This window comes from Leptidea sinapis, chromosome 39 (assembly GCF_905404315.1).
Source record: "Leptidea sinapis chromosome 39, ilLepSina1.1, whole genome shotgun sequence".
Taxonomy (NCBI): domain Eukaryota; kingdom Metazoa; phylum Arthropoda; class Insecta; order Lepidoptera; family Pieridae; genus Leptidea; species Leptidea sinapis.
In genome coordinates this window covers 2,800,611-3,033,908 of record NC_066303.1, presented here as the reverse complement: position 1 = coordinate 3,033,908, position 233,298 = coordinate 2,800,611, and the positions used below count along the sequence as shown (strand labels likewise).

At 35.4% G+C, this 233,298-nt stretch overlaps 5 protein-coding genes across 7 annotated transcripts; 3 read left to right on the top strand and 2 right to left on the bottom strand.

Moving 5' to 3' along the window:
• The first annotated feature begins 3,035 nt into the window (after positions 1–3,035).
• On the top strand, positions 3,036–130,765 carry LOC126976154 (ribosomal protein S6 kinase alpha-5-like). 2 transcript variants are annotated; one of them, XM_050824368.1, is made up of 18 exons: positions 3,036–4,213; positions 33,582–33,650; positions 59,486–59,619; positions 62,917–63,001; positions 74,688–74,803; positions 81,717–81,905; positions 117,826–117,998; positions 118,488–118,569; positions 118,774–118,936; positions 119,301–119,413; positions 119,866–119,985; positions 120,925–121,029; positions 121,858–122,019; positions 123,046–123,164; positions 124,198–124,297; positions 125,264–125,366; positions 126,437–126,582; positions 126,835–130,765. In XM_050824368.1, exons 1-18 carry the CDS (start codon positions 3,607–3,609, stop codon positions 127,750–127,752), a joined length of 3,504 nt encoding a protein of 1,167 aa, XP_050680325.1. In that variant the 5' UTR covers positions 3,036–3,606; the 3' UTR covers positions 127,753–130,765. The 2 variants fall into 2 exon arrangements, with proteins under 2 accessions (XP_050680325.1, XP_050680327.1); XM_050824370.1 differs by lacking the exon at positions 3,036–4,213 and adding an exon at positions 15,086–16,047.
• A 1,812-nt stretch (positions 130,766–132,577) lies between these two features.
• Positions 132,578–143,641, bottom strand: LOC126976187 (leucine-rich repeat protein SHOC-2). Of its 2 annotated transcripts, none has more exons than XM_050824435.1 (6): positions 143,004–143,641; positions 141,466–141,628; positions 137,070–137,165; positions 135,905–136,079; positions 133,206–133,318; positions 132,578–132,758 (listed from the first exon to the last, which is right to left on the bottom strand). In XM_050824435.1, the coding sequence occupies exons 1-6, from the start codon at positions 143,492–143,494 to the stop codon at positions 132,687–132,689; spliced, it is 1,110 nt and encodes a 369-aa protein (XP_050680392.1). In that variant the 5' UTR covers positions 143,495–143,641; the 3' UTR covers positions 132,578–132,686. The 2 variants fall into 2 exon arrangements, with proteins under 2 accessions (XP_050680392.1, XP_050680393.1); XM_050824436.1 differs by having other exon boundaries at positions 132,578–132,740.
• A 259-nt stretch (positions 143,642–143,900) lies between these two features.
• On the top strand, positions 143,901–156,615 carry LOC126976173 (uncharacterized). The gene is made up of 9 exons (XM_050824408.1): positions 143,901–144,074; positions 144,145–144,408; positions 145,069–145,235; positions 146,288–146,458; positions 146,887–147,069; positions 148,660–149,037; positions 150,254–150,481; positions 150,922–151,034; positions 153,258–156,615. Exons 1-9 carry the CDS (start codon positions 144,005–144,007, stop codon positions 153,349–153,351), a joined length of 1,668 nt encoding a protein of 555 aa, XP_050680365.1. The 5' UTR covers positions 143,901–144,004; the 3' UTR covers positions 153,352–156,615.
• A 3,566-nt stretch (positions 156,616–160,181) lies between these two features.
• LOC126976203 (cofilin/actin-depolymerizing factor homolog) lies at positions 160,182–191,175 on the bottom strand. Its single transcript, XM_050824457.1, has 4 exons — positions 191,008–191,175; positions 165,304–165,494; positions 163,917–164,048; positions 160,182–161,001 (listed from the first exon to the last, which is right to left on the bottom strand). The coding sequence occupies exons 1-4, from the start codon at positions 191,008–191,010 to the stop codon at positions 160,881–160,883; spliced, it is 447 nt and encodes a 148-aa protein (XP_050680414.1). The 5' UTR covers positions 191,011–191,175; the 3' UTR covers positions 160,182–160,880.
• Positions 191,176–200,119: 8,944 nt separating this feature from the next.
• LOC126976194 (uncharacterized) lies at positions 200,120–220,602 on the top strand. Its single transcript, XM_050824446.1, has 6 exons — positions 200,120–200,332; positions 206,483–206,592; positions 208,774–208,905; positions 209,547–209,663; positions 211,508–211,710; positions 213,262–220,602. The coding sequence occupies exons 1-6, from the start codon at positions 200,266–200,268 to the stop codon at positions 213,506–213,508; spliced, it is 876 nt and encodes a 291-aa protein (XP_050680403.1). The 5' UTR covers positions 200,120–200,265; the 3' UTR covers positions 213,509–220,602.
• Positions 220,603–233,298: the final 12,696 nt, after the last annotated feature.

Here is a 233,298-nt window from a genome sequence, read left to right as displayed (position 1 = left end):
GCTAATATATTACAAAGAGTAAGAATATTTTTACAATAATTTTGATTACAACAGAGTGTATAAGTGACTGACAAGCGTTAACGGTGTATGTTAAAATTTTTACCCCATTCTTATTAAATTTGATTCAAATTCAAATATTTTTAATCAAAATGGGATGTGACATCACTTATTGAAAGTCAAAAATTACCAACCATTCGAAAAAGTATGCCTCAGACCTGAGAAGAACGGGCGCAACTCAGCGGGCTGAACTGAAATAAATCAATCTCGCTTTCTAAGTACCAGTAAGATTTTTAATCCTTCTGATAGTAAAAGTAGCAGCACGAGTAGAGTTAATATGAGATTGCCTCAATGTGAGCACCCCATTGAAGTTTATATTCAGGCAATGTAATGAAGTGTCGTCGGCGAAAAGAACAATCTTACTTTCTTTCGAGGCTACAAAGGGCAAATCATTAATGTAGACGAGGAATAAGAAAGGTCCCAGGATTGAACCCTAAGGCACGCCTATTCGCATAACAGCTCCTGATCTTATATGTTCATTATTAATAACTACTTTCTGGGTTCCATTAGCCATAGTTCCATTTAAAGTGATTTGCTTTTTATTCTAATTAAGCTTACGGATGAGTAGAATAGTCTACACTACGCAATCAAATGCTTCTGAAAGATCACAGAATATTTCTACGCCGTTATCTGATTTCTCCTAAGCATTATAATAATAATAATAAAGTCATTTAATTCCGAACTAAAAAAACATTTAACATTTGAATTGCCAATAATCTTAAGCTAAAAAGTATAAACTATAAAATGTCTCTCAGTTCGGCGTGCCGATTGGCAATGGCCTCCTCCAACGATTTCCACTCTTTTCTGTTTTGGGCCACTCTTCTCCAGTTAGGTCCTGCTGTCAATTTTATTTCATCTTCCCACCTTGTGTGCTGTCTTCCTCGTTTTCTTTTGCCATCTCTTGGGTACCATTCGGAAAGTCTTTAGCTCCATTTCCCCACTTTATCTATCTTTAGCATCATGTGCCCTGCCCATCTCTACTTTTGTTGGTCGATTCGTTTGAGTACGTCGGTAAGTTTCGTAATTTTCCTTAGGTCAGTGTTTCTTATCTTATCCTGCAGTTTATAACCGGCCATACTCCTCTCCATTGATCTCTGTGTAACGGCAAGTTTCTCTCTCAATGTTTTGTTTTTTTTTCAAGTTTCGCAGCCATATGTTAGGCAAGGTAATATGCAGGTATTGAAACTTCTCGTTTTTATATACATACTTAAGTTTTTTGACTTCATAATTTCTTTTAACTACCAGTATTTTTTCCAACTTGTTGCAATCCTGAGATTTATTTCTTTCGTCATTTGAGCTTCCATAGAGATAACTTGGCCTAGGTAGATGTAATCTAAGCATTAAATATGTGTCAAATAAACGCCATACCGGCATCACATGTTGAACGACCTTCCTAAAACCAAATTTTTAAGGATGTAAGATATAAATTTCGGAGACTTGGTTTAACTATTGATTTAATTATTTAAAAAAAAATATAAATGGTGGGTAAAATATAATGTAATCTATAATTGTAAGTATTGTTAATATGTACTGTAGATATTCTGAAAATTTTCCAGTATGACACTTATTTATTAAAGATTGAACATAATTGGGAGCAATATATTTGATTAGCCACAGGTATGCCCTACATGTTTTTTCTACATTTAATGAGTACCTACTATGATTATTTTACTAGTCACACACTTCCCCCTATCTTCCTTCGTCTTCACAATTTCAAAATCCTAGTAAGGCGCATCGGTGCTTAAATATCTGATAAAATTGTTAAGCTTTCACAAAACATCAGCAGTTTTTGTTTTGGTAGGCACTTACTAGATTTCAAGATTTTTCGCAATAAAACTATTTTCGTAATAAATGTCCCGTATTACTGGGTTTTGAAATGGGAAAGTCGTATGGGATATCAGGTTACCCATGGATACGTACGCTGCTTGTCCTCTTCTAAAAACGTCACGTGAGAAAGTCCATCGGTCTTTTTAATTTATATTAAGATTGGGCCCAAACTAAAACCTTACTACATATTCGTATACGTATACTAATATTTTACACATCTCAGACACTATAAGTTATTCCAAACTACATATCTTGCCTCTTTCACGGCAAAATATATTTTATTACTTCTAATGCACTATTAGGTACCTACTATGGGAATAAATTTTCATTACAAATGATAAACGTAATATCAATGTGTAGGTAAGTATGTACTTAAATAGATAGCCTAAACCACTAATACCTAGGTAGGTAGGTACTTAAGTACCAAAGTAGTAACTAAGTTATTTTACCTACAAACAACTAGAAATAATGAGTACAAAAATAGACTTGACAGACTAGTACCTATACTGGTATTCACTTGTTGCCATTCTAAATAGAATGTACTTATAATATTCAAAATTATTATTATAATAGATACATACGTACGAAATATATTAAGTACTTATAATCATCTTAATAATATTATTTCGTTACTACTAGCAATGATTTAATAGGTAGGTCTATGGATGAAAAATAAAATGTATCAAACTGAAAAAGCATAATCACCAAGAAACATATTTTTATTTCAAACCTGATACGAAATATCTATATGGCTATAACCTAACCCGACAAATCACGACCTTGACATATTGAATCACTAAGATGGCGCTTTACATTCTATACAGTAAACAAAACACTACCTAAGTGCATTGAATCAGAGCCTACTTTTCTTAAATGTCAATTTTACTTTGACAGGTATCTGGAAGTACAGTATACCCAACAAGTTATGCCATAGCGCGAAACGCGGGAAATTAAAAATTACGTGGATGTAACACACTTAAGATGCATTTTGTAAACATGTAGTATTAATGAATGCATAAATAATTATAAAAATAGAGTAGCTTTTAATTTTCCCCAGTTATAATTGGCGCCAGAGGGAATATTTGCGCAGTAAACGGCAAATTCATCGACGCCGATTCTTGTTTGTTGACATTAGTACGTCATACGGTTGTCTCTGAGGCACGATACGGCGTCGTATCTCGACTCAATAACTTCAATTAAACCATATTATACAGAAAACAAGCAAGAATTATATTAAAGTGAATGTTATAGTTGTGTGTTTAGGCTAATAACAATAAATCGCAGTGCTAGTGACAATTAAAAAGAGCGGGCAAAATCTGTGCAAGTGACTAAAAAATCTATTTTTAGATAGGTAACAGTGGCGCGATTATGTTTTCGTGTAGCGTGTGCGGAAATATTCCATTCAGGCGTATGATTTGAACTATTTATTCTAAAAAGTTAATTATTATTATTAAGATCTGTGTACTTTTACTTATATTATAGTAACTGGTGTAGAACATTCAATGATTACAAGTCTGACGACTGACAGCTCAGCTCACCAAGACACCACCACAGATTAACATACCTAGTAATATAATCAATGCACATATGTGAGCGTAAGAAGTGATGTGAAATTCTTGCGCTTATCGATTTGTTAGATAATTTCAAGGACACAACTATTTACTACATTGATAAATTGTATATTTCATGTATATGCTTATATTTGATTACAATAAATGAAACATGGATTCGCCAGCGAAAGAGCAAATTGAAGTACGTAGAACTACTTCAGCATCATCCAATCAACTTTATATTGACGAAGGCTTAGATTTGCCTGACGATACATTCCGTATGAGCTTGGATTACATGACAGAAATAGATCCCGCGGTTGGAGAAAAATCTACAAGTGATACTAAAACCAATTCGCCTAACGTAGAAAGAGTGGAAAGAGAAAACTTACTTACTCCTACATTATGCGAATCCCCACCAATTGTAGAAACTCCCAAACATGTCGATGATTCTAAAGAACCACAAAAACATATAAATATTCTAAAGTTATCATTATCAGCCATGAAGGAAAACGACATATTCGTTAAACCTTCCCCGATACCTCCAGAAATCATGTCACCAGCTAAAATGCTTCAATATGAAGTAGACTTCTCAAGCAGCGCTACACCGACCATGAAGCGAGCTGCTATTGATTTTAATTTTTTTAATAAATACAACTTTGAAGAGTACTTTAATGAGGAACAAGAAGGAACGCAGACAAAGAGTAATGAAGAAACTTTGGCGTATAAAGAGACGCCAGTTATTGTTAAAACCAGCACAGTTCGACACGAAATCGGGTTTGGTACGTATTCTTTTATACATACATTATTTAAATTGTGTTAATATAACGTTTTTCAGCCAGGAATATTAGTTTTGTGTACGTGCATTATCCTAATGTTGAGTTTTCTTTAGTGTCAATTCCGGCAATATATTTTGTCCTCAAACAATTCGATACGTGTTTCGCCGAGACTGAACTTCGTGCCAGATTTTGGCGACTCAACATGTCCTGAGGATGCCTCGTGTAGAGGCGAAACACGTGTCGAATTGTTTGAGGACAAATATTGGCGGAATTTACACTAAAGAAAACTCAAATCATTTGGATAATTATGGACTTCCGCAAAGTAACGCCTACTTCAATAAAAAAAAGTACGTGCATTACTCAAACAGGTTAGTTCTAAACTTAAACTTTTTTTCGACGTTTTCACAGCTGTCAAAGTCTAGACGTATAAATGATCTAAGATTTTTTTTTAATTTCTGCTAGGCAATAAGCACTTGAAATTCTACGATATTAATTGATTCTAATTCTATTCTACCTATTATTAAATTATTCAGCTGTTAGTATTATGTCTGACTATTTGAACAAAACATGTAAGTATGTATGTATTTATATTTCAATTGCCTTATTGTATAAACTAGAATTTCTTAATTACTCAAATAGTTTTTTTCAAGTAAGCCGTGCTGAGTGCTGGGGCATTTCAAGTCCGCACAATACTATGGCAATATATATTTTATGAATGCGTTACCTGCTCAGATTTTTGTTATTATAGTATGTTTATTTTTTCAAAATCAAACTTCTTATGGAGGGTGTTAGAAAAAAATTAACTGGTTTTTTTTTGCTCGCACACATATTCCGATGATTTTGACAACGATTACTCTAGTATAGCGTGAATTGATATCTATACAAGATATTTAACCAAGACGCCAGAGTAACACGAAGGTTTGTATTCAAAATAGAATAACATTTTATGTTGCGGCCACATTTTCGCGATAAGGCGAAGATTTGCGTCGTCGCGACACGTCTGGACAAGCAACACCTTCTTTAAAGGCCGGCAACGCTCCTGTGATTCCTCCGGTATTGGAAGATAATGTGGGTGGTGGTGATCTCTTAACACCAGGTGATCCTTATGCTCGTTTGTCTTCCTTTTCCAAAAAAAAACAATTCGTTAAATGATTAAAGTATACAAGTACAAAACTTTTGGAGTTATATTTGTTTTGCTATGTAAGAGAAGTAGTGCACGTGGCTTACCTGATGAGATTTTTTTTATGACAATTAGGGACGAGACGAGCAGGACGTTCAGCTGATGGTAATTGATACGCCCTGCCCATTACAATGCAGTGCCGCTCAGGATTCTTAAAAACCGAAAAATTCTGAACGTCACTACAATTGCACTCGTCTCCTTGAGACATGAGATGTTAAGTCTCATTTGCCCAGTTATTTCACTTGCTACACGTCACGTGTCACAAAGTGCGGCAACTCATACTACGCCCAAGTGGCGTACTCGAGCCAGTCTCGAACATTATGTGATGTTGAATTGCCACATGTTTTGTTAAACTTTGCTAATAATTTAAATATACAAGAAATAAGGAAGACACTGGGATTTCAAATCATCAGTAAGTATTTTGTATTTTATTAATTTCATGTAAAATAACACAAAGCGTATGTTATAAAATTTTAAGGATGCGGTTGAGTGTCAAGATTCCTAAGCTTAGTAGTTTACACTAGATACGAAAAATGTTACTGGAGCAATATAAAACGAACAAATAGGTACATAGACACACGCACATATACACAAACACACACTACACGCACACATACACATCCAAACATAAAATAAACACTATAACCGATTATAACATAATATAATAATAGATATATATATATTAAATTCGCACTCATACGCATAATATTGTTCTTATAATGTTTAAACTATACATAAATTAAGTTGAAATTCATAAGTTGATTTTTTGTATGTAAGTTAAGGTAATTTAAGTTGAAAATTCATTAGTTGTTTTTTTGTTTATATAGAGAGACCTGTAATTGGCTATTATATGTACACTAATTTTTAAGATTCATTTGTAATATTTATGCTGTTTTTTTGTCTTTTTAATAAATATTTAAAAATTTATGCATTTCAAGGGGTGCCCCTGAAGTCGGAGGGTATGGATAGAACAGCACGTTTTTGGTGCTGCCAAGTAGCGTGGTGTAGGAAGTATTTGTATTTCTCTTTGAATGGCGCTCTGGTATATTGAAAGAGGTGGTGAGCGCTATAACTTTACAGTCAGTGCATCTCTTTAACTTTCCAGCAGGTCACAGTATTGCTGGTATTCTATCATATTAAAACGATGTATTTCTTAAAACAGAAATACAAACACGCTCTAATGCAGATGCAATGAAAACTGTACAGGGAGGATATAACTTCTTGAGATTCTTGCTGGTTCTTCTCAGACCAAGGCATCCTTATTGTCTCATAAACTTGAACATTCACAAAATGTAAATTTAGATGCCATCGGTAAGATGCGTACAAATATACTATATTTACAAAACATGAATGAACTACGAGGATGTATACCAACCATACGGGCAGCATTTGGATAGCTAGACTGATCTGTTGGCTTAAATATTTGTCAGCGTTTGGGTCTCCAGTAGCCCTATTGAGGCGCGTAGATAGTACTTTGTACAGTCTCCTTGCTTCTGGGCCCCACGGGTCAAATGTCTCGACACCAAACAGCACAAAGAAGTAACACTCACTAAGACTCTTCGCAGCTAATGGGGCATAATAGGAAGAACAAAAGCGTCATTTTAAAGATTCGAAAGAGAACTATTTACTTCTAAGACAGTCAACTGGGGTGGTCGCTTGTCATTTAATGATTGGGCAACAGCTGGAGCATAGGAGCATCATAGGAGCAGACAATGGCTACATGCACTATATAGTGAGAGATGATTATACAATAATGATGCATCTATTCTCGAGTATATTATAAAAATACTCTAAATTATTTAAAAATGTTTATTCTATTGCAAAGTATGCATATAAGACAATTAAAAATGCACCATACAAAATAAAGATGACTTGGAATGTTATTAACTGGAACTGGAAGAGTGAAAGACCACAACATTGAATACAATCTATAAATAAACAATACAATTCAATTATTCATCAGAACAGGATTTTGCTTCTGCTTTGGACATTTTTCTTCTGACTTTCCAGTTTCAATCACAAACACTCTTGTCGCCTGCATTAACGTTGCTGAGTCTATTCTTCTGGAAAATGTTAGAGTGTAAACAAATTTTCAATTTTTGTTTTGAAACCCCTGCAGAAATAATTAAAACCTTTAAATTTCTTGACATAAAAAAGAAACTGCTGATATATGGGGTATTTCTGTTCAAACTATAAGTTGAATAATTGATGTCATAGCACCATACCTTGCAATTGTTTTTAATAATTGAAATAAATGGGATGCACTTCTGACCCGAATAACTATCGTCCTGTGTCGGTTTTGCCGACCCTTAGTAAATTTTTTGAAAAATAATTTCAATTTAAGCTTACTTACTTTAACTCTCTTAAGTTACTTCGTATAAAACAATTTGGCTTTAATAGGGAATGTTCAACAACGCATGAAGGTGTTGAAATTATCAAGAATATTTTAGATACCTGGGAAGAATGCACTTGGTATCTTCTGTGATTTATCTAAGCCCATTGATTGAGTTCAACATTCAACGCTGGTCAGGAAGCTAATTCACTATGGCATGGCTGATTTCATATTTAAACAATAGAATTCAGAAGGTTGATGTGAATGGCAGGAGATCTCCTGGGACTCCTCTCTGTATGTGGGTACCACAAGGGTCTATTCTTGGACCGTTCCTCTTCCTTATCTACATAAAATATAAATGATCTTCCTAATCTTATAGAAAAAACATAAGGTATTATTGTTTGCGGATGAGACTTCTTTGAAAGTGTAAAGATGCCAGATGAGATATGATGAAGTAAACGATATTCTATCTGACATCGTGTACTGGTTTAGCGCTAATAACCTATTGTTAAATAGCAAAAAAACTAAATATATAAAGTTTACTGTACCAAATGTCTTAAATGTTACTGCGAGTGTTTTGTTAAACGGCAAGGTGTTAAAACCGGTAGAATCTGCTATATTTCTTGGCATAACCATAATGTTAACACCAGTAACAAACTTAAAGTAAGTCTTTTGTGGGGCGTTGTATATTATGCTTTTACAACAAGATCCCAGTTAATGTTCAAAACAAATCTTTTACGAAATTGTTAATAACAAAAAAACAACTTATATATAATTAGATTTATTAATTAGATTGCATTAAAATACGCAATTATTTTAATACTTTTTAGTGCATATTATATCTATTGTTTTGGAATAGTTTTTTTGAAGTTACAATTACAATGGAACCACACGGGAAGCACCAGCTTTCAAATAAAAAAAGAATTATCAAAATCGGTTCACCCAGTCGAAAGTTTTGAGGTAACAAACATAAAACAAATACCGACGAATTGAGAGCCTCCTCCTTTTTTGGAGTCGGTTAAAAAACGTTTGTCTTGTAAAGGTTATTATAACATAAATGACTTTCTTAATGATAACCACTGATTAGAATAGAACGACCGCCTATAGGTTATTAAATAATAAGTTTTATTGTCGGTTTTACATTGAAACCATATTTTTATATAAAAAAAAAGGAAGCCCGCTGGGTTTGTTGCGCCCGTTCTTCTCAGGTCTGAGGCATACCTTTTGGAATGGATGGTAGTTTTTGACTTTCAATAAGTGATTTTATTTCCTCTTTTGAATAAAAATATAATTGAATTTGAACGAATTTGTTGTTTTTATAAAAATAAGTGATAAATTTACGAAATAAAAGATATACATGCATATTTCCTTTAGTTGGAGAGATGAAATTTTGACAGAGTAGGAATATTAATGTATAGGCATTAATATTGCTTCTATAATAATAATATCTTGAATTACGAACAAAAAATTTAAAATTTTCACATACCTAATCATTGTTATAGCGCCCTCTCTTATTTTAAACAGAAGGAAATACACTGTTTTAAAACAGTTCCTAAATTCTTCACAATGTAATTTTACGAAGAAAATCTTATCACAAAGATGGTAATGATATAAGCCGTATTGTAACAGCGATTATTCGTCTCTACGTGATGATAATGACATCGAAGGTTGATTGGTCGAACTTCCGTGTGTCCACGGCACATGCATAAGCTACAGTTGTGAAACTAAAGTCGTCGAAACTGCAAACACCTAGGTAGGTACATGTTATGAATCCTATTTATAACCGACTTCCAAAAGGAAGAGGTTATCAATTCGATCGGTATTTTTTTTTATGTATGTACACCGATTACTCTGAGATTTATGATCCGATTTACGTAATTCTTTTTTGATGCGAAATAGATGCCATTTGGTCCCATAAAAAAATTTACATAGTTTGGTCCAGTAGTTTTCATTTTATAAACATTTATATCAAAATTTTCGTCTACCTGGATAACATAATTGTTTTCTGTGTACGGCTTTTTTTTGTTTTCATTCAAGTTGATTATATATTATTATTAACTGACACTAAAAAGTTTAAAAAATAAAAAATAAACTACGTTTAAAAAAACCCGACTTGAAAAACTGAAAAGTATCAAATAACTAAAAATTTAATTTAATACACCTCTTATGCAAACCTTTACCATTAATAAAATTCTATTATTTGTATGTGCTATACATTGATAGCTTTGAAGTCGGTGCCAAGCCAAATGTAATAAAGGTACACACTACCTACACTCGCCACGCGTAACTTTGAGCTGGATAGCTTCGTCTAGAAAAAACAACCCAAGCGGACAGACACGCAAGGCCAGACAACCTAAATAAATATAGTAAGTAACCTGTTTATAATATTAAGTTTGATTTTGTTTAGGGCTTGGCACTGACTTAACACCTATCAATAGGTAGCACATATAAATAATAGTATTTAATGGTAAAGGTTTGCATAAGAGGTGTATTAAATTAAATTTTTAGTTATTTGATACTTTTCAGTTTTTGAAGTCGGTTTTTTTAAACGTAGTTCATTTTTTTTATTAGTACGGGCGTGGCCGTTTAGTGATCGGTGTCGTTGTAGTTACATTTTATGAATGTATAGTAATTCTTCTCGATTTTACCCGGATAGAATTTGATAAATAACTTTTAACAATAAAAAAAACAAAATGTAGCTTAAACTTTTAAAAGAATGTGTGTGCGTGTAATATTTACGCGCGTTTGAAGTTAATCTTAACAATAATCAAGAAATCACCGTTCGCGTAACGCTAGATATTTCATGCACTGGCTATGAGAGGAAGAGTTATACAGTAATACATGAAACGTAATTCACTGTACTTCTATCTTCACTAAGTTATGTCCTCCATCTTAACTTCCGTCGCCTCGCCCGATCACACTTTTCGTAACGCTCTTACTTCCAGCTTACTCCCCAAGTCAAGCGTGTATAAAGAAGTTTTACTACATTAATATTTTTTAACAAAATTGTGAATAAGGTGACAATTTAAGTACTACGCAATAATTATACGACCAATCAATATTTTTTCACATGCATTACATATAGTTTTATAAGCATTACATTAATTTATAATTCATTTAATATTTCTGAAGTGAAATCTTCGTTACGCAGGGTGAGCACTTTATATTTTTGTCTGTATTGAATTTAATATAATTATTCTGAGTTTTGTTGTGTGAAAGTGAGACTATGGATCTGTAAATAATGATTGGCATATTATTGAAATGCAAATTCAGGATTCATTGACGAATGACAATATTATTATAATCTAGACTAAAGAGCGCATTGTGAAAACGGCCGGATCAGTTTCCACACAATATTTATAATTACTATAATTATATTTACCGAAATTGTAAATGTATAAAATGAATATATACCAAAAAAAGTAGTATTCTTATTACTAACCGAGTCTGAAGTTTTCGCTTCTCTAGTCTGGTCTTAGGCCTTAACCAACTTTAGAGTTTGGACATCCACATTACCTTGCCAACGCGCGCTTTTGAATGAACGACATCAACATGGGGAAAGCACGCCACCACAGAGTACATTATTTATTATAGGTACACGGCACATCCGTGCGGGTGAATCCGTTCGACGTTGATGTCCGTTGGTAAATTCGGCTGTTGTTGATAATTAACCTAAACAATTCTTTCCAACACGTCCCGTGATATTATATGCTTTAGAAAATGCTATAGGTAATTAGGTTGCATAAACGAATGCGATACACCCTATCATATCGACCTGTGCTCGTCACAAACTGGAACACTACTTATACAATAATTAGTGTGCTGCTACTTTGCGGCAGAAATAATGTGTGTGGGCAGTCCTGCCACATGAGTAACTAAGGACAAGAGTACAAACTACAAGAGTCAAGACGCACAATTACGTCGTATTTATTTATTTTACGTAGCTATATAGTCTGTAGTAGTACGTTATAACGGTAAACGCTTCTACAAAAACGGCATGTTCAACGGCCAAACTTGATTTAATATTAGTTAACAGTTAATGGATTTGTCTAATTGAAATTTGATTAATGTCCATGTCAGAAAATCGTAATTACTACATAATATTATCCGTAATAATATTATTATTATTCCATCGAGAATCAGTCTTGATTGCTCGCCGCTCGCTCCCTATAATAATAATACATAAATTTATAATAATTCTAATGTCAAAGAAAGAGATGTTAGCAGTTGATTCATCGTTGTTCTCATTTCTCATTTCGTTTCACTCGTTGACGTCCATCTCTTTCTACCTTATGAATATTCACATATGTTGGTCTCGCTTTGTTTACCTCCACGATATTGTTTGCGTAGTACATGTAAGAATCACAGATGCTGCGAAAATTTATGTCGTTGACTATAATTTATATTACTACATTAATATTATGTCAATTTCAAAGTATGCTTAATGAGGCTTAACAACACTGTATTTTTTATTATTGGTATAGTTTTAATAAAATCTTAATAAAGTCATTAAATTGGTGCGTCAAACGCTTTTTCGTGTGTTTTGTGAGTGTATAATATATCTATTTTTATATTATTACGTGGCCGTAGTATATTAGAGCATTATTATTTCAAGCAATTTAATGAAAATTGCGAGGTATGTTGCATACGTACATTTTCTATTATTTATTGTATGTGCATTACTCTGTCACTTACAATTTCTTTTCGTGGTATTGGGTAATGTCTGCTATAATATTATTTTTAAGTATGAATTTAAAAATTCATAGTAAAAAGAGTCAATAATATCTGAATTATGTATAACTGATATATTATTGTCATAATTTGGATGTTTAAACTTACAATAATAAATGGAAGCAACACTGTGCATACCTATAAGTAAGATATATTAGTATCAAATATAGGAAATTTTAAATTATAAGTAGTTATTATATAAACTGTATATTTAGTTGGTAAGCCTTTTTCATAAAAAAAATAAATAGTGACATACCTATTTAATTGAGCGAAGCTGAGCGGAGCTCCCACCGGGTGACTCCAATTGATTTCTGTGTTAAATTGTTTCTCGCCCAATTTCTGGACCAATAATAAAAATTTTTGAACTCATAGAAAGCTTTCGAAATTTTCTAGGTTATTGTCGAGATAGAATTTTGAATTTCGACTTGATTCAATTATTTTAATTAAAAACAAACATGATTTACACGTTATTCTAAATTAGCACGCACTATAAATATTTATTTAAAAATCGAGCCGATTGATCAAATCTTGTTTGATTTATTTTGTTTTAATTGCAATTCCAAACGATTATTTTTATTGTTTTTGTTTGGATTAATTTTGTTTTGTTTTTCTACACAGACTTAGTTTACCTCGCTCCGCTCAAATATACGCCGCAGCGAAACGGTACGACGAGCGACTGTGACATCCTAGTATTTTATTGAGCGAAGCGAAGCTGAGTGGAGCTCTCACCGGGTGACTCCTATTGATTTCTGTGTTTAATTATTATCGGCGATTTCTGGACCGATTTCAAAAAGTTTTGAACTCATAAATTTTCTAGGTTATTGTCGAAACAGAATTTTGAATTTCGAATTGATTCAATTATTATAATTAAAAACAATCATTATTTACTAATTATTCTAAATTAGCACGCGCTATTTATATTAAAAATTGAGCCGATTGATTAAATCTTGTTTGATTAATTTTGTTTTATTATTGTACAAGTTTACCTCGGTTCGCTCAAATATACGCCGCGGCGGTACGACAAATGACTGCGGAATCCTAGCATAAGACACGTCCCAAAGAGCCCAGAAAATGAATAGTGGTCATAAATTCTAGTGGCAATAATTATAATAAAGTATATACCAATAAATAATAATAAATAGCTACAAAACTAAAAAAAAATGTGAGCCGTAACGGGACGCCTGGCAGATGCAAACATCGACATTATTTTGTAAAAGTAATATGCAGAAAAGAACATATTGTGATAGGAACTAAATATGTCATAATGATAAAATAAAATATTACGATGTTTTTCCAGATAACGATGACTATTTATTGAATAAATATTTATTTTCATTAAATACAAAAATTTGCGAATTTATTTCAAATCGTGACTACTTAATTCGTTTAATCAGTGACTTCGGTAATAGTTATATTCGATGTTGCCTCTGAGGATGGTATTACTGTGTCAAGGCGATGCGTCGCCACGGCATGCGTCGCCACGCCAGAAATCGGTTTTACGTGCGGCTATAGATGTTTCACATCAAAAACAAGTAACAGTACATATCTATATGGTCACAAAAAGCCACTATCTTATTTTGATATCGCCGTATGCACTAATACTTTAATGAAGAAAAATTAATATTTTTTTGGAATTCTCAATACGTACGAATGAAAAAGTCAAAAAAACACATCCTTTACGCCTTATCTCCGCTATGTGAGTCTTGTATTTTCTTAACGCATAATAATTTTTGTATTTTTTTATATTGGCTTGTTAATTATGTATGTATGCTATTTTCACCTGTAAATAAGGCATCTTGACATGTGAATGTTACTGAATATGTTTGTTTAAGTGTTAGACTTTTTAACATTTTGTTATATAAATCATACTCTTTTTTACATCACAGTAAGTTACGTCTTAAACCGTGCCGCAATTCCTATACTTCGAATACTCGGGAAGACCCAAATTACAATAGTATCGCAGCGGGTAATAGAACAATTAATCTACCACTCTACATATTACGTAAATCATTGGTTTTTGTAAGAAAAATTGATAAAACGAGATAGATGTTCACCTAGAGGTATACGCCCAGTCCATTAAAGTGCAGTGCTGCTTAGAATTATTGATTGAACCCAAAATCATGAGTGGCACTGCAATTGCACATGTCACTTCAAGACATAATAATTTGTCAAGTACATCGCATTAGCCCAGTACTTTCACTAGTTACGGTGTCCTTCAAACCGAACACTTCTACTTCACGGCAGACAACCGCGCCGCCTTGGTGCCCACCTTGCCGGTATCCTCTGCAAAAAATCTGTCCCTGGTAAAAATATTATATATTATAATGCAAAAATACTCCTTAAAACCTAGCAGTATACAGGCATTATTACTAATATAGCTATTAACAAATAAAATATACCTAATATTTCTGTCTATACGTCTGCTAAATTAATATTTCGACTATACCATAATATAAGTACATCTAAAATCACACCTAATTACTGAAATCACTTATTTTAAAATAATGCCATAACTTTAATTATTCAAATGACATTGAATGTCTTCTCTGTTAGCTTACCATATACTGTCTGGCCTCGTAAATTGTATCGTAGTGGGGGAAGCGCCTCTCTCATGTCGCACGGTTTCTATTTTGTGTTTCTCGAATTCAATTCAGTTCGTCGCGTTCATGGCAGTGTTAACTGCATGAGAATTTTATAACAATATACATACATTAGAGGTTAAAGTAATTTTTGTAGACATACAAATTAGTGTATTAAAGTGATACTGAACGAAAAGGTTTTATTGAACTGTGCTTAGTGTCAAGTATTATGTGCAGTGAAGTTTACAGTTAACACACGCTGGATTTCATAACCACCCCTTGCGATACCCAAAAGTGGCTGTGATTTTTGTATTAGCGACAACTTATTGTGTTTCAATATATCCTTGATTCATAGATTGCTGATGTTTGTGTTTGGATTAGTGAAATGTTAGAATTTAGTTGGATTACCGTGATAGCGCCCTCTACCGTTGAACGTCGATTTAGTTTTGAATCTTGATTATGCTTGCAAATTACGTGTCTTGTTTACTTTCGCCTGATTAGTGATTAACGAAATAGTTTACAAATAATCATTAGTTTGCGAGACGCATCGGATTGCTGCATGACGTGGCTTCCGACAACAATCTCGTACACATGGTGAAATTAGCCATGGCCACTGCAGAAATGAGCCTGCCTGATAAGAAGCCTGAACACGAATCGGGATATTACGAAGGCAGTGATCAGGAGGGAAGTATGGAGTGTGGGTGCCCTTCCCCAGTCAGTTCCAGAAACTCCTCACATTCGACTAAGAAACATAGGCATAGTGCTCATAAACAGAAGAAGGTACTAAAAAAGTTGAGGACTGAAGCAGTGAATGGTATTAACGGACATGCTAATAAAAGTGTTGAGGTAGTTGAATATGTTGCGAAGGAGAAAGCTGATGAAGTGGAAGTGGTAGCAGGTCCAAGTAAACGGAGTAGTTCTGTGGAATTGATAGGGGGCACTGTGCCTCCCCCCGCTCGGGACTCTATAGACTGGAATTTGGTAGAGGCCAGCAAAATTAAGAAGAGGAGTAAAGGTTAGTAACCAAATAGGTAGATAATCCAAAAGATTAAATCTCGGATTAAGAAAAAAGTAATAAAATTGTTTTAAACTTTGTTACAAAAAAGAAGAATTTACTGGTAACCTAACAGTTAATTAAAATAATACTGGTGTGGATTTTTACATATACTAAGAATGTTTTGTGTAGAAATATACTTTAATTATGAAATTTAAGAAAGTACAGAATTAATTAATTAATTTACCTTAACAGGGATAAATTATATCTTATCCTTCTTCATCACGTCAAACTAATATTTTAATTGTCACTTGATTTCACCAACTTGCACAGGATACACATAAATCAACTTAAGTTTTTGCTTGTAGGACCAAAAAGTTCAGTTGATTTACCTAAATATGTTAAAAGTAGTGATTTTATAAAAATATTTAAATAATTTATAAAAAATAAGGTCATTAGATTTACAATGTAAAGTGTGTAGTGGATATTTTATCTATATAAATAATATTTAGTCGATACAGTGAGAGATTACTTGATCTTATGAAGGTAAAGTAAAATTGTGCCTTTGCATTATTTTGGTATATCTGGCACTTAATCCTGCCAGTATTAGTGCAGCCTATTTTTAGTAAAACCAATTCAAGTAAGCTACAAATGCATATTTGTAAATCATTATTTGGATACACTGCAAACTCAGCCCACAGTTTATAATATCAAAATTAGTATGGATACAAATATTTATACTTATGGTCTTCTTAACATTTCCATCAACAAACTTGTGTAGTCAGCTATCCTCTTGACACATCTGTCTTATAACCTGCAAACACTTTCAGATAGTAGCTACATTAGGAAAATAGATCTTATAAATCCACAGTCACCAATGTGCTTTCATTGCCTGTTGCCCTGTGTTTCCACGGGGCGTCTACGGGCATTTACCAGTGGAAGGCTCCTTTGAACTAGATACCAAGATACCATTATGGGTACATGGGTACACAACAGCACATTTTTCTGCAGTGAAGGAGTACTGTGGATGTGTTAATGTGCTTCGAACTAAAGGGTGCCATAGCTAGTGAAATCAGTGAGTAAATGAGATGTCTCGAGGTGATGAGGGCAATTGTAGCGCCACTCAGAATTTTTGGGTTTTACAAGAATCCTGAATGCCCATTAGAATGTGGTACTGCATTGTAATGGGCAGTGTGTATCATTTGCCATCAGCAGAATGTCCTACTCATCTTGTCCCCTATTGTAATAAAATAGTACCCAGTGGCCACTTACCTGAGTTGTCAGACTGTATAGTTTACAGTTTACATGATCAATGTCTACAAAATAAAATACCTCTCCACATAATATGACAACAAATAAATTATTTCCAAGGTTTTGTCCTTTACGCAATGAGAACTTGCTCCTTGCCATATTTCATTATTCTAACTAAATAGGAAGTACAATTTAGGTGATGATTATCTCAATGGTATTTATATTAAGGTTTTATTGTAAGACAATGTAGGTTAACATACAATAAAAAATAAAGAAACATTACAGATTTTATTACACAAATAAGGAGCATATTTTACTAAATAATTCTTGATGATGAGCTTCCTTGTGCGGTGTTTCCGGGACGATACAACATGGGTACCTTCAAAATAAGTGTGTACACTTTCCTTAAAGGCCGGCAACTCTCTTGTGATTCCTCTGGTTTTGCAAGAGAATGTGGGTGGCGGTGATCACTTAACACCAGGTGACCCATACGCTCGTTTGTCTTCTTATTCCATAAAAAAAATGATTCTTGATGAAATATTATTGAAATATTCATAAAAAACAGTATTTTATTTATTATGTACAGAACAATGCCCGTCGGGTCAGCTAGTAACAATATATATTCATAAAAATGCAATATTATTTGTGCTTGCTAAGTTATATGACAAGAATATATGTTAAATCATCTCCACAGTATTCAAGATGTATTTAAAAATTAGAATGAAATAAATTTAATTTGATAGTAAATCTTGAACATTGTCTATCTCAGATCTGTATGTCTTGTCACATGATCTGCCCATTGCTACAGTTTTGTTGGCTGGTTGTTTAAATGTTGGTTTTCTTTCTTATACACTTTATATTAGCTTCACCTGTATGTTTGTATGTTTGTAACCAACTTCTTTGGGCGCAATTTTGACCAACTTTAAACTAGATTTCGTTCAAACTTTGTAGATTTATCGAAGACCAATGAATGTCATTGGTCTTAGTGTAATGACACTAATTTGACTAAAAAATTAAAAATAAATAATAGTTAAAAAAAACTAAAAAGCACGCTTTATATAAAATTCAACTAAAAAATAGAAAATAAATTTAAATTGAAAATAGTGTAAAAAAAATACATTGTATTGTAAAAAAAGCGTGGGGTGCTTTTTAAGATATTATTAAAATAATAATTCTTCTACACCCCACGCTTTTTTTTACAATAAAATATTTTTTTTACACTATTTTCAATTTAAATTTATTTCCTATTTTTTAGTTGAATTTTATATAAAGAGTGCTTTTTAGTTTTTTTTAACTATTATTTTTTAAAAGCTTCTCTCTTTACCAGTTTGGCAGGATTTAATTTTTAACTTAATTTTCATAAACCCATATAATATGGCTTTCATATAATATGTGATAAACTAGGTGTCCAGTTTTGTGTACAGCTGAAGATTAAAGCAACAAATTTCCTTATGAGCCAAGTACTATTTCCATGTTATATTATTGTCCCTGTTTCCTGTCAATTTCTTCTTCATTGCTGTTCTTGCTAAATGATACTTATTTCCCTAAATACTAATAGTATACACATATTATTTATTATAATATGAGTGATTCTCTCTCCCTAACACAGATTATTTAAATCTACAAGGAGTTTCATATGACTTTGTACAAAAAAAGGAATTTTGAATTTTTGTTATAACTCTTTTTAAAGGTTTGGTTTTAAAGTTAGTCTTATTTAAACTTAACCTTAAAGTAATTCTGTGAGAAATCTATGGCAAATAGAGTTTTTATAATGTACACACAACATCTGTTAATGTAATGTTGTCTTCTGGGACTGTGTTATTAATAAACGTGAAGTAAAATTATTCCAAGTTTAAAACTTTTTATCTTTGTCTTACCTGTGTCACTAGAGAATTACATGACAGGGAGAAGTAATTTTAAACTTGAGAGAAACTTTACAATAAGTAACACAGTTTAGGTGTAAGACAACAGAATAAGGTTCCTAATATTTCATGTTCTTTTTCCAGTTTATGGTAGGCATATGATGTTTAGTGAATAGCTTAAGAACACATTTTTTTATATTCTTATAATACATACAATCACAAGGTATTTCCCAGATGCAAGCTGAGATAATGGACACATATTATACCTATCATCTTCTTTCTAACCCATATTGACCATTAGCCATGCATATGAAGTATTTTTTTGCATTCATTTAATGAAAAAATCTAGCCTTACTTTATAGGCTTTATAGCCTCATTACATTACCTATACCTTAAATATTGTAGATGTAACATTTTACTGAAAGAAGACCTATTTTAGCTTAAAAAACAATTTAAACTGCAGTTATAATTATTTGAATAATATCATGATTGAACCAGGAGTGGAACCCGCTACATGAGTAAAAAATACCCATGCAAATGAGTAAAAATAAATATTATAGCTTTATATCATATATTTACCAAAATGCTTCATCATAAGGCTTATTTTTTGCTATATGACATACTATCAAATATAAAAGAATTTGAATTTTAACATTTGATGTTAAATTATGGTCACAAAAATGAGAAGCTGTCCTTGCCGTAAGGATATATATACAACTGACATTATCATGTTTGATTCCCAGTTCAATCAGACAATTTTGTTTCCGGGACGATACCACATGGGTACCTTAAAAAAAAGCGCGTACATCTTCCTTAAAGGCTGGCAACACTCTTGTGATTCCTCTGGTGTTGCAAGAGGATGTCGGCGGCGGTGCTCATTTAACACCAGGTGACCAGTACGCTTGTTTGTCCTACTATTCCATAAAAAAAAAATCTAAAGTCTATGATTACAGTTTAAATTATTTTTTTTAAATTAAATTAAGTCTTGTTTTAGTAAAATCTTACATCTACAATATTTAACTTCAACTGCATATGTGTGTGTGTATGTGTAACACCCTGTATCCTACATGCCAGTCCTATTGACATTGGTCCAGCCATTCTGTTACCTGGCAAAGGTTTAAATCTTTGTAGTGAGCTATAGTTAAAAGTGGCTATCACAATAGATCACTGAACTGTACAAAGCCACTTTGCGAACCATAACCTAATATACCTGGCACTAATAGAAAGACTAAAACTATTAAAACTTTTTTTTGTATAAAAATATGAAACACTCATCCATTCAGTAATAAGTAGTAACACTACTCGTACAGACAGCCATTTTGAATGTGGATATAGATTCAATATCTAATAGAATAGAGTAATAATTATTTATCATAGGGAGTGGCAATAATATAACATATTGCATCAATACTTCATGAAGCTACATCAGTTTGTAAAGGGGCTTTTACATAGGGAGAAGAACTGATAAAAAAACTCCCAGCCCATCTTTTAAATCTTATAACAACTGAGCTCTAATGTCTAGCAATGTGATTATGTATATATTTTGATATTTGCAAATAATTTAATAGTTATTTATGCAACTGTTGTGTAATAAGGGGTATTAAAACATGAATGTGGATTTATCTCAGGAGGCGAAGCCGAGTGTGATAATAGTATTACATGAGTGTTTTAATACCTAATTATCAACAGTTGCATACAAGACTTTATCTACACCAAAAATATGAATCCTGTAAAAGATTCTGAAACAGTTAGCTTACTGCTAACATTAAAACAGCCAGTCCTAGTATAGGTTACTAATATCATGCATTACTGATTATATACAAATAAACTAAGTATTCATGAAATAATTATTTATTTTAGTAGTAATTTACATTTTGTATAGTGCAATAATTAAAATGCACTTGAATATTATGTTCTTTTGGAAATTAATCTTTCATTTTTTGTAAACAAAACAATAAAAATATCAAAGAAAAATGGCGGAGATTCGAATAACCTACATTTTTTACGGCGCGCGACGTTCTGGTGGTGTGGAACGCGCGTAAACCAAAATGTTCTTTTTTTGAAATTCATACAGATACCACCCATCGAGCAATAAGAATGTGGCTGTCTGTTTAAACTCTGAGCATGAACGGAATGAAAAAAAAAATAGGAGTGTTGTTATGAAATTCAGTACAACATTACAACACTCTGGATGATGTTTTTTTTTTTTTTTTATTACAACATTAAAACATTGGGTGTTTTAATGTTGGCAATAAGCTAATTGTTTCAGAATCTTTAATAGAGGATTTAAAGCATGGGTGTAGATAAATAAACATAATAAATGTTGCAATTTGACCTTAACAGAACATGTAGTGAAGTCTTTGTATTATATTAAGTGTAGCCAAAATGCTTATTAAGTTATTAATTATTCAAACACAATTTTATAATTAATTTGATTTTGAAGATAAAGTTTTTTAAGTAAAATAAATTATAAATAAATTACTTACAACAAAAAATAACACAGTAAAAACTTCATGTTTTTATAATGGATTCATCAAGGGAGAAGTTCAAAACCTTGACAAATTGAATGATTTTTCTACACTGTTGTAAGACTTGTTATGTTTGGCAACCCTTGATGATAACTTTTGATTTTCTTTGTATATGATTTAGAATTCTTAGAATCAGACTATAGTCATTAGGATTTCACAGAACATGTATTTTGTGGACTTGCTATTATTTTTCATATTGTCATTTTTGGATGATTTTGAAATAACTGTGTAAATTTGCCATAATATAGCAAGAAGAATGTTTCTATCAGAGACTTTTTTATCATCAATATTTGTCTAGGACCTAGGTGTATTGAAAGTTGATAATATAATAATAATAATATTGACACACTTTTTACACAAATTATCTTGCCCCAAGTTAAGCACATACAGCCTGTGTTATGGGTTGCAAGACATTGATATATTTAATACAATATACTTACTTAAACATACATAAATTCATATAAACATACATAAATACATTTCTCAGTATGGGGGTACCACAAGGGTCTATTCTTGGACCGTTCCTCTTCCTTATCTATATAAATGATCTTCCTAATCTTATAGAGAAAAAACGTAAGGTAGTATTGTTTGCGGACGACACTTTTTTTGATTTTCAAAGTGAAAAGAAACCAAGCTATGTATGACGAAGTGAACGATATTTTATCTGACATCGTGTACTGGTTTAGCGCTAATAACCTATTGTTAAATAGCAAGAAAACTAAATACATTAAATTTACCGTACCAAATGTCAAAAATGTAAATGCAAATGTTTTGTTAAACGGACAGGTGATAGAACCGGTGGAATCTGCTATATTTCTTGGCATAACTCTAGGTTCCAAATTACAATGGGGCCCCCATATTGAAGGATTGGCGAACAGACTTAGTTCTGCAGCATACACGGTTAAAAAGATTAGACAATTAACTGACATAGTAGTATACTTTAGTTATTTCCATAGTATTGTGTCCTATGGTATATTGCTATGGGGCAACACTGCCGATATTAATACAATATTTATGCTGCAGAAGAGGGCTATTCGCGCTATTTATAACCTAGGTCCTAAAGAATCATTGAGAGCAAAATTTAAAGAAATTAACATCTTGACTGTTGCTTCTCAATATATTCTTGATAATGTAATGTATGTTCATAGGCACATAAGTGAATTTGCCAGAAACTGTCATAAACATAATGTTAACACCAGGAACAGACATAAACTTATTATGCTGCTACTCGGCTAAGTCGAGTTAGTAAGTCTTTTGTGGGGCGATGGATATGCTTTTACAACAAGATCCCAGGAAATGTTCAAAACAAAAGTATAATGTTATTCAAAAGAATTGTTAAAAAACGTTTGTGTGGTAAAGGTTACTATAACATAAATGACTTTCTTAATGATACCACAGATTGGGAATGGAGTGACCGCCCTCAGGCTATTAAATAATAAGTTTAATTGTACAATATTAATTTGTAAACATATTTATTCGACGAAAAAAAAGCCCGCTGAGTTTGTTGCGCCCATTCTTCTCAAGTCTGAGGCATTCATTTTGGAATGGGTGGTAGTTTTTGACTTTCAATAAGTGATGTCACATCCTATTTTGAATAAAAATATTTGAATTTGAAATTTAAACATCCATGACTCGGAAACAAACATCCATATTCATCATATAAATGCTTGCACCTACCGGGATTTGAACCCGGGACCTCTAGCTTAGTAGTAGTTGATAGTTATAGGTATAAGCGTTATTATATTATTTTTTGTTCATATATAATATAATAATAATAATATTGACACACTTTTTACACAAATTATCTTGGCCCAAGTTAAGCATATATAGCCTGTGTTATGTGTTACAAGACAATGATATATTTAATACATAATACTTACTTAAACATACATATATTCATATAAACATACATAAATACATTTAAACATCCATGACTCGGAAACAAACATCTATATTCATCATATAAATGCTTGCACCTACCGGGATTTGAATCCGGGACCTCTAGCTTAGTAGGTAGACCTATACTCGGCTATACAGGCTATATATATGTGAGCTATATAACCAATTAAGGCCATGAATAGTTTATTTAATAGCTTGATTAACTAATAGATCATTATTGCTAATGAATTTTGTAATTCCACTTACACAAAATATTTAAATTTATAAGTAAGCCTAGTTACTTAATATTCATTAATGTAACTTTTATTGTTATTTGAATAAGTTAAAGCATTTAAGAGAATAGAATCTCTCTGAATATAACCCTGAGCTCCGGGAAATGCCTCAGCTCCTCTCAGGTGGTGCTGCACCATTAAAACTTATAAATAGGTTAACTGTTTTATATTGAAATTGGTTTCCTGCTTTATTTAGACACAGAAATAAAGTCAAGTAATCTATATATATTAAGGATAAAGGTGTTGGATATTTTATTCCTCAGCAACTACAATAGATACAGACCCCATAATATTGTTGGAAAGGTTTTGATGAGAAAAGCTTTCTAAGTTTGGGTTTCTAGGTGGTGGGTATCAAAAGCTATTCAGGTTCAAATATTTCACAAGAAAATGAGATATTGGTATTGGTAAGAGGCTCTTGTTTCTGTAATAAGACCCCTCAGTTGGTTCCATTTTGCTTGCAGTGTTAGCCAGTCATTCCAACCAGTCCAACTCCTTCCAGAAGTTCAGAACACTCCTGGGGTGTTTGCAGACTTCCTGGAGCGACCTCGTATTTACTAAGGTTATTGCCCATTGGTTGGCCACCCCAGCACATTCCAGGATTACATGACAGACCGTTTCATCCTCGGCTAGACAGCCCCTGCACCTAGGACTGTCTGGAACGCCGATTGTAAATAGCTGCTTGTTTAGCGGGTCACACACCCGTTAGGTTGCCGACCGTGATTCGGATGTCATGTCTGTTCTGTTGTTGGCTGAAGGGCAGTGGCAGGAGTGGCACTAGGCCAGCCACTTGGGTCTCTGACCCCCGCCCTGCAAGTTCATCCGCTGCATTGTTCCCCAAACAACTGCTGTGTCATTGAAAATGAGGTTTGTTCACTAAATGTCAGGAGACACATGAGGGACGAGTGGGTCGTCAAAAATTTTTCGATATTTAAAAAAAATTGCAGTTGTAGAGACTGATAGAAGTAAAACACTTGGAACTTTTAGTATTAAAATTTGATATTTCATAATAATTAAACAAATACACTATTCACTAAATCCATTCACATATACCGCTATAAGAATTTTCAACACCCATCCAAAAAGCTTCGTAACTATATATATTTATTTTTTTAATTATTTATTTATCGCGTGCGCCAGTCATGTGCATGTCGGTGACGCGAACTCATAATATATTCCCCTACCGACGCGGCTAAAGTAGTTTTCACTTCAAAAAAAAACCTTAAAAGATAATGCGGATGATGTCGCGCTCTGAAACTACGTTAATAATAAGGGAAATTGGTTTTTGCCAAAGGAACACACAAGAGAAAACCCAGATAATTCCCACACTTAATTGTAACAGCCAGTACAAGTTATTGGCATAAATTAAGATAATAGCAATTTGGGGAAAATCCACGATATAATTATTGTTCTTGTTGGTCAAACAATCAATATTGTATATTACAGGGCTATAACTTGTTTTGTGTTGTTAAAACATCTTTAATGAATTGTCATTAAAGATGTTTTAATGACAATTCATTAAAGCAATTGTGCTTCAGATTTTATAATTAGCTCTTTGCTTCTATAAATGAAGAAATTTCTTTTCTTCACTTTTGAGGGTGGGTGGGCTCACAAAACCAGATCCTATGTTTTAATAAACTGTATGTTAAACTGTAGGTTAGATAGACTTAACCCTTCATGGAACTTTTTTATTCAATTTTACCAATAAAATACCATACAGTGTACTAGGATACACTGATCACTCAATTAAGTAAAATTAAATTGTAAATAAGTTGTAAAATTATTATTTATTTTATTACGAAAACAAACAGTATACATTACATGTATGTATGTATGTATTACATGACATAAATAGGTTAAAAAAGTATACATCTATTTACTATTGACAGTTTTCTCATATAAGAAACTATATAATAATAATAATAATTAAGCTTTTTTATTTCCATCTTTCAATTAAGTAGGTGTATAAAACAAACTTCATGTGGTTATTTTTTTGTTAGTCGTTTTAGTAAATAGATTTTAAAAAAAAAGTTAGTGGTAGTTTGTTTGTGTGTTAGTGTTTGATGGTTCCCAAAGTCTGGGTGTAAGCCTCCTCCATTTCCTTCCACTTTTTCCTATTTTGGGCAGCATACATCCAATCTCTTCCAGCCACTTCTACAATGTCTTGAGACCACCGTTTCTTGGGCCTGCCCACTTTCCGCTTGCCGTGTGGTTCTGTCCATTTCGTCACTGTTTCCGTCCACCTTCCATCTCTGCACCTAGATATATGTCCAGCCCATTGCCACTTTAGTTTTAAGGCATGTTCCAGGGCATCAGTCAGTTTCGTCTTTTTTCTGATGTCTGTATTTCTAACCTTCTGAAATTTTCTTAGTTTTAGGATACTCCTTTCCATGGCGCGTTGGCATGTTGTTATCTTGTTTTTTGTTTTTTTGGTAAATATCCATGTTTGGCATCCATATGTGAGACTTGGCAGGATACAAGTGTCCATAATTGTTTTTTTCAGGTAAGAAACTATATAGGTGTTACAAATAATGAACAAAATTACAGAAAAAATCAAGAAGTAATACGATAAAAGTATATAGATATAATACACGAAGACAAAATTAACGGAAATAATATTATATTATTATTATTATTAAAGTTGTTTATTAAAACTATTATATTACTAGCTGACCCGGCAAAATTCGTACTGCCTAAATCGATAAATAAAAGACCTAAACTTTTGTATGTACGTCAAATAATTAAGTGACAAAACTTAAGATATATCAATCTACATAAACATAATCTGATAGATAGTTAACAACTGTATTTAATCTACCTACTATAGTTATATAACATTAATTATATTTATTTTTTACCACCTGAAAAAGTTAGAAAGATATAAAAATTCTAGTAAGTTATTCATTTTAAACTATTATTTTAATTTGATTTCTGAAAAACGGGGGACACATCAAAGGAAAATCAGAATTGTTGTTTTTATTTAATTCCGAGTGTTTTCAAATTTATTCACCTGTTAAACCTTCTCTGGACTTCCACAAATAATTCAAGATCAAAATTAGCCAAATCGGACCAGCCGTTCTCGAGTTTTAGCGAGACTAACGAACAGCAATTTATTTTTATATATATAGATTAAATTTGTAAAATTAAATTAAAGATCTGTTATACCATTCTGTTTTGAAAAGAGCAACCTTAGGAGTTTTTTGCTAGTTTTTCTCTAAGGAATTCAGCCTTCCGAACAATTGTATGAAAAAATTACATATTGCAAGTGCAATACAATTTACCTACAAAATTAGAATAGAATAGAAGTGTATTTATTTACCTTAGGGAGTGACGATAACATAACATATTGCAACAACACTCGGTAAACATCATTAATCTATATCAGTTCGTAAAGTGGCTTTAACATGGGGAGAAGATGGGATACTGATAAGAATCATATTATATAAAAGTAACAGTAGTATTAACATATTTAGAATCATAATATTTGTGAATCGATTTTAGAATAGAATCCACTTTAATAGCCTTTCCATTAGATTATTTGCCTATGGTTTAGTCAAACTATAAAGTACCTATTAATTAACGCAATGGTGATTTTTAAATACACTTAATAGCCATATATTTACCCATATTTGTTTTAATGGATTTTTAAGACCCCCACGATAATTTGTTTAATAATAATATTAACATACTTTTACACAAATTATCTGACCCCAAAATAGACATAGCCTGAGTATGGGTGCATGACAACAATATATCTAATATAATATACTTACTCAAACATACATAAATACATTTAAACATAAATGACTCGGAAACAAACATCCATATTCATCATATAAAAGTTTGCACCTACCGTGATTCGAACCCGGTATCTACCTTTATCTCAGTAGGCACTAACTACTGGGCTGTTACACAAAGCGCCAAACCTGGGAGCTGTGCATTAGTGCGGACTCGATTCCTATTGAGGTCAAGTGCCAACCTTTGCGTGGTAAAAATTGTCCAATAGGGGAGTGTTCCGTAATCTGTGTTATCGGGGCGAGTTCGGTCGACGACGCGAGACGCGGCGATAACGCCCTACGTCAAACCCACTTGCGTACGTCTTGGTCATAACAAACGGAGAAACAATCATACATCATATAAATCAATGTATGCGTGAAGAAAAAGCTTTATAAACCCATAGGAGTGTAGACGAGCTAGCAAAGAACTGAAGCACAAATATTTCTTGCACATTACTGCTACACGGCTGAATACAAAGAATAACAGTAATATATTTATGACGACCTGTATAGCCGAGTGGTTAGCGATCCTACCTACTAAGCTAGAGGTCCCGGGTTCGAATCCCGGTAGGTGCAAGCATTTATATGATGAATATGGATGTTTTTTTCCGAGTCATGGATGTTTAAATGTATTTATGTATGTTTAAGTAAGTATATTGTATTAAATATATCATTGTCTTGCAACCCATAACACAGGCTGTATATGCTTAACTTGGGGCAAGATAATTTGTGTAAAAAGTGTGTCAATATTATATTATTATATTTATTTACTGAAGGGAGTGACAATAACATAACATATTGCAATAACACTTGACATCAGTTCGTAAAAGGGCTTCAACATGGGGAGAAGAACTGATAAGAAACTACATCCCATTACTGCATGACATCAGGCCAGGCACTACTTAGTGTGCGTGACAGGCTCCGTCTACACTCGCGATACATTAGTCACTTTGTTTTAGTGTGCGAGTGTTGCTGAAAATAGAGGCTAACAGTTCGCCGCTATTTTTTCGACGAGTTCACAGCTTTCACAGTCTTTCTAGATTTATAAATTATCTAAGATTGAAAAGGTACCATATACCTAAACTGTATTTCCGACAAAATATTCAAAAGCCTAACAATAGAAAAAAAGACACGGCGATCACGCTAGAAAAGGCATAAAAGGCATTTATTTTCTCAAAATTGATTCCTTTGGAATTCTTTTTGATGTCATTTCTAATAAGTACTAGATACTACTACCGCTGCGGAAACAAATGGCGCTCTGAGAGAGAAGAAGCGGCGCAAGAAACTCTCCCAGCATTCTTTTTTTGCGCTCTTTTCATTAAAAATATACAATATTGTACAAAATGGATTGGCATTGTTTTCTGCCCGCACAAGTACGTTATAAATGACACACAATTTCGGCCCAGTTTTAACAGCACTAATTCGAAGCCGCTTACCGTGAAAGTGCTGTTAAATATAATTAATAGAAAATAGTAAATGTGTGCCGTTCAAGACGTTGTATATGAGACACGCGTCACTGCAGTTATTGTTACGTAGCTGGCTGCGCAAATGACCAGTTCGCGATGACGTCAACGAATATTGTACATTTCTCATAAACTAGCTGACCCGACAGACCTTGTTCTGTATATAATAAATATTTAAAAAAACTAACGTTCAGAAAAATCGACTTCAAAAACCCAAAAGTAAAATAACTTGCTTAATTTCTTTCTGAACGACGGGGTACACATCAAATGATTTTTTTTTAATTAATTCCGAGCATTTTCATATTTATTCAATTTCTTTTAAACCTTCTCTAGACTTCCACAAATAATTCAAGGCCAAAATTAGCAAAATCGACGAACAGCAATTCATCCTATTAATATTATAAATGTGAAAGTTTGTATGTCTGGATGTATGTTTGAACTTCTTTAACGAAAAGACTACTGAATGAATTTTGATGAAACTTTGCAATAATATAGCTTACAAACCAGAATAACACATAGGCTATAATTTATAAAAATATTGTGTGAATTATCTATATATTGAAATAAAATTGGAGTGTATGTTTGTAATATTGAAATAACCGTTTTTTTACTAAATGTATATTATGAATAAATATACGTACCGTATATGCACTAAAATAATTTTTTTTACAATTTTTGTCTGTCTGTCTGTTTGTTCCGTCTAATCCGGCGACTTTTATTTTTACTGATGTAATAAGGAGTAACTTAGGCTACGTTTATTTTAGAAAAATAAAGCAATGTCCAAGAAACGGTCTACTTCTAAAAATAATTTAAATGGCAAAACAACGTTTGCCGGGTCTGCTAGTTTTTATATATATAGATAGATAACTTGAAATTTTCTACGTATTCCAAATGCGAATAATTTGTTTACTGTCCAGCGAAAGCATCAACCTACTCATTTTTTTTTACGTTTGCAAGAAGACGCAGTGTTGGTAGGCCTCCCACAAGATGGACCGATGATCTGGTCTAGTTTGCCGATATCGGATGGATGAGCCCCAGGACCGATCGTCATGGTAATCTTTTGGGGAGCCCTTTGTCCAGCAGTGGACGTCTTCCGGCTGATGATGACGATGATGATACTCAAACAATATCATAAACCCTCCATGATGCGTTCAAGAACCACACATTATGGCGATCATAAAAATAAACCGGCTGATTGTTATTATTACAATGCAGTGCCGCTCAAGATTCTTAAAACCCCCAAAAATTCTGAACGGCACCACAACTGCGCTCGTCACCTTGAGACATAAGATGTTAAGTCTCATTTGCCCAGTAATTTCACTAGCCACGGCGCCCTTCAGACCGAAACACAGTAATGCTTACACATTACTGCTTCACGGCAGAAATAGGCGCCGTTGTGGTACCCATAATCTAGTCGGCGTCCTGTGCAAAGTAGCCTCCCACTGGTATCCCTTATTCTTTGCCGAACTGACGGTTAGATGCATAGACGTACAATATAGTAGCGTATAGATGAAAAAACCGTGCGTGAGAGAGAAGATTTAGTCAGTCGCGCTTGATATTGGCTTCTTAGATTCAAAATCAAATATTTTTGATGTATTTGAGGGATGGATGTGACATCACTTATTGAAAGTCAAAAAACTACTACCCATTCCAAAATGAATGCCTCAGACCTGAGAAGAATGGGCGCATCAAACTCAGCAGGCTTTTTTTTTCATCGAATAAATATGTTTACAAAGTAATATTGTACAATTAAACTTGGAACACCATGTTAACAAACATTATGGTTATGACAGTTTCTGGCAAATTCACTTATGTGCCTGTGTATTTTGAATATTAAACCACTTGCTAACGCACACATTGGCAAATAAAATTGGTCACGTACATCGCTGTGCCAGATCGTCTATATACTAGTATTTTCCTGGGAGTGGGAGGTTCCTTTGCACAGGATGCCGGCTAGATTATGGGTACCACAACGGCGCCTATTTCTGCCGTGAAGCATTAATGTATAAACATTACTGTGTTTCGGTCTGAAGGGCGCCGTAGCTAGTGAAATTACTTGGCAAATGTCTTAAGGTGACGAGCGCAATTGTAGTGCCGCTCAGGATTTTTGGGCTTTTCAAGAATCCTGAGCGGCGCTGCATTATAATGGGCAGGGCGTATCAATTACCATCAGCTGAACGTCCCGCTCGTATCGTCCCGTATTTTCTTAAAAAAATATTCTAATTCTATACATACCTACATATATACTTTGAGATTAACAGTCATATTTTTACATAAATGAATAAACAATTTGTACAAACAAAAAGTGATGAACATATGTACAAACATAAATAAGAGTATTATAAAATACAATAACACAGTAGTGAACGACTGATAAATTATTGTACCCGATAAACATTTTCACATGTAAAACACCGCAATGTCAACGGTTCGACGAACCGCGCTCCGTACTCGCCGGAAAACAATGTAGATACCTACATACTTAAATCGTAATATGTGTTTTGACAATTATAATATTATCATTTATTTTTTAAATACTAACTACGCCAATAATTTCAGAACACACATAGTCTCTCGACTGAATGCATGATAAAACTATTAAAAAAAATTTATATACTCTAACCTCAAATGCAGTTGCCAGTTAGGCATGTCCAATTTCGCGAAAGAGGTCACTTATTATAACACTAGAAATAAGGGATTGCTTGTAACTAATTCTAGTAGGCTTCATAAGACACATAATAGCTTTAAGGGTAAATGTATACACTTCTACAATAAAGTCCCAGCCACTGTTCAGGCATTATCTATAAATAAATTTAAATGTTTTATAAAAAAATGGCTCTGTCGTAAATCCTATTACTCCACTGCTGAATATCTAAATGATCGAACAGCCTGGGACTAGATTGTGATTATTTTATAGCGATAGAAATGACTGTACAATATTGTATATTTTTATTGAAAAGAGCGCAAAAAAAAGAATGCTGGAAGAGTTTCTTGCGCCGCTTCTTCTCTCTCAGAGCGCCATTTGTTTCCGAAGCGGTAGTAGTATCTAGTAGTATAAGAAATGACATCAAAAAGAATTCTAAAGGAATCAATTTTGAGAAAATAAATGCCTTTTATGCCTTTTTATGCCTCGTCGATTCCCGCTCGGATGGGCAGTGTTGGGGAAGCTTCGTAAAATATTCGCGTCCGAGATACCACAGTGACTGAAAACGAAGGATTTCAATCAGTGTGTGTTGCCAGTGATGACTTACGGTACGCACACGTGGAAGCTAACTATGGGCCATGATTAGAAAGTTCATGGTCGCTCAGAGGGCAGTGGAGAGCTATGCTCGGAGTTTCTCTGCGAGATCGAACCAGAAATGAGGAGATCCGTAGGAGAACATTGCGAAATTGAACTGGCATTGAGCAGTGCACATAGTTCGAAGGATAGATGGTCGTTAGGGCAGTAAAGTCCTCGAATGGCAACCACGTACTAGAAGACACAGTGTTGGTGGGTACCCCACAAGATGGACCGATGATCTGGTCAAGATCGCCAGAATACGTTGGATGAGGGCAGTGCGGGACTGATCGTCATGGTAATCTTTTGGGGAGCCCTTTGTCCAGCAGTGGACGTCTTCCGGCTGATGATGTCGATGATGATACTCAAACATCATAAAACCTCCATGATGCAGTCAAGAACGGCACGTTAAGACCACCATAAAAATAAACTGTTGTGTTAGAACATATTAATTATAATCTGTAAAAATGTTATTATTGCTAAATAAATACATCGATTTCGATAATATTATTTCATTAAAATTTAGAACATCTCTGAAAAACAAAGAAATTTGATTGACCCCTATTCTAATATCAGTCGAGATGATGTTTAGTTCGAAATGAAATTTGCATACATATTTGTCAAATGTTGCACGATAAGTAAGATGTGATAGTTGGGGCCGACTCTAGAGTGTGTCTGAATTAAAAAAAACTATGACACCTGCCAGAAACTTTTCATTACCGGTTAGAATTTATCGTGGTGTGATATGCGGCTCCTGAATGCATCATGGAGTCTAATGATATATGGGTAGATAAAGTAGTGTATGTAACAAAATTAGGCATGAAAATACTCGTGTGATGTTATTATGACCCACACTAAGCTAATTTTTATCGGGGATTCTGTCCGTAAGTTGTATTTCTTGTTTTTTTTTTTTTGTTATACTTTTGGTGCGTTAGGGAAAAATTATCCGTCCACCGTCACGCAATTTCGGCACTCTGACGTTAGTTGGTCAACTAGACCATTTGTATCAAACTTCATATGCATCACATTCCAAGCCAATCTTGTGACTCATATGTCTACTGAATTACAACCACTGAACGAGAATTAAATAAATTTCAATTTATATATTTACAAGTTTTGTAATAAAAATAATTTCTCTCAAATTGTATAAAAATAATTTTTGTATATGTATAGTCATAATCATATTATGTATGTCTGTAGCCGGTACTAACAATGTAATGTTTGTTGCAGTGAATCTAAATGGTGCTTCTAAAGTGGACATATCTCACTTCGACCTTCTTAAAGTTCTCGGAACTGGAGGTGAGTCTATCTATAGTCATATTATTCATGTAGTATATAATTTTTTCGCAGTTATCTCGTATATATTATATGAGATGTGTTACATTAGCAACTGCTTATATATTATGTATTGTGTGTGATGACCGTCGCTAATCGCTGTGCACGAGTTTTATGGTACGAGGGACGCAGCTGCTGTCAAGCGCAAGGCTGCTTTATCTATTTAGAATTTGTTATGATTTCAAAAAACTGGATTTTGGCAATTACTTAATTATCCAAATGTTTTGAATTTTCTTTAGTGTTAATTCCGCCAATATTCGTCTTCAAACAATTCGACACGTGTTCTACACGAGCCAGTTGCCAGTCAGGAGATGTTGTCTCGCCAAACTCTGGCACGAGACTCTCGTATAATATGGATAATTATGTATTTCCGCAAATCACGCTTAATTCAATATTTTTTTTTAAATTACTTAATTAATTTTAGTATGTTTGAGAATGATTCTTGACAAATACTACTTTTATTACTATTTTGATGGATTCAGTTAAAAAATATATCTTTATAAATTCTACTAACGCACAATATTGCGGGATATATAACGGGACACGTAATTCTAAGTTAAAATTAAGGTACACAGTCGATTTGTTTTTGAAAAATATTATTAAATATATTTTAACGGCCTTACAAATAAACTTGGTATAAAGTTATACTTGAGAACAAACTAAGAATAATATACAAAGTTTATTCGGACGTATAACGTTTCCCGCGGTTTTATTTGCAAGGCTGCTTGACATTCGGAAAACTTCAGAATTATCATTGCTGTCAGCGATATAGTTATACATTTTGCATATTCTTGGTTTATTCACAGGTTTAACTTTAGACTAAGTTTAATTGTAAGGCCGTAAAAGTTTAAACCGTTTTGCGCGCGTGTTATTGACGGTCTTCAACCGCTCTCCTTAAGGCGACACTAAATGCCAGCGACCTTGAGCGATATGACTTCACCGCTGCCGGCCCGCCATCTATGTAACAAAGCCAATATTCTCAAAATTCTTGCGTTTCGAAAACATTTTATATGCTTACAATCCTCGTTATTCACTACTAATCTGAATAACTGAACCTACACAAAAAAGTACAAGCTATAAGAATAACTTTTCTGATAGAAGTACCAAAAAAATGCGTCACGCCATGCCAAAAATCTTGTTTAACTTCAAAGAAAAGTGGTAGTTCAAAAAGGCTCGGCAGTATTAACTATAACCAACAGCAAGCATTAGCAACCTACAAATGAGGCTTAAGGATATGTGTAACAGGATTAAGTAGTGGTCATAGCTCGAAATGCTATACTTTCACCACAAAACTTGTCTAAAAACACCATGTTCGCGTGTTTTCTGCTTACTCTTCGCCTTAAATGCCGAAAATGATATAATTTTTTTAATATTAAGTTATGGTCTATGATGTGAGACACAAAATATAAAGATACAATCGGTTTCATGGAAGCTTTTTAAATTCGGTGTTACAAACCAATCAACAGATGTCTATTTAGACCGTGCGGCGTGTACTCTATGTAGTTTATGGTAAGTGAGGGTTGGAAAGGACGCGTCTGAATGTAAAGCCGTGAATGCACTCAGGGAAGCGGTTGTAACAGCATATGTTGAGGTCGTTGACCTGCCACGTGCGCCTCATATTGTTCCAGTCTGCTACTTATGTGACGCGGGCTTTTGTCGCTATTTAGGGTTCCGGAAGGGAACCAACGGGAAGTTTGAGTCCGCCGTCCGACTGTCCGTCTGTCAGCTAGTTGTGGGCCGTCTCTCGTAATTATAAAGCCATTAATAAGACAGCTGATATTTTTGAAGTTATAGTTCTTTTGGCGCGTCAGGGGAAAATTATCAGAGTCGGAGAGAATCACCCACATCACAAATATAAATCTTGTCGGCCGGGTCGTGTGACTGGTGCATGGCACTTCGCAGAAGGACCGAAATCGGCGCTCTCGCTTCTCTGAAGAATTTCAATTCGGCTAAAAGTTGTTGTGGATAACGTTTATTGATAAAATAGCCAGGATATTAATTCAATAATTCGTCCCAAGCTTGATGCAACCGAAGTATAAATGATGACTATTTTCGGAAAGAGGGGTAACTACTATCCTTGACGTATAATAAATACTGGACTTACAATCACGCTAAAACATTGTCTTACGCAAACTCTGCCTTCGTGTCTATTAGGCAGAGTTTTCGTTCAGTAATGTTTCGACCGCGCTTTAATTACAACGCCACGCAATGAAAAAGTGTTCAGTGAAAAACTGTCCAACAGCATAATATGCAAACTTAAAGGTTTTTATCATTGTGCTAAATAATTACATTGAAATTGCTAAAGAAAATGTTCCTGGCTCGTGTTAGCGTCTGAGCTTCTAATGAGCGTATACAAAAGACTTTAAACACTACTGCCACGAAATAAGGTGTTAATTTGAATGAATGTTTAATAAAACACCACTTGGACATTTTTTGTTGTCATCGCTTGGATTGGAACGAGTGATATTTTTTCAAGTAAGCGAACTTCATAACGCCAACTCGTCAACGGCTTGACTATCAACGAACCCCCGACTGAACGACCGTATAAATAGACAACGTAAAACTTTGCTTCAACCAATTCGACAATGTTAGGACTCTACACACGAGGCATCCTCATGAGGCGAACGAGAGATAATTATGGATTTCAGCAAAATAATGCCTAATTTTCTAAATATACATAAAGACAGTACCTAATTATTGTGCTCTTAAAGACAATGTAAGCACACTTTTCCCTATAGTCGTGTGTCAACTGTCACTGTCCGAATCAAACCTGAACTGAATAAATGTTTTACGTTGTTGCTTATTGACCAAGAATATTTTAAACAACCGGAGTAAATGCAATGTAGAGACATATCTCTACATTGCTATATATAGCAGTCGGACGCTTCATCACCATCAGCCGGAAGACGTCCACTGCTGGACACTACAAAGGACTCCTCCAAACTCCAAAGATTTCCACGACGATCGGTCCTGCGCTGCCCTTATCCAATGTGTTCCGGCGATCTTGACCAGTTCGTCGGTCCATCTTGTGGGGGGCCTACCGACACTGCGTCTTCCGGTACGTGGTCGCCATTCGAGGACTTTACTGCCCCCACGACCATCCGTCCGTCGAACTATGTGCCCTGCCCACTGCCACTTCAGTTTCGCAATCATTTGGGCTATGTCAGTAACTTTAGTTATGTCGATGCTTATTACGGTGTAATTTGTGGCATGTTCCATATTTCGCCTTTGGTTTTATACGATGTGATTAATCGTCTATATTATGTATAGAACGTCATTGGTTATATTATAAAGCATGTACGATCGGAAGCGATGCGCTAACTGTATTACAACGTTATGTAAAATATAGCATGCGCGTCTGACGTAACTGCTGTTCAACCGCGCTGGCCATCCAGTCAGTCAATATAGGCGCGTATAGAAGCGTGTCCGTAGACATCTTCCCTACTATATTCCGACAACTACGTGCGCGACCGTCTCACGGGCTGGCGGACGATGGCGGGGACGGGGTAATAAGATGTCAGCGGGTAGCGGGGGATGTTGCGGGGAAGGGCAACGCGTGAGTCTGCGGTAACCCGCAACCTATATATATATATAGGGCATCTACGAACAAATCGATAAAGTTCTAAAGAATAACAATTCAGAAAAGGGTTATCAAACAACATTCAAAAAACAACTCGAGTTGTTACTCTATGAAACGGTAATGCCCTAGATTTATGAAGATGATGATTGGATGTAACAATTAAACTGCATTCACTTATATAGTAGGTTAGGAAGTAGTAGGAAGGCCGAGTAGGTTTTCTGCCGTGTGGAATTTGGAAGGATTATAGTGTGTTTCAAAGTCAAAATCAAATAAACTTTATTCAACTAGGCTTAAACTAAGCGCTTTTGAATAGCCACTATAAATATTTCATTTAAATTACTGAATGTACCAGTATAAGAATCTCAACGGCCACTCTTTTCAATCAAATATAGTATTTTACAATTGCCGTCCACTGTCCATATCGTGATAGTGACATTGACACATATTTAATTCAGTTGCAAAGTAATTATAGTAATAATAATAATATTGACACACTTTACACAAATTATCTTGCCCCAAGTTAAACATATATAGCCTGTGTTATGTGTTACAAGACAATGATATATTTAATACAATATACTTACTTAAACATACATAAATTCATATAAACATACATAAATACATTTAAACATCCATGACTCGGAAACAAACATCCATATTCATCATATAAATGCTTGCATCTACCAGGATTCGAACCCGGGACCTCTAGCGCAGTAGGTAGGATCGCTAACCACTCGGCTATACAGGTCGTCGAAATGAAAGCACTGTATTACCGATACGCAGCCCAGCGAAAATATCTAAGTAAAAAGCGATTCACTGGATTGTATGAAACGTGCAGTCATTGATAGATTGACAGATGACGGCTGTAACCTTGTACAAAAACGGTGATAGCCGAAATCCAGTACTTTATAAGCAACTGTTCGCTTTCCAACTCAGCCGGATTATACTTCGTCGCCAATCGCCATACTGTAATTACTACTATTTCAAACTCTTATTATGTAGTATATTTACATCTACTTTGCACAGGATGCCGGCTAGATTATGGGTACCGCAACGACGCCTATTTCTGCCGTGAAGCAGTAATGTGTAAACATTACTGTGCTTCGGTCTGAAGGGCATCGTAGCTAGTGAAATTACTGGGCAAATGAGACTTAACATCTTATGTCTTATACGTCAAAAATCCTGAGCGGCACTGCATTGTTATGGGCATGGCGTATCAACTAACGTCAGATGAACGTCCTGTTCGTCTCGTCCTTTATTTTCATTTATAAAAAAACTTTTTTCAAGTAAATCGGATGCGGTGATCTATGTCCGGTGCGAAACCAGTTTTAAGATTCCATCACATACATAGATATATACAGGCAATGTTAATATAAAGCGTAATTGTCTAAAATTTGTTTCTGCTTCGCGACCGCACTGTAAACAGTTGTGGGTTACAACTCCTTCAGTGCAGGCAACGTGACCGGTCACGTTAACAGGCCCGGAAGCCTTTGAAACGGACTGAGCAATCCGTGAACAAAACTCGCTATTTGTATTGTTTTTTTTTTTTTTTGTAGAATTGTACTGTGCTGTAAAATGTTTGTTGTTTGCGAATTTTACAAGCCGCGGGTTTCTATTGTCACAGTTTTCGTGTTTTTTTGTTCAAGCGAAAACTTCTTTAGGCGGATTGGGTTGTTTTTGGTAGCGGAAAAATTTTTTGGCTTTTAAATCTCGAACGTGGCACGTTTATATAAAATACTTTTTGCCGGGATTGTAACTAAATGTAATATTGATTGACATTTTTTAATAACACATGATATATCGAAATAGGACGAAATACAGTTAAATTGACGTTTGACTTGTTTAAAAAATATATATATAGATAGTACTACCGCTTCGGAAACAAATGGCGCTCTGAGAGAGAAGAAGCGGTGCAAAAAAAACTCTCCCAGCATTCTTTTTTTGCACTCTTTTTAATAAAATATACAATATTGTATTGTCTTTGCTATTGCTATAAAATAATCATAATCTAGTCTCAGGCTGTCCGATCACTTAGATATTTAGTGTATCAGTTTTAATGACATGATTTAAATCATAGACTTAGAATATACCAGCGTATAAATGATCTGACAGCCCGATAATACGTGACCAATTTTTTATTTGTTAATGTGTGCCTTAAGCTAATGGTTTCAATATTCAAAATAGTAATGAGCCGATTGATGCCGAGCGTGGCTGACTGTTTACAACTTGTCAATTAAAATCGGTTACAGTAACAATAGATTCGCTTTCCTTAGATATTTTCTTCTCTCTCGCACGCTCTCTTTGTCTATACGTTAGTATATTGTAAGTATAACTAGAGCGGCATATGAGATTACCAGTGGGAGGTTCCTTTGCACCGGATGCCGGCTAGATTATGTGTACCACAACGGCGCCTTTTTCTGCCGTGAAGCAGTAATGTGTAAGCATTATTGTGTTCTGGTCTGAAGGGCGCCGTAGCTAGTGAAATTACTGGGCAAATGAGACCAGGTGCGAGCATTGGTTTTCTAGCAAGGTAGGCACTGTAAATCTAACTAGTCGTAGTTGAACTTTGGAATATGAAGTCTGGAGATTGCTTACCGAAAGTATTTACCCCCCTATTCATAATGGTCCGTTAACTTTAAACAGCCGCTAAGGAGTGTTTTTTCTCAATCTGACTAAGGTCAATAGAAGAAGACAGAGTGAGAATTAGCAATGCTTTAAGTTAGCAGACTATTATGAATAAGGGGGTTAGTATCTAGCGTAAGGAAAAATTTTATGAGCGGGTGTTCAATAGAAGTTTGGTTGTAAAATAACGGAACCAAATTGAGGTAATTTAACTTAACACTATATTTATTTAAGGTTTATAACTAGGTAGGTACTACCTAATTGCCTATATGATATGCACGCCCCTGAATGAGACTTAAGGCAAGGAGTAAGCAGAAAACACGCAAACACGATGTTTTTAGACAAGTTTTGTGGTGAAAGTATAGCATTTCGAGCTATGAACACTACTTTATCCTGTTACACATATTATCCTTAAGTCTTATTTGTAGGTTGCTAATGCTTGCTGTTGGTTATAGTTAACACTGCCGAGTCTTTTTGAAGTACCACTTTTCTTTGAAGTTAAACAAGTTTTTTGGCATGGCGTGACGCATTTTTTTGGTACTTCTCTCAGAAAAGTTATTCTTATAGCTTGTACTTTTTTGTGTAGGTTCATTACTCAGATTAGTAGTGAATAACGAGGATTGTAAGCATATAAACTGTTTTCCACGCAAGAATTTTGAAAATATTGGCTTTGTTACATAGATGGCGGGCCAACAGCCGTGAACTCATATCGCTCAAGGTCGCTGGCATTTAGTGTCGCCTTAACATCTTATGTCTCAAGGTGACGAGCGCAATTATAGTGCCGCTCAGAATATATCGGTTTCTCAAGAATCCTGAGCGGCCACTGCATTGTAATGGGCAGGGCGTACAGCCTGCTGACTGACAAGCGGACGGACGGGCAGCGAACTCTTAACACGCCTGCTTACAAAAAAGGCCGTCAACGCATGCACAAGCTCATACTGCTCATGTTTTATAGAAACGTTAACGGGTAAAGGCTATTTATACATCACCATTGGTTAATATTATTCAATCGATACAGAACATTGCCGCTTACGTCGTCCTCGCCACGGTCGGCCGGTCGCACGTTATACCATCGTCGTCGCAAGTTCTGCGGAAGTTATTATTTATTGTAATGCGCGAAAGTTGCCGAGAACATTTTCTTAAGGTGTCTCCGATGTCGTTTTATTACTATATTCCGTCTAATGCAAACTAATGTTATAAAGAGGAGACATTTGTGTTTTTTGTATGTATGTTTGTAACGTTTTTCAAAAACTCTTTCACCAGTAGAAAAGTGCATCTTCACTGAGTGATATTACATATTCAAAAAAATAGGGGTCCCTAATAAAAATGAAAAACTATAACCCAGCTTGGGTTATAGTTTTTCATTTTTAAAAAAAAATAGTCATAAAAAATCAATCATCCCTGGTCTGTATTTATCCTTATCCCATTAAATATTTTATTAAATACCGTTTCAATCCTCTAAAATAAATCTTTAATTATTAAAATCGGACATTCAAAATGTGAATGTAAACAAGTCATGCAATATTAACAAAGTGAAAAAAAAAACTTTTATGTTGACAAAAATAAATCTATAGTTCGACTTACGGCCGTTCCCGATATACTATCTACAGATAGAGATAAATTACTACCTTCTACTGTCAGTAATTAGCTGTGAATAATCTGAAGCTGTCCCAATATACCCGATAAGTCATATTTATCGCCTTATATTGGGACGCGTGAATTGCAATTTCCATACAAATTTCTATCGCTGGTGAGCTATACGTCGTCTCATTGACAGACAGCGTGTACGGAATAGGTGAGTTACCGTTGATAAGTTTATTGGGACAGATAAGTCAACGATAATTTCGATTTTTATCTCAAATAAGAGATAAACTGAATATTGGGAACGGCCGTTAGTACTTTCCACTTCCACGATCTAAGCGAGTGAAACCGTGGGACATTGCTAATTGCAAAGCGCACCAGTTACCAGATAGTTAAAAATAAAATCCGGTCAAGTTATATAGATGGACAAAATGACAATGAGCTTCCTTGTGCGGTTTTACCGGGACGATACGACATGGGTATCTTCAAAACAAACGCGTACACCTTTCTAAAAGGCCGACACGCTCCTGTGAGTCCCCTGGTGTTTCACTTAACATCGGGTACGTACGGGTCACTTATCCTCCTTTTTCATAAAGAAAACACGCTGCTAACTGTAAGGGGTGATAGATAGCTCTACACTGGACACTAGCAGCGGTCATAGACCCCAGGTGTAAAGAACCCAGCTGGCTAATATGACGGTCAATGCAGTCTCGATGCACTTCTTAACACAACACAACACCACACTTGACGTTATGGTTTATGATCACGCATTCCGGTACAGCTGTTAATTATGTACCTAAGCAAGCAAGCAAAAAAAAAATAAATGAAGCAAAAATGTAATTTCGTTTCGAATAAAAAAGCTATTTAACACTACCTATGATGAATTTTGTAGTCAAGTTTGTTTAAAAAATATTTTAATTTTGATTTTTTTTAATAATGTTTCTTTAGTGTCTAGAATATTAAATTCCAAATACAATGACGTAAATTTATTTATTCCAATATAATTTCCCTAGCTCGATATAAGAAAATAATACTGTAAATTTAAAAATCATAGTTCAGTGTTTAGTACAGTTTTATGAAATATTTTTTTCGTGAAGTAATTTTTGTTCGAAGTTTTAAAAATGTAAACAGTTTCAGTTATGTCCTATGGGGGTCCTTAACGGCAGGTTATACGAGCGCGCAACAAACGATAGAGAGGCACGATCGACCTAAGTGTTTGAGTTGTGGCTCCTTTCTCAAGTTAAACAATTTCAAATTTAATTTTATATTTAAATTTAATACAACATTAATTTAAATAGTTCAAATCAGATTAGTTTAAGTAACACTTATGTCAGACGTCCCGAGACGCACTTTTTTTTTAAAGTACAAACTTTTGATGCATTTTTATATACGTCGTCGTTACGTCGTTTGTAGGAACTGTATCTCAAGAATTAACACGTTTTTGAACTTGCTGACTAGGCATACTACGGTCCGAATTCCGTCAGTTTGCAGAAATATCGAATCTGAAAACGAACGTGAGTGACGAGAGCTTAGGGTCGAGGTTGCGTAAACAGACGCGGCGCGGAGAGAGCACGTGGCGCGCGGGCTCACGAGACACGTGGTGTACGTCACGTTGTACAGGGGGCTGATATAAATGTTCCGCGATGTTATTGACGGACTGGGTAATGCAAGCTCATAGACGTCTTTGTGCGGTGTTTCCGGGACGATACGACATGGGTACCTTCAAAAATAGCGCGTACACATCTTGCGAGAGAATGTGGGCGGCGGTGATCACTTACACCAGGTGACCCGTACGCTCGTTTGTCCTCCTTTTCCATTAAAAAAAAAACTCTTATAATATACTAGCGGACAATACAGAAGAACATCACTAACGGGGATACAGAAAGATAAAAAAGGAAAGCGAGTCTTTTGGGACTGTAGCTATCGTAAACTCTTACTACTTAGCTATAAATATCTTAATATTTCAATTCTGTACATAGTTAAACACTGCCAGAAATTCACAGTACTTAATTGGACTAGACATAATATTAGGAAAATTTATAAAGGGTAATTTAATAATTAATAGCGAAACCAGCTGTTTTAGATAGGTCGACGAGCCCACCAACTACCAGGTGGGCATAAGGTCACGAGATGTGTAAGGACGGTCGCGGTGGGGTAACGACCGCCCGGGCACCGCTACGCGCCAGTTTCGGGGTTCGACGACCCGGCGCGACTAACCGCGTCCTGTCCTGCGATATACTTACCTACCTTTATATTGTCCTAGTACTCTGGAGAACATTCGCTCTGACAAAATGGATTCCATATTATTTTTTTAAATAAATTCTTTTAAAAAATTAAGTTTTAGTAATACCATTTATAATTTAAAAAATTCGGGGCTTAAATTTTTAAACGGTTTAAGATTTGGCATAGCCAAAGTACAGAAATCCGAAAATGGGCGCTAGTCCAATTTTATTCGACCAGTTCCTACGTGACCGTATTGTCACCTGGTCACTTTTCAGTACATCTTCGACCAGAACGTGGAATTACATTATGGAATCCCAAGGCTTCTCTTATCATAGCACAGGTTCTACCTAGTAGACCCCTGTCTCCCAACTGTAGTTTAACATTTTAAGAACAATTATTTCTATCTGAGCCATTTGTGCATCATAAAAATGTGGTGTCTAATATTAGAGGCCAGTTGTCAGCAAATATACCTGCACTTAATATTGTTTGAGTTTTTTGAGCATAATACACCCGCTATGTTCCAAGCATATACGTTCGATCGCTCACCATGAAAAAACCCGCATAAATCATAATGTGTTTAAAAAAATCGGTCAAGTTCCAGTTGAACTGTTCGAATACTAGGACACTGAATCACGCTCATGAAATATTTATTCGGGAACATTTTTAAGTTGAAGGATTATTATAACCTTGAGCGTTGCCTTGCCACAGTTGAGTGCAGGTTTCATCACGATGTTTTCCCTCACCGTTACACAGCTCTTACCGGATGAGAGGAAATAAGGGACTAGTTTAAGCTGGGAGGCTCCTTTACATAGGATGCCGGCTAAATTATGGGTACCACAACGGCGCCTTTTTCTATCGTGAAGCAATGTGAATGTGTAAGCATTATTGTGTTCTAGTGTAGCTAGTGAATATACTGGGCAAATGAGACTTAACATCTTATGTCTCAAGGTGACGAGGGCAACTGTAGTGTCGCTCGTCCCTTATTGACATATAAGAAGCTTATTCTTTGCGTCAGTCGCTGTACCCGTAATATATAATGGAATCATTTAAGGACGTGTATCGTCAATAAGTTTGCCCTTCATCACTTAAAAAACGCATGTCATCATGTCGTTCGTCAACTCCTCAAGTCAACCGTCTTGTTTATGAATTTGCATAGAAAATATTTTGGTTCGGCCAACGCGAATTCGACAGGTCATTGTCCGCGCGCCGATCACGGTTCGATGGCAGTTTAGATACGCAATCAGCTGTTCGGTGCGAAGCGAGAGGTTCACGCCGCAGTGTCATTCACTTCTAGTACAAATCCATCGGATAGGACGTTATCTAGTTATAAGCGAAGGACTAGGTTAAGATGTACATTTTGAGCCGACTTGAACATCAATTCCTGCCTGAACATCAAATCGAAAATAGATGAATCTAATATATAAAATTCTTGTGTCATGGTGTTAAACTTTGAACTCCTCCGAAACGGCTTGACCGATTCTCATGAAATTTTGAGTACATATTGGGTAGGTCTGAGAATCGGACAACATCTATTTTTCATCCCCCTAAATGTTAAGGGTGGTCCAAACGATTTTTTTTTAAATTTGTTTGATTATGAGTCAGCATTAAAAAATACATACAACTTCAAATTTTCACCCATCTACGATCAACAGTTACTTTTGTATCGCGATTTTAATATCGGCAATACAACGTTTGCTGGGTCAGCTAGTTTTTTTATAAATTAACAACAATCTTATTTTGCAAATCGAAAAATGGAATAATTTTATCAAATTAATGTATTGTCATCGGTCTTTGATAAATCTACGAAGTTTGAATCAAATCTGGCCGACTAAAACGCGCCCAAATGAGTCGGTTACAAACATATATACAGACAGGTGAAGCTAGCAAAAACCGTGTAAAAATTGAGCGCATTTCCCTTTTCTGTAACACATGAGGATAGAGAGTACTTAGACTTTGCTCAGACTTTACTTACGTGAAACTTAGCTTAGCTGGGTTGACTTGACTTTTGCAATGGGCTGTCTTACCATAAGCCCAGTATAATTTCGGCTGTCAAATAAATGACTATAAAAACGATATCAAAGATTATGCGAAAGTTATACTTAGCTAAATTTTACGTGCGTTAAGTCTGAGCAAAATTCGCTCTATAGATCTCCGCCTTAGGTTTTCAAATACAGCCAGCTGCCTGCCGATATCGTCGCTCCATCTGGCCGATGGGCGTCCCTACATTCGAGTGTTTCCCAAATCTAGCTCCCCAGCGATAGAAGTTTGTATGGAAATTGCAATTCACAAGTCCCAATATAAGATTATTGACAGCTAATTACTGACAGTAGAAGGTAGTAATTTATCTCTATCTATACATAGTATATTGGGAACGGCCGTTGGAAGATACTACCGTATATACGATCTGACATCCCGGTAATGCATGACCGATTTTGTTTTATCAATGTGTGCGTTTGCTTGAGCTTTAATATTTAAAATACTAAGGAACTCGCGTCAAGCGTGGCTAACTGTTTACGACTTGTCAAACAATCTATTACAGTAACAAAACTTACCACTAAAAACCCCATTTGTCGTATCACCGCTCTTCGACAACACTTCCCTTAAAGCCTCGCCTAGTATCGGAATCCGTGGCCATCTGGAGGGCAAAGCCAAATTGGCTTCAAAGAAACTGGGCGTATTTGATAAAGCACGGCAATACTTCAAGCCGGCCCACATACTAGCGCTCTACAAAGCGCAGGTCCGGTCACACATGGAGTATTGCTGTCATCTCTGGTCTGGCGCACCCCAGTATCAGCTCGATCCATTTGACCGCGTGCAACGTAGAGCAGCTCGAATAGTGGGGGACCCAGTGCTCTGTGAACGGCTGGATCACTTGGCGTTGCGTAGAGACGTCGCTTCATTGTGTGTCTTCTACCGCATTTATCACGGGGAGTGTTCCGAAGAGCTGTTTAACCTAATTCCTGCCGCCGAATTCCACCTTCGCACGACACGCCACAAGTTAGGATATCATCCCCACCATCTGGATGTGTGGCGGTCCTCCACAGTGCGGTTTTCAAGGAGCTTTCTTCCACATACTACAAAGCTGTGGAATGAACTTCCTTGTGCGCTGTTTCCGGGACGATACGACATGGGTACCTTCAAAAAAAGCGCGTACACCTTCCTTAAAGGCCGGCAACGCTCCTGTGAGTCCTCTGGTGTTGCAAGAGATTGTGGGCGGCGGTGATCACTTAACAACAGGTGACCCGTACGCTCGTTTGTCCTCCTATTCCATAAAATAACAGTAACAATAGATTCGCTTACCTTTTCTATCTTGCTGTATCTCCATTACATATGTACTTCTCTCTCGCACAATTTGTCTATACGTTTGTATATTGTAAATCTATGATAAATACCACCTGTTTTATTTTATATCATTTATATTATTTCAATATTGTAAAAGCCGAGCCAATTTTTCTGTCACAGCCAGATAATATTAATTTATTCATTCGAGCGCGCTGAACGAGCCTGACCCCTGATTAAATGTTTCTAAGAAACGTCTAACGTATTGTACACGACACGACCACAGCTTAGATGAATTCAGTATGTTGTCACTAGCGGTAGGTGATATTATTAAACATTGTAACTGTAACTCGCAATAATATTTTTTTTATGAAAATAAGGGAAGAGACGAGCAGGTCCTTCAGCTTGTGGTAATTGATACGCCCTGTCCATTACAATGCAGTGCCGCTCAGTATTCTTGAAAAATTCTAAAAATTCTGATCGGCACTACAACTGCGCTCGTCACCTTGAGACATAAGATGTTAAGTCTCATTTGCCTATTAAATTCAGTAGCTACGGCGCCCTTCAGACCGTAACACAGTAATGCTTACACATTACTGCTTCACGATAGAAATAGGCGCCGTTGTGGTAACCATAATCTAGCCGGCATCCTGTGCAGAGGAGCCTCCCACTGGTATGGACTAGTAGTACTGGTAGGTACTCCCCTTCTTTGTGCACTGTATTTTTCGCGTCGGTATATTTTCATTGCGTTATGTTAAAAAAACAATTTTTGTGGATATTTAGGTATGACCGCGCCTTAAGAGCTTATTTTAGGAAGAATCTATTTGTTCCCCATTTATACAAACGGGAGGGAGCCTACCAGTGGGAGGCTCCTCTGCACAGGATACCGGCTGGATTATGGGTACCACAACTTCGCCTATTCCTGCCGTGAAGCAGTAATGTGTAAGCATATTACTGTGTTTCGATCTGAAGGGCGCCGTAGCTAGTGAAATTACTGGGCAAATGAGACTTAACATCTTATGTTTCAGGTTTTTCCAAGAATCCTAAGCGGCACTGCATTGCAATGGGTAGGGCGTATCAATTACCATTAGCTGAACATCCTGCTCGTCTCTTTCCTTATTTTTATTTAAAAAAACTTACATTTTAGAAACTTCTTATAGTTTGGAAGTTCATTATATGAATGTTCTGAAGTTGAAGGAGTTTAAAGATACCTCTCGAATGTTTGATTGCATTATAAATTGTTGGATTGTTAGCATTTTATTATTAAAATATCAAACAGGTTAGTTCATAAGCTTATGAAAACATTGCATTTTTAATCGCTCGATAATTATTATATTCATCGTACAATAAAGAATCTGAAGAAAAAGATTACATTAAATGCTTAATTTAAATAATGCGTAGTACAGTATGAGAGATAAAAATTATTAAATGAAAATAATATTTATTTTACTGTGTTACGTTAATAGGATACTGTATATTATGATACAAGTGAGGTAAGTTGCTCTTTATACATGAGACTGTGGGTTACAGCCCGAGTGTCTAGTGAACAAGTTGCTCACGAAGTTTATACGAACTTTACGAGTAAGTGCGTTGAAAAAAGTGTGTGTACTTATGTATGCACGCAAGAAGTTATTCTTCTTTGGCCTAACGAAGCGCAAATCATGAAAATGATTGCTATTCTACGTTTATAGAAAGAACAATTTCGTAAAAATATTGCAAAGATGACTTTGACAATTAATTATTAAATAATGAATGCGGCTGTATGGGCTTGAACCCTTTGCCTGTTCTAATAATGGACGAAGAAATCAAATAACGAATGACGCAAACGTCAAAAAATTTTAGGTACCAACTTCAACCTGCTACTTTTATATTTCAAGTGATGCGCGCGCATTTTAAAATTTCAATAACGTATTTTTTTCATAACGCGCCTAAAGAAGTATAACTTCAATAATGTAACGTGAATAATATTTAAACTTGGCTCACACATTTGTGATAATGTTGATTCAGAAAAATGTGTCCAGATAGTCATTTCCGTAGTCAAGAATAACCACAACCACATCGTGTTGAATGATGTTCATTTCTATTGTTTGGTTATATTTATTTTTATTATGTATATTTTCTGCGTAAGACCAATCTCGCACTACGTCCGATCCGAATCCGATCCGTACCCGTGAAAATACGGTACGTTGTAGTCGTAGAAGTCGTCTTTTTCGTGACGGAATGAAATCGGATGACGGAAGCCGGATCTAGTGCGTAAACTACAATAGAAATAGTTCTACGACTAGTTCGGACCGTCTTTTCACAGATACGGATCGTCGGTCGTAAGTTTAAGGATTTTTAGAGTAAATTTTATTTTTGTTTACCTTATTACTATTGTTATAGCAACAACGTGTACCGGGTGTGCTTGTATAATTTGTATGAAATTAGAAAATTTATTATTAATTAATAGCCTGAAGACGGTCGCTCCATTCCCAATAAGATCATTGAGAAAGTCATTCATGTTATAGTAACCTTGACCACACAAATGTTTTTAACAATTATTTTGAATGTCGTAATACATTTGTTTTAACATTTTCTGGGATCTTCTTGTAAAAGCACATAAATCTCCCCAACAAAGACCTACAACTCGACTTCGCCGAGTATTAGGCATTATTAGTTTATGTCTCTTCCTGGTGTTAACATTATCGTTATGACAGTTTCTAGCAAATTCACTTATGTATGTGCCTATGTACGATTAAGTAATTTGATTCGCGAACCTTTTCGCTGACTTATTGCTTGAAATGTGGAAGTATCTTAAAGTTAGAAAGATAGCCCTTAGCATTTTCAATTTTTATCAGCAACTTAGAATGTATAAATAACAAATCTGTTATCTTAGATTAAGGATTTATCTCCGCTGCACTCTAATAAGATACCGCAGGCATAGTCGCAAAGTGCGGCCACCTTTTCTATGCCCAAGTAGGCGTACTCGAGCCAGTCTCGAACAACGTTGACGCGCCGCACGTTAAACGTTGCTAATAATTGAAACTAAAATGCCGGGTTGCGTAGTAAAACTTTGTAAAAAAGAATACTTCAATAAATAAAAAAGAGACTGGAATAACAAATCATCTGTAAGTATTTTGTATTTTATTAATTTCAATGTAAATCACAATCATTTAATAGTTTCCGCAATAAAGAAGCTATAGTTCTTAGTGCGGTATCAATTTAAGTCTAAGTGATATCTTCAAACTAGACTGCTAGTCTCTGTACTGTGACGTCGCGTCAGTTGGCTCGCGTGTCGGTCGGCGCTGCGCCGGTCGCTCGGGTTACTGTTCGTCACTAGTGGCCACCTGCCGAACTCCGGAGGATGTTGACATAGGTTGCATGCGAAATTTATCACGTGACGTATGCTGTAAAAGTGCTCGACATTATAAACGACTAGTCGCTCGCCCCGACTATGTTCGGGCGAAAATTTAAATCCTTGCTCTTTTTACTTTACACGGATACGATATTTTTAAATTAATAACTAAATGTAAGTTGGTATCTCTAATTTCATGGACGATGCGGGATACATTTTGGTACAATTTAAATTTGTATACTTAATCCCATAAGCGAGGGTTACCACTTGTAAATAAAAGCGTTTCTCTGATTTTATTTATACAGGTGTCCCAAAGTTATGGGGACATGAAGGGAAAGTACATTAAATATCGTAGATAGGGTATTTTACTGAAACAAGAATTTATTTTATATTTGAAAGTTAGTAATTCTGCATTCAAAGATATTCTAAAAAATATTTGCCTCGTCTGGGAATAGAACCGACTTAAATGTAAAAAAAACACCCCTACTTTTATGATAATAATATGTAGATATGAGAAAGTAGTCAATTAAGTGGGTATTTTTTTGTAAATTAATTAAATAAATGCTGAAAATGTGATCCCTCCTGTCTTACGCAAATCGCCAATCTTTTAATGAGTCCGTTGCCTTTTGATTTTCTTATCATTTTATGGTGAATACTCGATGATATGGCACAATTCTATTTGTAACTCGCCCACGTTCTCGTATCGCTTCTAAACTAAAAAAAAAACTGCTTTAAAGTATTTTAATTATGAAGTGGGTAGTTATTTACGAATAATCAATGCTATCTATGGAATGATAATATCTCTACTTTTCGGACGTCGTCGTCGGCAATAAATAACTTTCTTGAAATTTGACTCAAACATTTTAGGTTGCTCCTTTCTTTTAAAATACTATGTTACTAAAGATGAGTTATTAGTTTTTGGCTATTGTTTCGATTGGCATCATAAAAGTGAGGATGTTTTTTTTACATTTAAGTAGATTCGAGTCCCAGACGAGGCAAGTTATTTTTAGAAAATCTTTGAATGCAGAATTACTTACTTTTAAAAATAACATAGTCTTGTTTCAGTAAAATACCCTATCTACGATATTTAAGATACTTTCCCTTCATGTCCCATAACTTTCGGACGCCCTGTATTAGATAGATGTTGTAAAATTCGTGCGTCTACTAGTTTTTCTTTTAGACCCTAATTTTCCCGGCAGTTGAAATTGCTAACCATGAGTTATATAATATATAAAATAGATATATGACATTAATCGTAACTCATATAATATTATAGTCTTAAACCTGACGAAAAGGACGTTTATTTTAAGGGCTTTGATTGAGACTTAGCCGTGTCGCTCGGAAATACCGTACCGCAATTAGTAAAATTTTGAAAGTTATAATTTTGATACAACGAACGTACGCTTTAATTAAATAAATACATAATGTGTTAGTGGAAGGGATTGTAGGGGATACTCTTTGGTAGATGCCCTGGGTTCAGAAAGCTGTGACACAATACCGTAATAAAACAGTACTCTAACTTCATACTTGAGCGCCCGGATAGACGCACTCACACATACACGCGACTTACACGGCCGCTAAGCAATCTTGGAAAGACAAAAGTATTGAGTGTCACGCCGTACGCCGCCGAGACTGGTCGCTGTCCGAGTTTTTGTTTTGTGAAAATAAGGGACGAGAGATGCAGTGCCGCTCAAGATTATTGAAAAACCCAAAACTGCTAAGCGGCACTACAATTGCGCTCATCACCTTGGGACATAAGATGTTAAGTCTCGTTTGCCCAGTAATTTCACTAGCTACGGCGCCCTTCAGACCAGTTAGTTGGTCGTTTGTCGGTGGATTGGTGAGGTCGTGTGGACGGCCTCTGTCGGCGGTTCACGTCGGAGCAACGATCTGCGCGAGGCTGTCTCGGAGGCCGCTCACACTCTCTCCACCTCGCAGAAGTGAGCCATTACCGAATATGCCGCTATATCTGCTTCCTTATTAACACACTTTTACAAAAATTATCTTGCCCCAAACTAGACATTAGCCTGTACTATGGGTTTAAGACAACGATAATATATTTATTACTCTAAAGGTTGATGCATCCAAAATACGACAATTTATATAGTGTGCTAAATATTGGACATTATTTAAACACGATTCATATATTGTAAGCACCTCTTTACAAACTAATTTGTTATGTATATTATAGCCATTGTAAAGTACTCTATTTGATTGATTGAAAAGAGTGGCCGTCGAGTTTCTTGTATGTTCTTCTCACGAACTCTATTTTTTCCGACCATATGGATTTTGAATGTTTCAACCACTATGTTATTTAGTGCAAGTCAGTATGAAGTACAAAAGTTACGTGTCTCTAGTTGCGAATATATGCTGTCACCGTTTAATGACAAGATCTTATCTATTCATAGTTATGTCATGTTATATAGTTATGTCGATAGGTTATTGAAATGCAAGTATGCCTAAAAGAATAGATTTTTCCACCTCTAGTAAGTTGAACTAGGACAGATAGGTTATTGAAAACGGCCGTAGGTCGCTGATGCTGAAAACATTTGGCATAAAACTCAACAATTACTCTAGTCATTATTATAATCTTATATATTAAATTCTCGTGTCACAATGTTCGTTCCCGTACTCCTCCGGAACGGCTTGACCGATTCTCATGAAATTTTGTGAGCGTATTGAGTAGGTCTGAGAATCGGCCAACATCTATTTTTCATACCCCTAAATGTTAAGGGTGGTCCACACGATTTTTTTTTAATTTTTTTTGACATTTTTTTTTAAATTTGTTTGATTATGAGTCAGCATTAAAAAATACATACAACTTCAAATTTTCACCCATCTACGATCAACAGTTACTTTTGTATCGCGATTTTAATATCGGCAATACAACGTTTGCTGGGACAGCTAGTCTAATATATAAAATTGTCATGTCGCGGTGTTTGTAGTTAAACTCCTTCGAAACGGCTTGGCCGAGTGCATATTGGGTAGGTCTGAGAATCGGACAACTGAATGTTAAGGGTGGTCCACGCCAAAGTTTTTTTTTTACTTTTTTTTTTAAATTTGTTTGATTATGACTCAGCATTAAAAAATACATACAATTTCAAAATATATATATAATTACAATAATTCAATGTAATACACGTAGTATTATCGATCATAATCACATTTATATACAGTAGAGGTCAAAACAAATACAAACTTAAATAATTATTCAAATTTATTGAAGGAATAAATTTTTTACACTGATTTTTCTGAGTCGGATTTTTTTATGGAAGAGGAGGACAAGAGCGTAAGGGTACTTCGCATTCTACATCAACACCACAGGAATCTCAGGAGCGTCGCCGGCCTTTAAGGAAGGTGTACGCGCTCTTTTTTTTTTTTGAAGTACATACACATGACGTATCGTCCTGGAAACACCACGCATGGAAGCTCAGTCCACATTTAGGCTTAGATCTATAATATATATTTTACTTTTGTAAAACTTAGCTGAGTGTATGCTTAGTATAATCTTTGATTTCGTTTTTATGGTCATTTGACATATGTAATTATGAAAATTTATTGAAGTAGGCGTTACTTTGCGGAAATCCATAATTATACAAATGATTTGAGTTTTCTTTAGTGTTAATTCAGCCAATATTTGTCTTTAAACAATTCGACACGTGTTAGACAAAATCAGAATCTCAAAATCGCCAAAAAGGCAACACGTCCTGAGGATGCCTCGTGTAGAGGCGAAACACGTGTCGAATTGTTTAAAGACAAATATTGGCGGAATTAACACTAAATAAAACTCAAATCATTTGTATAATTTGTAATTATGCTGAGCTTAAGCAAAGACAGGCCAATGCAAAAGTAAAGTTTTATCACACTCAGCAAAGTTTTACGTAAGTAAAGTTTGAGCAAAGCTATAGATCTCAGGCTAATAATGGCACTGTATATTTAATGCTACGTCTAAACAATACGACCATGAAGTGGACCCCGCGTGTCAGTCACATCGGTGTAGTTCGCGTGGCAACAGTCGAAGGACACCGAGTGACGTGTCGGCACTAGCAAGGTAAACGACCCGGTTGCGGGGCATCTGTCTATTGACAAAAAAAAAACGTGCGACACCTGGCCGGCTAGGGTTACCTGCCGTGCGGAGTCCCGACTGCTCACTGCATCCTGTGGGACACTGCCGCGATTGACTTTTTTGGGATTCAATAATACTAAGCCATTTATTCCATAACCCATAATATACAATCAAATGTTAGTAGTTTAAAGTTCTTAAAATCTAGTGTTAATTTTATTTAAAGTGACCAGTTTAATTATTTATTCTATAGAATTTTGGTTATGGGGTCATTTTGGGTATAGGCCTCCCCCAACTTTTTCCCTTTTTCCCTATCCTTGGCCTGATCGATCCAGTTTCTCCCCACCGACTGCACGATGTTATCTGCCCATCTCTGCTTTGGTCTACCAGTGAATCTTTTACCTGGTGGTCCTTTCCATTTGGTGGTAAGTTTTGGGAGTTAGTACCATAAAAAAATGAGTAATTCTGCCTGTATCTTACTTATCATTCTTTTTCTTTTACAATATATTCACAAATAACACTGTTATCTATACTAATATTATATATTTTTTTGTTTTTTGCATTGAATAGCCTCCGAAACTACTGAACCGATTCAAAAATTTATTTCACTGTTCGGAAGCTACACTATCTCTATCTGTACACTATCTCCGGTTGACATAGGCTATATTACAGTTTAAAAAAAATTAGGGATCCTTTCTAAAAGTCCAATAAAGTAACCCAAGGTGTAAAACAATGTACGGGGAGGGTCGCGGGGTATCAGCTTGTTTCAAATTAAATCATTTTAATCAAATCAGGAAGACAACAAAATTTTATGGTTGAAATCGAAAAGTCTTGAGAGGCACTACATTGTAATGGGCTGGGCGGATCAATTAGCTTCAGCTGAACGTCCTGCTCGTCTCGTACCTTATTTTCATAAAAAAAACTAAAATCTATATATTATAAAAGAGAATGTATGTTCCCTAATAACTCTAAACTATTCGACCGATCTCAATGAAATCTTTTGTAATAGATTCGTTGAAGCTCAAGGAAGTTTTACATAATATATAATTTATATGGCAAAACAACGTTTGCCAGGTCAACTAGTATTAACATAATGTAAAGTTTTACTTTCATCTTACTATAAGAGAATCATCATTTATACTAGATGCGTCCGATGAAGGAGTCTTCAGTAATATTAATAATAAGCTCTCGGACGGTCGGTTGTTGTTGCTAAGTGACGAATACAAATATAAAACAAAAAAAGCGATATCGATTATTATGTCCTTTAGCACATCACTATAACTTATCAGTCGTCGAGCTGTCAAAAAACTATTATAATATAATGGACAAATTATAATGATTCAATTATGCCTAGTAATGTTGTATTATGAGAATTAAATTTGTGAACGTAGGTATTATAAGGTCGATTTGATCAAATGTCGTACCGTCGAGCCTACGGGGTCGTTACCTCAAGCGGGTTGGCGCCCTCCGAAGGACGTTCATCTGTGAGGTCGCCGAGGGTTGATTATAGCTCGTCGCTTATTTGTTTATTTAATTTGGAATGCCAACGCTACGCTATACTCATTACAAAAGTAATTTTAACCGACTTCAAAAAAGGAGGAGGTTCTCAATTCGTCGGTATGTTTTCTTTTTTTTTATGTTATTACCTCAGAACTTTCGACCGATTTTGATAATTATTTTTTTATTTGAAAGCTGGTGCTTCCTGTGTGGTCAGATTGTGATTTAGATTTTGTTTTTTTTTTTTTTAATTTTTAAAGCTTTTAACACTTATAATTAAAATCGGTTCGGAAATAAGAAGGATATCTAGATACATTTATTCTTATAAACGGAGAGCCGTTCCATGCGTTGTTAGGGTAACCTTGCTAAAGTCGTGACCTCCGTCTCTAGGTAGATTACGTAAAAGAAAAAATCAATGGGTATAGTAAAAACCGATCTGGCGAGGAATGGGTCGGTAGCACTATTGCAGTTTGCGACGGGTAATGTATGATTTTGACTGCCCAGTTACATTCGATATAGTGAATAATTAAATTAAAAAAAAGTGTTCCGAAGAGCTGTTACACGTGATTTCTGCCGCCGAATACCACCTTCGCACGACACGCCACAAGTTAGGATATCATCCCCATCTGGATGTGTCCTCCACAGTGCGGTTTTCAAGGAGATTTCTTCCACGTACTACAAAGCCGTGGAATGAGCTTCCTTGTGCTGTGTTTCCGGGACGATACCACATGAGTACCTTCAAAAAAAGCGCCTTAAAGGCCGAAAACGCTCCTGTGATTCCTCTGGTGTTGCAAGAGAATGTGGGAGGCGGTGATCTCTTAACACCAGGTAAAGATTAAAGTTTTTTAAAATTTTAATAAAAAAGTTATTTTTTATGGAAAAGGTACGGTAGGTATTTTTCCATAAAAAATAAACAAATTTATTCAAATTACACATGCGTCTAGCTCTAGATAATAATTTTTAAAGACAATATTAAAGGATAATAAAGAACAGGTACAATGTAATGTTAAAGACTAAGATAATTGTATTAATACTGTCGTGAATAAAATACAAAAAAATAATTAACACCTCGCTTAGTTACAATTGTTTTAAGCTCGAGGTCGATAACCCACTATCGGGTGACCCTCAAACACTTTCGACAGGAAAACGTGACGTATTCACAAAAAAAAAAATTCTAGACTTTTCCATTGCGGAAATACGAGCATATCAATAATTTGGCAGGAAGTATTGGAATAATTGAGTGTTTATTACAGAAACAAGTTCCAACACAGTTAATTACATCACCATCTGGGTTTGTAGCGATCATTGGCAATTAGGGCTAGGACACACTGATCGATTTACTATCGCACTTTCCGATTCAAAGAAGCACGCTAGCAGTGCCGATGGAACTGATCTTGTTTCGCTGCCGATCGCCGCCGGAGTCAAGTTTGAAACCGGTTTTAATTTAAACGGTTATTTTTGGTAAAAACCGGTTTGTATGTATAATTTTGTAGCGAGTTTAAACGTTAGATGAGTGTTTTATTTTAATAATCTTTTATCAAGCGTTTATTAAATGGTACACTGTACGATCGTTTAGTGCGGACGAGTGGTGTGATAATATTAGCAAAGACTCTTTGGTGAAGAGTTGTAAATAACCCTTACTAAGCTGGTATATTTAAGGAAATAAATCTAATAAACAAACTAACAAAAACCGTAATAAAGAGTTTAAATGTAGAACAAAACTGAATATAAAGTGTGTTCTTAATCGTTAAACGGTTCGATTGCGCCGAGTCAGAGTGTGTAAGAGTATTCGATACCTTACGTTATTTTTGTACGGATAACCGTCGCATGCCTTCGATCAGTGTGCCCTGACCCTTAGTACTTCATGTAGATCTGTAAATCCTCGAACTCTCTTCTACATAATAAAAAATGTGTCAAAAAAAATTATAACAATTTCAATTGATTTTAATTTATAACTTGGTTTAATGTCGGTATGACATGGATTCTGTGACAAATAGATCGTATGAGTATACAATGTACTTGGCTGGCCATAAAAAAATGCGGTCATCACTTCTATCGAAACTACCACGTTTCGATTCTCGCTAAATTTCTTAAAAAAAAATTGAGAACCACTAAAAACACGCTTCTAAAGAAAACCAAACTAGAAAAATATTTTTGTAATAAACTACGAGTTGTAAGATTTAGTACAAAAACGAGTGTATTTTATCGTAAAAAAGTCTTGAATTTTATGCTTTACTAGCATACTTAGCTGTTAAAAATGGAACAGACTGCTTAAATTATTGTATTGTCATCGGTCCCTCCAAATTAGTCCAACTTTAAAATGGGTGAAAACCGTTTTCAAAGTTTCCGTCACATCCTAACATACGTATAAAGCTAAATTAAAAATGATGAATCGGTTGGTATCTGAAAAGGTTGTTTTAAACGACTTTTTACCATGTGATAAAAAAATATTTGTTATCATGTTTTTTTTAAATTTTTTAAGTATTTTTAAAGTGAAACTTTTATTACATCGTCTCAAACTTTTTCGTCTGTGTGTTGCATGTCGCGTGACGGTCGGGCGGCGCCTATAGTTCGCAGCAGCTGACCGTGTAGTCTGTAGACTATTACTCATTTGTGCCAGTGCTCCGCGCTATTTTGTTTGTTTTAAGACACAGAGTTGAATAAAAATATTAGTTGGAGACTTAGTATACTTTTATTGTTTACCATTATCATTCCAATTTTTCAAATATAAAATTAAGATTGATAAAGCGATTTATATACCTTTAATAGAATATTATTCTAAAAAGTTTTAGTTAAATGTTTATAATATGAAAAAAAGTTTCACTTTTACCGTGGTTTCATAAGACCACACAATCCTTTTTTAAGTAGTTAGGAATACAATCGTTATTATAATGAAATATTACATCTCGTATAATTATTTTTCCAATTCAAACATTCGCTCTTATATTCTACAATAATAGAATATTACGATTGTGATAACTAAGTTTGATGAGTCGAAAACGCGAAATGGGCGTTCAGTGATAAAATGTTAATTAGTATGTACGTGGGTTCGTTGACTCGCCCCGCAATGGCTGGAAGTTATATGGAGTCTATTTGAATATAATGTTATTGGGACGCTTCATATGTAGCAGATACTAGTTTATAACGCGACTTTAGCTACAGAAATTAACACCTTAAGGCCTGAATTGACTTTGGATACAGAAATATAAAAAAAATTAGCTCAGTTTAATACTACCATATGTAGTAGATAAAACAAATTGATAAATCGTTTGGAAAAAGTAAAGCTCGTAAGAAGAACACATAAGAAACTCACCGCCCACTCTTTTCAACCGTTCCCACAATTAAACCACTCAGTTGGGTCCATTTTGCGTTCAGTGTTGTCCAGTCATTCCAAGTAGCCCAGCTCCTTTCAGAAGTTCAGAACACCCTCCTGGTGCGTTCGCAGACTTCTTGGAGCGACCTCGTATTCACTGAGGTTTTTTCCCTTTGGTTGGCCACCCCCACACATTCCAGGATTACATGATTGACCGTTTTGTCCTCGGCTAGGCAGCCTCTGCACTTAGGACTGCCCGTTACGCCGTTAACTTCAATAATGTAACCGTGCGATTGTATTGTTATAGCGTACGGCAAGGTCTTCCTGGTGAGGAAGCGGTGCGGCGTCGACGAGGGCAAGCTGTACGCTATGAAGGTTCTGAAGAAGGCTTCCATTGTACAGAAGCTGAAGACGGCAGAGCACACGCGCACCGAGCGACAGGTGATCATCTTTTTTTTAAATTGAAGAGGTGAATAACGAACGGACGGGTCACCTATTGTTAAGCGATCACCGCCAAGTGTGGGCACTTCAAGGGATCACAGCTTTTTTGAAGGTACATTTCGTATCGTCCCGAAAACACCGCACAAGGAAGCTCATTCCACTGATTGGTTGTACGTGTAAGAAAAGACAATGCCACACATTCAGATGGTGGGGATGATATCCAAATGTGTGGCTTTTCGTGCATACGTGGAATTCGGCGGCACGACTCAGGTCAAACAGCTTTTCGGAACACTCCCCGTTATAAATGCGGTAGAAGACACAATAAAGCGACGTTTCTATGCAACGCTAAGTGATCGAGGCGATCACAAAACACTGAAATTTTCAATTTGAACAGCTCTGCGTCTCACGCGGTCAAATGGTTCGAGCTGATACTGGGGTGCGCCAGACCAGAGATGACAGCAATACTCCATGTGTGGCCGGACCTGCGCTTTGTAGAGAATAGCGCTAGAATGTGGGCCGGCTTGAAGTATTGCCGTGCTCTGTCAATGACGCCCAGGGGCGTGCATTGGTTTTCCAGCGCGGTAGGCACTGTAAGCCTAACTAGTCGTAGTTGCGATTAATATTTAAAAATTCCTGTTATAAGGATAAATATAAGATCACTTACCAACATTGCCGTTCTGTCAGATTGATCGTGTTTTTTAGCAAGATTTGTCAAATTATTCAAGTCACCATAACCAATATCATTCCACACAGTCTTCGTTGTAGAAAATAAACAGCAGGTCAAGTAGAAGAATAAATTGGAATGGCGGCATCCAGCTAGCCAAGTGTATTTTTCGTAATACTTGGTATTGAAATATCACATAGTTTTACCTTTTTGTTGAGTTGACTATTATATTATATATATTTGGTATTGGCCCATTAAGAGAAACAATTTTTATTTTATCTACGAACGAAAATTGTGCAAAAGGATACGTAGGTACCTAATTTCTGTAAACAAATCGTATTTTCGCCACAATCGCGACACTGGAATTTCTCCATTATATTTTAATTCCTTTCTTGTTACCAATTTTAAACACGAAAACACAAAAACTAAAAAATGGCGCTGTTATTGTTGATTACTAATCCATATATTTTTATTTTTAAATATATTAAATTATAATTTTAAATTTCAACCATTATCTTTAACCGATTTATCTAATATTAGGAAATTTTTGAATACCAAAGAGAATATTGAGCTTTTAGCGAGTTTTTTTTAAACTATTATAATATCTTATATCTTTAAACGAGCAATTCTTGTATATATATATATATATAATCTGAATCTCGGAAACGGCCAACGATTTTCATAAAATTATGTATGCAGGGGATTTCGGGGGTGATAAATCGATCTAGCTAGGTTTCAATTAAAAAAAAAATGGTTTTATCCATGTTTGAATGAGAAACAGCTACAATAACATTAGAATACAAAGGTAAATTTCGCCACTATATACAAGACTATTATAGCTCAGATGGGACATTGGGTGATCCGGAAAGCAGAAGACCCCGGTTCGAATCCAGATGTCCTATTAGTTTTTTTTTGTTCAAGTTTTGTACATTCTTAAAAATCCGAGCAAGGCACGGTCGTCCGGATATTAATATTTTAAATGATTACATTACATTTATATGATTAAAGATGTCTACAAAAATTGCAATGTTTGTAACCCAGTGCATCTAAATTTTGCCAATACTTTGTTATTGTTGGCTTTGCACTGTGTATTTTAATCTTTATAACTGAAGCCAAGCGTCGCTGCCTAGTGTTCTTGATACGGGGCTATTGTTAATTCTGAACAATTAATCAGCATGTTTTGCAAAAAGCTTTTTTGTTTTGTATGATTATAACTACTCTGATTGCAACTAGCCAGATTTAGGAAGTGCTTGATTTACACCCTGTATATCTATACTAATATTATAAAGCTGCAGTGTTTGTTTGTTTGTTTGTTTGTTTGAACGCGCTAATCTCTGGTACTACTGGTCCGATTTGAATGATTCTTTCAGTGTTGGGTTCCATTTATCGAGGAAGGCTATAGGCTATGTTTTTTTTTTCAAAATTAGGGATCCGTAATAAAATTGCTATTTTGTAACACAAGGTGTAAAATCGAAAACCTATTTTTGCGTGCGCTGCAAAAACTATTGACAATAGATGGTGTACAGGCTATAATATAGGCAATATTTTATTACGTATAAAACTATCGCGTGAATTATACTATATATGGCAAAACAACGTTTGCCGGGTCAGCTAGTTTTGTATATATACAGGATGTAACTATAGCATAATATGGGACTTTCATACTCTTCGCGGCCTATGTATTTTTTTCATGTTAAGGATTAATAAATCTTTAGGAAAAAGTTATACATTACAGTTATACACATTTTACTTCGAAGTTTGTAGAGTTCCCTAGGGCGCGCGATATTACAGTTGTTTCTCGTAAACAAAGTCGCAGGCAGTAGGGTCGTATTTATATATACCTATATTATGTTAGCTTGAAAGAGATCGGATGTAAACAAGGCTTACAATATCGATACAAGGAGGTATTAGCTGTGCGGTAATTGGATGACTGGTGTAGGGCTGCCTCCCGTATCTACTCGACTGTCATGTAGCAACATTGGAGTTACGAGAAATTTAATGTTAATATTATTCAAAAAGAATTGAAATGGAAAAATATATAACTTCAAATGAAATGGCCGCTTTTGGGCACGAGCATACCAGAATTCGCGAGATGCTTTGCCTGTCTTCGAAATGGGGGTATGGTCTAGTAGTAAGGGTCCCAAAGTACCACAGGAATCGTTTTAAAAAATTACTTGCGGTTGCTGTTTAGAATCCCGATTGCAACAAACTTACTTGTCTTTTCCATAAAACTGTGTATTTTATTGTTTTTTTTTATACCTATAAGGGACGAGACGAGTAGGAAGTCCAGCTGAAGGTCATTGATACGCCCCGCCAGAATAGTGAGCGGCACTACAATTGCGTTCGTCACCTTAGGACATAAGATGTTAATTCTCATTTGCCCTGTAATTTCACTAGCTACAACGACCGAAACACAATAATGCTTACACATTACTGCTTCACGGCAGAAATAGGCACCGTTGTGGTACCCATAATGTAGCCGGCATCCTGTGCAAGGTCCATCCCATTGGTAACCTGTTGGTGTTGGCGAAAAGAAAATATCACGGCTTTGATCAGTCTCCCAAATCTCTTCTATAATCAAGCTACCAGAGAAGAGTATTGAAACGGAGTTTGAATATGACGTAATGTTGCAGGTGCTTGAAGCAGTGAGAGCGTGCCCATTTCTCGTCACCCTCCACTACGCCTTCCAGACAGACGCGAAGCTGCATCTCATACTTGGTAAGTACTTACTATCCACTTGGGCAATGCCAACGAGGGCACGGTTTTAATCAGTCTATGATAATATGTTTTTTGGGAAGTGGTGATGCATATATACATAGATCAGAATGCTTTGTGAAATTTTCATGGTATCCTATTAATTGGTGCCATGGACCAAAATATGACCCACTTTGCTAATAATTATTTAAAAATCATATGAACAGGTTTACTTTTGCACGTATAATATTGTATGACTATTGGTGGACTCTCAGTGTCCACTAAAATGAAAACAGTTACTTAGGAAATGTTTGTTCAAACGAATTTCGACCTACTTGTTTATTATGTCTGTAGAGAAATGATAATAAGATGGATTGACTTCTGCATGTTTTAGAAGACTTAACTCCTGTCAAATATACGCAAAGGAAATATGAACCTTTAACTCAAATAAATACGGCAACCGCATTGCTAAGAGCAATAGACAACCAATTGGTTGACTGCCTCGAGGATTCCAAGCGCCTGTAGAAAAGTTCTCGTACCTAAAGCACAGAATAACACACGCCTGGTCTTACAAAGACATCGATCCTTAGTTCATCTAAAACAGCCCTATTTCTATATATAAGTCAACAGTTTATAATACGCGTGTGGAACCGCGCGGCGCAATTAGTATGTTATCATTTTCAAAACATAACAAATTGTTTAGATTTTCATGAGCGACATCTCAAGTCAATTTCCTAATATGCAAATATTGGGGTTGAGCAGGTTATCAACTGTAAAGTTGATCCTGTAGATGAAGCCACAACCTGAGAGTTGAACAAAGCATCCAAGATTTTATGACGATACGTCACTCGAACGGCACGGAACCTCTGGCGTTCCGTGCCGTTCGTCGTGGTTTCGAGTCCCACATCGTTCATAAAATTTTATTTGTGTATTAATCGTAGAAGTGAGGGTTATCACTTTAAAAACATAACAAATTAACGTGTTTTTAATTACAACGAGTAAAAAAGAAGGCTATTATTTAAATGTTGGGAAATCAGTTTATAAAACAATTTGAAACGCACAAAGCGGCAACAGCCAATAGGCGCAGCCTGCTCAGGACGTTGCTTGAACAATGATTTCATACAGAAACGGTGAAAATTGCTTAAGTCGAAACAATATCGGTGGACGGTGACCCACTTGAGTGAACCTTGACCCACTGCGGCCGGCAAGGCGGCAACTAAACGCTCTCTACGGAGAACTGCTGTTGCTTGTTACGACGTTCACACACGCCATTGCGCATCGTTCTTATGAAGTCTTCATCAGGCAAATCAAACATTAAATTTCAATTAACAAAGGCAACATAGATAAGCGCGGGGCACTGAGCAAGCGTGATCAGTTATAATATGTTGAATTTTGAAAAAAAAAAATTATTGAAGTAGGCGTTACTTTGCGGAAATCATAATAATTATCCAAATGTTTTGAGTTTTCTTTAGCGTTAATTCCGCCTGTATTTGTCTTTTAAACAATTCGACACGTGTTTCGCCTCTACACGAGGCATCCTCAGGACATCAATGTTGAATTTTGTATTTTTTCTTTGTTTAAAAATTATTAGTTTTTTTTTATATAATGCCGATTTATCTAGAAAATTAAATTAATTCGAAATTTCCTAACTTCAATGATGTTAATTTTATTCCAAAATAATTACCCAGTATTGAGCAAGCTCGACATAAGAAATAAAAAAAGAGTCATATCCTGCACCAGTGGTTAGTACATTGTTTTTCATATCATGTATTTATGTACCTACTTCATAAACAACAGTTTTAAAAAATATAAAAATTTTCGTATAGAGGGTCCTGCAATAGACTCACAAAGGGGCAAGGATTACGAACCGTATTGCCTGGAATCCTCCACTCGCATTTCTCCTTTCATAGTTCAATGTATACAACCCGAAAGATGACAAACAGTATAAACAAATACAGCGAATTCCAAAGAGGCGCTATGCAAATAAAAAAAATTGTTGCTTTTTACAAAAAAAAGGCACTTAGACCTAACATAGTATAATATCTTGTACGATGACATGGAGCCATATTTTTTTCGTGTTATTGATCTCTACATTCCAGTTCTAATCGTGGAATGTTTAGTTAAATTTTCCCTATGATTTTTGCAACCAACAAACCCTCTCCTCTTGATCAAATCATGTGAACATTACCGGCTCTTTTTTTTATATCAGAATCTTGAAATAAAGTATGTACTCTTAAAGCAGAAGTTTCCTAATTTATTTTCTCATGTATCGAGCTGTTGGGTTGTTTTTCCCTAGTATATTCTATGGCTAAGACTGTCGGCTCTCACCACGCCGCTCCCAGTTCGGTCCTCGCTCGTCATGCCGTCCGCCATCAATATGTTTTCGGTCTGTGACGCTTTATAAGGCGGCAAATCTCTTGCGGTTACTCTGGTATTTGTTACAAGAGATTATTGGCCGTGGACTTTGGAGTATGTCATAAAACTACAATCAGGTCACCCATTATGGGCGTTTAACCTCTTGAAAAAAAAAAGAATGTAGGTATTGTACGAAAAACACACACAAACTATTTATTTTCTCCGTCGCTTGCATCTTGTTGTCTCACGCACACTGTCCTCTTTAGAAGTATTGACAAGGTCACTGTCCGAAATTCTCTCTATTCGGCGACTGCAGCATAGAATCACGCATGCAGTTTGCGTAATTATAATTGAACAATAAATAACAAATTCGTTCTGTTGCTCCACACGTTTACGACTTACGGTTTCATTATTGCGCCGCTGAAGCGAGGTTTAAAAGTCCGATATGTCAAGGCTACATAAAATATTATATATGAATGCGTGAGAACGGTTATTTTACCACTATATATGTATATATATTTTAATAGCAATAAAAATCAATCTTCTCCGAAGTATCTGTCTGCCATCAAGCCTTGTTCATATACAGCGAACGGTAACTAGAGAAACATCTCTCTTTCACTCCTTTTTCTGTCTCGTTTCTTAGCAGTGTTTCGCCGTCGTTTGTTATATCCGGACGGGTCTTAATCACAGTTTCTCATTTGATGACTTGGTTTTCAAATAAAAGTTGCATTTATTGGCTCACAAACCAATCCCAGAGTATTCTTTTTGAAGTAAATTAACACACTACTACAAATGGCGCTCCGAGAGAGAAGGAACGTCGCAAGAAACTTTTAGTTAATTCCCAGACGGACAGTATGGTCTTAGTAGCAGGAGCTTTGCTTTTTTCGGTGCACATTGGTTTTTTCCCGAGAATGAGTCCACTGGTGGTTAACCGGCGACCAGTTCTCTAAGTAGGCCAGAAATATCTAGAGCAAGCATTATCTTGTTTATTGTTAATTAATGAGAGACACGTGAGCACTCGTTAAGAACTCGTGGTATATTATATTTAGGGTAATTCTGGGGTAGATAGCCATGAGGAAGAGATGGTCCGTCGAAATAATACCTGAACGGTTTTATTTTTTATGAAAATAAGGGACGAGACGAGCAGGACGTTCAGCTGATGGTAATTCATACGCCGTGCCCATTTCAATGCAACGCCGCTCAAGATTATTGAAAAACCCAAAAATTCTGAGCGGCACTACAACTGCGCTCGTCACCTTGAGACATAAGATGTCAAGTCTCATTTTCCCAGTAATTTCACTAGCTACGGCGCCCTTCAGACCAAAACACAGTAATGGTTACTCATTACTGCTTCACGGCAGAAATAGGCGCCGTTGTGGTAGGTACCCATAATCTAGCCGGCATTCTGTGCAAAGGAGCCTCCCACTGGTTGGCTAGATTGCAGTAGTAATTGTTTAAATGGCATCGCGACGCGCGTAGGGAAGCAGGTGTTGGTGGTGCAACTTTTTGGCAAAAAAAAAAATCAAACAGTAAGTTGTTAGCCTTGTTGTTGTTTAGTGTAGTGGAAATATTTTGTAGAGGGTTCTTATTTTAGCTTGTTATCGTATTTGTTTCATAAAGTTTTTTTTTTTGGTTTGGTTGCAAAGTATACGAGTACTACCCCGGAATTGCTGTATTTGATACCCTCCGTATTAGGCAGGACTGGCAAAATAATCAGTAGACAATTTTTAATTATTTCATTTATTATAATGTTGGGGATCTCATTTACCATCAGACAATTTCTTCCATAAAAACTTTAACATGCGCTATCCCTGTCTTTCTTTCTAAGTCTAGTTTTTAATGTAGTACGGCAGGTGCATTGCGAGTGCAGTAGAGTAGTGAACGACAGTATTTTAATGTGAATATTTCTCGATCACAATGCGGGAAGCGTGGGGCTTTTCGCTTGTGAGTGTATTGTATCAAGCTTATACACGTGCATTTTGGAGTTTGCCTCAAGTTGAAATCGATAGCGTTTTCTGACTCGTCTGCTTTTATTGATAAAACTAGGTAGCTAATATAATAGTCCAGATGATCCAGAGGTTACTCCGCACAACCTCTCAAACTTACTGTAAAATGTTACTTGTTTACTTCTTTATAATATCAGAATAGATATATTAACTAAAGCGGCAACTAGACTTTTTTACATTTGAGTGAGTGGAGAAGATGGGTCAGTAAATTTATATTTAGTATGACTTCGAACCCTTACCCCAGAGCAGCACTCCAGCAAGTATTGAGATATAACGACCAACATTGGCCACAGCTTATAACTTGAGACAGAGCCCGTGCGGTTATGCGACGTTGATAGGTTGCGGAAGTGTTTACTATTGTTTCAACCTCTTGTTGTTGGCAGCCCTACGACTAATTATTAAAGTTTTATATTAAAACTGCTTTACACGCGCTAGAAGAGCGTCACTTGTATGTAGCTTTTGTTGTCCTTGATACCCGCAACTAGTCTCTAGTAGCTCTGTCGCTGTATTAGTTATTTGTATCGGACACAAGTATAATTTCAGGTTGTATTAGTATTAATAACTGTTCTAATATTAAATATCTGTGATGATCGTGCGATAACGCGAAGGATAACTTTCGCATGACAACCACGTTTTGATGCGCACTAGAGGCGTGTGGTTTCAGCCTTTTGTATATTGTATTGTTTAAGGAATAAATAACGTGTTATTAGTATTTTAGGTAATTTAGTTATAAAAGATTTTCTTTGGCTATCAAAAATTTAGCGAAACGTCGGGATAATTAAATAATGTTAAAATTTATTCCTACTTAGACGCGTTTTAATACTTTATTGAATATAAATAATGGTTATATATTATTTTTGTTTAGTTTATCGTTATCGACACATGATTGAAACTCCTTCAAGAGTCGAAGACACACTTCCCGTTTGGTTAAACGACATCCGTGTCTTACGGATGCGATTCTGTTTCAGACACATGATGGTGGCAGCCCTGCCACTGATAATCTTTCAATTTAAATTAGAGTGTCTGTGTTTATTATCATTACAATTATACCTGTTTTGGCTACTCTTCTAAACAGCTGGAGATATTCTGCCGGAACTTTCACTAGCAGATAGCTCATGTTATAGTAATTAAAGCAGGCTTCTTTTATTTCAGAAAATTATATAGGGTTACGTGCAAAACATCACAACAATGAAATTTTAAAGAAAGTGCCTCGGGTTGCCCTTAGCTATAGGTCTTAACTCTCTTATTAAGACATCTATGATATAATCATAGAACACCAAAAGGTCTGCAAAAGTTCCAATTTAGACGGTGGAATTGATTCAATAAGTTCTAAATCCTTTCATACTCCAGAATTACAAAACCTCTTCTTCATTAGTTGGTTCTTAGGATTTAAGTGCCCTATGTGTCTTTTCCAATTTGAAGAATCGTGTGTGTCTGTAGTTTTAGTTTTATCATATTGATTGGCGCTACAACGCGAACTCATAATATCCGGACGACTACCAGGCGGGATTGGAATGTGTGTTCAGTTTCCTGCGAAGCACCTTTTTATGTCTTTTCTAGCATTTCCATTGCAATGTGTTATTGTTTCCGGTGCAATCTATACATCACGACGCTGTGGTCATTTACAATTTATGTATTTATAATCCTATAAATATTGCCTATGTATGCTCATTCAACGTAATAAAAAGATTTAGAAATCGTTACAAATATTTTTAAAGGTCTAAACCGAGTGTGATTATCAATTTAAACATAAAAGCTATAAACTCTAACACTTTATTCAACATGATATAACGAAAAAATAATGTATAGATTTGAAAGAAACCATCTCGAGTCAATTTCCTAATATGCAATTATTGAGGTTAAAAAGGTTATGAACTGTAAAAGTAGATCCTGTAGATGGCGCGACACCTGAAATTTGCACAAACATACCACGATTTACGTATCATGCGGCATACGGACATAAGGAACTTGATAGGACCGATGGGACGTATCTTAAGAGGCGCGTGTAATTAATTAAATTTGTATATTGAATCCCAGAAGTGAGGGCCATCAGTTAAAAATAGTAAATTGTTATAAAAATAACTATAAAAATTTAAATATTATTGTACTTATACTAACAGAAATATTATTGAAAAAGTTACAATTACATTCATTTTAAGCGTTTAAAAATGATTTTATATCATTAACATACAAATTAAATTATAGCAAACAAAACAACTTACATCGGAGTAGAAATTTCATTGTTTCAACTCGTCGATCGCTTATCACACACGCCGCCTGCTGTTTTGCAACGTGGAGTGCTTGCGGACTAGTTGAGCGCGACTATTGTTTGACTACTTGGTGTTGGTAGCCGTACTTGAGCGGGTATTAATTATTGTTTTCATATTATAACACTTTAGGGCTGCCACCGGTCACGTGTAGATTTAAATTAAGTCCCGCTGAGTTTCTTTTTGTTTCTTCGCAGTTTTAAGGCTTCTCTTTCCAATAAATAATGATTCAATAAGTGATTATAATAATGTATTATAATAATAGTAAAATGGTTATGAAACCCTGTTCCCCTGCTGTGATTTCACATTTGTTTTTATAAGTAACTAGCTGACCCAGCAAACAAATTTAAAAAAAAGTGTCAAAAATATTAAAAAAAAAATTTCGTGTGGACCATCCTTAACATTTAGGGGTATGAAAAATAGATGTTGGCCGATTCTCAGACCTACTCAATACGCTCACAAAATTTCATGAGAATCGGTCAAGCCGTTCCGGAGGAGTACGGGAACGAACATTGTGACACGAGAATTTTATATATAAGATATAGTATAGAGCTTTACCAATTTTTTGTATAAGTAGATCGTGCAGCGAGCGGGCCTTCACCTATTTAAAAATACTAGTACTAGTAATATTTCATTAAATTTTGCTTAACATATATATATTATTTCTTTCGAGTTTAGGTATTTTAGATTTTATCATGTGACGTCACAAAGGTTTTAATCCTCTCTGGCCCTTGTCATTCAATGTCACTTTTCATTAGCCCCCTCTACCCTCTCATTATTTACCCCCCTAAGTATTGTACACTAGGCACGAAGGTTCCTTCCAGTTGTACAAAGCTTCTTTGTTGCCAGCATGTTTACATACACGGCTATTGTTTTAAGCTATTTGATACTGGCAGCCCTACGCGCCGATTTCCTAGTACTAATAATTGTTTCAAGTTACACAGCTTCAAGTGTCACGTTACAGGGGGGCTATTAAACTTTAGTGTATTACGGTGTGCTTGACCACTATTAAATGATAAGTTAAATTTGTTTTTTTGGGAATACCTAATGATTATTTCAATTACACTTCTTAAAGGAAAAAATCTAGACTGATCTTTTTGGTACGCAGTCGACAATTAAAATTGATTGATTCTTATATTGTTAGTGTTTTTTTCATTATCCTTGACATGGTTTTACCAAAATCGTGATTAAAGTCGAAAATTAAAAAAATCCATTGATTCTTATATCGTTTGTGTTGATACTTTTTGTGATCCTGATAGTTATGATACAAGGCCAGTATTGTCTCGCATTAAAAATATTTTATTATACTTGACTACGTGTATGTGTTAAGTTTCAAGTACTTAAATCAAACGTCTTGAAGTTAGTGAAGACACCACAGTTGAAGTATATTATATGGAACTCATAATTATAGGGATTAATTTCTTGTAGAAATTTTCATTAAATGATTCGTTCTGCTATGCGGCTCCCACTTTTTAAGATTTTTAATAAAACTAAGACTTATCTCGACAACTTATTTTCCAAAATGTTTTAAATACATACAACATTTAAATGGACCTCACTTTTCACTTCTTGCCGTTATGACATCTTTATAAAAATTATAATCTTTATAAAATTATAAAAGTTATAAATCTTTTGGTCAGCAGACTGCTGCCTACTGCAATAAGGTGTAACATTGTGTGTTCCTTAAGCGGTAGTATACATGCTATTGATAGTATTCAAAATAAATTTATGAACAGATTAAATTATAAGTTAAAAAAAATAATATTCCTTAATTAAATTATCTGTCTTTACAACAGCGTAGAGAAAACAGAGATCAAGTTTATCTTTTTAAAATATTACATGACTTAATTGATTCCCATCGTATATTAAGTAACATTAAACTTAACTGTCCCAAACATTATACACGTTCTATAGATACATTATTTATCCCTGTTCGTAGAACTAATTATACTAGCAATTGTTTTATTATGAGAGCATGCAACACTTATAATAACAATTATAGTCATTTACAGCGGTTTTCAATAATCTACCTATCCTTAGTTTAACTTACTAGAGGTAAGACAAATCTATCCTTTTACGCTTACTTAAATTTCAATAACCTATCGACATAAAGCATTGGTCTATCGGCCGTTTTAATCTAATATATAAAATTCTCGGGTCATGGTGTTAAACATTGAACTCCTCCGAAACGGCTTGACCGATTCTCATGAAATTTTGAGTGCATATTGGGTAGGTCTGAGAATCGGACATCTATTTTTCATCCCCTTAAATGTAAAGGGTGGTCACGATTTTTTTTTCACATTTTTTTTGAGGAACGTTAAAAAATACATACAACTTCAAATTTTCACCCATCTACGATCAACAGTTACTTTTGTATCGCGATTTTAATATCGGCAATACAACGTGTGCAGGGTCAGCTAGTAAACCTATATATCCTTACTTTAACTTACAAGACGTAGACAAATCTATCCTTTTACGCTTACTTACATTTCAATAACCTTTTGACAGATAGCATTGGACTATAACTGTATTGGACATAACTATGGATAGATACGATCTTGTAATTAAACGGTGACAGCAATGTATCCGTAACTAGAGATACGTTATTTTTTTCATAGCAGGTATCAAACATTTGCTAATAAAATTAAAGAATATCTTAAACATCCTTAAAATATGTCGAACCGATAACTTTTGTATTATTTGTATTTTGGTGTACCTTTTTTCGCCTTATGTTTAATTGTATATCAAATCATTAATTTTTTTATTCACTCCTACTTTGTTTATATTTAAGTGGAAACTATTGGCTTGTGTAATATAAATTATGTGTTACAATATGTACGTAACATAAGCTGTTTTTTGTTTTCCAATAAATAAATAAAATAAAAATCAAAACATCTTTAGGCGCCAGTGCGGCGTTGATGTTGTCATTGATTGACCAAACTAAATAACTTGTACTAATAAGCGTGGCCTTATTAGTACAAGTTATTTAGTTTGGTCGTCGAAATATTTCTCTTGGCGTTGCTTCTGGTACAAATTTAATCGAAAAACTCAATTTATGTATACTTGTCTATTAAATCGCTCAAAATGTAGTGCAGCTCTAGGGGTATCACTAAATCATGGGAGGCGTTTACCCTTGGAGATGTCTTCCACCATTATCTCACGGACTGGGATTTTACAAAATGCCTATGTGTTGGATTATTTCAAAAACAATTCGCGTAACTATTTTTACTAAATTTCGTTATTGAGACCCCTTCTTTTTAACTAAGCTGACCCACAGTGTAAAAGGAATACGGAAAAGGGGCTTTGAGGTGAAAAAAATTACTTGAGGTGAGGTTCAGCCTGAGACTTTCGCGCGCCTAAATGTTTCATGTATATATTTCATTTACGGCCCTTTCTAAAGTCGAACGATTTTATAAGTCGGTTAAGTTTCCTTTACATAATACGACCTCCAAATAGGTTTCGGAAATTATAAATTGTAATTCTCTTCTGTCAGACGTCCCGTGGCCGTGACCTATGTGTGATTCAAATTGTATTTCATATTTTTGTCCGTCTCGAGTTCAAACCACTCTTTACACATTATTATACTTCCTAGATGCTATTCAGTGTGCTCATAGAACAGGCAATGATACAATAGTTTACTGGATCAAAGCGGTTTTCAAGGAGTTTTCTTTTACGGATGATAAAGCTGTGGCAGTGATTCAAGTTAGATGTTATCGAATTACCTAAAAAATAGGCATAATGATTAAAACGAAGGATTTTAAGCGCTTCTCAGTTGTATGTTAATGATTCTTTAGGACCTAGGTTATCAAAAGCATTATTTAAAACCAGCGAGTAATTCTTATGGTGGTGCAAATATAATTGGTGACCATTTCCTATCAAATGCTCACTAGAAACCCTTTAAATATATCTTGAAATTGTAGGTCGCTTCATTCGACATTGTACCTAGATAATCTCGGCCGCAATCTGCCCTACTTAGTGAAATCTGCGAGTTGCTATCGAAAGTCGAGAGCTCTCCGAATTTTATAAGTGAAAGTGACATCCCATTTTAGGACTTTTTCATTTTATTGGTAAATGTGTTAACTACTCGCTTCGGAATAAACTGTTCTTTATATTTATTTAAAAATGCCTTTGCTTCTTTCGTCATTACTTTACAAGTTAGACCTTCAGTTCCGAATATTATTTATGTCCTTTTCTTTGTTTGTCATTTATCGATTTAATTATTTTAATTTGATTCCTTATGCTTAATATTTTATGCTGGTGGTAATAACATTATATACAGTTTATCAGCGTTGTAAGCGCGTTTGTCCGCAATGTATTAATAACCACTGAACATTGGGACCGGTAGGTACTTACACTTTAAAGTCATCAAGATTTGTTTTTGAAGTGTATGAATGGATCTGATTTCAATTTCTGTAATGACGGTCTTTCTCTTCTGTTTCGTCGCGCAGATTTTTTTTGTGGGATTAAAAGCGACTTTAATACTTTGCAATCCCTTTCGAATCGAATATCCGACATAAGAACTAGCAACGCTCCTGTGATTGCGTCGGCGGTGACCATTCAATACCAGGACTACAGAACACTTGTTGGTCCTCTTCTACCATAAAAATAATGACATTTGTTTATTTTATATTCATAAAGTAATATCATTTACAATATATACAAGGTCCTAAAGAGTCTGTTAAGCGGCTGTCCAGAGAAGAAATTCTTTAAAGCTTCCGTAATCACCCCCGACTATGTTCGGCGGACAGATGGCCGTTGGGGCATTAAAGTCCTCGAATGGCGACCACGTACCGGAAGACGCAGTGTCGGTAGGGCCCCACAAGATGAACCGACGATCTGGTCAAGATCAAGATCGCCGGAACATGTTGGATGAGAGCAGCGCAGACCGATTGTCGTGGAAATCTTTGAGGGAGATCTTTGTCTAGCAGTGGACGTCTTCCGGCTGATGATGATGATGTTCGGCGACTTTTCATAGATTGTTTCGAACCTTTTCCGTAGTGGTGGTAAAAAGTATAATATCTTTGACCTAAATGATGTTTGATTTGATTGATTCAAGTACTCATGCTGTGCACATTGTTTCAGACTACGTGGCCGGAGGTGAACTGTTTACACACCTGTATCAGAGAGAACACTTCAACGAGAACGAGGTCCGGATATACATAGCAGAAATCATTTTAGCCCTGGAGCAGTTACACAAGGTGAGTCTGTGTCTTATCGTAACAATAGTTATGGATAATCTCGGCATACGCCCCAACACACATCGTTCTTACCAACTGAGCCAACCATTCGAGGGATGCATGGTTCGCAAATCTTGGTATGCTTTTTTCAACTCTCAGGTTGTACTTTATAGTTGATAACCTGCTCAACCCCAATATTTGCATATTGGGAAATTTACTTGAGATGCAAAACAATTTGTTATTTTAAGTGATCCCTTGACCTTATTTCTAGGATTTAATATGTATATAAATTTATTTAAACGCTCTTCTTCGGATACCTTCCGGCGCTCTTATACTAACGTCTTAAAGTCAAACGTCCGAATGACGAATGTTTCGTAAATCTTGGTATGTTTGTACAATCCCCGGGTTGTGGCGCCGATTACAAGATCTACTTTACAGTTTATAACCATCTCGACCCGATGATTTGAATATTTTGTACTCGCAAAATATAAACAAATAAATTTTATACAGTTTTTTTTATATTTAATCCCTGAAATGAGAGATGTCATAAAAATAACAAATTTATTAGAAGTACCCGGTTACATTATGTCTGGACCTGATGTCGATGACGTCACATCGTCGCTTTGTTACGGTGTGCAAAACAAGCACCACTAGGATATAATTAACAACGATTTATTTTATCAGTATTATAGATTAATGTAAAGGTGTTGTGTTGTGATGGTGATTAATATTATTATAATTATGAAAAATCAATTAAAGAATGAAAGTAAAGTAAAAAACGTGTTTATTTTTTTGGCAGTACTATTATAGCGACACATAACTACAGAGTTATCACGGGGAGTGTTCCGAAGAGCTGTTTAACCTGATTCCTGCCGCCGAATACCACCTTCGCACGACACGCCACAAGTTAGGATATCATCCCCACCGTCTGGATGGGTGGCGGTCCTCCACAGTGCGGTTTTCAAGGAGCTTTCTTCCACGTACTACAAAGCTGTGGAATGAGCTTCCTTGTGCGGTGTTTCCGGGACGATACAACATGGGTACCTTCAAAAAAAGCGGGTACACCTTACGTACATCCTTAAAGGCCGGCAACGCTCTTGTGATTCCTTTGGTGTTGCAAGATAATGTGGGCGGCGGTGATCACTTAACACCAGGTGACCCGTACGTTCGTTTGTCCTCCTATTCCATAAAAAGAAAAGAGTTAATGACAACAAAAGTCAAAACGTAACAATGAAAACTTCAAAAACAAAGCAGCGATAGCACGAAAGTATCACGACATGTACCTAACGGTAATGAAAATGCAAACCGTACTGACATAACAGGACGAGCGCGAGGGGATGAAAAGGGAACGGAACTGGGGGGGTTCACACTTCACGTTCCAGCGAGGTCCGGGTCCAGAGGACGGACTAGTAAAAAAAGAAGGACTCCGCGCCGTGATATTAGCAAGTGAAGCCGTATGCCTTCACCTTTATGCTAGTGTGTGTGCGGTTACGGGGTATAACCAGTTACACAATTTTTTCCCCCTTAAATAATCATATATCCCCAAATACTTTTATACTATTGTTTTTACACTTTATCACAACGGACGACGGCATTTTTAAAATATTTGATTGCGACGCAAACTGATCTCACAGACGATGGCAAATCTCATAATGGCGGCCGATCGGCTTGTGTTAGTGTAAGTGTATGCGTGGGGCTATGTATTTACACGTTTACCGGCTTGTTTTGGTGCCGCCTCACTGCTATGTAAGGTGACACGGAGTCCTTCTTATTTTACTGGTCCGTGGCCAAGAGATTATCTCTGTGTGACCGTGTTGCGTAAACCGTCGTGCCGTTTCCATAACATGGCGTTATGGAAATTAAACTGCATGAGTATTGAGTGTTATAATATTGTTGTATATGATAATTTTGTCCTTGTACAGCGACATACTTCTTAACTGATACGGAACGCGGAAGATGATATTATTGTTATTATTACTGTGTTGTGAAGTCGCGATATCACTTGTGTTACACTATCTCTTGACAATTATGTTATACTAGCTGATCCGACAGACATCGTTCTACTGAACAATAATTAATAAAATATTGTATTTTTTTTATGAATTTGTCAATAATATTTCTTAAAATATGTTCCCTGTTGTTATAGTGAAATTGTAGCAAACAAAACATAAAAACAGTTGCACTTTCAAACCGTGCTACAGTAAACTCTCTCATAGGAGATATGTCCATACAAAACAAATATTGGGAATAAAAATAATTATGGGTCCCAAATCGAAATAAAAACTATCCTATCCCTCAAATGGGACTAAACTGCACTCCATGTAGTAATCCCCATTAAAATTAGTTCATCAGTTTAGGAAATCAATGGAAACAAACATTAGAACACTGGATTTATATAATTAATTATATACTAGACCCGACAGCCGTTGGTCCTGTACACACGTGTTAAATTTAAAAAATCGTTCCAGACTTAAGGAGGAGATTACTAACATATTTAGGAGAATTATATGTCGACTACTGTATTGAGAATCTAAACCAATCTCAAATTCACTGGAAAACTCTAAAAAAAACATCAAAATCGGTCCAGCCGCTTAGGATGAGTTCACTGTCAACACACGTACAGAAGAATTATATATTTAAAGATATTATGTGAAACATGGAGTACTATGAAACAACTAGACTCACGGTCAGTGGGGTTGTGTATACGTATGAACTATTAACATTAACAGATATACAAACAATATTCAAACATTCATTCAAATTAACACTTTATTTCGTAACAGTAATGTTCAATGTCCATTGTTTATGCTCATAAGAAGCTGATTCATTATGGTTTGAAAAGTGTGTGAAAAGTGTCGGAGATGTATTTTGTTTATTGCAATTGAAATATAATTATTCCAGAAAATTAAAACGTCAAGTTAGTTACATAATTTTGTTATTTAAAATGGAGCACTAACCTGAAATACTACACTGCATCCTTTTTAAGTTTGGATACCTATGCTGTTATTTGGACAGTTCTTCACTGAACTTTTTATCACTGCGTGGCGTTGTATTCAAAGCGCGGTCAGAACACAACTGAATGAAAACTCTGAGTAACAAACGCGTATACTATACTATTGTAGATTATAATGATGCATGGTTCACGTTTGGTTCTGCACAGGCCACATGAAATTGTATAAAATTATGTTAAGTAGACGATGTTGTTATATGACTAAAGATGGAAGGCTGGATATTTCTTATTTTTCTTCTCACCATGTCAAGTGCCTTTACGAGCTGATGTAGCTTCATGGTGTTTACAAAATGTTTTTGAATATGTTATGTTATTGTCACTCCCTATGGTAAATAGATATATTTCTATCTCTAATGATACCATAGATTCTATTATATTTTAACCTGATTCCTGCCGCCAAATTCCACCTTCGCACTGTTATGAACAATTGTCATACGAGGTAAATTGCCGAGTTAACATATTAGTTTTATATAAAAGCGATAGCCGCCACGCGGTGCGGAGAGTTGGCTACACTCGGTCTTGTGAGTAAGTTCTGTATAAAATTGTGTGTGGAAAATAAAGTAATTCGGGAGTCAAAAAGTGTTTTTTTTAAAAAGGCCACCAGCGCGTCCATCCTAACAAAATTGGTGTCAGAAGTGTGATTTCGGGAAGGCCTATAGTTAGGGAAGACCCGGAGTCAAGGATAAAGAGCTACGCCTGGATCCTGTAAGAGATAGCTATTAAGTCTTAGCCTTGTAGTTGCAAGCCAGCATCTCTTAAACACCTCCTAACAGTTGATCGACGATAAGCCTCCGCTATCAAGCGTGAGCCCGCATCACCTGCCTAGTTCCACCACATCAGACCTCCGACCAGTGACCAGAGGGTCACCTGGAGCCATCCTCCCCGTGACCGTCCCACGGAGAACATCAGGTCATTGGACGAGTATGAAGATTTTATTAATTCTGTGAGTTATTTCTAATCTTTACTAAGAGTCCTAAAGTGAATAAATCACTCAGTGAATTTCAAAGTGAATGGTGAATTTATATTTTATTTTTCAAGATTTAGAACTTTATTTACTATTTTATACAGCTTATATTTCAATTTTGTATTATCAATTTTATTGTGCGTTTATAATTTTGTCTGTGTGTTCTGATGCTCTGTACGCTTTTGTTATTTTATTAATAATTAATGCCTAAAACAATTAAAGCGGAACAGTCTGTAGAAGTCGATTCAAATAGCGACTCAGACAGTTCTCTTTCAGAAGCGACACCCCAAAAGCCAAAAATTAAAATGAGTGAAAAACTCACACTCTCATTTTTGACGAAGTTCATCAAACCATACAATGGGGATCGCGAATCACTTCCTGCATTTTTAACGAATTGTGAAAATGCAATTTCTTTAGCAAGTACAGAACAACAGAACGTTCTTTTTAAATATATCGTGTCACAACTTGAGGGGAAAGCTCAATTAGCTTGTTGTCTAAAGAAATTTGGAAGTTGGCCCGAAATTAAACAGTTTTTAAAATCAACTTTCGGAGAAAAGAAACACTCAACTCATTTATTACTTGATCTGCAGAACTGCAAACAACTTCCCAATGAAGATGTGACGCAATATTCATTGAGGATTGAATCCTGTCTCACACGGCTTCAATCTGATATACATTATAGTTGTGAGAGTGATAAAGAACTCATCTGTAGAATTGCTGCAATGGAAGACTTAGCTCTCAACACATTTTTATTAGGCATGAATTCAAACTTTTCACACATTGTGCGCTGTAGAAACCCCAAAACTCTCTCCGACGCGACAACTCACGCGACGGAAGAGGAGAAGTTATTTAACTTAAATAAATTATCACAGAAATCTTCTAAATATTGTACTTTATGTAATAAAAATGGTCATTCAATATCTGAGTGCTATAAAAATAAGAATAGACATACAAAGTCTCATAAAGTTAATAATTATAACTCGCATCCTTCTAATTATAATCAAAGTTATAATAACTTTTCAAAGAATAATTCTTACAACGGTAACAAAGTATGCGTTTATTGTAAGAAGCGCGGTCACTTGATCGGTGAGTGTCACACGCTCAAGCATAAGAATGCCCAGCGAAATTCGAAACTTTCCCATGCACCGAATCGGACCGCATTCGCACCGAAAGGTAATAATTCCCATGTGAATATTATTGATGTAGATGGATGTAATGATAATCAAGACCATTTAAACTAAAAAGGGCTTCGGTTCCGTGTCTATCGAAGCCTTGTCATATTAGAAATGACACGAAACAAAATTATGTTTCTAATGGTTCTACTTTTCCCCGTGTTTCTAAATTTTATAAATCACGGTCAACATTAAATAATGGCAAAAGTCATTATAAAAGGTTTAATTGTAATACTGAGCGTTCTGATTTTGAAGGACATTTGCCCTGTGGTCAATCCATAGTTGCACAGAGTAATGTTCCTCATAGAGTAAATAATAATCGGAAATTATTTTATAAAACTCAGTCTTCTTATAGGTTTAAACAAACTGAATCTTCTGATTCTCAAGGACACCTGCCCTGTGGTCAATTCACGGTTGCACAGAGTAGTGTACCACAGAGAAATAAATATAATCAGAATAAATTAAATAAGATTAAACCTCCTCCCTGTGTCTCTGAGCCGTTCTTATTAGCACAGGTTAATAAAAAGGGTAAACCTAATGGAAAGAAAAATTATAAAAAAAATAATAATTCCATATTTACATATATTATAATTACTTTTATTTTATTATATTTAGCATACAAATTATTTAAGAAATGGTTGAAATGTAACAATAACTCGTCTGCTTGTTGCATTCAAATATATAATCAATGCAATAATAAGAAAGTCCAAAGGACAATAACGTCAACTTCCACTGCGATTGAATTGACAGACATTTCAGATGAATGTGACAAGGATTCGATTAAAAGCCTTCCTGAAATAGAAATTAAAAAGCATAAAGTTCATTTTAGATCACATAGAAACTTAGATAGTTTCTAATTCAGTTGATTTTTATTTTCATTCTATTTTAAATTTATGATAACATTTTATTTCTATTTCTAGGCTTAACCAAACATACAACTATAAGTTTGTATTAGAAGTAACTTAGTTTATAAATTTATTTTTGAGGTTTGGGTAGATTTTAATAATTTGATTACTTTGATATAGATACTAATTATTTGTAATTTTATTTTTGATTTTTAAATAAGATAATTTACTTAAATTTAAGACTCCATGAGCTTTGGTCAAAGATTAAGTTTTCAGATATAGTAATTATTCAACATTGATTTTGTTTAATGAATTTTATTTTGTTTCATGGAGACTTCGATTATCTCTTAGATATATCTCCGTCTTTTAGGGGGGAGATGTTATGAACAATTGTCATACGAGGTAAATTGCCGAGTTAACATATTAGTTTTATATAAAAGCGATAGCCGCCACGCGGTGCGGAGAGTTGGCTACACTCGGTCTTGTGAGTAAGTTCTGTATAAAATTGTGTGTGGAAAATAAAGTAATTCGGGAGTCAAAAAGTGTTTTTTTTAAAAAGGCCACCAGCGCGTCCATCCTAACAGCACGACACGCCACAAATTAGGATATCATCCCCACCATCTGGATGTGTGGCAGTCCTCCACAGTGCGGTTTTCAAGGAGCTTTCTTCCTCGTACTACTAAGCTGTGGAATGAGCTTCCTTGTGCGGTGTTTCCGGGACGGTACGACATGGGTACCTTCAAAAAAGCGCGTACAGCTTCCTTAAAGGCCGGCAACGCTCTTGTGATTCCTCTGGTGTTGCAAGAGAATGTGAACTCGGAATGTGTCCTCCTATTCCATAAAAAAAATATGATTCTGAATGGAGCCACCGCCGTCAGGTTATGCATATTTGATTGTGAATCCGCGGGCACCGGTAGTTTCTAATGCTTAGTACATTCCACAGCTCGGTATCATCTACCGCGACATAAAATTGGAGAACATCCTCCTGGACGCGGAGGGTCACATCGTGCTCACTGACTTCGGCCTCTCGAAGGAGTTCTGCGGCGGAGAGAGCCGAGCGTACAGCTTCTGTGGCACCATCGAGTACATGGCGCCGGAGGTGGTCAGGAGTGGCAGCCAGGGCCATGATATTGTAAGTACCGTACCACTTAATAATAAATATTAATAAAGACATACTCGCAAAACCTCTAAGGTTTATGTGCGAGCGGTAAGTTCGCATTACAATAATAATTATTTTCATTACTTACATTACTTTAAGGCTATAATAAATAGTAGTTATATTAAAATATACTTCATAGGTATTCCTGGTTATTATTATTCTATATTGTATTTTATTAGCTTTACCTAAAAATTTTTCTTTTCTAGATATATATCTATCTATAAGATTAATTAGCTAACTAATTAATTTAATATCCTAGGTAATACATAGTTACAGGTTCATTTACCATAATATATACGTTGTTATGTTTAGGTAGACAAAACTTATTGAGGTAGGCTAGTTTTCTCATATTTTGTTTTCTTTCATATTTCTTAAGATTACAATATGTGTTTCTTATTTTAGAGTGTATCGATATGACATTACAATAGGAAAATAGTTCTTGGTAATTATTAGCAAATTTATATTTTTATCATTAATAGGCACAATGGTTTTAAGTTACCTTATTTGTAAGTTATCTGTTTTTTTTTTGAGTATGTTTTAATCAAGGTGTTTTAATTTTTTTTATGACTATAAGGGAAGTGCTTCACACGGGCGATCTTCAGGAGCATTTCGGCAAAATAACGCCGTTTTTAGTCTCATTTTTTTTTAAAGACAATCGGGTTGTAGTGATTTATAACTAGTAAATGATAGTATTATTATAAATAATCTGTATTTGAGTTGCCAGTGATTAAAATTAATGCTTAGTAGTTGTGTAAGGTCTGTCATGTATATAATAATAATTAAATTTATATGCAACGTTGCTCGTTGTACTATTGAGATAACAAACCAGTTTTAAACTCGGCGCTATTGTACCGACCGTTATGTTGAAATTATTGTTTCTAGTGTTAACACACATAACACATAGCTCAGTCAATTTTAATTACAAAACTCGTAAAGTTAGCCTTTTGACATGACAGTAATTATCATAAGTATGTATTATAAAGGTAAATAATGGAACGTTAACAGTAATATTATATAATATTGTCAGTATATTTGCATAAATTCTTTGTTTTTAGATGAGTTTGACAAAAATCTAAGATCGCTAATCTATGTGTACTCTGAAAAATTATATACTGAAATATCTCTGTAGCGAAAATAGTTTCCCGGTACACATAGCTTACGAAACATTTGACATATTTTATCGCTGTTTAGATAATCAAACTTACAATATTTTAAATTTACAAAAATAAAGCAGTTCTGTGCCAAAGTTAAAAATCGCATTATAACAGCGATAAGAAATGCAATGGCATCAATACTGGTATGATAATAATAATTATCACGTAACGCGACGCTATTCTTATATTTGAATTTGGAACGTTACAAACGGTTGTCATGGACGGTATTATCCAAGAGTAGGTATAGTTATCAAAGTATTTTTAGATCGTGTAGCAAGCGTTTTGAGTGAGATTAGATTTTAAACTTAATTGAATATTAATTGTATTCGGGAGTGTACTTTACTATTAAAGATTTGGTTTATTGCGCAATATTAGCTGTTATCACTTTATACCACAGAATAGAATGGTTTTTACAAATATGACACAGTTAAGCGTAGGTCCGCAACATTGGCTCAGTCGCGATTAGTTCCTTTCTATGAGAAGACGTGTTAATCGTTACGGAAATATTACAACCACTATTACTATTGATAGAAAAATAGATACTTCAGTTGCATGCGAATATGATATTTATTTCAAAGGCATTAGCTTGCTAAATTGCAGTGATTTCGTTAGGTACTCTCAATAAAACTTATAACAGTTGCATGCGATTATGACATCTATTTTAATGGCATCTGTTTGCTAAATTGGAGTGAATTCGTTTGGTACTCGTGATAAAAGTTATAACAGTTGTATGCGAATATGACATCTATTTCATAGCTACTATAAGTGCGCTAAATTCAGGAATTTGTCTACAGCGTCCTCTAGTGTTGAAAGACACACTTATCAGCTGCATTAATTATGATTTTTAATATCATATCTTCATTGACGAGTTGTCATAGGACGTAATTTTGAATAACTATTTTAAAAACTGTTAAAAGCCGTATTTATATATCGTAGCCAATTAAATGATTGTTCTCTATTCCTTACATTAAATTTTAATTTTCTAATGGTGGTAACTTTTGGTGATGGTTCCCATACTGAGGAAGATTAAGGTACTTTCTCTTGTTTTAACCGTTCCGTGATTTATACAAACCAAAAGGAGTATTATGATCTCGTCGCTCGCTCTTCGATGTCGCTTTACAGAGGACTTATAGAAGAACAGAACAATACAGTAATAGAACAGTACTCTAAGTTCATACTAGAGCGTCCAACTTGACGCACGCACACTAACACACGAATTACACGGCCGATAAGCAATCTTGGAAAAACAAGACTATTGAGTGCCACGCGGCTTTTTTTAATGAAAATAAGGGACGAGACGAGCAGGACGTTCAGCTGATGCAGTGCCGCTCAAGATTATGGAAAAACCCAAAAACTACGCTGTCCGAGTAAAATTCGCTGCGCCGCGCCGTTCGAGTCGTCCATCTTTTTGTATGTACCAATACCAACCCTAGCGCTCCGCCCTGATGTAGGTATAAATAATAAGGTGACGGCTGAGTAACGCTGCTGTTCTGTTACTTGTATTGCTAGGAACTCGTCAAAATTTTGGTAAATATTGAATTTCGTGAACACGTGATAGGTAGTCAAAAGAGTTACAAAGAGTCAGACAGAGCTACTTTCCACATTTGTGATATAATAAATCATTGTCTTTGTCTGATTTTATAAATAGCATCGCATAAATCGCAATGCAAATATTATTTATAGTCTCAATGTTGTTCGTGTCGGTTCAAGAATGTACAAGTAAATTGCCAATTATTAACGAGTTTTTCCCGGAAACCTCCTCGCAAATGCCCTGGATACGGCGCGATGAATTATTTATAGCATAACTGTTATTTTCGGCAAATTTGGCGAGCTCGATTCGTCCGTGATAACTTAATGCTGTAGTAGTTTAGTAGAAGTTCGCAATGTTACAAGAATTTAAGCGATATAAAAGAGCTGGTAGGGTCACCGTATGACGTCACTAGGTACATGTGTGTACTTGTACTGCCGAAGATGCTTGAGGAAATCTATGTGCGATATTGTTCCGTACACCTACATATATATAAATTAAAGCTAAACGTAAACAGACACTAAATTATAATATAGTTCAGTAGGCCTGATTAAATTAATCAATAAAGCGGGACGTTAGCAATTGGAATTTTAAATTTTATTTGTATTTAAATTACCCTCCTATTATCTGATCGAATCGTCTTTCGTTTTGCTTCCGTCGCCGTCAAATTATCGTGGCGAAGACATGTTGGAGACCCTCTGTATATCGCTTGCATCGAGACGTTGCTATCTGATACTTGCCGCCGATTTCCACCTTCGCACGACACGCTGCAAATACGATAGCATCCCAACCATCTGGATGTGTGGCGCTCCTCCACAGTGTGGTTTTGAAGGAAATTTCTCATGAGACTTAACATCATAATATGCCTCAAGGTGACGTGCTCAATTGTAGTGCCATTCAGGCTTTTTGGTTTTTCATGAATCCTGAGCGGACCCTGCATTGTTATGGGTAGGGCGTATCAATTACCATCAGCTGAACGTCCTGCTCGACTCGTCCCTTATTGTCATAAACTTGATGGATAGCGATAAATAGTTGCCCATGGACATCTGCAATACTCGAGGTCAAGAGATGGTTTATATTTACCACCAGATCACCTGCATGCCATTGTCCTCTTATTTCGTAATAAAATCGTGTCCATAATCCCACATTTCAACACGTGCTGTGTATTTTTGTTATAATTTTAATACATGCGTGGTTTGCAGTGTCGTGTCCTCGCACGAGACGATCTTTCACTGTCGCGCCTTGTCTAAACACACATTAGTTTTCAACGAAGCATTTGACATGCTCAACAGGGTATACATTTCTATCGTTTGGTGGACAACGTTTACGAAATCTTTGGTTGAATGTTGGGCTGCTTATATTAGAATTTCTGTAAGACGATCTTCAAATGCTAAAAAAAATCGTTTTCAGTTTATAAAGAGTTTTAAATTAGTCAGGTTATTGTACTTACAAAAACTATTTGACTTTTGTTTGTACAGACTCATCTCTATTATTTCTCAAAGGTGTTTTTTGTGGGAATCACAATTCACAACGAGTCAAGCACAATTTTAAAGCTCATGTTTACCTCTGATGCTATTATCCGAAGCTATTATTGTTTCACTATGACCTTAGTTTTATTTAGAGAGTTAGAGAGATGAATTAATAATTTTTTTCAAATTTTTAAACTTGATTTACGTTCTGGTATCTCCTAACTGGTGCGGAGGGCGCCAACAGCCGTATCCTCATCTCGATCGGTCCAGAAAATTTCTTTCAATTAATTCTAGGTTAATCCGATGCATTTTTCATCATCAATAACAGTCTGCCTCTAGCTTTGGACGGTCACGTCAGAGTTTGCCTTGGATTTTTCGATTGGAATGCCTTCTGATTGTTTGTGTGGCAAATCCAGTTCCAATGGCAATCTTTGGTATCGTTTTTGTAGTCATATGACAGCTGAAATTATACTGAGCTTGTATGCTACGACAGTCCAATACAAAGTCATGTTGCGTTTTATCACACTCAACTAAGTTTTAAGTTAGGAAAGTCCGAGTATGCTCTATAAATCTCAGCCTACGTGTTTTAAAGTATCGAGTTTATGTTTTTTTTATATTTATTTTTTAATGAAAATAAGGGACGAGACGAGCAGGCCGTTCAGCTGATGGTGATTGATACGCCCTGCCCATTACAATGCAATGCCGCTCAGGATTCTTTAAAGCCCCAAAAATTCTGAGCGGCGCTACAGTTGCACTCGCCACCTTGAGTCATAAGATGTTAAGTCTCATTTGACCAGTAATTTCCCTAGCCTGAAGGGCGCCATAGCCCTTCAGACGGAAACACAATAATGTTTACACATTATTGCTTCACTGCAGAAATAGGCGCCGTTGTGGTACCACAGGGTGCCGGCTAGATTACGTTTACGTGTACGTTTATCGAAGTTGAAGTATAAGGTAATTCAAAGGTCGATTTTGAAAATGATCAATTCGTGGTTAAAAATACTGCAGTGTCAAAGTGGTTTGAAGTCAGGGCCGTCAGTTATAAAAAAAAATACAAAGGCGTATATCACGCTCATTAAGTGGTAACTCCTTCACGGTGACAGCTCTCAGGCACTTTCATTCGCGACCGCTCAGTCACCGAGCCCGAGAGAAAGTGATCGATCGTGGTGTGTTCGCGCTACGATGCACCTCGCCTTCACTGTTCAATACTCATCTCTAGCCGTCACTCTCCCAAATTTACTTTCAAATTGTTTTTTTTTTCTTTTTTTTTTCAAGTGAAAACTAATTTCGGCGCGTTGAACACTTTCAAGCGGGGGCATTCTTCTAGGATTATACACCTTGGTTTTATAATTACCAAATGATTTATGAGTTAATGTTAATGTAAATTTTTTATGAAAATGATTGAAGACAATGTCAAAAAATTATCCCACGACAATAATGTTCATTGACAAATTTCAATGTTAAAATTAATATATGTTCAAATAAATAAAAGTACGAAGTGTTCAAAATTCACAATGTCATTCATAAATCGCCTTGGTCCCGCTTCCACACACTGTCATTTATAACCGACACGTAGTATTTCGTTGCGCGCGCACACCGTCACGCGAATTCGACACCCTACGGCTAGCTGGTAAACTAGACCATTTGTGTTGTACTTCAGCTACAAAGCCTATTGTAACTCTTATAAATTTCAATATCTAATTTCGATTTATATACAAATTTTAAAATAAACAAATAATTTCTCTCTAAATGTATAAAAAAAATTTAAATTATATAAATGATATAAAAAATCAAACAAGAAATAGCTCGAGGAATATTTTTTTTAAGAACTTTTGTTTTATTACGCCAAACAAGAATAATTTCTTGAGTGCGTACATACGTACCTACATGCACACTTTTTTGTTGTTATTCAGTATTATGTCCATAATTTAAGACAACTTTTGTGAAAAGTTTCACTTGTTTATTTAATTCTGTAGCACAAATAATCTGACCGCATATTGGCTGTCTTCACTATTATATCTCTCATGCATTTCTTTATAGATTTTGTGGTGAATATAGTCAAAAGTATTGCAAATCCTGTTATCACAATAATTAGAAAGCGGCTCTCATTTACAAGGCCATTCGATTTTGATTGCATTGAGATACACCGCGTGATAAGCGAACGACCTAGACAACTAGATGTTTTACTTATTACTTACTTATCTTAATTATCAGCGACGAACGGGAAATGGAGGAAGGACTTATGCAGATTGAACTGCTCGAAAAAACCAGGCATTTCTGATCAATTATTAGTCTAGATCAAAGTTTCTCAACTTTATTTTGCTCACCGCCCACTTTGAGAATATGTTTTTTTCCTAGAGTATTTTCGTGTATTTTTTGGCCTTTTTAGACCATATTTTTTTATCTACCCACGCCCCATCTGCGCCATCTCAATGCCCTCTTTCTCTGGGTCTTCTACTGCCCCCCCGAAAGTTTCAAACGCCCACAAGGGGGCGTTATCGCCCACGTTGAGAACCTATGGTCTTGATAGACTGTGACATCTGTGAAAACGTTGAAAAGATGCAAGTGTGACATACAAATCGCAAGTGTAGAGACGTAACTTGTCACGCACACTATAGTAATAAACGTGGCCTGTTTTTATCGGTTGTCTAGCAGCAAGAGGATCTATCTAGACTATAAATTATGTAAAGTACAAGCTGGCCTAGCAAACGTTGTATTGCCATATAAAGTAATAAAAAAGTTCAATAATTAAAATTTTTTGGGTATAAAATAGATGACGACCGATTCTCAGACCTACCATAATACATATACATACAATACATAAAATTTATCGTACTGGATTATTAGAATTCAAATTCAAATATTTTTACTCAAAATAGGCTGTGGGAGTTTCTCATGAGTTCTTTACTAACTGATATAGCTTCATTAATTCACCATGTGTTGTTGCAATATTTTATGTTATTATCAATCCCTATGTTAAGTAAATACATTATTATTATATTTCTATAAACTAAAATATTGATATAGACAACACAAACCTTGCTTGTCGCGGTCGGATACTTATAATACTTAGGAGCTTATAATATTAATAATCAAAGTATTTGATTATCTTCAAGAAGTTATTAAATATTATTATACTATTACTTAATGATATTGTTTTTATAAACAGACGTTAAATCATGTTAAATTTTTACTATGAAACATCTAAAATAAAATTACGCGGCGCCCAGATAAGCAGTAGGTACTGACCTCCTGAATTTTTTATTAATAATTTAATTTATCTTTATGAAACTACTGGTTTTGTGTGTGGTATCGCACTTAGAATAGCACCACCTCATCTCCTCCCGTGGGTGTCGTTATATGCGACTAAGGGATTCAAAGAACGGAGGATGATTATGACAGAACCCCTCACAATGATCGATGATAAAACTCTACCTTATGGGAGGTCTTTGTTCAGCAGTGGATGTCTTACGGCTGATATGGTGGTGGAACAACTGGTGGGAATATCATTAATTACATTAGATATTTTCAGGCACTGAAACACTCAACGTGTTAAGGGTAGCTAAAGCGTTGCATTACTTTGAACAATCTGCAGTCGTATTATACGATTTTAAATAACTTTCCTTAAAACGTATTACACTGATAATTTTCTTTCACCTCTGTCGAAGTACATTTATCGCGGTGCAGCCGTCTCTGTCAGGCGGTATGCGGCGGCGCATGCCGTCTCGCTCGGCCCTGACCGAGTTGCGTTGCGCTAATTCGCTTTGTGATTACAATATGCTCACGTGTTGCGAGTTTCTCTTGAGAAATACCACCGGCAAGGGAGAGAACGACGACGCGCCGGTTCTATTTTTTTTTGTATAAGAGAGGCAAACGGGCAAGAGAGACTTAAGTGATGGGAAGTACCGCGACAACCACCCATGGACATCCACAATACCATGGGTCAAGACATACGTTGCCGGCCTTTATAGGAGTATGCTCTCACCTTGAAGGTCCCAAAGTCGTATCGGTTGTCAGTAATTGGACAAACGAGCGCACAAGTCACTGGGCCCAAGATCTCTGGAGAGGAAAACGAGTTCCTGGACACTATGCATTATATTCCAATACTTGGCGGCTACTATACGCCAGTTTTTCGGGCGAGTGTGATTGTCGCGTATGTACTTTAGTTCCCTCCCGGCCGGTTTACGAAAATAGCTGAATATTCGGAAAATATATAAAATCCTCAAATATCCAAATCAAAAATCAGCTTCCCTAAAGAAATGTTGTCACTTCAAAATATAACACTGAAATCATTGCCAATAACAGACGAAAAAATTTAATACAATAAACCGTAGAGCACTCGCGGAATGAAATTATCTTCACATCAAAATGACACGAACCAGAGAATTACCAAAGTCTGTGTATGCAGACAGACAGACAGATTAGCTTTTATTAGCGTCTGCAGTGCTCGGTTCAAGTCTAGCTGCGCGGTTATTTGATCAAACCTTTTGTGTTCTGCAAATAAATGTATGCTCGGTAACTCGTAAGGTTTTTTAAATTAACAATGTCACGCCTCTCTCTTTAAGGCGAAGAGTAAGCAGAAAACACGCAAACATGGTGTTTTTAGACAAAATCTGTGGTGAAAGTATAGCATTTCGAGCTATGAACACTACTTAATCCTGTTACACATATCCTCAAGTCTTATTTGTAGGTTGCTAATGCTTGCTGTTGGCTATTGTCTTTGAAGTTAAACAAGTTTTTTGGCATGGCGTGACGCATTTTTTTGGTACTTCTCTCAGAGAAGTTATTCTTATAGCTTGTTCTTTTTTGTGTAGGTTCATTTATTCAGATTAGTAGTGAATAACGAGGATTGTAAGCATAAAAACTGTTTTCCACCCAAGAATTTTGAAAATATTGGCTTTGTTACATAGATGGCGGGCCGGCAGCCGTGAATTTATATCGCTCAAGGTCGCTGGCATTAACTGTCGCCTTAAGAGTAATTATATTGTATCCGTAGATTTCAGGCTTTCACGATTTCGGCGTTGTGGTCGTATATTGAAAATATCTGGATGTTTGGAAAATCATAATATAGAAGTATATTATTTTCTTTATTTATTAAAAAGTTACATAAAGAAAAATGAAATTCTGTACAAAAAGAGACGTAATAGAAAATCTCTATGTAAATTGCACTGCACAAATAAAATCGACACATATTAACTTCACACGTCAACCGCGTATATTCTCAGTGATATTTCAAAGGAAAATAGTCTATTTCTTCGGTTTAATAAACCTTTCATGTGTTATCTCTATCTCCGTAGGAATCTCCAGAGTTCTTTTTTTAAAGTAGAGGAAAAACGAGCATACTTACGACATAAAATTGGGTTTAGATGTCAATAAATTTGCACGGCAGACATCTTGAAATCTTCCATCTTGATTTTTATTATTTATAATTATTGTTATAGCGGTAACAGCAACAACACACTTTGTGAATATTTCAAAAATGAATCTTATGTTTCTGTTATTGATTTTGATTGACAAGTAGTAAACAGTCACGCCTTTGCTCATTACTATTATTTTAAATATTAAACCACTAGCTGACGCACACATTGACAAATCAAAATTGGTCACATATTATCGGGCTGTCAGGTGGAGGAGGAGTTTACCAGTGGGAGGCTCCTTTGCAAAGGATGGCGGTTAGATAATGGGTACCATCAACGACGCCAATTTCTGCCGTGAAGCAGTAATTGTAAACATTACTGTGTTTCGGTCTGAAAGGCGCCGTAGCTAGTGAAATTAATGGGCAAATGAGACTTAACATCTTCTGTCTCAGAGTGATGAGCGCCGCTGAGAACTTTTGGGTTTTTCAAAAATCCTGAATTGCACTGCATTGTAATGGGCAGGGCGTATCAATTACCATTAGCTGATCGTCCTGATCGTCTCGTCCCCTATTTTCATAAAAAAAGGTCTATACGTAAGTATATTATTAATTATTATACCAGAGGTATAGTAATGGGGTTTTCGTTGGTTACCCTACGGGTAATGAACTCCGAAAACTGTCCTACAGAAACACTTACACACTTGAAAGTAGAGCTATTAAAGTTTGCTAATTCTGTTTCTGTTTAGCCACTGAACCATTCCATCGTTACAAACGAACAGACAGCCCGACATGTATATATAGACGCCGGTATCCACATACGTGTCACCTTCGCCGTAAATAGAGCAGTGCCACTATTTATAGATGGTGTCCGTGCGAGAGGGACGGGAACACTCCGCGTTACACTGAGAGGCATGGAGGAATGTCCGTTGCGTTTGGTTGTGCCTTATTGTATCTCCGGCATTTGATTTTTATGTTAGGAGATAATTTATTGACACTTTTGTTTGCATACATCAATGGCGAAGAGCCTCGCGTGATTTAGAATTGAAAAAACCACCGCCCATGTACCTAAATCTCTTTAAATTATTTAGTTATTAAGGCGCGGAAGTTTTTCAAGTAGGCCTAATTTAGGCGCTTTTAAATTACCGAATCTACGCTATGCTCGGAAAAGGAGCTCTGTTCGAAGTAAATCCATCGAACAGCATTATATTACAAATATTTCTAAGTAGATAAAATTAATTATTTATAACCATGTGTTGGCTTCAGTAAGGCAGTACGCGGACAACCATCGATCTGGCCGGTCCTAGTTACCATTATCCATTCGTCTATAACCATTACAGGACCGGCCCGACTAACCATGTGATAAGAACATACAAGAAACTCAACGGCCACTTTTTTCAATCAATAGAGTATTTTACAATGGCAGTAATATATAATACGAATTACTTTGTAAGGTGTTGCATCCAATATATGATTTGTGTTAGTTAAAAGCGGTTTAAATAAGTACCAAATATTTTATAAAAAGTAATATAGAATTAACTGTATAAATATAAATTATCCTATATTTGATGCAATACAAGTAACTAATAAAACAGTAGCGTAACTCGGCGGTCTCCTTGAAATTTATACCAACGTCTGGGTGGAACGCTAGGGTTGGCACATGCAAAAATATTTTTATTTATTTTATGATAATAAGGGACGAGACGAGCAGGCCGTTCAGCTGATGGTAATCGATACGCCATGCCCATTACAATGCAGTGCCGCTCAGGATTCTCAAAAAACCCAAAAATTCTGAGCGGCACTACAATTGCGCTCGTCACCTTGAGACATAAGATGTTAAGCCTCATTTGCCCAGTAATTTCACTAGCTACGGCGCCCTTCAGACCGAAACACAGTAATGCTTACACATTACTGCTTCACGGCAGAAATAGGCGCCGTTGTGGTACCCATAATCTAGCCGGCTTCCTTTGCAAAGGAGCCTCCCACTGGTAAACTCCTCCTCCACCTGACAGCCCGATAATATGTGACCAATTTTGATTTGTCAATGTGAACCAGTTTCGGCGGCGTACGGTGTGACACTGAATAGTTTTGTCTTTCCAAGATGGCTTAGCGGCCGTGTAAGTCGCGTGTATGTGTGAGTGCGTCTATCCGGGCGCTCAAGTATGAAGTTAGAGTACTGTTCTATTTCTGTATTGTGGTAGTACTGTTTCGCGATAGCAGTAACCATTCAGAAAGAATTCTGTGCAATAGGAGCCTTCCAGTCAGGGGCGTGTATATCATATAGGCAATTAGGCAGTGCCTATCTCGTTAAATATAGCACTAGTGTTAAAGTTAATTTACTACCTGTGGTAGACAGTACAGATTGCATATATTAAGTTAAGTAAGCAACGTTTCATACAACTTATGTCGTACTGTCGGAGTAAGGGACTACGCGCACTTATTCAGCTCTTTTCAGCTTTTGTCCATAGAAAACAACTATTTTGTATAGAGACGTGTACGTGTCGATTCAGCTTTCCGCGTCCATTCTGCTTTCGCGGCAAACCAGCATAAAATGAGGATAAATGTGTTTTTATTATGCGAATGCTATAGAGAGCGTACAGCGCTGTTCGTCGTCGAATGCGGCGGAACAGCTCATTACAGGGATGGTTCGCGACTCAGAATGGACGCGAAAAGCTGAATCGACGCGTACACGTCTCCATACAAAATTGTTGTTTTGTATGGACAAAAGCTGAATAGAGCTGAATAAGTGCGCGTAGTCCCTTTAAGTTATTATTCTGATTCTTACGACGCCGTACGCGGCTGATAGAAGCTGAGCTGTATAAGTGTGACAAAAATCGTTCAGCGAAACGCGAATGGAGCTGAATAAGTGCGCGTAGTCATTAAAGTTCAACTACGACTAGTTAGATCTACAGTGCCTACGTTGCTAGAAAACCAATGCTGCTTCCACTAGTAAATAAATAGTAGACGAAGCGAATATAATACGTCCCCCACAGCGAGCGTCGCACGCGCCGAAACAAAATGGCGGTGCCGAATGTGGGTCAGAGTGGCCGTGACGAGGGCCTGCGAGTTTACGAAATTAATTCAGCGGTTGATTGTTGCCACAGCTAATTGGGTAGGTTTGTGGTGATTGAAGGTTTCTAGAGTAACAATATCGGAACAGGAAGGTCTGGATGTTTATGAACAATTATAGTTTTGATTTTTATCATGATACATTCCAACGTTATGTCATGCATCATTCTTTGCACAGGAAGCCGGCTAGATTATGGGTACCACAACAGCGCCTATTTTTGCTGTGTTTCGGTCTGAAGGGCGCCGTAGCTAGTGAAATTACTGGGCAAATGAGACTTAACATCTTATGTCTCAAGGTGACGAGCGGAGACACAAATCCTGAGCGGCACTGCATTGTAATGGGTAGGGCGTATAAATTACCATCAGCTGAACGTCTTGCTCGCCTTGTCCCTAATAAAAAATTCTGTCGACTGTAATTAATAATAAAATAATTATTATAATAATTGGCGTTTAATTGTTATTGTCAGGTATATATTATATCTACTCTCTTTCATAAGTGCACTGCTATTGTCACCCTTTCGCTAATGTCTGAAGCCATTCAAATGGCCCCGTGACTTGAAACTACGTCGTAATATCGGGATACACAAAGTCGCTCATGTCCCGTTTTAAAATCAAATCATATAATCAAAAAATAAAAAATCAAACACGAAATTCCCGAAAATAGAGACAAACCGTGGCCAATTTAAAAGAAAAAACCTGAAGCTGGATTCGCTTTCCATAGATTATTTTAAAATATTTGTAAAATCATGAAAATGATGAATAATTTAAAAGAGTGACAATGAGCTTCTTGCCACTTCTTCTCCTTAATCCATCGGGTGTTACCGCTAAACTTGATTTTCCAGTTGGGTCATCATCTACACTCTACAGTATGTCTGAGTTCAAGTAAAAATAACAAATTACTTCGCACGGGATATTTATTTGGTTCTTCCATGTAAAAGGCAAGATTCTTTGTAGAAATAAGAAATATCAATGCATTGATGAGTGCACATATTTATGTATAACGCTAACCAGTTTTGTCCGAATGCTAATGAATGTCATTACACGACCTATGGGTCACCTTGTGTACCGTCATATCGCGTGAAAAACTGATCTACCGACTTAAATACTGTTTGTTGTAAGTGAAAATGCAGGCAATCTATAATAATCAAAGGCTTGATCTAGGAAATCCCGAACTTTATTTGAGAAATCCTTTTTTTCTTTCTTTATTGATTTAGTTGCTTTTATACGTATGTACATGTCAGCCCCATTATAATCTAAGTACTCTACTAAGTACTATATTAAAATGACAAAAGAAAAACAAAATTCTTAACAAACTAAAAAAAAGTTAATAAAACCAAAAGCAACTTTTATCTATAGTGTTCAAACCATAAGACTTATGAATTCAAACAGACTTATGGCATCCTTAGATGCAGGGCGGGCAAGTATATTTACAAACATGCCCGTATCAAATCTGTTCAAACCCACAATTTTGTCTCTACTAGACTGAAATCGGACACATTCCTTTAACAAGTGCTCAACATCCTCAATTGTTCCACATAACTCACATAGAGGTGACTCCGCAATTTTCTTGAAAAATCCTGAAATCTCTTACTCTATAATGGAACTAATCAGGCATCACGTAAAGACCTTTATCGTTAAGCTAAAGAATCAGTGATTTATTATAATTAAATTATTTCTGAGAAAAAATCATTATAAAAAAATTAATAGGCTACTATATTTTATGGTTTTCATTGGAGGGTGGAATAGGATATCGATATAAGACTGGTTGCAGGAACAACCCTAGTAGCCACAGAAAGGCAGAAATGGAGAAAAAGTGGTATTTATAAATGATAAACTGTCCAAATAATAATAAATAATAAAAAAATCATTTTTGTTATATTAAGTATAAAAAACAGTATAAAAACTTTGAAAAATTCTTGATTGACTGTAATCGTATGTATGTCGATATATTTTTTATTTGTTTCGGTGGCATTGTCATAGTCCTTAAGACGTGTGAAAATCACGTTCAAATCAAATCAAAATCACTTTAAAAAAATATATTTTTTCTTATTGAATCTACCGCTACTTTGTATAGGGTTGAGCTAATGAGAAGAAGTTGCAAGAAACTCATTGCAACTCTTTTAAATCAAGATTAACATTATAATCAAATTCAAATATTTTTATTCAAAATAGGATTTAAAATCACTTATTGAACGTCAAAAACTACCACCCACTCAAAAGAGACTGCCCTGACCTGAGAAGAATGGGCGCTAGAAACTCAGCGGGCTTTTTTTTTATATAAAATATGGATTACAATGTGATATCGTACAATAAACATTTATAATTAAAGAGCCTGAGGGTGTTCGCTTTATTCCCAGTCCGTGGTGTCATTTCAAAAATCGTTTATGCTATAATAACGTTTTTTAACAATTCTTTTAAATTTCGTAACACATTAGTTTTGTACATTTTCTGGGATCATATTGTAGAAGCATATACATCGCCCAACAAAATACTTACTAACTCGACCCAACCGAGTAGTAGGCATAACAAGTTTATGTTTGTTTCTCGTGTTAACATTATGAATGTCACAGTTTCTAGAGAATTCGTCAATGTGCTTATGATCATACAGAACATTATCAAAAATGTATTGAGAAGCAACAGTCGTTTTACAAATCATTTCAATTACAGTACAATATGTAAAGTGATGCAGCAGACATACTCAGACGTCAAATTGTCAATGCCTCCTTCAATTCGTTCAAAGAATTAGTTTAGTTATATGGGTATTAGTTACATATTATACCAACTGCACTAAGACCGACTTTCGTAGATGTTGTAACAATTATTGTTGTAGTTTCAAACCTCTTCGTGTCTCAGGGGCCTTCTGGGTAAGCCGACTACTCCGCTAACCTCTTGTTGGCTTCCGGTTTCTTTAGACAGAAGCTGGAATACAGCCAAGAGAGTACCCGTTATCAGCAATAAATTATTTTGTTATTATACAATTAAACATTCATATCAGTTGAGTCCTGTCAGTAAAGGTTTACATGCTGCAAGTTTTAGTTTTGCAGACGTACCTACCTCTAGTACATTTTTCACAGAGGTCAGCGATTTCTAGGATTTTCAGACATTATTTTTGCTCCATTAAACACGTTTAAAGTGGTACGGTATCTTTAAATAATCTTTTGATTTTTCATCAACTTCAAATGCAAATATTTTTATTCGAAATAGGATTTAAAATCAATAACAACCACACGTTCGACAATGGGTGCCTCGGACCTGAAAAGAAGGGGCGAAGAAACTCAGTGGGCTTCTTTTTTATTTAATTTCGTACAATTTTCGATAGTGATTTCTTGTTACGAATGATAATTTCCTATATTTACGGCTGCATCACTTGGCGTTGCGTAGAGTCGTCGCTTCATTGTGCGTCTCTATTTACCGCATTTATCACGGGGAGTGTTCCGAAGAGCTGTTTAACCTGATTCCTGCCGCCGAATTCCACCTTCGCACGACACGCCACAAGTTAGGATATTTTCCCCACCATCTGGATGTGTGGCGGTCCTCCACAGTGCGGTTTTCAAGGAGCTTTCTTCCACGTACTACAAAGCTGTAGAATGAGCTTCCTTATGCGGTGTTTCCGGGACGATGCGATATGGGTACCTTCAAAAAAAGCGCATGCTCCTTCCTTAAAGGCCAGCAACGCTCCTGTGATTCTTCTGGTGTTGCAAGATTTTGTGGGCGGCGGTGATCACTTAACACCAGGTGACTCGTTTGTCCTCCTATTCCATAAAAAAAAATTTGATTTCATGCCCTTCAGCTACTCTAAGCCAAGCTTAATTGCCTTATAATCCAGGATGTAGTTGCTATCCTTATCTAGTTGATTATGAAGTGATTTTAATATCAGGTAGCTAGACAATGTAGAGAGAAATGCTGACTTGTAGTCCTAATACGATCACTTGTGAAAATAAATAGTTACAATTCGAAGTGACACAGTATACTCGAATTGTGTCAATAGAATGCTCAGTATGTAAAAATATCGGTTATAAAATGAAGGTTGGTAATGTAATGTTTACGCTGCAGTGATTCGACGAACAATATTGCACAATGTCTTGTAAAGGATGAAATTATCATTTTGCTCTTATCGCGATCGATAGCAAATAATAATTAATCGCAATGCGATGTTACATACAAAGATATTCCAGGATGTGAACAAAAGAGGCGGAATTAAAGTAATAAAAAAATTAGACCTAAGTTTTGAGAATGTACAGTAAAATCATAGATGAACAGGGCCCAGGTTAAATCCTAAATAAGACTTGTATAAAAAGGTTGATTCGAGTAGAAGACGAGACGAAAGTAATCCAGGATAGAGTTTTCAAATTATGAACAAAATGTGGATTTCCTTAAAATGTTCGCACCGCACACTTCTTTACAGTTAGACAATTAAACCTACATTGTACCACCTACCAAAGTATGTTAAAATCATATTGAAGTGGATAATACAGAAGAACAATATAGCAAGTTAGTAACGAGTGTAAAAAGTTTGGTAAACTCTGGTCCAGAATAATATGAGTGTCAACCGCAAGGGCTAATTGTAGGATCACAATCGTGGTGTTAGAAGCGGTTAACAAACAGCGAAACAGTTGCCATATACACTTACCCCCTTATTCATAATGGTCCGCTAACTTTAAACAGCCGCTAAGGAGTGTTTTTTCTCATTCTGACTTAGGTCAATAGAAGAGGACAGAGTGAGAATTAGCAATGCTTTAAGTAGAAGTCTATAATGAATAAGGGGGTTAATAGTGAGCTCCTTCTCCGTGTCCATTTCTTCCTCTTATACATTGCTTGTAACTAATTCTAGTAGGCTTCATAAGATACATAATAGCTTTAAGGGCAAATGTATACACTTCTATAATAAAGTTCCAGCCACTGTTCAGGCATTATCTATAAATAAATTTAAATGTTTTTAAAAAAAATTGCTCAGTCGTAAATCCTATTACTCCACAGCTGAATATCTAAATGATCGGACAGCATAGACTGTGATTATTTTATAGCGATGACAGTACAATATTTTATATTTTTATGGAAAAGAGCGCAAAAAAAGAATGCTGGGAGAGTTTCTTGTGCCGCTTTTTCTCTCTCAGAGGGCCATTTGTTTCCGAAGCGGTAGCAGTATTTAATATATTAGAAATGACATCAAAAAGAATTCTAAAGCCGCCCCAATTCTAAAGGAATCAATTTTGAGAAAATAAATGCCTTTTTATGTCTATTATAAAAAAATATAGCTTCAAATGGTCTGGACTTGTGTCACCTTCCTTTAAGTACGCTCTGCGTTGTTCTTTCTATATTTGCACCAACATGCATTGACACACTGTTGTTAATTGTTACGAAACTTCTGAACCGGATGTCTGAGCAACTATCATGGCTGCAAGTTTAGGAATAATATAATATGGCTTTATATACCATTAGCCCACCGCCCTTACTTGGGAAACTAATTAAATTTTTTCTTATATACTTCTGTACTATCATTAATCTGATTATGTTTGCTTTGAAATTTGACGTTTAAAATTCTTCCAATATTTTTCAACTTCTGCTGTCCTTGGCCGTAATACTCAGTAAGTGAAAACCTCGAAATTTTGGTATCAATAGAGACCGCAACCTCGTGAGACTTAAGAAATAATTTTATAATTATATCCGAAGAACCCAAAAAATGACCTCGTTCTTGCAAAATACATAGCGTTATTCTCACGGCGTCTCGGGAAAACCGTTAAGTGAGAAGTGAAAGCCAACCAAATATTTTGTTAAACAGAGCGAGACAAGTTTCGTAAAAATGTCCTACGTTTGACGATTTTGTTATACCGACATGTGTTATCTAACAATGAATAATAATTTGTTCTATTTTTGAATACACATTTTTACAGCGGGGCGTCCGCTCTCTCGCGGAGTCGCTGTTGAAATGAGGTCGGCGCGATCCAATTTTAAATCGGCAAGAGCCGAGTACTTTCACTGACATTTCCAATTTTTTTTTCACAACATAACTGCTGCATTGTGATTTGACTTCCGGCTTCGATAGAATTGATCGAGCGCGCCTGTTAATCGTCGTGGCTTGTAACTTTCATTAGTTTCTTGTGGAACTTAGTTGCTTGTATCTATGTGATTGATGTTGAACTCGATGTCGTAATTAAACCTGTATTGCGAGCTGTTAAATATTCTAAATTAAACTTTTTTTTATAAAAAAAAGGAAGACAAATAAGCGTACGGGTTACGTAGTGTTCACTGCCGCCCACATTCTCTTGCAACCCTGAGGAATCACAGGAGCGTTGCCGGCCTTTAAGGAACCTTATGCGCGTTTTCGAAGGTAAAAACGACAGCGCACAAGGAAGGTCATTCCACAGCTTTGTAGTACGTGGAAGAAAGAAAGAAACACTTCAAGAAAAGAAACTTACACTAAAAACAAGTAAACTTTCTTGTCTCCTGTAGGTTGGAATGTCTGTATTAATTTATCTTAAATGGGAACCCAGATTGTTTGGCTATCACTCCGTTCTTTGTCAATAATAATTGAACATCGGACGGAAACCGGAAATTATATTTAAAACCTACTTTCAAAAGTTCTTAATAAAAAAATCGGCGTAGCAACGCACCGCCACTGATAATAAATAAACGACCGTGTACGATTCGACCTCAGATTTAAAAATTCTTGATTTCTTGGCTGAAAATTTGCGGAACGAATCACCTACCATCGAATAAACTCAGCACTCGTCCACTGATGACAAGAAAAGGAAGCATTAACATTATTAAAGTGCGGCCATGAATTAATTTAAATTTGGGTAAAATCTTCAAGTATATCGCTTGTAATAAGGAAACGGTCAGTAATTGCGTCTTGTGTTTTGGTAAAATGCCATCACTCGCTCTCCGTTGTCGTTTATTTTACGATCATCTTCGAAATTAATGATTGTTACGAATTATGGACAGCTTTGTTTTGTGTCTCTTGTTTGTAAAACCAGTTTTACAAGTGAGGCTCCTTTGCACATGATGCCGGCTAGATTATGGGTACCACAACGGCGCCTATTTCTGCAGCGAAGTAGTAATAGCTGATGAGCGCAATTGCAGTGCCGCTGAGAATTTTTGGGATTTTCAAGAATCCTGAGCGGCACTGCATTGTAATGGGCAAGGCGTATCAATTACCATTAGCTGAACGTCCTGCTGTCTCGTCCCTTATTATTATAAAAAATATGTATCTCAGAACCAGGGGCGTCCATATCATATAGGCAATTAGGCAGTAAACCTCGTTATTATGAACCTAAATAAATATAGTGTTTAAATGAAATTAGTTAAATATGGTTCCGTTATTTTATAACCAAACTTCTATTGAACCCCCTCTTGACTTCCTTTTTTTTTTAAATACCTACGGTAAGCAATCGCCAGGCTCAACTACGACTAGTTAGATCTACAGTGCCTACCTTGCACGCCCCTGCTCAGTACCTTCTACCGCATTGACATAATATTACGTGTTTGGAAGAATTGTTTAGGTTTTTCCCAGCAGCTGAATTTAACCACTAGACGTCTTAAGAAATGACACGCTACAAATTTAAAATTTGGTCTGTGTTAATAATAAAATGTAGTTAAATGAGTCGTTTTGAATAACGAAGTTGTTTTAGTAATTAGTCGTCCGCGCGGCCTCCGCTCCACTGACCTAAAATCTGCCGGCGACACACTTACAACTGATATTGGTTACATTTACCTCGTGTTTACAAAACCAGCTGATTGTATGATTTACTATTTTATAATATTATGCAATATTGCCTGTTGGAACAGCAGGAATTCCAAAGTTGCTTTTTGGGATCATTTGCCGGGACCGATCCTATCTTGGCTCCCCTGCAGTTAACGTATCTCGTTAACCTTATAGCATTGCCAAGTATTGTATAATTTTATCAGGAGAGCCACCTTTCTTCTAGTTCTATGATGTAAAGGGATTGCTTGTAACTAATTCTAATAGTCTTCATAATGCTTTAAGGGTAAATGTATACACTTTTAAAATAAAGTCCCAGTCACTGTTCAGGCATTATCTATAAATAAATTTAAATGTTACATTTAAAAAATGGTTCTGTCGTAAATCCTACTACTCCACAGATGAATATCTAAGTGATCCGACGTCTGGGACTAGAATTTAAATGATTTTTTTATAGCAATAGCAATGACAGTACAATTTTGTATATTTGATTAAAAAGAGCGCAAAAGAGAATGCAGGGAGAGTTTGTTGCGCCGCTTTTTCTCTCTCAGAGTGCTATTTGTATCCGAAGTGGTAGTAGTATCTAGTATATTTAAGTTACATAAAAAGAATTCTGAAGGAATCAATTTTGAGAAAATAAATGCCTTTTAAAAAATCAAAGTTAACCCGTACAAGTTATACACTGTGTTTTACATAAATGTGTTTTCGGTTTTCGAATTCATATTATATAGATATGCATTGGATGTTTTATAAGGTGGTGGAGAGTATGGGCCGCGGTAACCACATACAGTAACCTCGACCTCATCCATATTAAAAAGTTAAGTATAAATGATTTGTTTTATTGTTTTTTAAGCCCAGTAGATAATCCAACGTTGAGTGCGCAGGTGATTGTAACGCAAGTCGCCGGCCGGTTTCACTTTTGCGCACTTTCACTTGTAACAGGACCGTGATCCGACGAGAATTGACGAATATTTAGACCAGCTTCCGTATCACTAGCTTTGACATGACCACGACACGCGACTTTGGCTTCGGGCGGTTCCTACTGCGGCAAGAGATAGGATAATGTATGCCGTGATGAAACAGGCTTAGATAATTTATATGTATAGATTGAGCCTCTTAGTGCTAAACAACCGATGAAAACAGGCCAGGCTTATTACTTTAGTGTGCGTGACATTCTACGTCTTGCACTCGAGATTTGTATGTCACTTTGTGTTAGTGTGCGTGCATTGCTCAACATCAATTTAACATGTTTACGCAAAAAAAATCCTTTACGTTTGAGCCGTTTTATGTACTCCCATTTAAAAAAAAGAAAAACAGAGACACAGATAATTATGATATTGATGTTGCTCTTGACAATCATATTTTGTTGTAGGGTTGTCATTAAAAGAGAAAAATTTTCTTGGACATTTATTATTTTTTTGTATGGAAAAATGTCCAAGAATATTTTCTCCTAAGAAGGATTTACGACATGCTATAAAGTTACCAGTGGGAGGCTCCTTTGCACAGGATGCCGGCTAGATTAAGGGTACCACAACGGCGCCTATTTCTGCCGTGAAGCAGTAATGTGTAAGCATTACTGTGTTTCGTCGGTCTGAAGGGCGCCGTAGCTATGAAAATGAAATTATGCAAATGAGACTTAATATCTTGTCTCAAGGTGACAGGCGCAGTTGTAATGCCGCTCAGAATTTTTGGGGGTTTCAAGAATCCTGAGCGGCACTGCATTGTAATGGGCAGGGCGTATCAATATTTTCATTAAAAAAAAAAGTTGAATATCATCCCCACTTTCTAGATATGTTCCAAGAAGTAGAGTTTTTCTGATTTCAGAGAGGGTTGTAATAGAGTATAGATAAATTACTTGTCAAATTCATTTTATACATTGACTTACTGGCTTTTAGAAACACTCGAGTTTTATGGGTAACGGGTACCAACCAGTGCATAGCGCAGTAAATAAAAAGTTTTCAGGCTTTTCAGGCTGAAAATTTCAGATTTAATACAAAGAGTATTTTAACGTGCTCTATTTTACTCTATAGTGTATCCCTTCATGAAACTGAGCTTGCAAGGCGGGCATCGGCAAATACAGTGTCTGGTCCATTGCCACTTCTGCCACTGCCCTTCAGCCAAATGCGCTCATGGATACGCTCTCTCACCAACGACCTACACAACACCCGATGGATGAATGTCTCAAGCTGTAGACAGTCGAAGGTGGCGATACCTGCACTATCGCCCAAACTGACACGTAGACTTATGAGCCTCAACAGACATGACATCCGTATAATGGTGGGCACCCTAACGGGTCACACATCACTAAACAAACACCTTTTCACAATCGGCGTAACGGACAGCCCTAAGTGCAGAGGTTGTCTGACCGAAGACGAAACGGTCGCTCACGTAATCCTGGAATGCGCGGGGGTGGCCAACCAACGGGCAAAAACCTTAACCAATACAAGGTCGCTCCAAGAAGTCTGTGAACACCCCAGGAATGTTCTGAACTTCTGGAAGGAGCTGGGCTGGTTGGAGTAACCGGCCATTACTGCACGCAAAATGGACCCATGCTAGTGGTTTAATTGCGGAAACAGGAGCCCTATACCTATACCTACCCTTCATGAAACAGAGTATAATACTGGATTTCAAAGTACGGCTGGCAACCCAAATACCAGGGGTTCCTCCACAGTGCGGTTTTTAAGGAACTTTCTGCCACATACATCCAACATTTATATGAGCTTGCTTGCGTGGTGTTTCCGAGACCATACGACCTTCCTAAAAGCTGGAAACGCTCCTGTGAGCCTCTTATGTTAGAGGTGAATGTGTTCGACGGTGATCACTTAATATTGGGTACGCTCGTTTTCTTTCCTCTTCCTTAAAAAAGACTTAGTTTGATTTTGAAAAGGCATAAATGGGCATTTATTTTCTCAAAATTGATTCCTTTAGAATTATGTTTGATGTCACTTCTAACACTACCACTGTTTCAAAAACAATTGGCGCGCTGAGTGAGCAGAAGCGCCGCAAGAAACTCTTCCAGTATTCTTTTTCTGCGCTCTTGTTAATGTAGAAAGGAAGTAGGAAAGTGGATTTGGTGCAAATTTTGTGGAATGTATACTGGGATGAAATCATTATCTGGTTGAAGCGGGGTATATAGAGAATCCCGTGCCATTATTTATGAGTCTTTAGCTGCGCCTCCGCTGAATGTACCGAGAAACCGTTCATCGAACCGGCAACAACGATCGTTTGCCGACGCCGGCCGACACTGGCCGAGCGCTCGTTGGAAAGTAAGGCTCGCCGCGAACGGGGGGGAGGGGGGGGGGATGGTACCGTAATCTTGTGTCATCCGTTACGGAGCGGTGAAAACTATTACGTCGCCGCACCGCTATGTTATGCTGCGGAGAATCTTAGGGAGGGGGTGGGGTATGCGCGAGAGTGTGTGGATGTCGCCTAGAGTGAGTAATACAACGGCTAGTTTTGTGCCGACAAGCATTACCTCTTTGTGCCGTAGCTTTTGATATTACTGGGATAATGAGATTTTTTAATAATGATAATAAATACTTTATTGCCATAGAAATCATTACAAATATAAAATGAACAATTAGGATACGCGATGAAACAAAAGGCAAAAGGAAAAGGCTCAGCTTCACCTGACATGGAATCATGGATTTATGTTTCCATGCAGCGCTGTTTTTTAGCCATCCTCCCTAAGGTGTTGAGCGGGAGTGGATGTATTGTGGCTCCCCGATTACCTACTTAAGCTATTTTTTTTTTGTAAAATGTAATATTAGAAAAAAAAAAGTGTTCTGATTACCCTTGCAAGTGTGTGTGTGTGTGTGTGTATGTATGTATGTATGTGTGTGTTTGCGTATGTGCGTGAGTGTGAGCGTGTGTTTGTGTCCGTACACAGAAAAAAACCTTGAGAGAAAGATAGATAGTAGAGCAAAACGGTATTTTTTTTTAAAGGACTCGATACTCATTTTAAACATCCTGTGTCTCAAAGTGACGAGCGGAGTTGCGTTGCGGCAGGATTTCGGGCTTACATCGTATCGCCTGCTGGTGAACTTCGTACACGTCTTGTCGCTTCTTATCACGAAACAAGATGTTGCCAGATTATTTTTTGCCGACCGTACTGTTTTTCTGTCGATTGTTCGACGTATTTACTCAGATTCTTTCTTATATATATATATATATATAGAGATATTATTCTGTGCAGTTTTCTTTTGCTGTTCTTACATTCGAATTAATTAATTACTTAATTCCCCGTCTTATATATTTTTGGGTAGGTACTGGATCCAAAAATACTATATTCGGTCTAAAAAAACTTGGCAGCCCTAATCTAATATCGTATACATAAAATATCTATATCCAATCTTGGAATGTGTCAATTAAAATCAATACGATTCAATTATTCGTGTTGATCATGAATAATTGAGTGTTTGTAACTTATGAATGTCGATTTAAAACACTATATCATTCACCAGCCCTTCGGAAAATTTGTGCTTTTTTGTGAGAAATGGCAAGAAACTCATTGCAACTCTTTTATTTTTCTCTTCGCATGAAGAGAAATTCTTTTCGCATGAACTTGTTGTAAAATCTCAGGCTGGCTTTGATGACATTAAGAAAGAAATTATTACAATGTTGTTTCCAGTTTTTTGGAGTAAATTCAGACAGCGACAAAAAAAATACAGCCGCGTTTTTTTTAAGTCAACTTAATTTTGATTTTTTCACAAGAGACTGTAGACCGTTTTATGAGTATATAGTGTTAATTTCAACTCGATACCTCCATGTATTTCCGAGATAAAAGGTCTTGACAGACATACGGACGGTCGGACAGCAAAGAGATCCTATAAGGATTCCGGTTTTTTTTTTTTGAGGTACGGAAACCCAAAAATCACAATAAACGCGGTTCGTCCACATTCGGCTTATAAATTAGACCGCAATCCATATTCGTACTCTTTACCTAATATTTTTGTAGCAAACATTTTCATTTCAGTGTAACATAATAAGAGACGGCGACAAACAATGTACCTAATACTCTTTCAGTTCGCCGCACAGTAATAATCCGCTTGAATGGAGCTAACAATCGTAAACAAACCTGCAAATGATATATTATTGTTCGTTAGCTGTGTGAAAGCGACTGCTATTGACACGAACATTTATTTACCAGTGAGGCATATTTACATTATTATTATTATTATACACGGCCATATTATCTCTGGACCTCGCTGGAACCTGAAGCCCCTCCCGTTCCCCTTTCACCCCCTCGCGCTCGTCATGTTGTGACAGTACTGTTGCAGTTTCACTACTGTTAGGTCATGTCGTGATATTATCATGCTATCACACTGTTTTGATTTTGAAGTTTTCATTGTTACGTTTTGACTTTTTTTGTTAAGAGCTACTGAAGTTAATACTATTTTACATAGAAATTATATGTATGTTACAATTTTTGAATATGTACATTAAATTTTTATGTATGTACATTATTAGTATCAATATTTAATGCTATAAAAGTAACAATTGGTTAGAATTTATTAATTAGATTAATTTAGAATTTATTAATTAATTTAATGAACGATGCGGGGTTAAATTTTGTTTTTCAAATTTTATTTTTGTATTTATCCTAGAAGTGAGGGTTATCACTTTAAAAACATAACATATTGTTAAGATTATTTCGATACGAAAACTCTGTAGTAGGCACAATGACGTCTTGATTACCAAAGTTAGCTCTCTCCATGAAGCCCCGGTACAATCCTAGCCCGCTACGTACAAATCTGTTTTTGATTCTTGAATTCACGTGTGCTTTTCTTCGACGCTTTATAAGGTCGACTCTAGTGGTTCCTCTGGTGTTCTCGCATGGAACATGTATAATATGTATATATCCATACGACCGGCACGGATTTTTAAAGATGTACAAAACTTGACCAAAAAAAACTAATAGGACATCTGGATTGGAACCGGGATCTTCTGCTTTGCTTTTTTTTTCACCCAATGTCCCATCTGAGCTATATAGTGGCGAGTCTTGTATATATAGTGGCGAAATTTGCCTTTGTATTTTAATGTTTTGTAGCTGTTTCTGATTAAAACACGGATAAAACTACATTTTTTTAAATTGAAACCTAGCTAGATCGATTTATCGTCCCCGAAATCAGCTGTTTCCAAAATTTTATGAAAATCGTTTTAGCAGGATTCAGATTAAATATATATATATATAAACAAGAATTGCTCGTTTAAAGTTATAAGATATGACCACAACTCTTGCTAAATGAATATATTTACTATTAGTATCACTTCACTCTATTACTAGTCTGAGATTACCTAGATATTAACTTCACGGTGTCGGTACAGTATTTTGTTCCTAAACACGCTTTATGAAATATATTACTTGAAAAGCCTGTATTTGCCGATTGCGTGTTCTCGGCCAAGTTATGATAGAAGAATCGAACTCGCGGCGGTTGTTAGCGAGCGCGCGAGGTCACACAACTGTGTCAGTGGGTCGAAACTCGATAGCGACAGCCCTGAACTTGCTCGTGCATTCAGGAATCTCTTGTGACCCTAATAACAGTGCGATCAAACTATGTTAACACCATGACCATATATAAAATCTACTCTGGGGTATTCGTTATATTGATTTAAATCGTTTTTGGGTGACATGAATGCTTAATAAGTTAATTCCTAAGACGATTTGTACACTTTCCGTTCAATAAGTGCTCGAATTCATTCATATAATAGATTTTGGGGGCAAACATTTTTTCACTCTCTTTCTTTGCATGTAACTTCATCTCTTTAACTGTTTTGTGTTAACTCATTACATAAGACAATACCGCGTCGAACCACTCAGGTACCTGACTCCAATTTAAGGTGGTACAGCCCTCTCTATAACCTCGATGTCGTATGTAACATGTGATTTGTGATATACTCGACGATAATAGAGACGGCCTTTGATAATTACTTGATAGTATGACACATTCCACAGTGCAGAAAAATATAGATGATTACTTAATTATGCTTTACTATTCAAATTCAAAATATTTTTATTGAAAACAGGTTTAAGATCACTTATTCGGACGTCAAAAACTACCACCCATTCGTAATAATGTGCCTCAGACCTGAAAAGAATCGGCACAAAAAACTCAACGGGCTTTTTTTAAAGAAATAAGGGACGAGACTAGCAGTACGTTCAGCTGATGGTAATTGATATGCCCTACCCATTACAATGCAGTGCCGCTCAGGATTCTTGAATAACCCAAAAATTCTGAGCGGCACTACAATTGCGCTTGTCACCTAGTGGCATAAGATGTTAAGTCTTATTTGCCCAGTAATGTCACTAGCTACGGGCACCCTTCAGACCGAAATACAGTAATGTTTACACATTACTTTTTCACGACAGAAATAGGCGCCGTTGTGTGCAAAGGAGCCTCCCACTGCTAAAATAGTAATAGTTAAAATATATGTAGCATCGTTAATAATACGGATGTGTTGATAAGCTATACCTACTACGGAGTGAGCCCGGCTGGCTCATACACACCATCAACAAGTTCAGGGTTGCACGTGATGACCGGCATCAAGTCGACCCACTGACACAGTTAGGCGGCCTTGCGAACGCCGAACACACAGCCTTATTACACATTATAATACCTTATACATATACAACGAGACAACAGCGCGCGAGACTTCTCTTAAAACACACGATCGGATTTGGTATGGCCGAATAATACAACGAGCCAACAGCGCGCAAGAAATCCCTTAAAGCCTAAACACATAATCGGATTTGGTATGGCCGAACCATACAACAAGCAAGCGGCGCGCAAGACTTCAATTGCAGCCTTAACACAGGGTCGGATTTAGTACTGCCGAACCATATTCGATGGTATGTCGCATTGCAAAAAATTATTATTATTACCGTCCGAACCGGAATTGGTGCGAGGCGCCCACCGTACCAAATCCGACCATTTGCTTAGGCTATTTCCAGACTTTAACTGCCCCGGACGTGCAAGTTCTACTACTACGTCGTTCAGTTTGGCCGACAAAAAAAACACACAAAAAAATTTTTGGAGTCGGTGTATAATCCAAGATAGGTTTGTTACTACATACATAGTTATAGGTGAGATGTACTTGAGTCGTGAGGCGGCGAGAGGCGAGAGCGGGTCGCGGCGGAAGGACACCGCTTCCAAAAATAACAATAATCGTAACTAGAATTAGATTAATTAATTAGATTGTATAAAAATACGCAATTAATTTTATACTTTTTTGTGCACTTTTTTGTGTATTGTTTTGGAATAGTGTTTTTGAAGTCGGTTGTTTTTTTGTTATTTTTTTTATACAAAAGAATATTATTTAAATTGACTTGAGTCATAGCCGTTGAGGCAGTAAACTCCTCGAATGGCGATCACGCACTGGAAGACGCTGTGTTGTGCTACCAACATAACTGGAAAATATTACAGGATTACTAAAAATACATATTTAGAACAACAACAATCTAACGCTGAAATCACGAGCGACAACTTACCCAGATAAACCCTTTAGGGGTTTGCGTGGTATTTAAAAGTAGAAATTTTATTGTATGCTTTGTTTTGAACAATAAATGAGAAAAAAAACTTTCTTATGACAAAAATCACTCATCATCATAATCACTATACAACGTAACTTTATTATGATAATCAAGTTGATTTTAATACTGATCTTTTATTGGGAATTAACACAAAACAAAGGTATTAATTATTGTGAAAACTCAAGTAATGTAAGAATTAATAATATTATATCCAGATTGATGTACTTTAACATAATAATAATAATTTGTTTCTTTTAAAAACATCTAAACATTTCGTTTTACAGCAGCTAGTGGCTGGAGTCACCTTTTAGGCAAATAATGCCTGTACCAGGTGGCTCCGCTCTTCCATAAATATATACCCGTTGAGGCAATAAAGTCCTCGAATGGTGATCACGTACTATTAGACGCAGTGCTAGTAGATCCCCCACAAATATCACTCATTCGAGTACAAAATATCGCCGAAGGTAGAGTAGGTAACTCGCGACTTGCCGTCTCAATTAGCCAAAGGAGTTTCCCGCTTTACGCCTCGCGATGGCACGGTATTCGGAGATCAGCTGGAACCGGTTACTTAACTATGAGTAATGACGTTGTCGGTTGGAACTGGACAGAACCCAATGTTGCATAAACACTTCCGAATTACAAGTTGTAAACTTTTGAAGAAATAGACATTGTGATGGGATCTGTACACTGTGTGTCATTGTGCGCATCAGAAATATTGACTAAATTACAATAAATAAGAAATATAAAGCTGATGCTTATGATAAAATTGTGAGAATACATTTAACTTTATGCCGGGATTAATTCAAAGTCATAAACGATGTCATAGACGATGACAGCTGTGAAAACGCTGAAAAAAATTGAGCTTAGAACTAACCTCTAGTTTGAGCAATTCACGCACACTAAACTAAATTTCCTGGCCTGTTTTTATCGGTTGTCTAACAGCTAGAGACTCTATCTAGACGTATAAATAATCTAAGCCTATATAAAAGGTTTAAGCATATCCGAATAGGGCAAAAGCAATTTATATTACCAGAATAGTAGGGCGTTCTTGTTGAGCAAGCGAGTGAACAAGTAGGCTAATGGACTCGGAGTGGATGAAGCTGTACGGGATAGGGCTGTGCTTGTTTTTCGACTAATAAATTGGTTTTGAAGTTATAATTCATTTGACGCGTTTGGGAAAAATTATCAGATTGAATTATAACGATGCGCGCGCACACCGTCACGCAAATTCGATACCCTGACGTTAGCTGGTCAAGTAGACCGGATGTATCATACGTCAGTTACCTACCAAACCTCTTGTAACTCATATTATGTCTACTGAACCACAACCAATGGACGAGAATTAAATTAATTTCAATTTATATTCAAGATAAATTATATAAATTTCAATATATATTTTTTTTAAATATAATATTCTCTCTTATTCTATAAAATTAATTAAGGATATTTAATGACAAGTTATTTAACTAAATTATGCTGTAACGCTGGATGGAGCCACAATTTGAGAGTTGAATAAGACAATTAGTTTACGATCGGTGTCACTCGAACGGTTGGCTCAGTTGGTAAGAGGGCTCCGACGGAACCCGAGAGGTGCGGGTTCGAACCCCGCACCGAAAATTTTGGTATAAATTAAATTTGTATATTTAATCCCAGAAATTAGGAATATCACTTACAAAATAACAAACTGTTTTGAATTATTGTCTTTTTGAGTACATATTTTAAATTAAATTAAATTTATACGACTATTACAATATTATATTTTATTCTTACTTGCGTAACTTTATTAATGGCGTTACTACTCAACAATGCAATACCCAGTTACAAAGACTAGGAAAAACTTTGGTACCTGCAAGTATTCACTAGAAAAACAAAACATTTGCACTTATATAATAAACGTACCTACCGATCGAGTTACTAAGCCTGTTATAAAAGAAGTAATAATAATTTAATATTTAGTACAACAAAAAGATTTCAATCTACCCTCCGTACTAGTTTTCGGTTTCAAAATAATCCATCTTATGTAAATATTTGTCTATCAATTGCATTATAACTTGAATCTTAATACATAATACATTTGTGTATATACTACTAGCTGACCCAGCAAACGTTGTATTGCCATATAAAGTAATAAAAAAAAATCTATTTTTAAAATTTTGGGGTATAAAAATTAGATAACAACCAATCCTACCAATCCTACTAAGCAACTACAAAAACCAGACCTACCAAGAAGTTTCGAGTTTGGTAACAAACACCGGGACACGAGAATTTTATATCTATACATATAAATAAAATTTTAGTGTCTGTTTGTAATATTGAAATAACCGTTTTTACTACATGTATATGAATATGTACACGGTACACCAAAATAACATTTTTTACAATATTTGTCTGTCTGTCTGTTTGTTCCGGCTAATCTTTGGAATGGCTGGACCGATTTAGTCGGGACTTTTATTGGCAGGTAGCTGATGTAATGAGGTAACTTAAGCTACGTTTATTTTAGAAAAATAAAGTAATGTTGCAATGTCCAAGAAATGGTCTAACTCTAAAAATAATTTATATGGCAAAACAACGTTTACCGGGTCAGCTAGTATATACTATATGTAACGTGTCGAATAGTCGTGGTTGTCATATATTTAGTATGTAAGGTCACGAAACACGGTCACATACATTTTTTATTATAGTTAATCAATTCTAAATTGAAAAGGTAAGTTTAAAACTCGTATTTCACATTTTAGTGTACTTTAAGATTAAACTAGCTTTGCTCCGCGGTTTTGCCCACCTATCTATATATATATATATATATATATATATATCTTTTGTGGGGCGGTATATATGCTTTTACAACAAGATCCCAGAAAATTTTCAAAACAAAAGTATTGCGTTATTCAAAAGAATTGTTAAATAACGTTTGTGTGGTAAAGGTTACTATAACATTAATGACTCTCAATTATACCACAGATTGGGAATAGAGCGACGCTCAGGCTATTAAACAATAAGGATACAATTATCCTTATATCATATTGTTTTGATGAAAATAAATGTCCGCTGAGTTTGTTGCGCCAATTCTTCTCAGGTCTGAGGCATTCATTTTGGAATGGGTGGTAGTTTTTGACTTTCAATAAGTGATGTCACATCCTATTTTGAATTAAAATATTTGAATTTGAATTTATATTTATTTTTTATCATAAAGATAAGATGCAGCTTTATATCTATACAGAGATAGGCATCTTGGATCCATGACATTATTTAGATGTACTAAGTATAAATATATTTTGTTGAACAATTTTTTGAAGTGAAAACTTTAGCCGCGTTAGGCGAAAATCTTGTGGGCTCGCGTCACCGACATGCTCATGACTGAATGAAATTTCAAATCTTAATACTAAAAGTTTTCACTTCTATGGACAGTCTCTACTACAGTCTACAACTGCAATTTTTTTTTATTATAGGTAACGTACAAGGAAAGGTGACGATGTTGCCTGATTTGTAATGTACTACTGATTTGTAAAATACTGTGAAGGAAGTGAAACCTTATTATAGTGCAACATTGTATGGATTACCTACTCGTTTAAATTATGGCTCATTTACAGTACCGCAAGATCACCGTTAATGCTTAAAAACCCAACAGAAACGCCATTTTAACGCCCCTAATAAAAATTCATCGCGATTAATTAAAACTATCGCAAAGTCGGACAGCGGAGAATCCGCAGCGTAGTTGCCACGGCTAAACTTGCCAAAAAATCGCATAACGGTTGACCTGAAAAGACGGCCAAGCGATTATGGACTCTATCGACGCGAGACACCGCGCCTGACGCGACGGTGAGTTCCGCATCGCATTCTTGATAATAAAAATCAATTGTGGGAGACTCGATGTATTTTTGGATAATATTGCATTGTTTCATTATTGTTGAAGGTACTCAGTTGCCGCACATACACACATGCGAACGCTACGAGTGTCCATATTTTATTGATGAAATTCCTTAGGGATAGCGATACGATAAACTCGTGTGATTACTTTGAAATAGAAACAAGTTTGTGTATACTTACGTGCATGTAGAAGTTTGATTGAAGACAACATTTGGTTACCATAATTACCTGTGTTTATGTAAAATTTCACTTGCTGAATAAATTTCATAAGCAAATGTATCACTTCACACTATACTAGAGAAAAATTAACGACAAAAACGTTCCAAAAACGTCCGAAAATCGTGTCGCTGTGCACGCGCATTGTAAAAAATTCACTCTTATTTTTTTTTGACAATCAGACTAATATGATGCAATGAGTAACATTGGATTGATTGAACAAATTTCTAGAACGAATGTGAATGGAAGAAACGTCAGACTAGACGTTCATTCTACGATTTAATCAGTAATATACTCAAAAGGGTGCAAATTAAGAGTGAACAGCTGGTGCGAGTTAAAGATCCTGGCAAATGGATTCCCGATGTCTCCACTTACTCTTTCGGTTTGGGAAATACGCGTGATTCTATTATATTATATAAAAAACACTTTTGGCTTAAGACCATATGGCAGAAGTGAAAACTTCACCAAAGCGAGGATCATAATACGAAATAAAGCATTTTTTTGTTCTATATTCATAAAGTAACATAAACAATATATAAGTAGTACAATTGTGTTTAAATTGCTCTGAATTCTTGTCTCACTAGTCGCGCCTTTTTTAATTGGCTGGAGTCGAATTTTATCCGAACAAACGGCTACATAGCCGCTTGAATAGGGATAATCGAGCTAGTAACGTGTGGGGCGTTGGGACAGGCGAGGAACCTTGTCATATTAACATTTGCGTATGTGAACGGTTCTTTTGATTCATAACATCACTAAGATGGCGGCCTCACCCTATCTCAAACTGTGAAGTTGAGCTGATGGTAATTGATACGCCCTGCTGATTACAATGCAGCAATCAGGATTCTCGAAAAACCCAATAACGCGGCACTACAATTGCGCTTGTTACCTTGAGACATAAGATGTTAAGTCTCATTTAACCTAGTACCTTCACTAGGTACGGCGGACGCCGGAAACATGTGCAAAGAAGCCTCCCATTGGTAAATTCCGTAAGTCGCCTCTTACGACACCCTTGGGCTCGGGAGTTCGTTATTCTTTTAATGCCCCAGGGAAGCATAGGGCAAAATGTTGTTTAAGGTCAGTGTTTAGTTACCTCCGCATACTAACGCGATCCGCAACTATTTCTAATGCAAATTATGTAGACGTACGTCTCTGCAGTGACATAACAATGCTAGTAAATCAATTAGGTATTAATAAATAATACACAGCGCGAACAAAACGATGCCTTAACGGCACGTTTAAGTTTTCAAAAACTAATTAATTATGAATGAGACGAGCAAACCGTAGCGTGTTAGTTCCAATGTGTTTATTAATTCGAAGGTGGTTGTTTTTTCCTGGAGAATTACATGAACAAAGTTTATAATGAGGCGTTAAGGTTCAAATTCGTTTGCAGCTGCATAACCTTCTGTATCGGTCTGTCCTCGCTCCTATCACGTTCAAGGCTTGTTGCGTTTGCGTTTGTTGGAAATTAGCGTTTGTATCTATTTACAATTAGGCTTGTATTGGTTTGGCTTTTGGTTCGCTTGTGAAATTATCATTTTCGTGCCTTTTTGTAGCTTAAGGCAACTCGTATCGGTAAATTTCTTGTTTTACATGATAATTTTTATTAGGTTCCTACGGCTTGATACTTCTAGTTATAAGCATTTAAAGTTTATTGTTTTTATGGAAAAGGAGTACAATCGAGCATTTGTTTCCTGTAATTTCAGAGGGACCACAAGGGTGTTACCGATCTCATCAAGCGTCGCATAAAAATAGCATATTAATTAAAAAACTGTTAACACTAAAAATATTGGTACCGAGGGCTCCTTCGACTGGTGAGGGTCAACGGTTCCACCTATTGCGTCAACGACGTTTTTTTGTCTGATTAATGTTGACGAGGGATGGAAAGTTTGAAGGTGACATTGAGGGAAAAGTGAAAGTGGGTAGCCAAGTGAATGTTGTTACAATTTTGCACGCGTTCATGTACCGCTAAAATATTTAATAGAATATTCGTGTAGGCCTGTTGATGATTGCGAAATTGAAGTGGCAGTGGGCAGGGCATATAGTTCGAAATGGCCAGTTCACCACGTACCGTAACACGTATTGTTGGTGACTAGGATGGACTGACAGGTCAGCCCTGGACCGATCGTCGTGGAGATCTTTGGGGGGGCCTGTGTCTAGCAGTGGATGTCTTCTGGCTGTAGATGATGCAGACTGTTCATGTAAGTGACAGCGTAATTAGAGAAGCATGTGGAACTCCACATCCTTTAACTTGTGACAACAGAAAAGAGAATGTCAAGATGGTTTGGTTAAGTTGAACGGGTGGAGATTATTATTGAGCGAACGTGGATTGAAGAGCTGGGAAGTTTCATCATCGGATCAGGGATGTACTAAAAAGAGTACACTCAGGTCATGAGTACCACTACTATGAAAACTTGTGTGTATGGTTGACACTAATGTCAGAAGTTGTGGACATATATCAGAGTCGTGGCCCAATAGAAGTCCGTAATATGTACAACTCCTATATGAATCTCGTCCCTTAATGCGTAAATGTAAATCGCTAAATAACTGGATTAATTAATTCTGTATCAGACAGAAGGTAGCTATTTTGGGAACGGCACGTACGTGCGGAAGTTTCTCTATCTCACCCTCACCACGGGTGGAATTATAATGAATGTTATATTAGATAATGTTGTTTTATATAATTATAATAATAATTGTTGTAATAAACTGTATAATAATAATAGTGGCTCACTTTTACACAAATTATCTCGCCCCAAACTAGGCATAGCCTGTACTATGGGTAGAAGACAACGATATATTTAATACAATATACTTACATAAACATATATAAATACATATAAACATCCATGAATCGGATTCAAACATCCATATTCATCATGTAAATGTTTGTACCTTCAGCGTTTCGATTCCGGGACCTCCAGCTCAGTAGGCATGGTCATTAACCAATAGGCTATATATATGTATATATTTTATTATAAAATTGTATTTAATAAGCTTCTGGATTGTTCCAGGCGGTGGATTGGTGGTCTGTCGGAGTGCTGACTTACGAGCTGCTCACGGGCGCCTCGCCCTTCACCGTGGAGGGAGAGAAGAATACCCAGCAGGAGATCACCAAGCGGATAGTACGCTGCAGCTACCCGGTCCCTAATGACGTCAGCCCCGAAGTGCAGGACTTCATCAAAAAGTGAGTGCGCTATCTTTAGTCCACTGCGCTATAGGTGCTCCTGATATACCAGAGGCAACAACTACAAATGGCAGCCTACACAAAGTAATAGGTCTAATACCATCATAGCGTTTTAGCTTATTGGGTTTTGACTTGGCCCTGTACTTCCCCAGGACATAATAATATAATAAAGAAATCCCAGATACTAGGGTGTCGTAAAAAGTGACTGAGGGCATTCACCAGGAGGGAGATAGCCACTGGAAAACTGTGATTGACATGCAATTCAGCGTATTGTGGAATATATATTTGCTTTTTAAAAGGACCAATAATATGTTTGAAAAGATCGTATACCTAAAAGGCCGGTTATATACGCTATTAAGAGATTACTCTTGTGTTGGGAAAAAGTGTTGGTGATGGTTTTACGTACTATACGTACGTACACACTGGGTTTTGTTTGTGCTCTCTTACCCTAACGAAGTCTGATTATGATCATATATGAAATATTTTCAGATTGCTAGTAAAAGACCCCCGTCGTCGCTTGGGTGGTGGGGAGGGAGATGCAGAGGAACTGAAGAGGCATCCCTTTTTCCAGGTTAGATTTGCGTTCAGAGGTTAGTTAGTTCCGAAATGGTTATCATACCAATGAAGTTTGCCAATTTTTTTTAATATTTAAGGTTTTTCCCCTCCATTTGGTACGTGGGACGCCCATTTATCATATAGATCTGCAGCTGAATGCTACATGTCATTCAAATTGATGGATTTGAATGACATGCAGTAAGGAGCCTGTTGTTGACAGAACCTGGACTGGGAGTCGGTCGCGCGGCGCGACCAGCCAGCTCCGTTCGTGCCGCAGCTCTCGCACGCGGCTGACACGTGCAACTTTGCGGACGAGTTCACTCGCATGCCGCCCACAGACTCGCCGGCACTCGCGCCCAAGCACCATGATAAATTGTTCCTTGGTGAGTATTCTATTCACGTGTTCTCTCCCATCTCTGATGCACCAGAGTATGAGATCGAACCACTTGACCGCTTCTATATGTCGCGGTTTTTTTTATGAAAATTAGGGACGAGACGAGCAAAATGATCAAGTGATGGTTGGATGAGGATTCTTGAAAAACCCAAATATTTTGAGTGGTAATACAACTGCGCTCGTCACCATAAGACATTTGATGTTGAGTCTCATTTGCCCAGTAATTTCACTAGCTACGGCGCCCTTCAGATCGAAACACAATAATGTAAAACCGCTACTGCTTCACGGCAGAAATAAGCTCCCATAATCTAGCCGACATAAGGGAAGGCTAATTGATTTGTGAACGTTTTCAGGTTACTCCTACGTAGCGCCGAGTATCCTGTTCTCTGAGAACGTGATATCCGACCAGATCTGGATGCAGGCCACGGGGCAGAACCAGGACAACTTAAAGGGCTGGATCGCTAAGGTATCGCTTTTTTTTTAGTTGATTTCTGGAGAATGTATCTACTTGTAGTGTGTTGCTTTGTTGGTTAATTATTTAATTTTCTAATAGAAAAATTGATTAAGATAAAGCACTTTTTAAAGGATTAAAACGGGTGTAATTAAGCTATGATTTAACATTAGATTTAGCGTAAAAGTTACATATTTATTGTCATCTTTGTCCCCCTGAAAACTGTTACTCAGAAAAGGTCACGAAACGTCGGGTTGATTTTATTATTTAAATGGGCAACATTCATTAATCAAAGAAAATACTAGAATAATTGATAAAAAAATCATCAAAAGAGCACGTTTAGCTAAACGGCAACTATCTACTAATTCTTTTGGAATTGTAACAGCGCCCCGTTGGAAATATTGTGGTGGGAAATGTTTTGCTTTCGATAAACATATCTGATTTATTAATATTGTGTGGTGTTCCAGGACTCTCCGTTCTTCCAGAAGTACGCCGTGGACCTGAGCTCACCACAGCTGGGCGATGGCTCGTACGCCGTCTGCAGGAAGTGTATACACCGGCAGACGGGGAAGGCGTATGCTGTTAAGGTACGTCTACATGTTGGTGCAGTGTAACTATCAGTGCGGACAACACATATATTTGTGTAGTATCGAATATTATATAACAGTACAAGTACGGAAGTCTCACTTCGCAAAATCAATTATTAAAGAAATAGGGACTCTTGCGGTCATACAATAAGGTGTAATTCAGATCGCACAGCTCTACTAACCTACATTTTTACTCACCTAGAAGTTGCCTCTCTTTCTATCGCGTGACATATCTATTCTGACGACGTTAGGGTTGACTTCTTTACCTAAAAGTGTACCTACTATAAGGTCTTATAAAAATAGCTCAGTTTTTTATATAATATAAATAGGTTTGTAATCGAATAGACGAAGCCAATACGTTAATCCGGCCTCATTCTTGCGCTCTATAAAGTCTTGCCATATATAGAGTAATGTTCTCTCAGCAAATAAATGAATATGAATCCTCACCCTAGTATCAACCATTCATTCATTCGCAGCTCGACCATTTGACCACGTGCAACGCAGCTGATCGAATCCAGTACTCTGTAAATATTATCTGCTTAGCATTCCTAAGATAATTTATACGACTAGAAAGAGGCTGTTAGACAACCGATAAGAACAGGCCAGGAATATTAGTTAAATGTGCGTGACAAGCTACGTCTTACACTCGCGATTTGTATGACACTTTGTGTTAAATACAGGTTAACTCTAACCTAAATTTTTTTCGACGTATTCACAGTAGTCTATCTAGACGTATTAATTATCTAAGGTCGCTTCATTGTGTGTCTTCTACTGCATTTATCACGTTGAGTTCCGAAGAGCTGTTTTTTCCCAACCTACAAGATACAAACTTAAGACATGACTGAGAAAGAAAAACTTTTATTTAATAAATTTTCATATTTACCCACTTCATTCGCATATAATACTCGATATATCTCCTAATACAATTTTTTTCTACAGATAATATCAACGCAGAAGAAGGACGTAAAGCAGGAGATAGAGCTGTTGAAGGCATGCCAGGGTTGTCCCTACATCATCACACTTCACGAAGTATTTCAAGACTCGGTGAGATTTTCCACTTATTTAATTATTATGCAATAATTACTTGTATGGTCTAGCTTTTATTATTATATTTTTTAATTTGTATAGTATACTATTATAAATTACAAGTGACGATAATCATGTTCGAAGCAGTAAAATTTTAATGTAGTATTTAAAAAAAAACGCGGTAGATGTGATACTTTCATAAATGATGAAGAATTTTACTATGAAAAATCTCTACGAACGTATAATACGTACACATATACAAAACACCACAGTTGTTGTGATGCCTTTTCTCAAGCTTTGTACTACGCATGCGCGCACAAATACTTATTAACTCACACACAACGCTGAGGCCCAACCAAACTCCCACTATGCCTTGGTAAACACGAGTGGAGGGGGATCAAAAACAGAGCCACAAAGAGAACCACGAACACCAACAAACCACAACAACAACGGGTCATCACTTGTATAATAATTTTAAATTTGCATTGTGCATGAGCTTTTTAAACTGCATATTATGAAGTCCTGGTACATGTTACTAGGATGCCACATGATTTCAACCGCTATGGAAAGACATTACTATAACCGCTACCATATATAAGTTTTCCTGGTGTCTGTGTAGTAATACGTCGCGCACATGATATATTTAGGCATACTCTTGTCATAGATAAGACAATCTCTTCTTCAACTATGATCGCCTGGTACCAAAATATTGTATAATGCTTTTATCTCATTTTCTCTCACGTTAAATCTTTGTCACTTTCAAAAAAAATGCTTACCCTTGCAACTGTGTATGTAAGCGTGTGTGTGAGTGTTTGCGTGTATTTGAAGTGGTATGTTGTGTTGCAGGCGTTTACATACATAGTGACGGAGCTGGTGACCGGCGGAGAGCTAGCGTCTCACCTGGGCTCCATCAGCGAGAGGAACGCGCGGCGGATTGTGGCGCAACTGGCTCTGGCTGTGAGGCACATGCACACGAGGCGGGTCGTGCACAGAGACCTTAAACCTGAGGTAACCTATACTTTCATTTTACAGGCCAGATTCCTCTGGGTTCTTTACCACACTCGCACATGATACCGGCGTGAAGTAGCGAACGCTCTAGTGCCGCATAGGTTAGTGTCCAGGACCGGAGACCACCCCTCATCCCTCCATCACAATATGATGGCGGTCGTTAAAGAGATTTTACCCCAGAATTCTCGTCATAAACTATACTTTCACTAAAGAGATCTAGGGACGTACACATTAAAAAAGAGAGAACTAGGGATTCCAGAAATGTGCTTAACCTCAAATCCGGTAAATCTCTTGTTGTTTTGGTATGACCGTCGGAAGGAGGTGGGTTATGTCCCTATCCTCTATTTGCCATACTTCAACATTATTAGTCTTTGCTTGTATATGCAATAACACTTTGATTGATTTAGAATAATATTAAATGTTATTCGTTAGTGATTATTGTGTTGGCGATGCTAATGAATAAATAAATTATCTTTTGGGTTCTATACCCGAAGATTAACCAGTAGTCCAGTGTATCTCATAACTGGCAAATGGCCGCCATTTTTTTTTATAAGAGAAGGCAGGAGACTCACATGATGGGAAGTTGTGGGTAGGCAACCGTCGTGGACATCCACAACACCAGCGGTCAAGAGATGTGTTGCTGGTCTTTGGAGTTTGAGAAATTTGGTGTATGTTCTATGATAAAATAAGGTTGTTACTAGTTGCAAATACAAATAAGAAATCTCATTTTTTGTATAAATTTAGGAGTTGGTATTGAGTTGAGTTGGTAAAATCTAAGCTTTGAAATATTTTTAATTGCGTAAAAGCAATTTTGTTTTAAAAACTTATTGAACTTTTTACAAAAAGATGACAAAGCGGCGAGAGCTTTCATTTGTTAATATCGATTGGTAACCTGTTAAATACTTTGACTGGCATGTAGTGTGGTTTTTATTTTGTTAGTTAGTTATTATATATTTATTATATGCACAAATATAGTATGATCGATCTTCTTGATAAAGTGGTGTACATGAATGTTGTCCGTTCCAGAATATTCTGTTGACCGTGAGCCGCGTGAGTGAAGCGCGCGTGAAGGTCGTGGACTTCGGGTTCGCGAGGCGGGCGCCGCTCTGTGACGACCGGCAGCGGATGATGACGCCCTGCTTCAGGTAGTACGAGTGAAACACCGCTCGGGTCGACAATCATTGTTTATTTATTTTTATTTATTTCTTAACCAATTACATATTGTAGATATCAACATTGTTGTACATACATAAACTCATTCGAGTTTTAACGTGTACGAAAGGTCGTCGGAATACAATATTATACTTAATTAATTATAAAAGAAATAGGAAACAACTTATAAGATTATACAAATATTAATTATGCAGAAAAAAAACAAAACAAGAGCATTCTCACATTTAAGTGCTTAGAAATGATATGAACGACATTTACAAACTAAATATTTTACAAATACCCTCAAGTCAGATTTTTAACCAAAATTTATGAAACGATGCATAACTCGAACCCGCGACCTCTCGGGTTCCCTCCGAGCGCTCTTACCAACTAAGCCAACCGTTCGAGAGACGCATGGATCGTAAATCTTAATATGTAGTTGTTCAACTCTTAGCTGTGGTTTCATCCACAGGATCTACTTTACAGTTGATAACCTGCTCAACCCCACTAATTGCATATTATGAGGAAATTGACTTCAGTATCTAATAGATCGTCTCTAGATAATCGAATGTTTTGTTGTAAATAATTGTTTAGATGTACAAGAGCACATCTGAGGGCAATTTCCTAATATGCAATTATATTGTATCCTTTAGGATATATTATATATAAACGGGAATTATTTTTCTATTAGTTTAAAGTATTAATTCATTTTTCGTAACGAAAGATTGGTTTTTATGTACCAAGGTCTACATATGGAACACTGTTTTTTTTTTGGCGTTGTACACAACATTTTGGGATTTGCAAAAAAATGTAACATGTTAACCTGACACTGTCTAAATAATTCTGAAGAGATTATGATTATTGTAATAAAAAATTATGATGTTCTTTTTTTATTAGATTCACTCATTTTGACACGAGGAAAAACAAAAAATCTATTTAGTGAATTGTTCATGATGTTGTTTCGACACAAAATGTTCACTCTGAGGTGCCTCCATACAGGAGTTAATTGATTCCGTGTATTTTCAGTTTGCCGTACGCTGCGCCCGAAGTCGTGTCGTGCGCGCGCGGCTCCAGTATGAACGGGTACGGGCCCGCGTGCGATATGTGGAGTCTCGGAGTTATCACGGTATGGACTCCATTTTTAAAGTCAAAGTCAAATAAACTTGATTCAATTAGGCTTAAACTAAGCGCTTTTGAATCGTCATTATAAATATTTCTTTTAAATTACTCAACTATTACTATTACAAAAATTACTAGAACATTTTCGGAAAAAGTAGTGCTCGTGAGAAGAATATACAAGAAACTCAACGGCCACTCTTTTCAATCAATCGATTATTTTACAATGGCTGTAATATACAAAATAAATTAGTTGGTAAGATGCTGCATCCAGTGTCGTGTCGTTTCGTACTCGAAACACCATGGTGCTACTACTACATATTCTGCAACTAGGTTTTACGTGAGAGAGTCAAATCAAATCAAAATCACTTTATTCATGTAGATCACGGAAATGACACTTATGAATGTCAAAAAAATTTTTTTATTATTATTGAATCTACTGCTACTTCGTAAATCGGGTTTAGCTAATGAGAAGAAGTAGCAAGAAACTCCAATGAGTTCCAAGAGTGGCAATCCACTCTTTTAATTCAAGATTTACATTTCCATCGTTTTACAAATCATTGCGATACAATATAATATGTAATGTGATGCAACATATTGTGATGAATTAATTTTTTATAGCTTAAAACAATTATACATTAATAATGACGTTCTTCACTAAGGACATATCATCCGCAGTCTGATAGCGGAACGGCAAAAGTGTGCTTAATATTTTATATATATTTACATTGTCTATGTAAGCGCACTTTTCTCCTCAGTCGTGTGTCAATTGTCACTGTCCGAAATCAGAACTGAATAAATGTTTTACATTGCTTCTTATTGACCAAGAATATTTTAAACAACTGGAGTAAATGTGGCAATGTATATAGAACAGTCGAAGCTTTTTATGTATGTTCCATATTTCGGCTTTGTTTTTCTACGACTTATTTGTCTATGTGTGTAGAACGTCATTGTATATTAGTGATATTGTTGGCAGTACTGTATGCTGTGTGGCAAGGCTCCGTTCCAGCCCACATCCCGCAGAGAACCTCTGACCTCCTACATGGACAGAATCAAAGCGGGCAGCTTCACTATGGAAGGTAACTTATTCAAATGTAAATAAATAGTTTTTTTCACATAGAAAGACATAAAAATCAGTTAACCATTAAGTCAAAATGACACTTATGAATCTCTAAACTTTTACTACCACTTCGGATAAGTTGAGATTTAATGAGAAGAAGTGGCTTGAAACTCATTGCCAATATTTTTTATTTATATTTGCACTAGATCATTTGTATAAATAATCTAGTGTAAAATAATAAAACTTTTGTATAAATGATCTGGGGTAAAATGTTAGATGTATATCTAGATATACTGTAACTGTGAAATCGTCGAAAATAAATTGGGGTTAACAGTTAACCTTTATTTTGAGCAATGCTCGCACACTAACACGAAGTTACATATAAATTGGGAGTGTAAGACGTAGCTTTTCACGTAATAAACCTGGCCTGTTTTCATCGCTTGTCTAGCAGCAAAAAGCTCTATGTAGATGTGTAAAATATTTAAGCATATTTCATTATATTTTATAAAAAAAATGATCTCCCAATCGCTTCTTAAAAGGTCGTCAAAATTTTCCGAGTGGCGTTATAGATTAAGTTATACAGACAACATTAACACATTAATTTAAATTTTCACCTTATTTTGTGGCAGTAATCAAAAAAAAATATATTTATTTAGCATTTTAGTAAATAGTATTTGTATAATAAGAATGCTTAATTAATTGAGTATTATTATTATATGTAATAGTAATATTCAAAGTATATTGTATACGCTCATTAGAAGCTCAGACGCGAAGCTAGAACAATTTGGTTTAGCAATCGATATGTAATTATGATAAAAATCTTCAAGTTAGTTCACTGTATTGTCAATTTAAAGTGGCACTTATTTGAAATACGACACTCCATCCTTTTTATGTTTGGGAAATGTTGTTTTATTCAGCAAATATTTTTACTGAACACTATCAATGCGTGGCGTTTTGTTCAAAGCGCGGTTAAAACACAGCTGAACGAAACTCTGCCTGACAGACGCGTCGTATTTTTTGATGTATGTACAATACATGTCGGAAATATAATAATAAGAAATAGATAGAAATGATATGTATTTTGTTCAGGTGCAGCTTGGGATAAAATCAGCTCAGACAGTAAGAGCATTGTGTCTGGTCTGCTGGCCGTGGACCCGAGTCAACGTCTGTCAGTTCACGAGCTACTCGACAAACTGGGGGTCTGCAGCGACGAGGGAAGCCACTTTAAGCTCGCCGTAAGTCAGATACAATATACAACTAATCTATTATTGACGTGCTCAATCTCATGGTTTGCTATTTAGATATTCATCGAAGTTTGTTTCACTTATAAAAGTGAAAATCACACCAAAAAGAAAAAATATTGAAAAATTAAGGCGATATTCTATAAGATGTAAATGTACAAGGGTCTAACACACAAATAAATCAGCCACTCTTTAAATATTTACTACGGAGTGTCAATATAAATTAATTTTTGATATTATTTATAGGATATGACGAAAGCCGATCTCTATAAACGAAGAAGTAAGAACAAGCAGCGTACATCCAGCCCCGAGCCGAGCACATCGGAAATACCAATAATGCCCGAGGAGACCAGGGAGTCCACGCTCCTGGAAACCATCACCAACCTGCAGAACCGCATGAACAAGAGCTCCATCGACCAGGACATCGAGCTGATCAAAGCGAACACACTAGAGACTCCAGTTGAAGAAGAGAACTACGAAATGCCGCCGGTGAAACCCGTCGAGAAGACGTACGCGAAGTCCAGGTCGAAACTGGACGAGTTTATTTACATCGAGAGCAGTAAGGGCCTGGATGGAACCGAGGTTGCATTCCCGAAATCAACGAGAGTGTCACTCTCTCCCGTGCCGAAGAAGCGCAGGAAAGTGGAAGGAATGGAGTTGAGAAGCAAAGTTGAGGCTAAAGTAGAAATAAAAGAATTACCCAAACGCGGCCGCGGACGACCTAAGAAAGTACCCGATAGTGAGACTAGAAATGCCAAGGAGTCAATTGAGAACGAAACAAGAGTTACGAGGAAACGGAAACACGAGGAAACCAAACCCGTGCTGAGGGAGAAGGAGCAAAACGCACAGAGTAAACATAGCACAGAGAGCAGGAAGATGGCGAGGGCGAAGCGAGCCGCGCCCGCCGAGGATGACGTCAGGATGACGCGGTCGAGGCGCCGGAGACTCGAGATCAGCCTGTCACCGTCCGAAGTTAAGAAAGTCCTCCCGACGCTGTCCATAGAGTCAGATAGACGCGTCAACTCCATAGAAAGCAATAAGTCTAATACCAAAAAGAAAAAAAGCGCTAAGAAACCACCAACCAAAACTGCGAAGAATATAAAAAACGATAAGAGTAAACCTAAAAAAACAATAGCGAAACGAACCCGCGGCAACCGCAGGTGAAAACTTGCGACAAATAGTTTAATTCCAAAGCGTTATGAGAAGAACACAAAAAAAAGTGACGATCAACGGACGCTCAGTTTAGTTTAAATTTATTTATTAAAGCTTCTTGGTGACGAAGGAAATAGATTCAAGTTTTTTTTCTTCTTCTTTAATGTTACTATTAATTTAAGCTCTTTCCTTTTACCATTAGGTGTAATTTTGTTGTTAATGTATTCTGATTAGAAAATTATTCATAATTAATTATAATTAGATAAATTCTAATGTGTGTGCACTGAAATTTTAGTTATTTTTGTGGTGGGGTGGAAATATAGAGATTTGGGGAAAAGAGGCGAAACTCTTCTTCATATAGCTCAAGTCTGGTTTGCCAAAATTGGAGAATGCCCTTAACATGCAAAAAATATTTTAATCTTTTGAATCAACGCCATTACTCTGATTTTTTAATTTCCTAACTCTTTATTCGTGCTCTATAATCTAGAATATTATTGTCTATTATCCTGACTTTCTGATTTCACTTAATAACTAATAATTTAATTATCTATTGAATATATTGTGGAATCAATTTTATTGAAATAGACTTGAAAATATTTTTAATTTAATTTGGCTTGAAAGAAAATCCTTGTAATGTCAATCTTGACAGCTGTCATATAAAAATTATAGTCTCATCTGTTTATTTTCTACTCTCTGTTTAGTAAATAATATTTCGCTACCCGTCGATTGTTTTACATATAAAAATTGAGTCCTTCACTTTGCTTTAAATAAAAATCAATCTAAGAATTTTCTAAAATTTATAAAACGCTAAGGTTTGCGGCGAGATCGGATATTTATAAGCTTTGGGCTTCGGAAGGTGATGAATTTGTAATTAAATCTAATATAATATGCACTTGGTTAAAATAGCTTAGAAGATACTATTGAAACGCGAATGAACATCCTCTGTACATGTAAATATGGACTTTAACGTGCGTAGATAGGAACCGAAATTGTTTGTATATGTGTACGTCAGATAAGATTTATCAATATATAGTGCTGTTGTATTTAGTATGTATTCAGTGATATGTGTTAATACCTAAAAACAACTGACAGATGCCTTGTATCAATAGTTATGTCAGCCAGACAGGCTGATTAAAAATAAAAATGATTATCATCGGTAGGAGCTTTTTGGGTGAATTTTGTTTTCACTCGGCGTTATATTTTGTTCATAACAATTTTAGCGGCATCATTGGAAACATTCCGAGCTGTTGGTACTTTTCAAAATGTAACGATGGATCCACTGAAATATAATATTTGAGTTTTAATGACAGAATAGTATAAATGAAATTTCACAATTTTGAGATAAGTTCCCCCAGTATCGGCTCAATATGATAATTGGTGTGTCCTCACAATTTTTAAAATTACGGCTCGTGGCAGATGTGCCAAAGCTCAATATGTTCTGTTGTAAAAATACCATTATACATAAAATCTATCACAACTAATTCACACATAAATATGTATTCTTTCTTAGATGTCTTTTTTAAACGCTTTTACCAAAAACAATTTGTTTTTCGTTGTAAATATGTTAGTTAGTACAAAAATCGGTGGAAGATTATTTATGTATATATGTAATATGAATTCTTTCTCGGTCGTGAAAGTTCCAAGCATCTTTGGTAAGGTGTTTATATTGTCTATAAATGCCGTAACTCAATATTATACAGAAATTAAATAAATATATATTTGTATCAAAATACTATAAAACATACATTATACAAATATGTACTATTTCTTATGTTCTTATTATTTCCAAGACGCTTAGAACTATTCATGAATCTGGGACTTCTTGGTGATGTCGCCGTTTTTCTTTCAAATATTAGACGCATATCATTCTAATTAATTTGTATTAACTTGTGTTTGTCAATATTGTCCTGATATTCAGGTTTGTTCGATAATGTATGGTATTTCTTACAATTCGCCCATGTTTAAAATTGGGCATAATAAATGACTATTCGTAGGGATAAAGAATGGGATTCTAAAATAACACTCGTCGTACAAAACTTTTGTGGCAGCGATTTATTTATTAAATATCCATGCAACGCGAGTACCGCCTTTGTGAACCTTATTAATTAGAGGTGATAAGTAACAAGGCCATTTATAATCCCATTTTATATCTACGCGGGTAGTTTAGGATCATTTGAAAAAAGCGTAATAGTCCGTATGAGTACATTTACCCTACCGCGCACTATTCTCTACACGCGCTTATTTTTGTCACCTTCAAATGTTGCATATGATTGTGTAGCCTAGCGGTAACTATATAAATATAGTAAATGATAGTGAATTATTTAATTGTGTTAGCTAAAGTGACGCGCCTCAAGCAGCAAAATCGAAAAATCCTTTGTGAAAGCAAATCTTATTTGCTCTGATATTGTTCTAGATATTTGTCGAACCTGCATACATTCTATTTATATATAACATGTTTTAGAACGGAAGTTTTATGTAGGCGTGTCATTTTAGAATATGTTATTGATATGATTGATAATGGGACAGAGCAACCTTTTCAAGACTTACCACCAACGACTTAGAGACGCGCGGTTATTAATTTATGTAACTTAATAACGCTCAAACAAAATTTCAGCATATTATATTACAGTTAGACAACTTTCAAATTTCGGTTTTCCATGTCAGATCGCAGATGATTGCGGTTTTGCTTATTTTTTGCTAACAGCTTCTGGCTTTCCCATTACCAATCACTACACCACTGATGTTGAACTCAATTGGGTTACAATAAATTGTGAGTCCGTAATAGACCGCGTCGCTGAACCAAATCGTAAGTTTTGCAAATATAGTAAATGAAGGAAATTGTAAATTTCCAAGCTTTTATTGAAATAAGCTAAATTCGAAGTGCACTTAATGGATTGAACCAAAAAAGATTATATAATTTTATAAAATGTTAGAAGTTATTAATGAAGAGTCGGCGGTATTCAATGTTTGTAAACAGAAGCCGGTTAAAGATATTTGATTGTAATAAATATACCATTTTAACATTCGCTATTGTTTTATTTTGTATTCGCACAATCTTTCAGAACAAACATTAAAAAAATATTAATTGCTAGCGGTCGTTTGGTAATGATTATTTATTCTGCAAACGAGTCAACTCTACTACAATCATATTTTTTTTAAAGTTTCATAGTATTCGCTGCAAAACATTCAGTGTAAGTATATTATAATTAAATTTCAATGACGTTCTATACATAATGTCATTGCTAAAGGTTATTTTATTTTGTGCAAGATAAAAGCGGTAAACTTCACATTTAAAAATAAGCACAGACCTGCGCAATGTCTGGCATCGCACGGGTGCGGTAGACGCGCTCCACTTTTAACTTATATCCGCAACTAAATAATCATATTTTATTTCATAGAATTAGTTTATATTGATCGTAGAATTAGTATTGTATGCCATTGCACGTACACAGCCAATAAGCCTCGTGCTACTCATGCCTATTAAGCTTCGCCTCATGACAAAAACACGCACTCATTTTACTATTAACTCAGTCATTCCTTTCAGTGGCATAAAGTTCGAAAACTCCCAAAAATAACAAACCTTTTTTATGTGTTACCTGTTAAAGTAGCACTTTAGTGATCTTATGGTGATTTTTCCATCTACTATGTTGTCATAGATCATCTTGTAAGAAGCTTTGTATTTCGTTCGGGAGAGAAGCACCTTGCTTGAGCACCGTGAGGCAATGGTTTGCTGAATTTGAGAGAGGTCGGATTTCTTTTCATGACGTATTTCGTGCCGTCCTTCAACAGCCGTCGACGAAAATAATGTGGCTACTGTTACGCGGCTAATTGAAGAAAACCCGCGGATTACCTATGAGACAATTCGAGGACTATTGGGGATTGGTATGAGCCAAATTCAGAAAATTTTACACGAAGAATTGAAAGTTCGGAATCTTTGTTGTCTTTGGATCCCTCATGAACTGACAGCGGAGCAGAATCGGGCTTGCGTGGAATGATGCTCACAGATGCTAATGAAGTACGACCACGGACATTCTAATGCTGTTGATGACATTGTCACAGGAGACAAAACGTGGATTTATTGTTTTGAACCCAAAAAAAACAGCAATCTTGTGAATGGGTGTTTGAAAATAAGAACAGGCCAACAAAAGTGAGGCAGGCGAGGGATCGCAATTTTTTTCTCAGCTACGGGTCCCATCTGCACAATTCCACTTGAAGATCAAAAGAGTGTTAATGCCGAGTAGTATTCTACCATTTGTTTACCCAGCCAGGGGTGTTAAGCAAAAAAGAACAAATCATCCTGCACATAGCACCGTGATTTCTGTATTTTCCCCAAAATCAAAGATTTGATGCGAGGTTTCACTTTTACCAATTCCGAACAGGCAGTGATAGCGTTCAATCAGCACGTAGATAACATGCCTGCAGATCTGTGGTCCTCCTGTTTTAAAACATGGTTCGATCGCATGAAAAAATGTGCCTAAATGAGAGTATTTTGAATAGCAATAACATATTTGGTTAAAGCATATTGTTTTTTTAAGTTACGCAAAACTTTTAGTGTGACCTACATATCACTATGATCATTGCTAAAATCTACAATTATCCTCTTCCCGAAATTTTACATTTTGTCTCATTATTTTGATATCAAAATTTTTGTAGGTTTCACTTCTACCGCGTGTTAATTTGGACACAATATAATTTTTTGATCTGAAAATGTTTTTTCTAGATATATTTGCGGTACTCGAATACATTCCATTTATTTATAAAGTTTTATAGTATGGTTTAGAACGTAACAAGAATAGTAGGTAAGATCTCATAAACAATTTTTTAATAAAACAAATAATGCTTAACGATATATTTATTTATATTTTCCAGCAGCCGATATAATACATATATTTCGCATATTTCCCGCCATCCACAACACTTTGCCTTACTAATATTGTAGCAACACTTCAGCTCGCCGTCGACGCATAGCGCGATAGTTCTGGCAACACCATTCCGACCGCCTGGAAGAATTGTGCAATCTGACATAAGCGGCTTTAATACACCGTCCAAATATTATTGCACAATACAAAAGTAATGCAATTTACTCTGCAATCTGCTAAGCACGGGATGCCGGCTAGATTATGGGTACCACAACGACGCATTGTTCTGCCGTGAAGCAGTAATCATTATTGTGTTTCCGTCTAAAGGGGACCGTAGCTAGGAAAATTACTGAGCAAATGATAATTTAATCGTATCAATCACCATCGGCTGAACGTTCTGCTCGTCTCGTCCCTTAGCGTCATAAAAAAAAATCGTTGACTATAAAGCTAAAATAATATATTGTGTTGCAAAGTCAAACTTATGAAGCAAACCTAACTCTTCTTCATGCTAAAACTCCATTGTTCATTTCGGACGGAATAGAAAATACATACCGATTCGCCTGTCTACCCTGTCTACTGCCATTTGCACCAACTTTATGGTAATACCTCATTATCCGCCCGCTCCTCATCGCTCTGGTACTGCACGTCCAGCTCGGAGCTATTCACGCTGTTCTCCCAGTCATCGGTCGACTCCGACGATGAACCGTCCAAATCCATTTCTACGAACATCAATTAACAAAACTTGTATAAAACTTCTTCGATTCACTTCAATAGAACATAAAATATTCAATAATTTCACTATAATCACAACTATATACAGTGTCAGCTTGATGTGTTAACAAACGATACCAACGTCATGAAATGCCATAAGATATCCCAATGAATAATTACATTTATTTAACTATTGTTAATATTTAAATACTATTTAATATAATTATCACTATGATTAGAAATAACTATAATCTTAATATATATAAATTACGTGACACGTTGTTTGTCCACGATGGACTCCTAAACTAATGAACGGATTTAAATGGGGATTATCATGGAGTGCAGTTTAGTCCAACTTGAGAGATAGGATACTTTTTATTTCGATTTGGGACCCATATTTATTTTAATTTCCAATATTTATTTTGTATGGACATATTTTCTGTGAGATAATTTATTGACGTACGGTTTGATAGTTCTGCTGTGAAACAATTTCATTATAACAACAAAGAGTTAAGAAAATATTGTTGATGTTATGAAAAATTATTGACAAATTCATAAAAAACAATATTTTGTATAATATTATGTACAGAACAACGTCTGTAGGGTCAGCTAGCAGCATATAATATTCAGATCTTTAGTTAACTTAATTCGTGTAAATTAGTTGGCACTGCAGCAGTGCCAACTAACAGTTAAACAGCATCATTACGGTAGACGGTCGTGCCCTATATAAGCCAGAGCGCTAAGTTAGAGGACGCATAACTTATTGGAAATTGTATGGCCTATTGTATTTTAATTTTAAATAATATGTGTAAATAAATAAATAAATAAAAATAAATAAATTCTTTATTTTGCTAGAAAACATGTAACAATGGGTGTAAATAGTTTTAATGTATCAATGTTATCGGCCATTTCTGGCATGCAAAATTATTATTAACAAAATTCTAGTTAACTTAGGTTAATTTAAATTATAATTATTATTTTTAAATGTCATTATTTAAAGACTAGAATTCATATATATTTTAAAGTCAATTTAATTTAACCTAATGTGTCAACATTTCATTTATGGAATAAAAACATTTATCTATAAGCCATGTAAAAAGATCCTTTTTAAATCATTGGACGGGTAATACACGTAAGCTTGGAGGGAGTTTATTAAATATTTTTATACACATGACATAGCTACATTTTCCGTAGGATGCATTATGATATTTGTGTGCAATCACCAGTCTGTCACCGTTTCTTGTATTTCTCGGATAAATATATCTTGCTTTTGTAAATAAATGGTCATGTTGTTTGACAAAGATACATATTTCGTATATATACATACAGGGAAATGGAAGAAGAATTCTTTAAACAGTGGTTCACACGAATCTAAGTAAAAAGCTCCTGTCATAGCTCTTAAGCATCTCTTTTGGGCTATGAAAGGTCTATTAGCCTCGCTAGAGTTTCCCCACAAGATGAGTCCATATCGAAGTACTGATGCGACATAACCATGATAAGCTGCCAGGACTGTACTTGGTAAAGTCGTTTTACGCAATCTATATAACACATAAACATATCTATAAATTTTTTGGCATACCATGTCTACATGCTCTTTCCATTTTAGATTTTTATCTAGAAGTACTCCTAAAAATTTAACATGCAGAGCTTCTTTTATTTGGGTATTTGTATAATTTATTTTAATGTTATAGTTATTAGAGCGGTTACTTAAACTAAATTGCATAAATGAGGTTTTTTTAATATTAACTTGAAGATTATTATCCTCTAGCCAATTTACCACTGTATTAATTTCATTATTCATTTCACTTTCATAAATATCAATCTCATTTTTATTATTACATGTCATAATTATTGATATGTCATCGGCGAATAAATAACAGTCATTTTTTGTCACACTAGGCAGGTCATTAATATAAATTAAAAATAATAATGGTCCAAGGACGCTTCCTTGCGGAACACCAAATCTATTTAATTTAAAGTTTGATTGTTGGGCAATTATAATTAATATAATTATGGTATATTGTAATTCTTAGTGTGAAAACTTTAAAATACAGATGTAACAGTTCTATTATGTGCGTTTAAATTACCAACCCCTTCTACAATAGCAACAGTAAATTATATATAACACTAGGGCAGTTGGGTGACCAGTTGCCAGCACGTCCACCACTCTCGATTGCTCCAACAAGAAGTGCCTAATCTAATAGCTGAGAGCAATTCCTCCAAACAGTTACAATACTACCAACTTAATAATACGGAACTACCAATTTCATGTGATTATATATTCGCATTCAAATATTTTTATAATTTTAGGAATAAAATCACTTATGAACGTCTAAAATTAACACCCATTCGAAACAGTGTCCCAGACCTAAGAAGAACCTCAGCGGGCTTCTTTTTTTAATAAAATTTATTATTTAATATTCTGAGGGCGATAGATTTATTCACATTCTGTGGTTTCATTTAGAAAGTCATTTATGCTATAGTAACCTTTACCACACAAACGTTATTATATAGTGCTGCTGTCTATAAGATACAGACAGACGGATGAACAGTCAGCGGAGTCCCACCTAAAATTATCTTTTTACAGCACTCACCGAGGATGAGGTCAGGATGTCTGGGTGGGGGAAGCGGCGGGGGGAGTAGGCCTACCCCGTTGACAGCCAATTGAGCAACCTGGGTGCCGCCCATCAAGCCTCGGCTGCTGGAAGACTCCGATTCGAGATCCGGGATGGTGGGCAACTCCTCGGTGTACCTGACGAAGGGGTGCTCCTGAGGAGGGTTACATTTCGACATATCAAAGCTGTTAGACAACGCAGTAACGACATAATATCGCAGGACAGGGTCATTTGGTTCTAACTGAAAATGTTGATTTAAAAAATAGGCAATGAATTTCTTGCCACTTCTTCACAATAAAGCTAAATCATTATCAAGTGGCGGTAAATAGTGAAAAGAAAAAATCTTTTGACATTCATAAGAGTCATTTCCTTGACCTACAAGGATAATAATTTTGATTTGATTCGACATAATATTTACTATATAGAAATGCGTGTCACTTTTTCTTATGTTCGCTTACATTGCATTGCTTGTGGCGGCGTCGTAGGGCGTTAAAGATTGGCAAGGGAAGCGATTGTTGGTGCATGCTCGTGAACGGGCGCTGCTAGTGGTGCCTGGTCGACACAGTCGAGTCAGTAATCGTGAACTTTGGGCTTTTGTTGTTAAGTTTAATGTAAGGTATATAATTATGTATTGTATTTTGAAAAAAAATACTTTACTGACAAATTGTTCCTTTATTTATTTACTCTGTCTGTTGTAGTCTGACTGATGTAATCATTGTGCTCAAGAACTTTTTTTATTTTAATTTTTTTAACTTACTAATTAACATTCAATCAATTTTTTTTTAAATGGAATAGGAGGACAAACGAGCGTACGGGTCACCTGGTGTTAAGTGATCACCGCCGCCCACATTCTCTTGCAACACCAGAGAAATCACAAGAGCGTTGCCGGCCTTTAAGGAAGGTGTACGCGCTTTTTTTGAAGGTACCCATGTCGTATTGTCCCGGAAACACCGCACAAGGAAGCTCATTCCATAGCTTTGTAGTACGAGGGAGAAAGCTCCTTGAAAACCGCACTGTGGAGGACCGCCACACATCCAAATGGTGGGGATGAAATCCTAAATTGTGGCGTGTCGTGCGGAGGTGGAATATGCTGCATATCTTCATATATGACTCAAGATTGACGGGAAAATTATGTTTTACATACAAGATGCGGCAGGTCGCAGATGGGGTTGTCCCGCAAGTCGATCATCTCCAACGATATCATGCAGCTCGTACTAAAGTTGTCAGGTAGACTCGCTATCTGGAAGTAAGTCAACTATTGTGAATGCCAACTCATTTAAAAGTGGGAGTGGTATTTTTACCAGTGGAATGCTTCTTCTTTCGGAAGGGAGTAGACCCAGGTACTTCAAAACCGGGTAGAACAGTGCAAAAAAACAACTTTGGACATTTATCAGTGGGAGGCTTGCTTTGCACAGGATGCCGGCTAGATTATGAGTACTACAACCGCACCTTTTTCTGCCGTGAAGCAGTTATGTGTAAGCATTATTGTGTTTCGGTCTGAAAGGCGCCGTAGCTAGTGAAATTACTGGGCAAATGAGACATCTTATGTATCAGGGTGACGAGTGCAATTATTGTAGTGCCGCTCAGAATTATTGGGTTTTTCCTGAATCCTGAGCGGCACTGCATTGTAATGGGCAGGGCGTAGCAATTACCATGATCATTTATCGTAAGGTCTGAGAATCGGCCAACATCTATTTTTCATACCCCTAAATGATAAGAATCACCCACCCCCAATTCTTCTTTTCTTTTCTTTTTGACATTTTATTTTTATATTATTACTAGCTGACCCGGCAAACGTTGTTTTGCCATATAAAGTATAATTCACGCGATAGTTTTATAAGTAATAAAATATTGCCTATATTATAGCCTGTACATCATTTTGTTCTATTGTCAATAGTTTTTGCAGCGCACGCAAAAATAGGTTTTCGATTCTACACCTTGTGTTACAAAATAACAATTTTATTACGGATCCCTACTTTTGAAAAAAAAACACAGCCTATAGCCTTCCTCGATAAATGGACTACCCAACACTGAAAGAATCATTCAAATCGGACCAGTAGTACCAGAGATTAGCGCGTTCAAACAAACAAACACTGCAGCTTTATAATATTATTATAGATGATACAGTATTAAAAAATACATACAACTTCAAATTTTCACCCGTCTACGACCAACATCTATTTTTATATCGCAATTTTAATATTATTCTATTCCATACACAGATACCTACGCAATAGAGTTGCAAGATGGCATTCCAATATAATGATTACTAGCTGATACTCGCAACTTCGTCCTTCGTACAAACACAAATAAGCACGTAGTACTTATATTATATCTTTATTTCTTATAACTTTATTAATTTTATATTATACTAGCTGACCCAGCAAACGTTGTATTCCCGATATTAAAATCGCGATACAAAAGTAACTGTTGATCGTAGATGGGTGAAAATTTGAAGTTGTATGTATTTTTAATGCTGACTCATAATCAAACAAATTTAAAAAAAAATCGTGTGGACCACCCTTAACATTTAGGGGGATGAAAAATAGATGTTGCCCGATTCTCAGACCTACCCAATATGCACTCAAAATTTATGAGAATCGGTCAAGCCGTTTCGGAGGAGTTCGGTCCCGCACACCGTGACACGAGAATTTTATATATTAGATGATGAAGATATGGCCGTATTTTATCAAGTTACATAAAAATAATTTGATAGATAGCCAACAACTGTAAGTAATCTACCAACTATAGTTACCTAAAATTAAGTTTATTTTTTACCTCCTGAGAAAGTTAAAGGTATAAAAATTCTAATTAGTTATTCATTTTAAACTATTATTTTTATTTGATTTCTGAACGACGGGGCACACATCAAAGAAAAATCAAAATCGTTGTTTTTATTTAATTCCAAGCATTTTCATATTTATTCATCTTTTAAACCTTCTCTGATCTTCCACAAATAATTCAAGACCAAAATTAGCCAAATCGGTCCAGCCGTTCTCGAGTTTTAGCGAGACTAACGAACAGCAATTCATTTATATATATATATATAGATTGTAGTACGATAAATTTGGTAGGTCTGAGAATCGGTCATCATCTATTTTTATACGCCAAAAATTTTAATTATTGAATTTAATTATTCTTTTATATGGCAATGGCAAAAACGTCCTGTACACACGTCTTAAATTTGAAAAATCGGTCCAGCCGTTAGGAGGAGTTCACTAACATACACATGAGCAGGAGAATCATATTATATGGACGGAATTGAGAATCCAATCTTAAATTCACTGGAACACACAAAAAAATCATCAAAATCAGTCCAGCCGTTTAGGAGGTAGTTCAATTGTGAATCTAAACCATTCTCGAATCCACCCGAAGACATACAGAAGATAATAAATGTTGCAGCCGCCATCTTAGTGTAAATTGTGAATTATGTTCACGAATTTATTATAATCGATCTTACGCACTTATAATTCGAATACCTACTTATTATAATAATAATATAACAATAAATCATTCTTATATACTATACTGCTTTATAGTTTACAAAACGAAAACTGGAGTTTTGAGGGAGCCGAGTTCAAACAGCCGTATACCACGCAATACGCTGGCATTTTTTTAAAGATGGCGGAAACAAAATATAACAAAGTGACACTCTACTCGTATTGACCGCAAAAACTGCTTCGGGGCCTCGTCAATGCGCATGTTTGTGTGACTGTCATTTCGAACGTTTGTAGGTAGGTTCCGTACTGATACATATGTCTACTGTGATACGGCGCTGAATGCCTTGCGAGACGTCATTACATCGCGCGCCGGCCCCACACTCACATGACGTCACTACCTCACAGCGGCCTCGCTGGCCGCTGTTAGCTAAATAAACCATTTAGGCTGTAGAGCATGACAACATTTGAAAATGGCGCCAAAATTCCGCCATTTTGTTTTTCTTTATTTTGATATAGAGTCACTCTCACAGTAAATACAAAACTAACGACACACAGCTTAAATATATGAATACTAAGTAAAGCTTACAATAACAACAAAACAACACATTAAAAGTAAACATCAAACAGACAGGTTCCCATATAACTAACTCTTGTTTTCTAAAAGCAAGAAAAATAACAGATAAACTGTTAAAATTGTTCAATGAATACATGCTCGAACGGCTGTGTAAGGGCGCCCTTAATCTCGTAAATACTAACGTAACCTTCACGGAGTTTCGATTGTATGTCAATAACAGAAACCTTGACAATCCCAATGTTTAAAAAACAACAACAGCAACTTGTAAGAAAAGTTTTGTTGGAAATCAGTCATAATTTTTGTTTCAATTCGACCTTGCGATCAATATTACTCGTTTTCTATTTATTTGTTTTTCCTCTCAGAGACTGCATTTATGGTAACGAAAATAAGATTCTATTTATAACAGACAATTTTTATGATAATAATATGATCTACTTAAATATAGATATATTAAAACTATAAACACAATTTTTTTTGGCCGAATTCCAGTGATAGGCCTTGTTATACGCATTTAAATATCATATACGCTTCATACTATCATAGACATATCTTTCACTTCCCTAAAATATGTCTTTGTCTCCAATTTATAATCATTGACTCACACGAGTCAGCCCCCTGTTCAATCCTGCCCCTACCCCCCCCGTACCTACACTTTATTAAAAGCTTGATAAGGTTGGCAACACTCTTGTAATTCTTCTGGCGATACACTAACAACAGTATTTCCATAATTTTAATGGTCTTTGGAACTGTGCCTCCAGTAAGAAATGGTTGGAAGAACTGTTATACAAATTAGCTTTGTAACCAAAATTTATGAACGATGAGGGACTCGAACCCGCAACCTCTCGGGTTCTGTCCGAGCACTCTTTCCAACTGAGCCTACTGTTCAAGTACGCATGGGTAGTAAATTTTGGTACATCTTGTTCAACTCTCAGGTTGTGGCTTCATTTACAGGTTCTACTTCACAGTTGATAACCTGCTCAACCATTAAAATTGCATAAAATAAAAGACACTACAATTGCGCTCTTTACCTTGAGACATAAGATGTTCAGTCTCACCCGCCCAGTAATTTCACTAGCTATACCCTTCAGACCAAAACACAATAATGTTTACACATTACTGCTTCACAGCAGAAATAAGAGGGTGGCAACCAAAATCTAGGATCAATTGCAAAGGAGTCTCCCACTGGAGCCTATAATCAGAGAAAAGATTGCAAGTACCAGCTCGAAATATAAATCCAGATTCAGGACCCAACTGAATGTGTAAACTCAAAGGTAACTGAAAAGGGCACATATCCTAGACTGAGACACAATATACAATCCCAGCATACCCCAGCTATGAAGTCAAGGACTGCATTAAGAAAGAGTAGCACACTGACTTTACTTCAAACTCGCTAGCTATATCTACCACCACACCCTCATAGGCGCGTCGCACAACGCGCGGTGTGGTAGCTTGGCACGGTAGCCCTAATGCTGGATAAGCATAAAATTAAAAACAAAGTAACAATCTAATAAAATAATAAGGCATACCTGATTATTATTTAGCTGCAAAAACATCATATCGGCACATTTCAGAAGTGACTCTGGGATCTCTTTTAATCTGTTTCTCCGAATGTTGCAGTGCACCAATGCCACCATCTCATCCATACAATTAGGCAAGGATTCTATTTGATTATTTTCTAAGGTGAGCCATCTAGAAATTATATAGATAGAATGTGATGTAGTATCAAAAATTTTTAAACAACATTAACTAATAATTAATAATGGACGCGCCTGAATTACTTGAACGTTTAAAGTTAGTTGTGCATCGTGATTGTAGCCGCTTACATAATCGCAAGACTTTCTGTTTGCCACAAAGCAGAACCAAACTTGGTGATCATAGTCCGCTATATAGAATGCAATTTTTTGCAAATTATTACAGAGATGCTATAGATATCTTCTATGACAATATACCCAAAATAAAAAATTAATTAAATGCATAGTTAAGTTAGCAAGTAAGTAATTTGTTAATCTGTTTTTTTTATTCTTGTTATTGGCTGTTAGAATAAGTCCTGTTTTTATCAAGCTTGTTTGTTAAGCATGTTTAGTTGCGCTGTACAAGTAGTTATTGTATCACTTAATCACGCATGCCATGTCCACATCCAGTAGACTTAATTGATAAATAGTATATTTTACTATTTTGCAATCCATACAATTGTAGTCAGTTTTGTGGACTAAATAAAAAAAAATAATATACTTTATTAGACAATGTCCCATGTTCCCTAAAAATATTGCATATTTTTTCATGTCAAATTTAGGGTGTTGCTGGCCCAGGAAATATTTATTTTATTGCAATCATAGTTAAATATATAAGTTTTATATCACTTCTTGGTAAGGTGAAACTGTTTTGTAGTTTCAGAAATCCTGGTACTACTATCACGAGAGAGCAATACATTGGCGAAAACTGCATTCAATGCATAGTAGATGAAAAATAAGAGTTAACATTGAGACAGACAAAAATTATTATTTTACTTTGGGTTCTGTTACTCCAACAAAGGCCCCCTATTAGGTTTTCTTCATCTATATATAATATATCTATAACATATAGACAACACAATGCATACTTCATACATAATTATATTCTTTGGCTATAAATAATAATAATAATATTGACACACTTTTACACTAATTATCTTGCCACAAACTAGGCAGAGCCTGTACTGGGCTATGAGACAACTATAATTAATACAATATACTTACTTAAACATAATTACATATAAACATCCATGACTCGGAAACAAACATCCATATTCATCATATAAATGTTTGCACCTACTGGGATTTTAGGCCAGGACCTCTAGCTCAGTAGAGCTAGAGGTCCTGGCCTAAAATGGGCTTAGGAGGCCGGACTTGGGTTAGTTAGTTGGGTTAGGGTCACTAACCCAAACTCACTGGGCACTGGGCTGTATGGGTTGTCACTTGTCAGTCACCACATCAAAACAATTGGATGTAACAGATAATATTTATATCTGAAAGGAATAGCTAGTAATTGCAATCAAACTCAAAACAAACATAACAAGATGTTTTACCTTAACTTTGACAACCGTGTCATTTCTTCTGGAATTGTTTTGAGCTCATTACCCCTAGCACCAAAACTATCCAATTTTGATAACTTTCCAATCTCCTTAGGTAACTCCTGTATGCCGATCTTATTGCACCAGAATGCCTCCAAGTTCTCTAGCTCACCAATTTCTGGTATCAACACTTTTAACGGATTGTAACTAATATTTAAGTTCACCAAATTCTTTAAGTTACCGATTTCCGCAGGCAATGTTTCAATATTATTATAGTCCAACGTTAATGTTGTGAGCTTATAAAGCTGTGTGATTTCCACTGGAACCGTTGATATTTTATTTAAATGTAGATAAAGATGCTCAAGTTCCTTACAACCATACAAAAGTGTAGGGATTTCTGTGATTTCAAAAGCATTTAAACTCAAACGAGTTTTTTTTTTGGCGATGGCTTGTTCAATTACAGCTAATATGTGATGCTCACGAATGAATTTTAATATTGCACTCATTTTAAGGCTGTTTTGTATTACTTATCTATTGAAATTGTGATTGAATGCATGGTGTTTTTTAAAAATAATTGCGTCTGATTAGTTTTCAAGGATTTTATGACAAATCTATCAGGCAGCAGGCTACCCGTAATCCATAATAGCAACTGACATTAATTAATGCGTCAAAAAGATGACAACTGACAGCTCCTAATTAAAAGTTGCCACATAGAAATTATTATTATGTATAAAATGTGTTATCGCAATTTTGATTATTGATAGTTATAATAGTGATAACTTAGAACAACCTGTTTATGTAATTAAAATTCATTTGTTTTGCAGATGAATTTACATGTACTTGTAATACTTTCCTTTGCATAAAGGAACGTTATTAAAATTATTGATTTTTTCTGCCCTTCAATCTAGTTCTTCAAGACTCAAGTAATAGCGGTAGTAGCAGTACCAATAATTGTTATATTCAGATTCAAAACATAATTCATCATTACTATGATGTAAACAATAATAAAATATAAGATGCGAAATATAATATCAACCGTTACATTGTTTACGCTGTGTATTTATTACATCTCGTCAAATGCGCATGGTATGTTGTAATTGTGTTTCTATTTGTATCATATATCCTTCAAAAATTTATTCTTCTCATAATCTTTTAGCAACACAGCCCAATAAAACAGGCTACCATGTGCGACGTTCAAGCTACGAGGTTTTTAAGCCAAAAAGACTTGGTACATACCGATCTTTCCAACCGGTGGCCGTTCGCAAACCATCGTATATAAAGACAGACGACCAAAATGACTACGAAATTAACACATATGATTCAGAGTATGGGGCTGTCGTATCAAATTTTACCTCTTCTATTTATGATGATAACCCTCCTTTGTACCCAAATCCTGAATCATTTTCTGGTAGCAGTCAAGGTATGTGCGTTTTCTTTATTTGATTTAAAACTAAGATAAATAAGCCTTATTTTTCTTTTCTATTAAGGAGAATTTTTTTTTTCATACTAAAATTTATTAATGAAAACAATTTCAGAACATTGAGAAATACACAAAGGTTTTTTTTATATGGCATTTATTGTGTCTATCTGTCGCATGCTACATTTTTACACTGATGAATTTACAGTTTATTAAAACGATTTGCTAGTTATAGTTATCGTTTAAACGCAAATTTATCGACCCTGAAATGCCAGCTGACTTTCATAACTTATTGGTTTTGTTCGGCATCAGGCATGTTTGCTGAAGCACAAATGGTTGATTTCTATGCCGTCATAAGGAAAAGGACGTCATCCGTCCTAGCAAGGCTGCGTTCCAGCTCAAACAGTATCCTGAATATGATAGCGGGAAAACTGGATTCGCCAATACTGCAACGATTCGTTCAAGTTCTTGTCCGATAAAAACACACTGTCTCTGATTATTATCAAAGTTATTCTATGTTTTAATTATGTATTAAGAATAAATTATATTATATTGAGCAAATTGTAATATACTAACATAGTTTTTAAGCCTGTTACTAACAAAATATGGCCCTCTGTTGCTCCCTCTGTTGTTATTATTAATTAAAAACATTCAATATTTTAGGCATGGATAAAAAAATATCAGTAAAAGGTATTATAGAATCAGAAGTTGAATTACCAGATGACTCATTGGCTGACGCAGACTTGAAAGAGCACAACATTATAGACAGCGTCACATACGTATACGGTTTCAATAGTTGCCATGGCGTTAGGAATGAATGGATCGTTTTGGTGAGTTAAACCACAGAGTAGGGATGGATACTTACGTATTGTTAAAAAATAATATAAATTATTTTACCAATTTAATTGGTTACAGACCAATAAAATATAATACTTTTAATTATTCAAGTTAAAAAACTAGTATCCCTTTCGTTTAAAAGCAATATATCTTAGACAACATGTCATAAATTATCATTATCCATAAATATATTTAATAAGATAGGCCCTAAATGACAACCTTGTGGTATACTTATTATTATATATAAAATATGATTATTTATGTGATTACATAGTATTATTATAAATAAGGAGTGTGGCGAATGGTAAACAATGAGTTATCCTTCAGGCATTTATGAACTATGACCGAATGTAACGAAGAGCGACTCGGATTTTCGTCTATTAAGACGTGATCAGCTTGATTCTTTCACGTTCCTTAGGGATCTGGTGTCTCTCTGCATATTCTTTCGCATTTATCTAGGGGAGTGTTCTGAGAAATTGTTCAGGTTAATACCAGCAGCTGAATTTTATTATTTATTTATTTTTACCGGATTATGTTAAAATGCTTCGACGACCCATATAGCCGAATGGTTAGTGACCATGACTACTGAGCTAGAGGTCCCGGGTTCGAATCCCGGTAGGTACAATCATTTATATTATGAATGTGGATGTTTGTTTCCGAGTCATGGATAGTTATATGTAGATATTTATGTATGTTTAAGAAAGTACATTGTATTAAATATATCGTTGTCTTGTACCCATAGAACAGGCTATGCCTAGTTTGGGGAAAGATAAAGTGTGTCAATATTACAATATTATTATTATAATGCGAAATTTCACCTCTTTTATTTATATCCTTTCGCATATCATTGCGTAACAACATTTTTGACATATACAGTCATCTTTTGGAACCGAACTCGCACCGATACGGCTTAGGGACTTCATACTTAGAGTCTACTCCCACTTCAAAGGCAACTCTTGATTTAGTAATTCAGACATTTTAGGGCGGCTAGTTTTCATGTGAGCTATAAGACCGTTCGCTTCATCTAATAAACTATGTCTTACAGATCTACGTGACCAGTGGACTGGCAGTTATATTCCCGATAGTGACTGTGTTGTGGCTGATGTGGAGTGAGAGTGCAGCGGAATTCCGCCGCAGCAGCAAGTTGTACCCAATCAACATCAACCTGTGTTGCTGTCTCGCTGCTTGCACTCTTATCTATATACAAGCTGTTTCGGTAAGATTCGCTTTAAGAACACGAGAAGCGAAAATTAGATTCAATAAAAATATTGTCGGGTATGGGTTTATCGCGCGGTTTGGCATAATATAGTGCTAGTTAACACAGAGGAGTGCATTTTTCTAAATAAACATAAATGTCTATTACAAAATAATAATTCAATAATAATTTACCCTCTTTTTAACAACGTCCAAGTAGAATCAGAAATCAAAGACATATAATAATACCAGACAATTTGTTATGTTTTTAAAGTGATAATCCTCAGTTCTGGGATTAATAATTAAATGAAGCCACATGTTGAACAAAGCATACAAGATTTTATCAACGATACGTCACTCGACTAATGACCCTACGTACAGACATAGGCATTATGATAACAATAAATTATATGCTTATTTTAAAAATCTCAAAGTGATGATCTGTTTCAGGGCACCTCATCCCCTTCGCAATGTGAACGCATAGCTCTACTTCTACACTACACGCACATTACATGCTCTGTGTGGATCGTAGCTCTGGGAGCAGCTGTGGCAGAATTCTGCACGTGTGACACACTACTGCCGCTGAAGTACAACTATCTGATCGCTTACGGAGCACCAGCCATCATTGTTATGGTATATATACAAGTATTCCCGCTACTATTACGTATTGCATTACCAGAAATCAAATTTCTGTATTCATTTAGATACAACTTGTACATCGCGCATCAGCTCATTGTCTACCGCATTTATCACGGGGAGTGCTCAGGGGAGCTGTGTTGATTTCAGCGTCCGAATTTCAATCTGAATCCACCAGATATTACGTCAAAATGCAAAACTTCACCCGCATCACATTGACGTCTGGCATTCCATAACCGCGTTTTGCAAAAAATTGCCTCTAGAAAATGCCTTGCACAGCCACTTTGTGTCTATGTAGTGCACATAGACACCAGCAGAAAATACTTCGTGCGAATGACGTCAGAATATATTAAGATATACTTGCGTAATACGTAAGATAATCTCTTCTTCAACTATGATTACCTGGTACTAAGACACTGTAATTATTAATAATTAAAATAATAGCACTTTAAAATTGTCTTACAAATTTTCGATCAGGTCACTTGTCATCCTAAGAAAAGTGCTCAACGCCGCTAAATAGTTTTTTACTTTAAAAAACACTTATGAATGTCAATTTTGATGCCATCGGTTCAAGAGACTACAAGGAGGCCTTGTTCTGAGAAGGACCGGCAAGAAACTCAGCAAGTTCTATCCCTTTACAGTTTTGACAGTACAGACGGAATATTACGGAAGTAACGGAGTTTATGATAGTTTTGTATATATTTCCCCAGTGACTAGTTTTATGAAATCCTGCGGTAACGTGCGGGTTGGGATTTCTAATTATTAATACTTAAAAAAGTGCTTATAAAATAAAATAACCCTGGTTATTAGTAAGTTGATGTATACCCGCTTGGAAATTTAAAAGTACGACCTAAGTTTAGTATGAATACAAATTTCCGCCAGTTTCCTTAATAATCATCTTTTTTTTTAATTTATTTCAAATAAGTTCCTCGTTGTTGCGCTTTGTGGGAGAGCTAAGAAAACGGGCATATTTCTTAAATAATCTGCAAGCCAAGTTTCATTATTGTTTTTCATATTGTTAGTGAAAAATATCTGAAAAAATATTCAAATGATATCGTTTTAGACCAATAATTGTTGTTTTTTATATTGATAAAAAACCAGCGTTTAATTGTTTTTATAAATCAGAAAAATAATTGAGATTTAAGTTGATTCATTTTTTGAATAAATTTTTGGTGTTGCAATTCCACTTTATTTCGAAAAAAAGCTAAAAACCTGATATCTAACTCAAAAATTGTTCACTTATAATACCTATGGAGGTTAAAATTATCGCAAGTATTCGCCTTTATCACCCCCTAACGGTATTCCCGTTAAAAAAAGATTTTTAATAGATAATTATTAAGAATATTAATTTTATAACGAGTAATGAAGTCTATACATACTAAAATATAAATTAAAAAAAAAAAGTAATACCTGGGGATAGTCGAGGCAACTATCCTTGTTCCCTAGCTAGCCGGTATACAATGCTAAGAAAGTTCCACCACTCCACTTCCTTCTATAGTTACGCGTATAACACAATAATTATGTGCATAGTTTAGACAGAGCGCAAATCGTTCAAAATTATTGATAAAAATGTTTCCCTCTCAACAGTTCAACTACGCATTGTCAATGGAACAGTATGAGATAAAACACTACTGCTGGATGTCAATTGAGAAAGGAATGGTGATGGGCTTTATGATACCAGCCATGGTATTGATCCTGATCAACACAGCCATCATAATCGTGGGGTTGCAGAGCGTGAACCGGACGCAAAACGAGATCATCAACGCGAAATTACAAGAGCTGATAGATCATCACTTGGGGAGAGGTGACGCTGGGAGTTCAGAGAGCCTGAACGTCTGTTCGCCGATGACGAGCCGGAAAAATACTGATAGTTCCGATACTCTGGACCGGGATTCGAATAATGATGAGGAGAATGGCTATGCTGTTGGGATGAATAGTGACTCCAATAGTGAGGATAGTCGGGAGGTATGGTTTTGACTATTAATGGTATGTGTAGAACGAATGTGAGTTAGGTACCTGCTATTGTGTGGTTTGTAAGTATGCATAAAAAAATAAAACATACTAAAAAGGACACACAAATGAAAAAAGACGTGTAGCACTCGGGGACTGCCGCGGTTAAGCTATTGCATAGCATTTTTTATCAACTTATGCAATTATAATTATTTATTTATTTTATATATGCAGTATTTTTTTTAATAAAATTAATTTTAAAAAAAGCAAACGGGAACTGAGTAAAATTTAACTTGCAAGATTTGATTACAGACAGACAACGGGACTGGTGAAACTAAATAAAAATGCTTCTCATAATACTAAAAATTAAAAAAACGTGATAAAAAAATAAAGAAATTAAATAAAATCAAGATATATCCCAGGCTCCAACCTGGGAGCTTCTGCACAACGAGCATATGTGATAACCGCTGTCCCACGGCAACTGTAAAAAGTGTGCCGAAATATCTATATACATATAGTAAGTAAGTGTTAGGTTATTTTCGTTACGGAATTTCTGGATTCAGTCCCCACGCTCAAGGCCCGCGATAGAAGCTATGCAATAGCTTATTAATTTATTTTTAAATCTACAGAATGCATCAGTGTTACACCTTGTACTTGTTGGTTTCTATATCTTTTTCTCAAGCTTAATGGCAGGCCAACTTTGAACATTATATTATACATAATATGCTGATTATGATATGTTGGCTGGTAAATAAGTGGTGAGGGGTTAGTGAAATCAGCAATATATTTTGTGTAACAGTACATTTTAGGGTAAAAGTCACTTAAAGCTAAAAATCTACATAGAGACGGAGAGCGAAGTCTCCCTTTGGATGGGAAATAAAAAAGACGCGTTTTAATCTTGTAAAGCCCTACATAAAATACTTCGTTCGAATCAACCCGAGATTACGATAATTAAGATGAAATTTCATTGGTTTTTTTAAAACGGTAAATTTTAAACTTATTTCATTGCTATAGCATTTACATTCATCATAGCCCTTGCCTTCAAAGAACCATGGCTTAGAAAAGCCAGATAAAAATCCCCCTTCTCACTCAGTCGACTGGCAACACATACTCTTTCGTTTGTTTTAAAACAAGTGGTGATTGTGTCAAGAGAATATATAACTTTTGAAATGGGAGAGACAAGAACAGAAGCGAAGACACCTACAATAATAAACTATAATTAAATCCACAGATGAAGCGAATCACAGACAAAAACCTTCTTAATCTGTGGAAGTCTTTGGAGAAACTGACATGGCAGAACGGCTGGAACTTTGAAGGCAGTGACTTGAAGACGTATCTCAACCTCTGTCTGATCATGGAGCCATTCTTCGCTATCAATTGGGTGATGGGAGTGGTGGCCATAGAGAACGCTGCTCACTGGTCGACGCCCACCATTTATCTGATTCTAGTTTTGTCTATGGTAAGTAATATCCTCCTTTATTATCTCAGCTATTTTATCGTACAAAATAGTTTTACAATATTGGCTCGTATGTGACAAAGATACACACTGCGTAAAAAGAGGCTTATGGTCGTTAAAGTATGATATAAATGGTCTATTTGACAAACTAACGCCAGGGTGTCGAATTTGCGTGTCGCGCGCATCGTAAAAATTCACTGTGTTAATTGTTTCCTAACGCACCAAAAGTAGATAACATAAAATTGCTTAGAACACGTATTACAATAATACCTACCTACTTATTATTAGGAGTAATAATATATTTTGATTTATTTTTAATTTTACTAATTTCTACTTTCTATCTTTTCCGAATAAACGAAACGTAATAAAATTGTGTTGTATTCTTTAAAAGAATATATCATCCTTATACTAATTTATTTATTTTAATTTACTGTATGATATAGAACATCTACATGATGACCACGCTTTGCACGACGTTGCCGATCATACAGAAGAAAGTGGAGACGCAGGCATGCGAGGAGGTGGTGTCTGAACCGGTCGTCATCGTCAGATCCAGGTGAATTTCCTTCTACTAGAGTAAATCCAAAGGCAATCAAAAAATGGCGACTTCGATGCGCATCTGGAGTCAAATCTTTATCAGCTACTGTCCTAGAAATGTAGTACCTAAGTAGTAAGTAGTACCGAGACACATTGGCTATATAAAAGCGTCTCTTATAATACTCAAAGTATGTAAGATTTTTATCATCATCATCATCAGCCGGAATACGTCTCCTGCTGGACAAAGGCCTCCCCCAAAGATCTCTACGACGATCGGTCCTGTGCTGCCCTCATGCAATGTACTCCGACGATCCTGACCAGATCGACGGTCCATCTTGTTGCGGGCCTACCAGCACTTCGTTTTCCGATACGTGGTCGCCATCTTTACTGCCCCACTGGCCATCTGTCCGTCGAACTATGCGCCCTGCCCACAGCCACTTCAGTTTAGTTATTACCGATTATTCAGTTAATTATTATTATAAATATTAACAGAAAATATTTTGTGCTTCGAAAGATTGTAAAAACACCGTGAATGCTAACTTGAATAACAGCGTTATACCAAAGAGAAATAGCGAAGATACATAACTTATAAATAAAGATATTTCAATTTCTCCCACGCAACGTTTCGTTTACGTCTTTTGGCGTGCTTGATTTGCACAGTCACCTTGTAAAATCAGCTGCCAGTATTGAGTTTCCATAGTATTATGTCCTATGGTATATTGCTATGTGGCAACGCTGCCGATAATAATACAATATTTGTGCTGCAGAAGAGGGCTATTCGCGCAATTTATACCCTAGGTCGTAGAGAATCATTGAGAGCAAAATTCAAAGAAATTAACATCTTGACTGTTGCTTCTCAATATATTCTTAATAATGTAAATTGTAATGTATGTTCATAGGCACATAAGTGAATTTGCCAGAAACTGTCATAACCATAATGTTAACACCAGGAACAGACATAAACTGATGATGCCTACTACTCGGCTAAGTCGAGTTAGTAAGTCGTTTGTGGGGCGATGTATATGCTTTTACAACAAGATCCCAGAAAATGTTCAAAACAAAAGTATTACGTTATTTAAAAGAATTGTTAAAAAACGTTTGTGTGGTAAAGGTAACTATAACATAAATGACTTTCTAAATGATACCACAGATTGGGAATGGAGTGACTATTAAATAATAAGTTTAATTGTACAATATTACTTAGTAAACATATTTATTCGATGAAAAAAAAGCCCGCTGAGTTTGTTGCGCCCATTCTTCTCAGGTCTGAGGCATTCATTTTGGAATGGGTGGTAGTTTTTTGACTTTCAATAAGTGATGTCACATCCTATTATGAATAAAAATATTTTAATTTGAATCAAGTAAGCTACTTGTCCATTTGCCCTCTCTAGTTTTTGAACTATCATCGGCTCATTATTACTGATCCCACTGACGAAGTGATCAACATTAAGTGACTTTAAATCAACCTTAACTTTTATCTAGACAGTCCAAAGCTATTCGGGAAGCTGTTTGACCATATTCAACATTTTCCTGATTTAAATACGCCACTAACTTAAATATCATTTTCAACATCTGAATATGTAGCGTTTGCCCACGCTGTGGTTTCGAAGGAACTTTCTTCCACATACAACCAAACTGTGGATTGAATTTACTTGCGCAGTATCTATAATGATAAAAAATGTGACCTTCAAAACATGCGTGTTCACCTGTCTTCCAAGACTTCTACTAATCTACTCGTGTTGCGAAAGAGTATTAGCGTCGATGATCAGTTACCCTCAGATAAACCCTAAGTCAAATTCCATAACATTTTTGCCGCACTAAATAGAAAAATGAAATTTAGGTAAATATGAACTTTAACATTAAGTTATATTCCGGGGTAGATAATGTAAATCAGCAGAGAGAATAATATAAAATATGTAATAAGTATAAAGAGAAAAATACCTTTATTTATTTACGTTGTGTGTGGATGATGCAACTACTGTATTCAATAACTTTAGTTTTGTATTAATTTACATTTACTTTACATATATATGGTAATTGAAATGATGTGTGAAACGATGAAAATGTAAATGTTGATTTGAAAGAGTGGCAATGAGTTTCTTGTCACTTATTCTCATTAGCTCAACCCTTTTTGAAGTGGCGGTAAATTTACTAATTTTTTGATATTCATAAGTGTCATTTCCGTGACCTACATGAACAAAGTGATTTTGATTTGATATAAATACAGATTTAAATTTTGCAGAACATCGGACAATATTCCACTACTGGACCCGAGCAACCAACAGGCTACGGTATCAAAGGCGCCTCTGGACAGCATCAGCACTATAAGCATCTAAGCTGTAACTCCCAAGCGATTTTGGCTAAAATTGATTTGTTAAGTCAATTACTTCTATGCAAAAACATACATGAGTTACGGCATTCAGGTTACGACAAGGATCGCAAACTGTTGACGCCATTTTGGTAAATGTCACATTTGACAGTTTAGTTGAAGTACTGGCACAATAAAAAGAACACTCATGTTTATTTTGCTACGAAAAGTGAATTCTATGGAGGAGAAACTTAGAGGGAAAGACTTATATTAACTGTGGTATAGGTAAAGATTGTGTATGATAAATATGATTGAGGTTACGTTTAAATATATATTTGTTTGCAAATACTCGTACAACTACGCAGAGGGACAAGATAACGATTAAAGTTTTCATATCATTTATAATTCCTGCACAAAATGACTATTGCCAAAAATAATGTCACAGCTATAATTTTAATATAATTTCGTACACTGATTGTCCCTTAAAGGGTTATCACGGGCCTGGATGTAAATTAAAAATAAAATCACACAATTTTCACCAGCTGTGCATGTTCCACAAGTTACATTACAATGTGGGACTCTTGACAACTATATACTGGTAGCACTATTACCTTAATATCCAGGCTCTTGCACTTTTATCACTAACCATTAAAAAAATATTCTTAAAAGGAGTGTCGAGTTCGCAAAGGCATAGGGCAGTTGCCTCTCATCCGGGAAGCGGTAGTCCGACCCCACCACAAGCCTACGTGTATGAGTTTTCAAATTTCGAATTAGGATCTCTGCGAAAAAATCAAAGGTTGAAAAATTCGCACTATGCCACTGCTGTCGATTATAAAGTAGGTACAGTCTCAAAAGGGCCTGAATTTATAACTGTTAAAGTTAATTGGTTCAACAAAAATTAAAAAAAAATCCCACTTAAGGTCCTTGTCGTATTTTACTTCTGTTCTCGCCTCGTTCGGTCAATGAGACACGTTTGTGACATTTTATTTTATAATCACTTTATAATCACTTAGGGATTCATTTCTGGAAGTTAAGAACGAAGTATGGAATATAATATTATTATATAAGCTGTTTCAAAGATAAATAAATTTTAAAGATTCGTCGCAAACATGCGACTCTTATTGAAATGTTATCATATCAAATGTATAATTAGATTAAGGTTATTTCATACTTCCTATATCTAAATAAACTAAAGAGCCTTTTAATTATATTCTTTTGACAAACATACGCGAAGAGTGATCAATTTTAAGTAGTCGGAGATTGCTCGAACTATACCTAAATATTTAATATTCATGACTTCACTCACAAGTAAGCAAAAGTATTCTGGTCGGACATAATATTGAAATGACATAATGCCGTGATAAAAAAAAAGGAAAAAAGATGGTGGGCAGTGTTTGTCATTATAAACTGATTGTAAATTATTTTTTAATTTATTTCATTTATTCGTAAAACCATGAGTCTCTTTCTTCTCTAAACTAAGAAATAAAATCATAAGAAGAGCCCTTAGAGTAAGGATTGGTCTCCGCTGCGCTCCAACTAGATACCGCACTACCTAACAACAATACCTTTTTTATAACGGCATATATTAGATACTTGTGTGCGTGGCATCTTGACACTCAATGGCATCTTTAAAATTTTGCAACAACAAACGCTTCGTGTTATTTAATATTGAAATTAATAAAATGCAAAATACTTACTGATGATATGTGATCCTAGTGTCTTTTTTATTTCTTATGGTATTATTTTTACAAAGTTTAACAGAACATGTGGCAAATCAACGTCGACATTGCTCGAGTAAGTTGTTCACTTAGCGTAGTATTAGTTGCCGCACTTTGCGACTACGCCTGCGGTATCTATTTGGAGCGCAGCGGAGACCAATCCTTAATCAAAGGATGAGTCATACTTTTGATGTTATCATGAAATAATCAGACAAGCAATAGATAGTTTAATATCAAAAGTTTTAGGTACTATATTATCCAACAAGTCATAGAGTCCGCTTGATTGGACTATTAACGTCTAACTAATTAAAAAAATTTAGCGTTCGAACATTTTTCCCCTATTTTGGGTAGGACTTTGTATTCATTTGGCAAATAATTACGGTTTACCTTCCTGGACTATTTGCTGAATATTGAATGCTATTTCAAAATAAAAACTGCGCGGCAAACAATATTATGGTAGACCATAGTAATATCACTAATAGGCTTCCCTTATCAAGTGACGTTTAAAGACCCTAAAAATATTATTTTATTTAAATTTATTGTGTGCAACTCATAAACATATGGCTAGCAATGCCAGAAGATGAAGTTACAGAGGTGTTACGCCTTAGAGCATTTATAGGTTTAGATACTGTGACAGCTGTGAAAACGTCGACAAAAAAATTGAGGTAGACAGTTGACCGCAATGCGACGCACACTAAAGTTACATATAAATCGCGAGTATAAGGCGTAGCTTGTCACGCACAATAAAGTAATAAACATGGCCTATTCTCATCGGTTGTCTATTAGCAAGACTCAATCTAGGCGTATAAAGTATGTAAGTGTTACGCCATAATCAGTACCAAATTTAAATAAGTTTACGATCATAAATTGTAATTTAAAATCATCTTATCTAATCTAAAATAAATTCAACTAGTTTTTGTATAAAATGTTCAACATTTTTTTTTATATAGAATTGCCTAATAATCTTTAATCTACGTAGTTACAACAAGCAATAAATTATTATTTTTCAAATTCTGAAATAGCTTATTGAGTCGTGTCCTTGGTCCTAAAATGCTATGTCAAGATGTTATGATTGTCATTGACGTTTATCCGCTCTATATCTGTTATCTATGGAAAATATTTTTTAAGGTAGGTGATTTAGTTTCTCGCAAATCTTTGGAATTTTGTTATATCGGGATCAAATTTAAGTGTGTTGGTGTATCCTCTTCTGTACCCCTGGTGTGTATGCAAAATTGCATTCATAATGAGCATAGACAATTGCATGCTACTATTGTAATTTGTACGAATGGCAATCATCATAGCATTACTACCCAAAAAATCGGATAACAATACTTACCTACTTGATAAACCTTTAAAATAATTTTAAAAAATGCCTTCGACAACTTAGAATTTTATGACAAAGTGACGTTGACGTTTATTTGCATTTGACGCAACGGTCTTAGTCATCTGCTGAGTACTTTAAATATTCTCTTCGTCAGTAGTTTCTGAAATAATCTCTTTTGTCAATATACGGTTTTGATCTTACTGTTGATATTAATAGATTTTAATTAAAAAAATAAAGATATTGTTCGTTATTGTGTTTTTTATTGACGATACTCGACTTTTTTTCACACAAAGGATCCGAACTGAAAAACTACAGGGAAAATATAACCTTGCCTCCAGATTTAAGGGCGGTAAATCGCCCGAGCGAAATCGAAATACGTCGTCAAAATAGATGAGCAGATTTTTAGTTTTCCCGACTGGAGCACGCCAGTTTTGGGCGCTGTCGAAAGCTGCTCTTGGTGACTTCAACCAGCCGACCTGTCACCGCTGCACATGAGGCATGACACCCTGGCCCATACGGCAAAAGAGAAAGCCAACCCATCTTCTGTGCACTCTTATCGCTTCGAACTCGATTTTTGACATAAACCGACACCGCCGACCATCCCGTGGTGTCAGAGCTTTATCGAGCTTCGCACGACACGCCACAAGTTACGATATCATCCCCACCATCTGGATGTGTGGCGGTCCTCCACAGTGCGGTTTTCAAGGAGCTTTCTTCCTCGTACCACGAAGCTGTGGAATGAGCTTCCTTGTGCGGTGTTTCCGGGACGATACGACATGGGTACCTTCAAGAAAAGCGCGTACACCTTCCTTAAAGGCCGGCAACGCTCTTGTGATTCCTCTGGTGTTGCAGGAGAGTGTGGGCGGCGGTGATCACTTAACACCAGGTGACCCGTACGCTCGTTTGTCCTCCTATTCCATAAAAAAAAAAAAAATCGAGAGCCTAAAGTACAGTTCAGACAGAAAACTGTTCGGTGAGCTCTGTTTTTGTAGGACGTAAGAAAATCGAGCGGGCCGGAAGACATTTCTCACATCATGCTTAGAACGTGTGCCCCTGAGTTGAAGCAGATGCGAACGCGATTATTCCGGCACTCATATACAAAAGGCGTAGTCCCTGACTCTTGGAAATCAGCCCTTGTACATCCGAACCAAAAAAAAAGGAGACAGTTCGGATCCGACAAACTACAGGCCTATAGCTATTATCTCCCTGCTCTCCAAAATCATAGAGAGTATAATTATTAACCACCAGCAAGCACGGGAGAAGGCCTTTAGTCGTGTATGGCACAAGGCATTTCTCTTAAAACTACCATCATTTGGGCTTCCAAAGAGTTTATGCAAGTGGATCTCCAGCTTCCTCAGTAGGCGCAGCATTGCAAGACAGTGGTCATTGTACTCTTCTTGTTCTTTTGGATTTTTCAAGGGCATTTGAAACAATAAATATCGATATAATGCTATCAAAATTAAATTATTATGGATTTGATTTTGCTGCATTAAAATGGTTCAATAGCTACCTATCTGAGCGTCACCAATGTGTACAGCTGTCCCACAACAGTTCTTCCTCCTTGACATCTGACACTTTACCGGTTGTAGAAAGAGTACCGCAAGGTTCTATTTTGGGCCCCATATTATTTATTTTATACACAGCAGACATTAAAAGCCATATCAGACATTGCAAATACCACTATGCTGATGACACCCAAATATATATATCTTGTAAGCCAAGTGAAATAGATAATGCGGTCCAGTTGCTTAATGATGACCTTAATAGTAATATGTTGTGGGCCCAGAAAAACAGTCTATGTCTTAATCCGGTGAAATCAAAATACATAATTTGTGGCACCAACAAACAGCTGAGCAGTTTAGTCTTCACATGACATTATCTTGATGGGTGAACCCATTGAACGTACATATGTAGCACATAATCTTGGTCTTCTTCTCGACAGTAAACTGGGATTCCATTCACATCACTAGCCTAGTCAGTAACTCTTTTTACAGGCTGAAAGTATTATACAGGATGAGACCTTATCTGTCAAAGGAGATGCGTATCCGTCTTGTTGAAAGTCTAGTTCTTTCAAAGCTTAATTATACAGATGTTGTCTTGGCCCACGTTTAGTTTCTGTAACTAAAAAATTGATTCAGAGAGTCCAGAATGCATGTGCCCGTTTTTGTTTCAATATAAAACATAGAGACCATGCCACCCCTTTCTTGAATAAGCATTCAATGTTAAAAATGAAACATCGGCGAAAACTTCATTTAGCTTGTATCCTTTTTGGTGTATTGAAGTTCGAGAAGCCAAAATACCTTTATGACAAACTATCTAGAACGGCTAGTCTTAGGTCGTGTGGGTCACGGCAGTGTTCTGTTCAGATGGTTATTGAGAAGCATCGTTCGGCGTCATTTAGAGGGAGCTTTCGTTACTCGGCATCCAAATGTTGGAATAACATCCCACCGCCTATTAGAAATTTAAAAAGTCTATCCTTATTTAAAACGAAATTAAGACAATTTCTTTTACAGGAGCAAAGAGCACAAGAGAACTTGGCTCAAGATATGAGTGTAATATAGGTTAGATTCAGATTGCTCTTGTCTCTTTAGTACTATAGGATCTTCCCTCTTAAATTAATAAGTGATTCGATTGGCAACCGAACTAATTATCTATTTTCGTTCTCTAATCATAGTTCATTTTAATAATATATTTATTTAGTAGGTACTTTTTCTTTGTATGGTGCTAGTATTGTTATTATCATTTTGGTTTTGATTGTATTACACTGCAAAATAATGTCGTAGGTATTTTTTGGTTCAAAATTGTAAGCCTAATGCACAATATAAAATGAATAACATATTAGTTGACAATTATAATTGTTTGTTGATATACCTAATGTGGCTCTAGAAGTCCTGTAATTATTTTGACAGTGTCATCTGTCACCTAGACGGTTGACGCTTGAAGACCACAGAGCAAGCAACCATCGGTTCTATACTGGTTACACCGAGAAAGTCGCAAATGAAAACGTATAATTCACAACAAAATTAAAAATTATAAAAATCATAGCGCACATTCGTATTGGGACAGCTTCAAGGTCACAGAATGGCTCAAGCGGAAGATCGGCGCTGGACATACATGATGTGTGTCAGCATATGCCGAGCTTGTGCCTTTTTGCAGCTGATGTTTGAGCTTCTTTTATTTCTATTATGTTTAACTTTCATTTTAATTTTAAGCTGTAATATATTTTGTTTTGGTAAGTTTACTTTTGTTAATTACACATTTTTTAGCTGCAAATAAAATATATTATTATTATTACATGTCGTTGTCGACGGTTATTGCTCGGATCCGAAGCCCGTTAACGCTGGAGTGCCCTGCAAGGCTGTATGCTATCCCACACTCTTTATTTAGCATATCAATGATGTTGGGACACCTCCTTTATACATTGATACTACTATGCAGACGACAGCAATGGTGTGTATACCCCGTATACACCGGGCCATGCGAGTCTCTCTCGGGAATTCGTCCACCAGTGCCAGAAGAAACTTGTGTCTTCTATCGAAGTCCTCTCTTTAGAAGGTCGCGGAATGGGGTGAAATGAACCTTGTACAATTTAACCCCCAGAAGACTCAAGTTTGTGCGTTTACCAAAAATAAAACCCCATTTGTCGTATCACCACTCTTGACAATACTTCCTTTAAAGCCTGGCCTAGTAGTGGAATTCTTTTAGTCTTTAAATCTCGAGCGATTGCCAATTCCGCGGTCACCTGGAGGGCACTCCGCGGGACACTATGAAATTGACTGTCGTGTCTGTATTAAGATTAAATAAAACCACCAATACTTCACTTATATCGAGTGTATTTCTGGATAAATTGGTTACAAAATACTTATTCAACCGCCCTCTGGGTCAAGCTGTTACATGCATCAGCCAGTACAATCTCAAATCAAAACAGGCAATTGTATAAAAACCTTTTTACAATCTAAACAGTATAAAAAGCCGACCGTTGCCTAACCTGTATTTATAAAAAAAAACATGCGTGACTGTATTAAATTTAGTTTGAGCTTAACTTACTCTTTAGTTTATAGGAAAAATATTTATAATTAGTATAATTTAAATTATTACTTAAACGATTCCTTATTAGCTAATTCACAGTCGGCCATAGTATCTTAATATAGCAATTTTACTATATCTGTACAATATCCGCCGACTTGACCGCACAGTTCTATTCGGAAAAGCATAAGGACAAAAGTAAATATAAGAGAACCTATGCATATCACTGTATATACGCAACAACTTGACACATCTGCCTATCACGTAAATATCTCTCAGTCTAAACAAATATACTAGAGGCATTAAAATAAAATCAAATTTAAAATTAGAACGATACAATGGAACAGGGAATTTAAGTTTGAAATAACGAAAAGCGGTTAAATTTGAAATGAGAACTAGCTGTGTAGCCGTGACGTCATGGCAGATGGCGTTAGTCGGTCGCGTCTTAGCACGTCGGTCGTAGATAGCGTAAGGATTAATAAATGCTGATTACTGGCGGTCCGTTGCTCGGAGTTTCTCTTCTACGGCCTCCTGCGAAGCCTCCGAGAGGTCGGTTGCTTGAATGTACTTCTGTACGCCGACCAGCGACTTTTTCAACGCATCGAAAGAGCTGAAAAATATAAAAAGAAAACTATAAAAATTAAAGAATATGTGTGGCGGGACAAATGATAAAAGGAAACAACAGCCTTTGTATGGAAATGGAGGACAAACTGCGTACAGGGAGTTAAGTGATCACCTTCGCCCACATTTTCGTACAACACCAGAGGGATCACAAGAGCGTTGCTAGCCTTTAAAGAAGGTCGTATCGTCGTATCGGAAACAACGCACAAGGTAACTCATTTCACAGCTTGGTTGTGCATGGAAGAAAGTTCCTTGAAAAGAGTACTGTGGAGGAACACCATTCATCCAGATGGTGGGGTTGATATCCTAATTTGTGGCGTGTCGTGCGAAGGTGGAATTAGGCGGCAGGAATCAGGTGAAACAGCTCTTCGGAGCATTCCACGTGATAAATGCACGGACGAATAAAAAAAGAAAGGACTCCGTGTCACCCTACATAGCAGTGAAGCACCAAAACAAGCCGGTATACGAGTAAATATATAGCCCTACGCACACACTTACATTAATACAAGCCGATCAGCTGCCATTATGAGATTTGCCATCGTCTGACAGATCAGTTTGCGTTGTGCGTTGTGAAAAAGTGTAAAAACGATACTATAAAAGTATTTGTGGCCATATATGATTACTCAAGGGAGAAAAAATTGTGTAAATGGTATTCCCCGTAACCGCTTCACTTTTGCATATCACGGCGCGGAGTCCTTCTTTTTTTACTCGTCCATGGATAAATATATTTATATATCCGTTGTTCTTGGTATGTACACAAGTTGTAATTGCAGGGCTTAAAATGATAAAATGTAACATACTGCTTTTTATAAAACCGTGGATGTACAGTCAAAAAAATAGCGTCACCTATTATATTTAAAAACATGGCAACACCCATCGTTACCATATACATCGATTCACCGAAAGTGACCAAATCGATAGGGTCGTCCAAAGTAGTCAAATATATCGGGACACCATAAACGTCATAAGCATAGCTATGTAGCTATGCTTATGACGTTTAGCTGTACATTCAAATCACCAAATATATGCTTACATACAAATCGTCGAAATATAGAACCTCAAAAACATGAAAAAAATTTGGGAAAATAAACTTTCGGTGTAACGATATAGGATTAAAATTAGATTGTCAAGAAAGTAGCTTCATTTGACATATTAATATTAACATTGAATGTAAACATGCAGACAGAGTAATGTTTCAGTGATTAAATATTAGTATTTTATTAAAAAAAAAAATATTTAAGTAGGCGTTAAGTTGCGGAAATCCATAATTATACAAATGATTTGAGTTTTCCTTAGTGTTAATTCCGCCAATATTTGTCTTTAAACAATTCAACACATGTTAGATAATTAATATAGGCGGAATTAACACTAAAGAAAACTCAAATCATTTGTATAGTATTTTATTGTTATGATACTTTTTATTTAATAATAATACTGATAATCTTATAGCAAAACAATTATAATAAAACTTTTATATTCAAAATAGGATTTAAAATCACTTATTCAACGTCAGAAAAACTTCCACCCATTCGAAATAGTTATTTATAGATATATAATTAAATAGCCTGAGGGTGTTTGCTCCATTCCAAGAAAGTTATATATGTTATAGTAACCTTAGTAACCTTTACCATTCAAACGTTTTTTAACAATTCTTTTGAATTTGGTAACACATTTGTTGTAAAAGCACATACACACAAAATACATAAAATACTTATTAACTCGACTTAACCGAATAGTGAGTATTAGAAGTTTATGTTTGTTCCCGTGTTTAAATTATGAATGTCGCTGTTCCTGGCAAATTCATTGATGAGCTTATGATATGTTCATAAGCACATTAAGAAAACAATATCTTCATAAGCACATTATCGAATTTGCAAAGAACATTATCAAAATATATTGAGACCAATAACTCTGTTGCCTCCTACTTGTATGTATATTCGCAATTCAGTCAAACATTTCAGTCAACCCAACTGAGGTGATCGGGTGTGGGACTGACTGTTCATTGGTCGTGTGTTGATCACAACAAATAATATTATTCAATAGTGTAATTGGCTCACGCCGTTTTATTAAAGTATAAAATAAATAAATATATTGTAATTGGTAGGCAATAATCACAAAAAAACGTAAACAATCGCAACTAGCTACTTTGGATATAAGATAATTTTCCGTTGACACTTTATTAAGCACCATTACACATACTGTCTAAAAAGCATTCACGTACAATAAACAACTAGACTCAAAATCAAGCTCAAAAATTGTCTAAATCAAAACTCTGCCTACGCGTCTATTAGGCAGAGTCATCGTTCAATTGTGTTTTGACCGCGCTTTGAATAAAATGCCACGCAATGATAAAATGCGAGTGAAAACTGTCAAAATAACAGCATATCCAAACTTAAAAAGGATGGAGCGTCGTATTTCAGTAAGTGCCCTTTTAAATTAACAAAATTATGTCTAACTTGATGATTTCAATTATTACCATGAATAATATGATACGTATACAACACCGCTCGGACATTTTAAGGGACCTTTTAGTAGGCGATTGTGAGTCTAGATGTTTATGGTACGTCAACACACGTAACAAATGTGTTACGAAATTTAAAAGAATTGTTAAAAAACGTTTGTGTGGGAAAGGATACTATAAAATAATTAATGATTTTCTTATGAAGCGTGGTGTACGCTCAGGCTCTTTAAATTTAAATGTATATTGTACGATATTACATTGTAATCCATATTTTTATTTAAAAAAGCCCGCTGAGTATCTTGCGCCCGTTATTTTCAGGTCTGAGGCAGTCTAATTTGAATGGGTGGTTGTTTTTGACGTTCATTATGTGAGTTTGAATGCCTTGAATAAAAATATTTGAATTTGAATTTACAGATATAGAATCTTAAATAGATCAAACTCACCTAGAATACAACATCTTCTTTTTGACCTTGGCGGTGTCTGGGCACCATGACATTAAGAAAAGCTTCTGTTTCTTGCTTGCCTCTGATGTGCCCTGACATTGGTGGGTATATTCAAAGTCGAATAGGCCATATCTGGAAATTAATATCAGCTATATTGAGTCATTTTTGTAGTATATTTATTTTCATATGCAAACGTTCTATACCTACAGACAAATTAAGTCGCATAAAACAAAGCGGAACTATGGAACATGCCATAAATTACACCATAATAAGCTTTCGACTGTTACTATACATTGCCGCAATTACTCCAGCTGTTTAAACTATTCTTGGTCAATGAGTAGCAATGTAAAACATATATTCAGTTGAGATTTAATTCTGACAGTGACAGTTGACACACGACTGAGGAGAAAAGTGAGCTTACATTAGCTTTAAGCACATTTTTGCCGTTCCGGTATCATACTGCGATGATATGTGTATAGAAAGTCATTGTTTATATTTATAAAAAGGAGAACAACCAAAAAATTTACGATAGATGCGGGGCTCGAACTCACACCTATCGGGTTCCATCCGAGCGCTCTTACCAACTGAGCCTGAGCTTGAGTTCAGGCTCCATCTATGTGGATCTACTTTACAGTTGATAACCTGCTTAACTCCAATAATTGCATATAAGGAAATTGACTTGAGATGTCGCTCTATCGAATCTAAACAATTTGTTATTTTGGAAATTTTGGTCACAAATTTAATATGTATGAGCATAAAATTTTAAATATGTCTATTGCACTTGGAGCAAGCGCAATTGTTATGCCGTATGATCAATCTTGAGTGGCACTGCATTTAAGTGGACGCACCACCAACACATAGGTGCTCGTTGCTTTCGTGATGCCTTTTTTATGGAAATGAGGACAAACGAGCGTACCTGATGTTAAGTGACCACCGTCGCCCACATTCTCTTGTAAGACCAGAGGATTTGCGCTTTTTTTACCCATGTATCGTCCCGGAAACGCCACACAATGAAGCTCATTCCACAGCTTTGTTGTACATGGAAAAAAATTCTTTGCAAACCGCACTGTAGAGGAACGTCACACATACGGTGGGGATTTTAGTTCAATTTGTGGCGCTTCGTGCGAAGGTGGAATTCGGCGGCAGGAATCAGGTGAAACAGCTCTTCGGAACACTCCCCGTGATAAATGCAGTAGAAGACACACAATGAAGCGACGTCTCTACGCAACACGTTTTACAGCTGCCACCGTCTATGTATCTAGACGTATAATTATTAATGATCTGAGCATAAGATGTGAAATATATCTATCGCGCTTTGGAGTGCACAAATTTCTAGTTCAATTAAGAATCCTGAGCGGCACTGCGGCTGCAGTGGTCAGGTGCTCACCTGCACTCGCCGGTGCCCCCCTTCTGCAGGTCCTCAAGGAACTGGTCGTACTCAGCGTTCCGCTCGCCGACCGTCTCCACGTCGATCTGCTTCTCGTCGCGGATGTAGAACACCACGTAGCGGTGCTTCTTGTCCTTCTTGATCTCCTCATACGTCGTCTTGCACGCGTCCGACACGGTCACACCAGACGCCTGGAACGTGGATTTACCCATTAATATTTATAATATATAGTTTCCCCGCGAGATCGAATAAGAAATAGGAGAACCAGTCACCGACATATCGCAAAGGATTGGGAAACTGAAGTGGCAATGGGCAGGACTTATATCTCGCTGGACAGATGGCCGATGGGGCATTAAAGTCCTCAAATGGCGATCACTTACTGGAAGACGCAGAGTTGGTGTTAAGTGATCACCACCGCCCACATTCTCTTGCAACACCAGAGGAATCACAAGAGCGTTGCCGGCCTTTAAGGAAGGTGTACGCGCTTTTTTTGAAGGTACCCATGTCGTATTGTCCCGGAAACACCGCACAAGGAAGCTCATTCCATAGCTTTGTAGTACGAGGGAGAAAGCTCCTTGAAAACTGCACTGTGGAGGACCGCCACACATCCAGATGGTGGGGATAAAATCCTAACTTGTGGCGTGTCGTGCGAAGGTGGAATTCGGCGGCAGGAATCAGGTTAAACAGCTCTTCGGAACACTCCCCGTGATAAATGCGGTAGAAGACACACAATGATGCGACGTCTCTACGCAACGCCAAGAGATCCAGCCGTTCACAGAGCACTGAGTCCCCGAAAATTCGAGCTGCTCTACGTTGCACGCGGTCAAATGGATCGAGCAGATACTGGGGTGCGCCAGACCAGAGATGACAGCAATACTCCATGTGTGGCCGGACCTGCGCTTTGTAGAGCGCTAGAATGTGGGCCCCGGCTTGAAGTATTGCCGTGCTCTATTGACGCCCAGCTTCTTCGAAACCAATTTGGCTTTGCCCTCCAGATGGCCACGGAATTGGCAATCGCTCGAGATTTCGAGACCTTCCGAGAGTATTCCGATACTAGGCGCGGCTTTAAGAGAAGTGTTCTCGAAGAGCGGTGATACGACAAATGGGGTTTTTTTAGTGGTAAACGCGCAAACTTGAGTCTTCTGGGGGTCAAATTGGACAAGGTTCCATTTACCCCATTCCGCGACCTTCTCGAGAGAGGACTCGATAGACGACACAAGTTTCTCCCGGCACTGGTCGACGATTTCCCGAGAGAGACCTGCATGGCCCGTGTATACGGCATCACCAGTGCTGTCGTCCGCATAGCAATGTATGTTGGAGGTGTCCAACATATCATTGATATGCAGAAGAAACAGCTTATTTCTTCATAACCCTTTTTTTTAATTCAGCGGCTTTCACAAGGCTTGTAGACTGAAACCGGTTATTGTTTAAAGCACACCGAGAACGTTTCATACGGTTTTAGTCTAACTTTAACGGAAAATTTACGGTGTTTGGTTGTTTCGGTTCATTATAAAGGTTTTGTTGAATAAAGCGGTTGAGAATGGTTTTTCCCCATCATTTCGTCATAATATGATACATAGTCAAATACACGGAAAGAAACGACGGTATGTACGAGCCCTGAAGTCCGATTTACCGGTTACAAAACAACTCTAATAACATTTACACTCCGAAACAAATAGAGACCGATTGTAACCCGCAATAACCGTTAAAGTAAAGTAAGTAGTAAGCCTTGCATAGTAAGTACTACCAACGTTCACTCCCCTGATTCAAAATCTGACCAATCTTCACGGACACTGTATCTGTATGGAAACTTCGACACGAGAGTCCCTTTCATGCGTCAGAGCGTCATGACTGGATTGTAAAATATATTGGCCTCATTATAAACATGTTATTAAAATAGAATATTAGCCGACGTAATGTAGTGTAACATCGCCGGCGCGTTAAGCGATATATGTTTATCCGCGTACTAAAATTATCCGTGAAACGAAGAGACAGCTGCGAACATCAAATTTAAAGGAGCATTATTCAAAACGAGTATCCGTAATTAAAACATAACTCATAATGACCACTGATGTTATAGAATCATTGCAGAAGTGGGCTATTCGTGCTATTTATAACCTACGCCCCTGATAAGCATTAATAGAAAAAATTTAAAGATATAAACATTTTGACAGTGTCATGGTGTTAAACATTGAACTCCTCCGAAACCGCTTGACCGATTCTCATGAAATTGAGTGCATATTGGGTAGGTCTGAGAATCGGACAACATCTATTTCGCATCCCCTATATGTTAAGGGTGGTCCACACGATTTTTTTTTAAATTTGTTTGATTATGAGTCAGCATTAAAAAATACATACAACTTCAAATTTTCAGCCATCTACGATCAACAGTTACGTTTGTATCGCGATTTAAATATCGGCAATACAACGTTTGCTGGGTCAGCTAGTTATTATATATCATTGATAATGTTCTTTATGTTCAGAAGCACATTGGCGAATTTGCTTGAAACTGCGACAATCATAATGTGAACACGAGGAACAAACATACACTTTTATGCCTAATAATGTCAAAATTATCATTCATGCTTTTTTAGGTGTAATATTCTGTACCTTACAAGAAATAAATCACCAGCTCGACATATTCAGTATCGAGCTTTGAAATTATAATTTATACGTCTAGACAGAGCCTGTTGCTGTAAGGCAACGCATGACAACAGGTCAGGTTTGTTACTTATGTGTATGATAAGCCACTATATGTATGTCACTTTGATTTAGTGTGCGTGCTTTAATGAAAATAGAGGCTAACACTTCACCGTAATTTTTTTCGACGTGTTCACAGCTGTCAGTCTACCTAGACGTAAAAAGTATGCAAGGTTTTGTGGCTTTTAAGCCATAAAAAGAGGTGTAATATATGTTTTAGTTTTTTAAAGAAATGAGGAGCAAAGAAACCTGTATTTTAGTGCAGGTTCAACTAACTGTAGATAGATTTGATGTACAGATAAATATAATACGGGTAGAATGCTTGTGTGGCCTGGTGTACGGGCGTTCTTACGCCGAGTCTATAGAGAGTACTTAGACTTTGCTCAGATTTTACTTACGTAAAACTTAGGTGAGTATACGCTTAGCATAATCTTTCATTTCCATTGTATAATCATTTGACACCTTAAACGATTAATGTTAACACCAGGAACAGACATAAACTGATGATGCCTACTACTCGGCTAAGTCGAGTTAGAAAGTCTTTTGTGGGGCGATGTATATGCTTTTACAACAAGATCCCAGAAAATGTTCAAAACAAAAGTATTACGTTATTCAAAAGAATTGTTAAAAAACGTTTGTGTGGTAAAGGTTACTATAACATAAATGACTTTCTTAATGATACCACACATTGGGAATGGAGCGACCGCCCTCAGGCTATTAAATAATAAGTTTAATTGTACAATGTTACTTTGTTAATGTTACTTTAATTGTAAAACATATTTTCGATGAAAAAAAAGCCCGCTGAGTTTGTTGCGCCCATTCATCTCAGGCCTGAGGCATTCATTTTGGGATGGGTGGTAGTTTTTTGACTTTCAATAAGTGATTTTACATCCTATTTTGAATAAAAAAATTTGAATTTGAATTAAAAGACTTGAGACCCAATGCAAAAATCAAGCTCGCGTTTTATCACACTCAGCCAAGTTATACGTAAGTAAAAAGTACGTTCTATAAATGTCAGCCTTAGTCATTAGTGAGTCGGCCACAGTACTTTGTATTTCACGGAGTGATTGCAATCATTAAATGCATCATTTAGAGTGTCGTGATATGACAAAGTTCAGATTGTTTGGTCAAATGTCACTCGAGTATTGGAGACCGCTTTCTCTGCACTAAAGGTTATTGACGTAGAAAATATTATATTCATCATGTACCAGCGGGAGGCTCCTTTGCACAGGATGCCGGCTTGATTATGGGTACCAAATCGGCGCCTATTTCTGCCATGAAGCAGTAATGTGTAAACTCTACTGCTTCTACTTGCGTTCTAATTCTGAAGGGCGCCATAGCTACTGAAATTACTGGGCAAATGAGACTTTACATCTTATGTTTCAAGGTGACGAGCGCAATTGTAGTGCCGCTCAGAATTTTTGGGCTTTTCAAGAATCCTGAGCGTCACTTTGTAATGGGCAGGGCGCATCAATTACCATCAGCTAAACGTCCTGCTGTATAAAAATACTTTATATTTCGTTTCAAGCGGAAAAAGTCTTGAAAACTATATCTCTTACGGCTTTACAAATAAACTTGGTATGCATACCTGAGACTAAACCAAGAATATGCAAAATGTTTGACTATATCGCTGACAACACTGTCAATACAATGATAATTCTGAAGTAACCGAATGTCAAGTCTCCTTAACTCAGTAATTACACTAGCTACGTTGTCCTTAAAACTGAAATACAAATGGTGCTTGCACACAACTCTGTGGTACACACGATCTAACCTGCATCGTGTGATACGAGTAGTCCCATTGGTAAACGTCATATATTATATTATGCTGTCGACGACTTGTAAGTTTCGTTGGTAATGCTTTACTCCCAATGCAAGATCCCACCGCTCGATTCTGCTGGTACGTGTTTTTTTTGATTAAACTAATATTAAATGAATGCTAAGTAACTTAATAGTAAATATAAAACTTCAATTAGTATTTAATTAAAAAAACAGATAACTATAAATAATTAACAATAAAGTACCTGCAGAATCGAGCGGTGGGATATTGGAATATAAGCTATGACCTTTGTTTAACTATTATTAACACAGTATTAACGCGAATGCAGCCGATTCCGGTGCTGCACTCGTGCTCGGCGTCATGTATAAGAAGCCTGTCCTATCCATGTATATACAAATAGTTTATACAGTCTCTACTTCACTTATGATCGCCTGGTACAAGTGTTGCAGAGTGCGAGTAGACGTTTTACTTTCTCTGTCTCTCTCTCCCTCATGCAGAAGGAGAGGCAACAATTTTTCCTATACGCTTCTTACTGGTGAAACTAGGAGAGAGCTAGTATGGCTAAAGATTTTTCGTAACGTACGCTTTTTTTACTGGTTACTCGGGAGAGAGCTAAAGCTACTACTGAAGACTAACGTATAAGTAACGTAAGTCGGGAAAGAGCTAGCGACTAACGATTCAAAGTTGTTATTGTTAAGTTTAATCCAAAACTTCTTTTGTCCACCCATCAGTGTTAAAATCACGAACAAGTTTATTTCTTTCATACAATTCGACACATTTCCAAGAGAGACGTTATTCCAACAATATCGTCACATCTTTACGTAACGATGCTATTTCTGTACCGACCACGTTTTGTAACGACTTGTCTGCTCAATATTTTTGTCTTAATAGCATCTTGAATAGGTTTGGAGAAAAGGAGAATTTTGTCGATGGTTGTGACAGATTTTGCCACCAAATAATATTTTTTATAACAGGCGAAAAACGGGAAATATGTTCAGGTAATGGGGTGAGGCATCCAGCCATGGACGTCCGCATCACCATTTCGTATTAGTTTGAGAAAACTTATAGTCGGCAATCGATTCTACAAAGACGCGGCGCGAGTTCGAGAAGTTTCTCGAAAAAACGCGCAGTTGTAGAATGCCAGACGTCAACCTGATGTGGGTGGAATTTCGCATTTTTATATTATGTCCAACCTTATAAACTTATCAATACTGCGTGGAAATATTAGGATAGGTCGGGTCGACCTAGGCGGAAATGTACATCAACTGGCGGCTATGTTAAAAAGGGACAAAGTCAATAGTAGCAAAAGTAAGAGAGCGTGTATGGAAGGTTTGATGGTAATGGAAGAAGCGGGACAAGTATATTAGGTTCGCGGGAAGTGGAGGCCCGTAATGGCTGCCTCCGCCCTGGAAGACAACCGTGATTGTATGCCTGTATGGCGTAAAAACATCATTATGGATCAGTGGATCATTTAATTCATCTTTATCATCATGAGCCGGAAGACATCCACTGCTGGACAAAGGCCAACCGAAAGATCTCCATGACTATCGGTCCTGCAGTGCCGTCATCCGAAGTAATCCGGCGATCTTGATCAGACCATCGTTCCATCTTGTGGGGGCCATCCTACCACCGTACGAGGTACCGGAAAACGCATTTCCGGTACGTCGTATCCATTCGAGGACTTTACTACCCCAACGGCCATCTATCCGTTTAACTATGCTCTGCCGACTGCCACTTCTGTTTCGCAATAATTTGGACTGTTAAAACTTTGGCTCTCCTACGGATCTCCTCTCATTTCTGATTCGATTTCGCAGGGAAACTCCGAGTATACCCCTCTCCATTGCCCTCTGAGCAACCATGAGCATTCTCATCACGCCAATAGTTAGCGACGAAGACCACAACACATTGGTTGAAAACTTTCGTATATATATTTCGTATAAAATTCTCATGTCGCGGTGTTTATAGTTAAAACTCCTACGAAACACTTTAAACCTCCTTGGACCGATTCTCATGAAAGTTTGAGTGCATACTGGGTACTGCAATAATAATGCATACAACTTCAAATATTCTACGATCTACGATCAACAGTTACTTTTGTATCGCGATTTTAATATCGGCAATACAACGTTTGCTGGGTCAGCTAGTATATTATATATATATAAGAGTTTACCACGTATATAGTCACTCATCACGATATCTCTGGAACCATAGGGCGTAGAGACTTGAAATTCGGTAGAAATATTCCTTTCGCCGAGTAGAGATCAGCTAAGAACGGATCTAAAGAAATTCCATCCGCAAGAGTTTTTTTTTATAACAGAACAACGTCTGTCGGCTCCGCTAGTATCTCATAAGCATGTTGCTCCTACTTAAAAAAAATAACGTGATACTAACGAAGCAGTAGATTCTGACTTAATTACACCCAAACGCAAACCTATTTAAGGCGACACTAAATGCTAGCGACCTTGAGCGATATGAGTTCCCGGCTGCCGGCTTGCCATCTATGTAACAAAGCCAATATTTTCAAAATTCTTGCGTGGAAAACAAGTTATTTGTTTACAATCCTCGTTATTCACTACTAATCTGAATAAATGTACCTACACATAAAGTACATGCTATAAAAATAACTTTTGAGAGTAGTACTAAAAAAATGCGTCCTGCCATGCCAAAAAACTTGTTTAACTGCAAAGAAAAGTGGTAGTTCAAAAAGGCTCGGGAGTGTTAACTATAACCAACAGCAAGCATTAGCAACCTACAAACAAGACTTAAGGATATATGTAACAGGATAGTAGTAGGGATTCGCCGGTTCTGGCTCATAGTAGTGGGGATTCGCCGGTTCTGCCTCCCCGGTTCTGGCTCACTTGTTCGAGATGCCTACTTAAAAAAAAAAAAAAAAGTTTGGTGTCAAACTGGGGGTATTGATGTATTTCCGAGCGATTGCGCTGATCCGTTTTTCGATATCTATTATAGTTTCAAAGTTAGCTTTTAAAGTTAAACAGATCAATTCTCATTACTAATCAGTGGTAATTAACCTAATGATTGGTGAGCGACTCAATGTCGATTCTTTGAAAGTGATAGATGTAATTAGTAAATTACCTCTCACATTCGTTACTACGATTAAAACGACAGTTTTGTGTTGTGTTTATTATTAAGTTAACAGATGATATAAATAAAGTATATAATAAAACATCGTTGCAGATTGTATCATTTTAAAAATATTTGATGAAATCATTCAAACTCTTCTTATTAAACTTAAAGTATAGATACATTAAACAGTACTCTCAACACATGCTGCGGTAAATAAATTCTTTACTCTTGTAGTTTTGTAGATATACTTTCTGCAATTGCTTTGTAAAAACCTCAGCTGGAATCCCTGAGTTGGACGATCATATGAATTGAAGTATTGTCCAATACCCTGCTCACCAATGTGTATTGCAACCCAGTGAGAGCCTGGCTTATTTTCACTATCTACATTGCTGACAATATAACAGGGCGTTACAACGTATATCGACAATCGGTTTGCTGCGTAAAAATTATTTTGAATACTGAGATCAATTTTATTCAAATAATTCTGTATCTCGATTGTATTCGTATTACCTTAGAATAATGTATTTAAAAGTTATTGGATTACAACTTACAATAAAACAAAACATCATTTTAAGTACATATTTAATTTCAAAATTATAAGGCAATATAGTAGTAAATTTAACTAAAACGAATACACACCCTTACAAACAATCAATTCAAACAAAAAATCAATCAAACGATCAAACATAAACATAACTGCGGTAATCTACTGAAATATTATGATTTTTATCAATTTTATTGTACAAGAGCTTACTCAAAACGAACTTTGATTTATGAAATATGTAACTTGAGTTAAGTGATAAAGCTCTTTGTTATTTTCTTAATGTAACAAATTTTGAGATAAATAAAATACACTTTAGTTTCTGTGATTACTTCCTTTCACGAATATATCAACAATTCGACCATCAGATTTCCTCATCGGGTCATTAATTATTTTTAGTATTAGTTTAAGATTTTTCTTCCGCCAAACATATTATAGAGATCAGGTAGTTATATCTTGAAACTAATTGACATGGTTGAGATTGTATAAAGGTTTCATTTCATCAAAGCATCAGGTGATTTAGATACAATTTGTGTCACTGACACTATTCAAAAATATTATAAAATTATTTACGAAAACTGATTTTCCACACCCACACACAATGCACTCTCTACTACAAAAAGGGTTCATATAATATAATGAGACTATTTATTGTTAAACTACCATTTATTGATTATATTTAAATAGAACAATCTATAAGTAAAACAATATACAGTATCTACATCATAACTTACTCCACAAGTTATATATCTAAATAAAAGATGTATCTACTCTCATTCTTTTCAAAAAAATAATTCAAACTTAAAACTTATATACCATTTATTTTATTTTATTTTATGATGACTCCAAGCTAAGGTATCAATATAATTCGCTTAAATATACCGTTTGGTATGACAAACTAGATTTATTTATTCGTTAAGTGAAAATATTATGCTTTATTGACTTAAGTCTATGCATTGAACAATATTCATTCTTATTTTTAAATAGGCATTATTCATTTTGATATACTTACTTAGTAACACTTATAAAATTTGGAGTTGCACTTTCCCGCAACATCTTACACATATCTATCTAAGTCCTAGGAATTCATTAAATATGTTAACTTTGTTCCATCTTTAAAATAGCGTAACTATTATTATTTTATATATTGAGTTTTAGATAACAAAATATTTTTTCTGCATTGTCAGATGTTTCGAAACGCAAGTAAATCAGGTTTTATATCTCTTTTAAAATTTATACATTAAAATATAAGTATCAGTGTACAATAATTTTAATATATTTCGAAATTTATTTAACATATAGTTATAGTATAAGTCATCGTATTAGAGTTTTAGAAATATCCAATATACCTGCAATATACCAAATAAATATGTTTATTGAGGAACAATTTAGTCTTTTGTAATTGAACTGCAACCAATTTTCATTTTAAAATAGATAAATTTTGGAATTCTATCTTGGCAATTAAATAATACAGTGCAATTATACATTTACTCTTTTTTTCAATATTTTCCATTGTTATTTAAATATTTGAGGTATTCATTAATTTATAAGAATCTTTTCGAAATCAGATGTAGGTAGCTTGCATGTTTGTATTTAAATCTATGTAATTTTGTAACCATGCGCTTTGTTTGAATTTTAAAATTCTATGATTTTTTTTATAATGAGACGATTTATTGTTAAACTACCATTTATTGATTATATTTAAATATAAAAATTTATAAATAAAACAATATACATTACCTACATCATAACTTACTCCACAAGATATATATCTAATCTATTCTTTTCAAAAAAATAATTAAACTTTAAAACTTATATAATATTTATTTTATTTTATGATGACTCCAAGCTAAGGTATTAATATAATTTGCTTAGATATACCGTTTGGTATGACAAACTAGATTTATTTATTCGTTGAGTGAAAATATTATGCTTTATTGACGTAAATCTATGCATTGAACAATATTCATTCTTATTTTCAACATCTAATACGTATGTATTTAGATCTAAGTCCTAGGAATTCATTCAATATGTTAACTTTGTTTTCATCTTTCTAATTATCGTACCGTACTTCTTTCTATTGACTTTTGGGTAGCAAAAAAATTTTTCTGCAGTCAGAGGTTTTGAAACGCAAATGTAAATCAGGATTTATATCTGTATAAAATTTTTATATATTAAACTATCAGTATCAGTGTACAATAATTTTAATTTATTTCGAAACTAATTTAACTAGTGAAAGTCATCGCATTAGAGTTTTAGAAATTTTCAATATATAAAATCCCAACTAAATAGGTTTATTGAAGAACAATTTAGTTTTTCGTAATTGAACTGCAACCAAATTTTCATTTTAAAATAGATAAACTATGGAATTCTATCTTGGCAATTAAATCTTGTACAATTTTACATTTAATCTTTTTTCAATATTTTCCATTGTTCTTTATACATTGAGTTATTCATTAATTTATAAAAATCTTCGAAATCAGATGTAGGTAGCTTGTTTATGCATGTTTGTATTTAAATCTATGTAATATTTTAACCATGAGCTTTGTTTGAATTTTAAAATTCTATGAATATTTTGTTTTTTCTGTGGGTGTGTGTGTGTGAGACATTGCTTTAAATTTCTAAAGTAAATGACATATGTATTTTTATGACGAAGGTTTGGAACAAATTTTATGCTTTTTGTATCATCAATACTTACATTTTATATTCTCGGGGCATAAGGATAGGTCAGAATGTAAATCATGCTGTTCAATTGAATATTCTTGGTCTACTTCCAAAATAAAACCAAATTCAAAATCATCCGGAACATCAAAATTTGTAGGGACATCTACCCATTCAAAACCTTCTGTAGGAAGGAATGGAGATATAGCCCATCCGTAAAGGTTATTAGCATCAAAATAAGTTATAAACGACTTTCGTTTTTCTTTGTCCTGTTCTCGCATAGTCAAAGTCAAAGTTCTTAATTTGCCAGAAATATTCACAAGTAAAGTCGTTACAAATTTAAGAGTAGGCACATGTTTCGTCTTGAGAGACATGCAAATATTTCAGTGGTTTCTTTTTATAATATTGTAACCTATACTTAATTGTTTAAATTCGCTTTTTCATAACGATTCCTACATTGAGATATACAGTCTCAAATACCCGATCCAATAAAAGCTATTTGTTCAAAGCCCTAAAGTAATTCTAATTTAATTTTTGTGTATTTTAACTTGGGTTAAGTTGGGGTGCTATACCCCAACTTAACCCAAGCGCTGTATAATAATGTGCTGGATCTAGACCATATTATGTCTGTAAACATAGAGCTGGGAAATTTTCAAATACATATTTTGTTTAAAGTGAAACATTGATTTTAAGATATAAATCTGAATTATCTAACTTATAATCTTCATCGGAAATATGTGTGTCGGTAAATGTATTGTAAAATATATCACGATCATGGAGTTCTGAGAGTTTTAAGCAATCGTGTGGTGTTATAAATTCAAATGGATCAATTATTTTTTTCTAAGACGAAAAAAATTATTATTATTTGGAAAATTTAGTCTTAAATTTTGAAATTGTTCTTCCTTCAAATATTTGACAAGTTTGTCTAAACTGAATGGAAAAAAATTAAATGAATCAACATGTCAGTTGAATTTTACGATTATTTATTTTTATAGTTTTTGTGAATGCCTTGTATTTTTCTTACGTTTGTGGAATAATATCAATTTACTTTTACTATTATATATATATATATTAATATTACTTTTTCAATAGAATTTAATGCATGAACAACGGAAAAGATATTATTCAAATCATCTTACAAGTAACCTATATGAAAATAACGTAATGTAATTATATATTACTTTTAAAACGTCACAGTTAATGATCAGCTTTTTATAATAGAATAACTTCATATTAAATTAAGAGTAAGTAAATCTTACTAATTACAAACATTCGAATCACCAGAAATGTTTTTGAACTCTATCAAAAATGATATGATATATATTTGAGAAATCAGTTCGATTACAATTTTATACGTTAATGTCATGTTAAGTCTGCACACTGATTTTGTTCAAGAAAAAAAATATTTCTAATGAATCTTAATTACAAAGATGTAGTTGCACTATAACGTAGGGTGAGGATTAATTTATTCTCTTTTTAAAAATTACTTTTGATTTTTTAATTAGTGAGTTTCATCTTACAATAAGTACTCAATAACTAAGTTTGCGAAATATTTTGAATGAAAACGTAAATGTTGGAAATATTTTTGTGTCTCTCTAGACGAAACATGTGCCTACTCTTAAATTTGTAACGACTTTACTTGTGAATATTTCTGGCAAATTAAGAACTTTGACTTTGACTATGCGAGAACAGGACAAAGAAAAACGAAAGTCGTTTATCTTATTATAAGTTATAACTTATTTTGATGCTAATAACCTTTACGGATGGGCTATATCTCCATTCCTTCCTACAGAAGGTTTTGAATGGGTAGATGTCCCTACAAATTTTGATGTTCCGGATGATTTTGAATTTGGTTTTATTTTGGAAGTAGACCAAGAATATTCAATTGAACAGCATGATTTACATTCTGACCTATCCTTATGCCCCGAGAATATAAAATGTAAGTATTGATGATACAAAAAGCATAAAATTTGTTCCAAACCTTCGTCATAAAAATACATATGTCATTTACTTTAGAAATTTAAAGCAATGTCTCACACACACACACCCACAGAAAAAACAAAATATTCATAGAATTTTAAAATTCAAACAAAGCTCATGGTTAAAATATTACATAGATTTAAATACAAACATGCATAAACAAGCTACCTACATCTGATTTCGAAGATTTTTATAAATTAATGAATAACTCAATGTATAAAGAACAATGGAAAATATTGAAAAAAGATTAAATGTAAAATTGTACAAGATTTAATTGCCAAGATAGAATTCCATAGTTTATCTATTTTAAAATGAAAATTTGGTTGCAGTTCAATTACGAAAAACTAAATTGTTCTTCAATAAACCTATTTAGTTGGGATTTTATATATTGAAAATTTCTAAAACTCTAATGCGATGACTTTCACTAGTTAAATTAGTTTCGAAATAAATTAAAATTATTGTACACTGATACTGATAGTTTAATATATAAAAATTTTATACAGATATAAATCCTGATTTACATTTGCGTTTCAAAACCTCTGACTGCAGAAAAATTTTTTTGCTACCCAAAAGTCAATAGAAAGAAGTACGGTACGATAATTAGAAAGATGAAAACAAAGTTAACATATTGAATGAATTCCTAGGACTTAGATCTAAATACATACGTATTAGATGTTGAAAATAAGAATGAATATTGTTCAATGCATAGATTTACGTCAATAAAGCATAATATTTTCACTCAACGAATAAATAAATCTAGTTTGTCATACCAAACGGTATATCTAAGCAAATTATATTAATACCTTAGCTTGGAGTCATCATAAAATAAAATAAATATTATATAAGTTTTAAAGTTTAATTATTTTTTTGAAAAGAATAGATTAGATATATATCTTGTGGAGTAAGTTATGATGTAGGTAATGTATATTGTTTTATTTATAAATTTTTATATTTAAATATAATCAATAAATGGTAGTTTAACAATAAATCGTCTCATTATAAAAAAAATCATAGAATTTTAAAATTCAAACAAAGCGCATGGTTACAAAATTACATAGATTTAAATACAAACATGCAAGCTACCTACATCTGATTTCGAAGAGATTCTTATAAATTAATGAATACCTCAAATATTTAAATAACAATGGAAAATATTGAAAAAAAGAGTAAATGTATAATTGCACTGTATTATTTAATTGCCAAGATAGAATTCCAAAATTTATCTATTTTAAAATGAAAATTGGTTGCAGTTCAATTACAAAAGACTAAATTGTTCCTCAATAAACATATTTATTTGGTATATTGCAGGTATATTGGATATTTCTAAAACTCTAATACGATGACTTATACTATAACTATATGTTAAATAAATTTCGAAATATATTAAAATTATTGTACACTGATACTTATATTTTAATGTATAAATTTTAAAAGAGATATAAAACCTGATTTACTTGCGTTTCGAAACATCTGACAATGCAGAAAAAATATTTTGTTATCTAAAACTCAATATATAAAATAATAATAGTTACGCTATTTTAAAGATGGAACAAAGTTAACATATTTAATGAATTCCTAGGACTTAGATAGATATGTGTAAGATGTTGCGGGAAAGTGCAACTCCAAATTTTATAAGTGTTACTAAGTAAGTATATCAAAATGAATAATGCCTATTTAAAAATAAGAATGAATATTGTTCAATGCATAGACTTAAGTCAATAAAGCATAATATTTTCACTTAACGAATAAATAAATCTAGTTTGTCATACCAAACGGTATATTTAAGCGAATTATATTGATACCTTAGCTTGGAGTCATCATAAAATAAAATAAAATAAATGGTATATAAGTTTTAAGTTTGAATTATTTTTTTGAAAAGAATGAGAGTAGATACATCTTTTATTTAGATATATAACTTGTGGAGTAAGTTATGATGTAGATACTGTATATTGTTTTACTTATAGATTGTTCTATTTAAATATAATCAATAAATGGTAGTTTAACAATAAATAGTCTCATTATATTATATGAACCCTTTTTGTAGTAGAGAGTGCATTGTGTGTGGGTGTGGAAAATCAGTTTTCGTAAATAATTTTATAATATTTTTGAATAGTGTCAGTGACACAAATTGTATCTAAATCACCTGATGCTTTGATGAAATGAAACCTTTATACAATCTCAACCATGTCAATTAGTTTCAAGATATAACTACCTGATCTCTATAATATGTTTGGCGGAAGAAAAATCTTAAACTAATACTAAAAATAATTAATGACCCGATGAGGAAATCTGATGGTCGAATTGTTGATATATTCGTGAAAGGAAGTAATCACAGAAACTAAAGTGTATTTTATTTATCTCAAAATTTGTTACATTAAGAAAATAACAAAGAGCTTTATCACTTAACTCAAGTTACATATTTCATAAATCAAAGTTCGTTTTGAGTAAGCTCTTGTACAATAAAATTGATAAAAATCATAATATTTCAGTAGATTACCGCAGTTATGTTTATGTTTGATCGTTTGATTGATTTTTTGTTTGAATTGATTGTTTGTAAGGGTGTGTATTCGTTTTAGTTAAATTTACTACTATATTGCCTTATAATTTTGAAATTAAATATGTACTTAAAATGATGTTTTGTTTTATTGTAAGTTGTAATCCAATAACTTTTAAATACATTATTCTAAGGTAATACGAATACAATCGAGATACAGAATTATTTGAATAAAATTGATCTCAGTATTCAAAATAATTTTTACGCAGCAAACCGATTGTCGATATACGTTGTAACGCCCTGTTATATTGTCAGCAATGTAGATAGTGAAAATAAGCCAGGCTCTCACTGGGTTGCAATACACATTGGTGAGCAGGGTATTGGACAATACTTCAATTCATATGATCGTCCAACTCAGGGATTCCAGCTGAGGTTTTTACAAAGCAATTGCAGAAAGTATATCTACAAAACTACAAGAGTAAAGAATTTATTTACCGCAGCATGTGTTGAGAGTACTGTTTAATGTATCTATACTTTAAGTTTAATAAGAAGAGTTTGAATGATTTCATCAAATATTTTTAAAATGATACAATCTGCAACGATGTTTTATTATATACTTTATTTATATCATCTGTTAACTTAATAATAAACACAACACAAAACTGTCGTTTTAATCGTAGTAACGAATGTGAGAGGTAATTTACTAATTACATCTATCACTTTCAAAGAATCGACATTGAGTCGCTCACCAATCATTAGGTTAATTACCACTGATTAGTAATGAGAATTGATCTGTTTAACTTTAAAAGCTAACTTTGAAACTATAATAGATATCGAAAAACGGATCAGCGCAATCGCTCGGAAATACATCAATACCCCCAGTTTGACACCAAACTTTTTTTTTTTTTTTTAAGTAGGCATCTCGAACAAGTGAGCCAGAACCGGGGAGGCAGAACCGGCGAATCCCCACTACTATGAGCCAGAACCGGCGAATCCCTACTACTCAGGATTAAGTAATATTCATAGCTCGAAATGTTATATTTTCACCAGAAAACTTGTCTAAAACCCCATGTTTGCGTGTTTTCTGCTTACTCTTCGCCTTAAAAAGCAACATAATATAAATTTAATCACACACATACAATTTTATAACATCAGTTCTATGTCATCAGTAGAAATAGAAAAACTCTTTCATTATCAGTTTCAGATATCAAATATTGTAACTTCTTAATTTCTTGCTGCCTCCTTATATGTATATATATATATAATAATCCACAAATGTATTATACAATGCCTACTTCACTTATGATCGCCCGGTACAAGGTGAGAATAGACATAACGATTTTTCGTAACGTACCTACGCATTTTACTGGTGAACTTGGTGAGAGCTTCCCTTATGAGTACATAAAAAAAAGTTCCGTAGCAGCAAGTACCAAAAGTAGTTGTAGATCGTTGTAACTATGATCGATGTTTTAATAATAGTGTATTTTTTAAAATTAAGTTATTGATTAGTTAGATAAGTAAACATTGTAATTACGTACCTAAATGATGGGTTTTATATCGATCTGTATGCGAGCCCATATAGGCTTGTGATAGCTAAACAAGCTAATATATATTCCAGTTTGAAAAGAAATATTTCCGGCAAATTTTTATCAATTTGTGTGCCTCCTCGCGTAGTTGGACAAGGTGGTAGGAACGTCCTGTATTCAGCGTTCAAGGTTCCAAAGGTAAATTGCGGTTTTCGACTTATGAAGTATTAATAAAAATTCTAGTTCAAACCAATTCTCCGTGGAAGTTTGCATGGTAATGTTATCAAGTTTCAACAGTATAGTTCTTATAGTTTCGGAATAAAGTGGCTGTGACATACGGACAGACAGACAGCTACTAGACAGATCACCAGTGAGAGGCTCCTTTGCATAGGATGCCGGCTAGATTATGGGTACCACAACTGCGCCTATTTCTGCCGTGAAGCAGTATTGTGTAAGCATTACTGTGTTTCGGTTTGAAGGGCGCCGTAGTTAGTGAAATTACTGGGCAAATGAGACTTAACATCGCATGTCTCTCAAGGTGACGAGCGCAGTTGTAGTGCCGCTCAGAATTTTGGGGTTTTTCAAGAATCCTGAGCGACACTGCATTGTAATTGGCAGGGCGTATCAATTACCATCAGCTGAACGTCCTGCTCATCTCGTCCCTTATTTTCATAAAATAAAAGACAGACAGACATGACGAATCCATAAGGATTCCGTTTTTTGCCATTTGCCCACTGAACCCTAAACCATGAACAAAAATTTCTTTACGACAGTCGGTCATCAAAGTCTATTTCGAACATAGTCTACGTTCACAAGACACGATTGGAATAAAACTCAAGAGTATGAATACATGTGAAATGCCACTGCGTCGATCCGAAATAGATTGTGAAGACATTGGCCGCTGTGCTATTTATATACTTAAAGACAACTGATTAAAGCACATTGTTTTCAGATGCACGAACGAATAACATATTGAGATTTTCAAAACAAATAGATATTGCACAATGTTATTTTGAAATTATCAAAAAATAAATAAAAATATTAGTATAACTTATTAAATATTATTATTAAAACATTTTCTATGAAAATAAGAATGCCCAAATATAAGGTGCTCTTCAAAATAAATAAGCATATTTCTCTTTCGCTCAATCTTCAAAATCACTTTATTCATGTAGGTCACGGAAATGACACTTATGAATAACAAAAAAAAAAATTGTTTCTTATTGAATTTACCGCTACATCGTACAGGGTTGAGCTAATGAGAAGTAGCAAGAAACTCATTGCCACTCTTTTAAGTCAAGATTTACATTTTAATTGTTTTACGAATCATTTCAAATACAATATATGCAAAGTGACGCAACAAAAATGCTCAAATGTCAAAAACTGAAAGGGTTACACGAGTAAGTCAAAAAAAGAAAAAAAAATTAAATTAATACTTATAAACACAAGAGTATGTAGATGCATCAATCCACACATACCGTAAATAAATAGAGGCATTATGTTAGCATTTCATGAAATCTATATATATATCAAAATGAATTGCTGTTCGTTAGTCTCGCTAAAACTCGAGAACGGCTGGACCGATTTGGCTAATTTTGGTCTTGAATTATATGTGGAAGTCCAGAGAAGGTTTAAAAGGTGAATAAATAGGAAAATACTGCTAAATTAAATAAAAACAACAAATTTGCTTTTCCTTTGATGTGTCCATAAATAATTTCTATGAGAGAATTTATTGACGCACGGTTTGACCGTTCTGCTGTGAAACAATTTCATTACGACAGCAGTGTGCATATTTTACGAAGTAATTTTTGATGTTATGATATATATATATATATATTTAGATATATTATTGACAAAATTATATTAAAACATTATTTCATTTATTATATACAGAACAACGTCTGTCGGGTCAGCTTGTAAAATATATAATAAATCTCCCTCGACCATATTTTAGGGAAGGGAACGACCCGCTCCACGTCGCCGCCATTCTTATTATTAAATCGTTCGTTTCACGCCTCGCACCTCTCACTCTCCGCCACGGGTAGGACTGATACACATACTTTCACTAATAAGTATTTTCTATAATTTTTAGGAAAGTAAAATAATAACTTTTCAAATAAGGCCATTATTTGAAAAGTTATTACTTTTAATTTCTAGTACCAAAAAAATTTGGATAGGAAATGAGGATCACGTGATCGTAAAGATAACCGACCGGCCTGGCTCACTTGATATAATACTAAGCCGTCTTCGGTTGCGGATCTTTTGAGTGTGCGTGTTTTTCTTAATGTAAATATATAGTCCCGGGTATATCATTCAAGTCTGATTGACCGGTGACGAGACATCCTTGAATATTGGACTGCAGAGAAACGCCACATTTTAGGTATCTTATGGCTGATTTTTTATTGAATCTCACCGAATTGCTTTTGATCTGTCAAAAAGCACCTCGAAACACGCGGTAATATATTTTTTTAATTGAGATAAAGTGATGACACGACGACGTTCATCCGGTGATAAGTGATTGCAGTAACAATACCGCTCTACTTCTTGAAAAAGCCAAAATCTGACCAGCACTGCAAATATGCTCTTCACTTTGACACAAGATGTTAGTTGTTAAGTCTCGTTTAAATTAATTTCAATACTAATAGAGCTTGCACTTGCTTGACGGCAGAAGGTTTTCCACTAATGGTCTAATGACGTGATCTATATATATAAAAATGAATTAGTGTTCGTTAGTCTCGCTAAAACTCGACAACGGCTGGATCGATTTGGCTAATTTTGGTCTTGAATTATTTGTGAAAGTCCATAGAAGGTCTAAAAGGTGAATAAATATGAAAATGCTCGGAATTAAAAACAACAATAGTGTTTTTCTTTTGATGTGTCCCCCGTCGTTCAGAAATCAAATTGAAAGAATAGTTTAAAATGAATAACTATTTAGAATCTTTATATCTTTCTAACTTTCTCCGGAGGTAAGAAACAAATTTAATTTAGCTACTTATAGTTGGTAGATTTTATGTACGATTTAATATTTGGAACGTCTGAGAATCGGTCGTCATTTATTTTTTATATATCAAAAATTTTAATTATTGATTTTTTTCTTATTACTTTATATGGTAAAACAACGTATACTGGGTCAGCTAGTTATTAATAAACTAGTCTATGCAACGTCAAGCGATCGAGCTATTCACAAAGTACTACCGCAATACAATAATCAGACAGTACTTTAACTTCATACGAGAGCGCCCGAATTGACGCACGCACACATACACACGATGTACACGGCCGCTAAGCAATCTTGGGAAAACAAAACTATTGAGTGCCACGTCGTACGATGTCGAGACTCGTAGCTGTCCGAGATAAATTAGCCACCACCGCGCCGCGACTTTACGATTCGTCAATCTTTTTGTATGTACCACTACCAACCCTAGCGCTCCGGCCAGACATAGGTATTAATTTCAAAACCGCTGATTTACGCTACTGTACTGTTACTTGTATTGTGTTACTACTCTCGATTAAATGGTTCGAGCTGATACTGGGGTTCACCAATACCAGAAATGAAAGCCTTGACATGTGGCCAGATCTGCACTTGCGTTGCTCTCCGATACAAAGAGAGGCACTTAGAGAGAATATATCAGGGTTTGTTACAAATGGGTTCAGTAACGTAAAATTAGAGGTACTTTTTGTTGGTTAAACGCTCGGCAACTTATATACAATAAACGCAGTTTCCGTCTTGTTCGCTTATAAAAAATAAAACGTTCAGCTTCGTGAGTCACCTATATGGGCGCGTTATTGAAATCCTATGCGCGTGAACAGACGGCCCGTTGACTTTGAATACACAATATCTGTTTCGAGGTCACTGAACATACACTAGATGATCGATAATGATCTGCATTGGGTTCAGGGTTTTTAAAGCAGTAAATTATGGAACGAGCAAGTGAATCTCATATAACACGGCATCATCTGTTCGTAAGGCTCCATTTATATACTTCGATGGGATCCAGGACATGCAGGGATTGAAGGCAATGAATGCGCTAACGAACTTGCAATAATTCGTGATAAAAGCACTCAATTTGGCGATGAATCCTTCTATGGTGTCCCAACGAGCCTTATTAAATCAATCCTTTATACATCATGTTCATGAGAGTTTAATAAACTCTGGAGCAACATGGGTCTAATCCATTCCAAAACTCTAATCTAAGCCTTCAACAAAAGCAGGTTGCACATGAGGCGCTTTGGCTAAGCAGGGAAAATTACGGATTCTAATCAGGACACTAATGGGGCACAGCATAATAAACAAACACATCTTAATCTTAGGCCTCAGAGATTGCAGAGCGTATAGATTCTGTAATAGTGCAGATGAAATCCTACACATCCTCTCTGCTTTAATGCGTAAAAGTAGCATCGCTTTGGGAAGTGCAACTATTCAACCACCGGAGATACATCACCACTATTCATGAAAAGAATCAATCTTAGCAGTGACAGTGGCTATTAAAATAGATCACATTATCACAGTAAAACAGCACTGCTCCTAACTATAAAAAGCCGTTTTACAACCCATAACCATACATCTCTACTGGAGAGCACCTGTTATAATCAATAACATTACATCAATACATACATTTTGATCGAGAGAGATCGGAGATCTATAGAGCATATTTAGACTTTGCTCAGACTTTACTTACATAAAACTTAGCTGAGTGTGATAAAATGCAAACTTGATTTTTGCATTGGCTGTCTTAACTTAAGATCAGCATAATTATAGCTGTTCTGTTTCAGATGATCAAATGACTAAAAACTAAACCAAAGATTATTCTAAGCTTACACTTAGCTGAGTTTAACATAAGTAAAGTCTGAGGAAAGTCTTAGTAAGCTCTACAGATCACAGCCTAAGGGCATATCCTAGTTGTTCTTGTGAATATTATTAAAATAAGCATGTTTTCATTTTTTTCTATACTTTTAACAGAAACTATCTTATCTTTGGAGAATGCTAATTTGGATTAGCTCTATGATAAATATATTATCATTATCATACAATATAATGCTCGTGCCACTAGGCATACCTTAAGCATTCCACTGTGTTACCATTATCAAAACTTATTTATGAAACCCCTATTTTAAAATCATATAATTAACAATGAAAAAGTAAGCAAATGTATGATTACTTACAGAAATTAACAAGTTAATATAATAAGAGTAAGAATGTATAGCAAACTTATACTAGCAAAAAACTTTCAAGAAGTAGTCATTCATTTATTCATCCATAGTTCCTGTATCCCTGGGGGCAGCGGGCATCAACCATGCATCGCCATTGTGTTATTCAGAAGAATATTTCATAGTCTATTTATATTGAGAAGAAGTGCTAAAAGGTATAATTCATCAATAACTAGCTCACTCCAGCCATGGTTTACTGCGGCTCTTTATACAGCGGTGCTATTTCTTGGCACATTATAGCTAATTGTGAAAATATTCTCTAAATTCAATTGCTTAAAAAGCTTCAAAATATACAACATTATGCAATGTGATTTGGTTCTGAGTTACAAGAACTTTCTATCATCACAAATATCTAATATATAAAATTCTCATGTCATGGTGTTAAACTTTGAACTCCTCCGAAGCGGCTTGACCGATTCTCATGAAATTTTGAGTGCATATTGGGTAGGTCTGAGAATCGGACAACATCTATTTTACATCCCCCTAAATGTTAAGGGTGGTCCACACGATTTTTTTTTTAATTTTGATTTGTTTGTCAGCATTAAAAATACATACAACTTCAAATTTTCACCCATCTACAATCAACAGTTACTTTTGTATCGCGATTTTAATATCGGCAAATCGTTTGCTGGGTCAGCTAGTATTCATATGGTATTTTAAAACCTTTGAACCAATCTATTTGGCTTGACTTGATGCTGTTAACCTTTACGCAAGAGTTAGCAATAAGTAAAGTTTCTCATTGGAATTATGTGAATTGTATGGCTGGCAGTAACTAATAGATTTTCTTTATTTCTTAGTATAATAATGTAAACAATTGCTTTAAATAAACAACATATTTCATTCATTGTCTAGGTCATAGGTTCTCAACGTGGGCGATAACACCCCTTGTGGGCATTTGAGACTTTCGGGGGGGCAGTAGAAGACCCACGGAAAATTAGGGGCGCAGATGAGACGTGGGTAGATTAAAAAATATAGTCTAAAAAGGCAAAAAAATACACGAAAGTACTCTAGAAAAAAACATATTCTCAAAGTGGGTGGTGAGCAAAATAAGGTTGAGAAACTATAGTCTAGGTTCTTCATTACAAGTAAAACTATAAATTGTCATAAGCTTTATGGTTAAAACTGTGTTTTAATGGTTAATTATTATTTAAATACTTGTAACCGTACAAAGAGTATTTTATAAACCAGCTAGTTCTACACGAGTCCAAATTATATGTATGTAGATGGTAGACTATAACACTTGTGCAGTAGTGGTGTGTCATCATTTAGAAAATTTTAACTGTCAAAAGACTGTGATGAAGATAACATAAAATAGTTAAGGTAACAAACCAAAGAAAAAAATAGATTTTTTATTTATTTTTTTAAATTAAATCAGTACACTTAACTTATTGATATATCTTGCCAAACTTTAAAAGTTTTTTGGCAATTTAATGCGCTTAAAAAACATTTAATTATGTGTACATACTGAACTACTACTTACTTTAAACTAAACTATTAGGACTTACAACTAAACATCATTAGAATTATTAATATTAGATAAAAGGAAAGATTTACCAAATCTATATTATACTAAATTAGTATATAGCATTGTTGAATAACATTGAACAACATTCAGTGAGAGTTAAAAGGCATTTATTTTCTCAAAATTTAGTCCTTCAGAATTCTTTTTGATGTCATTTCTTATACTACTAGATACTACTACCGCTTCGGAAACAAATGGCGCTCTGAGAGAGAAGAAGCGGCGCAAGAAACTCTCCCAGCATTTTTTTTTATTGTTATTCAATGCTATTCAACAGCACATTTTTCATCTAAAATTTAACTGCATTTTTATTTAGTTTGGGAACACTTTTCAGCCACGCTATCTGTATATGACAAAATATATAACATTATCTGGATAACATTATAACAGGGTGTAACATTATCTGGATTCTGTCTCAAAGCCTTCAAGAGAACTAACACATCATAATGTAACTGAAATGAGAGGTAGAAACTAGTGTATGAATATTTTTATTGTTTTTGTCTCTATTTTGATCTATTATATCTTTTCTCCATGCTACAGCATCTCCTCAGACTTACTTCTTCAATGAAGATGATAACATCCTTGAGAGAACGGGTTTTCTCCCAGACATATAGGCTCTTTTTAGAGTTGTCATATAGTGTTTTGTACTTATCAAGACATGACTATGTATTGAAGACTCATTGAGCCCTATACTCTGTTACATAGGTTAAAAGTTAAGGCATTCATGGGCTATTTTCCACAGCTCTGTGTCAACTGTGCACTATGACGAGTGAACAACCATGGTTATGGTTTAATTAATTTACTTAAATGATGTGGTTGGGTCCATTTAGTATGCAGTATTGGCAATTTAATTGAGCCAGCTCTGCTAGCTCTTTCCAGAAGCTCAGAACATTCCTGGGATGTTCACAGATTTCTTGGAGTGATATATGTTATATGGAAACACATTAGGATGTGATTATTGGGGATCAGCACCTTTCAGATAAGAGGCAACCACTCTTAACCTTTAAGCCACACCACACCATACATTACATATTATATTCTAATAAAACAGAAATATCTAGATACTCATGTAATTATTTTTAATGTTAATGTTTAAACTAATCTTTAGATGGTGATGTAGGTATGTGCTTTAACAACAGGATCTTGGAAATTTAAGAAACACAATGTGATGTGAAATTAACTGTTATAAATGTCTGTGTTACTTAAGGTTGCAGTTACTACAGCATAAATTACTTTTTAAATGACACCACACTGAACAAATGGAGCAACCATTCCAATACTTTAGTGTATAAATTTCAGTGTAATTTTATTTAAAAAATAGTATCCCTCATGAGTTTCTTTGATGTTCTTCCCGCCCTGAGCCTGAGGCTTATCTTTTAAAATGGGTGTCAACATTCAAATAAATAAAAGAGTTGTATTGGGATGATTGCAGAACTCAAATCTTTAAATTTTCTTATATGATGGCTTTGTCATGATTTTCTTGGTAATAATTCTAGATTAATCACATAATATATTTCCTGCTAATGACCTCAGTTCCACTAAGCTACAGCAAAAATGGTCTACAATGATTCATCTTTGTGAGTCATACAGTAATCAATAAAATATCGTCACATAAATTATATTAATATATTGCTGGAATGATAAGATGCATGTCCTTGACATTGTCAGATCGTTAGCCCCGGGACTTACATCATTAGTTGACGCCCCATACGACGAATCACTCCAAAATCAACCTAATTGAGACTGCTAACAGAATACCATATATGGTCAAACAGAAAAGCGACTGCGCGACATTGCAGTCTAAAGTTCGATGCCCCCGCGGGGTTCCACAACGCGAATAATCATCAAAAACCGTTTCGAAAGACCGGTGGTCATTTATGGAATTCCAGTCGCTATGTTTCATGAAATTTAACACCATTCTGTTAGGACTACGATCTAGGTTAACCGCTTGGAAGTACGGGAGCAATTATCGTCTATGAGATAAATTCGGCATAAAACACGGCACGTGGCATAGAATCACTGAACGGTGACAATTATTTCTACGAAAAGGCGTGCAAAGTAAACGGGATTGTGCAAAATATGGCCGATGGCGGCACCGGCGACACGACGACAAAATACAATGAAATTGCGACGTTTTAGAGATTGACACTGTTTCCATTTCATTAACGACCACAAAACTGTACACACTGATAATTATTTTTTATCACTTACCATTTTTGAAGTAATACACGTAAAAAATCCACCAGTCACCACTTATTTCACCGACTACACGACTACGGCAACCGGAACGATACTGGACTAAAATGTTGGTACTACTTTACTTGATTACTTCGCGACGTCCAATGAGCGCATGTGTCAAAATTATTAGTGAGTCAACACAACTTCAAATTACACTTAAAATAGATAACGAAAAAAAATATAACACACGGAATATACGGTATAATCGTAAATATTTTTTTTATTTATCAATAATTATAAAATAAATATGTTTAAATTTCAGCCAGCCATAAACTGATAATATAAAGCATATATATCTTTTTAAAAATGACACACAAGGCGACAACTGATAAAATACAACAATCTCGTTTCCAGTTTGCAATGTCACTGTGGTTTTTCGAAATTTATTACATGTACAAAGGTACTTCTAGAAGAGCTGCGGTTGATAAGATAATACTTGAAGCATTTCAACATATTGTCATCTGAATTATTTTTTCGTTTGATTACGCTGTTGGGTGATTCATTGACGGCAATGCATCAACCAATCAGATATCAGAATTCAATAAAATGTCCATATATGGACTGACGGATAACCAACAAAATTGGATTGAGATTTAAATTTTAGCGGGATTACACAGTGCACATTATTTTCACATTTGTCTTCAAAATTTATTGATAGATTTAATGAAACGATGATTTTGTAGTTTGTTATACTTATCGCCATTATGAATTTATCTAGTATAATGAAGAATCGTTTAAGTTGATACACATTTAGATGGGTAAGTTTGGTAACTTGACGACCATGATGTTTCCAACTTTCTAATGAAGCACAAACTACTCGAACAGAGTTTTGTCGTATTTCCTAAAGAGCAGTATTACTAGATATCCTTCGCAAATATAATTATATATTAAACGTTTATATTACTTATTTAAAATACAGGACTGCCCGACCAAGTTTAAATGAACAATGAAATAATCTTATAAATTCGTTTAATTGTTCCAGTTTTTTTTTTATGCTGTTTGTCTCAAGGTATTCTCTACTTTTCTTAATTAGGTCTGGACTCTATATTCTTATTTAGAAACAGCCTTACATATAGTGTAAAAGCAATTTATTTGTTTCATTCTTCAGGAAAGTTTTCCAAGATCAAACATTTTTATCTTTTAGCATAACAACTAAAACTTTGCACTGGAAACAGACAACATTTTCCTTAATAGTTCATCTAGTATCTGAATAATGTGTCTCGTAATCTCGAGCGATTGCCAATTCCGCGGTCATCTGGAAGGTAAATCCAAATTGGCTTCGAAGAAACAAGAGGGCATAAATAGAGCACGGCAATGCTATACATTCTAGCGATCTACTTAGCGCAGGTCCGGCCGCATATGGAGTATTGCTGTCATCTCTGCTCTGGCGCACCCCAGTATCAGCTCGAACCATTTGCTGGCGTGCTACGCAGAGCTACTCATCAGATACATACAGATCACTTGGCGTTGCGTAGAGATATCGTTTCATTGTACTATGTCTTCTTCCGCATTTATCTCGGGAAGTATTCTGAAGAGCTGTTTGACCTGATTCCTGCGGCCTTCTCACGACACGCCACAACTTAAGATATCACTCCCACCATCTGGATGTGTGACTTTCTTCCGCGGTACGGTTTTCAAGAAACTTTCTTCCACGCCAAGCAGCGGAATGAGCTAATTTGTAAGGTCTTTCAAGGAACGATTTGACATAGATACCTTCAAAAATATGACGTACTTTTTTCGAAAAGGTCGGCAACGCTAATGTTAAAAGGTCGGCAACGCTGATGTTTGTTCCATGTTCCTTAAAAAAAAAAAAAAAATTAATACGCACCGTGGCTGACTGATGACGACATTGTATCAATATAATAATTACGAAATATTTTTTAAAACGTAACCTATAGCGCCTATATAATATTGGTGGCAAAGTTACATTGAACTGTTTATTAACCTACACTTATAAAAGGTGTTTCGTATTACTAAAATATACTATCGCGTCTCAGTGAGTTGCATTTTTCCTCTTTTTCTACGATGTCTAGATTTTTCCCGGATATTCGGATATTATAGATTATTACCTTTAGATAGCTGACCATCATAGAGTTTATGAAGTGAGAGAGTTCTAGAACTGAAATATATTTCAAACAGAAAACTATTCCGCACGATCTAACGCAAAGAAGCTTGACATAACGAAATTTTACTGCCCGGATGGCATTTCTAACATCGTGCTCGTCTGCCTAACGCGCTTATCCCACTTGGTCTCAAAGGGTCAGTTATTAAATTTAGCTAACGACAGGACTATTGGCATAACTAACCAATGCAACGCTTTGCTGCACTTTCCGAGTCCAGCACATTCACGGATTTAGGGTAGTTTTGCTCTTAGGGTACGCATCATAAGAGTGGCAATGAGTTTCTTGCTACTTCTTCTCATTAGCTCAACCGTTTACGAAGGAGCGGTAGATTCAATAAGAAAAAATATTTTTTTGACATTCATACGTGTCAATTCCGTGACCCACATGAATAAAGTGATTTGATTTGATACATAATGGAGAAAGGGCTACCCTCCGGGATAACTATGGGGAGGAAGTAGGAAATGCTCATGCCTACCCACTAAACACCACCTGAGGTTTTGAGCAAATGCCCGCTAAGTCTTCATCGGAGGCAACCTTCTCTTGGGTAGAGAGAGTACTGTCTAATGCTCGTTGCAACTCGAAACAGAGCGGCATTTCTCTGCTGCATTTAAAGGCAGTTTTCGATATGCAGCGACGAAATGTTGGAATAATATTCCACCACCAATCCGGAGCCAGCGTAGTTTACCTAGTTTTAAAGCTAAATTAAAGAAATTTATTTTTGAGCACCAAAAAAAAGAGGAACTGTTGACTATAGACACCAGTGCAATATAGTTTGCTTGTTAACATTTTTGTATGTATAATATTATCTTGAACTATAGTTACATGAGTTAATGTTAACGAAGAACCTGCTACCTAAGATAAAACGTATAAAAATTGTAATTAGAAAGGCGTGCGCTTATGGCATTCGTGTGTGGCGTCATTTAGTGGTCCCACTGGAAGATCAGCGCTGGTTGCGACAGTAATCAGCATTATGCTGAAGTGTGACCATTTTGTGACAAGCACTCCAAATTGTAATTTGTTTTTTTTTTTATAAATCTTTTTTCTATTAAGTATAATATTATGTAAATGTGTTTGTTACAAATAAATATATTTCTTTCTTTCTAATTGAGACTAGTGACTGATCAGAAACGGAGTGGCTTATTAATTCACCATAAATATTAGTACCGTATTTATTCCAATAGGGCTGTCGAAATACGTGTTCAAGGGTTGGAAGAGGCGTTTGGATGATGAAGGGTGATCCTGTCCGACTCCTCTTCAAATGGGTAAGTAATCTCCTACTTTTTGTGTCCGTACTTTTTTTTGCCTTTATACTTCCATACTTGTTCTTAAGTATACTAATGAATTTATTGTGGACCCGTGTCTAAGGAATAGAATGCTTATTTTTGTAATTCATGCTCGGTTCACATTATTCCAGTTCAGCGCTGGAATGCTACTGGAAAAATGTGAACCTGCACTGGAATGTACCAGTGAACAATCCAGTCCAGTTGACCTGATTCATGCCCGGTTTACATTATTCCAGTCCAGTGATCCAGTCCAGTGCTGAACTGGATTCGCTATCGTCTACATTATTCCAGTAATTTAGAAGCCGTTGAAGTGTGAACACTACAGTGACAATGATTTCAAGAAGAGATCAGTTTCGAAAATGTTTCAAACGTGCTCAATCACTCTTGCTACAAGAAGTTATTAATGAGGTTGATAAGGAACTTAAAAAAAAGGAACGGATTTGGGTGAGAAATTGGATCAGCGAAAGAGATCAAAAAGGAGGGTCAGTAATGATTTTGCAACAACTGAAGGTAGAAGATCCCAATGAATATAGACTGGCACTGAGAATGACAGCAGAAAACTTTGAAGAACATCATTAGTTTCGATTAATATCCAGCGTAAGAATACGTTGTTCAGAGATGCTATACCCGCAAAAATAAAATTAGAAGTCACTCTTTCTTTTTTAACTACTGGAGATAGTTAGAGAAGCCTCAGTCGTATGTTTCGATTGCCAAAACCAACTATTTCAAAAATTATACCAGAAGTCTGTCAAGAAATTAAAAGGGCATTAAAAGTCAAGGTAATATTTTTTTATTAAGTATCATATCTATGACAATTAAGCATTATTGAAAGCATTCATGATCATATTAATGTATTCTGGGTCATCGCTTACTACATTTAACGAGTCCTCAGTGGTTTGTGTATCTACAGACGCTGGACTATTCAATGGCATATAAGTATTACTACTTGGTCTTGACGCATAATTGTTACTTGGTCTTGACGAATTGTCACTAGCATGTGTGTTTGCAGAATATAGAATTGTCATATTTCCGTATTTCAAATCGTGTAGTCGACATTTTGTTATCACACTCTGAATTTCTTGTTGGCCTAGGATAACCTGTTCTGTAGAAAGGGTTTTTAATTGCTTCGCAATATGTTTCCCGAAGATGTCGAATTCATCTTCCACTGTTTCTGATTTGGATAAATCGTATTGCATATCTTTCATGCTACTGACTATTGTAGACAGCAGTGAAATTTTACTTCTTTTCTTTCGCGGTTATGATAGACTTGGTTCTGGGTTTGTATGGGTAGGGTTCCCACATTGGTTACTAGGTTGAGTATTGTCAGTATTTTCTTTATTTTGAGTATCATCAGTATTTTCCTGAAAATAAAATATTTTTACTTTATTTTTGCAGAAACCCACTGCGAAACAATGGAAACAAGTCGAGAAAGGCTTTCGGAATAAGTGGAACTTTCCTTTGTGCTACGGAGCGTTAGACGGAAAACATATAAAAATTACTGGCTCCTATGAATATGGAAGTACGAACTTTAATTATAAAAAAGAAAACAGCATAGTATTGATGGGTCATGTTGACCATGATTACTGTTTTACGTATATCAATGTGGGCGCAAATGGAAGCGCTTCGGATGGTGGCATTTTCAAAAACTGCTCCATTTTTACTGAATTAGAAAATGGCAGTTTTATTCCAGAAGATGGAGTGATTGTGGCTGATGCAGCATTTCCACTAAAAACATACTTAATGAAACCATATCCTGGGGCTAATTTAACTTTTGAACAAAAAATATATAATTACAGGCTGTCCCGTGCTAGACGCATTGTAGAAAACGCTTTTGGAATATTAGTAAGTCGATTCAGAATTTTCGAAAAAGCTATTTCAACTTAGTTAGATACTGTGGATCACATTGTGTATGCAGCTTGCTCTCTACACAATTGGTTGAGAAAAAAGTCAAGCAATTATATGATTACTACCTGTGTAGACCATGAAGATCATAACGACCATCATTTGATTAATGGAACGTAGGGAAAAAAGAACTCAATTTACTAATTATTTTGTGAACGAAGGAAAAGTACCATGGCAAAATCGTATGATACATTGATAAATTTGAATGAATGAATGAATGAATGAAAACTTTATTAATAACAAACACAAACCACACAGAATAATACAACTAAGAAAGACTTAGAGGTAAAAAAATAATAATTAAAAACTTATACTTAGCATAAAAATATACAAATGATAAAAAAAAAATGAAACAAATGTATGCATAATATTATAGTGATTATCTTAATTTAAAAGTACTGTGTAGCAGTTATGGTTATCAAAAGGAACTGACTCAGCGTCATGCTGCATTGGAATACCAACACAGTGCTGATTTTCAGCAGCCCCCAGGTGACCCATTGAGTAACTATTAATGTTAAAAAATAAATTTAGTTTTATTAAAGGTTCCATCATATTATTTTTAAAGATGATAATTTGAAATTAGCTTCTACTTGTTCAGAATATTACATAAATATACATACATACATAAATATTAAAATAACAGCAATTTTAGAAATATTTGCAGAAACAAACTAAAACTTCGATCCCATTATGTATTATTAATAAGATAAATCTTATAATGTAGGACTTATGCACATAATTTGTAAGCAGATACTTAATAATTTAAATAGACGTAAGGATGAGATTTTTAACTTTTTTCTGGAAAGTTCCAACAGTCTTCAGATTGCGAAACGGTGGTGGTATATCATTCCAGCACTTTGTGTGTTTTAACAAATAATATGCTACTAAAATAAAAATAAATAAAAATCACTTTTCACACACGCTTCACCATCACATTTTTAATAAATGAATTGAATTCGGCGAACCATTTCACTTTGGGTTGGTAAACATTGCCACTAGCACCAGATGTGGAGGACTCCTTAATCTTGTCTAGTTCAAGGTAGTCTGCGAACGAATACTTTTTATTTTGTTTTTCACATCTTCCAATGTGAATCCTTCAATTTCCATACCAATGCACAGATTTTGCAAAGCAGTTTGGCGGATAGCTTTGTTTTTATAATGTTCTGATGTTATATCCCATAAACACGGATTTTCTCTGTATATAGTGACAAACTATACAGTTTCGTCTTCAGATAACTTCTTCACCATTGTTAAATCTTTTTTCTTCGCAAAAAAAGTCCGCAAAAACAACCAACACGTGTGTACTTCGTCAGCACTGGAATGGCACTGGATTGGCCGTCTACATTATTGCAGTTGCACTGGATTGATCGCACTGGATTCAAAAGTAGACCGCGAATCCAGTTACTGGACTGGAATGCTTACTGGATTCAGTTCATTCCAGTGCCGGTTTACATTTTTCCAGTAAGCAATCCAGCATTGAACTGGATCGCTCGACTGAAATAATGTAAACCGGCCATAAGGTTGATTTAATTTAATTGTTCTTATATTATCTTGGAGAATCTTTATATGTTTTGGACATTAGCGAGATAGGTCTAAACTCTAAAGTTAGAAATATAATCCGATTTCCCTTTCTTGTGGAGTAAGATTTTAGCTAAAGTAGTCTATTGAGGTATATATTCAGTAGTAAACATTTTATTGAACAAGTTTGTAAGTGTGTCTAAAACAGTAACAGATGCACCAATTTAAACGTGATGTTAGGCTATCGTCCATTGGTGACCTCCTGAAAAGAGTTCAGGGAAGTTATGTCTTGGAAATTAATAAAGTGGCCTAGATATAAAAAAAATAAGGCATAAAACATCGAACTTGGGAAGATGTAATATTTAAAAGGTAGCAACTAGCAGTAGCGTTTAGATCAGGAACGCAAGGGATAGATCTTTGTGGAGAACTTTTGAAGAGGTCTATGCTGGAAAGCAAGACAATCAAGAAACTAGTGTCTATAACGTTGTTTATGATATCCTTTTATTTATCTAAGCTATAAATATAACACTTACTAGAATTAAGATAAAATGTAACTGATATACACTTATCAGTTATATAAAATATTAAAATCTAAATGGTACAACTAGCGCCATCTAGTTTCTTTAATAATAAACATAAACGTGATTTGTAGCGTTCCATCCATACTATTAAATTAAATGCGAAAAGCTTAGAGCGAAAAGTAACTGTCTAATGTATGTAATCTATGCTTGTACACAATACAGTTTCTATCTCTACTACTACTACATTACTCAGATAGAGAAGAAAAATACATTTTTACACTTTAAAATAACACAATACAACTACACAAATGAATTAGAGATAGGTTGTGACCACTCTTAAATTTGAAGGCTGCTAAACTAACTTAAGCAGTTCAACGTATGATAGCTGTCAAGCTATCATACGTTGATATATATGATTGTTAGGGGAATCTTAATTTCCCTTGAAATTATCAAATTGTATTTAACAATCTCTGAAAAACTTAAGCAGGACTTAAGAACCTGAGAGATGTTTCAGTATTCAGGCGTTAGATTCAGGATTGATCCAACCATACCGCAGGCGTAGTCGCAAAGTGCGGCAACTAATACTGTTGGCATATTAGAGTCAGTCTGGGAATGAGACAGATGAATGGATCCGACCAGCACACAGTCAAAAATGAAAACTATAGAGTCGCTCTTTTTTAAGAGCCCAGTGACTAATAATTAGCAATATTGTGTTTTGTCTACAGAAAGTCATTGCCCGTGAAAGTAACCGCTTACAAAAACGTGAACAATATACAAACTAGTGCTATTTACACGGTATCACAAAAGTATCGTTACCTATTGATAATTGATACTTATATAGGTACAAAGCAAATCAGTAAAACCTAATATTTTTCAGCTTTCCCGTACACAAGATAATGAACGAAGGATTTTACAAAACAGTCGAGCGTCGTTTGCTCGAATTAGATGGAGGCTGATTTATATTTCACGACTATAGGATTTATGTGTTTAATAATTCATGTCAAAAAGTATGATAAAACATTTCCAACATTCAAATTATGACAATTTCTTTCGTATGTCATTTCATTTATTAATTAGATTATTACCTACCACGTAAACATGTATTCATTTATTAATTAGATTAGTACCTATAACGTAAACATTTATTCATTTATTGAAAAGTTTTTATTTATTTAGTTGATCATTTATACGTCTAGATATACTATGACAGCTGTGAAAACGTCGAAAAAAATGAGGTGGACAGTTAGCCTCTATTTTGAGCAGTGCAAGCACACAAAGTGACACAAAAACCGCGAGTGTAAGACATAGCTTGTCACGCACACTAAAGTAATAAATCCGGCCGGTTTTCATCGGTTCTCTAGCAGCAAGACTAGGCTCTATCTAGACGTATAACTTATCTAAGATTTCATTATATTATGTCGAAAACAAAATGACAGTGCACTTTTCTGTAACAAAAATTTCAGACGTCAAATTGTAGGTACTTCTCTATTTTAGCACGGTTCTGTAACAATGCTATTTTGCAACTTAAACTGCTTGAAATAACACTTGACCCCTAGTTGGCGTGTGACAAACGTAATCTAAAAATAAATTTGATTGAATAACTACTTTCATTCATAAAAAATCGACGCCATTTTGTGATGAATGCAGAATATGTTTGTCACGGTCAACACGTTGAAATGGGTCAAGGAGAAACTCTACGCTTGCGCGAGACAATTGATTTTTCCCTGACGTCACAAAATGTCTGATAAAGCACTGCATAGTTCAGTTTAAAGCGTTTGAAATCCGGGTTGTCGACCAAATGGATAGCAGATAGGTCTCGGCGTTATCAAATGAAAGCATCTATACTTTAGTTCTTCTTATAGTTGCAAAAGCAAAGGTCGCGCAATGATATTTCGTTTCAACCTCCCCGTCTTGGACAAGATGTGCTTCCTGAAAAAAATATTTTGTTTCTGTGAGTATATAATTTAGTTTTTTTAATGTTATTTCATTAAAAAAGGAAAATATTGGAACTATGACCATTGATTTGTCAATATGAGTCCTTATTATGAAAATACTTTTCACTTGCTTAAAGTAGGTATTTACTGAACGTAATTATTATGATTTTGATTTTGTTTGAACACTATATTCAGCTATTTTATAACCACCACTATATTTTTAAATACATACAATGCACGCTATATAATATATTTCAAAATTGGATTTCACATTACCTAACGAAGGTTAGAATCTTTCCATTCTGAAAAAGTACCCCAGGCTTCAGCGATCGCAATTAACACAGCAGAACTTTTTTAATATTTGAAATAATTGAAAATAGGCAAAGATAAAACGTTTTTATATTGTTTTTAAGGCCACGTGGAGGAGCGTTATTTGGCATGGTTTAGGTTGATACGGAGAAGAAGAAAAGAATTTAGAAATTTATATATTAATTGTTCTATCAAATGCGTTTGATTAACTCAATTAATTCCTTCATTGTTTAACTTTTTACTGTCTATACGTAGGTCATACTAAATGTTTTGCGTAACTTAAAAAAAACTACATATTGTTATAACCAAACTATTATGTTTATTGCATTTCAAATTGCTCTCTTTACATTTTAAACTTTTTTTTCATGCGATCGAATCATTTTTTAAAACAGGAGGACTACAGTTCTGAAGGCATGTTTTCTACGTGCTGATTGAAGGCTATTACTGCCTCTTCGGAATTGGTAAAAGTAAATCCTCTCATCAAATCTTTGATTTTGGGGAAAATTCAGAAATCAGGTCGGGGCTATGTGCAGGATGGGTGACGAGTTGTACTTTTTCGGAAGCTAAAAATGACTAAGCTTTGTTAGCCGTGTGTGAAGAAGCGTTGTCATGATGTAGGAGAACGCGGCTTATTGGGCATCTTTCGCCAACTTTTTTTAACACTCTGGGTAAACAAATGGTAGAACTCGGCATTAACACTCTTTTGATCTTCAAGTGGAATTGTGCAGATGGGACCCGAAGCTTTTACCAACGTTTCTCGCCTGCCTCTCTTTTGTTGCCCTGTTCTCATTTTCAAACACCCATTCAAAAGATTGCTGTTTTTTTTCGGGTTCAAAACAATAAATCCACGTCTCGTCTCCTGTGGCAATGTCATAAACAGCATTAGAATGTCCATGGTCGTACTTCATTAGCACGAGGGATCCAACGACAACAACGTTTCCGAACTTTCAATTATTTGTGTAAAATTTTCTGAATTGACTCATACCATTCCCCAATAGTCCTCGAATTGTCTCATAGGTAATCCGCGGGTTTTTCACTTTTTCACGTAGCCACATTATTTTCGTTGACGGCAGTTGATGGCCGCCCTTCACGAAATTCGTCATGTAAAGAAACCCAGGTCGGGCTCTCAAATTCAGCAAACTATCGTCTTACGGTGCTCAAGCAAGGTGCTTCTCTCCCAAAAGTCTTGCGGAGAGAGAGAACTTTTTAAATCATAAAAAATCATCGCTCTGAAATCTTTTCGACTTAATTCCATTTTCTTTGTGTACGTAGAGCTTTGATGTGTGATAAAAAACAATTGACAAATGATTTCCCGCTAGTGAATTTATTCATTACTAAGAAGGTTGCAACGTTTCAAAAAATATAACATTCGAAATTCAAATAGTTCCGATTAGCTAGAAGTAGTAGTAGTAGTAGTGTGAGTTAAAACGGTTTCTCGTGCTGTATGAGGTCTCGCGTTATATTGGAGCAATAATGGAAAGGTTGATTCTTGAGTCGGGGCTGTTTCATTGCTAGTTTTGCTATCATTTGGAGTTCGGCACAGTAGACATCTGCCGTTATTGTTTGACCAGATCGGAGAAAGTTAAGTAGTGACTAACACCATGCTGAGACCACTAAACAGTTACCATTACCTTTTTATTGGTAAGCTTTGCTTTAGGACACTGTTGCGGCGTTTGACCTGGGGTCAGCCATTGCATTTATCGCTTTCGGCTATCGTAAAGTCCACTTTTCATCGCTTGTCACAATTCGATTCAATATTCCTTCATTTCTGTATCGATTCAACAAGGCAACAATAGTTTCAACACGCGTTTCTTTTTGCAGTTCAGTCAAATTATGAGGCACCCATTTTTCATATTTTTATTTTATTGATTTGACGAAAATGAGTCAATATTGTTGGTAAGGTAACGTAAAACCATGCTGCTAATTCCTAGGTAGTTTGTATCGGATCGGTTTCCACTCTCTCACTTCCACTCTCTTTCAATTGGAGCTGCTCTATGTTGCACGCGGTCAAATGGATCGAGCTGATACTGGGGTGCGCCAGACCAGAGATGACAGCAATACTCCATGTGTGGCCGGACCTGCGCTTTGTAGAGCGCTAGAATGTGGGCCCGTTTTAAGTATTGCCGTACTCTATAAATGACGCCCAGTTTCTTCGAAGCCAATTTGGCTTTGCCCTCCAGATGGCCACGAAATTGGGAATCGCTCGTTTCCATCACAAAAACGTTTAAACCAAAATCGCACGGTGCGTTCATTAGCAGTCCCCTCTCCAAGCACAACATTGATATTGCGAGCTGTTCTGCCGCGTTAGTCCGCGTCGGAACTCCTATTAAAAATTACTCGAATTTTCGAAGTATCCATCTTTCTTGTCTAAGCTGAATAAAAAAAGAAACAACTGAAAGCAGATATTCGAATTTTGTACATTTTTTAAAAGGAGAACTACATAGGTACCATATGACAGAAGTTTCACTCAAAAATCTCAAACCATGAAGGTTCTATGTCAATTCTAAGTACCTATTACAATAAAACAGCAATTTCATACTTGAACCCCTATTATATAGTAAATAAACAGCAGTTGCATCCCACTCTAAAGATTCAAGCAATACTCTGGAACATTGTTATATAAATGTGTGGGCAGTTTAAAGGTCAAATAAACTTACATCGGGTTAAAAATAAGATTGCTCTGGTATTTTAAATAGCGTGGGTGATTTCTGTTTAAATTATTTAAGAAAACAAACCTGAGGAAAGGATTTATTTTGCTTTATGGGGGATGTCAACTGACTTTCTGGAATGATTTTTTATATATAAGAGATATCTTAAGATATCAAGTCCATGAATATATCTTAAAATGCACCCCACGCTTTTTTACAAATGTATCTTACATTATAACACTATGCGTACCTAGTTTATGCTTATTTAAATATTTTTTTACTTTTTAGTTTAGTTTTCTATAAAAGCGTGTTATTTAGTTTCTTCTTTAACTATTATTTTATATTCTCAAAACGATGATAATGTATTAATAGTTATTTATGCAACTGTTGTGTAATAAAGGGTATTAAAACACGAACGTGGGTTTAACGTGGGGAACTTGGCTTCGCCTCGTGTGATAATAGTATCACATGAGTGTTTTAATACTTAATTATCAACAGTTGCATACAAGAATTTATCTACCCCCATAATATGAATCCTCTATAAAAGATTCTGAAACTGTTAGCTTACTGCTTAGATTAAAAAAACCAGCCCTAGTAATCATTACATCCTCCAAACGAGTGTTGTAATATTGTACTGAATTTCATTACAGCACTCGTTTGGATGATGTAATGGTTATTTGGACATTGGGTGTTTTAATGTTGGAAATAAGCTAACTGTTTTGAAATCTTTTATAGAGGATTTAAAGCATGGGTGTATATAAATAATAATAATAACGAATTAACACACGCCATAGTCTTTGCCACAAACACACCATGGGGTTTCGGACATAATGAAAGCTGTTTGAAAATGGAACAGACTATATAAATTAATAAATTCATACCAATCCTTGATCACTGTGCAATGTTTCAAAATAATCCGAGGTTTTGAAGGGGTTGATAATCACGGTCAAATATTTTTTTAACATAAAAACAGGCATACAATCCGACTTTAGATAAATAGATACAAGTCAAGCTTAAACCGTGTAAAAATTTAGATCCTTGTAAGGAGTAATAAACAACAATAATAAAAAACGTCTTAGCTATATTTGTATTACAAAATGTTGCTGTTTAAAAAGAGAAAGGCGTTAATTTTTTTAACAACTCATTTAATAGAATAATTTGAGAAGAGGTAAACTATGATGTTTTTAATTTCTGAATAATATTTAAGCAGACAAAAATAAAAGTTATTTTAATTAAAACCTCTTCAGAAATAGAACGTGCCGTTCAGAATCGTCCAATCACAGCAACTATTATTACGTTCACTCAACCACAGAATTTTCATCTTTGCAAATAGCTTCCAGTTTATAATTTTGCTTGAGAGGTTTTTTGGTTAATGCAAGGTATAAATTGTGTTGTTTATAATGCTTGTGAAGAAAGTACATATATTAATGAAGATGGGGTGATGAATACTTGGGGATATCTTGTATTCAATCCGTCGAACCAAGAGCGAAGATCGCACGGAACTTTTTGGCTTGCACTTGGCTTGCCAAGCCCCTAATTCGTAGGCAATAAGCTAACCTTTCCTAAATGAAAATGTCCTACATAATTCTTCTTGTCGAGATTAAGTGAATGCGTACCACGTTCCGACTTACAATAGCTTCTAGTGTTGTGACTTCTTGTATATATTTATCGATAAAATACGTATTCTAGCATTTGATGTTATAGGCGTGAAGTTTTTTCTCAAAAAGGCCAAAAAAAAAGTGGTTGACTTTTTATAAGCTGGTCGCTGGATATACTTGAGATGATCATAAAAACAAAAATATATTCTTATCTGGTTGTTTGTATAATTTATTCTAGCAGTTTTACAGGTGGATGGATAGTTGAAAAGCCAACAAGCATGCATGCAAAGATACAAAGTGCAGTTCAACTTAAAATATCAGCTTCAGTCTCTTGGACTTATGTTTACTCGAGGGCTCTTCTGATGTTGCGAGAGAAGATGGCCGGCACAAATCACTTACCGTTCAATATTCTAATTGCAATTATCCTTCTGTTTTGTGTAAAAGAAAATAGTGACAAACTTCGACGGATTTCAAGTGATTTTCAAACATAAATATTTGTGGGAAATAAAACCTTTCGAAATTTATTGAAATGAAAATGTTGAAAATTTTCTTGAAAAGTTTGTATCTTCAGCAACCAAAATAGTGGATCAAATAGTAATATTGTTGATAAGACAATTGACCTCTTAGGAATAATAATTCGTAAAGCTAGTACAAGAATATCGATATCGATAAACGAACATCTCTACCATACATTGCAAATTGATACACATGTACAAACGTGTTGTGTCTAGTGCAAACAGTACATTATAAGGACTGTACTAAAATATTATGGAAGTCTTAATTCATGGGTCACTACTTTCCTGCCCGTTTATCGGTCGGTATGTCTGTCTGTAAGAACTTAATGAATTTCATAGTTCCAAGAATATTGCTTTTTGGATTGTTCACTAAAATATAAAATTTAATTATTTTTAAACAACATAACAAAAATACGTCTATTAGTGACGAGTGTCAAGTAATCAGTAGATCTATGTTAATTCCAATTAAAAAGAGAGTAAGAGGATCTCATAAACCGCAATAGGTATTCTGCAGAAAAAATTGAAAGAGTATCTATAAATATATAATTCTTCTGTACGTGTGTTGACAGTGAACTCCTAAGCGGCTGGAGCGATCTGAATGAATTTTTTTGTGAGTTGATTCGAGGATGGTTCAGATTCACAATTGAACTAGTTACCTCCTAAATGGCTGGACCGATTTTGATGTTTTTATTTGTGTTCCAGTAAATTTGAGTATGGTTTATTAGACTTAAGATGCTCAATTCAGTCCATATATTATTTTCCTGCCCATGTGTTAGTTAGTGAAATCCTACTAATGGCTGGACCGATTATTCAAATTTAAGACGTGTGTCGGATGCGCTAGTATGCAGAAATTATTATGACCAACTAACAACAAATTTAAATTAATTGATCTTGTCATATCAAGAGTGTCGTTGATTAATGACAAATCTCCAATATTGACGTAAAACATTATCTCTTTGTATACGTGGACTTGCGACCCGGTGAATGTTGCACGAGATAACTGGGTGCGACAAAGCGCATCTAATTGTGGAATGAATATATCTTGTAGTGCATGTCTGAGTTTATGGTAATAATGTTGATGTGGTGTGTATTGGCAGCGATGGTGGTGTGCACAGTTCAGGGTCTGCAGCTTGACAACCAGGCTTCCACCAGGCGCCCTCGCGTCACGAAGTACAGCAAGACTACGTTAGCACCTGGTGGATCTACGGTAAGACTTTATTAGTTTCCGTACCCGAAGGTTAGACAACGGGAAACTGCCTGCCTTTTAGCAGGCTCATTTACATGAACAACAATACACAGCAGATTAGTTCTGAAATTTTAACAGGTGAGTATTACTTAATACGTAAGTGTGCATCACTGCTCTGTGGCATTACTAATACCGCTATAACTACAAACTTAGATGGTAAAAAATATATTGAATTAAGCGTCATTTTGCGGAAATCGATAAATTTCCAAAGGAGATTGAAACGCTTCTATACATTCCTGGGCCCAGGTGATAACAGGATGAAAGTAGCACCATTTAAAAGATAACATTTAAATAATCCGTAATTGAAAATTCAGCAAATTTGTCAATCTAGGAGCTGAGTAATCGAAGATATAAAAAAGAGGTTATGTCTTAAACTATATGTTGACAGCTGATCTATAGTAGGTTTATTAAATGCTAAGCTAAGGATTTATCACATACTTATATTAGCTGGGTACCAACTTTGTTTTTTTAGATAAAAAATACCCACCTATCTACGTTTACCTATCTACTACTTAATTAGATATAATACGTAATAGATATAATATAGTATACCTAAAATAAAATATAGTTTTATTTGCTCAGATAAGAATAATAAGTATATACTCATTAGCTCATACATGAACTGTAAAACAGACTGCTACCAGCTACAGACATTAAATTTCCTTGGAATTCAATTGGGTAGGTAGGTAACAAGTCGGTAACTCAACCAATTATACAACAAGAAACGAAGTTACAATGACGAAGAAACGAAACGATCTGTCAGACTTTTTATTGTCAAAGTGAAGTTAGCGTTGAGGAACAAGGAACATCAGGCCCAAAAGTCCCATTCTCCTTTTTGTAAGTTTTCTCGAGTGTAAATTCCGTGAGTCTTGTGCAAGAATTTGGCGAGTCTCCTGATTATGCCTCGTGTAGAGTAAAAACACGTGTTGAATTGATTGAAGATAAATCTAAGTGACATTTACACTCAAGGAAACTCACAAAAATTTGGATAAGATGGTAAATTAAAAATCATGTTTCTTATATAAAACTATCATTAAGAATTCATAAAAAAAGTATTATAGTAAATGAAAGAATTTTTGAAATTATAAAACAAACAAACATTTAAGAAGCAAAATATTAATAATGGGCGTTACTCACCTCCAAATTCTGAACGGCTACGGCGCATCGTGGGACAAGTAGGTGAAGTAGGCTCTACGCTACTGATGATATTATGAGAAATTGATTTATTTATAAGAATCACGTATTTTTATTTTTGAATATTTTTTTATGATTACGATAGAGTATGTGTTTTGGTCCACGCTGTATATTTTGAAAATAAAACTATTATAAATAAATAAATAACTAAATTAAACTATTATCAACTATACAATAAAATTGAAACTGCAAAATTTTAGTTATGCTATTTATTCTTTTTATTTATGAAAACAAGGGACGAGACGAGCAGGACGTTCAGCTTATGGTAATTGGATTATTGAAAAACCCCAAAAATTCTGAACGGCACTACAATTGAGCCCGTCACTTTGAGATATAAGATGTTAAGTCTCATTTGCCCAGTAAATTAGTGAATTTAGTGGGCAAATGAGACTGAAGGACGACGTAGCTAGTGAGCTACGGCGTCCTTCAGAAAGAAACACAATAATATTTACACACTTCACAGCGGAAATAGGCGCCGTTGTGGTACCCATAATCTAGCCGGCATTCTGTGCCAGTGGGCACTGGTAAAAAATTATAAATAATATGCTGCATTAAGGTCGCAATCTGCAGGTAAGGGTACCCAAGAAGCTGGCAACGTTGCCTATTTGAATTGCCAAACTTAATATTTGGAAAAGGTACGTGCCATATTTCGGGTGATCTGTCAAATTTATTATTCGCCTGGACAACTCTTTAATCTGCACAAATCTTAAATTCATCACTCTGAATCGATGAAATATGTACACATCACGACGTGATGCATATTTAAGCATTTTGGCCGCTTCAGCCGCTGCTCCTATCGCCTTTTTGATGTTAAATATTCCAACTTTGTTGAGGTATGAATACAACTTCTCTAGCACTCGTTCGTTTATTTGCATTTTGAATATTTCATCTTTTGCAGTTAGCTAACTGTGTTCTCTATTAAAGTAAGCTCTTTTTTGATATTTCCAGGAGTCGTCAACAGAGAGGAGTTTATTGACAGCCACTTACCGTCTCCAGGGTAGTGGGGGGGAAACCTGCATCCTGCTGATAGTCGACGCCCTGTTAGACATATCGTACATGACCAAACTCAATGAACGCGCGGTAAGTGTTGGTTTATTTAAAGTGACATTTTCTGACCTGTGATCTGGTATTTGTAAATATTTCTTAGGGTTTTATTTTCAAGTTGAACTGCAGTTTATTTCTAAAATAAAAGTAATATAAACGCTAGTAAAACTATTAAAGGTCACCCCATAAGAGAACGCTGGAAGAAACAGGTAGATTAAAAAAATGGTATAAATTCCCTGTAAATATTTTTATATTTCTACCGCCATGCCTTAAAACCTCTATTAAAGATTCTCTCAAAAAGACTATATAAAACAGACCCAACACACTATTGCCAACACCCAATGTCCTTAACCATTACATCATCCAAACGAGTGTTGTAATGAAATTCAGTACAACATTACAACACTCGTTTGGATGATATTATGGTTACTAGGACTGGCTGATTTGATTGAACTATTTCAGAATCGTTTACAGAGGATTCATATTCTGGGTGTAGATAAAGTCTTGTATGCAACTGATGATAATTAGGTATTAGAACACTCATGTGATACTATTATCACTCGTCTGATAAACCCACTTTCGTGTTTTAATACCCGTTATTACACAGCAGTTGTATAACTAATATATTATAGATAATGTGTTTAATAATAATATAAGATGATTGCATAACATTCCAGGATGCAAATACATTTGTACCAAACAATGCTAACGTTGGTGGCACTTGTAAGGAAGGCGACGTGGAGTCACTAGTGCTGTCCTTTAAAGAATTTGCTTTGGAATGGACATTCGCAAAGGTATACCACATCTTAATTATTTTTAACACCCCTTTTATTTTTTGTGTTAGAGACAATCTTTGATAGCCGTATGATAAACATGGCTTTATACCAAAGCCTTAGGCTGGGTTTAGGACTCGACCGAGGGTAAGTGCTGACGTCGGTCAAGTGAAGCTATATCAATAAAAACGAATGATCGTGTACAGTCCAGCGATGATGAATTACTACGCGCGTACAGCTGTACGCGTGTCTGCTGACGCGCTAGGGCGGTAAATAGTGCGTTCACGGTTCAGTGTGACGCTGACCAATCGGCCGACCGTACGCAATGATATTATAGTATTATAAGAGTACTATAGTATAAAAAGATAGGTATTATAGTATTAAAAGAGTAGAGTTACTTTTAAATATCATTGACCGTACGCGCGTGTTTAACATCGTAACCAAAAAATTCGTTTTCTGGCAATTTCAAAAAAATTGTATAAAGATTTCCTTCAATTAGACACTATAATAATTGGGTAAACATGATATCTTCTCCGCTGTTTATTCCATAATGATTTGAATAAGTAGTACGCACATATTTAAGAGGTGACAAATGGATGTATTTTTCTTCGCAATTGTACACGCGCAGTAAAGTTTGCTATCAGCTGTTTAGTGTTTAGTGGTCAGCTGATCGCGTACCCACGCGCTACGCTCGACGTCGAGCATTAAATCCAACTTTAGAATATACTTACCATAGATTTTGAATTGACGATTTGACAGCCACAGAATGCATGACCAATTTTTGATTTGCCAATGTGCGTTAGTTAGTGGTTTAATATTTAAAAACATAAAGGAGCTAAATGCTAAGTGTTTACGACTTAACAATGAAACCGGTTACAATAATAATAGATTTGCTTACATTTTCTACCTTGCCGTATCCCTTTTAGAGATGTTCTACTTTCTTACACGCTTTGTCTTTAAGCTAGTATAATACAAATATATGCCTCATACAGGTAAAAAATAATTAACTTTTGAGTATCTGAGACCCTGCATAGTTTTGTTAATGCATCTTTTAGGGACCAATATCCCTTACTCATTTTTTTGTCTTTCCCGTGTTCATGCCTGCCTGCTTGTGTAGTTTATAGCTCGCTAGATCTTGTAGGAATTTTTAAGGGTTTTGAGCCTTCAGCTTATATGATTGAGTCCTAAACCATCATTTTTTTATGGAAGAAGAAGAAGACAAACCAGTATACGGGTCACCTGGTGGTAAGTGATCACCGCAGACCTCTGTAACAACAGAGGAATCACAAGAGCGCTGCCAACCTTACATAGCGTTGAATAACATACAAATATGAGTTCAAAAACCGAAATCACATTAATAATTTTAATTTATGATGTATTCCTAATCAAAATTCTAATTATCGAAAGATTTTGTCCAAAAACACGTCAGAGAGTTTCGGTGAAAGCTGATCTTCTTGTCTCACTGCTTAATTTATTTGGAAATTTTTCACCAAAGCAATTTATGCTTGGCAAATTGTAGAGATATTTAGTGAGTATTGTATATTATGTAGATGAAAACTATTTTTTGTTGTTTGGTTTAGTTTTCGTCATAGGCTAATAATCAAAATTATTATTACATGCATTACTTTACAAAATATATTGTAATTGAAATGATTTGTAAAAAGATGAAGCTGTAAATGTTGATTTAAAAGAGTGGTAATGAATTTCTTGCCACTTCTTCTCCTTAAAGCTCAACCTTTTCCGAAGTGGTGGTAAATGTAATATGAAAAGAAAACTTTTGACATTGTCAAGTGTCATTTACCTACATAAATAAAGTATTTTTTTTTTATTTGATTTCTACGAAATCTTTACGAATCTGTTTGCAGACACCTGGCGGAGAAAGATGGTATGTGGATAGCATACGATTGACGTATAATTCGAGCGCAAGAATCCTTGAACACGCAGCCAAACAGGGCAGAAGAGTCAGCCTCACCACTGGTCCCAGGGCATTACTCTTTCCTACTCCAGTTGGCAAATCTTTCGACTGCCCTGATGAATCTATTGTTGAGCTGTTAGAAGAAGATGCTAGGTATGATGTCATTTTAAGTAGTAGCTATGGTACGATGAACATTAATTAGTTTACCCATTTTTACTCAATGTAATAAATTTACTTAATTCTGGTAATAAAACTTAAATAAGTTTCCTAATATGCAATTATTGAGGTTGAACATCAACTGCAAAGTAGATCCTATTGATGGAGCCACAGCCCGAGAGTTGTACAAGACATACCTAGATTTACGACCCATGGGTCACTTGAACGGATGGATCAGTTGGTAAGAGCGCTCAGACGAAATCCGAGAGGCGCGGGTTTGAGTCGTTAATAAATTTAGGATACAAATTTAATATGTAAAACTTAAATAAAGAATAATTTATAATTGAAATTTCCAAAAAGTTAAGAATATTCATGCAAGAAATATTATGAAATAATTGGAATGTCCAAGTTCGTTACAAAACAAAAATTTAAAGAAACAAAAACAAATTATAATAGAACAAGCTACATTATATATCTACTCCAAAAGAAACCTAAGACAAAATTCCTGATTTTTGATAAATAAATAAATGGAATATTATACATACGTTTATACATATGTTCGCTACGGGTCATCTGGTGTTAAGTGATCACTGCCGCCCACATTCTCTTGTAACACCACAGGATTCACATGAGCGCTGCCGGTCCTTAAGGAACGTACGTACGCGTATGTACGCGCTTGTATGCTTTTGAACGTACCCATGTCGTATTGTCCCGGAAACACCGCACAATTAAGTTCATTCCACAACTTTGTAGTACGTGGAAGAAAGCTCCTCGAAAATCACACTATGGAGGATCCAGATGGTGGGGATTATATCCTAATTTGTGGCATGTGAAGGTGAAATTCGGCGGCAGGAATCAGGTGAAACAGCTCTTCGGAACACTCCCCGTGATACATGCGATTGAAGACACACAATGAAGCGATGTCTCTACCTATGCAACGCTAGGTGTTCCCGTTCATAGTTCAGTGGATCCCCGACAAATGGATCAAGCTGATACTGGTGTGCACCAGACCAAAGATGACAGCAATATTCCATGTGTGGCCGGACGTGCGCTTTGTAGAGCGCTAGAATGTGGGTTTGAAGTATTGCCGTGCTCTATTTATGACGCTTGAGTGTTAGTAGTCACCACAGCCCATAGTGTTATGCAACACCTAGGGAATCTTCCAGGTGGATAAAATAAATGTGTGCTTACTTATGTACGCACTCATGAAGATTATATAGATTATACCGCATAATTTAGTTATAAACATGTAATTTATTATCTTTGAATTATTTAGATACAATTTTAGAGAAATTTATTTTAAAACTTGTATATAAATTGAAATTTAATTAATTCTAGTCCATTGGTTGTGGTTCAGTAGACACACGAGTTACCAGAAGTAAGTAGTGGTAGCTGAAGTATGATACAAATGGGCAACTTGACCAATTAACGTTAGGGTGTCGAATTTGCGTGACGGTTTGCGCGCACATTGTAAAAATTCACTCTGATAATTTTTCCCTAAAGGGCCAAAAGAAATATAACTTGAAAAAAGGATAATTTTTATTGCAGCAACCCAAATACAGCTCACCGTGCCAAGCTATACCTCCGTCAGATGCGCCTTCAACCCTTCATGTTCAGACGTGATGGTCTTTTCGGCCCATCGTGGAAATGTTCCGACGCGAATCGTTCACGGTCCGAAACGGCTCCGGTCGCGGTCGGTTCGGCGTTGGCAATCGCAACAGCAGGCACACTCATCGGTTATGCCATCTGGAGGTATTTGAAGGTGAAAAAGGTACAATACGACACCATGGAGTGAAGGGGTTAATGCGTTCTGAACTTTATTGGGTTAAGTTACATTTTATATTTGATTTGATCTATGTAGGATAGACAGACCGTTGCTATCGAAACTACTCCTTAAAAGGACTCTATGGGTTAGAATATATAAGCGTATAGAATATAGATGACCTGATGAAAGCGTGACCAATTTTGATTTGTCAATATGCTTTCTAATAGTTCTATATTCAAAATACTAACGATCTAATTTCAAGTATGGCTGGCTGTTTATGACTTGTCAATCAAAATCGGTTACAGTGACAAAAGACACGCCTTTCTTTTCTATCTTGCTGTATCTCCATTACAGATGTTTGTGTCTTGCATACTTTGTTCGTCTATACTCTATAGGCTACTATATTGTAAGTCTATGTTTTAACCCTGAGTTGTGCTAGTTTTTGATAGTTAGATAGAAGTTACATTGTCAGATATCAAGATTGAACTAATACAGAGGCAGTAACAATTATTATTACCAGAATTGAAAATGGAACAGCTTACTATAATATAAGAATATAATGTGGCTAATCGAATTTAGTATCTATACGTTTGTTGATTATGAAGTAACGCACTTAGTAGATACCTACTACTCAGCTCCGTGTTCATGTTATGTCAGGACGAAATTCTCCTTGATATCCTTTCATTTTGGTATATACCTCAAACTACTATACCAAAAATACCAGTCTTAGAGCAATGTCGTTTTATACATTATCGGCCTTACAAATAAACTTGGTATAAAGTTATAACTAATGATAAACAAAGAAAATACAAAATGTTTACAATATCGTTGACAACACTGTCAATGATAATTCTGAAGTTTTTCAAATGACAAGCTGCCTTGCAAATAAACGCGGGAAACGTTATACGACCGAGCAAACCATTCGTAAGCAAAATGTCTATTTGTAAACATTTTACATATTCTTGGTTTATGCTTAGTTATAATATTATGCCAATTTTATCTGTAAGGCCGTATGTATCAAATAATTGCACCAACTTCTGCCTTCCAAACCATAAGGCTTAAGACCAGCCTGGCGAAACTCTCTAAGAAATAGCGATTCACTCGCCTGCATGAAACTTGCAGTCATTGACAGATTGATAAATAACGGCTATAATCTCGTAAAAATGGAAGATAGCCGAAAACCACTACGTTTTAAGGCAACTGTTCGCTTTCAAACTTAGCCGGATTATACTTGTGGCCAATCGCCATACTGCTATTACTACTATTTCAAACTTATGTCAGATGACGTTTCATACTAAACTAAATTTCAATTTTTACTTAGGCAGTCCCTCTTATAATCACGTAGCGTATAAAGTATTTACATCCTCTTTGCTGTGAAAGATGAAGCTAATGAGTGGTCAATACATGACTTTAAGGCTACCAAAGTACCAAGCTAGAAAAAAAGAAACGGGTATGGGCAACGGTGTTGCTATGTTTATTTTCGATCCCGATAAAAGGTTACTTACTATCCATGGTCACGACTGAGGTACTCTTTTGGTTGTTCCATTTTCTCTGTCTGCGTTCATGTCTATGTTCATAACTAGGTTTATGTATTAAAAATGTTAATATTACCTCGTCTTTAAAATCTCTAAACTTCAAATCATCATCAGTAAATGACCTTGTTTCGCTGTGTTATGGTAACCTCTTTATGTCCGGAGACATAAACTTTACAGGTAATAAAAAAAGAGTTATTTAGAACAGAAATGTAGATAAGTAAGAGGTTTTCGTTTAACTCCTTAAATAACTTTAATAGTACGTTAATTAATTTCATACCTGCGGCGTCAATATAAAAAGCGCGTTTTTAAATTTGTATCGCAACAAAAATATATTTTTTTAACACACGTGTTATTCATACTACAGCGACGCGTGGGTTAAGAATGTCTTATAATATCTTATCGCTTATATTTAAAAGTCTTTTATTCACTACCAATAACACTAGTACCAAGTCACTATCAAATTGAATCTTTATTATCATTTAACATTTACAATGACAATTTTTGTGACATTCAATAACAAAATTGCTAGTCTCCAGTAACTGTTTTTACTTGACGGAATATATTTATTGCTGTTAACAAATAGGAAATATATAGTCTTTTCAGTCATTCATATTTTCTACAATTTTTATTACTTTTAATTACGTTGTAATAATTAATTCCACAAAAAACAAACGAAGGCGAAAGAAAGGTAATAACCGATGAAGAGAGCGTGTGTGTACGGTGAGTAAATTAAAAGGGAGATTTTTGCTGGTGTTTTTTGTCTTTATAAGGTAGAAATAAAAATTTCGTTCAGGATGCATACATACTATTAATTAAAGAAAATAGCTTGAAATAGCTTACGGCGATTATTTTTAAAAGCCAATTTCAAAGATTAAAATATATCAGCATTAGAAATATGATGTCTAAAAGCGAATGTATTTTTAATATTGGTTAAAAATTGGCTTTTAAATATTAAAGTTGAATTAATGTGTATAGTGAGTTACATAATATTTTGAAGACGGTCATAAGCTTTTGACGCAGACTGTACTTCTAGTGTTGTAGATATAGTTATCGATGAACATATCTCAGAATAATAATACATATAACGATAGTCCAATACCAGACGCCAATACATGGAATCTTGAGCATGTATCGTAAGTTTTACCTAGGCTAGGGATAAAGTTAAATACGTTTATGAATTTTTTTTTGATACAAATAAGAAAAGGTTCCAATTACATCTTGTACATCGCTCGCATAGTGAGAGACAAGATATACAAGAAGCCTTAACAAATTCGCTTAAAAGCGCTTAAGGCTCAACGTTTTTCCGTAATCACATCTACTATAGAAACAACAAGTTAAAGTTTTTCATATTTTTTTATAATAATTTGCATTAAGATGGCACGGCGATGATATCAATCATAGAACTAGTGAAAATGCACAAAGTTCTCTTAGGGACGTGGTGCGGGTTTTTAGCAAGAACAAGGAGATGTTGACCTTCGAATGTTTGTCGAATTTGTGTCCAACAAGTTCAATATTCATTTGGCGGAGTTAAATGTGTTATTATTGCATGAGATATAGATAATTGTTAAACTGTTATATGGGTCTAAGATTTGAAGCTATTAGATCATCTAATGGTGGTGATTATTTAAAATTGTTGAAAGTTGTTTGTGTACAAGTATTTAATCCCTATATTCGAAATCGATAGCTATATATTATCGAATGTTGAAAAGAGTTGCAGGCATATTACTAGATGAAAAATATGAGTATTAAGTGAACGAAACCAGTCTAAATACTTATATTAAATTGTATTAATATATGATAATACTTTAATTCAAGGCCTCAGTAAACTCGCCTTTTATGTAAGTAAAAGCTATTTTTGTTTTTTGTCAATATAATGATACTCAACGATGGTGTTATGTATAAAATATAGTATTAAGACATGTTTAATCTTATATTTTAATACGACGTTGAATTGAAATCTAGTAATATGACTGAATTTAACAAAATACGTGCCTAGGATAAGGAATATTTATATTGCTATTTCGAACCGTAAATTATAATATCCTACTTTCAATAAAAGCACAAAATAGTACAAATGTTTTGAGTTGCATTAAGAAAACGAAAGTAGATCAATTTCTATTTGCTTGCAATTTTAACGATTATTTTATAAATTCATACATGTATGACCACTCCAATATCCCGATAGAACTATGTTTTTAATTATAAAAATTTTGAATTCTTTGCATTCTTGTAAGTAAGCTAATGTATATTATAGAATGTTGTAACTCAGTTATCTCAGATTGTTAATTATACTATAAGATAGTACTCCAAAAATTATAATGTCTAATAGTATTATATATTCAGCGTTAGCTATGACTCCAAATACAATAGTTTTAATGAATTTCCATTTTTAGAACAAATTTGCTCTCTTATTATTATAAATTTTAGCAGCATTGCAAAACATAATATATATATATGCTTCAGAATCGATATGAATGAAGAATGGTTTCTGGAGCTTTATACAATAATCATTGTAATATTTCTGTTTACAAATTGTATACATATCAAGTGATAATAATATATATTTGAGAGGCATAGTTATAGTTCTGTACGTATAAATATAATTTATTTTATAAATTGTTTGCGGTGTAGATAACAATGATGATATTACGTGTATAAGCAATAAAATCTCGTTGAACGCCGTCAGTATGACAGAGTGGCATTCGGTGTTGTATTGTGTGCAAAACTTGGCTTCACTTAATCACTAGTGTATAATAATTATGTTAAGAATATGCGGTTCAAACTGTTTTAGCAAGATTGTATACTTGTTATATTACTTCTATACTAAGTTATGAGTAAGTCTCAGTATTCTTAATACTTAGTAGATAAATATGTTGTCAAAATAATTATTAATCGATAGTTTGTATCGATATTAAAGTGTACAGCACTATTCAGCTAGGGGTATTTTTTTTAATCCTAGTATTAAATGATTTTTTCTCTTTCATATTTATTATATAAACTTTAGTTTTAGGATTTGACGCTTAGTATTATATTATATTGATTTAATAGTAGGAGTCTGTGTTTTCCTATGTTATTGAAGTATTTAATCTGTAGTGTTAATTATTTATCCAAAATTAGGAAGGTAATCATTGAACGTGGTTGTTAATCCTTGACACACGAAATGTTTGAACTATTTAAATGAGAAGTGAACAGAACTTAAGTTTTATTTGCAAACGACAAAGACTGTGATCTCTGTCATTTGCAAAAAAGGATGTGGGATAATCCTAAGATATTATTCCTAGATGGTAATGTTATTCGCTTATGTGTAAGTTTTTTATATGTTTCATTGAAAGTGGTTGGATATACCTATATTATATCCTAAAATTTCTTATTATGATATAAAATTTAAGTGTCACATAACTCGATTTAGTTCACTTCAACTTGTTGTTTCAAAAGTGGCTTTATTTAAAAAAAATATCTTTGACGTTATTGACTCAAGCCTATTTATTATTTCTTACAACATTCATTATATAATCAGTATCTAAAGGTTTTTTAGTAGCCGTAAAAGTTTGTGATTTTGATAATTTACAATACTTTCTTGATGTAGGAAATATTTTATAAAATTATGAACACTAATCAATTTTGATACTTTAAATGATATTCGTGAGGCACTTGGACCCAAGTTTTGCTAGTTAAGGTGCGGTGTAATGCAAAAGTTGTGAGGGCTATTTATGTATTATCAAATTAACATATCGTTTATACAAACATGTTGTATGCTTATATTATGGTTGATGATAAGTAATTAGATAGTTAGGTAGTTTATTATTAGTATAATAGAAGTTAAACCATTTGCTGTTTACATTACTTATTCAAACTTTGCATAATTGGTTAAGAGGTACATGAAATGACTTGACGAAGTTTAAAATAAACAGTAATATTAAGATTGCCTATGCACAATTAATATTTTTAAAAATAACTTGTTTATCGTTTAAGGACTTGAAATCAGGACAAAAATATTACTTGTATTCTCATCCTTCTGCACTTTGAAAATTTAGACTACCTAATTCTTGTTTACGGTTTAATTCATACAAAATAGTAGTAAACGTATTTAAGTAAAATAGTTACTATTATATAATTTTTGTAGGTAGTAAGTTACGTTGTAGTTTGTCTTTATTGCATGTCGCTGTAAAAAATTCTTGCTTTTTGTGTAATTTGAAAATTTTGATACTTGTCTTTCTATTTGTCACATGTCACTTTTTGTATATTCTTGCACTATACTTTTTTAAATCTGATGTCTTATTCTCATTTCTACTTTAAATACTTTTGACTTGCAAATATGTTTTTAATAGATGAAGAATAATTTGATCGTTTCTATTAGCTGTATTTTATCGTACTCAATTTGAAATGAATGAACATGATTGCTATTTTTTACTCAATGCCTAGTGTCGTCATTATATATCGTAGATATCACATAATATGTTTAAAGTACGTATTATCTTATTTTTCATATTATTTTGGAAAAAAGTAGCTAAACGTTGAATTTCTCGCCGATTCATCTCATCATAAGCAACTGTAAGAACCGGTGGTAGTGTTAAAACTATAATTAAATAATCAACAGTGTTTTCTTAGAACTTATTTGAAAAAAATATTCTATTTGACTATATGCCACGTTCCATTACACTACGTTATTTAAAATAATATTTATGCATAACTAAATACATAGTTTTTAATAAACTGCTTTCAACTTCATCTATTGAAAACATATTTGTATAATTTATACATATTATTACTTCTGCGAAATATTTCTGAAATGTTTATTAGATGAGATGTCTATTTTCCTAATTGTATTGAATTCCCGTAGCCCCATTTAGGTTTGTAGCGTTGGTGTCGGTGCATTTAAATTAAATTAAATTATATTAAAATATTGTATTATGCCATACGATTTGTCTTCCAGTAACATTGATCTAATAACAATAGCGTTAAAATATTGTAGCTTGTATTCATTTTATATGTTACAACTAAGAGCAGGCTATATTTAATATGGTGTGATAGTCTTCATTTAGAAGATGAACTTTTATAAGTATCAAAATCGTCAATTATAGAATTACAACTTTAAAGTATCATTTAATTTTCAAAAAGGTTTCGCTGTAATTTTATTATTTTATCAAAAAAAAATGCAATGATTGAATTGTTCCAGGCTCCTTAAAGCATTAAGATTGAGCATTATATTCACGTATTATTGGAATAATCCCAAATATTTGGTCCCATATAGAAAATGCTGAGGCATTAATATACTGAGGTACCTACAGAGAAATAATATTTGTAATCAAAGTACACATATTTACGTTTTTTAATGTTACATAGCTTACAAAAATTCGCTTGTGCTTTTAGATGTAACATATACTATTATTAATATATTATGATATTAATGGGTGGTGATGTTATGAATAATGAATCTCTGAAGTTAACGTTGTTGAAAGCTACGCAGTTACACGATTCATAATAATTACCTACTCAATATTTTATAAGTGACATTATATCTCAAAATTATCGTAACATAAGCGGGTACATTTATTGAACTATCTTTATGAATAAATGCCGTCAAATGAATGAAGTTTGTTTTACTTAATAAATTGGAATAACGGCGAAACAAAAGTTAATTTATTATTTTTAGCACAGAATACACAATAGGTAATACAGATATTTTAGGTAGGTATTAAGTAAGTTGATAGATGGATAATTTTAAAATCGGGGAATATAAAACTATCGATAAATCTGATAGCACATCACTAAATTACTTAATTTTTCTAATATAAAGTAATAATAAATACTGGCTAATACTAAAGTTTCTAATTGATTGTCTCACCAGAAATACAAGGGGTAAATAATGTAATATTGTCACAAATATTAAACAGGGGTAAAATGGGAAGGTAGCGGGGTAAGATGAAAATGTATCGGGGTAAGATCCAAATCATCCCATTTTATTATTTGTATTTTATTGCGATCTTACCTCACCGGGGCTATAATAAGAAGAAGTTCTCAAACTATTCATCTTATATATTGAATAAGCTAAAATTATAAAACAAAACTATTAGGACACATACAATATATTTTCTTCTTTTCAATCAAAGGGGTTTGGATGTTTTAAAAATTCTGGCTTGTCTCCCGTGCTGTTTAGTTTATTAATGACGACTTAACGAACAATGTCAATAGTAACAAAAGTTTAAAACAAAATACCTCATTTAATTATTGCTTCTGATAAAATTCTTCTTTTTGTAAAAGCCAAGTAAGTCCTTCCGGAGTGGGGGTCGTTGACCCGCATTGCTTGGTTCGTGTCTGATTTTTGCCTAAAATGTTGGGAATACCTCGCCTTAAGAGGAAACTAACACAGCAACTTTACCCATTTGTAAAACGTTTTCATCCTCCGCGCTTACGCAGTGAAGACCAATCCTTTATCTAAGGTTGCTCCCATGACACGGCTTCATTGTTTCTGTTCTCAGCTTTTCTCATATTAAACTCAAAATCATTGCGGTGAATAGTCTTAGTAGTAATATATCTTCGTTCCTAACCGTGAACTTGTTCGTTCACGAAGCACGCATAAAAGCAGTGTTCAATATTATAAACCTACACTCGACATTGGCGAAATCTATAAGGAAATTAACCATCAACCCAAACAATTCATTACTTCATTCATTTATGAGAAAAATACATATTTTCTTCTTTTCAATTGAAAGGGGTTTCCTGGTGGAATGACGCTGGTGGCTTGGGTACGGGGAAGGGTGTGGTGGAAGGGGTGTGGGACGCGACTTTCGTCGACACTCTGGCTCCTTCTCATGTCCGAGTTACGTCAGTTGGTGCTGTGGCTGCTGCTTCGACTGCCGAAGACGGCAAGCGTCGCAAATATGTTGGTCTCGGGGAGTCTTACATCTTTGTGCCGTTTGGTAATATCTACGCGTATCAATAGGGCTACTGGAAACCAGGCGTTGGCAGCTATTTCAGTCAACGGATCAGCCTAACTATCCAACGTGGAAATTCTGCCAGTATTCTTGGTACGCTTCCCTGTGATGATAGTTTTAATTTAATGCAATCATAGCATTTATTCAAACAAAACAAATCTTATAACTATATTTACAATACTATGACTACATAAAATTAAAACTATCATTACATGGAAGCATACCAAGAATACTGGCGGCATTTCCGCGTTGGATAGCTAGGCTGAACCGTTGACCGAGATAGCTGCCAGCGCTTGTGTTTCCAGTAGCCTTATTGAGGCGCGAAGATAGTATTTTGAACATTCTCCGCGCCTCTGGGCCCCACGGGCCAAGTGTCAACACCAAAGATGTATGACTCCCCGAGACCAACATATTTGCGACGCTTGCCATCTTCGGCAGTCGAAGCAGCAGCCCCAGCACCAACTGAAGTAACTTGGACATGAGAAGGAGCCAGAGTGTCGACGCAAGTCGCGTCCCACACCAGCGCCCTTCCCCGTGCCCAAGCCACCAGCGTCATTCCATTAGGACGTTTGCCGTCGCGGCGACGACTTCAATAATGCTGGCCTGACGACTGATACGGCCTGCCGATTTTAGGCAGGATAACCCGTGACCCCAAGAGCATCTACCTGAACGCCACATCTACATTGATGTGGTTCATTCAGTTTTATACCTAGCCGGTGTGATAAGCATATTGACAATCTCATATTGTCAAGTAGCGTTCCAATCGGCGCAGAAGGGAAGGCTTGTAACCATAAGCCCTACTTATTTTGTGTCACGGCCAAAAGAAGATCACGCTCTGCTCTGTCAGTAGATGAGATCAAAAGATCAGCAAAGGCTGACTTACAAAGAATTCCCATGCTTTTTGACACTGTAAATGGAAAACTGGAAAATTTTGAATATTTGCAATATTTAGGCAAGCATTGTTAGCTTCGTTCAAATACGCAATCTCTGAGTTACCTGCTACGTGATTTACAATTCTAGTAAACAGAGGCTGCGCATTATTATAAGTAATCATAGTATTATAAATATAGCTATAACATTTGTTTTGTTTTTAAAAAATGAGACAAATATAAGGCGGTCGATGTCGAAAGCAAAAGCTAGTATATTCCTAATTATTGTGTTGTTCATTATTATTACTTTAATAGGGCTTATTTCACTTATTACCTGTTAGAGTTACAAACAATTATCTTCAACACGGGGAGTCACCCTCCCTATCTCTAATCAATTTAATTGAACCCCGAGAGATTTATTCGCTTCATACACGACCAAATTATTCTGTCAACATGTGTTCATGACAATTATTTTACGGCACCGAAGTGTAATAATACGATGAATCGTAGTTTGTTTCATTGTAAATATGTCATATTCGTAGGAATCATTTAGAGAACATATTACTGGCTATTTTTTCATACAAATATTGTTGACTCTTATCTCCTTGGGTTTCCCAAGCTTTATACCTTCGAAAAGCGTTTTATTATGAATAAGGCAGAAAAAGTATAAATAACACGGAAAACGAACGTAATTAATTCAAAATGCAAAAATACTTCCGAGTATTGTACGTTCCTTCGCAGCCATTTGTATTATACGTCAAAAGTAGTACTCTGGACGCTCGCAAGTGGCGCTTCAAATAGGCACAAAAAATATGCTGTCAAACATATGGTCAACAGTCTGTGAAGTGGTATTTATACAGGTCAGTGGCAGTAGGACTGATGTACATGACATCATGGCGATTGTAATGAATAAAAAGTGAGCACATTTCGAGAGTAGATAGGAGTTGTTGAATATGAAGTCTTTGAATGGAGACTGAGAGAATACTAGAAGGTGTAGCAGTCCATTACACGGAGGTCGAGATTGGAGGCGACTAGAAAGCCGGTTATGGAAGAATAGGGAAGAGGACTACATCAAATTTTTAATTCCTTTTTTATGTCACTGAAAGTCAGATAACTACAATCGAATCTTTCCGCCCTTTCATTATCAAATGTTTTTAGTCTTCACATTTTCTTATGTTCCTAGTTTGTTTGATATTGAAAACTGCGTGCGAATAATTGTGTATAACGAAACTAATAAAGTAGTAATAAGATAGACTTAGACTGAAGATAGAAATAAGACTATAAAGACTATAATAGACTTCTAGCCGATCTGGTCAAGATCGCCGGAATACGTTGGATGACGGCAGCGCAGGACCGATAGTCGTGGAGATCTTTGGGAGGCCTTTGTCCAGCATTGGACGTCTTCCGGCTGATGATAATGATGATACTGATAAATGGAGATCAGTAATCACTCCTCTATCATCTCCTCTAGATTTACGGGTAAACATATACATTTTATGATTGTTTCGATAACAAAACAAGTTTGTTTACAGCATCTATTGTTTGGGAATTCAAAGGGAATTAAAATAGTAACCATTGGATAGAACTGATGATTCATTAGGAGTACTGAAATTAGTAGAAAAATTTTCAATGGCTGCTTTATGTTTTTTTTTATATTAGAGGGGGCAAACCGTCAAGAAGCTCACGCATGAACATTCGCAACACCAGGGGTCTAGGGATGCCTTAACGACCTTTAAGTTGAGAATTAGAATGCTTATAATGTAAAATCACAAATTATTTATTTCGTGTGTTAGAAACAAATTCACTCAAATCACTTTTAAAATATACATACACATAGGTTCCAAAATGCATTTATACTTGTATATTATTATGTTCAAAAAATCCTTATCGCTTTTTTTTCATAGCGAATCATTTGTAATTTTCCGTGTAATCTTCAATTTAGCGCGGCCGAATGTAACAAGCGTAAAATTTGAGAATCGCAAGGGGTGAAAATGTCGTTTGTTATTTTAGAAGCTAATTCATTTAATTGAAGGGGCGTTTTAAGGGTTTGGTAACATGATATGAGGCTTGAGATTCCAGCTTGTCATTTATTTGAATTAGTGTTCTTTTTTAAATTATATTAAAGGAACCAAACGGGAAAGCTTGTCTGTTGCATCATTTTACATTTCACATATTATATTGTAATTTGAAATTATTTGTAAATCGATGTACTTAAATGTAAATCTTGATATAAAAGAGTGGCAATGAGTTTCTTGCTACTTCTTCTCATTAGCTCAACCCTTTACGAAGTAGCGGTAGATTCAATAAGAAAAAAATTTTTTTTTGACATTCATAAGTGTCATTTCCGTGACCTACGTGAATAAACTGATTTTGATTTGATTTGATTTAAGCGGCTACAGTAACGGGAAGTGGGGAGGCAACCGGCTATGTAGGTACATCTGCAACACCAGGAGCAAACAAGGTGTTTTCAGACAAGTTTTGTGGCGAAAGTATAGCATTTGGAGCTATGATTACTACTTAATCCTGTCACAAATACTATTAAGTCTTATTTATAGGTTGCCAAAACTTGTTGTTGGTTATATTTAACACTCCAGAGCTTTTAAATAAAACACTTTTAAATGATTAAAACGCGTGTAATTGTAACTGTGTTTTTACATTCGATTTTTGCGTAAAAGTTACATTTTTATTTTTCAAATCAAATCAAATCAAATCATCTGCAGTCCCCCTGTTATAGTTACAATTACACGCGTTTTAATTCATTAAAAGTGTTTTACTTAAATGTGTAAAACTCGCGTTGAGCTACTATTTTTCTACTATTTTGAACTACTATTTTTCTTTATAGTTAAACAAGGTTTGCTTGGCATGACACATTTGTATAGTACGAAACTTAGAAGAGTTATTCTTATCGCTTGTACTTTTATTATGTAGGTACATTTATTCAGATTAATAATCAGTCACAAGGATTATAAGCATCTAAACTGTTTGCGCCTGTTAAAATGTTACACAATGTTAAGTTTTTCACGCGAGAGTTACGCTCGAAAAAATGACCAGGAGCTTCATTATGCTTTGCAAACTGCGACATTACCAGAGCTTACACTTGCATATACAGTGTTTCTGTCTACCTTCACCTCTTATCGCGCGTGTGCTTAATTTTCACCTACCCATATTAGTTCCAGGCGTTTGCTTTGTTTTATCACTGTGTCACATTGATGACGGGCGACCGCTAAGGCTGGGGACCGAACCAACGGCCTGTAGCTGTAAATTGTGTAGAATAGTGTAAAATATAGCTGATAATTGATTCTACAAAATGTCTGTGCGTGGCAAGAAATTTTTAGCAAAATGCGCGGAAGTAGAGTGCCAGACTGCGGGTGTAATTTAGCATTTGATTTAATAGTAGTAGAATTCGGTTGCTGGTTTCAACTCTAACGACTCCTCTGAGCACTCCTCGCGGTTGAAGATGCAGAGAGAACTAACTAAGATTAATCTTTGTAGAACGTCTAAATATGAAATAGATCGTAAAAGAGTTATCACTGAGATGACAGAATGTTATTTACAAGGTGTTAAATTAAAGTAAAATTATCGAAGCCGTTTTGGATTCTGACTCCTTCTGTGCTTTGGATGCACGGAATCAGAGTTCTCTAAGGTCTAGGTGATTTTTGCCGAAAGAAGTCCACTGCTGGACAAAGGTTTTCCCCAATGATCTACATGATTAGCGCGGTCCTGCGCTACTCTCATCAGACGTATTCCAGCGATCTTGACCAGATCATCGGTCTAATCGCAATCATCTGGGCTATGTCAGTGACTTTGGTTCTCCAACGTATATTTGTATTTATATCTTCTAATAGTCTTCTAATACAAGAAGACCACCTCGTTTAATTGGGTTGAGCAAATAGATAAGAATGGTAACTCTTAGGAAAATCTGCTTTAGTTGATTTCTGTGTGCCTGATATTATCTTCATGCAACTTTAACTACGAATGCACTGTTGCTCTTAACATTCACATTTACTTTTTCAAAATAAGCCGGCAGTCAAGGAAAATAAATTTAATCTTTAAGAAGACCTCGGCCACAAGTAAAAAAGTATAAAGATAATATACAAGTTTCCATCTATTCCTAAGTAAAAAAGAAAATCGAGAATATACAGTAGCAGAAATGTTGAAGGTACGATTTCACTATTTTTAGCTAATGACATTCGGGGCTAATTACTAACCCCTAGCAATAATCGGTTGTTACGTCACAGCGTGACGCCATGACAGATTTATTGACACAAAAACTAACATATCTCTTTCAACGTTGTCAAAGTGTGGATACGTCTTTAAAATATAAATTTTCATACGCATTACTTCTAGCATGTTAAAGGTAATATAGACGAGATACATATTATTAAAACATAAATAAAATAAAAAGAAGAACAAAACAAGGATTAAAAAGTATAAATATTTTTTAATAAGGTAAGTTGAAGATAAAACGTGATTGTCTGTATATAATTAAAAGCTTAACATTTGATTGAAAAAAAAATTAACATTTTTTTGTTATTTCTATGTTTATTTTTTATTATCCATTACATTGCTTTGTTACATAAAAACTTTGCTATAGTTTATCTGACACATCCGATAACTAAACAAGAATAGTATTTATGTGAACTTTCTACAATATGCCGCATCAATACTTCAACTTATTAATTATAAATGAGCTTACTATTGGAATGAGTGACGGTGCAGCATGACCAGATGTGCCTAGCAACATATAAAATTCTGGTAAAGAAGTCAGTAGTCCCATTTGTAATATTAGGTAGTAGGTAGTAGGTATTTCATGTTTAGATTTGTTTGTCTATATATAGATAATAATAATTCTCTATAGTGCAAGATGACACCGTGAATAAAAATATTGATTTAAAAAAAATATTTATTTATGAAAACAGTATACAATGTTAAAACTAAACATATTGCACTCGCCATCTTTAACGTTTGTTGACGAGATAACGATCTTATTTAAAAACAATACTTTGTACAATGAACACTTGAAATCAAATAAATATATATTTACATATAATATTAAGAAGTTTTAACATTGATTAAATCAATTATCATTAATAAATGTTTATAAGAATTTTCAGTAGAATTAGAGTTTTAAACTGTTCTAGTCAAAGTCTAAGGAAGTATGAAAACAGTGGCGTATCCTAGCTATTCTTTCCTTATCATGTAAAAAACGAGGTGTTAGTTTCAGAGGGTACTTTAAGTTTTTTAAATATCTGAAATTTTTAACAAGTTAGGTTGTGAGGTGTCGTATGCTACTTTAAAACGTTTTTTTTTTGGAAATTTGTCATTCCGCTGTCATGTTTCGGCAAATAACGCTTCATAACTATTACACTTTAATTGCCACAGTTGGTGTTCAGATAAAAGACCACGTGGTAGAAGTGAAAACTTCTTTAAACTAATCTTTTTTTTATGATAATAAGGGACGAGACGAACAGGATGCAATGCAGTGCTGCTCAGGATTCTTGAAAGACCCTAAAAATTCTGAGCAGCACTACAACTGCGCTAGTCACCTTGAGACATAAGATGTTAAGTCTCATTTGCCCAGTAATTTCACTAGCTACGGCGCCCTTCAGACCGAAACACAGTAATGCTTACACATTACTGCTTCACGGCAGAAATAGGCGCCGTTGTGGTATCCATAATCTAGCCGGCATCCTGTGCAATGGAGCCTGGTATGAAATTTTGTATGCATATCGGTTAGGTCTGAGAATCGGCCAACATCTATTTTTCAGTCCCCTAAATGATAAGAGGGACCCACCCCTAAATAATCATTTTTATTTTATTCTGATTTAGCATTGAAAAATACAACTTCAAATTTTCACCTTTTTACGATCAACACCTGTTTTTTTTTTGCCTACTTTGCCTAGGTACAAGTTTTATACAGGCTGTAATTGTTAAGAGTGACCAGGCGGTTATTCTGTAACTATTAAAGATATTAAAAAATCTTTGAACTGATATTGAAAGTACGTTACCTATTCAGTAAACTGACATCAATTTTTTTTTTAATCAAACCAGAATTATCAAAAGAAATGATATTAAACACTCCCATACATTTAGTACGTAAAGTAGATTCTGTAGCCACAACCTGAGAGTTGAACAAGACATATTATCAAGATTTACGAACCATGCGTCACTCGAACGGTTGGTTCAGTTGGAAGAGCGCTCAGATGGAACCCGAGAGGTCACGGGTTCGAGTACCGTACCGTTCATAAATCTTGATTAAAAAATTTATTAAATTAATCCCAGAAGTGAGGGTACGTATATCACTTAAAAAAAAACAAATTGTAGAGATATATTATAAGCATTTGAGTGACGTGATCTTACGAAATTTCACTCATCCAAAAAGTGTCTCACTATAAATAATATGTATTTATATTTTAATTATTTATTTATCGCATGCGCCAGTCAAGAGGATGTCGATGACGCGAACCCATCAAATTTTAAAATTTGACGCGGCTAAAGAAGTTATTACTTCAAAAATTAATACATATTATCTTGTGCATTGTATCTAAGTTTCTATCGAAGCAGAATATAAAAATTTTAAGAATCAAAATCAGTATAACTCTCCAAATATCTGCTTTTTTGCACAAATTTTACCTGAACTTTGGTCGTCCATAATGTACACGGACGAGTAAAAAAAGAAGGACTCCGTGTCACCTTACATAGCAGTGAGGCACCAAAACAAGCCGGTAAACGTGTAAATACATAGCCCCTCGCATACACTTACACTAATACAAGCCGATCGGCCGCCATTATGAGCGATTTGCCATCGTCTGTGACAGATCAGTTTGCGTCGCAATAAAATATTTTTAAATGCCGTCGTGCGTTGTAAAAAGTTTCAAATCAATACTATAAAATAATTTGTGGATATATGATTATTTAAGGGAAAAAAAATTGTGTAACTGGTATACACCGTAACCGCACACACACTAGCATAAAGGTGCTTCACTTGCTAATATCACGGCGCGGAGTCCTTCTTTTTTACTAGTCCGTAATAATGTACTCACAACTTGTAAAAGTTAAGAAAGTATACAATACCTCGCGCATGTAATGGAGATTCTATATTATAAAACTCGTATATCCTGGAAGAAGTTTTATGTAATTTCTGCACACAATTTTTCGCTCAATGTTATCGCTTTCTCTTGTTTGTCGTTAACAGGCGGTATGCGTTGGATGAAACAACATGCTTTTCCACAATGTTCGCGTTGACGATAGACAGGACTAGGAACATGTATCTTAACATCAGCTGACTCGTAACAAACTTACATTCGTTACATTTTAGTATTGCATTTAAACTTTATTTTATTATATGCATAACTTCTTACAGGCGTGGTTTTTTGATAGATTATGGATTGGTCAGTGGTCTACGCTGCGCTCCAACTAGATACGACAGGCGTAGTCGTAAAGTGCGACAACAAATACTACACCCAAGAGGTCGTACTCGAGCCAGTCTCGAACAATGTGTGACGCTGACGCTGATTGAAACTAAAATGCCGGGTTGCGTAGTAAAACTTGGTAAAAGTAATACTACAAGAAATATTAAAGACACTGGGATCACATATCATCAGTAGGTAAGTTTGTATTTTATTAATTGCAATATAAAATAACACGAAGCGTATGTTACAAATATAGAAAGAGCCAATGACTGTCAAGATGCCACGAACACAAGCGTAATAAAAAGACTATTGTTCTTAGTTACGGCCGTATATAGCTGTAGCGGAGCGGCGACCAATCCTTAATTTAAGGGTAGAACATAATAAAAAAAAGAAAAATCTTGAGATGAGATATATTCGTCAAAGAGCGTGAAAAATTCCGTCTGCTTTACGTGTATTCAAATGACATTTTGACAGTTGCATTTCACGCATCGCCAAGAACACATGATGCGCAAAAAACTATTATAGTTTCACTGATGTATTTCTTCTTACTACACATATAGAAATGGTAATTTAACTCTTTCGTGAATAAATAATACTTTGTATATTTTAGATTTGTTAATGTTTTAAATAGACGAAGAGCGTATATTGGCTACCAAGATACTAGCGTAGGATATATTTAATATAATAAAATAAATTTTAGTACTTAATTGTATACACCTTTCGGTTTTCAGTCAGTGTGTGTTGCCAGTGATGACTTACAGTACGCAGACGTGGTCGATAGCTATGGGCCTTATGAGAAAGCTCATGGTCGCTCAGAGGGCAATGGAGAGGGCTATGCTCCGAGTTTCCTTGCTAGGTGAACCGAAAGTTACCGACATCGCCCAAATGCTTGCGAAACTGAAGTGGCAGTGGGTAGGGCTCATAGCTCGACGGACAGACAGCCGTTGGGGCTGTAAAGTCCACGGATGGCGACCACGTACCGGAAGACGCAGTGTTGGTAAGCCCCCCACAAGATGGACCGACGATCTGGTCAAGATCGCCGGAACACGTTGGATGAGGGCAGCGCAGGACCGATTGCCTTGGAAATCTATGGGGGAGGCCTTTGTCCAGCAGTGGACGTCTTCCGGCTGATGATGATGATGATACACCTTTCGGAGTTATATTGTGATTTGTAAATCATCTTTAGTATTAGTAAGTTTTATTTACTTCGAGAATTGTCGATATTTAACAAATCGAAATGAAATATCAACAATCCGTTAAGCCCTTCTGAAAACATGATCTTACAGAGGTCACAAAAACGTCGGGTTAAATAATTACTAATAAAAGTGTACGAGTACCCAAACATACAGTTACAAATTACACGTGTCTTAAAGCATTATAAAATAGTATTTAATTAAAAAAAATATCTCGCCTCAGAGCAGGAATGGGGAAATTTAGGGCAAACTTATCCAGGTGTGGTGGACATGATACGGAGTGCATCTGCGGTTCGCATTCGAGACAGACCGTTGGGCACATGACCTGCGTGCCCGACAGCCAGCACCAACGACCATTTCGTCTCTTAAAGGCTGCAAGTCCTAAGTCATCTTTTAAAATACATGACATGGTTCTAGGTGCTATCTTCATCCCCCGAGATAACATCTTTTGCTTTCGGACAGAATATATTCGAATTCTTTGATTGCATTTGGATCCATACCTACTTTGTGTAATACAATCACAGCGATTCGGTTGTCTTTATCACCCCACTCCATTTGAAAATATTGTACAATCTATTGGTGCCAAAATGAACAAAAACTCAATGAACAATCTTAAAAAAATGACAGATTCCAAATTTTTACAAATGTAATATTTTGTTTATTTTTAATTGTAAAAGTATTTGTAGCCAGGCTAAGTATATATAATAACCGGAATAGCCGAATTATAAAATATATAAAGACGGCTTTAATTGTTTATGTTAAGATTAGATCTTAGATAATTTAAACATCTAGATTTCTGACTAGACAGATTTGAATACATTGAAATTGCGGTGAACCGTTACCCTCTATATTCAGCAACAAGAAAGTAATAAGCCTGGCCTGTTGTCATGCGTTGCCTAACAACAAGAGTCTCTATGGAGACGTATTTATTATCTTATGTTTGGATGTTTTTTTTTAATTCTTTATTTTTATAAGCCATACATCAAATTTATTAAGTCGGCTAAGCGAAAATGTTTTAACATCATTTGAATTGAAGGCTCGTATTATAAAAGGCGTTTTTATTCCTAAACCGTTTTGAAGTATTTTTTACTATAATATTATTACTGTGCTTAAGAGCGACAAAATATACTTTATCACTGTTCGTATTTAGACCCCGGAATATGGACCGAAGTCACAAAGCTGTAATAATCTCTTTAAAATATTTAAAAGGTAAAGGCAAACACAGGATCGACAAGTTATGATCAGCCATTACTTCTCTCGCAATACCTTAGGTAAATTCAGATAGCGTCAAGAGTTGTGATTTTATCAAGATTATTAAAAATTGTGATTGTAGTCTGTTGAACTATTAAGTATTTAGACTTTCGTCAACTCAGCGGCGTTCGGCATTCCATTTTTGTTCAATTGTTTACATTACGAATATGGCGGCTCTCTTTAGGAATCAGGTGACTCTATGGGCGGTCTAGCGGGAACTTTTGGCGCCATTTCAAGTGTCATTTTACGTTTGTTTTTTAAATATTGGCTTCGGATCATTATTAAAGATTATGCATATTTTAAAAAAGGAATTTGTTGTTGTTTTTTATTTAGCTTATAAAGATGAACCTTAGAATATTTTTTAATTCTATATAATTATAAGGGTTCCGTACCCACTGAATCGCTATAGCCCCGACTGTTTGTCGAAGGCAAAAGGTGGTATTTACATTAAGTTAGCGACCATAATATAATACAGATATATTTATTTATTTGATCTATTTAAGATATCTACTTAACACTAGCCCCCTTATTCATAATGGTCCGCTAACTTAAAACAGCCGCTTAGGAGTGTTTTTTCTCATTCTGACTTAGGTCAATAGAAGAAGACAGAGTGAGAATTAGCAAT

What these genes read in the sequence shown, in the direction of transcription:
- LOC126976173 (XM_050824408.1), top strand. Translation starts at nt 144,005, where the DNA reads ATGCGAAATATAATATCAACCGTTACATTGTTTACGCTGTGTATTTAT. An exon ending in CACCAGCCATCATTGTTATG is followed by an intron (nt 147,070 to 148,659) that starts GTATATATACAA and finishes CCCTCTCAACAG; the next exon opens with TTCAACTACGCATTGTCAAT. An exon ending in TGATTCTAGTTTTGTCTATG is followed by an intron (nt 150,482 to 150,921) that starts GTAAGTAATATC and finishes TGTATGATATAG; the next exon opens with AACATCTACATGATGACCAC.
- LOC126976203 (XM_050824457.1), bottom strand. An exon ending in GGGGGCACCGGCGAGTGCAG is followed by an intron (nt 164,049 to 165,303) that starts GTGAGCACCTGA and finishes ATTAATTTCCAG; the next exon opens with ATATGGCCTATTCGACTTTG. An exon ending in AAGAAGATGTTGTATTCTAG is followed by an intron (nt 161,002 to 163,916) that starts GTGAGTTTGATC and finishes TATATTTTTCAG; the next exon opens with CTCTTTCGATGCGTTGAAAA.
- LOC126976154 (XM_050824368.1), top strand. Translation starts at nt 3,607, where the DNA reads ATGGATTCGCCAGCGAAAGAGCAAATTGAAGTACGTAGAACTACTTCA. An exon ending in GGAAGGCGTATGCTGTTAAG is followed by an intron (nt 119,986 to 120,924) that starts GTACGTCTACAT and finishes TTTTTTCTACAG; the next exon opens with ATAATATCAACGCAGAAGAA. An exon ending in GGAGTCTCGGAGTTATCACG is followed by an intron (nt 124,298 to 125,263) that starts GTATGGACTCCA and finishes TATTGTTGGCAG; the next exon opens with TACTGTATGCTGTGTGGCAA.
- LOC126976187 (XM_050824435.1), bottom strand. Translation starts at nt 143,494, where the DNA reads ATGAGTGCAATATTAAAATTCATTCGTGAGCATCACATATTAGCTGTA. An exon ending in ACATCCTGACCTCATCCTCG is followed by an intron (nt 133,319 to 135,904) that starts GTGAGTGCTGTA and finishes TGATGTTCGTAG; the next exon opens with AAATGGATTTGGACGGTTCA. An exon ending in AGGAGCGGGCGGATAATGAG is followed by an intron (nt 132,759 to 133,205) that starts GTATTACCATAA and finishes CGCTTATGTCAG; the next exon opens with ATTGCACAATTCTTCCAGGC.
- LOC126976194 (XM_050824446.1), top strand. Translation starts at nt 200,266, where the DNA reads ATGATATTTCGTTTCAACCTCCCCGTCTTGGACAAGATGTGCTTCCTG. An exon ending in GAAAAAAATATTTTGTTTCT is followed by an intron (nt 200,333 to 206,482) that starts GTGAGTATATAA and finishes GTGTATTGGCAG; the next exon opens with CGATGGTGGTGTGCACAGTT. An exon ending in TGGAATGGACATTCGCAAAG is followed by an intron (nt 209,664 to 211,507) that starts GTATACCACATC and finishes ATCTGTTTGCAG; the next exon opens with ACACCTGGCGGAGAAAGATG.